Raw genomic sequence first — 286270 nt, forward strand, 5'->3', positions numbered from 1 at the left:
TACTGCTATTTTGCTGAAAATGTCCAACAAAAGCTTAAAAACATTTAAAAGGGATTTATAGACATTTGGGGAATATGCCAGACAGCTGGACAGCCAGACAGACAGCACACACACCACACACACACGCAGTGGCTGCTTTTAGATGCTGGCCAAGTACTGTACAAGCCAGCCACAAAAGTCATTAAGCCACACAGAAAGTGAGTGAGTGTGAGAGAGAGAGAGAGAGAGAGTGCGAGTGAGAGATGTGGCCGAAAACAATAACAATTTTCGAGCTCAAATCTAATTCATGATTTCATTACCAAGGGGCGCGCCCATTTTGGCAACTTCTTAGAGTAGCGCAGAGGAAATCATTTCCTGTTTAGCACTCAATGCTGGCCACCCACGCCCCACCGGTTCCGCCCACTTCTCTCTCTCTAGGCAGTAAGCCCGTAATTGTCTTTGGGCCTTTTTTTACGGCCCAGTGATAACAACTGAAAGTGTCACTATCGACAAAATGAAAAGCCATTAAAGAAAATTACCCGAGTTGACATTGAGTTTTCCAGGCATTAAATGGCACGGCTGAAAGCGCCTATGAAGTCCTCAATGTCCTGCTAATCACATGCCCTGTGTGTCGTTCTCAAATTGAATTGCTTTCTGAGGCTCACCCCGACCACTAAAGCCAACAACAACAATTGTTGCCTGAGATTTTCCAGTCATTTGTTGTCGTGTCGAGTCGTGCCGCTCGGAAATGAATCAGGTATGGCTGCTCTTCAAGATGCTGGAGATATTGGCTGGCTGCGTCTGCACATACGTGCACACTGTTGCCGCGCTGAACCTCGAGGAGCCGATGAATCACAATTTGTTCTTGTGTGGCACCTTTGCCAGCTTTACGCTGCTCGCAGCGATCCGTTGCATACGGATCGGGATGGGACTGCGCACGCTGCTGCGCTCCCTGCTCTTTCAAAGCATCTTCGCCACCGTCATGCACTTCCTGTGCTCTTTGGTAGCCATGAACTACGCAGAGAACGACTTTCACTTGCAGTTCATGAGTGACGTGGGCGAGGCGCAGCATCTCTACTTCAGATATTGCCGCTTGCAGAGCATCATTTCCCTCATCACTGGCGGCATCTATCTGATTGAGTGCATCCTGGTGCTGGATATTATTGTGAAGATACCGCAGGCGGATCATATGCCCTTGAATGTTGTCACCGAACCACCGCAGAAGGAGGAAACCTGGCAGCACATGACCAATGACGAGCTCGATACCTGGGCCAGAATATCGGCCGACATTTTCTTCCTGGGCAAAGACTTCGACTTTTGGCTGCGCGTCAACTGCAAGTGGTTTCGTCGAATAGCTGGCAGCCAGGAACTAATTCTGTTCCCTGAGGGGTGTACGGAATCCGATTCTGTCGATATGCAGCAGACCTACACACACGAAATACTTGGCTGATAACAAATCTGGGCAAATCTGAGGGGCAGCTGTTGGTGACGACGATGATGGTCGAACTGATGCATCACATTAGAATATCTGAAGTCACGGCTCTATACAACACGAGTCTTCAAACAAGTTGCCACGACTCAGCACGACTCAACATGACTGTACACGAACTAACACAACTATACACGACTTAACAAAGCTAAACATAACTACAAGTAATTCTAGTCCAAGCTGACTCAACGCGAACTCAGCCAGTTGTCACACGACTCAGCACGAACTAAAGACGAGCCTTGAAGTGATTTCTCACGCCTCAATACATTGCAATGCTTCTGCATACGAACCATACGAGCCACATGATCCACACGATCCACACGATCCGCTCAAATACGTTTTCTCCCTCTGTCGCTTAAAATTTGAAGTTCGTGTTTATGGTTGAGCATCGCTTCGGTTCATCGGTTCATCGGCTCTTCGGCTCATCGCTAGCTCATAAATACATTGTCTGCAATTTTTATTTGAATTTATGCCTTAAATTTCAGCTCGAATTCTCATATATTGCAATGAGTTAGGCACACACGCACACACACACACCTATGTATACGGCATTTATATTTATGGTATGTCTGGCAGTCGCTCGTGCCGCCCAGAAATTGCTGTCACATATCCATTTCATGCATTTGACTGCCCAAATTGTCAACTTGACATGAAATTAGAAAAGCGCAAAGCATTTAAACATGCTCCAATATGCAAATGAAAATGCTCAAAGAAATATTTGTATACCAGATACACACACACACATATATATATATATATATATATATATATATATATATATATATATATATATATATATATATATATATATATATATATATATATATATATATATATATATATATATATATATATATATATATATATATATATATATATATATATATATATATATATATATATATTTATGCCAGATATATATAAATTTTTGCATGAATTTTATATTGTGTATGTCTGCGTTTTAAGGCCACAAACTGCTGTGATGACTGCATAAAATATTAAAAAATCTAATTTCCAAGTTTTCTTGCTTTTCCCAAGCTGACACGCCCCTTGAAAAAAAGAAAAAACAAAAACGAAATGCCAAGCAGCTCGTCAGCCCGTCCGCCTGCCCGCCCGCCCGTCCGCTCGCTTTGCTTGTAATTTGTATAAGCTTTTTAAGACCGCCAAATGCAAAAATCGCTGGCTGAATGTCGCTTCTGTCGCTTCTGTCCCATCTGTGCCTCTGTCCCATCTGTGCCTCCGTCCCGTCTGTACCTCTGTACCTCTGTCTGTCCCTCTGTTTGCCTGTCGGACTGTCTCAAATCTCTTGCAGAGCGCTGACAGTCGCTCTGGCAAAATGAAATAAAAATATGCATGTTAAATAAAATGTCAACGAGAACGCCATTTAAGGGCGTGGCTGATGGGTGGGGAGCGTGTTGTAAAGTGAGCAAGATTCATGTCAACTGAGCCAAATACGGCAACAAAAGGCATTTAAAATGGTTCCTCCACTGCAAAGAATAAAAAAACATAATGCGCATAATAATCAAGAAAAGCCATTGCAAAGAACTTCACAGTTCCCAAGGCTACCTCGGGGCTAGTGTACTTACCTAACTAGTTAAAGGCCATTCAAATTGTAAGGGCATTGCAAAAAGACTCTTGCCAGTTGCCTATGGAGCAAGTGAAGGTCTGCCGCTGAACTGGAGAGTGAAACTTCAACTTTATATTTTTACATAAGTTGCTGCTCTCATCATATTAGCATCACGAACAAGTGTCCTAAAACGAACCACTAACAATGCTGTATACTTGAACGTGAAGTTAAGGGCGGTCTTTGATCAATCTTGGAAATGGATAACAAAATAGATTCCTCTGCCTATTTGCAAGCGCCAATTGGGGCTGCGGTGAAGCGGCGTAAACGGCTGTGTAGTGGGAATTCTGAATTTATATATAATAATTTTGCATCTCATTGATTCACCTAGAATATTATATATACTTCCTTTGTAGGTTTGGTTAGTCGGCTAAGAGAATTGGAATCCCAACGTCAAGACGATTGAAACCCATATGAAAAACACTTGTGGCCTATGCTCAAATTTCACACCGTGGGAAACCATGGCAATAGCTGTAAGCTATTAAATAAGAATTTTAAATAAAAGGCGTCGCACGTCGGAGCGACTAACAGTTCAGCATAAAGTGTAGTAGTTGCTCATGCATTGCAGCACAGATCGTTGCAGCTCTGTCATCTGATAGCAGCTCACATCTCTGCTCTCAATCATCTGCTGCTTCGAAGCCCCCACCAGTGGTAAGATGCTCAGAGCAGTGCAGCATAGTTTGCTGCTGCTCACGCATCTGAGTTCTTATTGACTTATTTCTATATGCTTTGCAGCTCTGATATCAATATTAATATTTAAAATAAATACGCTACGTTTTGCTGCTCTCGCATCTAAGCAGCTTGCAGCTGAAGCCAGGATTTCTGGCCACTAAGCTAACAACTTAAGCTTTGGGCTAATCTATTTTGCATTGCACTCTTTTGGCAGATACTAGGAATATTTAAGTGTCTTTTAGCCATAAGCATGCGTAAGCTCATTAGCCACGTTTTAGTTGAGGTGCATTTGGCTGCTGGCACAAGGTGCAACTTAAAGCAATCCATCGATTATCAGTTTCCGACTGAAGGCAATGCCAGATATGCCGCAGCAGCCAAAGACTTAAGTGCCTGTCCCCTTGCCCACTCTCCTTCTCTTCCTCTCTCTGTCGCTGTCGCTCTCGCTCTCTCTCACTCTTCTCTGTATGTCTCATTCGGCGTCATCCATCTTTTGTGTGCCAAATGGCACTCGGCAAAAGTTGCTGCAACCACTTCCGGCCATGCAATGGACTATTGGCCAACCCTTCACCAACTCAATTGCATCTTTTGTCTGCTCTTCCTCATTCGCTGCAAGTGTGTGTGTGCGTGTGTGTGTGTTGCTTTAATTGAATTGCTGTAAAAACGCGGCACAAATTATTGACTTCAAGTGGCAGCCAGCCAGCATATTTTCTTCTTCCTGCTTTCATTTCTTCTTTCATTTTGTTTTCTTTGCGTCTTTTCTTTCTCTTTCTTTCCTTTTTTTGTTGGCAGCCACAAAATTTTTCCATAATTTGAGTGGCCTGTAGCTTCAAGGAGTTTGGCGAGCCAAAAAGCTCCCCAAAGTTTTCCATCAAAAACGTTTAGAATGTTTTTTCCTGTTGCCTGTTGGCGCACACACACATGTACACATATCTTTTTTATATAGTCCCCCACATGCGGCTGTCCCCTGTGTGTCTGTTCTGCCATTGCCCGCCACGCATTTTGCTATTGTTCAACTTTGCTCCCCGCTCCACGCGGCCCACTCCGCTCGGCTCCTCTGCTCGACGCTCTACTCTCGCCTCGTCAACTCTCATGCTCATGCCCATGCCCTAACCTACTTTTGACTTGCTCAATGTTGGCTTCTTTTCAGTGTTTCACCGTTTTGTTGTTGCTGGCGCACTCTGGCTCTGCTTCTTCTTCTGCTGCTGCTACAGCTTTATATTCTCCTATTTTAGCCGTTGCTGTTGTTGTTGCTGCCTTTTTTTGACATAAATTTGAAACTTTTCAGTTTTATTGTTGCGGACTCGTTGGCAGTAATGGATTTCAAATAGAGTTACTCATGGGTAAAATGTTTCATACTTTGGGGTATTAGCAAATCTGCAACTTGACGACGACGACGGCGAGGAGGACGAGGACGACGACGCGACTTTTCATATTAATATGTGACTCCACTATGCGACGCAACTGTACTTTTGTTGTTGTTTAGCTGCGTTTCGATTCCGTTTCGTTTCAGTTTGGCTTTGGTTTTGTTTTCTTTCGTTTCGTTTCGCTTTGCATTTGGCCGTTGCATACTTTTGTGCGCACTAAAAGCCTTAAGTTATTTGTAGCTGCTTGCTGGTCTGCTAATGCACATTTTATTGAAATAAATTCCGTGCCCACTTGAAGATGTTGCTCGCATAGGGTCGTGGCTTTGGCTGCGGTTTCTTTGGCTGCTGCTGTTTTGTGGCTGCTTTTAGCTGATTTTATGGTCTTCAGAGGCGTCCACTGCGGTGCTGGCGTTGATTTGCTGCGGTCTATACAGCCCAGGGGCCAGTTTATGGCCTCAACTTGGCATTCTCCAACAGCTTAAAGACGATACAGCACTAAAGTCAGCTAACAGCGAACAGTGAACTGCGAACTGCGAACTGCCAACAGCGAAGAACAGCTAACAGCAGCCCAATTCCAAACACACTTAAAAATGCAAATGATATTTACGTTTTCAGCTTCTTCTACTGCTGCTTAAGTGCAAAGTTAAACGACGCCCCAAAGTATGCAATGCTCGGCGTGCTTGGCCTGCATTTTTAATTACGCACTGCAAATCGGTGCAGATAACAGCTGCTTGTTCCTAAGCTTTGGCTTTATCTTTATCTACTTCTTCTTCCTGTGTTTTGTTTTCTTTTTTTAGCTTCTGCTTCTTGAGCACACTCTCAAAAACCGATTCCCATAAAAAAATGCATTTCCCTATAGACGAAAGAGCTGCCGACAAGGAGAGACTCAAGTCTCGAATCGTTATACATACAAATGAGTGAGATTATTCAAATGCTTTGGCAAAACTCTTAACATTGGCGATTTGCTGGCGAAAGTGTTTAATGAAGCAGATTATTAGAATCAGAAACAAGTTTCAATTTGCATAACTGGAATCAGTTTTAAGATAAATATTAATGAATCCGATTATCTGCATTTACAATTCAGCCAAAAAGAACGAATGAGCCTGCAAACGGCTTCTAATTGCATTAAAATTCTGGTGGCAAAATCATATTTTAGAGCAGATACTTGGATAACGCTTGTCGCTCGTATATGGGCCACACTTCCGACAGCCAAAACGCGACGTTGGCGCATTTTAATGGCTTTTGTCTTGCCTGGCAGGCAGCCTGCCAGCCAGCACACCTGCCAGGCAGTGGGCGTGGCTTGGTTGAGTTGTGGCATGTGGTGCACGATGCTTTGGGTGGTTTGTTGCATTTCAGTGTCATGCCGGCATTTAATTTCACTCACTGCGAAAATGTTTTATGTCTTGGGCAAACACTTGCCTCGCCGCGTTCGTTTCAAGTGAATTTTATGCGCTGCACGACATTTTTGCAGCTGCTGCTGCTTTGCATTCCTTTTTCTCTAGTTTTCTTTTTGTTGCCAACTTTGGCGAAAGTGAAAGCGCACGAAAAAGACCAAAGAAAGAAGAAGAAATGCAACACGAAATACAACAACAAAACAGCACACAGGTGCAAATTTTATGTGCGCATTTCACACCTGCAGCATCACGTGGCACACACACACACATCACTGGAGTGTAGCGTGTAAAAATTTGCTACTTTAAATGTTGGCCGAGGGACGGGGCAGGCACCAAAGTGCTACAAAATCACAACACAAAAGAATTCAATCAGCAGTGCTTAGCAGGTAGCCCGGCACACACACACACACACATACACACACAGCAGCTATTGCAGTTGCGGTTAACAGGCCAAGCGTAATATAAACTTGAGCTCAAAAGCGAGCAGCATGAAAGGTGGCAAGGGGGCAAGGGAGCTACAACTGGTGCAGAAGTGTGCTTTATGTGTTAACGTGTATGTGTCCATGTGAGTGTGCGTGGGTGTGTGTTGTGATGTGTGCGCTTGGTCCATGCGTGGCATTTATTTTTGCATTTTAACTTGGCAACGAATTCCCCTGTTGATGGCGACGTCGTCGCCGGCAAAAGCGCACAACCGGAAAGGCGCACACTTCCACACCTACAGCCACACACCCACACACATACAGACACATGCATGCACTCACACAGGTGAGTGTGCTGCTTAAGCTGTTCGCAAAGGGGCAGCTTTTAAACTTGCAAACAAGGTGGCAACGTGGAAAAGCCGCCAACGCCAACAGTTTGGATTTGTGTTTGCTCGCTGCTCATTGGTTTTTCCACTTTTCCATTTTGGCCATTTCGGGGCTTTCTTCTTCTTCCTCTGCTTTTTTATTGCAATTCAACAAAATGGGTATAAATAAGAAAGCTACTTATAAAGCAACCTGAAGTGACTTTTAAACAAATACCCAACACTGGCAATGCCTTTTCGAACTGCACTCGAAATGCAATAAAAAAATAAAAATAATAACAAAAAGTCGAGAGTGGGTGCCACGAGTGTGAAACATGCTCCGATAACCTTCAAATTGTGTGTGGATTCAAGAGTTTAACAACAATGAGGTAGACTCAGGTGAGTATTAAGCAACTTATCAATACCTAGCAGAAAGTATTCATTTGCTAATAACCCTCAGTTAGTGGCGAGCCGGAATTGCTAACTAATCTATAATTATATAAACTGTCTTAGGCTTTAAGTGCTTACCAACACTGGCAGCCACTTAAAGTGCAACACGTGCAAAAAGAAATCGTTAAGCGATTGTAAAACTGGTAAATTTAACTCTGACCGATTGCGGATAATTAAATTTATTGACGTTTAACACTGAACCCGAGCCCGAATGAGCTCGCATTATAAATTGTATTCAGCTGTCAATTTGAATTAAGGCTTTGATTATTTACAGCCTTAAACGCATGTGCAAACACACATTAAATAATTTCCATATACATAAAACAATATTTAATTAGGCTGCCGCTGCTGCTGCTGCTGATGCTTGCTCGTATGCTTTTATCTGTAAACCACTTGGCCGTGGTATTTACTTTGCCTTAATGAAGCGCGTTTCATTTCTGTAACTGATAAACAAATATGAGAGCGTTAACAGCTGCGCAACTTTTCCAACCAATTATGCCAATTTTCTGTGACAATCTCCTGGGCCAAGATTGAAGCAATTCCAATGAAATTCACATGGAAGCAAACTGTTTTTGTTGCCGCGCAGCCTTGAGGTCATTTGCTGCTAAGCTCAAAATTATATTGTTCTCGTTGTTGTGTTAAGAAAATTTTCCATTTTTTATGCTTTACGCTGGCAGCTACCTACTAATTTACTGATACAAACGAAATGTATGTAATTTCCCTGGAGCCAAATTGACATAAGCAAAACGTAAAAACCGCCAACAGACATAAATGACAATCAACTCGATGCGGCAACGCTTCAAGTGCTGACAGAGAGTGAGAGGCAGAGGGGGAGCGTTTGAAGGGGGGAAGAGAGTTGAGTTTCACCAGTTTGGAGTAAAGGGCAAGCTGGCTGCCAGGGCTGGCAAGATGGCTTCAATCATTACTCATCATCCATCAACGTTGCAAATTTCCTCTCTCTTTTTTGGCACGCAAATGTATGCAAGCAAAAAAATGTGAAACAAAACAAAAAAAAAATGAAAAAAGTGAAAAGAAATAAAAATAAATGAAAATGAAAATGGCAGCCGCTGGCAATTTTACAGCCTTTCTGGCCAAATTGTTGGGGCCAGCCAGAGGGTCGCAGAGCCACAGGGGGCCAGAGGGCCAAAAGGGCCAAACGGCGGTTGGGCGCGGCCAGGCGACTAATTCGTGCGATGCGTTGCAAACGAAGTATAAATTATCATCATGGAAAACAAGTGCAAAATGTCATTTATCATATTTTTCGCTACAGCGACAGCGGCAGCAATCACAGCAGACAGCCGCACATACACACTCACACAGTCACATTTATTTACACATATGTGAGCATTTGTAACCTGTGCCACATTTTTGCCTAATTCGCAAATACATTTTCAAAAGCGAGGCAGTCGAAAAAAAAACCATTTCTTAGCAATTACGCGATTTGTTTTCTTCTTTTCTTTTTTTTGTGTTTTTTGTAGCATAGTTTTTTGGGGCTGTGGCCTAAATATGTTGGCCCTGCATGTAAGATAGTTATCTGGCACACATTAAGCTAATGAAAGCATAAATTTACAATGAAAATCACAAAATACTGAGTGGAAAAAAAAAACATATTTCCTTGGCAGCGACAAGTTGTAGAAAGGCAACAAAATAAAATAAAATTAGAATTTTATTTTATTTCTATTCGAATTTCATATCAAATCTAATGCAACTGAGCATATTGGCTTTGCTTTAAATAAATAATAAATTCAAAATGAAATTTATTGAATTTCCTTTTGTAAATATGAACAATACACTCTGTTTCCCCAGTTGAGAGGTACATTAGTTCGATATCAATCTTCAGCTGCAGTGTATTTGGCAGCTGGGCAACTTTCACATTTCTCTGCTTCCTTTATTTTCTGTCATTATTCAGAGTTTTTTGTTTGGCCTATGCGATGACAAATTTACAAATGTTTTTGGCCGTTTTCTAGGTCACACTTAATTTTTATTTTATTTTCAGCAAATATTTCTTGCTATTGGTTGGCCTTTTTTAGCTGCTGCCCCGTGGCACAAAAGGCACTGTGTGTGGGTCTTGGCTCGCTGCCTGTCAACTTCATTAACATTTTTATGATGCGCCTTGGCGACCGCACTGCGAGATCTGGGCTAGGAAATCCTTCGTTCTGCTTAGGTCTAGGCAGCTATTCAGCTTTTCCATGCCAAATGTTATTCGTGTTGTTGTTGTTGTTGCTGTTGCTGTTGCTGTTGTTGTCGCTGTTGCTATTTGTTGTTGTCACACGCAGCCTTGACGCTGCTTCTATTTTTTATTTTTTGTTCTTTTTGTTTTTATTTTGTTGCTCACGCTATTATAAAGATTTTTTATCTAACTGCTTTTTGTTTTTTATTTGTAGCAAGGTCCAGGCTCCAGCTATGCGGGGGAGTTGACCAGCTGGGGCATGTGGAAGGCAGGTTAGGGGGCATAACAATGTCAACGCCGTGCTATGTCCTTTGCTTTGTGCCTTGGCACCTGAGCCATGACCAAAACAAAGCCATTACAGTTATTTGTGCGCTATGCTGCGCTCTCTTGTAATTTACACAATAAATATATACAAAAGGCGACCCTCAGACCTCAAGTGGAACGCGCATTGAATGGCAAAAACAGAGCAAAGAATAGCCCGGGTGCGCTATGTGTGGCGTGGGTTGCAATATTAAGCTGCCCGCTGTTGGCTGCTGGCTGCCTGCTGCCTGCTGCCACGTAAATCTGCAGCTAAATCTTGTGTCATCCAGCCGGCTGGAAAGCGTCAGTGATCCATGACTCTCCAGGCAGCTCCTACACATGACACTATTATTTGCGCAGCCTATGCAGGCGGGCAGGCCGCAAGACCAGCGAACGCCAGTCCCTCCGCCTGGCAAAAGGACTCGTCGAGCCTGTCAAGTTGACTTCACTTTGAGCGCGTGTGTTTTTCTTTGCGTTGTCATTTTGGTTTATTTTCTTATGGCTCGCTTTTAGTTCGTGCGCTTCCTTTCAGTATTTGATATTCTTCTTTATTTTTTTTTGCCTTTTTAGCCTTTTATTGTTTGCCTCCTTTTTTGTGTCCTCTTGCTAAGCGTTTTGGCTGCAATCACGACTTTTCCGCAGATTTCGAGTGCAATTTTTATACCCTCACAACAGGGAGAAAGGTTAAAGAGGTGTTTTGACTACAGGTTTGTATTTGTCACAGGCAACAGATAGCGTGTATGTTAGAGGTTATATTAGATTCTTTATACACACTAAAGGTTGAGTCGAGATCTATATAGTCTCTCTGTCTTTGTCTCTCTAGATCTATTTATCTGTATATCTGCCTCTCAAGATCTCTATGTCTATAGATCTGTCTATCTAGATTTATATATATATATTCAGTTTTGTAACTATTGCAATTAAATAACAAAAAAATTAGTTAAGATTTAATGAAATTATCCATGTTTGGAGTCAAAGCCTTGGGAACTTTACACATCAAAATTGTTGAGATTTCAGGCATAAAATATTACGTCTATTGCCTCCAGCTTAAATCTTTTGATAGTAAATAGCTGGGTATTTGTCAGTCGGTCACTCTCGTCATACTTCTTACTATTGCTGCTCACTTTTTGCTCAGCTGTTTGCTCAAAGACAGCGTCAAATGCGGACAGCGTGAGGCAGGGGGCGTGGCAAGGGGATACGCTTATAAGAATGGCAATGACTTTGGTAATGTTGATGCTGCTGCAGATTGTTCGCAAGTGTCAATTGTTTTTGGAGGAGGCAGCCAAGTTCTACGCTGGGGATTGCAACTTTGTGCCGAGCTCAAGAGTCCTTAAAATGAAAAATAATGCAGCTTTTACTTGTTTTGAGGATTGCCTCGCATCGTGGCATTGTGACACATGGCGCGTATGTGGCGCGTAGGATTTAGAAGCCCCAAAAGCCCAATTCAACTTGTTAGCCAAAACCAATTAGGCAACATTTGGCTTCTAACCAGCTAATTAGCTTTTCATGTACTAGCATCATGGGTTATTTTTCCACTTCGTTTTTTGGCCTTTGCCTTCTCAACTGCTACAAATTTCACTCAATATTTCACTTTGTGCAGCAATCAATGCGACCTCTAAAAAACCAAACAGCCGCAGTCAGCGCTGCATATGTGAGGGAGCTGCTAAGCTACAGTCCGTCTGCTCCTGTCCGTCCTTGGCTTTGCATGCCGTACATGCCACTGAACAGTTCAAAATAAAAAAATAGAAAAATGAATGCAAAAAAAAAAACAAAAAAATAGAAAATTTCCAATAGTTTTTTGCTGGCTGCTGCTGGCACTGCCGCTGGGCAAAGCATTTTTTAGCGCCAAACCCCAAACATCAAAAAGCGAATACGCCAACACACACACACACTATGTATATATGCATGTAAAGGAAACCACGTTCACATCCTGGCCATCACATGCTGGCCAGCATATTGGCCAACCCGACAGGCCCCAAGCAGCAAGCACTAGGCACCAGGCACCAGGCAGCAGGCAGCTGGCAGCAAGCAGCAGGCATTTGGGTGAAGGTTGCCTCGTGAATGCCAGCGATAAATTTGTGCATACCGCGCATAGATTTCCACGCATCGGGAGATAAGCAGCGACGTAGACGTAGACGCAGACATCGGGTGACCGCATCCAGCTCCACCACAAATATGAACGCTCTGTGGGCGTGCCCTTTGTGTAGTTGTGGTCGCGTTCGCAGCTAACTACGCAAGCTCAGTTAAATAGAGGAGAAGCAGAACGGATTAAGGCCAGGAGCCTGCACTCTGATTAACTTTATGAGCTACGTGCGGCATTTTAATAGTAAGCGGGGCCGAGTTTGTGCTTATCACGCATACGGCCGATTGCACTAGGCCACCTTCCTCTCGCTCTCGCGCCAACAGAGTGCAGCCTCGTCTCAAGTGTAACATTTTGTGGGGGCTGTGTGCAGTTAAAATTTATGCAGCTGCCAGGATGCAAGAGTCCTGGACGCTAGCTGGCATTTTATTTTATTTTATTTGCATTAATCACGTCGCTGGCGACGCTATTGAAAAATATATTTGCCTGCTGGGAAATTTCGCGAGCTCTCTCATCGCCACGCGGCAGCACACACACACACACGCACACTCTCTGTGTGCATGTGTGCCTGTGTGTGTTTGTGCAAGGACACGCCGCGCAGCAGGACGCTCAGGAGCAACCGTCTTGGCAAGTGCATACGTTTCGCTTTGGCTGTTAATGTGAAAACGATGGCTCAGGTTTTTGGCTGCCAGCTACGAAAAGAAGCTGGCGAAAGAAAGAAAAAATGAAATAAAAATAATATCGCAAAGAAATGCACTGAAAAATTGCATAAAGCGCACAGCAATATAATAAAATACGACCAGCCACATGCATATATATATATATATCTATATATATAAGTGAGTGCATGAACAAGTGTATATATATATATGGATGTCAGCATATATATCTTTAGATGTACTTTTGCATTGTACAAGCTCTTCTCAGTGCCAGCTGCAAATATTGTAGCAACATTTTTATTGAGGTTTTGTCTGTTTGCTCAACAAAAGCAAAGGACGTCCAGCGGGGGAGCTATTACTCTTCATCTCCTCTTTTTCGTTTTTTTCCTTTTTGGTTTCTACGACTTCGTCGCCTTGCATAATTTCAATGTAAAATTGCAGCAATGAAACTTGCACTGGAATGCATTGAGGCGCAGACATACAAAAGCCAACGCGGCGTATGCGCAATTATTTAAAAATGACGTCGGCTCTGTTGATAATGTAAGCTAGATCGACGAAGAAAATACGCTGCAAATAGCAGCAACAGATAATTAAGAGTGCAAAGATAATATATATGTTATTGCAAGTATTTGTATTATATATTTAAACAGAAGATTTGGTCGAAGGAAGAGCTTCCACCTGAGTCAACCATGCAATAATTGTTAGTTTTGGGTCATAAACAAACCTGAGATTCAGCACTCAGATCATTAGAGAAAGCTCTAGGGCGAGAGAGAGCTCAACACCATCAGCTACTTCTAAAGCTGCCCATTCAATTATTCACTTATCTCACACTCGATTCCAACTGGCGAGTGCTTTTTTTGGTCTCTCATTGTTGTCAATAAATCGCGCTTAAAGCTTTAATGCGCTTTCGAAGCTCCTCGCTTAAATATTTAGCCTTCACAAACTGTTGCAGTCAGCTGATAAGCTTGGCTTGATGATAGCCATTGCAATTGGGGCCATAAAGAGAATTGTTTGCCATGTGCAAATCTTTTGTGTTGGCATTAAATCTTTGCGTATGCGCTCGGTCTCCCGCTTTCTCTTTCTGTATGTCGCTCTCCTCTCTCTTTGACTCTTTTCCATTTACAGCAGTTGCACAGGCAAACGTTGGCTTTTAATTCGTTTCATATTGCAGCGTTTTGTTTAAATGAAGCGCTTTGTTCAACTACTGATGCTGTTGTTGTTGTTGTTGTTGTTGTTGTTTTTGTTATTGTTATTGTTGATACCCGCGCTGGCTGTTGCATTTATGAAAATTCAATTGGTTTCGTTGTCGTCAACAAAACAAAACAATGTGAAACAAAACAAAACAATGCAGCGCACAAGAACAAAAATGATACGAAAACGAAACAAAATTCGGCCTCGCGTTCGCAATTGCGTTCGCGTTCTCACTCGCGTTCGAGTTCTGTGCGTCTGCATATTTGGTTAAAATCGCTGCGTTTCACTGTTTGCCATTTCAATTATGTGCAACGCGGCGTATGAACAATGTTGTAATGAAATGGGCACACAGGCAGTTCCCGAAAGCAACAGCAATAACAAGAAGCAGAGCGGCACACGCATAAATATTGCGAGAAATGGTCATTGGAATTGGCATTGCCATTGCTGTTGCCACTGCTGATGCTGTTGCTGCTGCTGCTGCTGCTGTTGCAGTTGGCGAAGTTGTTGGAGTTGGCTCAGTTTTTCTGTTTCACGAATTGGATTTTGTTTCGGTTATTTAAAGGGGCAGTTTTCCGTTTAGCAACGAGGACGCGAACAGCGAATGGGGGCGTGGACGGGGCAGGCCAGCTGGCTGCAGCTGTTTCTGCATAGTGTTAAAACTTCATGCATATTTATGGAGTCATTCATATTAAAAACGTTGAACATAAAACGCATTTAAACGCTCGCAACAGGCCAAAAGCTGTTAAAACGCACAAACGTAATCGCTCGTATGCCAATTGCAGCTATGCAATTTAATATTTCGCATGGCCAGGCCAAGCCAGGCCAGGCCGTGGCCTATCAATCACTAAAGCATTGTCTGATCCACAAAAACAAATTAATCAAAATTTATCTTCATTTATCAATTGGGCTCTGCCATAATGCTGCTAACTTTTCGTTGCGGCATTCAAATCCAATTCGACAGTTGCTCACATGTCGGATTCTAACTGGCAACTAATTCATTTTATTTCACCCTCGTATCGCCCGTTGGTCCCATTGGTCAGCTGCATAATAGGGCTTATTTTGTAAAAGTTGCCTTTGGCAATTTACAAAGTTTACTACAACTTGGGCGTAGTTCCATCCCCCAGTCTCAGTCCCAGTCGGTAGCCGGTGCCAACTTTTCAATCCGCATTCACCATTAGCAGCTACTTTTCAATGCGGTTAGCTAGCAAACAAAGCGTTGCACATTTGCGCAGATAAAGTTCTCACTCAATACCAGAGCGGCGAGGGGTGTCCGTCGGAACCTGCAAATTGTTAAAAATATGTAAAAGTATTTTACTTTGCTATTCCTTTGCCTTTACTATGCCATGCCCTCTCAGCACAATTGTGTACTCTTCCTTGAGCCACGATGTGTGGGAAGATCTATGAGTGCACTCTAAAATTGAATCTTCATCTTGAGATATTGCAAAGCCTACCTCAGTAATTGAAAGTCTTTCTTTGATAATTGAGAGAGTTATTAAGTAACCCACTATATCTATCATACATGAACTTACATATAGTTGATCAGTCTGTCACTCTCGTATCAAACTCTATGACATATGTAAAAATTGCTGTTAGAGTATATAAAGTTTAGCTTGGCGAGGCAAAACGTTTCTTGCTTATTTTTTATACTATTTTATTTCCGAAAAAGTTCAGGCGAAATGCACAACAAAAGTTGACCATAGAAAACTGCACACATAGTAAAAGTTAATTGCGTATGTGCCTCAGTGTGTGTGTGTGCGTGTGTGAAAACTAAACTTTTTATTTAGGTAAGTTTCTGGGTAGAAAACATTAAACACGACCCCAAAGCGACGCCGTCTGACTCGTAATAATTAAACACACATTTTATGCTGCTAATGAAACATTAGATGTTTACATTTAATTTGCTATTTACTTAGCACCCCTTCAGTAAGCTCTGCTCAGTCCCTCTCTCTCTCTCTCTGTCTTGCTGTGTGTATTTAAAATTAAAGAGAATCTGAGTGCTGTGCTCAGAATGTTCATAAATCCATCATTAAAGTGCACTTTAATGGGCGAGCTTTTAAGTCATTTACCAAATGGCAATTGTTCTTCTGTTTCTTGGCAATCAACTTTACTGCATAGCCCCGAGCGAAATTTTGGTTTTGATTTGTTGATTTTTCACAAAGACTTATATAACATATACGGCACATATATAGACATTGTTTGTTATATTTGATGTAGGCCAAGTAAAAGCGGCTTATGTATGCAAAAGCCTGCAGATTACATAAAATGTTGCACTTGCCGCCACCTCGCCCGCTGCATTGTCTAAACTTATTTGTAATTTATTGGCTAGATAAAATAGAAATAAAGAAATTGCCAAAAATGCAAGGCAATAAAGTCAACTCAGGGCAAGGCAATGTAAATTTGACTATGCGAATATTAGAAAATCATTGGAAAATTGGAAAATTGAAATTTCTTATATGGGAAAAAGAGAAAAGTTCAAACGAACTCTATTGACACACGCACAATGGGGAGCTGTGACATTTATCATTTGCATCCATTGAAATGCGTATACAGAGACGCTGCTGCTGCTTGTAATTTATGAAGCCATTGCCTTGAAAAACATACTATGCATATATATATATACATGATATATGTTATATATAGATACAGCAAGCATATAAGCCAGGTAATGGCAGTTCGTAGCAAGTTTTCGGTAACATTTATGGCGAATTGTATGCAACGATGCATGAATTTCATTCTGTATGGGGTGCCCGAATGTGGAGCACTTCCTCTACTCTCGCCCTCACCAAAAAAAAAAAAAAAACGAAGAAAAAAGTATTAAAAATGGCTCTTCAAAGTGCTGCCTACATGTGGGCAAATGTTTGCGGTTGCAGTGGGTGAGTGGGATTTTGGCATGGTTGGGATTGCCAGCCTTTGGGTTTGGGGTCGGGCTCGCTGACTGTGGATTACATTTATGTGGTTGCAATTGGCAAATACACAGATATGCTCACGCTCCCGCACACACACACACACACACATATACGCATACAAATGGAAAGTATTCACAAATTGTTACACATTGCCAGCTGCTGCGCTTGGAGGCATTCAATTTGTGCCCCTTTGGTAAAATATTGCATAAATATTATATTTTTTTTCTGTTAGCAGTGGATTTATTATTTAGGTTTTTTTCGTTTAATTAATATGGCAATTTGACAAGTTGGCAAATAGAAAATGCCGAAAAGTAGAAAAAACGAGCTCGCCAAACTAATTGAAACTGTCAAAATCATGGACGACTAATTAATGAAATTTAGCAAAGGCAAAAGTAAAAGCATAACATTAAAATCAATACAAATTAATTATTATCATAACAAATATGCGAAAGAAAACCATTGAAAACAATTATTGCGCATACGCCCCATGTGCTCGAAAAGCATTCCCAGCAGAATATCCCAATGCTTAATTACTTTTAGTTGCATGTTTTGTCATATTTCATAGCACAAAAACGATTAAAAAAGTTCATCTATTTATATGCGAATAAATATATATGTGTGTGACTGTGTGTGTAATATATTTGTGCATTGTTTTGACTGCAAAGTTGGGCAAACAAATCCGGGCGTTACGTATAAATCTCTTGCAATAGCATTTTCTCCATATATATGCATATTTGTCTATGACTTTTTATACCTGTTCAGCATTTTTAAGCTGCAGCTCATAAATTTCGAGCGCTTTTCGAATAATGAAATTATAGTTTTGTTTATTTTTGCCTTTGTTGGTGGGTTGCTTTGCTTGTTTTGATGCCTGCCTTTTGATAACTGTATGGGAAAAGTTCTTGCTAAAATTGTTAGTCTCGACTTATCAAAAACTTTCACGTTCGTCATTTGCAAATATTATGAGATTTCGTGCGACCCAAACTCTAGAATTTGTTAGAGTGTTGAGCATGCATATGGGTAGCATCATCATATTTTTTATTGCAAATGCGTGGCCCACACGCTGACACGCTCCAAGCTCTCGCCACCCCCGCCAGCCACGCCCAGCAGTGAATCGCGTGCCCTCCCGTTGCGCCACTTGATCTGTGTGTCATTTTGCACAAGTTACACAAAAAAGAACAAAAAAAAGTAGAATGAAATGAAAAAAATAAAAGAGAATCCGCTGTGATTTTTGGCCATTACCAGGCAGCCACGCTTATCTGTGGCAACAAAGCATGGAATACATAGAATTCTCATGGAATACACATGGTACATATGAAGCTATATCTATGCACATATCGCACGACAGAGATCTGCGACACACATTCATTTCTCAAACGCATTCCTCATGCTCTCACTCGTACTAGCTGCCGGCGCCCGCCTAGCTCCCAGTCCGGGTTCCGCGTTGTCATTTTTTGTTCTTTCTTTTTTTGGTTTTTTTCTTGATGCTGCGAAAGTTTCAACCACATACGCCATATTACGCAAAATGCAAAGCATGCTGGATTGACAAAATAAATAAATATGAAAATTTACGGCAAAAGTTTTTTGTATTTTGGCAGTTCACTTAAAACTGTTTTGAGTGGGGAGTTGTCCTGGGCAACAACGGCTCTGAACTTTCGCCTGCCTCTGCTTCTGTTTCGCAATTTATTGAAAAATCGATTTTTAAGCATTAAATGCGCCACGGCAAAAAGTCAGCCTGCTTACAGTCCCACAAATCCTGCGGCTTTTCAGCAAATCAACACGGCTTGAAGCACCCGTTGCCTAAATCAGCCTCCAACCCAATCTTCAGCGGCAGCAGCTCGCAACTCAGCGCGTGACTCTGTCGAACTTTGCTGCCCTAAAGAAGCAACGAAAAATACGTATAAAAAAAGCCAGACTAAACCCCAAGAAAAATGTAAAAATTTATGCAAAGCGTTGCGAGTTACTTTAAGTAAAGCCAAAGCTGCTGCTGCTTCTGCTGCTGCTAGTTTTTCTCAACGCTCTAGAATGGCCCAAAAATTGAGACTCGTAAGCTGAGGTTGCTACTTGTTAAGGGTTAAAGGTGAAACTTTGAGTTTGTCTTGGGTTACCAAAGTGCCAGAGCGTGATGTATATGTATTGTAGAACGAGCCAGTGCGAATGAGATAAGTTTTTTCTGCTATGCTGCCGCACTGCCCTCCTCCTGCCACTCCACATCACTTTTCCTACTTACAAAATGGCTTGGGTTGGCTGGCGATTTGTCGTCTATTCGCAAAAACTGTCAGCGAATTTGGGGATTAGTTCGAAGGATGTTCTTTGCTCCACTAAGTAACTCAAAACTGTTGAAAGCACGATTAGTGCAGCTAGAAACTTTGAAACGGAATGATGGATACGCTAGCAGCATGAAATAACTCCATTCAGCTCTCATTTCAATTGAAGCTCGTTGCTGTTTCACATTGCATCGCTGTCATTATGAACCCATTTAAAAACAATGTCAATTATTTGGCATTTTCGGATTATGCCCACTTAGCGACAACGTGGTATTTAACTAAAATGTTGCAAATGTTTCACATTATCGACTAATTCATAATTTAGTTTAATTATTTTACCATATTATTAAATCTACCCAAAGAATGCCATTTGACAGCAGCAGAAAAAAAAACTAAAATAATAAAATTTTACAATTTAAATATCAAAATAAAATCTGGCCAATCCTTGCAAGCGCTGATTTGCCACAATTATATAACAAATTTATATATATATATATAATATATATATATATATATATCTGTATGTAATTGTAAGGCAGTTGTAACAATAATTTGCTGTGCATTAATCTGAATGAAATTCAATTGGAATTCCAATTGAATTGATAGCCAGCATCTAATTAAATGTACTCAACCGCACATTCGGCTGGCTGGCCATTATTTTTTGTTATTTGTATTAATTTGGATCAATTACAAAATTGAAACTAGGCTCAGAGTAAAATGTAATAAATACAATGAATAAATTTAGCCGAATCTCGTTGTACCTGTGCTGAGCTGCGTGAGCTTTGTTGACGTGTTTGTGTTAACTTGGCGCGCATGCATAATTTAGTGCTATGCTCTGCCATGCCACGCCCCCACCTTTTGGCCCAGTTGCTGTCGCCTGACGCCTGACGCCTGCCGCCCGCGCAGCGCTAAACGCAAAGTTTACATTGAAAGCCGCTTAGGTTGTGCAGTCGAGGTGGTTGCTTTGTTAAAACTTTAAGTCAGCTAAGCGGCTTACCATATACACTCACACACACACGCACATACAAATAGACACACACACGCACACACACATGCCCGCAGACAGGTGCGCAGGTTGTATAACTCATACGCCGCATGAGCCAAAGCCAAGTGAATCCTTCCGACCGCATGTAAATGACGCTCAACACGCTCTCACTGCTTAAAATGTACGCTTTATTATTTTGAATAATTTCTGACTTAAGCGCTAATTACAGCTACTTTCATTTATTTATTATGCAATCCCAATGTAAACATTTATCAAAAATACAAATAATTATGCTGTACAGTTTTAGAACGCCGCCGCCTGCCGAATGCCAACTGCTCCGTCGACAACTTTGCCATTGATCGCCAGCGTCGTTTAGTTAATGCGTTTCAAATGCTATATACAAGTTTACTTGGAGACCAATTGCATTTACATGCTGTACTGATAGCGGACATTGGATGCCAACTGGAAGAGCAAGTGTAATATATGTGAATTTAGAGCTCTTGGGTATTTATTGGAAATGAAGTGGAAGCTCACCTCAACGCCCACTAGACGCTCGTCGTAGTCGCTGCCCGCCTGCATGGCGAGCTTGGCTTGGGACTGCATGATGGCATCCGAGAGAGAGTCCCGCTGATATGTAGAGGAGCCCAACATGCCGCCAGTGGAGCCATTGGCGGGCACCTTTCGACGCGACGTCTTGCTGCGGCAAATAAACTCGAGTATGGCCACCACGACGGCGAGCAGCAGACCGCCAATTAATACGTAATAGATGCCAGCCACATTGCTCAGTGAGAGCTCGTTGGGTGTGGAGGTCTCCTGGCTGTCCAAATTGGGATTACATTCGGTTTTGTCAAACCACCATTTGTTGCGCAACTTGAGCAGTTCGCCGTTCTCCTTGAGCGACAACACAGCCAAATTGAGACGATTCCTGGTGCATATCGAACGAGTGGTGGAGCAGAGGGTCGAAAATGTAGCTAATCCCACAAACTGAAGTGTTTAATCAATCACTTACCGCAGTGGCGAACCAATGGGCGTGGCTATGCCAAAGCCCTTGGTGTCTATGTTGCGACCCACTTTCATGGTGTCACAGGGAGCTCGCGCGTTAACATATTCATTCTTTGGCGACTCCACGAGCAGGGCGTACTTGCCCTTGGAGGTGCGCACACGTCGGATGCCCTCGTCGTAGGTGCGCACGGACAGGTGCGGATTGCCATTCATGTACTCCCACATTTTGCTGTGCAGGCCAATCTTCGAGCGCTATATTAAAAGTGCCTTTCAGAAAAACGAGACTGCATTGGCAAAGCAAAAACTCACATGAAAGAAGTCCCAGGTGGAGCCATGCAGCAGGGTGCCGTACTGTACATCGGTTTGCATGGCCAGATCCTCGGGCGATTTGATGGGCGCCACCATGCGTTCCACAGTGAGGAATGCAGCCAAATTGGCTGTGTAGGACGAGATCAATATGATGGTAAAGAACCACCAAACGGCGGCAGCAATGCGTCCAGCTATCGAGGGTGGTGTCAGGTCGCAGCCCTGCTGCATAAAGGCAGCCAGCGAATACCAAAAGGAGTTGAGCAGACTAAACTCATTCAGTGGCACCGCTGCCGGCTGATGTTGCTCGGGTGGTTCGGTCAATTGGACACCACCAATGATGCCCGGTGGCTGTTGCTGTGAATTCGTTTCATTTGTCGAACGACGCACTATGCGCCACTCGTGGGGCGGCAACCGCGTGACAAAGTAAAGTACAAGGCTTACGCCCACGTAACTCAAGATGACACTTATCTGAAAGCCAGAGAGGGAGAGAGGGAGAGGGGGAAGGAAGAGTGGAGACAAGTAAGTGGTAGAGAAACCTTAAGCTCTGCAAGACCTACCCATATCTCCTGCGAGAGAGGATTCAGAAAGCTGAAGACACCTGGAGTTTGTTTCACTGGCTTCTTGATCATTATGGAGATGCCCAGGGACATGAAGGGCTTGGTAAAGTCTATGACGCGCTCCCGTTCCGCCGTAATCGTCATCGCTGCAATCGCAATGTCCGCCTCCTTTAAGGCCAACGACAATAAAGCAGTTACAAAGTGTTGACAACTATTGTCAGCCGTGTGTCTGTGTCTGTTTCTCACCTTGCGCACCAGCTCACCCACCATGCCGTCCCAGCCGCCCGGTGCAAACTGATTCTCGGCACCGTAGCTGCCATCCTGCACCAGTCGCAGCTCAACTGACAATGTGAAAGAAAAGCAGCGAGAATAACAATTTCTGTTGAACAGATTCAGAAGTGGAAATCGGAACTCACATTTAATGCCCAGCCTGGTGGCAATCAGCTCAGCCATATCCTTGCAATATCCCTCAAAGCGTTCGTTGCCAACCAGCTGTTGGCCATAGCTAGCCTTATGCATTAGATATGGCTCCTCCAGCACACTGGTCACAATGTACGTGTGATTGCGTGTATAATCCCCATTGCTGGCGGCCGTTGTGCGCGAGCTGCTGCCGTGAGTGCGATGCCCATGGAACGGCAGGAAGCCCACATCGTCCCGCCACTCAGCCACCTGTTGCAGCGTGCTGTTCACAGACATCTCCACCACCTGCAACGTGTAGTTGACTCGCCGGCCGTCATCATCAAAGCGCACAGCACCAGTTAATCCATCGATTTCCACCTACACAACAAGTATAAACAAAGAGATTAGCTAGGGGAATTGGGAGTCGCTTTAAAAACCAGCGTTGCATAGCAGGCAAAGCTTGTGCCTCAAGTTGTTGTTTTTGTTGTTGTTATTCTTCTTCTTCTTGTTGCTGTTCATTTTTACAGACAAATATTTGCAATCAGAAACTTTTATAATTTCTATCTATCAGAAACACTCGCTCAAAGCACAACTTTCATAAATATACTTATACAATTATAAGAGTTCGCCGACTTTAGTCTTTGCTTTCTCCTTTGGTATACACTCTAATCAAGCAAGTGCGTTCTTGGGTATGTTCAAGTCAAACAAGAGCATATATTAAAGTTTTCTCATCTAACTATAGAGTTTCTTCTTTTAATTTCCTATTTTCTTCATATTGTTCTTTTTATATTTGCTTGAATATCTAAGTTATCTTTAACACAATCTTTTCACAGGGTATCTTTGAGTCGCGCATTACTCTCTCAGCAAGTTGCACCCCAACAATTTCGGCTTGAAATTAAAGATTTTAAATAGCTTTCAGCGAAATACTTCAGCTCTTGCGTCGAAAAAATGTTCATCAAAATAGCTGCGCCCGCATGGGCGATATGAAATGCAAAATGTTGACTTTTACCTTGCGCAGCACCCGTGAGATTTTCTCTCCTTGCTCCCAGGGTGTGACCCAGCCCTTGGATGTGCTGCAGTCGAGCAGGGCGCTCGATTCGTTCAGCGAGTTGGTGCCGCCCGGGCCGCCCGTATGACTGCGACGCTGTAGATGATTGGCACGAAACTGATCCGGCTTCTTGCGCAGAATGCGATTGAAGGCCTCGACAAGCACAAAGACCGCATCGTACATGAGCGCTGCCTGTGCCTGTGCAAATGAATTGTAAACAAAGAGATGCCTTCAATCTACAAGCGACTACGACTTGGGTCTGTGTAAGAATTTACCGAAATAGCTGGCTGACTGCCGCCGCCGCCTGCTGTGCCGGCACCACTCGCTGGCTCTAAGCGCTTCCGGCTGTCATGGAAATCACGCAAGGCGCGCCGATTAGTGTCCACAATGCGAAAGCCGGTGATGTTGATGGCTCCAAACTCCACAACGTCGCTGGGCCAGTGGTTATCCATGACCTACGCGCACACACACGACAAAGAAATAACAAAGAGTAAGCAAGAGAGAGAGAGAGGGAGATAGCGAGGGAGAATGTGTAAAACGACGTAGAGCCAGAAAGGATAACAAAGCCTAGCGGATGCTGGTAATAATTGCTTATTAAAGGCGCCCAGCGGGGGCCACGTAAAGGCAGCTTGCCAAAGCTGGTAAGTTGCCACGGAATTTGTTTTCTGGTATTTTGCACTCACCAGGCCGCTGAGCAGGTAATGATAGGTGCGCCTGCCAAGCTTTACGTCCCGCACATGCTGTATGATGATCTCTTTGGCCATTTCCGCCGGGCAGTCGAGCACGATGCGCTTTTTGCTGAAGCGCCCCAAATCCTCCATCGTGTGCAAAAATTCAATGGCCATCGTTACGTTGGCGATGCGTTTGACCATTTGCACACGAAATGTTTCATTTCCGGGCTTCAGTTCTTGATAGATTTGCTGCAGGCGCAGTAAGCCTACGGATGGCCGAGTGGCAAGAGGATGCCGGCGAAAAAAGAAAAAACAAAAAACAAACAAACAAGCAAACATCAGCGCACGGTAACGTATGAGTAATATTGAGTGCCATATAAGCCATATATATATGTGTGTGTGTGTGTTTGTGTTGGCAATCAAAAGTAAAGCGCCACATAAACGCGATTAAAGAGATGAAATGCCCGAAAAAAGGGACATCAGAAACGTTATTAAGGACGCACGAGAAATATGCAAACGAAATATTTTCCTGATAAACGAATATATTAAGATATATATTTATTCAGTTACCAACTTTAATACAAATATTTAAAAATAAAAATATTATAAAGTAAAGCATAAGTGTAAGTTCAATAAATATTTTATGACACACACTTGATCAAAAATGTATTTTACTATCAATTCTATTTCGTATTTTGAGTCTAGTATTTGTTGCTCCTAGTTTGGCAAATAAGCATAAAATTTGATTCAGCACTTGGTTAACTGCTGCATATGAATATAATTTCAAAGCGTTTGAATATGATTTTGTGATTTTGGCAAAGTTTTATGGGGAAAAGTCAATAAACTATAAAATGTTTATTTATCTCTTACAGCTATTTGCTGTGTGGCCCCCTTATTGCCACGCATATTTACTTTTTTCGGGTGGATATACAGGCGGGAGCTCTACCGTCTGCTTATGAATACTTTATATACACACTCAGTCACTCAGTCACACTCAATCACTACCTCAATCTCTCATTGCCAGGCCGCAAAAAACATTTTCACACGCCATTTGTTGCACGGCGTTGTTGTCACAGATGTTTCTGTTGTTGCTGCTGCTGCTGCTGCTACTGCTGTGCTGTGCTGTGCTGTTGTTATTGCCTTTGATTTCTGGCTGCATGATTTGTTGGCATTGGCCACAAAACAAAAATAACAACAACAAACGAGAGAACAACACTCACTCAAACCGAAGAGGAAACGGAAGTGCACAGACAATTGAAGTACTTTTTTGTGGCACGTTGGTAACATTTCAATAAATAGCGAAAGCTCCCCTTGCCGTCGAGCCACAAGTAAAAAAGAGAAGAAAATAATAATAAAATTGGGTGCGTGCTGTTTGTTCAGCCATTTAGTTGCTGTTGTTGTTGCCAGCTGTGTGTGTGTCTGTGTGTGCGATGATGTTTTATTGAATGCTTCCTATGTAGTCGCGTATTGCTTTTTCTGCAACTTTTGTATTCATGAATGCGCCAAAAAATATGCTACCAATTTGTCGCCGTGTGCGATGTTCGTTTGCCGAACAACGGTAACAGCAAAAAATGGCAAAAAATAAGAAAAAATCGGGTCTAGAGCAAAGAACAAAGCAATAACAACAAACTGCTGACAGCGGCATTAAAATATAAAGTCTCGCTGCGGTGCCTTTCGTTAACAATGTAAACGATGCCTGGCAACGTGTATTGAGCTGAAGTCGGCCAAAATACCAAAACCCAACAATAACAACAATAGCAGCAGGCAGTAGTAAAGGCAGTGCCCTAGCTACTGCTGCTACTGCTGCTGCTGCTGCTGCGGCATTTCCTTTTCCTGCGCCGTATGCCAGCGGCAACAATGTCGGCCTACTTTTCGGCAAACGGCGCAAATATTAAAAAAACACCCAAAAAAGAAAAAAGATATTCAAGCAGGCAGCAGGCAGCAGGGAGCAGGCAGTAAGCAGCTAGCAGCAGGCAGCAAGCAGCAAAAAGGGCCAAGCGCTGCCAGCAGTTGCATAAAGTCATAAATTTTATTTCACACAGAGTCATTAACACATGACACACACACACATTCGCACAGATACACAATGGCAGGCAACGCCATAACGACAGCCTGTGAACTCATTACAAAAGGCGCAAAAAGGCGTCGGCATAAAAATGTTCAAATAACACACGCAAAAATCACTGCGGCGTATACGTAATATCATATGAAATTTTTACACAACTCGAAGTCGTTCGTTCGGCTCTCAGCCATTGTGTGCCAGTAAGTATACACATGTGTATTACGTGTGAATGTGTGTGTGTGTGTGTGTGTGTATGGGCGGGAGTGAGTGTATGCGATGTCTTTCGTTCTCGCCTTGATGTCTTCATCTTTGGCCGTAATTGCTGTCGTCGACGCGCCGCACGTAGACTGCAGGAAATTGCTTTGAAATAAATTTCAATACAACAACAAAAACAACAAAAGAAGAAGCCTAAGACAACAACAAATACATTATGTGGCGTTGTCTGTAGCCAAGACTCAACCATATGTGTACAGCTCGTCGGTCTGCCCATCTTCATCCACTTGTTCCTTTGCTCAAGCAGGCGAAGCACTTCTAAGCGCTCAAGAGTACTCAAGCCTCTGCCTGCCTGGCTGTCTGTCTATCTGTCTGCCTGTCTGTCTGGCTAGCTAGCTAGCTAGCTAGCTGGCGTCCTCTTACTTTTACTTTTAGCAGCAGGCGCTGCCTCTTTGTGCCGCTCATTTAATTACATATTAGCAAAAAAGAAAGAAGAAAGGCGACGCAGCTACCGAAGGGGCAGCTGTAGTCGGCTCTGTTAAGTGGCACAAGCACAAGATATTATAGACATGTGTTTGATGTTTGATTTCTATTTACATTTGCGCGGGTTAAGGCGCAGACAAAAAAAAAGTGTGAGGGAGCCAGCACCCGGAGTGGGCTTGGGCTGAGGCTGGGACTTGGGCTTAGCAGTAACTGATGCAATTTGCTTCAGCTAGGAATTATTTGAAGTAAGCGCTTTCAAATTCCCTATACACAATTTGCTGCCTTGTTTGTCTGTGTCGGCATAGAGCTTAGACGGAAATTCGTTGAATGCTTAATATTAAGTAAATTGTATAAGCAGACCTCTTTTAAGCCAGCATACTTAATGTACGTAGTTTGGTTGAAAATTCATTGAAAATATCCTTGCAACGGCTGCTATTTACATAAATGAATAAATAAATTGCATAAATACAGCCAAATCCTCTCTTACTTTTCATGCTGGCAGAGTGTTTATTACGATACATTTTTACTTGATATTATATTATGTTTACCTAAAAATTTACTGCAATAACTAAGAGTTTTAATTTGAATCAACAATGTTTGAGAGTTCAAGCTTTTAGTTTCCAAAGCCAGGAATAAATTCCATAATAAATTTAATTGAAGAGCTGCCAACTTTTGCCGCCAGAAACTTGGCTAAATATGCGAATTAATCTTAATTAATTGGCATTGTTTTGTTGCAGGCCTTCAGCTCTGCTCGTGCCACACGCACTTGTGTGCGTACAACTAAAATGTCAAACACTCAGACAATAACAGAAAAAGAAGAAGAAGAAAAAACAAACGCAATAACAAAAACAATAACCGCAACGAGCTGAAGCCGCTCGCCCCCATTGGCGCCCCATTTGTTTAGCGCTAACGAAAGCGAAAATGAAATGAAATCAAAATACATGCAGTAAACAATGGGATAATGTAGCGTGCGTTGGCTGTGCGCCTGCCACGCCCACTCTAGCTCTCCGACTATCTCATACTCACCATCATGCGAATCGTATAGATAAATAATGCTTTGCCAGCCGTAGTATTGTATGGTATCAATAATTGCCTGATGATAATCCGGACGCATGCTGATTGCGAAATCCAACAGGCCTGATGACGGGGTGAGCACCTAAAAGTATGCAAAACAAAGCGATCCATGAGTGGAACAACACGGCTCACAGTTGGGTAAGCTCAAAGGGGGCAGAAAGGGGCGACTGTGCATCGCCCCTCCCCCTAGAGTCTAACAATGTAATGTGTACGCTACATGAAGCAATAATAAAATGAAACGCGTTTCCGCTTTGACGCTACCAGCGACAGGCAGGACGAAGGGGTGAGGGTGAGGGTACGAGTGAGGGCGAAGGACATGTAAGTCCTGCCTTTTGCCTGGCAGCCAAGTAAGTTAGTACGAGTACGAGTACATACACGATATGTATATGCTACAACAAGAGATATGTACACAGAGACCCGTTTCCGTTTAGCTGTATACACACACTCACACACACATACGGCTGCCTGAAGGCGCACGCAAATGCGCAGTCTACTGTATGTGTGTGTGTGTGTGTTGAGGCACACAGAGAGACAGAGAGAGAGCGAGTTGCTGGTGCTGCTTGCCGACGCCATATCTTGATTTATAGTGATTGAAATAAAAGAGGCCAAGAGCGCATCATAAATTTTTTTGCGCTCACTGTGAAGCTGTGGAGCTACGGTGGCTGTATGGAGCGCGCATTGGGGGCGCTCGTTTGGCATTGTCTTCCGGCTGCGGCACTTTGGGCTCTTTGGCTTTTTGTATTGTGAAGTGCCAGGCACAGTGACAACAACAGTGACAACAACAGCGCCAGCAACCAGTCGCCTCTGTTGTTGGTAGTAAATTTTCTTCAAATTACAATTATTATGATTTGTGCTTTGCTTTTGATTTAGTGCAGCGTCTGCCAGCCACAACAACAGCTGTGGGCATGTGTGTGTATCTGTGTTCTTATAGCCACTTTGTGTTATGGCTTCATTTTTATAAACTCTAGCTCTATGTGTGTGTGTGTGTAGGTCCCCCATTGGCTGCCCCAAAGTGCCTGAACTACTGCAGCTTGATGCTTAAATTAGAAATGGGGCAAGAACTCAATCCTGACCATGCCCCTGACCGTGCCCATGCCGCAGTGCCACCCCATTCAATACACACCATAAAGTGCAGCTTAAGCTGTTTAGTGAGCTGTGTGAAAAGTTATGGACAGCAGCTAAGAAAAAAAGAGTCGTCAAGCAGCAAATGCACTCCAAGCTTTATGGAACCTTTCACAATTGGTCTATTGAAGTGTTTCATGTTTTGGGGCTTGTCAGCCATAATTGCTATGCTACCATAAACCAGCAACCTATTGACCCAAATTAAATGGTTTGAAATTTCACAGTCTGTTGCCACAAAAACGCACACACAGTGAGAGAGAAAAGTGTGTTGACGGAAATGTTGTTCAATCTGTTGTCGGTCGAAATGAAACTCGATTTATTTGCATTTGACATTTAGCTACAATGCTAGAGCGTTGCCAGAATAATCGAGTTGTGGGGCTGCCACTTTGATTGCTCTCGATTCGTATTTTTGTTAATTTTTCCACAGTTTTGCATTTCAGCTTATGTTTTGTTTCACTTATGTGAATATGCAAACGTCAATTTGTTTGTGGCCGAAATTTATATCAATTTTCCATTCAGTATTTATCAATTTTATGCCAGTTCAGTTTACTCATACTGGCTCATAAAGCCGAACTAGTTCAACGACTTTCGCACAAAACAATGATTTCAATTTCATATTCTGTTGACAGTTGCGCAAATATTTCTTAATTGACTTTCGTTCTGCACACATGACGAGATCTTATGAAAATCTCTTGAATAGTTATTTACGGAAATTTCTCTGGGGGCTGAAGAGCTTCATCTCTTATTTCTATGAACTGTCTGTCTCTTTTGCTCTTGGCCAAAATTCAATTGTTGGCATATTTAATATATATATATAGATATAGATTTATAGATATAGATATAGATATATATATATATATATATATATATATTGTTCTTTCATTTAAGTTCGTAGCTAGTTTGGTAGCTGAATTTATTAATTAAACTTTTCTTAAACATTCCTTGTTCTGTTATTAATTGAAATATTTGTTAATAGACTTTTAGGGCGAATAAATAACTCTTCACATTCCTGAACACTAGTGTTAATATAAGTTTTTTTTATATTTTTCATTATTTCTCTAGAGGTTCACAAAACTGATGAAGAGCTTTAATTATAATTTCTCCCGCACAACAACATTCCACACACACACACACACGCGCACACAGAGGCATTCCACATATTCTCTTTGTTTCATTACAAGCGTTTGCCCTTTTTCCAAGCCCTCAGGCAACTTCATTACTCATCAGCACACACACACACACAGTCATGTTTAGAAATGTATGTGTGTTACTTAGTTTATTGACTCTCTGCTTTGTGCAGGGGCTCATATCACGCGTCGGTTTCTCTTTCTGGGTGGCTGGCGACAAACCACATCAAATGTAAATAACTGCACACAAAATCAATTACGTATGACATTCCTATTTTTTTATTGGGTGGCGTTTGGAACTTACCTTTTCCGGAAACCAGGGCGTCACGAATGGCATTTGGAACGTATTCGAATAGGAGTGCAATGTGTCAAACGAGTCCGGCGATACGGCGCCCAGCATTGAGTAGACTCCGCGCGAGAATTGATTGCAAACTGCAGGTTAAAGCAATAAATTTTTGTGTGTTCTGCTTCTTCTCTTCTCTTCTCCTCTTTTTTTTGGGAAAAGTGAGAAAATAAGAAAAGCAGCGAGTGGAAAACGCGACGGTTCAAAAGGTTGAGGTGGGAGTTGTGCTTGTATTGGGGTAGGTCGCAAAGTGTTGCTGTGTGGCAGCAGTGTCTAGGTCGTGATGTAAATGAATGTGCGCAATTAAACGGCTGTAAGGGCAAGGTGTGGCAAGTGTGGCAGGTGTAGGAAAGGTGGAGGTTGCAATTTTCAATAAAAATGCGCATAATTAATGCAGACGAGCGCTGTGGGATGGGGATTTGTCGGAGCAAAGCATTGAGTGGGAGTGCTCGCATTTTATTGTATTTGTTTTGCTTTTTTGTGTGCGTGTGTAACTGGTAGGATATGGGAGTGGCTGCGTATGGGCGTGGCAACACCTACTCAAGCGCGATAATTTGAATGCATCCGCCGTATTGATGACATCAACATACGCCTGCAGCTCAAAGCGACGCGCACTGACATTCAGATTGTGATTGAGCATTGCATATTTAAAGGCTGATTGCACATCGTCCGTGCCCTGCTCAAAGATGGCGCCTGTGGGAGAGACAGAGAGCGAGACAGAAAGAGTAGAGAGTGACATAGTTAGAGAATATAGAATATTTTTGCTTCGTTAAATATTTAGGCGGCTTTTGACACAGTCCTCTTAATATTAAACGAAAGCGCACTGAATAAATATTTACACAAATGATAGTACAACACACACACACATACATACATAAACACACACAATGACAGGCAGGCACTCTAATGCCAAACGAAGTGTTGATGCTGCAATTTTGCACACTGCGCTTTTGCCTTGTTGGCAGCAAGCAGCTAGAGCCTCAGCCACAGAAATTGCAACCGGAGCTGGTGTTGCTGCTGCTGGAGTCCTGCAACAGGAGCAGGTGAACAGCTTCGTGTGCCAAAGCCAAAGCCAGTCAGCATGACTGTCACATTAGCACAGCGAGCAGCATAGCCAAACACACTCACACACGCACACACACATGCACAAACACCTACACACTAGCAGTCAAAATGACTGCAGGCACCGTGACTGAGGTGCCACAGCGTAATAAAAAATAAAGCAGCGCAGCGCAGCGCGAAAATAAAATGCACAAAACATACATTTGAAAAAAATGCAGAAAATAACGTTAAATTGTATTGCTGCTCGGGTTCCTGCCAGCTATAACGCCACAGTTCCAATTATTTTTATGCATGCCCTATATGTACATACATATACATATGTATATGTAAATTATGTAAATTGCGAAATTGATTGCAATTCATCTATAAAAGTGATGAATAGTTAAAGCCAGGCCCAAAAAATGTAAGTCAAATTAAAATAAAGAGCGCATTGGTCAATTGAATTAATGCGGGAACAAAACTGTAATAAAAATATCATCAATAAAAATTATTTATGCCAACTTTACTTAAGTTTAATTATAATAGAAGCGTAAGAAATATAACAACTTAAATAAAATCTAATATCAATAATATATATAAATATATAAGAACAGTGCTCAAAAATATTTGCATTATTTTAAGGATATTATTTTACTTTATTATACTTATTTTTATTATTAAATACATTTTTTAAGACCAAAAAATATATGTATTAATTAAAAATTGAGATATTATTTATATATATTTTTAATGAGATTATTTTAATATTTTTATTTATTGTATTTCATATTTATTATTGAATGCAAACCCTAAAAGGTGTTTCCTTTAAAAGTAATTAATTAAGTTATATATAATATTAATGAGAATATTTAATAAAAAATTTGTATTATATTAACTTTTGTTACCTCATATTTTTTTCAAAAGTCAATAAGTATTAAATTTACTTTTATTTATTATTTTAAGGATATTATTTTTATATATTAAATTAATTTATTTACATTGATATTTATTTATATAATACGAGCCCAAAAATTGATTTAACTTTTAAAAGTAATTAATTTATACATATATATATTATTTAAACATTTAATTTCATTAGTAATGAAAGGCATACCACATATATATAAAAGTATATATAAAATATTTTTTTGAATCGAGGAATTAATTTTAGCATGTTCTGCTTGAAACTACAAATTATTAAAGTTATTGTTTAATGGGATTTAATTTGATACTGAACAAAAGTTTATTCATTCTGAGAATAATAAAATAACTTTTAAAAATATATTAAACATATGAATAAAATATATGGCCAAGATCTGTTCGTTTTTCTCTTCTAAACCAATCAACTAAGCTTAGCGTAGAAGTTGACTAAGTTAAGCATGATATTCCTGCTCTATTGCTCGCATATTTTCAACGGGGAGGTAAAAAAAGTCTAATTGGATACTGAAACGAATTGTGGGAACACATTCCATATAGTCGTAGAGGCGCATGCATGCAGACAGGCAGCCGGCAAGCAGGCAGGCATGCATGCTAGCAAGCGTGCAGCATGCCTGGCTGAAGTCACAGAAATACAATCACACCCATAACCATTGCCATTACACATTGTAGCAAAATTCTAGCGACAACTGCAGCGAGTCCTTTTTGGTCCTGCTGCATGCTGTGTGATGTAAGCTGTGTGCTGTGTGCTGCCTGTTGGCTCTGCCTCGGGCGTTGCTTTTGATACTCACCTAATGGTATTTTCTCGGTTAACGATGCAGATTGTTGTTGCAACTGTTGTTGCTGCTGCTGCTGCTGAGCTGCGCTAAATTCCAGCCAACAAATGCTGCCAGCGCACATTAAATGTAAATATGCCAAGAATTTTAGCCTCGAATGCATTTTGTATTGCTATTTGCTTTTGCTACAAATTCGGTGAGAATTTTCCACTTGTAAGTTCTTCGTGTTGTTTGTTGTTTTTTTTTTTTATCGAATGCGCGTTTTTTGTGTAACTTTCGGGTATGTTTTTACCTTAATTTGTTGCAACAACCAGAGGCAGCTGTTGTCCCTTATTGAGCGCGTGGCAGCTTGCAAAGACTTCGTTGCCTGCTCAACTGCGCGTTTGGTATTTTGCCAAGAGTTTGATTGTTTTTTATCGTTAAAGCGTGGCTTCGTATTGCGTTGATTACCTTAGTTTATAATGTTGATTAGCTAATATATAAGTGTATATATTTATATAGGTATTATGTGTATTTTTATTGATGTGTAATTTATGTATTGATTAACTTTTAACTAACTGCTTAGCTTAAGAATGTTGAGTTAATTTTAATTGAATTGAATTAAGTCTAGCTACAGGAGCTTCGATGAGTCCTTTGAGCGAGCTGCTTGCGGCGCACTTTAAAACTTGAGCACGCTTGACTTTAACTAAAAGCACGCGCTGCCCTCAACCCTCGAGCGAGTCATTCGTTGCCCTCACGCACGCATGGACCCACACACACACTCGCGCACACCCTCACAGGGAACACACACAGAAGCTGCTTCGGCTGAAGTCTGCTCTGCAGTCACTTCTTTTGTCCGCGCACATGAACCAATCGTCAACGCGTTGTAATCAGCACTAAAAACGCCTAAGCTGCCCAGTAACACGAGACCCAGCATCAAGCGAGGACCACAAAGCAACAAAGTTGCTTTGTCGCCCTTTTACAACGCTCACTCTCTGACTCGCCCGCTCGTGCACCCGAACGCTGGATGCTGGCTGCTGCTGCTCTCTTTGTACTAAAAACGGAGTTACGTATTCGCGCGCTCTCTGTATGCCGTTCTCTCTCTTCCTTTCTCGCTCTCTTGTCTGCAAAGCGATTCGGCATCTCCAATTACTGACCTACTACGTTTAGGACTGCACAAGTTACGAAATGTTGTTGTTGCCGTTGTTGCCGCTGATGATGTTGTTGGTAAAATGTTTGTTTACGTTGTGCCTTGCATTTTTGGCTGCATAATTGATAGGGACAACAGCCACAAGAAAAGGCAACAACTGCAGGCGGCTGGCTCTGCTGCTCGATGGCGCTCAAATCGTTTTTATCCAAAAGACCAGCCTAACGGGCGCAGCTTTGACAGCAAATGTTTTTGTTCCCTATTCGATTTCGCTCCAATTCTCAGTGTTCAGTTTTCAGTTTTCAGTTTTGATTTGCTTTTTTGGCAATTACTAGCGCTGCCGTGACAATCCGTTTAACAAATCTCATTAGGCTGTCAATTACGTGCGATTGCCGTTAGCTTGCAGTGTAATGAAATCTCATTAATCGACTTTAATATCGTAGGCAAAACTTAAGTGCGAACGTGGCGCCACGCCCATCGGCGCCTCTGCATATTGTCGGCGATTGGTGGCATACGGCGTACGGCGTACGCGGCGCGGCGCGGCGTACGATTTCATCATAATCTGTAATTAGTTTATAATGCGCACAGGAAGCGCTCGCAAAAAGCAGGAAGAGAGCAAAGTGCCAGCCAGGGCTAGCGAGGACAATGCAATGCTTAACCTACAGCAAACGGCTCTAATGAGAAGCAGTGAGTGAGTGGGCGTGGCATCTTGGCAACAACAAACGACCAAAGTCAAGCCAATAAACATAAAAGTTGATGGCAAAATTTTTTAATTAAGAAAATCAATGAATATTTTTTCATGATTTCATTTCAACACGACGATGGGCATTGGCTTCAGCTCCATGCGCTGCCCTTCTTTATGGTCGGTCAGCTCTTTCTGCTTTATTTTAATGCTCGTTAATAGGTTTTAACAACTTTCATATGCAGTTTGTAGCGCATAGAGAGCCAGGGAGAGAGGGAGACGGAGGGAGGGCAGGCAGAGACTCTTGGTTCCTTTGATGATTATTGTCTTTTATGATCTGAGCTCTTTAACAACGAACCATTCTTTTTAGTGCGAGCTGATCAACTTTTTACTTTTTATATTCGGTTTTTACAATTTTAGCTGCTTATAAAGTTATTTCAATATGAACACTTAAATATCTATGCACAAAATCAGAGCAGCTCTTTAAGTTGCTGGCGTTAACAACGAGCAAATAAACAAGCAAACTAACTATCAACAACAAGGCAAATAAATAAATAAATAAATGAGCAAACAAATACATTTCATATCATAATTAAATTTGTCTACCCAATTCATTGTTGCCCAGCCAGCTGGGACTATGCGAATTACAACAATAAAGAAGAAAAATAAAAAAGCAAAAATCAAAAGTTATTTTTTTGGATGTTTTTTTATGCTTTTATTTAATGCAAACTCCAATGAAATTTTAATTGCTCTTTTTCATAAATATGTAAATTGAAAAGTGCGTTTTTTTGGCGTAGGACAGGGAGGTGGTGGGGCAGTTGGGGCTTTTGCTAATTATTTACAATTAAAATTTATGCGGCTGCCTAAATCAACAAACTAAATCGTTTAATTAAAAAGCCGCGAGCACACAGATGAAACAACAAAATCAACAATAGTAACAGCAGCAGCAGCAACAGCAACAACAGCAACAACAGCAGCAGCAGCAGCAGCAGCAACAGTAACAACAGCTGACAGGAACAACAACCTGATATAGCTTGAAGCCGCAACAAAATCAGAGCCGCAAGTACAAAGATAAATAAGTGGCATTGTCGGTTTCATTTCCGGTTGTTGCATTTGCATTCAAATAGCTGCGCGTGTGTGTGTGTGTGCTTGTAAGCGGTATATAAGCACATTTCCAAGTGCTTTTTAGACTAAAGCGGCGCGCAGCTAAAAGCACAAAAATAAAGCAATAAAAAGCAGCACGCCACAAGAAATGTGAAAGCAGATGAAGCTGCCACAACGAGGGTCGCTCCTGTTGGGGCGGTACTTCGTACAGTTACCAGCAGCTGTCGTTTCCGTCCAACTCAGAGCAGCACGGCTTTCGCCGCGTCCTTGCCTGCCCCCGACACAGCGAGCGAACATTTTGTATTGCCTGTGACTTAGCCTCGACTGTCTTTCAGTTTCTCACTTCATCAGTTACGCCAAAAAGGAGACTCTGCAATAAATTTCGCTGATTGCTTCCGCCCTCGACTAGGAGCCTAACCTCGACTCCGATTCGGCCGACTGCCTCATTTTTTATGCCGCTTGATAAAGTAATATCCGTTTTAAGTATACTTTGTTTTTTTTTCTTCGTCTCTCTCGTTTTCCCCTTTGCCAAGCCGCTGCCTATTTGATACCCTGTAGTGCGTACGTTTATTAACAAGTGCAGCGCGCTAACAGCACATTAAGTTTCAGAGTTTTTTGCTTAATGCGGTTCGTGTGGCCCATGAATGCAAAGTGAGCGCCTAAATTATAGGGTATTAAATTCATGTGGGGTGCTGCAAGTAATGTGCAAAACTTTATGCTATAATTTGGTCACAACGAGCGCCAGTCGCTTTTTGTTGTTGGTCTAACGCAGATTTGTGGCCTTGCGACAAGACCAGGCGGCGCATGGGGCGTATGCGTCATATCAAAGCACGCATACGCAGTGTAGGTCAATGCTGATGGGCAGCTTCCCACCCCTGCCTTGCCCCTTACCATACACACAGTAAAAAAATGCAGTTCTAGCTGCCTCCCTTTGCATGACCCTAACACAAACTCAAATTGAGTGCGTGTGTGTGTGCCTGTGGATAAGGGTATGTGTGTGTGTGTAATTGAAACTTCCGCTTTGGTCAGTTAGCGCAATTTAGCAAGCTGCAAAAAAGTTAGACACGGCTGAAGTAACAGGCAAAGTACAAAGTCCATTGCAGTTACTTGGCTTTCATTTCAATTTAAACTTTAAAAAGCCAACACACACACACGTGTGTGAGAGTGTGAGTGTGCGTATGTGTGAAGCCACATGTAGAAATGAAAATTATTTAAAATGATTTATTTCACAACAATTTTCATTAGGCGACCAACTGCATTGCAGGTTTGTCGTCCACTCCCTCCCTCCCTGCCCCACCTCCCATGCTCTGCACTAATTCACTTTTGCTGATTTTTGTACAAAATATGCGAGTGCTGCCTTGAGTTGAGTTGCCTTGGTCAACGAGCCGCAGCAGAGCGAAGGGGCGTGGCGCACTTTGTGTGTGTGTGTGTGTGTGTGTGTGGCACTGGCGGGCTTCCATACATGTTTCATTTGAAATAATTATATATGCGGTCAGCTAGCCGCCTGCCTGCAGGCAGTGCACCATCAGCCTGACCTGCCAGCTCCTACTGAGCTGCCACCTGCCCCTCCACGGCGCCCTCTGAGGCCCCTCATCCCTGCTCAATTTGCTTTTCGCTTAGCCAATGGCACACAAAAAATAAATAAAAAAATACAAATTAAATAAAAATGTTGCAACAGGAAAAAAACATGAAATGGCTACAAAATGTGCTGTTGCTACATGTTCCCTGTTCCGTGGCGACTGCTGCATAACTTTTGCGGAAATTTGACTCTAGGGCGCAGCGGACACGCCTCCATAGCCCAGTCCGCAGCCAGGGCCTGTGCGCAAAAATTAGTAGAAAAGAAGAAGCAGACGACGAAGCATGGGGAGAGAAAAAAATGTTTGGCAAAAGCAACTAGAAAAAGGTTAACAAGCGTCAGCAGAGTAGCGCAGCACAGGGAAAAGTCCAACAACAAAAAGAAGTTATAATTTTTGGCAGGCAGCAGAAATAACAACAACAGCAACAACAACAACAACAAAAGGCAACATTAATGAAAAGCAAGCGTGAAATAAAATCATAAATTTTGCAGCGCTTGCACGACAACCAGTGGAAAATGGCAGTTTGCAACTGTGTGTGTGTGTGTGTGTGGGTGTGAGTATGTGAGTATGTGAGTATGTATTTTTGTTTTTCATTTGTATGCGTGTGAGTTAAAAAGCTTGGACAGACTTGTGCTTGGACAAGTGCATTTGCGGTGTGCCCCCAAATGTATGCCACATTAATGCTGAGAGTGGAAAGATCTCTATATATGTGTGTGTGTGCTTGTGTGTGTATGTGTGTTTGCGTATTTCTGACTGTGTGCAGCTCGACATTAACTGGCAGCACAGTCCAGCATCTGGACTATACTTGGCCGGCAGCGGTCAGCTTAGTGTATAACTAAGTGTGCCTCTGTGTTGGTGTGCATATCTTTCCCTCTGTGTAGGTGTTGGATGGAGGTGCAGAGGAAATAAAAGTACTCCCAAACATCTGCTCTGCGCAATGCACAGAACAAGTGAAGAGCCTTGTAGCTGCTGCTTAGGTTGTTTGGCATTAAGAGCATCAAAATTGGCCAAGCTTCTTTGTATTAAGGCAAGGCCAGGCCAGGCCAAGCCAAGCCAGGCGAGACTCGGAAACGAAATATATCCTCAAAAATTAAATGTTATGTATTAAAATCAAATTATTTTACTATTTTAATCATGAAAGTGATTCAAATTTAAAAACTATCTGCAATAAGTGTCCAAAATTTTACTTTAAATAAGTGTTAAATTTTAGAAAAAAAAAAATTAATTGTATATAAATTTATATGAGAAATATAAGTAAACAAATTCATTTCTATTCTATAAAAAATTTAAAATAAGTGCATATATAAATATATTACAAATACCTTTATTCCTGGCAGTGCAAAAGAAAAGCAAATATCTGAAGCCTCACAAACTGTCGATAAAAGCTTTGCCAAAAGCTTTTTCCCCTCTATAAATGGTTTGAGGCTTCGCTAGCTCTAACATTGAAGTAAGCTTTTTCTCAGCATCCACTGTTAAGTTTACCAGCAAAAGAAAGAAAACATTGAAATATTTTTTAGAAAACGCTGTACATACTTTATTGAACTACTTTTGTAGTATGCCAGGGCGCTAAAATATGCCAAACATATGCGTGACAGAAGCGTAAATAATTCCTTTTAATTAACAAATCTTAAGATAAAACGCAGGGCTGCAAAGTGGTTTAAAACCAGAGCAGTTCGAGCCTGGAACTCCAATTAACATTAACTAAATTTGGCTAGATTTACAAAGGTTTTGTGCCTTGCAAGGGATAACCATTATCTGTATGGAAAGCCAGGAAACCGCATCTTGCTTTGCAGCCCTTTTGTTCTGTGCAATTTACATATTTAACTAATAAAATGCATAATTCTGTTAACATTTTGCGTGGCTGTGTGTTTGTGTATGTATGTTAATATTGACATAAGTGTTCGACTATGATTAATGCTAATCTGATTGTTATTGTTATCTATGCGATTCGTAACAGGATCTAAAGCAACAGCAACAAAGTTCGTAATTCCATTTATACAAATGTGCACAACAGTTAAAATAACATTCACTCACATACATATATATGTTCATGCCCACTCACACATTTAATAAACAATGTTAGCGATGAACGGTTCTGAAACTGGAAATTTGCACTATTTTTGCGATTTATCAATTGATGATTGATTAACTATATATATATATTTATATATATATATATATATATATATATAAGTATATAATTTGTGTTTTTTTTCTATTTATATATCAGTGATAAATGCTTATCAGTATTATGTTTTTATTATATACCTATAGTTAAGTAATTTGTTTGTATTTTTTTTTTGAGTCCAGCTACAAAACGTTGCATAAAGTTTGTATAAAAGTTGTTTTTGTTTTCCTGTTTAGTTAGTTTTTTGTTTTGTGTGTTTTTTGAATAGTAAATACATTTGCTATATATATATAACACAATATAATATATATATATACTGTATATATTACATATTCTATATGGTATATAGTATGTTAGAAACAGCAGCTATAAAATCACCCGCTAGCCGTGGCCAACATTTTGGTAACTGTGTAAACGTATTGCCCATAAGACTAACAATCATATTTAATAACTATATCTATATATGATGTATATATATGTAACTCATAAGCGCTAATGTTCGTTAATGAAAAAAGTCTATTGAGGATCATCTGCGCCGCCGGATCAATCGAAAATGCAGACGAACACGCGCAGGCAGTTGATGCCCACCTTCTCCCAGCATCCCTCCTCGGTGGATCGACCCTCATGGGCACGTCGCATCTTTTTTGGATAGTTCTTTGGGCAGCTGCGGTCGCTCAGATGGACTGGCATGCGGGCGTATTCAGCGCGTGGTGTGCGAAACTTTTCCAGCAGCTCCGACTGCTGATCTGTGAGGTTCTTCAGTTTTTGGCCTGCAACCAGCAAGAGAATGAGAGGGAGAGAGAGATGCTGATTAAACTTATAAATTTCAATTAATAGCATTTGCTATACTCACCCTCGAGTGCATCGCGGATGAGGGAAGTCTCCAGAGGCGGCAGCAGCTCGATGCGGTCGCAACAACTGCGAAACTCAGCCGGAGTCATGCGCAGATAGCGAGGCGCCAGGCAGAGCGGGCCGAGCACCATGCGGCGATTGTCAAGTGTGGCATCGAGCTTCCGGCGCTGGCATTCCGCCAGACTCCAATTGGCCAGGCACTCGAACAGCGTCACCTCGGAGCGCAGCTGCAGCGTATTGCGCTTGGCCAGCGTCTCCAGCTCCTCGAAACGCAGCTCAAGAATGGCCGGCATGGAGAGGAGCAGCTCGGCGTGCATATCGATCAACTGTAGCGTGTTGTGCAGCAACGCCACGCCATAATCTTCGGTGGTGAACGGATTTGGATTGGGTATGAGATTGACTTGTGCCCCGTCCCCATCGGCGCCATTCACGTTGGCCTGGGCCTGTGCGGCGGCCGCCTGCTTGGCCGCCGCCTTCGCCTTCGACGCCTGCTTGTGAGTGGTGATCACCGTCTGGTGCTGGTTGGTCAGCGCAATGCCCTGGTAGAACCACAGCGACTTGTATATATCCAAGGCAGTTGCACTCGAAATGCTGAGATCAAGTTCACGAATGCAGTAAATTATCTGAGTTGGCCATAAAAGATGTACGCAATATATATAGTAATAGCTTGGCCTCTCACACATTTGTATCTACTCACCAGATCGGGCACGTTGAAACGATCCGCCAGCTCGAGTATTTTTAGCAGATGCTTGTGATCGCTATAGGGTATGCAATGCTTTTCCATATATCGTACAATCAGTTCGAAGTCGGTCTTATCAACGTTTGAGATCTGAAAATGATTATCGCCTTTGCGCCCGCTATTCGGGCCGGCGTGTATTAATTTGGCCAACTCAACGCTACGCTCGAGCACCGACTTCCGCTCGCAGCGTATCATATATCGATCCTCGCCATTGACCACAATAAAATCGATGTAGGGATTCACGATGATGGGCACACCTGTGTAAATATTTGTCTGACCAATCGCGTACTGCGGACCCATCAAATGAGCCGGCGGTGCACTTGGCGCTGGTGCAGTCTGTATGGCGTCTGCGTTATGGCCATCGGGGCCAAGGCCAAAAGGCAACACCATGCTACAGCTTAAATTTACGTCGCCCTCGTTGTTACTATTGTTGTTATTGTTGTTATTGTTGCTGCAGCTGCTGCTGCTACTGGTGGTGGTGTTATTATTGCTGCTGGTGCTGTTGTTGCTTATATGGGAGAGTTGTTCGTTTTCTGGCTGCACCGACTGCACTATCTGCTCTGGCTGTTTCGGCTGCTTCACCTGCTCTGTGTGTCCTAGCTGCGCAACTGCTTCGTACGGCTCGGTGTCCCGCACTTGCAGCGCCTTGTGCACCAAAGCACCCACTAATGGAAAGTTGGTGGTGCGCTCCTTTTTGGTCAACTGTTGCTCCAAGTAGCTGGGTGAGGTATGCTGGCGATTCTTATTGCCAGGCCGCCTCTTGGCCAACTGAAAGGAAGATTCCAGAAGTTTATTTGTCTATACGTTAGCAGTGAGATAAAAATGTGAGTTCGATTAATATGAAACGAATTGAAACGTTTAGATATTAACAATGTATTTCAATTCAATTTCAATTTTAAGTGACTGTCGATCGATCACTTAAAATAGATTTTTAAACTAGTAAAAATAACTTTTATAAAAAGAACCGCGATTATCATCCACAAAATTAACTTTAAGTAAAAAATATATACTAGAAAAGTCGCGCAAATACAAGTTTGAAGCAGCTGCCAGTTAAACACCATCGACTTTAGCAATTTGCAATATTTTAACTCAAATTAACTCCCTCATTCCAGAAGAGTAAATATAAATGTTGTTAATAAATATACAAATATTTATCTAAGCCGTACTAGAGTAATGAGGAATGCCTAGAACTCATATTATTTCTCCTTATCTATGCAAAGTAGCTTTGCTTGACATTTCGTAAGCTTGCCACGCTTATCTACGACCAATATTTTTAAGTCCAATTGGTTAGGAATCAGAAAAAAAGTTATTTCGTGACGGGTAAGTCAAACTTCTTCTATTATAGCAACAAATTTTGCCTAAGGGGAAATACCACATATTTTTATTTCGCCATTAGCCCCAGTTAACGATAAGTGCCTCTTACTTTACCACTTTTACTTTACCACTCTTGCTTTATCTCTCAATTACTGCACTTGAGCATACAAATCGTTTAATGTCCATTTATAATTACTAATAGCTGAATTTTCCAAGCGATTGTAAATCAAATAATTAACACTCGAGCTAAAACAAAAATGCCAAAATCAAACTTTGCGTAAAGGTCAATCGATTGCATACCGCACAGTCAATCGTTTGATTGCCGCCAACCTGGCTGTAATACATCATTCCCGCCCATAAATCATGGGGCCCACAATCGCGGCCATATCAAAACGCTACAAGTCAGATACAGTACCGTGTGACAGCCTAAAAATTGTATAAGGCACCCGAAAAACTATCAAACAGTAGGGCCACATTGTCTGATACCCTTCAAGTTTCAAACGTCAACAGAGCTCAAGCGCATCCAGTCGATTGAGTAATTCATATCACAATATATATATGGATTTATTAGCAGGCACTATCAACAACTTTTATGTGCCCTTAAGGTGAAGTACATGTAAAGTACATATGGACGTTGCTGAAAGTTGGCTTAAAAAACTGTTACCCACAGAAAAAAGAACATAAAACCCGTCACGAATGCACTTATCAGAATTACATTAAACTTTATCTTAAATTTATGCTTAGCATTTGTAAACTTTTTGAGCTAATAGAAATGTCTAGAGCACCCGATTTGCACATATAGAGTATAAGTTGATTGAGATTAACATTCTTCAACAAAGAAAACATCACACAATTTCTTACTAGAGTTCTGGTCAGCAGTTCTATGTAGAAGTAAAGTCACTTCCCCTCTTCCTTACGCATGTCTCGGAACTGTAGATTCAATAAAAAGGCCGCCCTACAACGCTGCCTATTCCCACCTTAGCGTCGTGTGTACCACCAGTCGACAATTTTTATCACAGTTTGATTCGCCCATTGCTGTTGTTGTTATTATTGCTTTAAGTACAATGCAAACAAAATTAATTACGGCACGCCATGATTGTCAAGAAGTTCGCAAAATGAAAATAAAGTTCAAATATTAAATAAAATATAAAAAAAACACAGTATGTTTGAACAGTTGTAAGGAAGACAACGTAAGCTAAAGCTGATGCCGGCTGTCGACATCGACAACGAGTTGAACATGAAAAACAGAACGCGTTACCCATCGCCTCTGCTGCTGCCCCTTGGACTGTTCTGACTTAGACGAGTACTCATTTCCCCCGAAGACTGTAATGCTCATGTGTTTTAAATATTTGCTCTACAGCAAATATATATACGAAGGCGACAATAAAGAAATTATCGTATGCAAATAAATTTATGATGTTGAACGTTTTACACGACGTATCGTTATCTGCACAGCAGCTGCCTGGCCTCCAGCCGACCACAGACTATATACATATTTTTTTATGTGAATCACAATGGATGAATTAGCACCATGATCGTAATCATGATCTGAAGCCGTTGCTTTTGTTTATTGAAACTCTCCCCTGGAAGTATGATGTGGGTGGCTTATGACGCCCGGTTGCTGGGCGGGAAGTCTATCCAAAGCTATCCAAAGCTATCCAAATTGCGCACAATGTCTGTCTATATAAGACTGAAAGTCTTTATCTTTTTCTAGCCATGCATTTCTTACATTCGATAGTTAAAGTTTTTTAACGGTTCTTATCACCGAAGGCTCTTCCCAACAAATCAATCAAATGCGATTTATTTTCGCTTTGCGTTGACTTCTCTCTGTGTGTGCGTGTGTGTGTTTGTATGTAGCAGTAGCATTTTATTATTTAATTTATTATATTGTAATTTTTAGTTCTGTAATTAATTAAGTCTATTAATTCCGCACTGTTTCGAAGGGTGCGAACCAACCGCCGCGAGCTTAGAATTTCGACTGCCTTGTTCTGTGTCATACGCAGGCGATGAAAGCGTCGGCACCGACGTCGGCGTAGGCGTCATCGACTAGCAGAGGGCAGCTTGAGTTTACGTTAGCGAATACGAATTCGAATGCATACAAAAAATCTTCCAAGTCTGTGAAAATTGTTGTTAAATCTTGTGCTCTTTTATTGTACCTCATGAAATATATTACATAGGTATTATGAATAACTGAGCTTAACATGCCTAAGCTCTTATGCAAAATAGTTGTGAAGTCGCTTTTCATATTTTGTTTTTTATCGAAGATATATTTATAAACATATACAATAATCCATATCTACAATATTTTGTGTAGCTCATTATTATCTTACAAATAAGCATTTACTTTAATCATTTTCTGAGAATATTTGCGCTCAGTTCAGTTCATCTATATCATTTCCCTAACCTGCATTACAAAGCAAGTTTCTGAAGATGTCAGATGAAGTGAATGCAGCGGATGTGAACAGAAGTATTTCGCTTCAACAGCCGACGGACAACTCAATTATCAATTTCATTTATTCGGCAAACAGCAAACAGCAAACGGCAAGCGGTAGATAAATAGATAATTTTGTGCCAAATAAAAACGAAATACAGCCACAATCAATGTTTGATTTTGAAATTATCGAAGCGATTGCAGAGCAGAGATCTGGGCGTGAGCGTGGGTGATGGGTGGGGCAGTGGCTTCAGTTTTGGGTTTTGTGGGTGCTGTTGCCCCTGCCTCACCCCAAGCTAAGCGTGATATTTTACAGCTGTAATTGTCGTCGACGCGTTTTGTTTGCGCATGAATTACGAGCAAAAATATTTTATAGATAACAAACGAAGAGTTTAGCTATAGCAATGATAAACTAAAAGCAGCAACTTTATGAGTAGCCAAGGACGTGGCAAATCTGAGGCGCTACAAAGCTGCAGCTGCCTAAGTAGAAATGCATACAAACGAGGGTGGCTTGATAAATTGGCGACCTAATTGAGTTTGTATATGTAAATATATATATATATATATATATATATATATATACATATATATATATATATATATATATATATATATAAATATATATATATATATATTTATATATGTATCTGTCTATCTGGTGGTGTAACTGTATTTTAATCTATATCCTTATCTATATCTATATCTGCTTATGTATCTATGTATCTATCGTATGATTTAATATTTTGATATATATATATAAATATATATATATTATTTTATATTGATGAAATGACTCACGGCATGCACACTGTGAATAGCCCCCTATAGCTAAATGCCGCTTTAGTTATAGACATGTTTACATAATGCTTGGGCTGAAAGGTGGGGGTCTCAGTTGAAACTGTTAATAAGTTGGCGTCGTCGCTGCCTCGAATAGCAGCGGAAGCGGCTGCAGATGCTGCTGCGACGTTACAGTTATCAGTTAAATGTTGCGAACGCTTTGCCTTGACACTGTGCACGTTCGACAACGCTTCGGCTGAGTGGCAGGCTTTGTGGGCAAAGCAACTACCCGACTCGTCGCGACGCTGCGACCTCCTCCATGTAAAATTCGAGCAGATGCTGAGCATTAAAACCCGTTTACGATTGCCATTATCATGAACACGTAGTAACAGATCAAATATTTGTATTCATAGGGAAAATTAATTAGCAGAGCGCAAAATGCAAAAGGCAGCAACCAGAAGCAAAGTAGGAAAGCCTTTTAATTAGTTTAATTAAACATAATTATGTACAAGGCGGCGAAACGTAAACAAATTCTCAACTATTTCCAAGTGCCGGCCCGCAACAAAAAAAAAAAAAAAACAAAACAAACAAACAAATACAAACAAAACAAAATATTGAGAAAAAACGTATGGGAAATGCGTAGCAAATTTCGAAAATCTACCTAATGATCAATGGGAGTGTTTATGTACCTGTATATAGCATAGAGCACCAAGAATTTGGCATCCAATTCATTCCCCAAAAATAACACACTTGGTCGGCCAAGAAAAAGTTCAGCGAGTTTGTGGCCGAGTGCGATAACCCATAGCTCTATAAATAAAACGATGCATTCAAATTTTGCCAAAATAAAATGTGAACTAAATAAAAGGAAAGTGAAAATGATATCCAGAACTAATGAATATTTCACACGCAGATCTTTAAACTGTTACAATACGCTAATTCCCAGTAATCGGAATAAAGATATATAATTATAGAAAAGCATTTATAATTGGCTAAAGCAAAGCGAGAACTATGACGCAAGCTTGTTCTTAAAACTAGTCTTTGTATTAAAGCTGCCCTAATGACCATTAAGATAGTTCATAAATAAATCCAATTGCGTGGAGAACACGATTGAACTTTGTTCGCCATCAAGTGCATAACGAAATGCTATGAAGCCCGCCAAATGTTATAAACACTGCACAGTCCCAAGTTACGACTACATTCACTGAGTCATAGCAGATCACAGAGCGGAGGAGTGAGCTTGGCACTGGCCTACGGCAGCCATGGCAGGATTTCAGCGTGCAAAAATGACATCATATAGTGCCACTGCACATATCAAATTGTAGTTTCACTTATACCATACTACCTAGTGCTAATAACGAGAAAAACAATATTTTGCTGTACTTTATAGCCGAAGAGCAATGAGTAATCGAGCACGAGCAAAACAAATGACGAGTTCAAACTGCCGGCAAAAATTTGGTGTTTTTTCTTTTGGCTGTATGCCAAGTGGTATAGCAGACAAAATGCTGAAATTAAAAATTCAACCATAGACCTGGCCGTAGATCAAAACAAAGGCAGAACACAAACGATGCAATGTGTCAGAGCAATCAGTCAATAGTCCAAACACTTCGGGAGGCCTACAATTGAGTCATTAGGAAATTAGCCCAATTGTAGCAAAAGTATCATAACGAAAAATCAATAAAAACTATATGTATACGAATAATCTTTATGATGCAAACTGACGCTAATAAAGAGTCAATAAAATCTTTTGCCAAAAAACTTTCACCTGAAAGGAATAACAACCGAGCAAAGACTAACAAAACATGTCAAATTTGAACTGAAAAGAAAACTCACCCTCAGCAAAGCCCGCCCTACGCAACATGTTCCATGTTCAGCTTGGGAGGTGGGCAGGTGGCGGGGCTGAATGTGGAGCACGCTCGCCCTCTCTCTTTCTCTCTCACTCACACAACAGCAGCGTCAAACAATAAGGGAAATAAAGCAAACGAACAAATTTTCATTTGAAGCGGCACGAAAGTCAGCGGCAGCTGTGAACAAATTGCAGAGTATGAACCTGGTGTAGATTGTGTGTGTGTGTGTGTGTGTGCGTGTGATGCGGGTGCTGGCTTGGCTAGGCCAATAGCCAATATCAAGTGCGCAACGATGGCCGTTAGGATTTGCGGGGATTGAGGTCGTCAACAACTGACAGTCGCTGTTGTTGATAATGATGTCGATGTGAGTGCGGGCAACTGGTGCCAAGGGCGCGATGCAGCCAAATGGACGCGATGAACAATGGGCAGAAAAGTAACAATTGACAACGCGGCGTATGCGCGATGCGCCAGGCGCCAGGCGAGACGAAAGGCAGCCTCAGCTGATGTTGTTGCTGTTCTTGTCGCTGCCTGAAACACTGACACACTGAACGAGTTTTTACACACACACACATTACGTATATACACACACATGAAATAAACTCTCGTTTGCTTCCTTTTCGCTTGCGCGTGTAGGTGTATTTGTGTCCATGCCTGTGTCTGTGTATCTTATGGATACACAATTTATGCTTGCCAATTGCTCGCTTATGTTTATATTAAACGCTTTTATTATGATTGCGGATGCCAATTGAAACTTACCCCAGTTTATGGCTGCAAATCGTATAATATATTAATACAATGCCGTTGATTCCTTTTCAAGTCGTTTAAACTTATAGAGTTAAACCGCTAAGCGAATCGATTTGCAATATGCCCGATTAATGTTTAAACAAAACACAAGCCGCATTTGTTTATAGCACAGACGATCTTCATTTAGACATTATATATATATATATATATGTGTGAGAGCATGAATATTGAAAATATATATTTATATATTCTCTTCGCGTATTTATCGAGCAGGTTTTTTTTTGCGCGCGCCGTGCCAGAGCAATTTGAAAGGCAGCTACGACAACGTCGCTGCTCGAGAGCCGAAAAGCGTATATACAACAAAATATTTGGTGTGCCTTTATGAGGATTACACACACTCATACACACTCACACACACAGACACACACTCATGCACACAGACTCTCAGACATTTCAAGAGTTGAGCAATCCGCGGCCAAAAACAATCAAAAGAAAAACATACCAAATTTCCCAAATTGGCGTTGCCACTGTTTTCCTCCATGCCAAAGACTACAAATGTTTTCTGCTCCCAACGATAGACGAATTAATTAATTTGTTAACTGAATGTTCGTATAAATCTATTTATCTATATATAAATATTAAGTTTTGGTGTGAAAGCTGTTTGTATTTGTTAAAAAAAAATAGTTTCTTTGACATATTTTACATGAGCATCTGGCAGCACTATGCTGGGGGAAAACTCTCGCAGCTTTTCCAACACGGACATGCGCACTATGCGCCCGTTTGCTCTGCCTGCCTACTGCCCACAGGTCGTATGAGTAATCGTCTGCCGTTCAGTGCAAGGCGCAACATATTTGAGCGTGTGATAAGACACAGCTATGACGACGACAACGAGCCTACGCACAACTATTCCACACTTTCGCTTTTCCGCCAACCAGACTGACAGAGGGAGCGAGAGAGTGACTATGGGAAATGGAGAGAGACAGATGGAGTGTGTAAGAGAGTGAGACGGAGCGGGTGTGTGGGCGACGAGGCAATCTTTTCGGAGATAGGTCTTGTGGGCCCTAGACAACTGAGCGCTGCGTTGAGTGAGGTAGGAAATTTATAGCTGTTATCAGCGACACACACAAACATACAGAGAGCGAAGCAGCCCGCGGGAACGGCACAAAAACAAACTAAAGAAAACTGGGTCAAATCCCAGCACACGAGCCATCCAACCTGCTGGCTCCACACAGAATATAATTTCGTAATGAATTTTCCCAAAAATTACAAAGCTGTGAAACTTTATAGAATAAGAAATAAGCAAGATGAAGTGTTAAGAAAACAAACTATCTAAAGGATGGGGATATATTATAAATAAATAATTGTTTATCCAACATGGAATTTAGTGGCTGTTGAAGCGCACATCTACTAAATAAGTATCGATTCTAAGAGAGTGAGGTTTGAAAAGTATTAAAGTATAATTCAATTACAGAATACATCTTATATATTTAACATATGTATATCAATCTTTTCATCCATCATGCAGAGGAAATACAATGCATGTTTGATAACAATTAGTTTTCTTTATTTGAGGATTTCATTAGAAAACGTGTCACTGTTTCTGGTTACCGGAACCAACTATAGATTCTTAATTTGATTTACAAACAACGTGGATTTATTGGCTTGCATCGAAAAAAGTAAAAATTTAAATTTTTTGTCTTTGGGTTTTTGTTAGTTTTATACATTTTTTTTTGTTGTGGAAAATTTAGTCCTACGTTGATACTGTTTTCTCGCGATTGAAAATGTACAAATGCTAAAAGTATTTTTTTCTTTTTTTTTTGCTTTTTCCTTTTTTTTGTTTGCATTACATCAGATGGAAATTACAGCAAATTTGCGTTTAGCACATTGCTCACATTCTGATGCGCTGCGACATGTACCAAAGGTTTTTGCGAAAATTGGACGCGAATTTATAAATTCTTGGATCGTATGATTGTTTGATTGGGTATTGGGCGTTGGGTTTGTATGCTACATTGTTTTGACTTCCCTACACTATTCTATTCGTCTATGTGTTTTGTATTTTTGCATGGTTGCATGTACATAGCGTACACGATGTGTGTGTATGTGTCCCTGGGTAGCTACTGCTCGTCTGTCTATGAGTCTGCAGTTGCAACGGTGGTAATGAGAGCGCTCTTTGCGATGCCGTTGCGGCGTTTGATGGCAATTTTGGCCACGCCTTTTTGACACTCAGAAGAGCCGCCCATGAGCACCATGAGTAACCCATTGTGGGCCATTGCGTTCCAGACTCGTTCAATAAAACTATCCAATTTGGTAGCAGTTCGCTCAGCACTCTCTAGCACAAAATCCTGCTCGGGCACAAGAAGATTGGCAATGGTCAGGGCGTTCTCAAGCGCGATTTCGTTCACTTTGCGCACGGCCTCCTTGGTAGTGGACACCTCGTGCACATAAACCGATTTGCAGCTGTCTTTTGAAGCAGCTTGCTCCGCCTTTCTAATGACCTCCTTAAGACGAGGCTGCAGAACACCAACAGTCACAATAGCCGTGCGTTTATCCCGTTTTGCGGCATGGGCAAAGAGATTGTTGCGCAAGCCATCGCCACTAGTGGCACGAATGACGTCATAGATGCGCTTGCGCTGTGTGAGAATCTCGTCGCCAAACTCAATGCTGTTGGCCAGTTTCATCTTGACCAGCTTGAGTGTGGCGCGTGAGTCTTCAATGGAGTCATGGCCATCCTCGTTCTCCTGTATACTCTCCTGCAGGAACCGTTTGGCCAGGTGCTTCAACTTACTCTTGCGTTTGCGCACACCGCTTATGTTAAAGCATACACTGGTATCTATCACATACGGATGCATCATTCGCATTGCATTCAAATCAGAATTAAGCGATTGGCCAACCAAAATTGCATCCGGTGGCAGCAGCTCGGATACCTCTTGCTGCACGTCTGCCAGAGTCTTCGTTACAGACTCCATAATGTCAGCCGTTATGCCCGAGTATTGTGTTAGGTAGTCAGTGATTTTGTTGACGGGACGCACCAACGTCTCGTAAACAGTCTGATATTTTTCATCCACTATGGAAATACGCGTCAATTCGTTTTCACCGCTTATTGTACGGCACATCTCGCAGTCTACACCGTACATGGGACTGCGGTCAGTAACTGGAGCATACGACTTCTTTGTGAAAATAAACGACTTGAATCGGGCATGTAGCTCGCCTTGCAACGGTATCGGGTAGCCTTCGTCAACCAATTGCAATGCTGAGAGCAAAAGTTTTGTGCGCGGAAACTTGTCGTCTGGATGTAAAATAGTTGCTTCTGCTTGTGTGGATGGCGACTGTTTCTCAATGGGGAAAATTGCCTTTACGAAAAGTGTCGGATCCTTGTTCAGCTCTACAGCTGATTCAAGGGAGCCATGCTCGTTAATCAACTTCTGGGCCTGAACATTGGTAAGTGGAATCTTAAAAGAAAATAAAAGTTAAATTCAGCTGTTTATATAAGAGATGTAATCAACTGACCTGCGCAATCGTATCAATGATCCTGCCCTCCTCATGAGGTGGCAGCACCACTTCAAGCTTTGTATCGAATATCCTATTGGTGGCCTCGAAACGGCTCTCATTCGACATATAGTGATAGAGTGAGAGGCCATCTAATATGAGCACCACACTGTGCGATAGGCTTTGGAACTTATCGGCACAGCACCAGCGATCGGGTGCGCATGGACTCTTCTTACCTATGAGCGCTGACATCAACAAATGCTGTATATCCGTCAGAAAGATCGGCGTGCGCTCCTGTTGAGGAATTTCTAGAAGTGCACGTCTGCCCATGTCACGAAGATGCACGCCCGGCACACTCTCCAGTTCGCGCTTGCGACGACGCAGATCCGTGGACAAAGATCTGTATTGCTCCTGGGTGAGTGTGGCCGACAAGCTATCTAGCGAATTATCGCCGCCTGCTGAATTGTTGCGGATGCGTTTGTTCTCAGGCTCCCCGGAGTCCTTGTCAGCATTCCCGGCGGCAGCACCAGAGTTGATTGAATCCCCGCTGCTATCCGTTATCAGGGTTAGACGATTTCGAGTCTTTCGCTTGCTGCACACTGTGACAAAGCCGTCATCCATTTCGTCTTCGTTTTCGGTATCGCGATGTTTCTGCTCCGTTTCATGTATGCGATCCCTGTCGTTCATCTGTATTAGATTTGCCAGTGCTGCCAGTTTTTTCTTCTTCTTCTCATTGCGCTCCTGCTGCTTGGACGATTGTTGCTCTTTCATCTTCATTCGTCTGTTGGATAAGCTGCACGGTGCAAGATATATGAAAACACATGTGAGTTTTATAGTTGTTCTGATTCGTTGCTGGAACAAGTTCGAATGAACCAGCTAAAAACTCAGTGTTGCAGTGTTAACATTTTGCCTAGTTGCTGTTAAAAGTATGTAATTTGTTATGTGTTATAGTCTGAATCTATATATTAAATAGAGAGTATTATTAAGTAACATAAATACTTGTATATTTTATAATAACTATTAAGTCATCAGATCTTGCATTATATTTATATTGAGTTAAGCACGAATTAGCAGCTGTTTACAGTATTAACAGAGACAATAACAGAAAAATACCACAGTTGCTCCTCTGTTAACAGTATTGCTCCACGATAAGCGCTTACCTAAGCGTCCATCTCTACCTACAACAGTTGCTCACCGTAACCACTTTAACCGTTATAGTCCCGCGTGTTTTCAATAAGTCTTGCGAGTGAATTAAGAGAGAACGTAGAAACAACATATTTGACTGTATATTGCAAATAAATCGTGTCAAATATGTTCACGGCAGTTAAGCCCCTTTCGAAATATTTGCAACTGAAGTCGGTTCGCATTTATGATGTTATTTTCACATTCCATGCAAAAGTTACTTGTACCATTTTGGTCGCTTTCACAATTTTGCTTTCTGCAAAACAATATTTCGGTGATCCATTAATTTGCATATCAAATATGAATGAGAAGGACTTTGTACACTCCCATTGCTGGACACTGGGAATGTATATAATGAACTACGACGATGACGAATTGGCGGAGAAACGAGAGAAGATAATTGAAAAAGATTACAAAGACTACTTTCTCAGGAGTGAATATGTGCCAGAAATAGATAGCAATCTATTACATAACACGGCTTCTTTGATGGCTTCTAACGGACAAGAGCGCATCTTTCTACGTTATTATCAATGGGTGGTGCCTGTCCTGCTGCTGCAAGCGATTTTCTTCTACCTGCCTGCATTTCTATGGAAGGTTTGGGAGGGCGGACGCATGAAGACTCTCTGCTCCAATCTGGATAATGTGCTGGAGCCGAAAAATGAAACTAGAACGCATCTGCGCAAGCTGGCCAAATACTTCACTAACGACTATAAGGACACACATCTCCGCTACTTTATATCCTATATATTCTGTGAAATTTGCAACTTTGTGATTAGCGTAAAATCAAATAGTTCCTTCACTTAAAGCTTAGATTAATTAGTGTTTCTTTGTAGATTGTCAACATGCTCTTGCTGAATGTGTTTTTAGACGACTTCTGGTCGCGCTATGTGAAGGCTGTGGCTGCAGTGCCTGCGTATAACTGGGATGAATGGAACCGCATCACGACACACATATTCCCTAAAATAGCCAAATGCGAGATATTAAAATTCGGATCTAGCGGCACCCTGGAATCAATTGATAATCTCTGTTTACTGCCGCTCAACAATTTGAATGAGAAAATCTTTGTTTTCATGTGGATCTGGTTTATAGTCATGGCCTTTTTGGCAGGCCTAAAGATCATCTATCGCCTGCTCGTCATTTTTCATCGGGGTCTGCGTTTTCAGTTACTGCGCGCGCAAAGTCGCTTCATGCCACAATCGACACTGAAACGAGCCGTGCGTAATTTCAGCTGCGCCGACTGGTTTATGCTAATGCGCGTCAGTAGCAACATAAGTCGTGAGCTATTTGGCCAGCTGATGGAACTGCTCTATGAAGAACAACAATATTCTGGCAAGCCAATCCCGGCAGAAGACAGCAAGTTAGCCTGAACCACTTTAAATGTCCTATTAATTTACAATTTACTAAGTACTGCCACCGATGCGGCCTATATAGTTACGAAGAATGACTATAATTTAATAACTTTTTGATATTGATTTACAAATGCTCGATATGAACGAATTATCGAAATCGTATTCTTTTTTTTAAGTTAATTGAATAAGATAAGAAACCTGAACGAATAATCGATGTTCCTTCGTTAGTTTCTGCAGCTAATGAATATTATAAAACTGTTTATTTTAAAGCTATACTTAAGATATATCTTTCGAAATAACTCACCATTCGTTCTGGCTTGGCTGAGAAATTAGAATTGTACCGCACATCTTGCTCACCCGTTGTGCAAGGTGAACTAATCGCAGTAGTTGATAAAGCAGACACTTTACTGAATTTTGCATCAATTTTTTGTGAGTGATTTCTGCGTTATAAATCTAAATAATGATGAAAAGGGATTACTTCATTAATGATTATGTGTTAAACTTTGCTTACATTAAATCTGATAATAAAATTTTGATTTGGACTATTTCCTCGGAAGTTTTCATGGAGGTTTTTTTATTAACGGGTATATTTATTTGCGTGTCTGTTTTTCTAGGTCTTTAACTAAAAAAATATTTTTGTTGTACGTTTTTAGTGTACAAAATTTGTAAAATGACGACTCAAACCCTAAAATTCAAGGCTTGCTCGACCCCAACAAGGGGCATTGCCATCTAAAATAAAAAAAAAAAAAATTGATACTGCAATTGATGCGTTGTTGGTCACTGGTGGGTGGTTCGTTGCTCTGTTGCCCTCGCCATTCCCTTCAACTTGCACTCTGGACGCATTTTTGTGCACCGCTCGCAATTTCAATGGCCATTTTCATTAACCAAAAAATTGTAAGTTCAAAGCATTTTGTACACAGCACAGCAAAATGCGCCACCATCAAAGTGGGTCGCACACAAGCTGATCCACTTTCCGAAAGCTTCAAAAGCGTGGCCAGCTCCGTCGATGTCTTCAGTTGCCGCTTGGAGCGCGCGGAAGTCGCTCGCATTCGAAATCGTCGTTATATCGTGTGTTACCTACCTCTACAACTTATAGTCAGTCGGTCAGCCCAATTTGGATTATTCGTTTCCGATTTTTGTTTAAGTGAATTTCTGTAATTGGATCCTTCTTTCCTTTTCTTTTTGTTTTTTTGTTTTTGTTTGTCTGCTGTGTAAAACAATCTAGTGTAACAAAGTGCAATATAATTAAATAAAAAAAAGATTTCACATAGAAATTGTGCAAAGTGCATTGAAATATGCATATAATAAATTGATATAATATATTTTGTATTTATATCTTACCAAAATGAATCAAAGTTTGGATGGTATGTGCTCAGTTGCGTAACTTTCTCTAAAAATTACACTAAATCATCCTAAACTTAATTATTATATAGATATGTGTATTGATTTGAATATGCTTCTCTAAATTGCCATACAGAAACTTTAAATACTTGGCAGCTATTTAAGCTTATGTTTTCATTTTGTTCAGTTTTGACAATTTAGTGCATCAGCATTTCTACAAGTTGCGAAACCTCTCCGCAGAGAACTCGCTGACCAAAATATAAAAAACGAAAAGAAATTAAAAATATTTTCGATAAAAAAAGTGTTGAGGTGTTGTTGTTTAAGTTAATAAGTTGTTAAACATAATTTAATGCACAGCAAACCTAAAATGAGTTCAACTTAACGCCTACAATATTTGCGTATATATCTGGAAGGGGTCGACTGGAATATACCCTGCCTGTGGAGCAAAGACTGTGTCAAGAGGCATACAAAGTGCAGAGACTACCTAAGAAACAGAGAGAGAGAAAGACAGAGAGAGACAGAGAGAAAAAATAAGTGACAGAATAAGAGAAAGAGAGAGAAAGAATGAAAGAGAATGAGCTGTTAGGAATTCTTGAGCAGAGATAGATGGAATCCATATAGATTATAATTAAAATTTAAAATTTCTGAATAAATTCGAAAATTGAAATCTTTTACGCTTTCCCAGAACTAGAGGCGAAGCGTTCGCCAAGACTTTCTCGAAAACGCTGCCAATCTCGCCTGCCCTACACACGTATTCTGATCATATCCGTGCTGGTAATAGCCGCATTGCTCATCTCACTAATCTATTATGGCATTGTGCTGGAGCGCATGGGTAAATAGAGCAGCAATAGCTTCATCAAAGTATATAGATATATAATATAACTCCTCAAATACAGATCAGCTGCGTCAAATAATGTCGCTCAATCAGAAACATGCCCGCAATGTGCATCCCATTGATGAAAAGGTCTTCATAGGCCCGCAACTGGAACCTTTTCGTATACCATTAAAGAAAGCTGATTCCGAGCCAATTGCCACCAAGAGCGAGGAGCAGTCGCTGCGCTTAAAACATTTGCGTTTGAAGTTTCGCATGAAGCGCTTGAAGCTTCGATCCCGACGCAGTCTAGAGTCTTTCGATTTACTAGATCCTCTCCAGCTGGAGGCCAACATGCAGCAACTCTATACAAGAATGCGTAACAAACGAGCCAAAGCCAAGCTAAGTCAGCTTGAAACCGAGTATGTGAGGTGTAGGAAGCAGACGCCAGAGGATTGCATGTCAGCTTTCATGCGCATGTACCAGATGGCCAAGGAAGTAACCGAAAAAGTCGACAAGATGAAGGAAATCATAAGAGATCACCTGGGCTCACACAGCCTCGAGTCGCATGAGTTTGAACCATATGCACCAGCCCAGACGACGACGAACACAACAGTCCATCAACCACAAGAGGTGACCACTCCACTCACAAATAGCAGCGTAACTGGCGATGGAGACAACGAGGAGACGACGCTGAAGCCCAATAGAGTTAAGATAAAACCAGCACAGATCAGTTGGATTATCGACGGACCCGGCCACGACGAGCAGGAGGCATATGTAGAGAATACGCCGAGAGCTATGCTGGAGCAGAACAATGCAACAACAACCACTTTTCCAACAACAACAATGGAGAGCACATTGCCTACAACCACAATGGATATGGAAACAACAACAAGCAGCAGTAGCACTAGCTTCGCTGCCTCTTCGCCAACTTCGACAACATCATTAGACAAAAGCACATCAAGTAGCAGCAGCTCCTTTACCAGCACCACCAGCCATCCCTTGTCAGTTCTTACCACTGAGGGGCCAGATTCGGACAACATAACAGATCATATAACTTGGATTTTGGATCGTTTTGATAAGCCCAAAGAGATTGTGCATACCTCAGAGCGAGCAATTGATAAAACCACCATAGAAACCACTATGACAACCACAATACCAAACATCGAAATGGACTCAGTTCCAATTCACTCCGATAACCATATGAAACAGCTCAGCGTCCAAACTACCAGAATGCCAACAACCGATGCTCCACCACCACTGGCAACCACAACCAATGGGCTGAATGAGACGACAACGCAGAAGAACCAGAATATAGAGGGCCAGTCACAGACGAGCACAACTACCACTACACTTAGTCCTACCATAAGGCCCACTACCCCACTCAACACAACCACAATAACCACTACTACGCTCAGCCCAACCACTACGACCGAAGCTATAGATGGTGCCAACTTCACGGCCTTTCCGACCAAGCCCAAGCCAATAAAAATCAGTTGGATAATCGACGGCTATGAGGAGAGTAGTACAACGCTGGCGCCAACCACCGAAACCACCACTCGACTAACCACGCCAAGCACGACTGAAAGTATAATGGGATTGGATTCGTTAGTTAATTCTACAAGCATAGAAAACATGATAAATGACACTGAAACAACCACTGAAAGCACCAGTCGAATAACCGCCGTAGGCACCACTGAAGCTGCAGGTGAAGTGCGTCCATTAGATAATACCACTCGAATAGAAAATATGCTGAACGAAACAACCCAAACAGCTGCCACTGAGGATATATTTGAGAGCACCACTCAAAGAACCGCTGTAAACACCACAGAGGCACCAGCTGAGCTACATCCATTAGATAATCCATCTAGCATAGAAAATATGCTAATTATCACAACCCACGCCCCAGCTACCACTGACGCTACAACTAACAAATACACTGAGGGCACCACTCAAATAACCACTCTAAACACCACAGAAGGAGCACCTCAGATACAGCCATTAGATAATCCCACTAGCGTTGAAAACATGCTGATTGCAACCACCGAAACTGTGGTCCCTGAAACCATCAGTGAAAGCACCACTGAGAGCAATACTGAACGCACCACCGATGGTGCACGTATGGTGCATCCCTTAGATAATCCCAGCAGCATTGAAAATATGCTTGAGAGCTTCGAGCGCCATGAGGAGGAGAAGCCGCTGATCAAAGTGCTGCCAAGCAATGAGACTTCAAAGTTCGAAGAGTCGGAGACTTTGAATATCTATGATCGCAAGCATTGGCTGAAGCAGTTCGAGAAGGACGCGGGGCCGAAGCAGGATGAACTCATCGAGACATTTGGCACGAAGCTGGATGCTGAGAGTCTGAAGCAGCTAGGACCCAAAATCAATCCTGTCAGTGGCAAGGTGACAAATGGTAAGGAAATCTGGCCAACCTTGATTTCTCTATGTAAAGCAATTCTATGTATATAAAAACTACCTTCCTACAGCTGCCGACGCACAGCTCATGTCCATATGCGAACACTTGTCCCGTAAGCTGCAGCAGAAGGCAGCTGCCGAGGCAAAAGCAGCGGAGAACAATGAGCCCTACACTGCCTCGCCCAGCGTGCAGTTTACGAGTCGAGCGCCTGGCGGCTTTCCCGTCTCTGGCGAAACAATGAAAGCCTCAGCACAGTTCATGTTCAATCCGAACTTTGGCATGCCCAGTGTGCCTGTCTGCTTCTATATGACGCCGGCCAATTTCCGCATGCCCATGTGGTCGCCCACGCCCTCGTTTATGGGCATGCAGAGCGCTCAGTTTGGTGGCGCAGCGAATGCAGGTGGCATCTTCTTTGTGCCGCAACAGTTTGGGCCGTCGGGCAACTTCTTTGCTGGCACCGCCGGCACAGCGGGCGGAGCACAGAGTCAGCTGCCCAATATCTTCTCGAAGAACGCGTCTCCACAGAAGCAGTCCAGCGGGCAGCAGCAGGTCTACTGCACCTACATGCAGAACCAGCAGGGACAGACGGCACAGGCGAGCAACTTGACGCCCAACAGCCAGGCGGGCTTCTCCAATGCCAACTTTAAGATGCGGCATGCCAACCAGACGGGTGTGGCACAGCGCAGCCAAATCATCTATGCCTCCTATCTGGGCGTGCCGCAGCAGTCGCAGGAGCGTTTCAAGTGCCCCGAGGCTGAGCAGGTGGCCTGCTTTGGCCAGAAGCAATGCATCGCCGCCTCGAGCTGGTGTGACAACGTCGTCGACTGTTCGGACGGCAGCGATGAGTCGGCCTGCACCTGTGCTGATCGCTTGGATGAGGATCGCATATGCGATGGCTATGCGGACTGTCCCATGGGCGAGGATGAGCTGGGCTGCTTTGGCTGCGAGCCACTGGCGCATTCCTGCTACGAGAATGCTGAGGAATATGCGCGACACAATCGCTCCACTTTGTCCATGTGCTACAATCGCCACGAGCGTTGCGACGGCTTCTTCAACTGCCTCAACAAACGTGATGAGCAGCAGTGCAGCCTGGTGGTTAGAGATGTGGCGAATCCTATGGTAAGATGATAATGGAGTCTCCATATGCCTTCTACATTCCCCATTTGCCCTTAGTCCCATGCAGCCACCGCATCGGAAGGCTTCTTGTATCGTAATCATCGCGGCGATTGGTATCCTGTTTGTAATAATGGCGACCGATGGGCAGCCGAAGCCTGCGAAACGTCGGCTCTCAAAGAAGGCCCAAGTCTTAGCTTCAAGCAGCTGAAGCTGCCGGGTCCATTCATTGAGCCTGCGCTGCATGCGGGCATTCATTTTGCCCAGGGCTGCCATGGACGCAACGACCAGGACACGCTGCTCGATCACGTTGCCTATGTCAAGTGCCCGGCCAGGCAGTGTGGCCTGCCCAGCAAGCCAACTGATGGCGTGCCGTCCAAACGCTCTAAGCGAGCACCCATTCAGAATAACATGGAATCGGACAAGGGTCGAATTGTTGGCGGCAGCTATGCAACTCCCCTGGAGTGGCCCTTCGTAGTGGCCATCTACCGGAATGGCAAATTCCATTGTGGCGGCACCATCTATACGGAGCATTGGGTAAGGTCTGTCAGTTGGCAAAGAGTCTCTACTAAGCAACTACTTCTCAGATCATCAGCGCTGCTCACTGTGTTATCAACTTTGCCAAGTATTACTATGAGGTGCGCGCTGGGCTCTTGCGCCGCACCAGCTACTCACCTGCTACGCAAATTCAAGGGATTTCGCATGTTGTGGTGCATCAGGGCTACGAGCGGCGTAGCATGCGGAATGATCTCTCGCTGCTGCGCGTTGCGGCACCGCTGCAATTCAATCGCTGGGTGAAGCCCATCTGCTTGCCAGATAAGGGACGCACGACCTTTGGTGAGGACTGGATCTGGGGTCCAGAGGAGCATACGCTCTGCACAGTCGTTGGCTGGGGCGCTATACGAGAGAAGGGGCCAAGCAGTGAGTGCTGAGTTGTTGACTTAGAACTAGAAATTTCACTAAATTTCTCAATGTCTGCTGCAGGTGATGCCATACGACAGGTAACTGTGCCCATACGCAAGGGCTGCACGGATCCCGAGGATCGGGTGTCGGAGGATGTGTGTGCCGGTGAGCCGGGTGGTGGTCGCGATGCCTGTCAAGGTGACTCGGGTGGTCCGCTCTTCTGCCGCAGCGTCAGCCAGCCGGAGCAATGGTACCTGGCAGGTGTTGTTAGCCACGGCAATGGCTGTGCCCGACCCAAAGAGTTTGGCGTCTATACGCGCGTCGCCCTCTATTTGGATTGGCTGGAGCTGGCTGTGACACCGAGCCTACTGCCAGCACGTCAGCCACTCCAGCGCTGTCCTGGCTTCACGTGCGTCTGGGGCGGCAAACGTTGCATTTCCCAGCGAAACCGCTGCGACCGCAATGTGGACTGTCTGGGCGGCGAGGATGAGGTGGGCTGCTCCTACAACTTCATACCAGACATGGTGGGCGGCACAAGGCAGAATGTCAGCAGCACCACTGAGAGCGACTATTATCCACAAAAACAAAAGGACCCACTTGACCAGGAAGTGCAGCACACTGAGGACAAACTACGTCAGGATGTGCCCATAGACGACAATGACGTGTTTGCTGATTTAACTGCTGAAAACGAAGGGAGTGTAGCAGAAACTTTTACTGAGGAACAGCCGGCAACAGAGGCCGATGCAGAAATTGACACGGGCACAACAACAGCTCGGACAGCAACAGTGCCACCTGTGGTAGCAACAACCACTTGGCCAACACCCACAGAGGATTTGATGAAGTTGGCCGACTTGATAAGCCAACTTGAGGAGTCAACAACGTCGACCCCCACAACTACAACAACAACTGCACAAATTGCAGCAAACGAAACAGTGGCAACAGCTGCAACAACAGCAGCAACAACAATTGAAGTTGCAAACACAACTTTGGGGTCTTTGATAGACATTGACAGCGCCACTAGCCAAGCTGTGCAACAGACTACAACAACAACAACAACAACAACAACAACAACAACAACAACAGCTGTAACGACAACTGTGCCAGCAGCAGCAACCACACAAGCAACCACAACAAATAGCAGCCAAGTTACTGCGGAGAAGCCGTTGCCCAATAAGTTTATTTGCCAGAAGTAAGCTATAGAGCCAATTTGTTGCCATCAATGGATTAATTGAATTGATCTTTCAGACTGCCACAAATTATAGATCAGCTGCATCGCTGTGACCGCAAGGTGGACTGCGAGGATGGCACCGATGAGCTGGACTGCAGCTGTCGCGACTATCTCAAGGGCAGCCTCAGCTCGCTCATCTGCGATGGCAAGGCAGACTGCGAGGATTTGACGGATGAGCAGAACTGTGGTAAGTTCTGGGCAAGCTGTTAGAGGTAAGGCAGTTAACAACGCTTTCTTCTTCAACTACAGGTGGCTGTCGGGCACATGAATATCACTGCGCGCTGTCAAAGACCTGCCTGCCGCTGGCCAAGCGCTGCGACAAAGTCATCGACTGCAAGTTCAATGAGGATGAAAAGGATTGTTGTGCGTAAGCAAGTCTAGGTCCAGGCGCTTATCTGACTAATAATCTTCATTCGCAGTTGCTCTAACCAATGGCCACGATGTGCACTTTGATGCTCATCAACAGCCCAAGTTCAGCACCGTTGGCATCTTCTCGAAGAACGCGCATGGACTGTGGCGCGTGGTGTGCGCGCACGAGACGGACTTCCATGAACACCAGGCCAAGACAGCGGACATGGTGTGTGCTCTGCTGGGCTTCAGGGGCGCGCAATACTACAACAGCACCGAGTTCATTAGCCAACAGCGAATGCATCCCATCACGCCAGAGCTAGCCAATTCGCCAGCTGGCCCTGGTCTGCGGGCGCTAATGCGCGACAATGCGCAGCTGTCCAGCATGGAGATGGGCTTGCCTAGGCCTTCTCAGCACCCGCTGCCCGGGCAGCAGAGAGCCCGCGTGCTGCCCAACAAGTGTCTGGGCATCTATGTGGAATGTAATGCTCGCTCCAATGCGACGTTGCCACTGAAGACCTTCAGTGCCGGGCAGGCTATAACTCCGCCGCCATCTGAGCAGCTGCCTGAGCTGTTGCCTTCCATTCAAACAAACGTTCGGCCATACGTGCACTTTAAGCCGCTGTTGCCGCTGCAGGTGGTCAACAAAAAGGATGAAATCTTGGATCATCTGGAAACATTGATCAAGAGCAAGAGTAATAAGACGATGCTGGTGCAGGAGCAGCTGCACGAGGCCATCGAAGAGCTGCATTGGCCCTGGCTAGCAGATATCTATGTGGACGGTGAGCTGTGGTGCTTGGGCGTGTTGCTGGACAAACACTGGCTGCTGGTGCATGAGACTTGCCTCACCGGCTTAAGGTTTGTTGCTTAAATAATTCACCTTTGTCCTCGGACCACTGAGACACTCTCCCTTTCTGCACAGCTTTGATACGCACTACATTAGCGCCTTGCTGGGCGGAGGCAAGACCAAGCGCTCCTTGCATCGCAGCAACCATGAGCAAATACATCGTGTGGACTGCTTTGAAGCAGTGCCTCGATCCAATGTGTTGCTTTATCATCTGGAGCAGCCGGCGCGATTTACGCACTATGTGCTGCCCACCTTCTTGCCAGAGATGTGAGTTTCTGCCCCATTTTGAGTCAGAGACAATACGAAATTTGAATTTCTTTCACAGTTCCGCTGCAGAAGATGCCACTCCACATCAATGCATCAGCGTGCTGCATGATGATCTCACAGGGCGCATCAAAACGGTGGCCACTGCATCGATCAACAATGACAGCAGCTGCAGCTCCTGTTACCAGCTGCAAGAGCGTAAGCCGTCTGGCAACCTAATGCGTAAGCTGAATCTAAGTGCTGACGACATGGCCTCCATATCGGACGAAGTGGAGCTGGTGAGCGGTGCGGCAAGTGCCAAGTCGATGCCCGCACTCACCACATTCACCAGCTGCACGCAGTTCGGCCAGAGGAATCACACTGACCAGCAGGCTCAGCCCACAGATCAGGGCGTGCTGGTGTGCAGGGATACACATACAGGCTGGTATCCTGCGGCGATCTTTAGCTATAACAACACCAACTGCCGCAGCTTCAAATCGCCTTTTGCCATCAGAAAACTTAATGAGGCCTACAAAATGCTGCAGCACGTCATAGGTACAATCTAACTAGCATAACTTTAAATATTTAACTGATATATATATAAATATTTGCCATAGATCATCCACATTGCAGCAACGCGCAGCCAATGCCCACTTGCGCCACACATCGCTGTCCCTTGGGCAGCTGTCTGCCACAGTCGGCGCTCTGCGATGGCCGCAATGACTGCCACGATGGCAGCGACGAGGAGGAGGCCAAGTGCCGCCAGCTCAAGCAGCGCTGTGGACCTGGCGAAATGAAGTGCCGCTCGAGTGCCAAGTGCGTGCCAAAGAGCAAGTTTTGTGACCATGTGCGCGACTGTGAGGACATGACTGATGAGCCCACCATATGCAGCTGCTTTACCTATTTACAGTGAGCTATAGACACATATAAATACACATAAAGTCGAGGCAAAGACTCATGAACATCTCTCCCTTCAGAGCCACGGATCCCTCTAAAATATGCGATGGCAAGCGCAACTGCTGGGACAAGAGCGATGAGAGCTCGGTGCTATGCAACTGCACTGCGGATCACTTTCAATGCACTTCGTAGGTCAACTCGGGAGGAAGAGATTTGTTTCATATCTAATGCACTTCTCCTACAGCTCCGACGATTGCATTCCACGTGACTTTGTGTGCGACAAGCAGCCCGATTGTCCCGATGGCGAGGATGAGCGCTACTGCTTTGGCCTCGAGCATCCGCTGCTGGACCAGCATAAGGATTACTGGGCGCAAACTGGACAAAGCTACCAGAAGCAGGGCATGCAGTATGGTCAAGTAATTGAGCAATCCTACGGCATTTGGCACACCAAATGCTTTCCCAAGAGCACGCCGCCGGGCATAAACGAAGTGCGCGATATATGCAGGAGGCTGGGCTACAATCCCGATCGACTGCCCAGCTATCGCCTCCTGGACGATGCTAGCAATGAGCCCAAGCACACCTTCGAGGTGGCTGACAGGCGCGGGCGCATTTTCTCCAACGAGACGGTGGTGGGCAAGTATCGTGACTCCACAAAGGCAGTGATCATCAGCAAATTCTCGCCGCTGCAGCTCAACGAACAGCTGACGCTTTTCCTCAAGCCCAGTCGAGCCATTGCGGAGCTGGTCAGATGGAATGCAACGGACTCGAATAGCTGCTACAGACTGGAAATACGTTGTGTCTGAATATTGAGTATTGAATACATACCAATCATCCAATCTCGTTGCACTTTGTACGTTTTAGTAGCAAATAAAAACGAGATCTTAGCCAAATATTTAAATGTCGTTTTTTATGCTTTTGTTTTAATTTCAATTTTTTATTTATTTATTAATCAGTTTTCTATTTGTTGCATATTTTTGCGTTATGTATTCCGCTTGTTTTTTATTTTATTTTTTTTTTTTAGTATTTTAAATATTTTTGAAGCTGGGTTCCTGGAGTTTATCGTATTATGTTTAACAAACAAATTTATTATGTTTATATAAATGTAAAAAATCGCACGTTTTTGGTTTTAGGTTTTTGGTTTTTGTTTTTCTTGTTTAGTCAAAATTTAAACAATTAAATACTTAAAGCACTTATCATAATTTTTTGGTTTTGTGTTTAGTTTGTTAATTATAAATTCGTTAAAAAGATTTTAGATTGGTTTTATGCTTGTTTTTTTTTCGAAAGAAAGGTACTTGAGAATCATGAATATAAGTATCTTAAGAGCAACTCACGCCATTTGGGGATTAGTCCAGTTTCTGGTGCTGCCTTTATAAGTAAATTTAACAATAGTTTGGGCTTTAATATATATATATATTTATATATACATATACGATTTGTAACGAGCATCTCTTAGGGCTTAAATAAACTTCTAAAAAAGGCTGGGTATAATTTGTTTATACAACTTGTTAAAGATATTAGTTTTTTTTATAAGTCTTTGGCGCTGATTACAACAATATAAACTTGGGAATACTCTTATAGGTTTAGCTAAATAGATGAACATAAATTAGCTTTTAGGGAATTTGTATGCAAATACTTTAAAAGTTATTTAGGAAAGTTCGATTTTTGAGTAAGTTTTAGTTTTCTTTTGCAAAAAAAACAATATTTTTTTTAGTTTATAATTTCAAATTGAATCACAAATGTTTTCAAAATATTTGTATTATGTATGAATAATACTTAGGCTAATGTTAGTGTGTGTTAGTTTTTTGTTTTGATTAGCTGTGTATCTAAAATGTGCCTATGTTTTTCTTTAAGTGTATTTAGCGCATCGAAAAGCTAGACTGGAGTGTGGCCCTTAAGCTTTCGAGTGTGAGTGTCAGGGAATTGGTTTATATATATATATGTATATAGTACAGTAGTTTAGTAGAGAGAGGCATAAAGTTTTCAACACAACCTTTTTCGCGATTCTAAGTTCAGAGTTTTAGAGGAAAGCGTATAACGGTAAAAACGAATGGCAATTATCAAAGCCTAGTTGCTTATACTAAAACTAAGTTGAAGCTGTCTGTGCAGCCATTTTCATATTTACGTTCCTAAATATCGTTTACGTTGTCATGAAACACAGCAGTTTATATATTTACATATACAATGTTTTCTTTTTTTTTATATAATTTATAAGTACCTACCCATATTAGTTGCTGTCACTAAGTTAATGGCATCATTATCATATATCATATTATTTTAAGAATTTCGTAAACTTTACTAACTACAAAATGTTATGTGTTAAATGTGGTTGTTGCTAAAACTCTTAATGAAATAGTTGGTGCGTTTTTATTTACAATTTGTTTAAATATATGTATATGTATCTAGTAGTTGTTAAGTAGTTTAGTTTAGTTTAGTTTAGTTAGTATTTGCTAAGTAGGTATATTAAAGCTTAGGAAGTTAGTAGATTTCACTGCAAGTTTTCACGTTTGTCCACACACTGAGGAGCGCCTTTTGTTCAAATCAAAATATATTTATCATAGGTGGTTAAGTATATGTCGTTCATTCAGTTATGTCTAGAGTTTCATTTATTTTATAGTTATATATTTTCCTAATTGTGGCATATCGCAATAGCTCAATTTCTTTAGTTAAACATAGAGAAGTCAATTTTTATAATACATTTACGCCACAGCCGTAAAATATGCCAAGGATTTTATTGAAACTGGCTGTAGCCCAAGAGCTGGCAATGATTTGCCTTTGGCGTAGTCTACAACGATGTAGTCTGGCCAAGGTCGATCGAAATGGCTAGAGAACAAGCAATTTCTATGCATAAATCATAGCAGAGAGTTCTATCCATCGCAACGTGTGCAAAATAAAAAGAAATACAAAAAAATAAAAATATTCAATAAATAATTCATTTATATTTCACTAAAAACGCACACAAATTAGTTGAAGCTTAAAAACAACGTATCTTTTTACTAAATAAATAACTAAACAAAAATTAAGCAAACACCTTAAGCAGGTGACGTCATTTGTGAAATGATTTTGTGCGCATTTGTTGGCCCGTTCAAGCTTGGGCTTAGGCTACAAATTAAACATAACTAACTAAACATTCAGTTAACAGAAAAGGATACAAGAGCAGAACATATCAAAATATAGTAATATATATATGTATATATATATAAATTTGTGTATAAGCGTTGACTATAATTTCGATCACTAAACAAAAACTTTGACTAAATGACTGAGTTGAATGATTTAAAGCGAGCGCATGTTTTTTAAATGTTAATTTGAGTTTCATTTTGCATAGGTGGCTGCGTCAGCTTTCCGCTCTCTCCCAGGCTATCACTTTCAATCTTTACATGTGTTCTCGCAACTCGTTTGTTGCGGACGTCTGTGGGTAGCACGAGGGTGGTGGCACCTTGAGGTTCTTAAGTACTCTTCTCTTTACTCTTTTCCAATCCATTGCTCTCTTCGATGGGCGGGGCGTCCAGCTGGGTGCGCACCAAATGGGCTGGCAGCTTCATATTGATGGGATCGTTGATGCGACTCAGATTGTACTCCAATTCCGCGCTCTTGCGCTTCAGCCGATTATAATGCTCGACATCAAACTGCGCTTTCTTGGCATTCCTGTACATATTTAAGGAGTACTCGCGGTTGTACACATTCTCCATGATATATTCCTATCGGGGAAACCAATCATTGCCATTAATTAATTATTTTTGGATTATACTTTCAGGCAACTTACGCGCTTCGTTACACAATAGTAGGCGTACATGGCCATTGTCGTGCCATAGGTAACGAAATAAGTCACTGGCTCCATAATATCCCAAGAGTATTCCCACCAAGTCAATCGCGCGAGGATGCCAAATTGCACGGACATCAGTCCGAGACCCACCCAGGTCATCATGTTGGTGCGACGCTCAGCCTTTTTGACCAGTTCCATTTTTTTCTGCCAAATGATAATCAGGTAAGTCTATATAGACAGTTAAAGCGCTAAGGCGGCTAACCTCTTCGAGTGGCTCCAGTTCGTAACGCAGACTCTCCAGTTCCTTGGCCAGTTCATTGCTCTTTTCCAGCTGATACTCGCCCACATTGAAGGCTTCATAAAGCTATTAGACAGTTAATTTAACTAACATTCTTTAGCCACATTGCGTATTCCAAATACCTGTGCTATAATCTTGCGCACATCGTCCATTTTGTCAATCTTCTCCATCGTGATCTTTTCACGTTCCGGCGGCTTAACATCCAGATTACGATTATTGATTTGTATGCTGCAAGCAGAGTTGTAGTTAGAATTGGAAGTTACTTAATGCTGATTCGATAGCTACCTAAATTCATCGTCCAGCAAACGCTCGATGGTGCAGGAGGAAGCAATGCGTACGCCATGCTTATTGATAATTGCAGCACGATCTATGCCCCGATCCTCCTCCCTCAGCATTGCCAGCAGATGCCCCACCGTATGCGAGATGGGCTTCAAGGCGAACTGGCATAGCTCATTGCGGCTGGGCAGGCGAACTGTCAACTGTGGCATGCCGTTCACGTACTCCAGTGAAACATCATCTAAGGGCAGTTCGTGTGAGAGTAAAACAGAGAGAGAGAGAGGGAGAGAGAGATGCATATATTTTTAAAATGATCTTTATGCATATAAATAAAGTAATCTCTTCAGCTACAGCATCGTTTGCATATCAAGTTTTGTTTAGGTGTTCAGGGAGAGACTGATAGCCAGAGAGCGACATAAAAAATATTTTTAAGAATTTTCTAAACCACATTTCTGCTTTATGTAAACAAATTTAAACAACTTCTCATGTAAAAGAGAGAGAGAAACTGAAATGAAGAGAATATGTCAGAGAACATTCATTATAAGCCTAAAGACTTTTTTCAGCTATGTTATATTTGCTTTATTATATTTCCTTTAAGTCTTAAATATATTTTTGGCTTAAACACATTTCTCATACTATATAAAAGAAAGAATATTAATCTTCGTCAACGAAAACTGCAGCAAGATGACTTTTAGCTTAGTTTATAGCTGTCGAGTCATGAAGTGTGGCAATTATTCCAACCTAACCCAAGTAGCACTTATAAGAAGTTATAGTTACAGTAACTGTGCCAGATTGCGTTGCAGTTTTTTGTTTTATATATATATATATATTTATATATATATAGAGCTGCTTGTTTTTTGCTTTTACATTAATTGCTCGCTGAGCTACTCAAGGTTGTTGAATGCAGTTAGTCGTACGAATTGATCGCTGAGGCATGAAACACATGACGCCTGCCCCCAAGCGCTGTGGCAAAGATTGCCAATGAGCTACAAATGAGCAGATGAGACACAAATGACAGCGCCAAGAATTCAATTAGCTTCATACACAGCTCCATGTCGGAGAGTTTTCACTTTGTCGCATGTGTGGGCGCTGCAATAACTCTGAAGTGGCACAAAGCGCAGCCACATGTAGGCTTTATATATGTATATTTTGATACCCATATATATAATTTGTGGCACATGCAACACGCCAAGTGGCCAGCGAAGCAAGCAGCAACTGCAGCAGCAGCAACAGCAGCCCAATCGCTTCTAATAAGAGATTTGCCTCAGTTTAAGCGCATTTACTGGGTCTCAGTTGGAGTTGGTGTCTGTTAGCTGTTGTTGGCGCCACTGAAATGTGGGTAACTCGTCTTGTTGCTGTTGCTGTGGCTTTTGCTGTTGCTGTTGCTGTTGTTATTGGTTGGCTAAGTCCATTGCTCATTGCTAGCTGTTGTTGTGATTATTATTTTCATGCACTTTGATTTTTTGGGATTTTAAACACATTTTATATGTGTGTTTTATGTTTTCTTTTTTCTTTATCTCCACCGCCTCCTCCTCCTCCTACTTCTACTTCTTTTCTTTTATTTTATCTACCTGCTGCTGTTGTTTTTTTCTGCTTTTGCGGCTTCTGCTTGATTATTGATAGTTTGAGAGTTTTGTGTTAATTTTCAGTTAACTTTCAGATTTTCGCGCTTGCAGACGTGTGTCTCGGTTTGTTGCTCGCCGACTCCAATCGCATAGAGTCGAGTCTTACGCACACACACACGCAGTCTGTAATTGTGCTTCAGTGTTTTAGTGTACGTGGCAAGAAGCTATAAAAAATAAAGTAAACCTCAATGCTATAAACCATATGTGATATAAGAATATAATACCCAAATAGCCAGCTAACTAACTAAACCATTAGATGGCTATATGGCCAAAACAAAGGTTCTATGAACTTGTTTGCGTTCAGCTGTCGTGTCAAAGTGCTGCCACAATTACCATGAAAGCTGCCTGTCTGCCAGCCACGATACACACACACACACACACACACCCACACACATGCACGCGCCTACAACGCAAAAAGTTAAATTTTGCGTACTCCGACAAGCGGCGATAACCGAGCCACAGGAAACATGAGGCAAACACAAACACACACTGATATCAGCAACTAAGTTGTGCGTCCTGTCACTGATTTTGTTGTTTGCTGTTGCCCAAGCAAACACTAGCTATAGAGGTATTCAGCACGCCCTCGAATAACCGCAAAGAGAAACATTGATTAAATTCTTGTTACCCTGCGGCAGTGGCGGCGTGTCATGTCTTTGCCACAACTTTTGGTGCTTTTGCTCTCATCAAAACTTAATAGGCAGTTTCCGCAGGGCAAGCACACGGTTAACAAGTGTCGCACACACAGGCACACACACACACACTTGCACGAGAATTGAGGTCAAAGTGTAGCAGGCGGAAATGCAATGCGGCAATCAGCATAGAAATTTGCAACAGTCAGCTTTTGTCTGCGTGCATGTGTTCCTATGTGTGTTTCTCTCTCTGTGCGTGTGTGTGTGTGCTTTGCAATTAACTCTCTTTAAGTTGACTGCGTGCTATGCAAATATGGTGCATATTGCAGAGTATTTGCTAGTTGCAGTTGACTCTAATTTAAATGAACTTTGCACAGCTAATTGGATACGCAAAGGTCACTTGTTAGCTATTTTTATAGACATTTTTTATAGCTGCTGCGCTACATCCTTAAATTATTTATTTTCATTAAACTATTTTTTAATATAAAAAGTTGAGCAAAGGCAAAAAGTTTTACGTTTTCCCTTTTTGTAAGAATTTTTTAAGAAACACTTTAAAAATTGATAAATTTATTAAATTCCTTTGCTCGTAGCTGAAGCCTCCATATACTAACTGTTGTCAGTCGCGAAATTGTCAACTGTTGGCGGGCAATCAAAATAGCTTGGCAACTGCGTTGCATACTTAAGGGCAACGGGGCGTATGAGTGTTGCATGATTCCACGAGCTGGGTCCTAAGCCCCCTTTACATTGCAAGGATGCTAAGTTGCTGTTGCTGCTACATTATTATAAATACCTTACTCTACAATTTGGCTGTGATTTCATGTTAATGCAGCAACGTTCAACAGCCCAGCAGGTTGTGCGTGTGTGCGTGTTGTGCGGCGAATTGGCATTTGAATGAAATTTTAGCAACTCAGTTGAACCCTTAAAAACTGCATGCATAAGATATTTAAAAGTACGTTATCAATTAAGCAAGTAAACGAAAGCACAAAGTGAAAAGCGTGCAGCAAATACACGGCTAAAGCTATTAGCGGGTAAGTTCTGTTAGTGGAAGGGGAGGCGTGGGGGCATGTGGTATTTGGCAACACGAGAATTGCTTTGTGCTGCGATTACGCGAGTCGACGACAAAGGCTGCGACTGCGACTGCGGCTGCGGGTCCTTTGTGCGGCACAGGATTGAGGACTGCGACACCCATTCGTACCTGACCGACAACTACCTACCATTGTGTGGCGCCACAGTCGAAATGCTGCGCCCAGGCGTAGGAGCAGAAGGAGAAGGCGAGCAAGAAGGCGTGTTGGTGGCAGTGTAATTTACGAGCGACTGTGGCTGCGAGGGCTGCTCCCTGGAGCCAAACGGCGACAAATTGGAGGTTGTTGCTAATGTTGTTGTTGTTGTTGCTGCATCTTCCGGCGTTGATGTTGTTGTCGTTGTTGTACTCACTAAGCGTTCAATTAGGGCTTGCTTTTTGCCCGTAGCACGCTCGCCGCGCGCTCGCAGCAGCGCCTTCAAATCCTTCAAACTGAGCCGACCAAAATCTTCGACTGGCAACGCAAAACAAAAAACGTAAACACAATGAAAAACATAAAATGAGAAGAAAAATAGGCGTGCCACAAAATAAGTAAGAAGAAATTAAAATAAACCAAGGAAAAATGTTAGGCAAGCTAAAGAAAAGCAGACAAAAGAAAATTTGCAAAATATATATGTATGTATAGAATGTGTGACAGGCGTTAGACGAAGAGTGCAAGAGCAGCAGCTGGTGGCATGCCTCGTCGACACCTTTTCCAGTGCATAATGAATCAACAAGCAAATAGGGCCCATAAGAAAAAGGGCAGCGCATAAAAAAGGCAGCAGCAGCAGCAGGACAGAAAAGCCAGGAAAAAAGCGCAGTTAAAATTGATGGCACGTGCAGTTAACGCCACGCAAAATGCACATAAAAAACATCAACAAACTCAGCGTAAGTGTGTTAAAAAAATAAAATAAAGGCCAAGCCAGCTAACAACATCAAAAAAAAAAATCAACTGTGAATGGCCCCGAAATGTTGATGAAGACACGCGCCTCGGACGCAGGACGTAGGACCAAAGGCCTGTGACATCTTCTTCTTCTCCTTTTTTATTGTGATCAAAAGCAGGAAATGACACGCACAACGCGACACATTAATGCAGAGAGTGATGATGGCATGTGGGTGTGACAGTCTGACTGCTGGCCAGAGGGGCGTGATGCAGACGTTGTTGCACGCCACATTATGAGCCGCAATGCATGACAAAGTGCCAAGTGGCCCGATTGTGTATGGGGCACGTAAATTATAAGAGTCAAATGCGAGCAAATTTAGTAAATTAAACATTTTATTATTCAATTGTTTGTTAATGATTCATTTGACCATAAATAATGCCAGAGCATTAGAGAAATTGCATTTTCTGTTTGGCTTACCCGCCCAGCCCCAGCAGCCGCTGCTCTCGCTCTTTTTGTAATAAAGCTTTGACGGGGTTTTTGGCTGGGTTTTGGATATCTATTTGCGTTGCCCTTTGCCATTCTGACCACTTTGGCCTGCTTAAGACCATTTATTTATACGACTGCCCAGCGTTATCCCATTTCAAGGCTTAAAAGCCTCTCGGAATGCTTTTAATTTAAAAGCAGCAACATAACTGCAACAACAACTCACGAGCTAATGGGAAACACACAAAACTTTATAGAGTAAAATATGCAGCAGAGCCGGAAATCAAAACAAGCAAAAACGACTTCAAAAAAATACCTTTAAGCTAATCAAATATTTATGAAAATTGCAAAACGCTATAAAACAACACAGTTTCACTCTCACTCTCACTCTCTCTTTCTCTCTCTCTCTATATATATATATACCCCCTTTTTGCTTATTTATGAGATGCGCGGCAATAAATTTGTTGCCAGATTTTTGAACACCGTGGTCATTGAATAAATCGCGCTTTATGACGCTTTCAAGCTCAAATCACTTTGCGGCCGTATAAATCAAGTCGAAATTCTGGAATTTATTAGCAAATTTAAAAGTGTAATTCAAAAACAATTCAAAGACTTTACTTAATTAATAAAAAATACCACAAAACAGCGCAAACAGGGCAAAAGGCTGCCGGCTGCACTTTGCTAGTTGTTGGAAAACTCAACAAGAGCGACTCTTTTTCTCCTTTATTTCTCTGTGTGTGTGTGTGTGTGTATTTGTATGTATTGTAGAACCGCAGCAACCGCAGCGGCCATTGTGTGATCCGTTGTGCTTAGGCTTTTAATATTTTAGTTGCGTTGGCTTTTCATGCTCGCCCTGGTATGCGACTGGCGTGTTCTAAGGGGCTTTACCTTGGGCTGCTGCTGCTTTGGCTTTGCGTGTGCTTGCGCAAACAGTCAAAGCAACTACGCGGTTTGCACAATATACTTAACAGCCGCTGCATGCGAGGCTAACAAATCTAAACAAAGCCAAGAACTTCACTGCGCACAAAAGTAGGCAATGCTTTTTCTTCACATTTCTTTTTTTTGGCACAGCTCGTGTGCAATATAAAGTTGTGTGCAGTGGGTCAACTTTTAGTTGCATGTATGCTCTGTACACAATTTAGACTTCAGATTTGTAAATAGACGAGTGCAATTGGGCAAGACTCCAATTGCACACTCATTAGGCACTGAGGCCATTGGGAATCAGAGGAGAATTTATGTGGCAGGCAGAAGGAAAGGTTTACAAGCACATGCTAGGCTAGGCATAAAAAATATATAAAAGAAATTACAAAACAACGACTCAAAATTAAACGACTCAAATTTAATTTTACCAAATTTTTTTATGCACTTCAAAAGTTAGTTTTGTGGAATTTGTGAAAGTTTTGAAGTATGAGAACCTTGAATATATTTTAGAATATAATACTAAAAGCCCAAAGATAGTCTAAGCTTCTATATCTTTAACAATCTACATTACTTTTTGTTAAACATTGCTCTTAACAGTAAAAGTCGCCTAAGCTTTTAACAAGTTTTTCTAGTTTTTCGTTGGAATTTCCTTTGGTTCGTAGTTCATTTGGTTCCTTAAATTGGTGCAGCAGCAGCCCATAATCGATATCTGTTGAGTGCGAACTCTTAAATTGGCCTTCAGCCGTGCACACAGCGGAAATTGCACAATATGTAGTCCCATTTGGCGCTCGTTTTATGTTGTCCCAGTTGAAAAACAAGGCAACGAGGTGTAAACTCGACAAAACTTGAACAGCACCTGTACAGCTGTCGTGGACACGCTTGAGCTGACGATTGCCTCAAGTGTTGTCCCACGTCTTCGTGTTGAAGTGCCCTCACTCGAGCGCTCATTACACGAGCCACGGCTCATGGTGTGTGTTTCTAAGTTGCCTCAAGTTAAATTAATTGCGTACAGTTTGACGAGAATGTTTTCTAGCATATTATTTGCCACTTGCAGGCGCTGCTGTACGGCGTTCATCAAGAGGCTGAGGTGGAGTCTCTAGCTGCGGCGTGGAGGGCACGCGGCTTTAACTGCTTCGACGCTGAATCCGGCACATTTTGCGCGTCAAAATAGGCTCCGGACAGAGTCACAGCCTCTGCTATGGCGGCACGATGGGCAACGGTTATTTTCGAACGTCACAAACATCAACATCATCTCGCCAGCGGGATAAGCGGTAAGTCCAAACATTTTGCCACTCTTGCAGTGGGTCAACTCTTAAGTTACAGTCAAAGGGCAGGCAGGCGCTAATAAACCATGTACATATGTCTCTCTCTCTCTCTCTCTCTCTCTGGCCATGTTGTGAGTGTGAGCCAAGTGCCTGTTTGCCACTTCAGGGAACTTTATGCCATCCGACAGTTGTGGGCCATAAAAGCCAATGACGTATGCCGGAAGTCATGTAAAAGCCAGCAGCGTATAATAAGCTCCAACTGGGCATCAATATTTATGGTAGGGTTGCCATTTGAACCACCAATTTATGAGCCCTTGCTCTTCTCTCAAAGGGGTAACACAAGATGAGAAAGCCATGTAGAAGCTGATTTCATATCATGGGGTCAGCCGATGGGTACTTCAATTACGTGAGAAGCGCAGAGGTGGGCACGGGCAGTCAGTTGAGTGAGGAAATGCCTGAGATAAGTAATTTTAAGTCTTTGACTTACGAAGTCTAATACTTATTCGACGTTTCTCCCTGACTGAGTCTAAAAATAATCGAAATATTTGCCATCTAAAAATAATTTGATTAAGTTTTACAGCGCAAACTTTTCGGCTTTTCTTTTGTTTCCAGTTTAAATCTTTTTAGCCAATAAAAAAGAGAAAAGAGAACTAAAAACGAGCTTGTACGTGTGTAACGAGGCCAAGACAAAGGAAAAATCAGAATGTCGAACAAAGTTTAAGGTCCAATGTTTCAAAGGGTGGTCCTGGCCATGTCCATATTATGTTCAGCTTTTGGTCAGCGAAAAGGGCCCGAAATGGAAACTTTATGCTGTTCTTTTGGGACCATGTTCGGCCTTAATAATTAAATTGCCTTTAGCATGCCACAAGCATGAAATTAAAACAAAGGCAAAGCAAACGCTTTGAGATGGCCAATTTTTCCCTATTTTCCCAGCTACAATTAGCGGCTGTCAATTATCTTCGGCGCACTTCAGCTCCTAAAATCAATACTGATTTGCGGCCCAAAGATGCCATAGAAGAGTCTGTGGACTTCTAGCCATTTTTCCAATTAGCGAAATTGCAGCGAGCCATCTCATCAATATGGAACACAATCGCAAGGAGAGCAGCAATTAAAAAAAAAAATAAACGGCTAACGGCGCCCACATGTAAGTGTAAGCTCGGCTGACACAGATGGCCAGGGCGTGGCCGTAACCAGAACTAGAAACTGATGGGTAGACGGTATTAGATGGAAACGATTTACCAACTGCCATTCACTGCCACAGCTCAAATACCAACCAATATGCCAGCTGCCAACGTCGCGTCAGGGGAATTAAAGAGTTGTGTCAGATGGATGACAGAGCAGCGGCAGCTGAGTGAGCTCAGAGCAGTGCAGAGTCCGCTGAGTCAAGCTAAACTTGGCTTTAAATGCGAACATCAACTGTCAGTCTATAGAATTAACATGAGAACCTTCGAAATATTCGCATATTTTTCTAAAATTTAATTCGTGAAAATTGCTTCCTTCCACACTGAGCTCTAACTAGCATAAAATTCCTTCAAACCCTTGCCGAATTCCCTCACAAAGCCTAAAATGCTGAACAAACTTTGTTGGCAGCAACATTCGCATTGTTCCATAATCAATCACAGCTTTAGATCTAAATTAAATTGTGTTGCATACTTTTAGGCTGGCGATGAAATTCTCTTTTAAATATACATTTCAGCTAAAGAGCTAATTGTAATTTGACTCGGCAATTAGTTAATTGAATTTAATATTTATTATTATTATTATTTGAGGGTTGTTTATTGCTTCTAATTATGAATATTACAAGCGCTGACTGCCATGAAATACACATTTCAAAACATTTATTAAAACGTTGCAATGTAATAAAGTTGTTTGCAATGTGCGTCCGAGCAGCTCGAGGTTTCTGGCCAAAACATTCAAATTGTTTTTGTTTTTCTTTTCTATTTTCCGTTGCGGACAGCGCGTGCAAATTGAATTGTGCTTGGGCAGAGTTTGGCAGTTTTATGCGCTGCATTTCATACGCACAGGCGTTGCCTCATTTGCATATACAGGGAAAGGAGAGAAGGGGAGGAGATGGTGGTGCTGCTGGCGCCGATGGTTGTATGGTGGCCATTGCATGTATTGAGTAATAAATTTGTTTTATTGACAGGCTGTTAACGACACCAGGAATGAGAGAATGTAGTGTGCGAGCGTGTGTATGTGGTGCAGATAGAGATGTTAGACACAAGAAATTTTTCTACTACTTTCGACTTTCGATATAAGCAAATCGATTTATGCATATCTCGCACATACAAACATCTTCAATCTACAACTACAGATGGGCACAGGCTTAGCTGAATGTTTGTGTGTCAGTTGTGAGGCATTGACAGGGATCTTCGGCATTTTGTCACGTTCCACAAGTTTCATTGAAATTGACATAAAAATTTCCCGAAATGCCATTAAATGTACGCGTGCAAGTGAGACAAGTATTTGTGTGTGTGAGGGAGAAAGATAGTAACAGAGAATGTGTATGTGTGTGTGCAAGATATAGAATGTGCATACTTATCGTCTACGTATCGACCTTTCCCAGCTTTATTTAACGGTTGTGTTAACTTACCTGCAAAGAGTAAGAGAAAAGTGTTGTTTAAAATCGCTTGATGGCATTTATTGGCTTAAGGACTAAATAAATGTGATCGAATGTGCGAGCAAATTTGCATGAAATACTCCAGTAAATGTTTGAAACTTCGACTTTCGATGTTCATTAAAAAGTTTGCATTTGACCGGAAACTGAAGCAACAGCAACACGAACCACAGCAATCGGTTGCTGGGAAACTTTGTAAATTTAATTATGGAGCTTCAGAAATAGTAAATGTTGACAGACCCCGAGTGAGATGCGAGGTAGCACGGAATCGGTGAAGCTGTGAAGAGGCTCGGAAAAGTTTACCAATTAGTTGAGCATAAAAACTTTTGCCACTGCATATAGAGTTAGATATGCATGTTTGCCTGCCATGGAAATATAAAATAATTGCATTCGCTTGTATTTTATGGTGATGCGCACATTATTGCAGCAATCATACATATATATTTCACAGTTAATTGCACAAAAGGAGCAATCAGACAGAGACGACAACAAGGAAACGCTTTAACGAAGAAAGGAAAAGAACAAAATGAAAGAAAAGAGGAAAACAATTTCCACAACGCCTGCAGCTAGACAACACAAATTGGCAGCAGAGCCTACGTGCATGCCACAAAAGGCAGTGCAACCGCTCCAACTTGCTGCCTTCAAGCACTGACTGTAATTAGCTTATATTGTGCGATATTGTGCCCGACATTGAATTGCCTGCCAGACTGCTGTTCGTCCGTCCGTCTATCCGCTGTCAGTCCGTCCGTCTGTCCCGTATCGTTAGCTGCATTTGCCAGACATTTCCCATGCAATGTCTGATTATTTTGATTATCGGTTGCGATTGCCTTTGAATACTCTATGCAAATTGACAGCAAAACAAGAAAAGTGCATTAAATCAATTTCTTGCCAAACTTTGTGCACTTCATGTAATTTAAAGGCCATAATCCAGCTGAGCTCGCATGATTGCTCGCTCTTGCATGATTATTTTATATTTGCATTCAGTTTTTTGACTCCGGCATAACCTTCTTCTTGCCCCATTGGACTTGTCTGTCTTGTTTACATTCATAAGTTGCTGCCGGGCAGCAGACAGTTGCGAATAAAATATAAGTACAATATCTGTGAGCAGGAAACATGTTTGCCGCAGGAACAACTTCACTTAGCCCAGCTGACAGTTGTTGCAAATATATCAATGTGAAATAAGTTTATGTATAGTTCAACTTCAAGGGCAATTCTACAGGGGATTAGGGAGCATTGCAGACACTTTATAAACATTTATAAACAAATTGTTCGCACATTTTTGACTTTTTTATGTAAGTAAGTGTCAGCCTTTAGCTCCTTTTCTATTAAGTTAGCAACAAAAATAAATTTCAGAACTGGCTTTAAGGCATTTCATTTTAGCCACATGCATTCAGAAATTCTCCCTCATGTTCAACATGGAAAATAATCCAAACAAATACGGCGAAGACCCGGTAAACAAGTTGCTTTTCCCTTTGATTCACTCCACTGGGGAGCAAAAAGAGAGAAAAACAAAAAGCTCAGTAAAAAGTTTTGTTTCTTCAGCATATGCAGAGGGCAAAGGCTGCGGCTGGGTTAACACGGCGAGAGGCAGGCTTATTGTTGATGATGTTATTCTAGCTAAAAGTAAAATGGAGGCTGTGCAGCCCATTGCTATGTAGTTGTGTGCTCAAGTCTCCGTAATATTGGATTTTTTCACTCCGGCTTTTGTTGTTGCAACTTTAAAGACGAGCCGTCAGGGCTGAGTAGCCTGTCGTAACTGAAAAATTCAAGAGTTGCCCAAGGAGCTGCCACGCAGACTTAAGCCGCCATTACACACAGGCAATGGCCACGCCTTGACGCCCTCATGCTCTCGCAGCTAAACAATCCGACTTGGGAATAATATCAAATGCAGTCGAGGCAAGAGACTTGGCATGCGGCATGCGGCATGCGGCATGCGGCATCTCAGCGTTCAACGAGCGTGAAAAGAAGCGAGTGTAAGAGGAAGACTAACAGATTGCTGCAGTGGAAGATGCAAATTGCTGCAACATTCGTGTCGTTAGAGCTTTTCAACTAGTTTCCGCCACTTGAAGATAGCTTTTTTTTAAATAAAAATTCCTGAACTGCAAATGGAATGGACACATAAACAACTCTTGCCTTATATGAAAACAAATCACAGAACTGACCCTCAGAGCGAGGCGCTCAGCGCTCACGAAAGTATGCAGCAACTATACTCGCATTACTGTTGCAAGGAGTCTTGCAGTTGGCGCTGGACGGTCTCAACCGGACTGTGTCGAGATGCTGACACACGAACGCACATTAAACGCCACCAGGGACAAATTTCACTTGATAGCCTGAGATACAAATATATACAAAACGCTCCTCAGGTTTACAGTTAAAATGCTGAAATGTACGTCTGGAGCGGGGTGTTGAGTGTGCAAACTCATTCGAAATTTTGCCTGCCAGGTACAGATTTTAGTTTGTCCAAATTCCCATTAGATCGATAACAATATCCTGAACTGGCTGCGAGACATATTCAATGCGCTGTCAAAATCATAAAATGCCATAAAATATTTATAGTTGACTCCTATACTATATATCCATAAATATATATATTAATTTGTAGAAAATATCGTCCATACTTTTTGCCCAACTTCCTGCTCGGACACGTCCTTGAGCTCGCCTCTTTGTCTCTTGCTCTTGTCGCAGTCTTTCGGTCGCTGCACTTGGCACATCCTGCAGGCTATCAAACAGCACTTGACAACCTCTTTATGTGCGCGGCAGCCGCACGAAAACAAATGCTCAGGCCCGGCCAGCAAACACAACGAAAAAGTGTTAGCTCTGGTCGTCGCAGTTGACTTAATTTATGACACGAAAATCGCTTTTTGCCACATGGAATGGCAAGCATGTTTTTATAAATAAAAAATCGTGTATGCGCGTACATTCCATCGGTTACGGCCACTGAGCAGAGAGAATGAGAGCGAGCTGTAAACAAAAGGCAGCAGAGGCGCTCTGAGGCAGCAGCAGAAGCCCCTCGCAGAAGCACCCGCAGGAAGGCCCCAATGTGTAATCCGAAACGAGACCCGTGTCCAAAGGCTTGCATGCCATTTGCATGCGTCGTCACACGTCAAAACATTTCAAACTCATTTCGCTGACCAAAACGCTGCTCGTGCCCCATCCGGGGGCAATTGCCGGAGGGGAGTTTGTCTTTTGGGGCGCTATTTTGTTTGGCTGACTCCGCAGCTGCTTTTAGTAATTTAGTTTTACGTCATTTCAATGAATTCGCGCTTCACTGCGCGCAGAAACTCTTTGCAGCGACACATACGAGTGACACACACGCCCAAGTGTTGCAAGCTGTTCTTTTATACGTGTATTTTTATGAGCAACTCGCTCACTTCCGGCACTGTGAGCCGTGAGTGAGCGTTAGCTTGTGTGTGTGCTTCATATGACTGCAGCTGCACTTGTGTTAGTGACGCATTTCCGCTGCCATTGTTGCTGTGCATCAGGCCAGGCATAAAGCACTCATGCTAACACTCACACTCATTCACACACTCACTTATAACAGTTAACTAGGTGACGCTGTGGCTGATGACGAAATAGCCAGCAAGAGCAACAGAAACACACCAGCCAGCGGCACGTCAAGAGTTCAATTAACGTGTTTACTTGTCGCTGTTGTTGTTGCTGTTGTTTGTTGTGCTCACAGTTCAGCTGAGTTCACTGCTTGCCACCCAGTCGCCCGACCCATTGGCATTGCCAACTTCACTTGAGTTTACTTAAAATTTATTTCATTTTTAGTTATTTGCCGACATTACGACATTACAACAGTGGCTCAAGAGCTAATAGACTGATGTGGTTAGATCTGGAATGTTACGAAAGAGTCTTTATTTTAATTTAATAATATTTAATTTAATAATATAATGAATCAGTATTACACAACGTCTGTCATCCAGCAGATCTACTGCACTTAGCACTAATGAAGTGTACAAGTGCTTGAGTCTCGCTTTGCAGCTCATCTCCCAGCTGACTTCAGCACGCTCAAAAAGTCATTTCAAACCGAAATTTGCAATTGTAGATCGAAAAAGCTGCCTCATTGCTGCCAAAATCCCACTTGACCGATTGTACACACTCTCTTGCCATTCATTCAACAGGCCTTTGACCAACCTTTCACTGGGGTCACTCACACAAGTGGAGGGGGCTCAAATCGTGTTTTGAGTGCTCGAAAATGGCAACTCTCAGGCAGCAGATGCGAATTGCTGGCAATTCGCAATGCAAAGCGTTAAAAGCAGTTTAATGGCCAAAAGTTAGCAGCTGAGTTTGGTTTAATTGAGCTATATAAATTACTTTTACCTTTCAATTGTGCCCAGCAGCGAAACTCAATTAATGCTAACAAATGCGTTAAACAAACTTGAGAAAATAAAAATAATAACAAAAGTTTTCAAATGTCACGCTAAAGTTCAAAAATTGCATTAAAAGTGCGCGATGCCAAAATTAAATAAATCAACGTAAGACTTGAGAAATTTTTTATAGGCCCACAAAATTACTTATTGTTGTTGTTGTTGCTGTGGCAACTGTGGCATGTAATTTTATTAACCTTAAACAGAAGCGACAAAAGCGGGCGGGCGGTCGGGCTCAAACGGGAAACGTGAAAAATGTTTGGCAGTGAAAAAAAACAAAGCGGCAGCAGCAACAGCAGCAGTGGCAGTGGCGCGACGTCAGCGTCAACGCTGCGCATTCGCAGCGTTACAACTGGCCGCAGAGCCAGCGCGCAGCAGTCGCAGCTTCAGTCTTTCGCGAGGCGCAAACGCGCACACAACACAACACAAACAAAAACGAGCCGCGGTGAGAGCCGCAGCGAAAAGCGCGGCGAAAAAGCAAGTGCATAAAGCGTGCGAGCGAGAGAGCTAGAGACGAAGAACGGAATACAAAGCGTGCGTTGTTTGTGCTATAGTTCGGACTTGGCGTGTTTTTTGTTATTGCGTTTTTATTGTGCATGACAATAAAAGCATTTGTAGCCTTAACCACAAAAATCAACAAAGTGTGCAAAAGGCGGCGTCGGCAGTAGAAAGCAGCAGCATCTACCCTGGGCGAAAATTGTGCAAATAGCGAGGCTTAAGTGTGTTTATTTGCACTGGGCCACGGCGCCGGCGTCAATGTGGGCCAACCGCAAGATACACAACACAAGACAGCAAACACACGCACACTCACACACGCATAATTTGTCAATATTTGCGCTTATGGCAAACGGAGCCGCAGCCGCAGCATCATTAAGAATCTACACCAACGCCGCATCGGCGCTGTCAATGAGTAAATTAATGTGACCATTACCATTTGCATTGGGCCAGCTTCAAGGATTGCTGCATAGATAAAGGTGATTGCACCATCTTGACGGCCATTAATTATGCCTGGAATAATGGGAAAATGATTGATGCTCGCATAATTTGTTGCAGGGCAAAGGCAGCTAAAGTCGGCAAGAGCCAACTGAATCTTGGCGAATAGAAGTAGCTAATATCGAAAAGATACACTAAAGTTTTGTGCCATGACTGTAGAAAGCAATAAAAATTCTAGCACTTGTCTGCTCGTAAATAGTAAACTTTTATTACGCGAACATTTTTGGCAAAACGCTTCACTGCCTTGGCTGACATTTACTATGAGCTGCCGGCGAACAAGCATTTATTGTGGTCAAGTGCGCTGCAGGTCTCACTGTTGCAAACTAATTATTCTTCATAGTCGACAGCCGTTGCAATTTCCATATGATGTATGGCTGGAATTGATATTGTTTGGAATCGTGTTCATGTCAGGGTTCCAAAGCGAATTGTGGCTAGGCAAAGCCAAGGCAAAGTAAATTGATTTAGCATTTATTAGAGACAGTGTTGCTGTCCGGGTCTAAATTGAGAACTCTCCAAAGCAGCTCCCCAGCTCTGTCTCTCTCTATAAATTTCGCCGCACTCGCATTTCGTTGCCTGCGGCGCCATTAGCATCAGTCGACGTTCAGTTATTGTTGTTGCTGTTGTTGGCTTGTCGATGGAATCATCGTGGAAATTGGCAAATATTCGAAAATGTCATTGCAAATGTCGCGTGTTGTTGCCGTCGCTCTGGCTGACGTCGCTGCCTGCGGCCCTGTCATCAGGTTTTTGGCAGCTTTTGCTTTTTAGGCAATTCATTTCGACCGGGGCCCCTCGACTGCGGCTCTTCAGCTCATCGGCTCTTGAATGTCTATGCTCTGATTGTTTAAGTGTGTTTGCCTGGCTTCATATTTATTATATCTCGTCTCGTCTCTCTTTAATATTTTTCCTATTTATTCTAGTTGGGCAACTATAAAATATGCTGTGTGAAAAGCGCCATTGCAACATTTTTTATTTTAACTGTTATTTTTTCTAGCTATTATTTTTTTGCGAGTTTATGCTTCGCTTATTGTTGCAGCTCTTCATGTAAATTGTTAGCCGTGGCTTATTGTGTTTGCTGTATTTAGTTATTTTTCTATTTTTTGCCATTTTTTTTTATTCGCCCAATAGTTTTCTGTGTTAATTAATTTGAAGCTGTCATGCGAGTTGGCCATTTCCATTTTGGCACGAATATTTCTTTATATTTTTGTATTGTTTTTATGTTTTCATGTTTTTTGTTTTTAGTGCTTTTTGCATATATAATTAAATTAGCAGCTCTGCTCTTTAATGATGTGCTGTAAATTAATTCGCGTGCTTTTATTAATGCCAGCATTGCCTGGCATTAAACTGTTTAAAATTTCTTGCGTTAAATTAATTTATTGATTTTCATGTTTGATTTTTTTATTTAATTAATTTTAAAACTCAATTTCAGTGCATAAATTATGGCATTTTTAGGAGCCGGTGATGACATTTTAAACAGATATACATATTTTTTCTTTGAAAACATTTAGTGGCATGCAACATTTCAGTGAGCTTATTGAAATCATTTTAAATAAAAAGAGGGCAAAAGTTTTTTATGTTTCGGCATTTTATGCATCTCACGTATTGAGTAAGCTAAATTGCAAATAAAACGCCAATAAAAAGAAAAACACGTGACTTGAGACCGAATTAAATTTGCGATTACTTCAAATGCTGACAGTCATAAAATGCAAACACTGAAAAACAACTGTAATTAACGTAGTTCTTTGCACATCATAAGTGTAAGTAAATACGGCTTATACATGTTTAAAGAATACGTATACGCGTTGTTGTTTTTTTTTTATTCGAAAGCAATTACAGCTGAAAGCACATCGCAAACAGCACAAAGAACACTACTCTATAGGCAAGAAATATTATATTAAGTTGCAAAAATGCAATTAAAGCAACGGAAGATAAGAGTGCTTGACTAGCAGATACCCAGTGTCGCGTAGCGTGTGTTACGGATATAAAGAAAAAGGCAAGGCAACTATCCTCGTTTAAACTGTTTCTCTATCAAATATTTTCCGTTTGTCATTTTCTCTCTCTCGCTTAATTTCTATTTATCTCTCTATTTCTCTTTTCTTCAATCAATTTTGAATCTCTCTCTCTATCTTAATCTCTCTCTCTCTATCAACCTCTTTCTTTCTCTATCTCAATCTCTCTCTATCAACCTCTCACACTTTCTCTTTCTTTATCTGTCTCACTTTCTCTCTAAGTCTCCCTCTGTGTCTCTCCCTCGTTCTTCTTCTCAATCTCTCGATCTACCTCTCTCTTTCTCTATCTCCCTTTCTCACTCTCATTTTCTTTTTAATTTTCTTCTCTCATTCTCAGTTTTCCCCACACTTTCCCTCTATCTCTTCTCATTCTTGGTCTGTCTCTTCCTCATCTTGTATGCTACAGCTACCCTGTTCACCCACTCTACAGGGTATGAAACTTCAAAGTAAAAATAGCAATAAAGAAATTAACAGAATTTTCTTTAAGGTAAAGTTCCACAAGATCACAAGATATATACACTTAAAGATAGCCGCTCGACAAAACACGCAAATAGCAGAAGGAAAATGTTTTGCGAAATTTTTGCAGACAATGCCAAAGTCTTAAAGAGGGCGGGGCACTGTGTGTGTGTGGTTTTGCCAACGCTAATGACAGTCACCTAATTAACTTTTAATTGAATTACAAAATAAAAGCGCAACACGAAATTCTTACAAGAGCAAAGACAATATGTACTTAAGCCCATGCCACAAGCTCTGACCCCTGACCTTCTCACCCCACATGAGCTGGATATGTTAAGCCGAGGTAATTGAGGTTTGTTGTTAAAGCTAAGTAAATCCAAGTGTGGTATGACAAGAGAAGAATCTCTTGATATAGCGATTCATGCATAAAATGCAAAGAAGCTAAGTTTTGGGCTTACTTTCTCGTTTAAGCTTGGCAACACATGTGCACACAAGCGGACATATGGTCGATTTCCATATAGGTCATCGTTGTGCCGCACTCAATGCAGCTGCAGCTTGGCCTATTTGTGGTGCCGCTTCATAAACTTTGGCCAGGCGTCGACGTCTGCCATTCGTAAAATGTGAGAGTCGGCAGAAGCAGCCAGTGCTGTGGCAGCAGCTGCCGCCCAGACACTCAAACAGCACTAGACGCCAGCATGGCGCCCCACAATCCTGACGTTGGCATTCGCAAGGTTCGCATTTCGCATAGTTAAGCATTAGATGGCAACATTTGCAATTGTAATGGGCGCCGCCAAAGTTGGCAGCATTCCAAATGCCTTCCTTTAACCCCGCCCCGCCCGCTCTGTTTATCACATCCTGCTGGGCTCGCTCGCTTATTTTGCCAGCAGAGGCGGCACTAAGGTCAGAGCAGACAGCTAAACTACTGTGGGCTGCAGCAATTAACATACTCGTAGACTCGTCCAAACGAAGAGCTTGCTGTTTTTCGAAAGTATTTATTTTAAATATTCAGGTAAAAGTAAACCAAATAAAGGGGATTAAATGGATGTAAGCACCTGAGCCAGGTGCTTGAATACACATTTAATTTGTTTCTATTGCAAATAGTTTCGCTCTCTGCAGCAAATGATTCAGAAAAACGTATGATTTGCATAGCTCTAAGAAAAACTAAAGAACAATCAATTTAAAGAGGAATTATAGTAGATCTAAGTTCTGTTTTTATAGGTGTATCAGGATTAAATAGCTTAAGACATAGCATAAGACATATGCACAGATGTAAGCTTAACTCAGCAGCAGCGTTGGAAAGGTCCCAGAAGAACGAGTTCTTAAGACCTATTCATAGAGAGTAACCTACTAAAAAGCTAGCTTATATAACTCTTTCAATGAGAGGCTCACTGCTGATAACAACTGTGAAAGAAAAATTTAATACTGAAGAGAAATTTCTGTAGACGTAGTCACTATAGATCAAAACTATATATTTCTACGTTATGTTAATTGAAAATCAGCTTCAACTTTGATAGGTGCCTTAAGCCAATACGTTTAAAGCCATCTTTTTGTTAGCCATTGGGAGCTTGTAACATTTCATTTTGTAGTTCATGGTTAAGCAAATGCGCAATCAAGCCATCCAATCAATCATGCAATTCGCAGCAGACTTCGAACATTTACAAAATGCCAAATAGCTTCAGCTTTTACCTTGTAGCGACGCTCTCGCCGCCGCTCTACTCCCCTCTTTCCCTGCCACACAGCGCAATTGTCGCAATGGGTGCCCCAAAAGCTGTGGCATATCCCACGCTTCATTTAACAAGCGACTGCATATCAAGCAACAGCCAAGCAGCCAAGGTGGCGCAACCTTTTAAGTCGATATAAAGCTGCAGGAAAAAGCGGAAAGGAAAATCTAGGCAAAAGCTGAGACCTGGCAAAAGCAACAGCAAGCAAAAGGCAATAAGCAATTGGTTGGCTTAAATGCTTCGATGAGCAAAGTGTTTCTCGACTTTTGCTGCCACAGAGTGTGCACCCAGCGTTTCAGCTTCTGTTTCTGCTGATTCGTAAAACACTTTGACTCTAATATATGTGCTCAACTTATGCGAATGTGTGTGTGTGTGTGTGTGTGGAAGTGTACAAATGATTCCAATTTACGTTTATCGGCCTAGACATTTAGGCTTAATTCACTTAGTGGTCAGCAGGCAATACCTGTTAAACAGAAAGCTTAGCTATGCTGTTTGATGGCCAAACGTGTCATAGAGTTCTGCTAAGCTTTAACTAATCAAAGAGAGCCAAGTTTGCTAATAGAAATCTGGGCTAAACTTGAGATACCATAAAAGACAAGTTAAACCTAATTAAGAAAAGTTTAAATATCTAATTTGTTAACAACTTTCTATTCACATTTTGTCTTCTCTTAATAGCGGCAAGGACAGCTACAGCTATCAGCATAATTACGTGGATCGCGTGCGCCTGGAGGATACGAACGGCAATCATTATCAGCAGCAGCAGCAGCAGCAGCACCATCAGCACTACGCACACCACCATCAGAAGACCACACACGATCCACGCTGTCCGCAGCTGCGCGCCGCTGGCTGGCGTCACACGCACAAATCTGTCTCGCATCTCGATTTGGCCACCAGCTGCCATGGCGCAGCTGGCGCTGGCATAGATCACAGGCAGAGGCAGCTGTTGCACCATCAGTCGCACCACCCGCACCATCCACAGCCGCCGCTGACGCCGCACGCGCAGCCCCATTGGACACAGTGCCGCGTGGGCATTGCCACCGCCGTTGGCCAGGGTCAGCTGAGGAACGCTCGCTCTTTGGACTACACGCAGCTGGAGCGTGAGGAGAACGCCTTGGACATAGCCGAGTTCTATTGGCGATTCGATGCGGAAGCGCCGCTTGAGCAGGTCGACAACTACGCGGGTGAGTTGGCTGGCCACCACCAGCCGGCCTTCAGTTGAATGCACTCGAGCATAACACGAAATTGAATTGCTTTTTAGTTAATGATAACTACGAGTCAGCAGCTCCTTCCCCCGCTGCAACACCAGTAGCCGCAGCCTCCGCGCCAGCGGGCACAACAGCAGCAGTAGCCACGACAACAACAGCAACCACAACATCGGGGGCAGCAACAGCAGGGGCAGGTGCAACAGCGACAGTTACTGCCACATTCCTTGACTTTGGCAGCGAGTCGTGCAGCTTGCGAAGATCGCGCAGCTTAGCCGTGATACGTGAGGAGACATTTAGCGATCTGCAAATTGGCTCCGCAAATAGCAGTCGCCGGCGATCGCAGCTCATACCGCGTGCGCGGCTAGTTAATCGCGGTTTTTTCCGCGAATCGCCAAGGTGAGTCATAACAATCAAAAAAAAAAATCATTAAATGTACACTAAACTACAAACTAGGCATTAGACATGTGTCTAGACATCTAGACATGCATATGGAGAAGTAGAAGAGATAGTAGAACTGAAAGCAGTGGCAGGCATTGGGAAACAATTTATCAAATGAATTATATATTTATTTTAATATGAACTATTATACATATATTACGAATTTGAGTAGGCATAAATCATTATGACCCGACCGAACTTCAGTCTCTGCTGCTCAAGTCTCCAAATACATTTCTCGAATTGTTTTATTTAATATTTTTCCCAGTTAACTGGCCCGTGTGAACTGTCAGCTTAATTAGTTATGCCAAAATCTATAATAGAAGCAGCTCATAATTACAACTTGATGATGATGTTTAATTATTGTGCTGTCTAGTGTATGACTGGCAGTAAAACACGCATACGCCACGTATAACGTAAAGCGCAAAACGTAGTCAAAACAGTTGGCGCTGAGCATCTTTTCAGTTGTTACGCGACGTTTGGGGCCTGCTCAACAGGTTAGCGCAATTGTTTTTATTCACCTGTCTTCTGATTGGCAATTGTAAATGTTTCCATAGCTGTTTGCCACTGTTTATGTTGTGAATGTAGTTTGACATGGCGTGCGACCATTTTGTGTGCGTGCTTTTCAATACCGCAAACCGAATCGATTGCATAACCGATTTGGTTAATTGAGCTAAAAATTGTGTTTGAAACTAGTTGAAGCCGCTTCGAGCAACTGCACTGTGGCATGTTTGACAGTTATACAAGCGCATCCTTGTCTGATTTATGTCAGAGTCAGATGCTCTTAGCCAGGATACCATTAAAGCCAATGACAAGCAGCTGTCTCCGTGCAATTGCAGTTGCAGTTGCTGTCACAGTTTTGCCAGCGGCTTTCATTTAATTTGCCGCAAATCGTCGCGTCAAGTGGCTTGGCTAAACAAGCGACTAAGTGCAACGTGAGCTGTAAACTGAGCGGGGCAGCTGAGGCGGGGCGTGGCTTAACTTAGATCGAAGGTTGAGCACGTAAAGTACAAAGAAAATTACGCTAAGTGTGCGATAATAAAAGCTTAGTTGGGTTCACGACATGCATCAACTGAGCTGAGTGTGAGCTTAGCTTCAGCAGTGATAAATATCTGGAAAAACATTTAGTCTTGCTTGCACACAAATCTGTCTAGTTGTCAGTCGTATGGCAAAAGCCAGTAATTTATTCTAGTTGAGTTTAGGCAAATTCCAGATTATCCTGCGGTCGTTGCTTTCACCATTTGCCTTCTGTTATTTGATAAACTGACTATTAAATCGAATTGATTGTGTGCCAATGTCAAAGCAATTGTTTGGCTGGCAACTAGAGCTCAATGCCCAAACAAGGCCAGATTGTGAGACAATCGCTGAGCTCGGCTATAATTTAGTTTTGATAACCACCAACAATCAACAAATGCAAAACAATAGCATCATTATAATCTCAATTCCCATTTTGACTCGACGCCCCCAACAGACTGCACAGCAAACAGCAGCAGCAAAGCGCAGCGAGCGAGCAGACTGAGGCAGAGGCAGAGGACACCCAGAGCAATACAAGCGGTGCAACTACTTGCGATTCGCATCAGCAGCAGCACCAAACGCTGCTACAGCAACAGCAGCATCAACAGCAACAGCAACAGCAACACCAACAGCAGCAGCAACAACATAAGCATCATCATTGTCCACAGAGACAGCGACATCAGAACGACGCTCGTGACTTTGACGTCTATTACGATAATCTTAAACGCTTGGACGCCTTGGCATTGGGCCTGAGCGAGCAACTGCATCCGTGGCACAACGACAAAAGCGATTTGGAGAGCTTGAACTCGGATTACTTTAAGAACTCACTGCACCAGAACCACTCCGAGCAGCAGCAACAGCAGCCGTCCTCGTTAGAATTTGAGGCACTTGAGCAAGCGGTTACCCTGCTCAGTGAGCGGCCACGCATCTATCAATCCCGTAGACAGCAACAGCAGCAGAGGGCACATCATCACTGCCATCAGCAGCAGCGACACATTGATCTGAGCGGCGAGTCGTGTCCCGAACTTAGTCAGAGCAGCGTATTCCCAGAGACAACCACCAGCAATTCGGACGATCAAACTGATAGCCCTTCGCTCTCCGAGCAGGAATACGATCTGACGCACATTGAGCAAATCTTTCAGCAAAGTGATGCTGGCGAAGTGGAAGAGAGCTACGAGCTGATCAGCCTAACAACTACGACACGCACACGCTTCGAGAGCAGCGAAGAGGAACACGGCGAGGAGGAGGACTTGACTGAAGCTGAGCAGAGCCTAACCACGCCCAATGACACAGCAGCCAGCGACAGCGATGGCACATTGAAGCGTGCACATAGCGATCAGTTAGACAAGCTAATTGCCTATGACTCGGTATACTTGTCGTCCGAGGACAGCTCCGAGTGCACTCTAATAGGCGAGAGCTGTGAGAGCTTCGAGAAGCGCACACTCACCAGCTGCCTGGAGAGCGGAGAGCTAGAAACACGTAGCCTGCTGCATATATCAATAGAGGATAGTGTATACGAGCCCCAACCCAAGCAGCATAAAAAGGAAGAGGAGCGAGAGAGGGCGCGCGAGCCAGAGCAAGAGCAAGAGCAGGAGCAGCCACTGCTGACCACTGCCAAGGTAGAGGCACAGATATATACACAGGTGCTCAAGGTTGAGCAGGCGCCCAGCAGCGCCATCAATGTGGGCGTCACGTCCAGTGCAGCCAGCAAGCCGAGAATTCTGAGTGTGGTCGAGAAGCGGAAACTGAAACAGGAAGAACTAAAGCAACCGACTCCGCCCGAACTAAAGCGCCAGGCAACTGACACCTTTGTGGTGACAACGACGCACAAATCGAATCTAACTGAGAACCAGTATCACAGTCTTCCGGATGTTAATATTGGTGTTAGTCTAAAAGTTTGCGAAAATATTGACAAGGAGCTCCGGACATCCTACAATCTACAACGTCAGCAGCAGCGCAAGGAATCCAAGCGACAGAAAGGCGGCGAGAGCGGGGAGGTGACACGAGCAGAGACCTACGATTCCATAAGACGCTTTGGTCGAGCTCATCAGAAGGCCAGGCAAAAGGAATACGAGGAACGTGAAAGGCAGCGCGAGAGGGCAGAGACCACTCACGCAGCGAAAAAGGAAACTAACCAAGAGGCAGAGACCGAGCAAAGTGAGGAGCATAAAGGAGAAGCTGTGCAACAGGAATTACCCGCACCCCTTGAGGTGGAAGTAGATGTTGAGCGGAGCATTGAAGCGGAAGAGGAGCCACTGCCACCACCACCACCGCCCATAGCCGACGACGAGCTAAACGAACACTATTTAAATAACGAGACCGAAGGCGATAACAATAACGATAACGATAACCAATCAGTGTCCCTAGCCCAGCTGGAGCAGCCCAAGGAGGCGCCCGTCATTGAGGTGGCGAATTTCAGCAAGTTAATTGAGCGACGCGCCCAAGAGATCAGACAGCGAGCCAAGGAACAGCCCGAGGAGACATCCCAGCCACCATCCTTTCGCATTATTGTCACCGACGCACACAACAACATAATTCAAACGGAAGCGATTCAGGAGGAGCAGAGCAAGTCAAGCACAGCGCCCACATCTGCTGGAGCTACAAATTCAGTGCACTCCAATTCACAGCGCTCGTTGCGACGCTCCAGCAGCTCAGCGGGTGGCAAACCGCCAGAGCGCCGAGTGCTCAGCGTCGGAGCTGCCATTTATAAGGCTAGACCCATTAAGGTGCTGTCAACGGCCAGCGGCGATTCGTTCGCAAAAATGTCGCGACCGCAAATTCTGCATGTTGTGGACAGCAGCAGCCGCTGTGGCAATGGCGCCGGCAACCTGCGGCGACGCAGCAGCGCCCGCAGCATAGCCAGCAATGTCAGCAATGAAGGCGGCGAGGCAGCCACGGAATTCCTGCAAAAAGTTGGTGCAGTCAAATGTTATTGGAAGCGGCTAGCGGGCAATGAGCCAGCCAATGAAGAGTCCAATGCGAAGCAGAGTTCGCGACTCAATTTCCAGCTGGGCACAAAAGTGACGCCGCAGAGCGAGAAGCCTTCAGGCGGCAACAATGCCGACTACTGCAGCATCATGCCGCCCTCGATTGAGATTGTGGAGCTGGGCGACGGTGCACAGAAGGCAACGATTGTGAGTGCTGCACAGCAGGAGCGACAGGAGGATGATGATGAGGATGCGGCACAGTTTGATCATATACGCTACAAGGTGCTCAAGTCGCAACAGCTGATTCGCAGCAACATTCTGACCACACGCAACAAGAAGGAGGCGCAGTTCGATGGACTCATTCAATACCTGCAGGACTACAGCTTTCAGGAGCTGTTGAGCAACAATAATGTGGTTATCGTGGAGCCGGTGCGTACTAAAATCGAACGACCCCTAACTGTGGGTGTCACAGCAGCGCCACCAAAGCCTCCCAGGCAGACAAGCGCACAGCCAGGTACGACGGCGCCCAAGAAGGTGGTACAGCGTCAGGTGGGCGGCGCAGGTGCGAAGAGACACTTTTTCTACCAGCCCGTGAGAGTCAACCGGGAACTCTATGAGGACGAACTGCCCGATCCGGATACGGTGCGCAATGTGCGTCGCTTCTTTGAGCGCAACGTGCTGCCAACACCTGGTCAAGGTATACTCGCGCATTCGCGGCAAAAGTTTGGTGGTTCCGCCTGTCACCTGAGTCCGAAGAGCCGGCGGGCGCATGGCTATCGCTATTTGACCATCGACACAAGCTTTGGTGCAGCATCAGGAGGCACTGCCTTGACCGAGGAGCAGCCCAAGGGCATGGAACTGCTGGAGGAGCACAAAGTCAAGCACTGGGACAATGCCAGCCTATCGAGCGGCATATCCAGCGGAGACCTGTCATCGCCCTGCGGCGAATGCCACAATCAGACCGAAACGTTGGCTAAAGAGTCGCCCGTGATGGCATGCAAGGGCGTGCACGTGCTGGACGTGGTGCGGCGACACAATAGCAATGCGGCGAATGCCAAGGCCAGAGCAAAGCTGGCCAGCCGGCGCACCTGGTGTGTGGGCGGGGCGGCAGGTGATTCGCGCTACCGACAAATTTATGAGCACAATTTGGGACAGACGCAGCTGGAGGCGGACACGCAAGATGAGCACGACGGACAGGAGAATGATAATCATGACGAAGACGTCGACGACGACAATGAGGACGACGACGTGGAGACGGACATGTGCGAGTCATATTATGTGAGCAATGTAAGTAGCAGCAAATGTCCCAATGTCCAGTAACGGCCTGCGTGCGCCTTTATGGACCATTACGCTTTGATGACAGCGCATTAAGCTGACGGCCAAGCCCAATTCCAACTCACTTTCCCTTTCTCTCTCTCTCTCACTCTCTCTCTCTATGTTTGTACAAAAGGACGTGTTGGCTAAAATACGAGAATGCGGCTCCACAGTTACCTACTATGGCGGGCAAGTGCTGGAGAGACAAGCGCCCACAACTCCAGCAACAGCAGCAAAGGCAATGCATATAAATCCACGTTTGATTAATGGAAATTCGAGCACTGCTACACGCTTGCGAGTGCGCCAAATCGAGTCGTGCAATGTCTGTCCGCCCCTTGAGAGCTGTACGCACAACCGGGAACAGCAACAGGATTCGTATCAGGGTAAGCGCACGATTCACTAGTAATCACATCTTCGCCTCGCATTTCATCATTCTCTCTCTCCCTCTCTTGCTCTTCTTCGGTTGCAGGCATTAAATTCAAGCTGGTCAAGTCGAACAGCTGCAGCAGCCGGCTGGAGCTGGCGGGCACTGATGAAGGTGACTCCTTGCTGGCAGATAGCGAAGTGGTGCGCAAGATGGTTCATCACTTTGAGTGCAGCCGACAGCCAGCAGCTAGCGATGGCCATCTGACCATTAACAGTCAAAGCACCGCCGCCAAGAGAGCACAGCTTCACCAGGCGGCAGCTCGTCGACAAGTGACAGTAAATAATCACATCAATGTGCTGCGAGAGGCATCGCAGGCGGAGCTGAGTGAGTCCCAAGATGTGCATGATAAGCAGATTGGAGGCGCAACGACTTATCAGAGCCAGGCCATGAACATACGGCTTGACTTAAGTGCGGGGCGTGGCAACAGCAGCTCTGATAAGCCAGGCAATAACAGCAAAGTATGTCGCAATAAAAATGTGGATTTGGCCTATACGCTGGCCAAACAGCCGGAAGCTAGGCCAGGGCACGTTGTCAGTCCGAGCGCGCCCACTGCCAATCAGCACACATTAATGAAATTGACCAAAAAGCCGGAAATCACAGCTCGTGAACAAATCATAGTGCCTGTGGAAATACACCAGACGCAACAACAACCAACGACACTCAATCAGGAGCGTCGACTGAGCAATGCGAGCAGCAGTGCATCCATTGTGGACAAAACTGTGGTGCGACACTATGTGGCCAATGACAAGAGTATCTACGAGCGACGCAAATACGACGAAATCGAGTTTGAGGAATTCGAAGTCTACGATCCAGCCAAAGAGCTGGAACGCCAGCAACAGGAGCAGCAGGCCGAGCAGGCCGAGCAGTCGCATCAGGCAGAGCTCTCCAGAGACTCCATAGACAAGAGGCACACGGATGGCGAGCTCTACGACAGCCTCGACGATAAAATGTAGAAGAATGCTCAATTGGAAAACAAGCAACGACTTTTTGGGCTTTGGGTAAACGCTAAGGTTTCTCTTATAAGCTAAACATATATGAAATATAAATTATATAGCCTAGCATTACATAAGCACACAGCTTTACAGGTAAAGCCAAAAACAACAAGCAAGAAGAAAGAAAGAGAAAAACCAAACATCCAAAAAATATATTATACAAACTATATATATATTATAATCCAAATGAGTTGAACTTTCATTTGTCGATTTAAAGGCTGTCAATTTATTTACGTGCTGAAATATTTATAAATTATTGGGGTTGTGGTATGGATTTTGTAATTATGGCTGGCATTGCGGTTGCATTTGGTGGGGCTGCAGTCGAGATAATTACAGCCATTAATTGAGTATGAGTTCAACTAATCTGTAACTAAATGACAATTTATGACAAATTATCCTTGAATGCCGGTTTCAATTGAGCTATTTAATTGGCAGCTCAATAAGTTGAACGAACTGAATACTTCAATAATATATTAGATATTTATATAAACAAAATCCAGTGAGAGATAAAAGTTTGATTAGCTGCAGTATTATTTTATTATTTTTATAATTTTTTGTAGGATTTGAAAAGTTGCCCAGTTTATAGTACTATATTTGAATGTATTCGGAGTAGTTCAAAGTGCTATTTTCCGTAGGTATTCTGGGTTATTTACGATACGGATTCTGGTCAGTAATATTCACATCTCAGATCTGATAGTGATATTGCTTTGCTTCTGTGCTTTGCAATTTTCAGCGCTGTTTGGGCTTTACACGTTTCTTATTTCTTCCGTAACTTTTCAGAACTTGTTCCTTTTTAAACTGTCCTGTTTGGATATTGGTCAGTCAGCGAATTAGCTAATTTGTAACTACAGTTACTTACTGTATTCTAGTACATTCATGTACTTTTTCTTTCTTTCCTTTCTGGGAGCTTGTTTCTGTTTGCTATTGTCCATGCGTGGAAAATTATTCTTTTGCTTATTTACATTCAGGCGCTCTCTCAGTGCATTGAAATTTTTCCGGTCCTGGTTAAGCTGTCGTCTGATGTGTGCTAAATTTCTCAAATTGTTCAAATTTTTTGTTGTCATGAATGAGTTCACTTTATTCGCTAAGTCACGTGGCTGATTGTCTCTTGCGGAATTTGCTGTGTTAAATCCTGTAAATGAAGCTGAATGAATCAGCTCGAATAACACGACCCCACAACTACGCTAACAAGGGCCTAGTCGAGCCAGGCACTCAACTCCAATCAATTTTCATATTAAAGTCAAATATTTACAACAACATTTACATTGGGTAAACATTGAAAGGATTCTCTTACCGATGGCCAGGGATTGTTTTTTGTGCTTTTCGTGCTTTTTCCGCCTGTCCTCATCGTCGTCAGTTGAAGTCGTTCCCGTGGCAAAATTTCTGTGCTGCTGTTGATCAATGCCGGGCCAAGCGCGCTGCGAACACAGAAGCACGAAGCCATGGAAAGAAAAATGTTGTTAAATTAACATTAATGAATACATTACGGCTTATTGGTTGTGGCTTAAATTGGTCATAGATCTTGCTACTGCCAAAAGGCATTACTGCACACATACATATATAGATTAAAAGCAGAGACAAGTGTGAATCACCTGCCCAAGCTGCTCGTCTAGCTGCCTGTCGCGTATGTTGCGTGCATGTCTCAACCATTCCTAATTAAGTTAAAATGCTCCCCAGCGAAATCACGTGCCTTCCATAACCAAACAGCAGGGAGTGGGGGAGAGTAAAAGCCACGAAATAAAGGAGCATCATGCGTTGGAGCAGCAGGTAAATCTAGCAAGAGTAAATTGCTGATGGGGGTTGATGGGTGAATGGATAATAACAAGGCTTGCTTCGTGCTGGGCACATTTTGTGCTTCCCCACTCCAACTCCGTCTCTCTCTATCTGTCTCTCTCACTCTGCTATTGATTGCGAGCAACGTTGCGTATGAGCAATCTAACGCACACAGCACGCAACTGAAAAGTTATTTTTTTTTATTTTATGTTATTCCAACTCAACTGGGAAAAATGCAAAGGAAAATCGACACCGAAACTGTTTACCTTGTCATTTACCACATACACAGAAATATGAAGGCAAGACAGAAGCAGAGTCAACTTCAGTTGTATGATATGTCGTCAGGAATTTGAAGTGGCAATGATTGAAATGATAGCCATCAAAAGTAAAGACATCAAAATAATGACTTTTATCAGACTTCTCTAAAAAAAAATACCTCTTAAATTGGAATTTTCATTTTACTTTTCTGCTTGAAGTAAACTTCTCATCTACACTCAATGTGCGCTTGACTTTCTAGCTTTCTATGTGTACCGATTGGATTGGATTTTGCCCTTGACTTCAATCAAGCGCTTCAATAATTCAGCAACTTGTATTGCGCTAGAAGCTGAGTAATTGAAATTTAAATAGTGAATAAATGAGGGAAAAGTCGAGTGCGTGTTGCATATATATAGAGCGTATTAGAGCTGCAGCAGCTGAGCATAAATCAAACTTCCATTTATATTCCTCTAGTTTTTTCTATGCTCTGGCATTTATGATTTGTGATTTGTGATTTGTGTTGGCTCTGTCGCTCCGACTGCGCATTATTGATGAAGAGCTCGCACTTCGGGACCAGCTGGATGATGGGGCCGTAACAATTTGACAGCACGTTCCAAACAACAACTGTGGGGCACATTCAATAAATGATAGATTGAGCGCCGAGTCAGAATTCCAAATTGCAAATAAAATGCAAAACTTGGCAAATTGAGTTGGCAAGTGTGGCCAAAACTGTCAGCCAACATTAGAAGTTAACAAATGAAACGTTTTTTGAGGCGCATAAATTTAACAAGCTCCGACAGCCACCCAAGCCCAAGCCCACGCATCAAGCCACCAAACAACCCAAAAGTATGCTACACGCTGCCATTGTTTGTCTTGTTATTGTTGTTTCTTTTTGGGCAGTGCTGAAGGCAAAAGTTTTTATGATCATCCAAGTAAATTGAAATCACAGGCGCTCGAACAGCGGAAACGCTGCCGTCTGCTGAGCTTATGGCTTTAAACGAAAACGAAAATGAAAATGAAAATGAAAATGAGAATGAAAATGTTATTTCATAAAGTACACCTGCCGGATCCTGCCGGAGAGGTTGATGCCACCAGCCGCAGCTTAAACTTAATTTGTGCTTAGGGGACAACTTTAAAGAGCAGCCAAGTCAAGGCACAACTTTGGCCGTGGGCGTTGCCCATGCTGCGACGTCGCGACATATTGCAGGAATCGTTTCATATTGTGCAGAACAATGCGCCGCATCCACCACTGAGATGAACTAATTCGGGTCTAAGCAACCGAAAACAAACAAACAACAGCCAACACACAACAAACAAAACATACGCGCAACACACAATCAAACAAGGGCGGCGCAAGCTGGCATTAACGACTCAACTGAGCCGAGCTGACAAAAGAGCCTTCAGCCAGGCCAGAGAGACAGCAGCGGGGATGAGCAGGCATAAAAGCAGCTGAGTATACAAAGACAGCCTACCTAGGCTGCTACAAAAACAAACAGCACAAGTGCAGTCAGCAAACACGCAGCAGAGCAGATGTTCCTCAAAACTCTTTCGCGAGACACACTCTCAGTGGATTCCAGGTGACGTACGTATAAAGACAACTGTCCGTTGCATACTTTTAGGCGCCCCTTAAAAGACAGCTTGAACGTAGAGTCTTGCTCAACTAACATCACTAAGCCTGGAACAAACTTAACAGACGTGCATGTATTATCCCAATTTAAACCGTTTGCAGCTATTTAGACAAATATTATCTTAGCTAATTTATGAATTCTGACAGCTTCAAGAGAACTGCTTTAATAAACATAAACTCGACGAGCTAGAAAGCCATCAGCTTAAGTTTATATTTGGCTTAAAAAAATTAAAAGACCATCAAAAGCGTAGAATCAAAAGTTAGCCAAGTTGGCCAAGCTAAAAGCGACTCTCATTCATGGAACACAGCAACAAAACGGCATGGAATTCAAAGCAGCGCGCTGCTTGGGCAGGCGACGGAACGAAACTGCAGAATATTAACCCTTTCTAAGCCCTTCCTACCGATTTTGCCTTGTAAAATGTTGGCTGTGTGCCAATTGCCAGGCAACGCTTAACAAAGTCGCGTGTCAAGTGTCGCATGCGGCCGAGCCCGGCCCGGCCCGGCCCTAAAGCTGTCCAGGTATACCCTTTCAAGCAGCTGTTAGGGCTGTTAACGCTTTTGATTGCCATTGAAAGCGTAATTAAAGTCAACAAATGGAAAACATAATTCAACACTTTCACAACATAATTGAAGCTTGCCAAGAATATTTACGACCCATCAAAATAGACACAGCACAATACAAAAATTGTAGCAATAAAACACACCACAAAAAAACTGTATTACACTTGACCTTCCTTGACTTATGGGTAACACCCGGCCACACCCGCAAATTGGCAACTCATAAACAAGATAAACAGTTAACAAAAAACAACAAAACATCAAATAAATAAATGAATGTATAATCTAAAAAAATATATAAATAATAGCTGCCTCGATCGAATTCTATAAATATTTAAACCAAAAAAGCTCGAAGCTAAAAAAATAATAAATTAGACGCCTGCGTCTATATAATAGTTTTATATAAACTCGACATGTCTATAGCTAGTTGGCCGTTTTTTTCGCAATGAGTAAATAGAAATACATTTTCAACGTGTAAATATTTGGGTAGTTGAAATGCGAGAAAGAGACCAGAGCAGGTAAATGAATTGAGTAAACAACGAGAAGCAATGGAAAAGCCAGCCGCAGCAGCAGCTGAACACAAGCGACGGAGACTATCAAAAATATCAACGAGACTGTCAGAAAAATGTTTTGCGCTCTGGCATAACAGAAAAGCAGATAAAAGCAATGAAATACGAAAGCCAGACAAACTAAAATTAGTAACAGATACAGTCAAACATCCATGTGGATGTATTAGAAAATGAAATGAATTTCTGCGAACAAATCAAAAAGCAGAAAGATATGAAAAAGAAATGTGCAAAGCGTTTATGCTATTTGTCGCCCCAGTCACAATTTAATGAGAAAAAGCCAGCTGGCGTTTTGGACGTTTGTGTTGCGACTTATAAACATGGCCAACACATGAGTTGCCTTTAAGGCGAACAAAGCTACTTAGTACACACAGCTTGCCCTCCTTTCGCTCGGCTCTTGTCTGCTAGATTCTGTATGCTATTTAGGCTGGGAATATGTTTTATGGCCCGTTTTGGAATGCCGAATGCACCTTATGGGAATTGGGCAACGCATTTAGCTAAACACATTTGAATTATTGTCTTTGGCAGAGTGGTAGGCTAACTTGGCTAACGGAACTCATGCGCACGTTGCGTATACGTCACGAGGGCATTATGAGTCCAGGCAATTATCGCCACAGTTTACATAGCTCTAATAGTTAAATACAAGTAATTTGCGGATGCGGGTTAGAATTAAAGAGAAAAACGCTGAGGCTTTGAGTGAGTGCGGTCGGCAAATGAAGCTAGTTAAATAAATGAATTCAGCTTATTGAAAATGCAAGTTAATTAAACTGTTATTTAACGACCCAACGTGTAGGCACACAAAATTGACGCTAAAAAGCTGCTAAAACACTAAAATTTGCCTGCGGCCAACGTCGAAAGCACTAATATTTACATACTGCTGGCCCAGTGCCAACATCCAACAAAAAGTGGCATCTGAAACAGCGAACTGGATAAGCTTCACGTTTATAGAGAGTAGCTAACGTGAACGTAGAGCTGGCGTCAACAAATTGAGGCATTAAAACCCTCAAGCAATTTAAAGGACGTAAACGGATGCCCGTTAGCTGAGCCAAGCATAAACTCCGGATACGCTAAGTGCGTGCCAAGCTACGGGCTGTAATAACAGAAATGGCAAAAGTATTCCTGGCGATTTCAGCATCAATTAAACCAGCATCACAGAACGATCTGAGTAATTGCATTAATCATTTAAAACAATTGCGCAATAACACAACTTACTTCATTAAACTTCTGATTAAAAGTTGCATACTTTACAACTAACAATAATAGAAAACTGAATGCTCGAAGTGAATAATTTCTCGCATTAATAAATGCAAAAAGACCGCACACTCAAAGCCTGACTGTATAAATATATTTTTATTTAACATGACATACAAGAAAAAAGAGACGAAGAAGAAGCAGAAGAAGCATACAAAGTACAAAGAAAATAAAACTGAAGCCAGCTGCCAGCTGCCAGCTGCCAACGCCTTGAAAATCTGCACGAAAAATATGCTTAGCTTAATGCCACACGAAAAATGTGGGTCTTACATCAAGACGTATCCTTTGACTTTTGAGCATGTATGAGTCCAATTTTGCATGCGCCTTTGGGAAACTGCGAGTCAAGGCGTCAACTCTAAAGGCACGAACCATTTTAATTTACTTACAATTAGATAGGAGGATAGCATTAAGCAAATTCTGAACCTTGAATATAGCGCGACTGCGCTGGCAATGCAGAAAGGACACGCCTTGCTTCGGAGAGCGACCAACGGCGCGTGATTATAAAAAATAAAAAAAATAGCAAGGCGTGTCAACCGAAAATGCTAGCACAACTGAAACGTGGCTGCGTTAAGTGGCCCACAAGCTGTGCCAGCTCCTACGAACAGGACATGCAAACGACATAATTCTGGCAGTTTATAGTAATAAGCAAGGCGGCAACAGCACAAAGCACAGCTGCAACACACCTCAAATGCTCTAACCAGTTGCAGTTGACAATTGGAAAAATATAATTTAAATTTTTAGAACCTTTTTAACTAATATGATTGTCAGCTGTTTTAGGCAAGACTCTGTAAGTCAATATAAATTGAAATATTTATTTATTTATATCACACACTTCTATCAAATCAAATTCTAAATATATTCTGATAATAGTTCTTCTATTACAGCGACCCAATCATCTTTCATTTTTAAAAAATAAACAAGTCTTTTAATTTCTTAGCCATATTCTAATTACACCAAGTTCATACAGCCAATACTTACAAATCCAACCAGTTAACAGCCAATTAAGGCTGTTGACCTAGTCGACTTCCTTTCTTCGTATACGCAACCACAACTCACAACAAAAATATAATCCAAAGCAATTTATGTAGCTCATTTTGTGCTAAGTTGCTTTAGGTGTGAGACATTTGCATATAATGGGAAAATTTGCACTCGTGGCACACAGGGAAGCTGAGCAGCTGACAAGGCTGGCCATGGGGACTCGGACTGGGAGTTGGCAGCTGAGATGAAGCAGCTTCTAAGGTAGCTGGGCGGCTGCGGCCGGGCACTCAACACATAGCATAGACAAGACAGTGGGCGTAGCCTTAGACACGCCCTGAATTATTAACAGGCTTTTTATGCAGTTAACTTGGAGGTTTTCTCTGTGGCTTTGTTGTTGCAGAACCTTTTAAATGGTTGGAAATTTATGCAAAGATTTTTGGGTAAGAACCTCTGTCTCGCTCTCTGCCTCTCTTTCTCTCTGATTTTGGGTCCCTCGCGTAGCGCTTACAATCTAAATATTTGCTATATAAATTAGAGAGCCAGCTTCAAGTGCCACTCAGCATGGCATTTCCTGTTGTTGTTGTTGTTTGCTGTTTGTTGTTTGGCCAACGCATTATCAACAAGCAGAACCAATAAATTAAGTTTAAGTCTGTGCCCAAGATCAGCAAATATCCTTGAATACTCAAGCGTCAGCGCCCTTTAATGTGTTTCAGTATAACTTATGCATAGCATTAAAATGTTTTATGTTCGCTGGTCAATGAAAGCCGCGAATTCAATTGCGATGAATTCATGAGCGAAAATATTTGCATTAGCTAAGCACAACATTCAAATGCTGATAGCAGTTATCAAACACAGCTGATAAGGGGGAGCTAAAAGCTAGCGACAAGTAACTGACAAACCTTTTACAGTTAAGCATGCACTGCACTCAATTGCTGCATATGCATCAGATACTCGTAACATTGCAGTTAGTTCAACATGTGTTTTTATGGCTGCATGTGGCAAGAATAACAAGAAGCAGAAAGGGGCGAGTCAAAACAAACCAAGTGGCTAAAGCAATTTACCGATTGGGGTGAGAATCAAGCAATAAAATCGACATATCATGCCGGTGTTTAAACACCCACGCAGCACTTGTGGTGCTCATTGTGGTTGGGATGTAGAGTGGGCTTTGTTGGTGGTTTGTTAGTGCACTAAAAGTCAAGAGTAGAACAATAACACGCAAGGCTAAACTAAGCTAAACCAATTGGCCGAAAGGTAAATTGAAATGGCAATGGCAATGGCAAACACACACTCACACACACACAGATACTTATACAAACAATGACACAGCTATATGTATCCTGTCAGATATTGAGCCACAGTCGACGACAACAAACGTAACTTTGCTGATGGAGCGCGACAAGTTCTAATGAACATTTAAGAACTAAGTGGATTAGAAGCGACTCTCGTAGGCAGAGTGTGTTTGAGCTAATTAGGAGCGTATGCCAAAGACTGCAGCGATAACAAAATCCTGCCTTCTAGATACACAAACTATTCCACACATATGCAAATAACTTGCAGCTGCTTTGCCCTTGGTTGGCGCTGCTTGTATTTTTAGCTAGCTGAAAGATTTTGGCGTTCTGATAAATGTGGGAAAACGTGCACAAGCTTTCGAGTTAACTGTTTGAGGCTGGTTGGCTGGTTGGCTGGCTGAATGCCCAGGAGAGTTCACGAGATGGGGCAGCAAGGATAAGTCGTATAAAATGCAGATTTGCTGCGGTGGCTGTTTCTGAATGGGTTAAGCCAAATGGCTTTTCGGGGGCTGCCAGGTGGAAGAAGGAAATTTTCACACAACCCTTTGCTCCACTTGAAGTTTGTGCATTAAAACAGAAAACTTGCTGATCCAAACAATGGCCAACATCTCGCTGCGCTGCAGATTATGAAGCGTTGCGCTCAAACGAATTTGTTAATTGTCCAACTCGCAACAATCGACTGCAATGTTTGAGTAACTAGCAAACTTTAAGTGCTCCGTAAATATCTGTGCCTCATTTGTGCAGACAAACAGAAAACGAACTTTGAACCAGATTTCAGCTCAAAGATAAGCAGTTTTTAAACAGAGCAGCCGAAACTAAACTATTCGAAGCGACAATCGTTACTAAGAAATGGAGAGAGTTTCGCTAAATTGTTATCTAGAAATATACCCTATACCCTGTTCACTTAAAAGGTTATATTGGACTTGGGAAAATGTTTAAATAAAACTATTTCCAAGCTCTATTTGCCTACGTTCAGTATGTAAACAGTGTATTGTGCAGTTCCCCACAGCCGACAGCAATTATTTGACTTGCTTTGATTTTGTTGCCGAATAAAAAGAAGTATAAATATCATAAACTGATAATGAAACTTATCAAACTACTTGAAAGGGCAGCCAGCGATACTTGACGCGTTAAGAGACGTGGGATTATAGTTAATATAAGAGACACTTGACAAATTAGAGATATCTATATATATGAATACATATACATATAAATAAAGCAAATATACCATGTGCTGAAGCTTTCATGCTCAACAACTCAAGTATTGCACGCAACCTTAACACAACAATGCAGCTTTAAACATATATTAACTGATAATTAAATAAAATACCGACTATACTCTATAGTATATAAGAGTATAAGCTGATTGTGGGGCTTGCTTTAATAGATCTAAATAGCTTTCGAGTGCCATTGGTTAAGCGCACACACACAACGTAAGTGCAAATGAAAATTAATCAATAAGGTCGGGTCCTTTGTTGCCTTGTTTTTGTTATTGTGCGAGCTGGCTTTTGTATGTTTATGCAACAGGATAGCAGGCAGGATACTCTGCCACGCTGCGGCTGCAGAAATCGGTGCATAACCGTGCCTTAATCAAATATCAATTGCAATTGTTTTTGTTTGCCTGCATATGGGCAATTTATTTACAGCATTGCCACGCCCCAATACCCTGGGTCGGCAACAAGGAAAAACAAATGGAGAAAGCACAACCAATGCAGGGCATACAGCAAAAAATCCATGCAGGGCTAACGGAATTACCCGGTCCGGGTCTGGTTGGGTCCACTCTAACGCAGATTTTGTGTTGTGCGGCAGACCGAATGGCGCCAATAAAAGTTTTGCAAACATAAACATGGAGAACATTGGATGGAGAGGGGAGGGGAAGGAAAGTGCCAGCAAAAATAACGAACAAGAAAACAAGCTTTAGTTACAATTTGAAACAAAGCCCCAAGTGTAAGCGAATTGGGAGATGAAAAGTAGAGCAAGAACGTGCCGAACTAAAAATTATGACAGGAAACACAAACGGCATGAGGACGAGACCAAAATATCTGGCGACACTTTGTGCACCCTGTGTCTCTTCTATGATGTATGTGTAATTGTTCAATCAATGTTGTTGTTGCTGTTGAACTCGTTTTGTTGACTTTAATCAGCTTGCAAATTAAGTGCCAAAAACAACAGCAGCCAGCATCCAGCAACAACATGTGTCAGAGCACAAGGAAAACACAATATATTGTAAATAATATGCCGCTATATCTCTCGCGACTATCAAATAATGTTGACATGGTGACTGCTCCACCCAGCCGCTCTGCTGATATAACTTTTTTTACAGCGCTGTGTGACACTTTTTGTCAACATTTTTGTATTGTTTGGGCGAATTCGCATTGACATAGGCAAGACAAATAGAAGTTCTGCTCTCTTGTGTTTTCTCTCACTTTCCCTCTCTCTTTGTCTCTCTGGCACGACCAAACAAATAACGATGAATTTTATCATTTCGTATGCAAATCGCGTTTGCCATAAAAGACCATGTTATGGACGGTGTGCGTAAATAATATTATTTGAGGCTCGCTTTTCCTGTGCCTTTCGTTGCGTGGGCTGTTAAATGTATCACCTGAGGCCGCCTGCAGATAAAGTTGTCACTTCTCCGAAAAAGCCGGTGCAAAGCACTGAAAATGCTGATAGGGAGTGACCCCTAAAATGATGATTCACAAAAAGTTCAAATGAGTAACGTGAGAAAGAGCGAGAGAGTGATTAAGAAACAATATAAGTGCATTCACACAGTTTGAGCTTCACTGAGCGGAGCGCTTACAATTCGCAAAACAGATCGCTCTCAATGACGTATAAATGCAAAAACAAGAACCGCGTAAATTTTACATATTGTTAGCTCACACACACATGCTTAACATTACCTGATTGCGCCATGTGACTCAATGTGAGCGAACTTCAATTGAAGTTGCAGACAAAAACAACATAGATAGAGAGAGAGAGAGAGAGAAAGAGCGAGGCTGAGCGTAGTAATGGGAGAGCATGGGAGTTGGCGATTCGGCTTACAAGTGTGCGAAAGCAAAGAATAAAAACAAAAGAAAGCATGTGAAAAAGACAGGGAATGAAAAGCAGAGAATATAAGATTATACAATGTATACACATTTATGTACGAATGTATTTATATATGTAGTATATGCACGTTATATATAAGTGTATTGTTATTTTGTTAGCATGTTTCTACTTTCGCATAAATTTAAATAATTTAAATGTGCACACGAACGTTCTCAAACTCACGCATGTTGTATAATGTAAATATGTGTATATATGCAGGAACGTATACATACATACATATACATATACATACATACATATATATACATGTATGTTATATGTTATACTTTTTGTCGCTGCCGGCAGCAAAGTCAAAGAACAAGTGTGTATATTTTTATAATTTCGAATAGTCGCCGGCAGACTACAGCTGCTCCCCCGGAGCGCCACGAGGCACACACACGTGTGGGAGTCTGCGTGCGTGTATGTATTTATAGGACGTTTCACTTACCAGCGTTGCGAAAGTCGCACTCACCGGCTTTAAGCGCCAGCCGCACCGCTCGAGTGGACGCAGACTGGAACGGCACATCAGGAGCTGACCGATGTTGCCCAGTAATACGATGCCGTGCCTGGACATGCTGTGGCGCCTGGAGCTGGAGCTGCAGCTGGAACTGGCGTTAGTGCCAAACTTGCAACTTTCCACGCGAGATCGCAGCAACAACAATAAAAAAAAAATCCCCTTCTATGATTCACGAGTATAGAAAACGAGGCGCTACAATGACAAGGGAGGCAGAACCAATGAGTAAGAATCTTGCTACTGTCTCCAGTCTTGTTATTGATGTCGTAGTAAAAGTTATTATTATTATTATTGTTGTTGCTGCTGTCTTTTCACTTGGCTGTTAAAAGAGATGGCACTGCCTTCATTCGAAATTGGTCCAACTGAAACGGATTTTGCAATTTTCAATTGCAAAATCTTAGAATTGGCAGGACCAAGGCTGTATTTACTAATATTTCTATTCTAACAGAAAAAACTAACAATTTCCAAATTTTCCAAAAAGCTTATACTGAAAAAAAAATAATTTGTATGTTGTGCCTTTTTAAATCCGACTGACATAAAAATTTGTTTTTATGCTAGATGTAAAACTAAATGCAACAGTGCCATACAACAACAGTAACAGTAACAGCAACAGCAACGACAACAAAGGCGGCGCGCAAAAAGTTGGAAAGACGAGAATCAGACGAAGAGTAAAGGGTAAGAATTTACCGGTTTTAACTTTTTTGTTTTTTCTATTTTCACTAAGAAACTAGACGCGGCACATGTTTCGCACAAAATAGAGAAAGACGATCGAAGATGCTTTGGTTTTTGATATTAACTGCGTTATATATATATATATATGTATATATATTTTTTTTGTTATAAATATTTAATTAAGCTCGAGTGGCGGCTTTGCCGATTATTTTGCTTCGCACTTTGCACTCGACTGGCGTTGACTTTGGCAGCGACGTCACTCGACGGCACTCGTGATGGTAGCGGCGGCTTTTTAGCTATTGTAGCACGGTGTCTAATATTTAATTGAAATTCTAAATTTATAAAGCTTAGGCTATAACGAAAACAGCCGCAGTTCGCCGACGAAGTAGCCGAACCACGCGCATGTAAGTTTGATAACAGACTGCTGTTAAAATTCCAATCAGGCTGCTTCACCCCCTTTGGCGCAATCGCATGCGGCGAGTTCGAAAGTTCGACAACAGCTGAGCTGTCTATTGTTAATCGGCGCCGGCTGGTATGCACACACACGGGTTTCGATAAGAACTAATCGAACATTTTATAATTACACCATTGTAATATATTTATTGTATAATGTTTTATAAAATACACAAGAGTGTAGCTATATTTTCACTTGTGTAATATTTCTAAAATGTGCATTGCTTTTATTAACAGAAAGTTGGACATAACAGTGCGCTAGGTGGCCGTCTGTTAAGTAACAGTTTCGTTAAGTGAGTATTTTCGTTAAGTTTAACAGTCGTTAAATGTAAACTAGACATACTGATACGGTAACGCCAAAATTAGCAGATGCACAGTACTTGTTCGTTCACTGGCTGCACAGGGTGATTATTAAAAAGCTCGACGTACTAACGGTTTTATTTAAATAATCAGAGTTCGAAATTCATTTAAATTTTCGCTTTTATTATTGTCGCATTACGAATCTAAACTTTTAACTAATTATATATATATATATATATATATATATATATATATATATATATATATATATATATATATATATATATATATATATATATATATATATATATATATATATATATATATATATATATATATCCAACTATACAATATATATACTATATATAGAGCTTTGCTTAGTGCTTTAAAGGTTTCATTTAAGCATTTTCCTTGTCGTTCGCTGCGTCCGCCTAAAAACATTTATAATACACACTTAAAACAAATAGCAGCCTTATTTAAATATACTATATATATATATCTATATATGTAACATATGTATAGCACTCGCAACTGTAAATATGGGCTTCACAGTTTTGGCATGGATTTAAATGTTAATCAAATAGTATACAAATTGTTGGAAACAAATATTTCTATAGTTCAGTTATTATTTCTGCAATTGTTGTGTGCTTGGAGTCTTTGATAAGTGAGTTGACAACAAAAGTGTTCTGAGGTATTAACGAAATGAATCAAGTCGCAGTTAATTGGGCGCATAATTACCGTTACAAAACGCTCACGTAATTGGCTCTGATTTTTATGGGCTTTACACACATTTTTCCTTTCTCTCTCATATTTTAATAATTAATGTTTTTGTCATTTTTTCTTCTTCTTGCTAGCATAACGTTTTTGAACAACTAACAAAGCGCATGAAATGCATTTATGCATTTATTCATGATGCTTTCTGCTATAGATTACAATACACTGGCAGCAGAGACATTCACACTCACACACATACATGCACAAATTCCATTATACTATTTACACAATTACGCACACCTATATACGAACATACACACACACATACGCGCTAGTTAACTGTTTTTGTATTCAACTGCCAACTGCAGCGACATCATTAAATTGCAACAACAACAAACAAGATTTATGCATATTCAAAGCAGCTAATTATGTTTTTTTTTTCTTTTTGCTTTTTGTTGTTTCTGTTCGCTGTCGCTAGCTCTGCCTCTGCCTCTGCCGATACCGCTGTCGCTGCCTCTGTCTCTGTCTCTGTCGCTGCCGCTGCTTCTCTCACTGCTAGCACGCATAGTTCTGGGCGCCGCCGCTGCCGCCGTCAGCTGTAGCCAATGCAACTGTTTCCTGAGTTTCGCACGCATTTTGCGATATTTGTTGCCGCTAATTCCAATTCCTAGACCAATTCCAAGTTCGACTGCGCCAATGGCCACGCCTCCAAACAGCTGCTATCACGTGCCCGTCGACAAATCATCCTTGAGCCATTGCGGTATGGGACGTGATCCAAGCTTCTTCAGCAGCTTTACCAGCGCCGTATTGTGGTTCAGATAGTAGCTAAAAAAGGAAAGAGGAAGAGTGTTAAAAAGAGCGTAAGCAAGGCGAAAATTCGAACTCGAAATCGGATTTGAAACTTAACGGCTGAAGCTGGAACTGATTGGTTCCATCTTGTCAAATTCTAATAAATTGAAAGTAAAGACCCAACCCGTGTCAGTTGTAGGAGGCAAGTCGAAATTTCTGTGCTATTAGAAATGAGTTTCTCATCATACATTATTGCCACATCATCTGTCTGTCTAAAGAACTCTCTAAGCTGCTTCTGTTGCATCAAGTGTTTCAGGTTTCCTTTTCATATTTGATGCTCCCTATGCCGTTCATTGTGATGTCTAATAAAAGTGGCTCGTTTAGCAGCTGGAATCACTGAATATAAAAAGGGCTCACACCAAACTGACAGCTGGCATCCGGAATTGCAGTAGTACAGCAAAGTGCACTTTCCACGGCCGCAAAAATGCCGCACACAAAAACCTGCCGCCCCATGGCCGACTCCCAAAGCTCTTGCCTCTTGCTACCGCCCACAACTATTCTATATACACACACACACACAAAAGCACACTCACACTCATATACAGTCATGTGTGGGTGTGTTCATTAATCCTTCACTCAAAGCAGCGTTGCCAGCGCCAGTGCTAACGTCGTCGCTGTCGACGTCGTCATCTGTCTGTCGCCCCAAAACCAACCCAAATCACTCATACGACCCGTTTTTTATTCCGTTTGCATTCGTTTTGTGTTTTTTCCTTGTTTCATTTTTGTTTTTTTTTTTTTTCTGTATTTTTGGTTTTACTTACCGCTGCAACAGCTTGGCACTGCGCTCATCCATTTGGGGATATTGGCGCCCCTTGGACTTGCCGAGGCATTTATTGCGCTTCTCGCTGACAGCCTGGCAGTAGAATCCCTTTTTCACATCGTAGCGCAGGTGATTGGAATAGTCGAGGAGCGGTTGGATTTTCAAAAAGCGCTGCAGCTCGTTCATCACATCGATGGGATTGAGCCGCAACTGCTCGCCATCGATGATGTGCAGCTGCTGGGCAGGATAGTAGGCCAGCCAGTGCTCCAAATGCTGTGCGTATTTGCCCGGATTTAAGCAGCGATTGCGCAAATCCTTGAGTGCACGCGGCGCCGAATCGCTTGCAGTTATGACCTGGCAAGAGCAAATGTCAAAAAGTTAAAGACACGATTCATATATATGTACCTCAAGTTCATGTGCTGTGACCAATTTAATGGTCTGCTTCAGACATTCGGAGACTTCGGGTCGAACACATGTCAAAAATGTAGAGCAAGGCAAGCAAATGTGAGGCGGGTGAAGGGGGCGAAAAACATGTGTTAAGCTGGCCAATGCTGCAGGTGCAACTAAATATGCTGCAATTGGCATTGCATGCAGCTGTTGGCCAAAGAGGAATCTGCATGCAAATCGAAAAATGATGCCGACAAGTTGTTCTATCTAAGGCGACAGACTCTGAGTTAGGGAGCGGACAGAGGAGCGGAAGCGATTTTGTGGAGCGCCAAATGAATTTTCATTTTGAAGAGCTGCTCTCCAAACAGCTATGGCGGCGGTGGCAGTGGCAATGGCAGTGGCAATAAATGCCACATCAAACCAGTTGCAAATGCAGCTTGTGGTTGCGTTTCATGTTCTGCTTGACTTAGCTTATGCTGAATTGATGGATAGTTCATTAGATTTCTATGCATTTGCAGCTGGCAGCTGACAGCTGTTGACTAATGAACCAAAAACAATCTTGCCAAAAACAGAGCTGACCAAAGAGCTGTGTGTGTATGCATCAGAGTCGAGCAGAGGAGTCTCTGCTGCACGAGTATATTTGATGTTTATGCACTGGAAATTATATGGTAGTTACGCTTTAGGCTTAATTGCTCACAAATGCCTGCCTCAACTTTATTTGAATACTTTCGTTATGGATCCAAATGGAACTCGTTAATAATGTTTGCTAAAATTGTCTGGCAAAAGGACATAAGGCAAAAATATAGAGGATATTTGTTGTTCGAACCATAGTTGCTTCATATTAGTTAGTTACTTAAGCTAGATAGAACTATGTTTGCTTCAGATTTTGTTTTGAATTGTAGCAAATGCCCAGCGAGGTTGAGATATCTTAAAGCTTATGCAAATTTTATATACAATAACTTCATAAGGCTTTGATATGGCTGACAGTGACTTTGAGACACTTTTCTATCAAAGCTGAAACTTCTAAAGATCTGATAGACCCATATATATATATATATATATATAATTGAAGCAATGATAGCTCAAAAATTTAAAGAGAATGAGGGCATATAGTTCTCAGCTTTAAGTTGCCATCACTAAGATCTACATATTCATGGAATTCAGGGACATTCAAAGCCTCTCCCAAATGTTCACCCTCTGCTCACTCACCTGATAGAAACTATAGTTGTTCGCTATGACATCGCCGTGAGCGCGCTGATGCTGATACCAGGAGTAAGCGCGTTTCGCTGGCGATATTAGAATCGTCACGATCTTCGCATGGGGCAGCAGTGCGTGCGCCCGCTTAGGCACCGCCTCGCCGTCAAAGTAGGTGGCACTTTTCTCGAACATGTAGCGCGGTGTGCCCACTGCAGTGGGCATGGGGGAGCTGGTGTTGGGCAACGTTTCCGAGGGAAAGAAGTCCATATACCAGTCGAGGCCTCTGTAGTAGTTGTTGCCATTGAAGAACTGCACCTCCTCGAAGGTGTCCGGGCTGGGTATGTTGCTGGCCACGCTGCCGTGCATCGAGAGGAATGTGTAGAGGGCGGTGGTGCCCGTCTTCTGCGGCCCAATCACCAGGAATTTGGGTAGTGAGTCACAGTTCTTGGTCTTGGACCAGATCTTCTTGTGGCGCGCATCGTCGCAGGGATTGCCCCACACAGGATCCACCTCTTCGGGATGCAGATGGAAGTACATCTCAGCCAGTTGTATGGGCGGTGCAGAGGCCAGCTTCAGATTGGTCCAGCATTGCAGGAACTTGATGACCGATTGGAATGTGTAGAGGGCCAGGCGATCGGAGCCATAGTTGGACATGTGCGTCATGAATATGTTGATGGGATTGTAGACGATAGTCTGGAACAGCTCGCCACCCTGTATGGACTCGTCCAGCTTATCCCGCCCACCTGGATACCTATCTATGTACATGGTGTGGGTGAACAGGCCACACGTCTGCCTGGGCAGCACCATTATATTCCGATGGATAAAGCCACGACGCAGCCGGGCGGGTCGCAGATGTGGATACTCCTCTGTGGAGGTGACCTTTACATTCCACACCTGCTTCCAGGCCATGTAGAGCAGCTCGTGCGCCGGATAGACACCTGAATGATGCGGCGATATCGAGTAGCCAGAATTCGTGGGTATATTATGCTCCTTGGCGAATGCATAGTTCAGCTGCATCTCGGCCATGAGCAGGGTGAGATTGTCGTAGAGGTGCGGCTGCTGGTGCTTCCACATGTGCGAGAACCAATTGAACTCCTGCACATTCTGCAGCAGAAAGTCGTCGCCCAGATTCTCCTCCCTGGTGCCGTGATGGTAGTACTTGCCGGAGAAGCCCAAATTGAAACGGAACCCGGGCACCATGCCTGCAATGATCTTTTGCGTGGCAATCAGAGCGCGCACATCGTCCGGTCGCAGGCGTGTGCTCTTCTCGCCCACAAAGATGTCATCGATATCCACCAGGATCATGCGCTCCAAGCTGAGACTCAGCTGACCATGACTCAGGTAGCTAAGTGCGTCCAGAAAGACCAGCCGATGCAGCCAGAAGCGCAGACTGCTGCCAAAGAGCACGCGCTGTATACCATCCAACTGGCCGCGATCCTGCAGCACCGTGGTGAGTGGCAGTTGAACCTGACCCACACTGTCCGCCGGATACTCCTGGGTGTTGCGCTGCGCCCACTCCACCGGCTCGTAGGTGCTGTGATTGTGCTGAAACACGGCCCAATCGTCGCCCGGCAGGGCACCCCAAGCCGTTTCGCCGGCACGCGTTAGACGCAGCACCGAGGAGCCCGGATTCAGGCTGGCGTCTCGCAGACGCAGATTCGTGTGCACGAAGAGCGGAAAGTCGCGCAGCTGGGCACCGACTAGCGTCTCCTCGCTGGGACTGACGAAGCCCACAATGCCCACAGAGTACTCGCGGCAATACTTGTCCAGCAGCTCTCGATTCCACTTGTCCATATTGAGATATTTGTCCAGATTCTCGAAGACAATGACGCCATAGCGGCCTTTGTCCAGATTCGTCAGCACCGGCAGGCTCTTGCCAGCCACCTCGATTTTATATCTGCAAAAGAGAATGAAGGCAAGGAAAGAATAAGATGACGCAAAAGACAGTTAAATATGTGAGATGCTCGTTGCACGTACTACATTCCAGACTAACATGGCAATCGGAGGAAGAAATGGAAACTGAAACTGCTGGATTTCTCAGTACAATCCTGTCAGAAGCTGTCAAAAGCAGGGACGTAAAAAGAGGGTGCCAAACTTCATGTCAAGCTTGACACGCACACATAGAGACACAATGGGGCTAGAAAGAGTGAGCGAGATAGGGCTAAAGCTGGCTTGGCCTCACACAGCGTTGCATTTGACACCAGCTGTCAGAAGCTATTTGCTGCGACACTCAAATCATAAACTATTAAAAACATAGAGAAAAGTATTAAAATGAAAATGAAATGGAAATTGATTCTGGCTGGGCATGTTGTAAATTTTAATAAATATTTTAAACTTAATATTTGATTAAACACTTTAGTCATATTTGCATAGCTTGCTGCGATTCCCTTATTAATATTCATAAATATTTCACTCGCACACAAAACATGCGCATACCCTGTTGTCAGACATGGTGTGGGTATACTAACTGTGTGAGAAGAATATTTTGAAGTGAAGCATGATATGCTCTGCTCTATGTCTGCTTGTCCCTTTAGCTCTAGATTTAAGCCTTGCATATAGCTCAATCTACAAGCCCTCCACTTATCGACTTACTATACAAATAAGCCAGGCTAACTTCACGTCTATCACTATCGTTTACACCTCGTTTTAATTCATTTGCATATTTGCATTGAATGGAAAAAACCTCAACAATAATTGCATTGCACATTTTTGGGCAAATAGTTCGCAAAAACATATAAATAAAATGAATTTTCAATATTATTATTTATCCACCTGCAGTTGAACGTGTTTGTCTGTCTGTGTGTCTGTCTGTCTGTCTGCCTGCCTGCCAGTTTCTGTCTGTCACTTGCCATCCGGCTAAAACCACCAGCCAAGTCTGGTTCATGTGCTGATCCGCAAACACCCCAAACCGAAAGCCACAATTTAAAACCAATCCCAAAACTCAATTGAAGCCCCTAATGCGAGCCCCAGGCAGCGCCCCAAGCTCGAATTGTGCGTAAATATTCAAATATTTTCAGTGAAATGGAAATTCCAATTGATTGAATAGCTGTGTGCGTACGTACGCTGGCCAGGAATAGCTGGTTACCTGAGCGTATAGCTGCACCGGCTATAAAGCACATTTGCACATATGCCACGAGCTTCATTTCGGCCATTTAGTTGGGGCTTTACAGCTAAACAATAATAACACCAGCCGAAACCGCCAAAACTGTACAGCTTACAAAACTTGGCTACTTTGTGGAAAATGCGAGCGAAGCCACGTAAAATCCCAGTGAAACGTAAAAACATCAAATGTCGGTTGCCAGCAGGCGGAGGCACCCACATGGTAAACTCTTATTTTTTTTGTTGGTAAAAACCCTTTCGAATAAAAAAGTATTCGGTTTTTTCGTTGCCCAACGAGCAGTCGGCGAAGCATATTAAAATATTTGCAGGTGGCACGGGCTGCATAAAAAGTCATAAGGCAAAACATTTTATGCTCATCTATATGTATATGCCACTGAGGGCGCTGTGGGCGTGGCACATTATTGATAGTTTTTTCATGCAATGGGCTTGACAACACAAAAAAATGGGGAAGAAAGGGCATTACTTCTGGGCCACACACACACACACAGACACCCCAAATAGCCTGCACAGGGGCTTGCGGGTTATGGCTGAATGAAAAATGCGAGCTGCGCTGACATACTGCATGCATTGCATATTTTATGTCGCGTCAACACGAGACCATATGTGTCACATGGTAGAAGGGTAAACCTCGAACCACGCCCCACCCTTATGCCCTAACATACACACACAACCCGCCGGACACCATTCCAAATGGGCGTTTGTCCAACGGGATATTGAAAAATCGCACGCTGAGCAGTCGCCGGGGCCAAAGAAAAATAATGAAATGTTAACTGAACCGAGTCAAGGTTCAGATAAACCCAATGGGAAATACACTAGCGCCAACTCGATTTATATTCCAATCAAAATTGTGCCGCTATTTTTCATTTAAGCTATGTACAAAAGATATATAAACTTTATTATCGGTTGGAGCTTCAGTGTGAGTTTGTTTTTATTGTTTGTATTGAATATTTAAAGCTGAAGATTAAATGTTTACAAAATAATGGCAATATAGATAAATATTGAAAATTAAAGATAAATGTCAAACTAGAGCTGCAGTTATATTAAAAGTTAAAAGTGTGTGATGAAAGCCCACTTAAATTAATGCAGTAAATGCTGCATCGACTGTGAAAGGCTTGAAGATTAATTACTTCTAAAGAAAGAACTTGTTTCAAATTTGTACTTTAAATGTTAACATGCAGCAGCTGTCTAGACAGGGACTTGCAAGATTAATGGTTAGCAAATCAAGAGATTTGATATACAAATGCTGCCAGCTACATGACAATGCCAACGTGGCCAAGTAAAGGTGAGCGTATTTAAAACATTTTCATTGCATACTTTTAAGGTGTTGGCACTTTAAACGGCTTCTCGTTTGGCTCGCACGACTCGCATTAATTAAAACGTTTTATCAGCGCAAAATGTTTGTTTAATTAACTATGTAATGGCACATGCCATTCTATCGCCCACTTACTTTCACTTTCTCTCTCTCTCTATTATCTCTCGTTTTTTTGCTGCATGTTTTGTTGCCTTTGCACTTATACCCGCTTGTGTTAATATTTGAAATTTAATTGCCAGACGAGATAAACGGAGCAGAGTGCTCGAAGCTTGAGGCTGGGTAGCGAGGCGTTTCATTTACAGGCCCGCAGCGGATTTGTTTTAAAAACCCATTAACGGGTATTACTTGCAAGTAAATAAATGTTTTTTTTTAAGCCCATGTGTGTGTGTGTGTATGTGTGGAGCTTACGCTCATTTGTTTGCATTTGTACGAGGCGTTAAATTATCCTCAGGATGCACGTAAAACTGCAAATGCCATCATGAGCTGCTTGTTTGTTGTGCTGCTTGTCGCAGTTGCTGTTGCTGCTGTTGTTGCTGCAGTTATTTCCCGTTGTAGGTGCTTGAATGTCGCTTGCCCTGCTGCTGCGTCTACTCGCTCGTTCGCTCGCTTATGCAGCGCATTAAATGAGCTTAGTTTTACTTGACTTTCCACTGCCACTTTGGCTTACACTTTCTAGTCAGCTGAGTGTCCCGCACACAACCACAACTAAACCAACCAAGCAACCAGCCAGCCAACTACTCTCCCACTCTGCCATTCTCCCTCTCTCACTCTCCATCTACAGCTCTTTTCAGCTTGTAATTTCATTAGAGCGCTTTAGGGCCAGGCTTCAGCTTGTTTGGCATCTTCTTTGGCTTGCCGTCGTGTTGATATTTGCGTCAGGAAATTAAGCTGCAGGGCTTGAGATAGAGAACGTTTCGCGCTAATCGAAAAATCCGCAATATTTAGTTTAGCTGACACAATGTCGTCGAGCTTAGCCTTTCGCTGATATCCTTGATCTTTGTGGCATAAACAGGTGCACGCTTAACCAACAAATGTGCCAACAAAAAAAAACTTTGTTGTTGGCCAAAAAGTTCGGCATGATTAGCTGCGAGAAATGTCGCAATTAGGTGGCAAATTTTTGCCATAGCAATGGGAATATTTAAGGCAACTTTTCTAATTGGCAGCAGACTGTGGCAGCCAGGCAACACGTGTTGCAAATAATTGCGGCACCAGCTTAACCTCGATAAGTGTTCGCTGTATGTGTGTGTGTAAGCCACAGTGTAGGCCTACAAAGAGCTTTGTGAAGGAAATCAATATATTTGATATATAGCAAAGCTTTTATAGCTCAGCTACTACAGAGTGCAAGCAGTATTAGTTTTCTACAGTGCTCCTAAGATATTTTAAATATATACTTGTGTCTAAACAAAATGTCAATTATTCATATAGTTAAGCCCAGTAGAGGCCAATCGGAAAAAATATATATTGCACAGTTTTGAGATTGGGTAGACTGTAGACCTTTGAATTGGGTCGAGGCAAGTCGATCAACGAATATTATGCAATTGGTTACGCCCACTATAACGCTGCTTGTTTATTGTTCATTGCATATGCAAACAGCGGACTAACAAAGGTTACTCGAAAAGCAATATATTTCATATTTTATATAACATTGTTCATTGATTCAGTCAGTCAATAAACAATGGCTTTATCTATAAAATATTAAACTAGTATATATATATATATATATATATATATATATATATATATTTATCATGTATAATATACTAACTGTCAGAGGAGCTATCAGTACTAAGCCGTGGATTAGAGTATAGAATTCAATAAACATTTAGACATGCAGCTAAACTAATCAGTTATAAGTTAACTGCATTAATTATACTATTATTTATTATGAAAATAATATATTATCAATAAATATTGATTAATGAATAAAAAATATAAATTACAATAAATAAAAAATATTAAAAAAAAAAAATAAAAAAAATAAAAGAAACATAAAATAAATAAGAAATAAAAAACGAAGGAATAAAAATTAAATTATTAAATAAATTAATTAATAAATTAAATTAATAAATTATAGTTTCAGAAAAAATAAAATAAATACACTAAATAATAAATAATAAAAATAATGATTTAATAATGTTGCCTCCATAAATTAAAGCTAGTCTCAGCACAGCCCAGTCTCATTTGATTATTAATAAATTCGATTATTACACTTAATGAACTCAGTCTCTTCTCATTTGCAACTATTTCCATTTGGCGTGTTTAATCTATTGTAAGCTTGCTTTTCCATATTTCTAATTAGTACATTTCACCTGTGCATTAAAATACGCGTCAATTGTAATTAGTTGTAGTAATTAGGTAATGTTTACGAAGTGTAGAAGTGGCAGGAGTAGAGACTAAATGAGTATATTAACATATTTATGCTGCCTGCTGCTGCTGGCATATAAATAATTGAGAGTAACGCTTCAAGCATCAATGGCGTATTAGCCGGGTTGGAGGGCATTTGCACCTTTTAACCCAATTTGCAGCCCTGGCTCGTAGCACGAATTAAGCCATTTTCGGCCATTAACATGGCAAAGAAGTTGCCACTTATTATTAAGCCAGCTATAACGCTACGTGCTTGGAGTCACTGCTAGCAGAAGTTGCTTAGCCAACTTTAGTGCCAATCTATATATCATAAATAAAAGCTATCCCCACGGCAAGCTACAGTTACTCTTGGCCAGGACACTAAACAATGTGAAAATTATACAACAAATGGCCATTATATGGGCAATGCTTGGCTGGGGCGACGCCTCGACGCCTTCGCACGACAAAGCAAAAGCGTGGAGGCAAGAGAGCTCAGCTCAACTCGGTTCAGCCAGTCGTGGGCAATAAATGAGTTTAAACTAGAAAATTTATTATACGCGGCGAAACTACTTAAGTGAACGGCAAAAAAAAAGAAAAGAATGGAAACAGTCCCAGCCCAGGCAACTAGTCAGGCAGTCGTGGGGTTGGGCCAGGACACGCAAAGGCAACGTCCTGACATTGTGGCATCCCGAGGTTCGCGACTTCGCGACTTTGCGTCTCCCTCAGCGCCACATGCTTAGGCCAATATAATCACATAGCGCGGCAGCAAGGGCTAACAGGCACAGTTTCGATGTGCCACAATACAAGCTGGGGGTAAGCCTGGTGGGCGGGAGGCGTCCTGCTGCTTGAGTAATTCAATAAAATAACCAATTTGTTGAAAAATAACAACAAGCGGCGGCAGCGTCGACGACGATGGCAACAACGCACAAAAGTCAGCCAAGCCAACTTGTCACAGGCAAAGGCAGAGGCGAAGGCAACAACGATGAGGCTGCAATCTGAGAATAGCTGCGACAGCAGCCACGTACCGAGCACTAGAGCAAAATATTTTTTATTTATACGTAGCACACACAACAGCACACACAACAGCACACACAGACACACACTGCTGTGCACATGGACTATATTGTATAGCCATATTTACTAGAGGATCGACCTGCTACATTGTCGCTGGCTGGCACAGTGGGGCAGCATGCATGGAGGATGTAGCAATTGGGTTTATGGAAATTTAGCTTGTTTATGTATGCATGAGCCGAGAGCAAGGCCAACAATTTGTGTGCACTTGGTTGGCCAATTTGCGCCACTGTGCCATAAAATGTCGCAGGTTAACTCCATTGACTTGTGAAAAATTGAAAATAAAAATTTTCCGCGACATTATTAAAGTAAACATTGGCGCAAAAGGGTGTGATTATGACGAGCCAAGGAGCTGTGGCAGCTGCCAGCCAGATTGGGGTAGTAGTTGGGCGGTTAGCTTGGCTTGAGCTTGTTGTTGCCGCCATGGCAAGCTTCCAATTGTGGTGGCTGTTTATGGCGTTTGCCATGTGTCTGTAAATTGACGTCAGCGAAGCGGCTGCTCTTGTTGTTCTTGGTTCGTTGGCTGCCGCCGCTGCTGCTGCTGCTGCTGCTGCTGCGCCATTTGGCATTTCGCGTTTTGTAAAGTTCGGGGCTCCCAGTGGCGCAATCAGCGCCAAACCAAGCCAACCATAGGGCTGAGTGGGTGGGTGTGTGCAGGTCCTTTGGCAGCGCCACAAAGCACGCTATTTTATACAGACCCACTCGCAGAGGCACACATATGAGCGGGTGGATGAGTGGGCGGCTGACATGGCAGCCCTATGATAACAAGGCTGCTGATGACTTCCGTGTGCTGACTTGGTTCAGCTCCTCTGCTGCTGCTGTCGGCTGACTTGGCTCCAGCTGTTACGCCGGCTCAGTGACTGATTTTATTAGCAGCGTGCACAAAGCCAAATCAAAAATTGAAAATAAGGTTAAGTAGCTATTACCCGGAATAATGCTGAGCCAGCGTGTAGCGTGCCACCGTGGGCGTGGCAAATGGCAATTTAATAAACGCACAACGATGCCGCCGTTTTTCTATGCTTCTGTTTTTTAGCTTGTGTAATTACCTTGGAAATTCCATTAGAATTTCACGGCGCATTAGTGGCCAGAAGCAACCAGCCAGGCAGCCAGGCAGCCAGGCAGCCATGCAGCCAGCTTGGCGTGTTAATTCTGTTGGGCCACTTAAAGGCCGATGCGTAAACCCAATTGGATGGGCCGGCCTTACGGGCGTTAAAACTTTGCAAAAGTTTTGCATACTTTTTGGGACTGGCAGCCATTTTGCTGCGGGGCAATGCCATTTGTCTGCGCTGCTCAAGCACAAAATTGGGGAGCAGCGATGAGGGAAGCAAACGAGGGGAGTGGGGCGGGACGGGGCACCAGGCAGGCAGGCAGCCAGGCAAAACTTGGCAATCAATCAATTGGGCCAACGTCAGGTTTTTGGCTACAGCTAATTGGAACAGTTGGCAAAGGGTGCGATGGAGAGAGAGAGAGCACAAAGCGCCAGGCAGCCAAGTGTGACATAGGTGAGTATGTGTGGCATGGGCCAAAACTTGCAACAATTAACCGGACAGGAGGCAGCCGGCGTTTAATGTGTGATAGTTGCAACATAGCTAGTAGCTGTATGTGTGTGTGTGTGTGTGTCTGATAAAGTCAGTGTCCATGCGACAGCATGCGTCGCACACGCTAGAAAGACAGCGAGTGAATTTTTCATGGCTAATTGAGTGGCAACTTGGGCGCAATTTGCTGGCGCGCACATAAATAATTGATAATTAAGTAGATGCATTGCAGCGCAGCACCTGCAACACACACACACACACGCTGGCTGTTGCAAGCGCGCATAAAATATGGCAATGCAGTTGCCTGGACACGATTGCTCGCGATTCCCTCACACCGTGTGTGTGGCAAGAAATTTATACTGCCGCATTGTTGCTTTGCTCTGTCATGCATATGATGCTGCTGCTGGCACTTCAGACTAACACACTAACACACACACACACAGATGGATAGACACACGCTCACATATAGTACTCATCAACTGTAATGAGATGGTAATGCTAATGAAATTTGTTGCTTGCTTTGGCAAAGTTTTCCTGGCAAGCCCAGGCGAATGCTGGGCTGCTGCCTGAAGTCAAGAGCTCTAATGAAGTCATTGATAAGCATACAACAAGCCACACACACACACACACACACACACAGATACACCCATTCAGTTCCGCACACTCAAAGCGAAGCGAACACATATAAGCGCAAACTGATTAGCTTTTGAGGCAGTCAAAATCGTTGTTGCATATTCGGCTGCAGCGCGTAGACAATAGCTGACAGACAGCTGTAAGCGAGGGGGGCGGGGCGGGCGGGGCATTGTGAGTGACTGAATGAGCTTTGGCCTGACTCTTGCTATTTGTACTTGAAATCTCATTAGAGTTGAAGCACTTTGGCTGACAGCAACAGCGGCATCCTTGAAGCTAGTTTGGCATAACGACGAAAATTTAATTATATAACACAAAGCAAGCCAAGGCAGAGTAGAGCGAGAGAGAGAAGCAAGTAGAGAGTGAGTGGGGAGGTGGGCAGAGAATGTACAGAGAACATATCAACAAAAGCCAGCAGCAAATTGAAATATTTTTAGCCTTTTGACTTGTGACTCCTCTTCTGACTTCTGCCCCAACTCCTGCCTGTGAGAGGTCAGAGTTGCAGCTTTTAGCTTTTCTAGTGCCTTATAACCGCAATTTGCACACGTGCCCTTAATTTCTCATGTTCAAGTGGAAAGTGTGAAAATAAATGGAGGTAAAAAAGTAAGAAAGAAAATAAAATTAAAATGAAATAAAATGTTATTGAAAAGTTGCTATGGCCACGTCATGGCAGCCCACTCCAAACACGCTTTTCATCCAGCTATCCAGCTGGTTTTATAATTGCGGTTTCGCAGAAGGTTGCAACCTGCGGTCATTGCGGCCAGCAGGATACCCAAAGCATGCCTTGGCTAAAGAATTGCTTTTTGTGCCTGTCAGGCAAAAAAGGGCCAGAGAAGAAGCGGCAGTGGTGCCGGTGGTCCTGCCTTAATTGGAATAATAGTAAAAAGCGAAGCTTACATGCTCTGAACAATGGGATTATACAATAGTTAAAGCTTTGTCCTACTCCAGCTGCTGCCAAAAGCAGACTACAGAATGCAAAATATTTAAGTAATAGCAAAATGTAATGAGCTGCTAGAGCTAAGCTCAACTGATCTTGAGCAGAGAGAAGTGCAAGTGCTTCGCTTGGGTTAGAGTATGGCACATCAGTTAAGACTAACTGCTGACTAAGCAGTGCGACATGGAACAGGTGCAGAGCTGGGATATAAAGCAAAAAAAAAAAAAAATAAAAAAAGAGAAAAAAGTAGAGAGACAGACATGACGCTCGTGGCTTCCGCTTGACTGAGAAGCTGCAGGCGTAGCCCACTCGACCACAAAAGCATAAGTTGCCAATTAAACTCGAACGCTTTGCTTGCTCCTCCAGTTGCCAGCAGGGGCAGGACAGGGCCAGTGACAGTCGAGAGGCTGAGGCATTAATTTCATAACCTGCCTTTTTATGGCCAGCTGCCCAAATTGGGTCAACATTGACAATAGCCAAAGAACGCAAGACGTGGCAGTAGCAGTAGAGCTGCAGGCAGCTGAGATAGATGGCAGCTTGAGCCAAGCCCAGCCCGCTGGCATCCTGCTCCACTTGCACACTCGCCACTTGGCACTATGCCTGCGCAATTCACAATTCATTTCTGGTGTCGGTTACGCTGGCACTTCCGTTTGCAGTTACTTTGGGCGTAATAATTGCGTCGTTGCCTTTTGCAATTATGCAAATTTGCTAGAGCTAATTGTCTGTGGCTCCTCTTTGCCGGCACTTACTTGATCCGATTGTACACCAACAGCTCGGCAATGTCGCGGCCCAGGCCCGAGTACGTTGTCTCCACGAACACCAGCACCTTGGGATCGATGCGTAAGCGTGCCTCGGACCGATGATCAGGCGCTGGCGAGGCATCCCGTATGTGCTTGCCCGCCGAGTTAATCATGCGGCAGTTGATAATGGGCGCCGGATGTGTATCGCGCTGGATGAGTCTGTAGAAGAGAGAAGAGAGATCAGTCAATTAAAGCTGATAATTATACTAAAGCTATGAAAATACCTGTGTTCTTGCATTTGTCTGATGCACACAGAATATTCTTCAAAGAAAATTCATAAAAAAAGACACAGGCAGCCGCAAAAGGACAAGTAATTGGTTGCACAAATGGTATGTGCCAGCCAAATTGAAAGCCGCAACAACGCTACGTATGCGCAATATGCAAACTACGACAAAGAGACAATAGCAGCTGCTGCCAATACAACAAGGCAAAGATGTTGTGTGCGGTATACATATCTTCTTCTCTGTTGTTGCTTTGTGTGGTATGCATATCGTCATTTGCATTGTTTTCGCCGAGCTCCCAATGGAGCTCATTAACTATCCGAGCTGTTTTCAAAGGAAAGCAAACAGCTTGGTCTGTGTGCTCGGCTTTAATCATTCGTTTCAACTTTAGCAATTCGGTTAGTTGTGTGACAGCAAAACTTTGTAGGTATTCGATAATTTTCTAACTAACTCGGACTCGCACTCCAACTCTGGCTGCACCTTTGAACTGCTACAACTTTTCTTCCTCTTTCTCTGTCTTCCTCTCTCATTTGTTGCCCATTTGACAACAGCAAAGCATTTTGTTATATGGGGTCTTATGCAATTTTCACATATCCGGCAGTCAAGGCTGCAACAATTTCGCAAGCGGCAGACACTGAAGCAACGGACGCCGCTTAGTCAAAGCGGCAACATGTGTTAGGAGTCTTTGAGCCCATTTTCGTGCAAAATCCTCAAAAATTAACAAAAAAAAACCTATTAGGCCAGGCCCAAATGGCATGCAAAGGCTTTTGGCCAAGCATCCTTTTACGCCAGAAGACCCGGTCCTGCCTCCTCTAGTTGAAGCAATGAAAAATGTAAATACTTTTAGCATGTGTAAGGACAAAACGAACCGGCCAACAAGCAGCATGGCCCCAATGCAGGACCTCAACTAGCAACCTAGACAAAACTTTGGCGCTGGCAAAACAAAATATTTAGATAGCAAATACACACACCCACACACACACACCAACTTACATATGCATATATATATATTTGTATAGACAGCGCCGCCCCCAAAAGCGTACGAGAGTTTTCTTTCCAAATACCCTGTAATCTTACCTAGCGCAATTGAGCTGCAACATTAGATATTCCGAAACTATAAATCAAGCATAACATTTGGCAACTGCCCCGGGGAGAACTTGACTCTATAAAATGTCAGATATAATAAACTTTACCAATTGTCTGCTTACATTGAGCATGTAAAGTGTCTTTTGTGCTGCCCTGAACTTTGTGCTCTAAATCATTCGGGTCAAAATCAAATTTTAGATAAATAGGCAGCATTACAGATGCTTAGCTGTAGCTTTAACTGCATTTTACTAAATTTTATCTTCAAATCACTTATGCCATAAGCTTTAATGTGCTTATAAAGCTTATTTAACTTTTGATATATTTTATTTTATATTTGAACTCGCATTGCACTCAGCTGAAAGCATAAAACATGCTTGACTGCCTGTAATGTATCTTTAAAGCTCTTTATAAGTGAAAGCTTAACTGAATACTTTTCATTTATACTTGACTTCTGCTTTTTTTGCATATACCCTTAAAGCTCTTTAGCTACAGATATGGTATTTCATTTATTCGATTCAATTTAACTATAGCAGAGCATTCCATATGCAACCAGAAAGTCGAAGAGAAAAAATAAACTGAAGCTTTTGCTTTTTAAGCGCCTTTTGGCTGTGGGCTCTTTGGTGCTGTGCTGCACGACGGCGATGACGACGATGATGATGTTGAAGAAATTCTTGTTGCAGTGCCTTGTTTGCATTTCGTGCAACATTTGCGTGGCATGCCAGCAGGCGAGTCGAGCCAGGCAGACAGGCAGCCGAAGCAGCCAAAACAGAGCCAGCTCAACCTGGCCTGTTTTCAGACGCTGTTCGCTGATTTATTTGTGCACAGCACAAAATTTCCGTTTCCGTTTCTATGTTTTGGCCGTGTGCAGGGAGAAGAGTTCGGTTGCTGAATGTGGAGCAAGTTTCGTCTTTTGTGTTGCATAAATTAGGCAACAAAAAGTCAGTTTATGCATTTGCGACGTGTTATTTATGCGGGCGTGCAACAAACTTGACAGCGCCGGCAGCAACACGCAAATGTTGCACTGTCACAGAATTAACACGCGGCAGCAATCATCGTGGCCAAAGCTTATTAGTCAATTCGAAGACACCATGCGAGCAGCTTTTATTGAATTCCGTGAGCACATAAACCTACACACACACACACACACATTGACACACACACTTCCCACAAGGAACCACAATTCAGAAACATTTTTTATGTGGGCAGCTTTAAGGCCACAGCCATAGCCACGCCTTGGGCATAATAGAAAACCGCCCACCATCGCATCCCTTCGAGAAAGGGCGGCACGCTCAAACAATAAATCGTATGTAAAAATTTGTAATAAATTTGCAAAGTAGCAAATGCAGCAGCCGCAAAGTGCGACGCGGCCAACAGAGCGCATACGTAATGCAGCTGGGATAACGTGGCATAATAAAAAGGGCGAAACTAGCGCAAGGATATGGATGTGTGCGCCATAGCTATCACAACGTACGCCGCCCCGCCCCCGCTTCCGTCCCCAATCTGAACTAAGAAAAAAAATTACTAAAATATACAAAGAGCAAAAGGCAGCGTGGTAAATGCAAAAATGTGGCAAAAGGAATGCAAAAGACAAAGCGGACAAATGTATAAATTGAGAAGCGTAAAGGAAGGCGACGTTTCAATCGGTTCGCTTAAAGCTGGATAACAAATGATCTTAAATATATAAATTGAGGGAGCCTCTAGCCATTGCGAACGCCATCAATAGCTGCTCTGAAATATACTTACTAATTTTTTATATACATATTTATTTAGATGGTTGAGAGAAGGAAACTGGTATTATGTACAGTGTACATTTACCATCTAAATGTGGAATAAGATGAATGTCAATAATACGGCCAGACACTCGAATTGCGCTCATGAATCGCATAAATTTCACTTCAATATGGTGAAGTTTTTGGTAGCAAGTCGCGCGCTTCATCTCTCTCTATCTATCGCTCGTTCTCTCTCTGCTCAGTAGAGGAAGCACTGCAGCCACTTAAACACAATGGAAATCGGAAAGAAAAGGCGGCACAGTTCGACCAATTGAAAAAGCACCCAAACGAGCCAATGCTTAAATACAACAACAGCAAAACGAGAGCTTTTGCGGTGCAGACACTGCCAATTTTATTGGCATTCGCCAGTGAGCGCAGCAGCGAAAAAATTAAAAAAAAAAACGTGAAAAAAAGTTAATTAAATAAATCAAGCAAGCCAAGTTCAATTCGATTGCAACGGAAATGAGTGGGAAAATGCCAGCAGCGGCCGTTGGCAAGTTTTCGTTGGCAGCGCACAGTTGGCCAAATGAACTGTAAGCGTTCTGTTCTGGACAAAATGGCGGCCGATGCATCAGGATATGCAAAACGGCTAGCGAAAGGACACGGAAAGCGCCATGGCGACCTGGCGTCTGTTTGTTTGTTTGTTTGCAATTGCATTTAAGGCAAATAAACGTAATTATTTATTGCATTTCGCCGACAGTTGACACGCGGCTGAACCACTGAACCAGCACTTGGGCTCTGGTTTAATGAAAGTCATCCGCAAGCGATGGCTAATGGGTGCAGTTGTTGCTGTTGCTGTTGCTGTTGATATTGACTGCACCTGGCATATGTAATTACTTTTTCAATACACAAAAACACACACACACACACACACACACCTAGGCACCCGCAAAGTCGAACGCTTTGCGGCAATTGTCATTTATAATCGCATTTTCAATTTAAATGTTTAGTCAATTAATGCACGCAATGTGATTTCTATGACGTATACGTCATGTTGTACACAAACGCACTGCTGCTGGCCTGTTGTGTCAAATATTTGCACAATTCACCGAACAGGCAGTGTAATTTATGTGTTTATTATCAAGAGGCAGACGCGCATTTAGTGTTGCAGTTAGTTAATGTTTAAAGCTGTGACACGCCCCCTCGATGCTTCATTTACACGCTGGCAGGCTCGAACATCAAATTGTATTTATCGCACTTAACACGCAAAGCAAATAATGCATTCAACTTTATATATAACCAAGCCATCTGATTAAATGCCTAGCTCACAGGCAGGCGACAAAACAAACGAAAAGCTATTCATATAGATATATGACTACAAGTTATAAGTGATTCACGATATGGAATTGGCCATTAGTTAGAAAATCTTTCAATAAGAGAGCCAAGAATAGTTTTTACTGTAAACAAAGCGTCATAAATAATAATTTCAAAGGAATTTATTGTTCAATTTCAATAAATTTTCCTCAATTTCTGTAGTTTAAATTAAAATTATGTGAAATGAAAATTCTTGATATATGTTATAGCATTGGCATTTCATTTAGCTAAAAACTGAAATTTGTATCAATTTTTTTTGCTATGCTGACATCTTATCTATTGCAAGTGGAATAAATCGTAACGTTTTTGACATTTTTGTCGTGTGTCTTGCATGTTTAGCATTACAAATCAATTATTGCAGCATGTCAGGCGACTGTGTGTGTGTGTGTGTGAGTTGGTGTTATGACTGCATGCAAATCACGTAGGTTTGCATTTTGGCAAAATGCATTTTGCACCTACAGCGACAGCTGCAACAAAAACAATGTACTTGCTGCATATGCAAATACGTAGGTGTGTGTGTGTGTGCTCGTGTGTTTTTGTGTGCGTGTGCAAATAATGACAGACAGCATAAACAAACACGCACATCAGTAACTGGCGGCTGCCTGTCGCCGGGGCGAACCACACAGCGGGACAGGTGGGTGGCAAACGGGAACATTGGCAGCGGCTGGCACGTCGCATGTTTCCGCTTTTTGCACGTAAAGGACGCATGGACATGGACATGGACACGAACAGGACACACAGGATATACGCACAAGGCACACGCACACAGCACACAGACTCAAAAGCATTTGAATTTATTAAAATTTACCAGATTTGACGCACAAGTAGCACAAGCCAAGCCAAGCCAAGCCTTCAGCCTTAAGCCTCTCAGTCTAATTGCCTCAGTCTTTGTGCAGCTGTTGCTCAGCTCTCTCTCTCTCTACCTCTCTCCCTCTCTCTCACACACACACTTGAATGAGTAATGAACTTTGCCACAGTTAAGCTTGTAAATTAAATTTAAAGTGCACCGGCCAAGTAAATATTTAATAATCAACTTTTGGCTTTGGGCGAAATAAATAAGTTTTTGAATCAAGCAACAAAGAGTTAGCATGCAAAAATTTTTTAGTAAAAACCAAGTCAAGGACTTGGACGCACCTGCAGTAGCTACCACTGATACTACTGCGACTGCTGCTGCAACTGCTGCTGTTGCTGCTGGCTCAGTTGCTGATGAAAGTAATCAAAACTTTGTCCGTTGTTTGTTGTGCAACTGCAGGCGTGTTGCACTTTGCTGTTAGTCAAGAGCTGCGGGGCTGCTTTTTCCCCCATAAAATGTTTGTTAACCATAATTGCGCGCTAAAGTAGCTAACGGGCAAGTGAAGCCACTGCCACTGCCACTGCCACTGCCACTGCCCCGCCTACGCGCAGCTGCGCGAGAAATTTCAGCAAATTAAAATACAAAATAAGTGCCAAGCCACAAATAAAAGCGAAAAACAGTGCGAAAAAATAAACAAAGCGCAGCCTTTTTCACAGTCTTTTCAGTTTTAATTTATGTGAAATACGAGTATTTTCATCCAATATCCCGAAATAAGTACGTGACGGCAAGCTGCTCGAACTTTAAGCAAGTTCTGCGAGTACTGAGTTAACCAAAGGTGTAAACTTGTGTCACATGTCGAGTGTGTGGAGGTTGGGGCAGAGGGTCAAACTTTGAAAACAAGTCACATAAAAATCGTTGATGATTTTGCTAAGAAACAAAAGGAAAAAACAACTAGTTAAAAGTTTTAACAGTGCTGAATAAAACACGCAAGGGGAGCTAAACCTTAAGAACTTTTATCTAGTACGAGCGCAAAAACACACGTGAAGCACTTTTAAAGCTCCACTCGACAAATAACTAACGGGTGTGAGAAGCGCAGAGAAGGCTGCAGCTTACAATGGCTTATGCAGCAAGATTGCTCGTGATTGAGCCAGCTACAGGCCGAGACAATATGAATAAATCTAAACAATTTCTGCTGCTCGAAATGGGATGTCTGAGCAAACACCGAAAGGAACTGATAGAAACGAAAAAATAAATATGAAAAGGTCTTCTTTATCTTTCTAATAACATACACTGCGAGACTTCAGGATTCGTTGAATACTTACCAATACCAATCGAAAAATTGTTTTCTATTTGACTTTGTTTTATTATTCTTAGAATAAAACAAAATTGGGTTCTGTAATATTTCAGCAATTCTTTTTTATTAATTTTCGAAAAAATGTTTGCTGTAAATTGCTCATCAGGAAATGCACCCAAACCACAAAATTGTCCTTCTTTAAGAAAAAAATTACTAAAGTCATAAATGCAGTTTTATGTTTGCAGAAAAAAATCATAGAGCGCGAAGCTTATTTTGTTTCTAGATTATCTAAACCAAAAATCACTATAAAAGCTGGCAGACATGGAAAAACTATTATTTATTTTCTTGGAACTTATGAGTTCTGCTGAGAAAACTTCATTGGCAACAACAGTGAGGCGTGCAGTGTATACGAAAACAGGTATATATCTGTTTAAGATTGTTCAGCTTAACGAAAACAGCCACAGACAACGGAGTTTCTTAAGTAACCTTAGAAGCAAGGGTAATTGCTACTGCTGTCATCTTAATTGACATATATTTATCTCTTATCCACTGTTTCCTTGCCTTTTATGCTGGCAAGCCAAATAGGAATAAGACAAATGAAATATCTTAAAGCAGTCTGTAGATGCAGCTTAAAGCACCTTTTGTTTCAGTATTTCATACGCAATTTCATGAATAATTCTTGCACTTGTTTTTCCGTTTGCCTTATTGTGCAACTGCCACACACAATGTGGCAATGAATGGCGTGGACTGGAAATAAACAGCAACACAATGAACTTGAAATACTCCAGACACACATACACACACACACACACAGAGAGTACACCTGTTAATCAACTGTGCAGCGTATTGAAAAGAATTCCCGCAACTCGCATTTCATTTCCACAAAATGTAACAAATAAAACGCAATCAAATGCAAACATGAAAGTTCATTCAGAGCCAGAGCCACATTCACATTCCCATTCGCTGCGCAGTAAAAATGTTTTTCATTTGGAAGATAGTTGGATCATAACTGGAGTTTCTTAAACCAGTCAGATAGTTGGCTACTCACCCATCGAACATGTCGGTGCCCACGTAGCGCGTGTAGTAGAAAATGCTAACCATGGTGATGCCAAACAGGGCCAGGATGCAGCGTCGCACGTTGATGCGGTTGCAACGACGCGCAATTAAATTACAACAATGGCAAAGGGAGCTCGAAATGGCGGAGCTGGCACCGCCACCAGCACCACCACCACTGCAGCCACCGCCACCATTCACACTGCCAATGCTCGTTGATGAGGTAGAGTTGAAGTCATAGTTGAAGCCATTCGTTTTGGCCTTGTACGTGACAATGCCGCTGGGCAGAAAGCCGTTGGCCGTATGCTCTGGCGGCAGCAGCATGCTTCGATCTGTGATGTGTTCGCTGGTGGTTGGGTGGTGGTAGTAGAGGTCAGATGGCGTGGCATGGCCATTGCCGAAATGCTTATTAAGATGGCCGCAATCGACGAATGCATCCGCGTCCGCATCCGTATCCGCATCCGCATCCACATCCGTTTGGGTGCCGGTCACGCTCGTCGTGCCCGACTGCATTTGCGGCTGTTTAATGAGTTTTTCATATTTCAGCGATTTGCCAGGCAGGCGATTTGCAATGTTGTTTGTCGCGTTTGCTGTTGTTGTTGATGATGCTTTTGTTTTTGTTGTTGTTGTTGCTGTTCGTGCTGTTGCTGCTGCTGCTGCTTCTGATATTGTCATATTGTTGTTGGACTTCCGCTCGGTGGTGTTGACTACAAATTGTCTCCTCTCTCTCTCTCTTCCTCTCTCTATCTTTCTCTGCCTCTAGCTTTATATATATCTAAGATATATATGTAAAGATTGCTCTTTAATTGGCAGCGATGCTTTTGGGATATGTGTAATTCGTAAGCTGGATAATACGTTCTATAACTATATATCTATATAAACTCGATTTGTTAACACTCGCGTTTTCTTTTCTAGTTTTTCTCTATGGCACTTGGCTAATTTCATTTACTGTTAAGTATCTGGCTCTTCGAATTAGTTTAATGTTCTGGAAATTTTCTTTGCTTTTTTCTTGAATTTTCACTTTTCAATTCGCCATTTGATATGTTTCCAAATTTTTAAATATTCATTTTGTTTGGCCATTGTGGCTGCTCAGCTTCCTCTTGTGGTTGATGTTCTTGTTCTCGTTGTTGTTGTTGTTGTTGTTGTTGCTGGCAGCGTTGACTGCCATTATCAGTCATATGTGAGACCCACTTTCAGTTGTTGCACTATCAGGCATTGACTGGGTCGTCTTATCTGTAATAGTTAAATGGAAAACACATTAAATAAATAATTATTTCTTATAAATAGTAAACAAATAACGATAGTTTTTTATTTCTTGAGGGCATTGTAACTATTTCAAGTTGTTGGTTGTGGGATTTACTTAATGAAAGTTAAGGCAAACTCTAGAGATCACAAAGAAGAGGGGCAGAGAGTGGGACAATAAGTGAGAGAGAGAGAGGGAATAGAAGTAGAGATTGAGAGAATTGAAAAAGAAAATAGTGATATAGAAAGTGAAAGTAATCGAGGGGAGAGAATGAGCAATACAGCAGAGAACATTTGCAGAAATATATATTACAAGTAAACTACTATATATATACATATATATACATAACTATAGCTCTAACTCTCACAAAAATCCTACCTTAGCTTAGCAAGAGCATTCAGTATTCAGCTATTGAGAACTTCACATACACAACTTCCCAGTTTGATTCTCTAACCAAACTAATTGATGACACGCACCGTTAACATGTTGTATCTACAAGTCTTAGCCAGCCCAAACGGCAATAAACGGCAGTCTATGCTATCTATTTAGTTGTTGACAGTTGTCAATTCATTTTGTTGGCATCTCGAATGTAAAGTAAACAAACTGCTGATAAACCTGCAAATAAAGCGAAGCCGCAACAGTCTATATAGATACACATTCCACAATTTGGGGCCGTGTTTACATCTGTGTGTGTGTGTAGGCTTAGCCATTAACTGCATATGCGGCTTACTTTAATTGCAAATGGCTGTGGCTGCCAACCAAATAATGACAACATACTTTCCGGCGTTTTATGGCCCCAACCAAATGAGTCAATAATGAGGTTTTAGAAGAGCAACAATATTTGCCAAGCGCTTGTTGTCTCTGCAAGCAGATGGCCCCACTAGGGAAATTGTGGCGCTTAGCAAAAAAAAAAACTGTTGGCTGACGAAGTATTTCGTTCTTTTGAGAATTGTTGAAGCTTTGACTAAATTTTAGCCAAAGTCGTAATTTATTTGCTATCACAAATATCTGCTAAGGTTGCATTAAGTACTTAGAAACAAAAGGGAGTCTTCGCAGTACATTGTAGATCACTTTTGCCATCCATTTCACTTATGTGGGTGAAAGTTGTGCAAGCAGCTGGCATCAGAAACCACTTCAAGAATAGCCTTGCAATAATTCACAAAGAGAATTTTTCTTCTTGGCAACTTAGCCACAACAGAATACAATGTAAGCAGCTTCAGTTAGAAAGAAAACAGGCAAAATGGTAACTGAAAGCTGTTAGACAGGCCAACAACAACTGCAAAGTCTGGGCGCATTCTTGGCCTTGTTTTTGCCTCTGTTACAAATTTATCATTAAAATGTCAGAACTTAAATTGATTCAAAAACTTTAGCCTGGTCGCAATAAGACAGAGAGAGAGAGAGAGCGAGACAGACGGCACCGCAACGTGCTTCAGCTGTGGGGCATAACAATGCCTCGCCTTCTTGCCACATCAACTGCTGCCGCAGCCGCTGCCGCTGCTGCTGTTTGCAATGTCGCTTAGGCAGAAGTTGTTGTCGTTTCTTTTTTTATGTGCGCTTCTGCTGTTTGTTTGCTGCATACTTTAAGGCGCGCAAAAACTTTGCTTTCTTCGTTAGGCAAACTTGTTTAATTTCCTTCACAATTGGCCACGTGACCCCCAGCCACGGCGTGCTTTAACTAAACTTTCGCATCAGTCGTTGTTCGTTTGTTTGTTGTTGCTGATGTGCTTGTCGTACATCGCTGTCTATTTGTGTGTCTTATCTACATATATATTTATGTATACATTTATGTTTCTTTATATACATTTATTTATACATGCGTCTGCCGCAAGGTTGCCAGCAAAATAATGTATGTGGCATGCACTTTTCAATTTACATCAAATATTTACGGACTGCCAGGCATCGCTCTCTCTGTCTCTGTCCCTCTCCTCTGCCTCACTCTTTGCTCATCTATTTTCTGGCTAATAACACATGTCTCTTAAGTTTCATGTCGAGTTATTTCTGTTTGCCAGCTTTCAATTTGCTCGCACAGACAAAAAAAAAGTGGAAACTGAATTCATTTCTGGCATTTTGTGTTCATATGTGCGGCATCGTGTTTCTAGGTGCCCCACGGGGGCTGCAGCAAAAGGGCTGCGCAGGGCCATTAAACAATTTGCTGAGCATGTTGAAAACTTAATGCCTCAAACTTCGCGCCTGGGTCCAAGACTCTCATCACAGCTTCACGGCTTCCAAAAATTTAATTTTTTTCTCCTATTGTTGTTCTTGGCCTGCTTTTGTTCCTGCTCGCTACCCACTATTACCGCCCACCGCCCCCGGGCCCGTTTCTTTTAATGGTTTTGAAAACTATTAATTTTACGATACATTTTGTTTACATTGTTGAGCTCTGCTGGGGCATCGTTTACGGCAGACTTCACGAGCACCTACTCGACAACGGAACACCCTCAACATTATTCTAAATTGCATTGGGGCGTGTGGCCGATGCTGTAACAACAACAACAACAAGCAACAAAGCAGCAGCTGGAACTGAAGCGCTAAAATTAAGTTGAAAACATTAACTACAAGATGCTGCAGCAGCAAATACACTATCTAAATGGAAAGATAGAGCAACATAAATAATCATAAATCATTAAATGTTTGTTTGTTTTTTCTATAAATTAGTTAAGCTGTTCTATGAAAAGGCAGAGTATTTCCTAACGAAAAGCTGTCGAAATAAGTTTAACTAAGACAATTTTTGATTTATTTTGTTTTTTTATATTAATGTTGGGCCATAAAGATTTCCAAACTTTATCTATAGACTGGTCTCATATCACCATCCTAATGACCTACATAAAAAGTAAATGTTTATATAACGAAACCTTTAGAGAAATCGATTATGCTCCATGTGGAAAGAAGTGTAAAAACAACAATTGCTGCAATAACAACATCGAAGTGTGCCCCAGAGAGATGCCTAGTAACCTACACGCCCCCTCGTTGGCCCATGCTGTGGCCACCCTCAGTTTTGTTTTCTCTTTCTTTTTCTTTTTCTATTTTTATTTTTTTGTAACTTTGCTGCCCATTTATCAGTCAACAATTGGTGTTGTTGTTGTTGAATGCTTTGTTTTGTGCTGTTTGTTTGTCTGGCCCTTTTGCGTTTTTTGTTAGCTTTTCGCGCGTTCGCGGCTTCAAGTGCCCAACCCAACACGCACATGCACACAAGCGCATGTATATAACAGTCAGCTGACAGCGCAGACATATTGATAATCGTTTCCAATTTGTGTTGATTTTGTTGCTCGCGGCAACAAAACAAAAAAAATGGAGTACAAAAAAAACAAAACCAAAACAGAAAAAAGAGAAAACAATCAATTGTCTGTAGTAAATTGAATGCATTTGAGTGAGTTTCTCGCTGCCGCCCGCCACCACCCACGCATGACTTGCACAAAACATCTAACTTAACCCACTGAGAAGGGGCCTAGCTACACCCGACTCGCGCCTCGCGACTACTGACTCATTGGCCAGACATTTGTCTGGACTGCTGTCTGCCCATTTGAATGATGAATGCGTCTTGAGCATTTGTGCAGTTCGAGTTCGAGAGGGGATTTCTATGGAATTCGAATGTCTCCCTTGCCGTTGTGCGTAGGCGTTGCAGCAGCTCCCATGTCGGTCGGGTCTATCAACAATTTGTGTGCATTTAATGAGTTTTCACACTTTAACGCCAGCAACTGCTAATGCTTATTGCATGTGTTTGTGTCTAACAATTTTTATGTTGTCATAAATCAATGGGACTGACATCGATTGTCTCGATTTATAGAGTTACAGCGTGGGCTGCGACCAGGTGATTCGATTTCGTTTTAGATTTACTGAGAAATATATATGTGAAGTTGATAATTTGTTGAGAATTCTTGATAAGTTGTACTACATGAGTTAGCTACATAAGATTTAATATGTTTTGGAATGTTTTTTCACTAGAAATCTAGTCAAAAAGATGTTGCTTGGTAAGCATTCTATATATATATTTTCATATAAGCCGAAACAATTACTTAAATATTAATCAACAAAGCAAACTTAAGCTCTGCAATAACTCTTAACTAAATGGGCAAACCCATTTCACTCTAAGTCTCTTAAATATTTGATAGCCTTATTAACATACACTTGATGTACTCGACAACATAAACTACCCCATATAAAAGTTATTTAAAACTCAGATTTGAAACAATTACAAGAACATTAGAAAATTTATCTGCCAATTACGCATTGCATATCGTTGTAAAACATTTTTGGCGTGACAGTTGCCTGGGCTGGGCTGGGCTGGAATGTCGCTCTGAAGTGTCGCAGCAAGTGTCTTTCAAGTGCTATTATTGTTGCTGGAACTGCTTAAACTTCTCTATAGATGCGCTGAGAGACATATCTCACTTAGGAGATGTCACACAGCGGTATTTATTCCTGTTGTTGCTGTCAATTAGAAGAGCTGCTTGCAATGGGGTTGGCAGACGCGTCTATGCCTCTGATGTGCTCTGCTTTATATCACACTCAATTTTTGGCAAAATAGAAATAGAAAAAGAAATAAATTCCCAAGTGGATTTAGGCATAATTCCACTAAATTTTCCATTAAAATGCCAATATATAGGCGCTTGCTTTTGTTTGGATTGGTTAATTAAAATATTCGAATTGTGTATTCAACAAAAACTTTTATGCATTACAGACAGCCGGTCAGACAGAGGGACAGGCGACCCCCCTTCAATCGAAATCACTCAGCACATTCCACATTTCGCTCTCGAAGCTCGAAGCGTGCTTAAAACACAAATCGTGTACGGTTTGCCAATGCTCTACGGCCAAAGCTGTTCAAGGAGACACTTGCAATGTGTTCATTTGTAGATTTTTAGTGTTGATTTCTGAGAGGGAGCGAGGCTGGCATGGCCAGCACGGACAGGTGGCCTGGGCTGGCCCGCCAGAGTGACCCAGTTTCTAAAAATACTTCGACGAGCGCTAAGCGGAGCAAAAGCAAAGTGTTTGAATGTATTTTACATCAATTTGATCTTATTTCATTTTGCCCTCAAGTGACGAACGAATTGAAAGGGGCGTAGCCGGTGGTGGGGGCGGCAGCAATGCCACTTGAGTTGTAGTCTGCAATTTGCAGTCGCTTGGCTAATACGGACCACGTAAGTGTTGTCCTAACAAAGGAAAAACATTTGCCAACTGCACAGTTCTCAGCTCCATAACTAATTCAATTAAGGCCTCTTTCTCTCTCTCTCTCTCCCCCTCTTTCTCAGTCCCTTTCTGTCTATCTCACTGACGTCACAGGTCGAGAGTAAAGTGCTCCGAGATGTTGTCCCAAAGTCACGACATGGCATTGAATTTATTTCTAAGCCGATGAACGCTTATCTCGTTCCAGTTCACTGCGCAGCAAGTATTCAATGTGTATAATTATATAGGAAATATACAAGTATATTTATATATAAATATATATATAGATTTGAATGACGAGCCAACTGGCAGACAACTCGTCAAGTCTCCAGCGGCGCACAAATTGGGGCAACGTTTCATTTTAATGGACGCCCACATCGCTCAAGTTTGCCTCCAACTGCAGCTCCAGCTACAGCTACAGCTGCTGCTCCAGCTCCAGCTACAGCCATGGTCTGTGTCAATGTCGCAGCTGCAGCTTTGTTTCTGGTTCTGCTGCTGGCTTAGCGTTTCGACCGCATTGGAGATTGCTTGGCGCATTGTGGCCTGCAACTGCGGCCTGCCACTCCCCGGCAACTGGGCAAGTGCAGTCAACGATTTGGCTAAGACTTTGGCGTGGGCTTCGGCTTTGGCTTTGGCTTTGCGTTTTGGCCCACGCATAGTGATCACTGTGTCTGTTGTTGTTTGTCTGGTGAGTGACAGTAAAGCCTCAAATTGCAGACAAGCGTGCAGCCAAGGGTAATTTCCAAGGGAGAGCAAAACCTGCAGAGGCTGGCAGTCGTGATTCTGCTGCCACTGCTGCTGCTGCTGCTGCTGCTGTTGCTAACGATGCGTTGGTGTGCGCATTCTGTGTTGGTTCTTTGTGTAATTGACTAGGCGTGTAACTGGTTTTGAATTGTTGCTGTTCTGGCTGCTGCCCCAGTGGAGCTCAGCAGTTGCTGCTGCATGCATGTGGCTGCGGGATTATGGGCGAGCAATGCAAATGCAAATGCAACAAATGTTCACATCAAATATAAAACTTGCTTTCATATCTGACCCACAAAGCGTTTACATTGCAGTTTGCCGAGGAAGGGGCAAAAACTAAGCTGCCAGAAAAAGCAAACCAATGGAAAGTACTTTGTCGAATGAAGTTTTCACTTAGTTTACAGTTAAAGGATGAACTTATGCTTCGCCATAAACAAATGTATATTTATATATATATATATTCTTGTGAGTATTCACGAAATAGACAATTCATGCTTTCGTCTTGCCAGCAAACATGAGCTCAAGCGTTTATTAATTTTGAGTTATATATGAACATATTTAGGACATTTAACAATAGAGAGAATTTCATTTGCAATGTGGCCCAAATATGTCACGTTTATCTTTAGCCAAGCGACAGGCATTCGCTCTTAGCAGGCAAACACAATTCAAACGCTTTGCTTGCGTCTTAAATCAATTATGCAGACACAAAATGAAATTGCTATTCTCTAATGAAATCACATGTGTAAACTGTGCAGCATTAGCTCATGACAGAGCCAAATAACAAACGCAATATTTACGATTTTTAACATATCTGGCCAAAATCTCAAAGCATTCCATCAAGCTCTCTCTCTCTCTTGGACAGCTTGTATTCACGTTGATGCTTAAACATCACATAAATTGTAACCAAAAGCTACAGATTTTCATACATTGGCCCACAGCATTGTTCGCATCATTTAGCCCAGGCGGAAGACCACCCACGCATACACACACATACAGCTAATACCCAAAGGGGGGCGCTAGGGATTCCCAGTGCTCGGCTGCTCGTGCAATTCCCAGCGTTCGTTTATACACAAATGCATTTGCCTGTATATCATCAATTTATTATGTTGTTTGTGTGCGTGTCTGTGTATGTGTGTGTGGCAAAATTAGTTAATGAACCCAAGCTCAATGGCATAATAAAAGCCCCTACAGCCCGGCACGTTGCACAGTCAACTTAGTACAGCAAGCTGTGATTGAACAGACACGCGTGTGTGTGTATAAATTAATTCCCCAGGTTAACTGCACAGTAACATTTTATAATTAAGCCAGCTGCATAATTATAATAGGTGCACCTCTCTCTCTCTCTCTCTCTCTGGCGCTCTCTCCCTCCAGCTCTGTATGTGTATTTATATTCATATATCACTCACACACACGCACACACGCACACATACATATGCATTAAGCCAAGAGCTGAGATACACGCAATTGGTGACATTTCAGCACGCAACGTTAAACCAACAATGCCGGACAGCAGCAACAACCTTATTATCATAATGAACATCACCATCAACGCCAGCAACGACGCGACGCTTTAATGTGAAATGTGTGGAATGGCTGATGGATGTTGGGTGTTAAAGCCACCCGCCAGATCAAGGGGAGTCCGGTGCCCTGGACTGGTTAAGTGGTCTGTCTTGCTGTCCACGGTGTAATCGGCGCATGGCCATGTTCTGGCCAAGAGCTGAACTACCCGACTCCACTCCCACACCCATTCGCCCTCGCACTTATTAATACACAAAGGCAGCGCCTGTGCGCCCGTGTTTGGGCCACCCGCAAAGTGTTCGTCATGCGCTGGCAGCGATAGTCATCGTCCTGTTCGGTTCTGTTTCAGCTCTTATTTCGGCGCATTTCATGCTTTTTCTGTCTCTCAGTGTCCGTCGCCCTTTGGCCTTTTACTCATGTAAAAGCAATAAATAATGGCCCAGTTTATGTCGAGCCTGTCCATGAGACGTCTCCATTAAATACACTAGCCAAAGGCATGCCAGCGTCGCTGCGTCGTCGTCGACTCGCAGCTATCATAAAAATATTTTATCCATTAGCCATTGTCTCATTTTAGTTGGCTTGTGGCCTTGTTTAATGGCCATTAATAATCATTAAATTTATGTTAACTGTGCCACGGTTCAAAGCTCTCTCTCCTCCTCTGCGCCACCAACTCCACCAACGCCACGTATACTTAATGCATTAGCATATAGGCTTAAAAATGAGCGCATTAATAGCATGTTTTTGATATGATGAATTTATATCAATTAAATCTACTTACTGCAAATTACGATTAAAATATTTGCATATAATTACTTTTTCATAAATTTCAATGCAACTTCAACTGGCAGCGGCAATCCGGGCTCATAGATTTAAATTGTAAAACAAATCCTTAAATTCGTTTAAAAATAGAAATTGGAAAATTCAATTTTTGTTCTTTTTGTTACGAATTCTTGCCCTCATTTCGAGTCTTTCAAATCAATTGCATGCAAACAGCAAATCAAGTAAACAAATACATCAAATAAATATTATTCATGAGCATGCCGACATCATCATTCACGAGCTGCCACAGCTACGGCTCCTCCACTGCGCTGCATGCTTCATATTTTGTAATTTTTCATTTTACAGCAACAACAACAGCAGCAATTGGGGCATAGCTGCAGCAGTTCAATGACATAATTTGTCGCAACCCATCAATAGAGTGGACAGAGCTAACAATAGGATACCAGAGCAGCAGCAGCACTAGCTACTGCTTCAATGGCATTCACGTTTGTCCAGCCATCAACGTCAGCAGCATCATTATTATGCTGCTACTGCCGCTGCTGCTGCTGCTGCTGATGATGATGATGATCAGCCAGAACGTCATTGTTTTCGCTTGAACTTTATTGTTTTGATTTATGCGCGTGCATAACGAGCGGGAACTGCGCGGCACTGGCCCGCTGCACTGCAGGCTAAGCTAAAACTTTGCGGGTTTCAACTGTCGGTCTAACCATGCCCCCAGCCGCACACGCTGCCCGCTTCCCCTCTTTGCGATTTGCCTGCACTGGACACGCCGCGTTGTTTATTCCGCCAACGCCAAACAATAGCGAACCAGTCGCGTTGTTGACACTGCGGCAGCCACAGCGGGGCATGCGGCGGGTGTAAAGTGCAAATGAAAATGATGTTGTAGCATCTACTACTACTACTGCTGCCGCTGCTGCTGCTGCTGCTGCTGTTGCTGCTGCTACTGCTGGCAGTGGCAGCGCATCAGCTGCCAGCGTCCGATTATGTTAATGTGCCCAGCGCTCTGGCATTATGATGTTGTTCTCTAGACGAGCACTCTGCATATATTTGACGTAGCCGAGCGAACTAAATTTTGAGGTCTTGACTGCGCGCGTCTCATGTTGTTGATGAAAGCAAAAATGCTAAACAATTTTGTGGTCCCGATTGTTGCCACTGGTAACGTAGCCCATCCAGCCAAGCTAGCCAGTCAGCCATTCAGTCAGTTGAAATGTCAATTGTGCATGTTTCGAGCGACAGTCAAATCAAAAGTTGTTGTTGTTGCAGTTGCTGTTGCTGCTGTGGTAACTTGAGCACTCAGCTGCATGCCACAAGCTTTAGCTTAGGTAGTCAGGTAGCCAAACTTGCAAAAGTTATCAGAGAAAGGAGTCACACAAATTGTGTTTACAAATTTTATTCACAAAAAGTTTTGTGGCTCAGTTGCTCAACTAACCTCAGGCATTTTATGAATTTGGCCCACAAGTTGGTTTATCATGATTTAGAACATTTCATATTTCAACATAATGGCCAGAACTATAGCTTAGTTAAAATACAAATTGAGAGTACGGCGTGGGCCCGCCCACTTGGTTGCAATTAGTCATGGGAACTAAGGCAACTAAACCAGCAATTTCAATATGCAAAACAAGTGAAGCAAAACTTTGCCCGGTCACTGTGAATTTTGACTAGAATTGCAACGAAAATATCAACAATAATTATTTAATTTATCTAATGCCACAAATCGTGCCTTAATTAAACGACCATATAAAACAACTAGCAACAACGGCAACAGCAACAGCAACAACAACAATAACAACTGCAAATGAAAGCACATAAAATTTATGAGAGCAGCTGCATTAGCTGGCGCATATTTCATAATTACACCCTGACCCGGGCACGCCGTGCAATGCCTGGCAGTCGCGGCCCCCTTTTTCCCACCCGCAACAAACAATTTTCAACTGCAATTTTTAGCCGGGCGCAAAATATTGAAGCGCATTTTTTGTCGCCAACGTCAAAAGCGTGAAAAATTGTTGCAAACTTTGACAAACTTAAAATATATGTAGAGAGATATATATAGAGATATATGTATGTGTGTGTGTATGTGAGATAGTTGTGCGGGGCGTTGCTCGAGTTTGCTAATAATTTTATGACACAAATAAATCGCCAGAGCCGGGACAAGTTGCGCTCAAATTGAATAAAAACCGTGACTTGCTCTGCTGTCGTCAGATAAGCGAAGGCAGACAGAGGGTAAGCAGCGAAAGAGACAGGTAGAGAGAGAAAGAAGAAGAGCGATGATACGGGTGCCACAGTGAAGTATGTTCAACAGTATTAAATATACAAAATTCCAAAAAGTCAGTCACATCAAATTAGCAACGGCATTAAATATTAACTTCCATCAGCAACACGCATTAAGTAATTCCAACAATTTCTCGTTAAAGCGACAAATTAAAAATGACAGCCTTTTTATATGAGAGTTGGTAAAATATTTTATGGCCGTCAACGTTGCGTATGCGTAATGTTGGATAACATTGTGCTTTTCTTTTTTCTTTCGTTTTTTACATGTTTAAAGCTTAACGAGCAGCTAGACAGGTGGATGCCCTTTAAGCTAGTTAGGTAGGAGCTTCAACTTGCCACAGCTACGATGTCCGACTGTCACTTAGTCTTAGCATATTAGATATTTTAGGCATTAGTATAAATATTTTGTATTTAAGTTTAATTTTATATGAATTATTTTTCTGCTGTGCAATTTATATTATGCCAGAGTGTCTGCTAGTCAGCTAATCCCATCTAAGACACTTCTTGCATTGCATTTTATTATATTTTTATGGACTGCTGAGCTGATAAAGCACTTGTGCAGGTTAACAATATTCTTGCAGCTGACACGACTTTATGTGAGTGCATAAAAGACTAGACGACGGCGACGAGCTCTAAAACACTTTATTTATACTCATAGTATTGTTTAAAGTTTCGAAACGCCACTGCACAGGCAAAGTTGCAGCTTAGAGCTTAGAGATTTGTTAATGGAAGATGCCAGACGGCAAGCGAGACTCCATTGCAGGCAGCTCGATGACGCCCACAAAAACCAAAATTGCAATTTTTTGTTTGCTGCTGCGTTATTTACGAAACGAACTGAAACTTTTGGCTAAAGTTAATCGATGCCAGTTGGCTAACCAAGTTGCGGCAAATTGACCGGAAAATGTTTACCAATTGCTAACGGAACTCAGCTCGGCAAAGCTGAGATTTGGCCAACGACTATCGATGGCCAGCAACTCCATATAGCAAATTAAACAGCTCCCAACTTCAACTGAACAGAATTGATAAAAAAAAGCAGGAGAAAAAAAGAAATTGTGTTTTATAGCAAAAGTTTTATTCGCCGACCCCGTTGACATATATTGATAAATTTTTTTTATTTTTATTTTTTTTTTTTACAAGTGCTAAAAGTTTGCCAGGCACTGGGAAAGTTTTGTGCATTAAGGATTGCCACGGCGCTGGGACTGATAGCGAGCGAAGGACGGCACGAAGTAATGGAATTTATGAAATTGTATTTTGGCAGCCAGTGGCAACAATGGAAATCGTTTGAGTTGTTTGCCCCAATTTGGGTCAATGAAAGTTGCGCTTTGCTTCAAAATCAATTGGATTTTCATAAAGTTTTTCGCACGAACAGTAGCTGGCCCAACTCACTGCCCGCCCCAAGCATTTCGTACTGTCAATTTAACTTTGTCGCTTGACACAACCCAAACAGAAATATATTTGCAGGAGGCGGAGACTGCCCCTAAAACCAAAATGACAGGCATTGAACTACCAATAAAATTCGCTATAAATAAATTGCAAAATGAGTCAAGGCAGTTGACATTTGTGGCTGTGTTTAGGCTTTGGGGATTGGCTGGCTGTCAAACTGGCTGCAAAAGTTCCATAAGTGCAACAACAGCAACAGCAACTGGCAGCTGCTACAAAAGATGGCGCACAACAAAAGGCCTGCATCGGCTAGGAGTGGGCTGCGTTCTGCTGTGGCTCGGACTTGTCTGCACCGCTAACATGGTTAGGCAGGCAGCACGCCAACCAGCATGCACCACCCAGCCACCCAGCCACCCAGCCACCCTGTCGACCAACACAGCATATTGTTGTGTTCGACATGGCCAAAAAGAATAAAAAAATAGCGCAGGAAGAATACGTAACCACAGCAGAAGGCCACCAACTATTTTAGATGCCAAAAGCAAAGGCAACAACAGCAGCAGCAGCAGCGTTTGCAACGTTTGCATGTTGCATGCCGCCAGTGAAAACAATGCCAAAGGCCATGTGTAAATATGCTTTGCAATTTTTATGCTTTTTTTATATACATACATATATATGTGTATATGTATACATCCATTCAAGGTGCCAGCCAGCATGCGCACAGTGTGAAAATATTTGAAAATAAAAAACAAATAAATAAGACAGATATGACAGACTTCAAATATGTTTTGTGGCCTGGCTTGGCTGAGAAAAGATGAAAAAACTGAAAGCTTTGTGACAGCATTTATGATAAATGTTACAATCGTTGAATCCCGATCGATTTTATCGATTCAAGTTATTTCTCATTGTGTTAACATAACTCATCAAAATAATATATATTTCTTGAAATAAATTGTTAAAAGAATAATGTTAGATATTAATAATTAAACCATAATCGATAAATCGATAACATATGCTAATTTATTGTCAAGTTAAATTAAGCTGATTAGATAGATATTTAAATATTTACTCATATTTTTGTAATTTTCCATATCAGTCAAATATTGTTCAAGTTAATTTTAGAAAATATATATTTACCTTTATATTTAGATAACCAAAAGTTAGTCAACTAACTAAACATAATTTTCTAATTAAACTATTATTAAACGATACTACGCACACCTAGTTTCAAGGTATATACATTTAAAAAAAAAGTTTCTATATTGTCATATTCATTTCAATAAATCTGCATAATTTTGGGCAAAATTTGCACACAGCACGCCCATTGTACTTTACTATTTTTAGTATTTTTTAATGGCAGCACCACAAAACAACAACTAATCGCTGGGCCCAACAACTGAGAGGCGAAACTTTTGTTATTGTTGTTTGCTCAACATTTTGCCATGTTAGACAGTTAACGGAAAAAACTAAATAAAAGCCGATTTTTGTTTTTGTTGTCACAGGCAAACGCCGCTGGGCCGCAGCGATGAAAAAAGTAAGAAACAATATGTAAAAGAAATCAACTTGGAACTTGCAACTTGCAACGCCGTGGCAGGCAACAAAAGCCGCGTACTCCGCTAAATGTCACTGACCGAGAAATGCACGGCAAGAGAGTTGCAAAAATCTAAAGCAGCGAAGCATGAAGTAAAAAAAAAACAACAGCGGGCGGTTTTATTGCCAGTGGCAGGATGCGAGCAGCAACAACACCAGCAACAATAGCCAGCACAGGACAACAATGAGACGACACATAGCCCAACAACAACAGCAACTATAACAAGGAGCCGTTGTCATTGCTGGCCGAAAGGAGTCCTTGCGACGGCAAGCGCCACTAACACGCCAAGTTCAGCCAGCACTCGGTCCAGAGCGAGTCCACGTGCCCTCCATATCCTGGCTCATACATAACCAATGTCCATGGCACTTCATTTTGTTGTTGTCGCCACTCGACGGCCCAGTCAACGAGGCAACTTGATTGTTGGCCAGGATTTGCTTTGTTTTTGTTTCTCCTTTTAGTCGTGGCCTTTTCCCTTTGCTTTTGTTTTTTTCTCTCTCGTTTTCCTATTGCATTTTGTGATGATTTGGCAAATTGAATTTCAACTCAATTTGCCGGCTAACAACAATGGCTAATTAGTTAGACTTCAACGCTAAAAAGTATGCTACGAAAAATTGGGAGAAATTCCTCAATGCCCAAAGCATTCTTGTGATTTAACAATTGCCAATTGGCAAATTGAAGCAGCAAAGCATGCAACTTCTAGTGGAGCAGAAATAGCTGAAAAGTGTTCTCTGAGCTGTGCATAAAATGAATAACAATTATGCAAACGCATGTGCCACGATGCCCCGAAGCAGCCTACAAAGAGAACAACAAGCTTCAGCATCTCGACATGGCACACTTGGCATATGTCAGGGCTCAAGGCATCATTGACTCGATCGTCAAGCAGCCGATGAAAGCATTTTTGAGCTACAAGTATCTCTGTGTCTGTATTTAATTTAATAAACTCTCTAAAAAGCTAACAGACTGAGATAGCTTTTTGCTGCGCAGTTCTTAAGTTTACTTCAAATATCTTTCCCATATTGAATTAGGAAAATTAAGAAGAAAATCGTATACTTGAAATTTATATTGGCTCCGAAATGTTTAGAACTTCAAGAACAAAAACATTCCAAATATATTGCCAAACGATGGCAATCAAACAAAAAACCTTAATTAGCTTCAGAACAGTGGAAAACTTCTAAACTTTTATGCTGCCTCAGTCAACTTTTTTTTCTATTCAAGACGTTCTTGTTCAGAGAATTTTCCTTTCCCCAAAAAAAGAAGAGAAATAAAAGCGGCGGCAGTTTTCTTCTCATATTGGTTGCTGTTTTCAGTTCATGTACACAAGTATCTGTGGCTTCTGAGTGCGTATGTGTGTGTGTCTGATGGGAATGTATCTGTATCTGTTTACAGCTGTAGATTCGCCTTTCATGCTTCAATAAATAAAATGAATTGAAAAAGCTGAAACAGGGAGCAGCAGAGTGAGAAGGACGGAGAAAGAAAGAGAAAGAGACAGTGGCAGAGATAGAGAGAGAGAGAGAACGAGGGAGGCGGGGCAAGAGTGAGACTAAAAAGCAGTGCTGCAGCAGCTCAGCAGCAAGGATAACAGATTAGTTGAGCTGGACAACGGACTAGTCCTGTCTTTCAATGCGAATCAAAACATTTTGTTAAAAGGAAACTCACACACAGCCACACAGACAGCTAGCTAGAGAGCCAAAGCTGACAGTGAAGGCCTATTCACACAGATGCGCGCGTTTATCTGCGGAAACGGAGATACGTCGTACGTGCTGAGGACGTGGCCAGGACATGCCCACGACGCGAGCTCTAAACTTTATCTACCCTTATGTGAGTGAGAAACTGTATGTGTGTGCGTGTGTGTGTGTACGCATTTGACAGCCAACTTGTGTGTAATAAAATGTAATAAAATAAAACTCACATATTAGAAATGTTTTGCTAGTTTTTTCTGCTGTTTTCTTCTCTATGGCACACAAAGAGCATATAGAACATTTTGTAGTTGTTGTAGTTGTCAGCCTATAAATGAGAAGATGCCGGCTGTGCGTGCGGCTAGTTTCGGCTTAGCATTAGCAAATATAACGCATACGCACTGTGTGCGAACATCTTAGCCTAATGACAATCACAATCAAGAATAGCTCGGATTTCTTTTTGTTCTCTTCTATTTTTGGCGCCTAGCCACGCAAACGAGTCTTTTATGACACATTTATAGGCCATTTAATGGCGGCCAAATGACAGCCAGCTGTCAATGAAGTCATTTAAATGTGGCTGTGTTTGTGCGTGTCTCTCTGTTTGGCTTTAGACTTTAACATAATCATAGCGACATCAACATAAACATAAACAAAACATATATAAATATGTTTTATGATATATGCTCAATATCTATTGACTCTTCGGATTTGATTGCTTTTTAGTCAATATTTCAAAGTCATAAATAAACGTTAACTGCAATTAGTGCAGAGCCCAAGCCACATATCAAATGAAAATTCCGTTTAATTTAGTCTCCTACTTTTTTGGGTCACAATAAATTGAACAGCAATTAATTATTTATATGCATATTGTTGTCGTCGTCATTGAACTACTTCATTCCCTTTGTCGTTTTATTTCATTTTCACAATTTTTAATGGCACTTTAAACGCCATCGAAATATCAAACAAATAATTGACAGCTGCTGCTGCTGCCTCACCTAGTCATTAATTACATAAGTTTTTCATTGGTAAATTGAATTAGCTTTTGACAAAGTGCTGCATATTGATTTTCTAATTGGCCCCGTCACGACGGCAAAAGAGCCATTAAAACAATTTTAATGTGCAAAATTAATGCTATTTAATGCAATTTTTAGCAGTTGACAAAGTCGAACAGCAGCAGCAGCAGGAGGCGCTGGAGTTGGGGCAAACAACAAAATGGCGTCCAACACAAACTTGGCTGACCATTAAGTTAATGAGGGTCATTGCGGCAACGTGTTGTTCCTTCGCACCTTACCACCAGATGCGAATGAAGCGCACACTTCGCTCTCTAGTGCCCGCCTGTTGGGGATAATGACGTTAATACTATCGTCTCCCTGCTGAGAGTGGGCGGCCAGCGGTTGGGGCGGCAGCGAGTGCTCTTTGTAATGCGCCGCACTTCCGGCGACAGTGAAGCCACAGCAGCAGCAACGGAAACGGAAGCCAAACAAATATGGCCGACGCACGCTTGGCCAGACAAAAACGACAATAAAACTTTTTAATGCATTTTTAGGCGGCACGTGGGACGCGCCAATGCACAGTGGTTCGAAGCGCTATCAAAATATGTTGCTCACTTTTTTGTTGTTTTTTTTTTGCTTTCTATGGCAAATGTTTGAGAGTTATAAGCGCACTTCAGGTGAATAGGGTTGGGCACACAGCTTAACATGCTTCAATGGCATTTTGGTTTTTTTTATCGCATGTTTCTAGTAAATAGTATTAGTATTGATTATAGACTTTCAAGAAGAAAATATAACTTAACCAGTTTTCAGCTTACTCATGCTGCTATAAATCGATTTCATCTCTTTGCAGTTTCAATGTTTTCTCTCAGACTTTTTCACATCTGAGTTTGGCTTGTCATAAAATATTTCATGCGTTTCATTAGTTTCCATCAATCAACATATTTGGACTTTTGTTTTAACCACTGTGCGTTGTATTTGGTTTTATGTTTCAGTTGATTCATTATTGCGTCAACCTTTGCACTCCCTCGAACAAAATATTTTATTTCCTTCATTGAGTGCTAAAAAAATTTGTACCACATTCTCTTCTTTTTTGCTTTTGTATTATTTACGCCAATTTATTTTTGGACGTCTGTTTTTAATGTCATCTCGATTCGGGCAGGTTGAGCTGGCAGTTGTGTAACTTTAGCTGTGATAAGAACGATGTGGATAATGATAATGATGATGATGATGATGACGAGCAAAACAAAGCAAAGCCAAGCAGAATGACAGCTGAAATGTCAGTTGAGAGCGACAAGGACGTGGACCACAGGACAGTAAACAGTACATAATGGCAATTTAAATGGCATTTTTAGTTGCCTTTTGTGGCGGAGCGTGCCCCAGTGGCCATGCCCCATGCCACAGTCTATAGCACGGAGTGACATGCGATATTTGATCAATAACTTGAACGGGGGTAGAAGATATTGACTTTGCTAGGGGTTGGCAACATAATAAAGTGGATATGTAGCAGTTCTCAGCTAGACATGAGTGTGTATGTATGTATGAGTGTAGCTATGTGTGTGTGTGTGTGTGTGTGTGCATCCTGTTTTGCTCGTCTGCTTGGTTGGACTGCTACTGCTGCTTTAGACGTAGCTTGTTTGTGCCGCCTTTGCTTTGGCAGCAAGCCGCATTCATTATGAAAGGCAAACAGGATGGTGGGCAGCAGGACGCAAGTAGCAGACGCCAGGGCCATCAATCTGTTAGACTCATGTTGGCCTGGCTTGACTCGCCTGACTTTGCCTCGCACTCGACTAACCGTTTTCGCACGTACCACACGCTAGATCAAAGGCAACATCAGCCGTGCAGCCGACGCCGCCTTCAGCCACTCGAGAGTTTGCCTGGGCAAAACAAAAGCTCTTGGCGCTGTCTCAAGCGTTATTTATTGTTAACGAAATAGCCGACGCCCTACGGGCCGCACGGGTCCTTGGCATAAGTCAAAGGCGGCGTTGCCAGACTTGCCAAAAAAAAAAACACCGACAACAAAAAATCCATAGCCAGCCATAATCATTTTAGGACCTAAGGGAACGCAAGCCAGGGGTTGGGTTACGTCTGGCAATTAATCAAACGCTAAACACCACAACACATTTTGTGGTTTTACAAGCATGTTAAATGCTCTTGTTGTTGCTGCTGCTTTTGATAGCAAATTAATGCCGTTAGACGCCTGTAATCTCATCCGGGCCTGGCCTGGCCTAGCCTGTCCTGCTCGGCCCTCACTTGTCTCGTTATTGTTTCAATTGTTTTGGCAGCCTGCCCGTTGACAACAAAACTAAATTAACACGCACACAGCCAATCGCCCATCTCTCTACTTTTCTCTCTCTTGCTCTCTATCCCGCTCTATCTCTGAATTTGGCACATTCGCTCCCTAGACGGGCAACAGGATGCTGGCCTACGTGCGTCTGTGTGAGCCAATTGAAAGCAGTCAAAGAGCAGCAGCCGGATTACAATCTATCAGCTGCAGCCTGCTCGGCGCACAAATTTTAGCCCGTGCAGTGAGTGGACATGGACATGGACATGGCCTCGTCCTGTTCCAGGCGCTTGTCCCTATCCTATGCGCCCTTTGCCTTCGCTTGGCTCAACATCTCGCCTGTCGCATTGCAGGCTCCAGTTCAAACGGTTTGTGTGTTAAATCGCTTTTTATTGTTGTGTACATTTTCGGTGTGTGAGCTGCGCTGCGATGTGTGTGTGTGAGTGTGTGTGTGTTTTCCAATGATTGGCATCGGTTTTGTGCTGTTCTCATTTGCATAACAATGCATGAGTGTGCGTGTGCATGGTTGTGTTCAGTGGGCAACTCTATTACACTTAAATTGCGTTTTAAAAAGGGAACGAATTCAATTGGGGTTTTCGGGAGTGAGGCTTTCATGTTACTGATAATGGCGGCAGCTGTAGGCGTGGCAAGCACTCACAGCCCTTAGGGGAATTGCGTAATTGAGGCGCACACATGGTGAACGATTGCGATCTCCTTGACACCTCAAATATGATTGCAATTAACAACGAGAATAAGTAAAAAAGGTGCGACAGCCAAATCTGATAGAACAGAGCGACATAAAATGCCATAAATAACTGTGAATAATGTTGGCAAATAAATCAGAGGCGTAGAGACTGCTAATAAAAAGATGAGATATGGCGCGGAAATCATAAAAACACAGATGGCATTTATAGATATTTCATTTGTTTTTGAATTCGTGCTAAAATATTGAAAATATGTAAAATTTCATGTATTGAAAGGCAATTGAGTAAGAGCTCAAAGAAGTCAGTTTTTTGACATCTGCCAAGCTGATATACAATTAAAAACATCTATCTCAATGCGCTCTATATGCAGTCATCCATCATTGCAGTCTGTTGGCTTCATTTCCTAACGATATCCGGAATGTTTGAAGCGTCCAGCAGATAATACGATATCTTTTTTTGCGTATATCCCGTCGCTGGCACCGGCAGCTTTCCAGTCCATTGATGGCCAACCAGGCCGGCGCAGCGTTTTACAAATTGACTTTATGGCGCACATACAGCCGCGGACAGGAGCACTCTCCTCCTCCTCCCCAACAAATGGGCGACAGCTTAACGCAAAGTTTGCAACAACTAAAATGGCGACACATAAATGAACAGTAAAATGCTTTGGCTAACGGTTGGGCAGGGGGCAGGGGGCAGGGGGCAGTGGGGAGGGAAGTTGGGAGTCCGGCTGACTGCACGTCACGCACACTTTATCCTTCATGGCTGCAAACGAAACGTTCGTTCGTTCAGTTGGATTGCGTTAAAGGCAAAAATCCGGATGCGGACACAAACGACAACTAAATGCGTGAAATGTCAGCGGACTGTGACACGCCCATTGCCCACTGTGCCCCCACCTCTCGTCGCACACTTGGCACACTTTTTGCGTATTGGGTGCATTGGCTTTTGCAGTGGGCCAGGTGCAATTCGAGCGAGCCACAACAACAAGCAGCCTGAACATTTGCAATTTGCAATTTGATTTTGCTACACCACCGCCACCCGCCGCCCTTTACTCAATTCCAATGCGTTTTCCAGCACTGAAAAATGTTGTAATTAAAAGCAAAAACAAAAGTTTTGTCAGCGTTTTTCTGGTCATTTTGTTAATTGATTTTTGCCTACAGTTTGCCAAGCGCTGCAGTGCCGCCAAAACTGTGCACTAATTTATAGCCAAGCCGCATACAGAGAACATAAATAAATAAATGCATAAATAAAATTGCACAGCGAACAGCAGCGGCAACACTAGCACCACCAGCACCACCAGCAGCACCACACAAAAATTCATAAACATAATAACCAAGGGTAGAGAGAGTGTGAGAGCTGCTGCTCGCTCTTAATGCTGATGTAGGGTATTTGGGGCGCTTAAGCGCCGGAACAAAGCAATCAGCTGCCCCCATGCGTGGCGTCTCCGCACACAGCATAAAACATAAATAATAAAAAAAAATAAAAAACACAAAAATTGTAAAATAAAGAAAAAAGTATAAAGAATATGTGTATGTACATATTTATGCAAAAAGCACGATAGCAACGCAGCAGCAGCAGCAGCTGAGGCAAAACTTTAGCCACGCCTCACGCACACACATAAACAATGCGACGGCTTAGCTGTGAACATTTATTTTATTTTTATGCCATTTCGTTTTGTTGCTTAAGCGCAGTGTACAAATTTTGTACACAGCAGCAGCAACACAAAGGCATGCACATGCCTTAAGAGCAACAACAGGGGGGTCTTAGCAAGGCGACCAAAGGAAAACTAGATGAAAAGACACAAGGGCCACAAAGGGGCGCAGGGAGCGCAGGGGGGCGGTGACACAGAGGGGAGGCTGGCCGCAAAGCAGCGCGTAAAAATCCGAGTGAAAAATGTGTGCGAAAAACGGCCAAACGGCCAAACTGGCGCATCCTGTGGCCAGCTGCGGTATGTGTAGAATCAACAGCAACAATAACAACGGAAATGAAAATAACAACAACATGCAGAAGACGAAGCACAGGAACAACAATTGCAGCAGCAAAGGCAGCTGGCAAAATCGTCAAAAAAAACGCTGCTAAAAGACTCGCCAGCATTTTAAATGTAACACAAACTGCACAGACGCGGGGCGGCAGGGTGGGCACCGTGAATCGGGCAGCTCGTATTCCAAGTGTGGCAGTAATTGAGAATGAAGATTACGAGCTAAACATAAAAGCTCATAATAGTAGCAAAGCAAAACGAACGGCAAAACACGCAGAAATGTTGAAAAAAAACATCGTAAACTGCGGCAATTTACTGTACAGCACGAACCAGTTCGCAATTGAACCAACGTCAGTTCTGTGAACCGATTACAATTTTGTAATACATAAAAAAACAAGACAAACAATAGAAAAAGAATTTACAGTGAAATGAGAACTAGTTCGCAACTAAACCAGCTTACAGCGTATAACATAAACGTGGGAATCGTGAACTGATTCAAAATCCTTTCAAGTAATTTTGAGTTATTTCAATTGGTGGTGAGATCGATTTGAGAATGTAATTAGTAGCTCCTCTTTTTGCAGCTACTGAACTAGTTCACTATTGAACACATAAAAATCCTATTGCTACTTCATTTAGCTAAATCTACTTCTATGTATATGCTGGCAGCATATCCAAAAAAAACTGAGTCATCTTCTTAATTTTTTCCATCCTCTTTCAAATCTCTGTTAACACTTGTTTAGCTGCAAAATAATTAGTTTGGAACGCAATTTTGCACTTTCGCCTGGCTTTCAGTCGGTCGCCTCTTTTTTGACAGCTTCCTGTCAGACGGTATCAGAAATGAGCGCAACCCATGACAGCTGGGACAACGGCAGCACGGCCACAACAAAGCAATTATTAGCACAGTCATTAGCAGCATACCCCATCGAGCACCAGCAGCGTGCACAACCACAGCCACTGCCCCAGCCACAGCACTGCACACAAAATGTGTGGCTCTGCTAATTAGCTGGTCGAAGAGCATAAAGCTTTTCGCGATTCGAATCGATGAAGGTACCCAAAATAAACCTATTTACAATACATACACAATACATAGTATATATATATATATATATACATATATATACTAAGTATATGAAGCTGCTGTGCTCTTAAGTCCTGCTAAAGCTTGTTGCGAAATGAAAAAACTTTGTATAAGAATATAGAGCGAGCTTGGTCTGTGTTGCATCAGTATTAAGCTCGAGGGGGCGTACGTAAATCCAGTTAATCGCTTTGCTTTAGCGCGTTTTGAATTAGACTGCAGAGGCACTCAGTGAACCCCACAACAACCCACAACGTCGCACCGTTTCCCGTTTCCCAGCCTGTGGCAGGTTCATGTCCTGGCGCTGCTTTTCATGCGGCTTATTTGGCATTTTGCCTTCTGTCTCGCCAGCAGATCATAATAAACAGAGCACAGCGCATAGGGCACAAACTCAAACTCGAACTCAAACAACGCTCAGCTCTTAGCTCTCAGCTCTCAGCTACTTCAGGCAGCGTATCAAAAAGAAGAAGACAGCGAACCAGTTTCTATGCCCCCGCTAACCACTTCCTCTCTAGCTGGATTGTCTGGGCGGGCAAATAGTGACTAAGCCGAATGCATTTTCTACTATGATGTGGCATAAAGGCCGCAGCAGCAGCAGGCAATTTCAGCTACTGTGCAACATAAGCCGCAGTAAAGAAGATTTCTTAGAGCGCAAGCCGGGCCAAGCAGCAGACAAAGGGAACAAAAGACAGACATATTAAAGATCATTATATGAAGTCCAAAGATCGCAATCAATTACCAGTTGATAATTTACTTTTGAATTGTACTCGGGCAGCTGGAAATAACTTTAACTGCAGCTCTTCAAATTCATTTCTAAGCAGCGCATGCCTTCGCATTTAATAGAATTTCTAATTAAAAATTATTATTTTACGATTATTTAATTACAAAAAAAAGAAAACAAAATTCAACAATAATTAAAATCCCAGTCAAGAATAATAAAAATATAGCAACTGAATGATCGTGACTGTCAAAAGTTGATAACGCTCAAAGATTAATATTCAGAACCTGTTTGGAAGGCGCAACATCTACCTCAAGCACTTCACAGCAAATAAATAATAATAATTAGCTTAAAGCAATAAACTTAACGCTCAAAACTGTGCGAGCTTAAGAATTTAGTAAACAAATGCAAAAGTTTTGCACTTTGAACTAAAAGTGCGAAACTTAAGAACTTTTCGACTGCTATATTCAAGACTTTTGATATTTATATAGATATATATACTCAGAAATTATACAGAATATAATATAATATAGATTTCAAAGAAAAACTAGACTGTGCTGTCTGTTTTACGTCTATGATATAATATAATAAATGAGAGCTGAAAAAGAAATCTAATTAAATTTGAAAATAAAATTTAATGTATAGAATTATTATATATATTTATATACTATACACACGTTTTCTAATGTTTTGCATATAAAAAGTCATTTAAGAAAGAACTTAAGAAATCTCACAATTTAGTCAATGATTTATAGATTTTAATAGAAATTTGTATATATTTAAAAATATTTGAAAAAAAAAATTTCAAATATAGCTATAAGCTTATGCGATCTTTGGGAACCACTCGTATAATCGTTCCAGCTAATCTGACTACCATTCAATTACATTCATATTTGTGTAGTTTAAGCTTATCTAAAAAAAAAACTGCAAAACAGAGCTTAATCAAATCGATGTAGAAAGAAAAAACTTTGCAAAAAATTTTATGATTAATTTGCTGCTGATTTGCGGTGTTCTAATCAGCGTATATAATTAGAAATGTTATCATATCGCAGACAGATACGCACCCGAAGGCAATTTTGGCACAAGTGCAGAAGCTCTAGCTCTTGCTGCAGCAGCAGCTGTAGCAGCTGTGGCGCCTCAACCTGAATGGGGTTTGGATATCAAGTGGGCGCTGTCAGGACAATATGTTGCCAGCTGTACAATGGGCCACTTAAGCGACAACAATAAAAAATCATTAGAATGCCAATGGCAGCCTGTGGCACAGGATGCACAGGACGCACAGGAAGTATGTATGCTAACCCTAAGCACAAGCTTGCAGCATGTTAAGCACACAAACACATCGAGAGGCGGAGAGCGGGGCACACGCCCACGTAGTCAAGCGGCTCGCCTGGGCACTTCATAAATCTACAAGGCGTATGAAATACGAGTATCCTGTGCTGAGTGCAATAGCCAATCATGTTGCATGCTCCAAGGACCAAGCGGCATGTAGAAGTTGCAAAACAAAAACTTTCTGACATTGTAACGAGCACTCTTTTCGTTCGAGCAGGAGCTGGAACAGCAGCAGTAGCAGCGGCACACAGGATATACACACAGGACACAAACACACAATGCACGATTGCCTTTGATTTATTAACAAGCCGTCGTTTATCATGTGGCCAACAATGGGTTAAGGCCTGAATTATAAGCACCAACAATTGCAAAATTTGTTCGACTGTAATCGTTGAATCAAAAACACATCTGCCCCCCTCCCTCCCCTACTACCACTCTCCTAGCCTAAACAAATCATCTAAAGATAAACAAAACATTAAGTTATGAGAGTCTCCGCGTGTGTGTGAAATTTATAGAATGGGGACGCAGCCAAGTTTATTGAAATTAAGATATTTTCCACAGACAAAAAAAAACAAAGATACAGAAAAGTTTTTCGATACTAAAAACTAACGGCATATGCTCATAATTCATGGCGGAAAATTTGTATATTTGTTTTTCATTCACTTTTACGGTCCCTTCTCCACAATATTTATGTGAATGCTGACCACGTTTTGGGAAAATATTGAAATCGGCATCATGAATCTAGAATCTACTATCTAGAATCTGAACCGGTCGACGGCGCATTCAGGCGTTAAATTTCCACGTGGGCGTTCAACACACGAACGCCAAGAGAAACCCAAAAACAAGTTGAAGGAGTTGCCGTTGCCGTTGACGTTGCCGTTGCCGTTGCCGTTGCCTTAGCCGTTTCCAAAGTTAACGTCGCAGTCGCCGCGTGGGTGCTCGAACACCAAAAGATAAAATGTTGACCAATAAATTTAGTGGCCATGAAAGACAGATGAAAAGCAAAGCCATAGCTAAAGGAGCACAAAGCGAAAGCACAATGATCAACACAGAAAGCCAAGCAACTAAAGCCAAACAAATGCAACGAATTCTAAATGCACTTCATAAAGGAAATCATCTAACAATGATCACAAGACTTTCAGCAATCAATTAATATAGCATTGTATATTTTATTGTATTTATAAATAGCAGTTATTGAAACTCAACTTTGGAAATTATTTCAAGGCAAATTTCTACTCTTGAAATGCTCAGTCTTTTAGCTAATTAAAAAATATAATTATCGATATTTTTGAACTATTGTGTGGACAAAGTAATGTTTGTAAAATATTCAATTTCTAAGAAACATTTATGGAAATGCAGTTCAATGTGGACGTTCATTAGTCCAAGCATTTGCTAATGCATTCAATATTTTGGGATAATTTACCAATTGTAATTCTGAATAAGTGACAAAAGATGAGCTATTCGACCTCCATATCAGTTTATGGTTTTTTATATATGGGAAGGCAGCCAAAGCTGTCGAATATGAACATTACTAAAGAACTAGTTTAATATTTTATGACAGTTTACAAATTGTAGTTCAAATTTAAGCTTTAAATAGAAGTAGAAATTAAAAAAAAAAATTAATTTCAAATAATCATTAATGGAAATATCTAGACAGACATTCAAACATTCAATTTCCCACTCATTCCACAATGTCCGACTTCAAATCAAGTACCGTTACAAATCAATTGAACAATTTATCATATGCAACATTTAAGTAGGGTACAAAAATGTGGAAAAACTAGCGCATACGACATATTAAAAAGGAAGATAAAAAGGGGTTACAGGGGAGTGGGGTACATGCGTCTCTGTGTGTGTGTGTGTAAAAATGCTCCAGAAATGTCATTAACGTGCTTTGCTTTTGATGTAGCCTTTGTTGCTGCTGCTGTTGTTGTTGTTATTGTGGTTGCTTATCTTGACAAACGTAAAACGACACTGCAAGAGCGAGCGTCTGCATTTTAGTGTGTGTAAGTGTGTGTGTGTGTTTGTACGTTTGGAAAATTACCTGCAAAGGCGCCGCTCTTGGCTCTTACTAATTGATAAGTTTCTATTTATGTGGAAGTCTCTTCCGCTCGCTAGTTAACTGTAATTAACTATGTAAATTTGACACTCGGGCGGCGCAACAAAGGCGAAATGTTACACACACGCACGCATGGCATACTTTTCACAGTTATTTTTGTATTTGCGTGCTAAAGAGTATGAACATAATTGGAGTTGTGCTTACCTGTCGCATCTATGTTTCAATCAATGCACGCACACACTCGCACATGCTGTTGCTGCTGCTGCTGCGCTGCTGCTGCTCTGCTCGCCTACGCATGCAGCAGAAACAAACACAAACGTGTTGCGCTCAGCTGGCCTTGCAGCGAATGAGCTGCACAAAACACACGGCGCAAAAAAGTTATCGTTCTGTTGTTGTTGCTGTTGCTGCTACTATGTATATTTGGCACGTGAAACGGCATCGGCATCGGTATGCGGCTGTTTTCTTGTTGTTGTTGCTGTTGCTGTTGTTGGCATTTTTCAAATTTTCGTTTACAATTGTGCCTTTTTATTTGCATTTGTTTACGTCACTGCACCCATACACATTCACAATAAACGACTGACGCGCGTACATTGGAGAGAGTAGTGCAAAAACACAAACAAACAGCAGCAACAAAGCAGACAACCGAATTACAAACAAACGCACACAAACAGCGAAATAAACAAATTTATTTATATTCGCATTAGGAATTATATTTGTAAGACCGATTAGTTCTATAGGTTCTGCAATTTATTTTACCAGCCTCTTTGTTTTCTTTTCGTATATTTTTATTTTTGTTTTTTTTTTTGTTTTTGGCTAAGCGCGACTCATGCAAAAATCGAAGTTTCCACGGCCGCTCGCAACGCGCGTTGTTGCTTCATGTTCCGGTTGGCCATTTACGCAATGATCACTTTCGTATTGACCGCGGGCGTCAATTATTATTGTTGCTTCACGCACATTTCTATTGTAAGTTATGCATTTAATTAATTTTAATGTTCAATCACGGGATTCCCGTGCGCGGTTGCGGATGCGACTAGCCACGATAAAGGTTAAAATGAAACTGATGAAATAGAGAGATGAAAGCAAAAAAAGACCTGCGACGCTGAACTAGTTCACAGCTGACTGCGAACTATCACTGCCAGAGTTGCAAAATGAACAACTATCGATACTTAACTACCGGCGATACATCTATCAACTTAACCTACAGTAGTCGGTTCATCGTAAGTATCGATAAAATGGTGGGCGTACAGACGTTCATTGATAAAAATTAAGATTAGAATTATAGATTGCTACAATAATATTGACAAATTTAAGGTAAAAAGCGAGAACGACCGTGTGCAGCATGGCTCAGTTGAAGGCTCCATCGCTGCAATCGCTGCTAGAATCAGATCGCGGCTCCACGGACAGTTTGCAACTTGATTTTGAGTTCGAAGGCGTAAGTAGAAAATAAAAACAATGTCAGTGTCAATTTGATTATGAACTTTGACATTTAGCTGGACGATGTCGAGTTTGCCATACCACCCACCGACTTGCCCACTCTCGAAACGGTGCTCAGCGAATTCGAGGCAGACTCCGACGTGGCATCAGAGCTTGGAATGCCGGTGCCGAGAGCAACGCCAACGCCCTCGATTGGCGAGGATTGCGGCGTACGCGGTGATGGACGAGGCGGCAGTAGTTCTGGCTCCATAATGCGATATACCCTGCTCCATGGAATCTCCGCCCAACTAACTTCCGCTGCTGAGCGTGTCAATGCTGGGGCAGCCAGCGCCTGTGCCGTCGCAGCTTACATAGCTGTAGGTACCTCGCACGGTCACTTACTCAACTTCGATGTGACCCAAACGCTACGCTGGGCTCACCAGGACAAGCATGGCCAAGGAGCCGTTTCTAGTCTAGCTTTCAATGCCGATTCCACACGCCTACTAGCGGGATTTGCACGTGGCTTGGTCGCCATGCTGGACACCCAAACGGGCGATGTGCTACGCGAACTGTTCGATGTGATAACGCCCAACAGCGGAGTGCTGCATGTCAAGTGGACATCACGCTCCTCACTGGCGCTCTGCGCGGATGCTGGCGGCTCTGTGTGGTCTTTGAGCTTTACACGTAAATTAGGCATCAGGGGCTGCAGCTCACGCTGTTTGTTCTCTGGCGCGCGTGGCGAGGTTTGCGCCGTAGAGCCGCTTATCATGGACGCTCATGGACGGCATGAACTGGACCAGTACTGCATAGTGGCCTTGGCTACGCTCTCTAAATACTTTATAGTCACAGTGCGTCCACGTCTGCGTGTTATCAAGTTCCATGCGCTGCAGGGACCAGCTGATTGCTTACCTCTGCTGGCGTGGCATCTGGTGCTTATACAAGCGGCTGACACAACTCGCTCTGTGGATCCTGTCATAGTCGTTGGTCGTGGCAATCAACTCTTCTTTCATCAGCTCTTTGTAGCCAATGGACGCATAACTTTGCTCTATCTACGGCATGTCCAGCTGCATAGCAGCCTCCTCTCCGCCCACTGGCTGGGTCCAAAGTGTGTTGCATCATTGGACACCTCGGAGATATTGCATTTGGTGGATGTGCGCTCCAGTCGGGAGCTGGAGTGCATGGACATGGCGAATGCTGGTCTGGTTTACGGCTCGGCACAATTTAAAGGTTTGGCCACTGGCGGCAACGTTTCACCCGCCTTTGCCTTGGCCGGCACTAACGCATGCTATAACTCTGTGGTGTCTCGGGGCACGCAGCTCTATGTGCTCGGTGCGCGTTCGCTCCATATCATTGGTGTACGCACCTGGTCAGAGCGCATTAGTTATTTGGTAAATATGAAATCTGGTCTAAATATAAAATTGACTTATTCTACTCAATTTTTAGGTGAAAAACCATCGCTGGCAGGAGGCGTGTCAGCTGGCCTTGGATGGGTATGTCGCCTCTGTGGAACGACCACGCAAACGCGCCCAGGCCAAGGAGCGCATAATAATGCTGTTCAAGGAGTACATAGCCAATTCAGCACGTGCGCCCGATTATTGCCTTGGCGCTATTGTCAATTGCCTGATAACCATTGGTGAACTGGATCTGTTGTGGACGCAACTGTGGGAACGGCTGCACAACAACACGGAGCTCTTCTTGCAGCACATCTCTGAGCACATTGAACAGGAGACCATACACAGTGTTAATCCAGTCATATCGCAGGCTCTTGTGGACTACTGGCTGCAACATTCGCCTGCCAAATTGGAGCAGTTGATTTTAAAGTTAGACTGGATGTGCTTGGACTTGAATCAGGTGTTGAAAGCAGTCAGGAAGCATCAGCTCTACCGTGCGCAACTCTATCTTAATGCTTGCGCTTTGAATGATTACACAACGGCGTTGACGGAGTTGTTACCCCCATTGCGGCCGGATCAAACGGATCTAGGCAACTGTCTATTAGTTTATATATCCAGCTGCTTGGCCGGACGGCGTTTTCCAAGCGGCGATATACCAGAGGACCAGGTGCAGCAGGTCAAGAATGATGTATTGCGCTGCCTCACCTCCCAGCACTCGAGTGCCAGCCCCGTTGATGAACTGCCCTATCCATATCTGCGCGCTCTACTAAAATTCGATACGCGCGAAACTTTAAATGTCATCTCGTTGGCTTTCCAGGAGCGCGAGTTCAGCAACGAGCTGGGCTACTCTCATCGCAAACGTATCATATATCTGCTACTCGAAATTATGACGCCCGAAAATGCGACGGTGAGTGCCAAAAGAGCATTTTATCATCATGATATTTTGTCTTAATTTGAACTCCTTTTGCAGTGGGCGGAAATTGGTTGCTTGCTGAACTTTATAGCACAGCAGATATCGACACAGTGCCTGCCTCGTGATAAGCAACTACTGGAACGTGTGCTCAGCTACCTGGCACAAGAGAACATTGCCAATGAGAGTGCGCGACAGCATTCAGAGCGAGAGAGCGCTTGGCACGAGCTGCTCTCCAGCAATTGCCTTGCAGACATCAGCAGCGATGAGGAACAGTTGGAACTGGCACAACGAGCACACTGCTACTATGTTGTAGAGTATTTGTTGGAGAAGTTGCAGCGGTACGACAACATGCTCGATTGTCTCATACACAATTCGGCGCGACATGAAACGATGTTTGCCTATATGGAACGTCATGTGGGCAACAGCGAGCGCTTGATCTATGCGCAGCTGCGGGACCATCTGGGAGAACTGCTGGAGATTAATGCTACGGAAACGACGCGTCTTATTGCATTGCATTATCCAGGCAAGATTAGTGAACTGGTGGAGCTGCTTAGTAAAAAGAAGCCACTGCTGTTTCGTCTGCTGCAGTGCCTCAATGACAGACACTGCGAATTGCTGCCAACGCAAATGGAGCTGCTACTCGAACTGTACTGTAATTTGGAAGAAGCTGATGTCGTGATTGAATTTTTACGCACCAGCGCGGGCTATCGCCTAAATAAAGCCATAGACATTGTGGAACGGCATCAGCTGAAACGAGCCGTCATCTACCTGTACGAGCAGCAGGAGTGCTATGCGAAAGCCTTTGATCTATCCATGGAACTGTTGCACGCTGCCGACGTGGACGCTGCTGAAAAGGAAGCTAAGCAAATTGCAGAGCTACTGGCGCGCTCGGCCCAGACATTACCTGAGAAGCAGTTGGAGCACTGTTGGTTTACCTTGTTGCAGTATATACTGCCACAGCAGGAGCTGCAGTCGATCACCAAGTCCATGCTGCACGAGGCTTCGCAGCACATTGATCTTCACAATCTGGTGCAGCTAATCATGAACACACATAATGTATCCAGCAGCTTTGGTGACATAAAGGACCTGTTGATGAGTATGCTGATTAGTTCACGCCAGGAGACGGAAGCGCTACGCCAGGCCGCCGATATACTCTGCCAGAATCTTCACACAGAGTTCGCCGAGCAGCGGCATATGGCTCGTCGCGGTCTCTGGGTGACCAGCATGCGATGTCTCATTTGCCGCCAGCGCTTATACGACCAGACCCAGGTCCTTGTAATGGGTCCATGTGGACATGCGCTCCACGAACGTTGTTGGAATGAAGCAACACCGCTTCAGCAATGTCCACGCTGTGAAGAACCGCTGCCGTTCGAACAGGATTCCGTGCATCAGTTGTCAATTGTACGCTTGCCATGTCCCAGTCAGCATTTACTAAAAAGCTCTAATACTATGGAACTGGGCTCGCTACAGCTAAAGGCGCCGCCACGACGTTTCTGCTAGGCATAGCGTACCAATGCGTGTATGTAAATTCCTAATATATTTATGTATATTCCATATTTATATATTGCCATTGAATGTAATTATCGTACCTCTAATTAGTTCTGTTTGTGTAAGTGTAAATGCAGCGTCAAGTATTATGGATAAATGTCCCGAAAGTTTCTGTTCCAGATGTTCTGTGTATAAACTAGCATCGATAATGCTTAAATGCTCAATGTGTTGTCAACAATTCAGTCTATAAATATATCTTATTCACTTAAATAAACAATTGTTAAATACTAATCAACTTAATAAAAGATGTCACATGTTCGTATTTATGCACATTCGAAAAAATATATACATATATATTTATATATATCGTATTAATGTTATATGTTCATTTGTTTATTATAATATATGTAATGTACAAGCTTAAGCTATTTGTAGACTCAAGTGTGAATACCCCAATTATTAGCTAAATCACAAAATAAACTGAAGGAATCCAAATAAAGAATGGCCTCAGCTCGTCTGTAATTCATTGGCGCTATCCGAGGGAAAGGTGTTATTATAATGCTGTATAAACTCGGTGCATTGCTCGGCTGGAAATATTGTAGTAATAATTAGAATGAATTACTTAAAAAAATATCAAGTCTTACCTTTGGGAAACGCGAGAGTTTCATACATGCGCAAATTGCGCATCTGGAAGAATCTATAGACACTATGGAAGATCAGATCATCTTGAGCTTTGTGTGCTGCCTCGAGGAACTTGCGCGCCGGCACCTTGTCGAGGCCCAGCGAATTTTTGGCCAGACGCAGCGCATCGATGACCTTGCCCTGACCAAGCATCACCTCAATTATAATCTGCAATATCGATTTGCTAATCAAGTATTCACATAATTTATATATAACTAAGTACCTCATGTGCCTGTATCTTGCCCAGCATATCGATGGCCATTTGTGATATAGCCGAGTTGCCATCGGAGTGAGCCAACAGAAAGCACGCCACCGACTTGGACTCCAGCAGCATTGAGTAGCTGACCAAGCGACGCAGGGTATCAAAACTATGATTACGTATCAACTCGCTGATTATCATCTTGCTCAGCTCTTCCTGGGCGGATATGTTGTATTTGTTAAGGGATTGCAGGTACAGCATTAGCACAGTTTCCGTAAACGGTCGCTCAGCTATCGGCTGAAAGATTTGCACCATATCCGATTGCTCGATGAGCACTATGGGCGGTGCAGCACTTTTAGTGATTGTGCTCTTCACATTCGAAGGCAGTGCTGTTTGATTCTGTAGCTCCAAGTGGACCCAGGAGCTGAGAAAATTAATTGAAAGTAAGTTGACGACTTGTCGCACAGTTTTTAACTTACGCATAAATCTTGTTGATCTTGTCAAAGATGGTTTCCAGCACAGGTAACAGCGTGCCCTTATACTGATCGCCCATTAGTTGTTGCACTACTTTCAACAGCATCTGTTTTCCGCAGCTACGCTGAAGCAGAAATTCAGTCAGACGTATGCGATCCGAAATTAGATTACACAGTGGTTCAATGGACAGATTTAGATACCACATGCATCCTAACTTGGCATCAATAACGATATTAGGCTGGAAGAGAACCCAGTTGGTAGAGTCTGCAATCGTAAAAGGAGTTAATAAGGTATATTATAATTATGATTAAACCACATACAAAGCTCGCACTGCAAAATTTGGCCATCAGGCGAGAGTGAAGGTAACTTGAGTCCGAATGGCTTGATTGAGCGACCCGTCGTAATGGGCGCATGGTAGGTCACATTATCGATCACCTCACCACTAAGTGCGATGTCAAATAGTAGAGATGTCGCTGTCGCCTGGTGATGAACCACTATCAGATTGTCCACTGTATTAATGGCAAAGCGTCCAACAAGGCTGAGCCGCAGCACATGGCATTTACGAGGCGCCAGACCAGGGCCATTCAGCAGATGTACTTCGACCTCCATCATGCCTGTCGAGCTGTTGGACTGCAGTATAAGGACGGCCAGTACGCCATACACTCTACCAAGCGTCACTTTGCTTTCCTGAACCTCGCGACCCGGATTTCCCACTAAAAGAAAGATTAGATTAAATGGATTGGATTTTAACCTACTATTTTGGGCTACTCACAGTCCACTTTGGGCAGCTTTGTTATGACCTTCTGTTTAACGAGCACAGGCACCAGGGTGTTGCCCTCAGTGGTACATAGCAAAGCCACATTGGCATCGCAGCACCAGGCAAACCACTTGATGCTGATGCTTAGCGCCTTGACGGAACGAACTTGTCGCTTCTCTGGTACAACTTGAAAGATTTCCACGCCTGTGTTCGAAATGAGCGCCAGCTCGCGATTGTGTACCCAAACGAAGCCATAAATCAGCGTTTTTACCTGATGTGTTATAATATCTTGGAGCAGAGGTTGCTCGCCCTGAAAGCAAACGAACTCCACGGCATTTTCCTTGCGTTGCACAGCCAGAACTTGATTGTCTGGTGAGAACTTAATGGAGCGTATCGCACCGCCACGATCGCTCATGCAAAACGATATCACAGTATCCTCCACAGGACCTTTTACGACCACACCCGTGGCACCACCCGAACGTACGGCAAATATCTGAAACGAAAAAAGGCTGCAGTCCACCCACTTATTACACATACTTGTTTTTCTCTAACCTGTTTGTTTGAGTCATCGAAGAACACATTTGTTAGCTGACTGACGGCGTCAAAGCGTATAAAATTGTTAGAAAGCTCAATGTAGTGTATTCCATTAGGTTTTTCCATTGTTTTTAAATATTTTACTATGCAGTTCAAGAATTTCAACTAGTTGTCCACCCACATATTAAAAACCAGTGTTTCAAAATATCAAAGTTTCATTAACAAGTAACAATGTGCGTTGTCCAACACTGCTTCAATCAGCTGATAGAGGTATAAACAAAAATAAATATCGCAAACACTGTTCAGCAAAAGTGCTTTAAATTAATTTAAATTTAGTAACAGTGTAAATGTCCAATTCCTCCAAGTGCCGTGTGTGCATTTGCTCACTCGATGCATCTACTGTTTGCTATGATATGCGTAAGTTGCCTAAATTGGCGCACAAGTTTATCACATGCACTGATTTATCCGTGTCCGATGAGACGCGGTTGCCCAGCGAGCTATGCCGGGCATGCCATGACCAACTGGAACGTTTGTATGCATTTCGGGCTAAGTGCATAGCAGCCGATACAAAATGGCGTATGGAAATATTAGCATTTTCTGTAGATGATGAACAGCATGTCCAGACTGCTGAGGGAACTAATCTTGATCAGAAACCTAGTGAGTCCAGAGTTGAACCAGAGAAAAACCAGGTTCTTGAACTCCTGCAAACAGGTGAAACAGAAACTAAAATGGAGGAAAGAAAAATTGAACCAGTTCAACAGCAAATAGAAATCAGATCAGAACAAATTCCCGGACAGGTAAGTAATTTGATTTAAAACATTTCCTTTGAAGGCTAATTTCAGTCTGTGTTTTATTTAGAGCTCCTCGGCTAAACAGCCTAAATCGATATACAAATGCGACATCTGCGCTACACAGTTCTTAGAGGAGCATCGCCTGCAAGCCCACAAACGTCAACATGGACTTATGCCCTACCCCTGCCCAGAACCGGGCTGCGATCGTGGTTACAGTCACAAGAATACACTGAGCGTTCACATGCGTAAGTGCCACAAGTTGGGCAAGGAGCACAAGTCGCACGTTTGCGAGTACTGTGGCAAGACTTTCGACACACTGTGGCGGCTTAAGAATCATCGTTTCACCCACAAGGACAAATCGGAGTTACCTTATGTATGCGAAGAGGCGGACTGTAGCCAACGTTTTTCCAGTAAGCAGTTACTCAAGGTGCATATGATGCGCCATGCCGGCATTAAGAACTATAGCTGCACCTACTGTGGCGTACAGAAGACAACGCGGACTGAGCTGAAGATTCACCTGAACTATCATACGCTCGAGCGCACCTATTGCTGTCGCATATGCTCGAAGGTGTGCAACAGCTCCAGCAATCTCAACCTCCACATGCGCAGCGTACACGAGCGAGATCGTGCTCGCTGCTTCGCCTGCAGTTACTGCGATCGCACGTTCACGCAGCCCTTTCTATGCAAGCAACACGAACTGATCCACACAGGCGAGAAACCACACGAGTGCCCGGAATGCGGGAGACATTTCAGACAAAAGGGAGCTCTACGCACTCACCGAAAAATACATGAGCGAGAGAGCATCGAATCGAACGAGAACCCTGAAACCTGCCGGAATGAAGCAAGTACTGGGGAATAAGTATTAAAGATGTGCCAGAAAATGTGGAACATAAATATAAGTAAACTAAACTATCGTAAGGTGCATTTAAATCATAATTTATTAAACAATACAAATAAAAATAAAACAAAACATGTCACGACTTATAGTGAGAGCAACTATTACAGTCAGCGTCTCGCTCATCTCTGTTGCTTTCGCATATATATACATGTAAACAATAACAAATACCGCTTATTCCACTTGCACACTGAGTCATATAAGTCACATAAGAGTAAGTCACTGTTATGTATTTTGTCACTGTTTGCAATCACTGTTAGTAGTAGAATCAACGAATCGCGCATCTCTATAGTCTGCACAGCTGTTTTGCGCACACATAAACAATAACAAAATTAGTTTGCTTGTAAGAATTGCACACTGTGTTATCTGCTCGTTGTAAAAGTTTAAATTTAGCATATGACGTCAGCCAATAGTTTATCCAAATGCCGTGTTTGCATTTGTGTACTTGAAGCAGCTGTTATCAGCTATGATATGCGGCACTTGCCCGAACTGGCGCACAAATTTGTGGCCTGCACGGATTTATCTCTCTCCCAAGCAGAAGCTGAGAAACAATTACCAACAGAGCTATGCCAAGTGTGCTTTGACAAATTGGAGGAGTTGTATGCATTTCGGAACAAGTGCATAGCAGCCGACGCACAATTACGTTTAGAAATATCTGCATCAGCCCCATCTGGAGAGCTGCAGAAGCTTGGCACAGTATATCAACTGAACAGTGATGTGACTGAAATAGAATTGCCCCAAATAGAAGCTGCAGTCGAGGGTGCAATAGTGGCCGTAGATATTAATGAGACACAGGTATAACCAAAATTAAATTTACAAAAGGTTCAATAAACATTTGATTTTTTAGAATTTGTTATCGATGCCAGCTTCATGCAACGTTTGTGGCATGAGTTTCGTGATGCAGCATCGCTTGATAGCCCACCAACGCCAACACAAAGGCCTGTCGCCTTATCCGTGCACAGAAGAGGGATGTGATCAAGCTTCTAATCGTTTCCACAGCTTGTCGGAACACCTGAAGGAACACTTGGTCTCCAGTCAGTTTAGCTGTGAGCAAGAAGGTTGCGATAAGGTTTATCGGCATAAGCCCACTTTAATCATGCACATGCGCAGGTGCCACAAGCTGGGCCCAGAGCTGAAGTCACATGTATGCGAGTTCTGTGGAAAGGTGTTCAGTTCCACCTCGGTGCTCAACGATCATCGCTACACGCACAAAGATCAATCCGAATTACCGCATGCCTGCCAAGAGCCGAACTGTTCGCGCCGATTCTCCAGCAAAGAGAAACTCAAGGTGCATCTGATGCGCCATGCGGGCATCAAGAACTTCAGTTGCCCCTATTGCGGCATGAGGAAGACTACCAGAAATGAGCTGAAGATACACATGAACTATCACACACTGGAGCGCACATGGCCCTGTCGCTTTTGCTCAAAGGTCTGCAACAGCTCTGGTAATTTGAAGATGCATGTGCGTGCCGTGCATGAGCGTGCGAAAGACTATGCCTGTAGCTACTGCGAGCGCAGATTTGCCAAGGCGGACACACGCAAATATCACGAGATGACCCACACCGGAGAGAAACCCTTTGAATGCGAGGAATGTGGCAAACGCTTCACACAGCCCGCAGCTTTACGCACCCATCGCAAGATCCACGATCGGCAGCGCTCGAACTCCAGCACGACCACGTATACGCTCTTGATGACGGCGCCAATTGACGTTAGTGTAGAGCGGGCGGACGAATGCAGTTAATAATAGATGTTATATATAGTAGAATCATATACATATATATATATTTCGAATCATTTGAAGAAATCAAGTAAAAATTTTAGATTTTATGTTGACAGTCAAATCAGTTGTTTGCTGATAATATTATAATCAAATTTAGCTAATCTCTATAAAGGGTATCAGTAAATGTAGCTCTTGCTAAATAATTTAGTCGTGCTGTCTATCTGTCTATAGACATTTTAATCAACTCCAAATTTCAAAGTTCCTAAATACAGTAATCCCAAATTAATTGAAGCAGGCAAAGAAAATATAAAATTATATATATATAAAATATAAATTATTATTAACTTATTTATCTATCTATCTATAATATTTATATTACTATCTAATAAATATTGATATTTAGTAGTGTTTAAATTCTTAATTCTTATAGACATGAATATTGGCACTCGGTTACAATTGCCTATTCTATAAAGATACTCAATAAAATATGGAATACCCCTTGCCTTCAATCAATTTGCTAATTAAAATGGCCTTCGCCACATAGCGAATAACCACTTTAGTATAGATTATATGGCTGCGTCATTCTATAGTATATAGTGCGTCAACGACTGTGCTATAAATGAAGATGGACTTTGTTCAGTTTGGGCCTATCAATGGGTAATGCAAATTCCAAAGTGTATATATTATTTACTTAAAACTTTATTTAGAAATTCATTAAACAAAATATGAGGACAAATAAAATTTGCTAATGATTGGATTAGACACATGGATTAGCTTTACTCTATCTACTTTTGTTCGCTCGAAATTCAATTGAGGTCGATGACGCCTGTTGAATGCACGCCATCCTGTTCGCTGATTGTTTTCGCTATTGTGGACACCAATTTGTTTTCGCTTTGGAGCTGGGGTGAGCTCGCTTTCTTCAGATGCTGAAGGACTCGTTCGGTAGCCTGGTTGGCCAGAGCTTTGGTTAGGTTAAGTTCATGTTCCGCTGTGGGCAGATTAAGTTTGGCAGCTCGTGTGGATCGGGAGAGAGTTGCTATCATGGCATAGATGTCGATGGCGGAATTGGCCAAGTGATTCAGTATGATCTGTTCGTTGATGATGTTCTTGTTGTACTTCATTAGAGCCTCCTCGGTGGTGCGTCCAAAGAGATCGATGCAAGCGGCGGTCTTCTTCGCCGACTCCTGCAGCTCGGGCACAACAAATGCGCTCAGATCGACGCCGCCCAAGCCAATCGTTGATGTTGCACGCCTCGAAGCTTCCTTGAAGATAAAGCCCAGATTCGCGGAGGGATTCTTGAATGCGCGTTGAAGTTCCTTCAAATGGTTGCCAGCGTATTGGACACCGGAGAGCGCGACGAACAGGCGAAGCACCTCATTGGTGCCCTCGAATATGCGGAAGATGCGCAGATCTCGCATGATGCGCTCCAATCCTGTCTCCTTCATGAATCCCATGCCACCCAGAATTTGGATGGCTTCGTCGGAAACGTTCCAAGCGCTTTCAGAGGCATATATCTTCGATATGGCCGTCTCCAAGTGGTAATCCTGGCTGCCCGAGTCCATGTTTTGAGATATCATAAACGCCATCGATTCCGTCGCATATTGCAATATATTCATGTTGACCAACTTCTCCTGAATGGTGCCAAACTCTTTGATCTTTTGGCCAAACTGCGTGCGGTTGTTGGCATGTGCCGTCGCAATCTCGATGCACTTCTTCATAGTTCCGGACAAAGTGGCACCCATGCCAAAGCGTCCACTGTTCAGAATGTTAACAGCCACCTTGAAGCCTTCGCCTTCCTTGCCAAGCACATTTTCAATGGGAATCTTAACATCCTCGAAGTATACCTCAGCTGTGTTGGAAGCTTTGATGCCCATCTTCTTTTCGGGTGCCCCGTTTGTAACACCGCCGAAAGAACGCTCGACAATGAACGCTGTCACCTTATCCTTTTTTTCACCAGTCTTTTTATCGATTTGCTCAGTTTGGGCAAACACAGTCATCACATCGGCCAATCCACCATTGGAAATCCAAATCTTGGAGCCATTTAGAATGTAGTATTTATTGTCTGCTGACTTCACAGCCCGGCTGCGAATGGAGTTGGCATCCGAGCCAGAGCTTGGCTCGGTTAGAGCAAAGGCGGCATAAACCTGCTCTGAGGCCACCTTGGGCAAATATTTTGCCTTCTGCTCTGGTGTGCCGTACAGCAGTATGCCCTTGAATCCAATACTCTGATGGGCGCCCAGGGTAATACCAAGACCCAGATCATTTGCTCCCACTATCTGACAGAGTCGTGCATACTGGGTGTTGTTCATGCCAAGACCTCCATACTCGCTGGGCACCTGGATGGCCATGCCACCGAGCTCCCACAGAGCGTTCAGGGTTTTATCATCGATGACGGAATTGTCGTCATTACGAGCAGCATTGTTGACATCGGAAAAAAATCGTTGGAACGGATCCAACATGCTGTCCGTGGTCTCCTTTTGTTCCAATGTCAAGACATCGGGGTAGGGGAAAACTTGTTTCGAGACCAAATTGCCACGAAATATGTTGGCCATGAAAGATTCATTTTGTCGTTTTGGCTCTTTGCTGACCTCATTTTCGGGCTTTCTTTTTGGAACTGCAGCTGAGTAGAAACGAGTTTTGGAAATATCTAAAATTAATTTGCGCGTTCCGTAATTATTTAGTTTCAACATTTTTGCTAAACTCGACTGAACTTTGTACCTAAACGTAAACAATGAATGCGGGGTGACCTGCTACAGCCAACAAGTATTTTAAACTACTACTCTAGTCACTGTTAATGGTATGCCGTTTATCGATAGTCGATAAGTGGTGAACAGCTGCTTTTCGCGTTACCAAACACATTGCCAACACACTGAACCGCAAAAGAATTATTGTTAATTTTTTAAATGTAATTTATTAATTAACGTACTCGATGACTACTTACACTAAATGCCGTGTTTGTATTTGTGCTCTTGATGCAACTGTCGGCAGCTACGATATGCATAAATTGCCCCTGCTGGCGCACAAGTTCGTTACCTGCACCGATCTGTCTGTGGAAGTGGATGAGCGAGTGCCAAGCGAGCTGTGCCAAGCGTGCTTTAATCAGCTGGAACTCCTCTATGCATTCCGTGCCAAGTGCATAGCAGCTGACACGAAATGGCGAATGCAAATTTTGGCATTCTGTGATGATGAAGAGCCCATATATGACTTGGAGGCGGCACCCACACAAGTTGAAGTTCAGGAACTGCACCTGGAGCTGACGAATGAGAAGCAAAACAGAAAACAACTCAGAAGTCAGACAAAATGCGTGCAGCAGCTAACGAATGCTGCAGAAACGAATGCGGAGCATTGTCATACGGATGAACAGCTTGGGCAGCTCGAGGACAAAGTGGATGACGATACAGTAAGAAATCAAGAAAATCCCAAAAGAATATTTCTTAGACGAATTGACTCTTTTTTAGAGTACCTCTCCACAGCTAACTAAAGATGTCTTCAAATGCAACATCTGCGCCGCACAATTCCTAAATGAGAAGCGGCTGCAGTCGCATAGTCGGCGACATGGACAGATGCCTTATCCCTGCACCGAACCAGGCTGTGGTCGTGGCTATAGCCACAAGCATACGTTATCCGTTCACATGCGAAAGTGCCATAAGCTTGGGAAGGAGCACAAGTCTCATGTGTGCGAGTTCTGTGGCAAGGTCTTTGATACCATGGCGCTGCTCAAAAATCATCGCTTCACCCACAAGGACAAGTTGCAGCAGCCTTTCGCTTGCGAAGAGCCGAGCTGTGAGCGGCGTTTCGCCACCAAGCAGCTGCTAAAGATACACATGATGCGCCATGCAGGAATCAAGAACTACACCTGCTCTTTCTGTGGCGTACAGAAGACGACGCGCACAGAACTCAAGATCCATCTGAATTATCACACGCTGGAGCGCACGTACTGCTGCCGGCTCTGCTCGAAGGTGTGCTACAGCTCCAGCAATCTAAATAAGCATATGCGCACCATACACGAACGTGCGCGCAATTATGCCTGCCGCTATTGTGAGCGAGCATTCATACAGCCGGAGACGCGCAATCAGCATGAGCTTATACATACGGGCGAGAAGCCGCATGGATGCGAAGAATGTGGCAGACACTTTAGACAAAAGGCAGCTCTGCGAGCTCACCTTAAAATACATACGCGACAGCCCAAGAAGTCAGATGCACCAATAGAAACAGAAACATTTGTAGAGATTGAAGACGCTGGCGTTGTGCTGCAAAGTGAAGACTTGGGGTACGATTGAAGACGGGTAAACAAATGATCAGATTTCTCCTGGGTCATAGTCGTTTAATGGGAGAGAGTGAAACTGAAGAGACAAAAGGCAGCGAGCCAGAGCACTAAGAAATATCTTACCTTACAAAGACAGGGACAGCGAGAGAGAGAGTTTAGTAGAGACTTGTGAAATAAAACACTGCTGCGTATTTTGGGATTCAGAATGTAAATAGCAATAGTTTTTAATTATATTTATATATTTTTTCAACTAAAACAAAAATGTACAAAAATTAAATTACTACTAAAATCTAAAATACATATGTCTACTAAGTTTTATATGCTTGGAAAATTGTCTGTATGTAAAATGCAGTTATTTATATTGAGTTAATGCTGTAGTATGTAAATGATATGATGTGCTACGTGGAGTTGTTGTAAAGAGATAGCTGAGAGCCCAGTTAAACGGATATATATATATATATATTATATATTGTATATATATGTGTGTGTGTATCTATGTTCCATGCAGTATAAATATTTCTGTGTGTGTTTCGTAAATAGTCGTAAATACTTTATTTTCTTACTTTTCTTGCATTAAAATCGTTGTAAATATGTTTTTTCCTTTGCTTCGTTAATAGATATTGTATATATAGTATATTTCCTGTAAGCATAAATTCATTTTGCTGTAAATATGTGTGTGTGCGTGTGTATGAGTGTGAGTGTGTATATATGATAATATGATTTTGGGTACATTGTTGGGTTGTTTCGCTTAGACTTAGACTGAAATGCGTTTCTCTCGCCTATTCTAAACCCTTATTCAAAAAATGCTCATAATTCGTTTTCCTGTTTTCCTATTTTCCTGTTTCCGTTTTCGGTTTCTTTTCTGCCATTTCTTTTTTACATTTTTGGAAAATGCTAAAGTACGTAGAACATAAGAATATAGCATATTTAGGCTAAATATCACCCACGATTTAATCGCTGTTTAACACTATATATATGTGTGTGTATATATATAGATATATTAAAACTAGATTTATAATACATGCTTGTATGTAAATCTGTCGCACTATATTACAATTCAGACATAAACAAAAGACACGAATAGAGACTACGCTAACTCTAAGCTAGCATATGCTATAAATATATATCCATAGACCTAATTGTATACTATATTTATATAGATTGTGTTTAACGTAATTCATTAACATGTTAAGCTCGCATTTCTTGTTCTTTCTACTTTTTTAAAGTCACATATCTCGTATATAAATTACAAATTAATTGCTCCTGCGGCTGTAGCCGGCTGCTCAGACATAGTCTGAGGGCACGGTGCTGGTGCTCGTCTCATTGATGGCTGCCAGACGTGGCATGCGACGCTGCGTCATGGCAGCATCGTTCGGCGCCAGACCAGTGGTGGTGGCCACGCCTCCAACGCCATTGCCACCGCCAGCGCCGCCGCCGTGATGCTCCCAATTGGGCAATGGTTGGGACATGACATTTAGGCCAACAATCTCGTAGGCGCCCTGATTGCTGCCACTGGCGCCGCCCGGCATGGCGGTTACGGACAGATCCGAGTAGTAGGCACTGCTCGGCGCTGAGGAAACGACCATGGGAATGTCTTGCTCGTGTGCCTGGAAATTGTATTTCTGTGGACGAGTGGAATAAGAGGAGTTAAAGCTGAACTTCATCTTCTTTAGCTGATTTCACTTACCTCGCCACACTGACTGTACGCCGTATTCTGATAAGACGGATTTGCCGAACGCACTGACTCGCGATCGAGCTCCGCATAGAGTGCTTCGCTGACGCCCACCGGACTGTACGCATCGTCCATGTGGGTATAATGATTCTCGGCGGGTGATGTCGATGGCGGACCAATCTGATCCGGTCCCGCCGACGAGCGTCGACTGCCGCCCAGCCAAGTCCAGACGCCCGAGTTGCTTGTCGGCCGGCGTATGCTGTCCGCCGAATGCTTAATAGAGATTGGCGAACGATTCTGGCCGCCGCCGTTGCGATTGTTACGACACCACCACGGCTGTGGCCGACCACCTGTAAGAGTAGAAGCGGGCAAGCATATGTGAGTAAGTTGCTTTGGTATTTTGAACACTTGGTGTTGGCTTAAAGCTAAATTGGAATCGGATTGGGATTCGGATTCGGATTCGCGGCAGCAATCTATGACATTTGGTTCTATAATCGGGCGATAAATCAAACATTCACCTCACATTGAACGCGACAGAGCAGCAAGCAGCCAACAGCAAGCAGCAAACAGCAAACAACAAAACAGAGAAACAAACAGCAAAACAAACAAAGCGTAAATTAAACGGCTGTCAACTGGCAGCGCGGTGGCACAGTTGCAGGCGAGTGTGTGGCAATGAGTAACGGGCGACTGGGCCGAAATGCCAAAAAGCCAAAAACAAACTCAGTTTTGTGCAGACTGTGAGATCCTTTTTTAATCAGCTTGTGGGATCACAGTCCTTGGCATATATCATAAGTTGAGAGGCGACAGAGCTCAATGACCTGTGGCACATATAGGAAGTCTATGAAATGTGTATTCATTAGAGTTGTTTTTCATTTATGGTCTGCTTATCCGCTAACAGCATCTTTATAGATTCCTTTAACCTTGTTATAGTAATTTCATTTCATAACCGCCGCCAGACCTGTTCCCAACATCCGCTGTGCCCACTGACCACAGCTCATCCAGCTCATCCACTTTGCTTAGCTGTTAATGAGTGCGCCTCGGGCCTTGCCTTTCACTCTCATTACGCTCAGAGCTTGGACAACCTGGGAGCTTGGGTGCTTGGGTGCTTGGCCGCTTGGAGCGATCCAACTAATTAGCGGAATGCATACGCAACCACTTGCCACAACCGTTGGCAATTTTCCAAGTTATGCACATGCATAATGCAGTCATTTCGGTTGCTGCCACTGCCGCCGCTGCTGCTGCTGCTGCTAAAGCTGCCTGCTTTTAATGCTTATGATTTACGTACTGAAAGACTGCGTTTGTCTAGCTATATAGCTAGATATATATACTATATATATACATATATAGCTACTCTGTGTCTCTGTTTGCTCTGGCGATTATTAACCTAAGCTTATCGTTCGTAGGTGCTCATATACATGCATTTTGTGCATGTCACAAACGCCAAAGAGTTTGCAACTCGACTCTCAGTCCCAGCTGCTGCAACTGCCACTGCCACTGCAGCTCGGACTTGGACTTCGATTCGGATGCGGACTTTGTTGGCTTTAATAGCTGTTTCTTATATTTTTTTCTCTCTTTCTACTGTGTTAACGATGTTGCCTGTTTGCTACTGCAGCAATTGCATTGAACTTACGTTTATTGCTGACACAGTGCACAGCTGCACAGTGGTGCCAGGCTTTGATTATGATGTATTCTGCTTTGCTTTGCTCATGAAATGTTTACAAATTCCGAACTTTTAATAATAAATAAATTAAGATTTATTATTCTAAATTCTTGGAACATATTTCGCGATAAGAAATAAATATTATAAGAAGCTCGGATAGCACGCGAATTCTCTAGTAAAAAAGGTGCATTCATGTGACTTCAAATGCTAAGAAATTATCCCGATATTATGTGACTAATATGGTTAATGATTTAAGAATAGTATGTCCAAAACATAAGCCCCATTCGCATGCATTATTTCAGCAATTTGGAAGGTGGGACATTATCTTTATAGATTTTCTTAAATTGTGCATAATCTATTGTGTTTCTCCCTTTGCTTTATAAGTCATTGTGCACTCCTATTCTAAGCTGGCATGTGACATATTGTCCTATCCTCCAAGCTGTTAACTCTTCAGTATCAAAGGTTTGAGTTCCTTGAGTAGACTGCTCCAAGTAAACTGTGACAACTTGGAGCAGTCTACTTCTACTAGTAAAGTAGTTCTAATACGGCATATTAAACAACTTTGTTTGCTAAGAATTTATTCCAAATTATCAAACTTTATTATATTATATCAAGTTGCAGGGCCTGTTAGCTGAATACTGCGAGAACTGTCTGAGATAATCGGCTCAAATACCAATTCTAAGCCTTAACTAAGAAAAACTTCAAGTTTCTTGAATTTCAAGCCGCATTCCCACATAAATTGTCATAACAATTTGTTCGCTCAACAAATCCCACTCAATTCTAATCCAACCACTGTGCATTGGTAGCTGCCTGGTTGCAGCAACAGCTACCGCTGCTTTGGGTCTTATCTCTTGCTGCTTATCTGCGTGCAGCGCCAGCGGCAGCAACGGCAAAATTTTGTTAACAAAATATTTCGCAGCAGCTAAAAAGACTCTGTGTTCGACTAAAGCAGCAACAACAATAAATAATAATAATAATAAACAAACAGAAAAAAAGTATTAACGAGCATTTTGGAATTTAATGTGTGTTTTGCGTCGCGTTTGGTTCGGCGAAACAAGTCGCGCATATGACATGTGTAATGAAGTCTTAATAGTCGCACAGATAATGCCAATGACTGTCAGCACATTTGCTGGGGCTTGAGTCGGGCACAAAATGTCGCATAGCTCGGTTCTTATCTGCGTATGCATAATTAAAATAATGTTACTCATACGACGCGTTGGCTGCCAGGCGGCAGTCATGATAATTGCACAGAGTTTGCAGCCAAACTGCAATTGTTTTCGGGGTGTTGCAACAAGCGAGAGGCATTTGTATGGCAAATGGCATTTGGCCACAGCCACAAGCTGTGGCACAATTAACTTTTAAAGGTGTCTCTCGCTATTTACCATGCACTTTAATTATTTACTTTATGCGCAAAAACATAATCAACTGCAAGCGGAATGGCTGTAATGGGCTCAGAGCATTTTTTGGGCAATTGAAAAAGTTTTCACTGCGGCATTTTAAAAACTGTTTTTGGGCAATCGGCAATTGGCAATTGGCAACTGGCAACTGGCGCCTGTCGACGGCGACGTTGACGTTGACTTCGACATAATCACGCGCTTTAAAAGCTGCTGACAGTTTAACGATTTGTGGGGATTGTTTGTTTTACGGTTGCTGTTGTTGCCGTTGTTATTGTTGTTGTTTGCTGTTTTCGCAACATGCAACCGTGCGTAGCAGCAGCAAAAAAATAAACACACACACAAAAGAAAAACTTTGGCCAAAAAAAAGCAAACGAAAAAAACAAGTGGAGATTTTCATGGGACAGCTAATTGGCTGCTGTGACATTAAATGCCGTCAACAATTTGTCCTGCATGTCGATGTCAGCACAGGGACAGTCGGACAGTGAAATTGGCGCCAATTGAAAAGAGAGAGTTGGCCCAAAGGGCGCACATGGTAGGGAGTGAAAGGGCAGGCGTGTAGGAGTACGTTAGCTCGTTTGTCAATAATTCGCCTACTGTATAAAGAGAAACAAAAAGAGAGAAAAAAAAAACAGAGTGGCGCGCGGCGAGCAACTAAATCAAAAAACAAAAAAAACTTTTGTTGCACGATTTGTGAACGTGTTTAAGCCAGCCAGCCAGGCAGGCAGGCAGGCAGTCAGTCAGCAGCAGGAGAGGCCAATGCCAATAGCATATAGAGTCTCGAAGAAAATTGTTAGCCTTTGCCTTAATTTGTCGACAAATTTTCTTAAGATGCAAAATGCAGCCAGCGGCTCTTAGGGGGCACGTACACATCAGTTTCCATTTCAGCAGCATCTTAGATTTGTGGCACGAACGTGAACTTCATGCATTGTCGTCAAACCAAAAATTTGTAACAAGACCTCAGACCCGAGACCCGAGAGCCAAGAGCCAAGAGAAAACAAATTAAATTGTTGCCACTTGTGTGTCACAAAAACGAATTTCCGCGAATCGCATGCAAAGCTAGAATTATGCAATTAAAAATGGAAATGCAAAGGGAAGCAGAAAAAGAAAAGGTACAGATTATGCCAAGAAGAAGACAAACGACAACAGCAAAGAATAATCTCTGCCTGACTTGGTTAATTAATCAAACGAGGCAGCTTAGAGCCAAATGACTAATTGATCAGGTTTCCAATGCAAAGATTTCTCTCAGAATTGCATGAAAATTTATAAATCATCAAAGTGGCAACTACAATTGCCAATTTAGCATATTTATCTTAAACACTTTAACAGCAAATAGTAATTATCTATATATAAATATATGACAACCCCCCTCTTAAGTCTAGAAACTTGATTTGCACTTACCATTGGCATTCGCTGATTTAATTCTGCAAAGATAAGAAGCGAACAGAATGTTGCAATTAATAAACATAAATTGGCGTTTAAGAATAACAGAAAATATGGCTAAACATAAATTAGCGCAAAGCAAAATGTCAAATTGTTCAATGCCAAGCGCCGGCGAACAAAAAATGGCAAATGCCAAATCGAAAGACTTAGGACACAAACTTCGCGCTACGCAAATAGAAGTTTTTTTTTGCGTGTGACACGCAGATAAACTACCGCAAAATATATGTAAGAGCCGATAAGAATTCAACACAATTGCAACAGCAGCCGCAGCAACAACAACCACCATTTGTTGCAACACAAACGTTGCCGATTAGATTAGCGCTGGAAATCTGCGGATAAGCGTAGAGCTGAGAAGAGGCTGAACCGGATTATCTTGGTCGATTTGTGGGCTGTTCTCTTGAATGGGGATGTCGTTTTCTTGTTCTCGTTGTCTGCTGTTCCACAAATTCTGCTTTCAATTTGAGTTTAAGCCATTTTTTTTCTACTTCTTCTAACTGTTTCGCTCATTGCCATTAACTTTGGCCCCGCCGCATTTGCACTTGCCCCGTTTTCTGGGTCAAGCTTCAAGCACGAACCTAATGGATATAGATTGTGCGTATCAATTAACCGTCCAATGTCCGTCCGTTTGCATGCGCCGTCCGTTTGATTGAGTGCAGCGCGGCATGCGGCTAAATGTTGCCCCTCGCTTTGCCTTGATCGATTATAATGTTAACTGGAGCTGAGCCGAGTCTAGTTCGATTTTTTGATTCGCATTTGCCTGCTTTTGATTTTCAGGCAGTGTGCGAGTCTGTCAGTGTGTGTGTGTGTGTTTTTTCTCTTTTTGCAATTCAATTAAAGTGAACAAGCTCACCGTTCAAGCCAGTCATCGTCGTCTTGGGGGCCGTGCCTTTGCCTCTGCGCTAATTTTCCAACTGTTTTTCTTTTATTTTTCTGCAATTTTTTTCGTGTGTTTTTCCTTTATGTTCAATTTACTGCGCTTGTTTCAGCAGTTCATTTTTTTTATTTGTTTTTTCCTTTTTTATTCAGCTTTTTTCGCTATCGAGCTTGAAGCATGCTAATTGAACACGCCTTTTTATGTAGCTCGGCTCGGCGCTGTTGCAGCTGCTTTAAACGTTTTCAACTTGAAATTTTTTGGCTTTTCTATCAAAATAGCAAATGCGAGCACGAAGCGACAATTTAGTGCAATTTAACAATGTTATTGTCAAAACTGAAACTGGGCTAGGTGGTACAGGCCTTGGCTCTGAATGTGTGGGCAGATAATCGATGAAGCTTAATGTTAAGTAATTAAAGCTAATGTGAAATGAAAACAAATACCAGAAGAGATTGTATTTAAGCTAAAAAAGATTTGAAAGCTCGTCAGCTGTTGTTGAATATGAATATACTGTATAATTATAATAAATTATTTAATCTTGAAGGTTCAAGCTTAAAGTAGAATATATATTTCATTAGCACTTTAAAATGATTTTCGATGTATTTGTTACTACGTCATAAATCGATTTATTTCTCATATATATACATAGATATATGAAGGCATAGTCGTATTCAGAAAGTATTCAGAATGAGCAGCCCAACTGCTGCAGCCCTGTCTGTTCATCTGCACGTCTGTCCGTATGTAAAAAAGCAAGAAGGAATCTCTAACAGCTAGAAACTTAATAGCTCACTTAGAATATTCTTACAGCACGCCCAGCTCAAATTTATAAAATAAAAACTATAAAACTGTCTTAAATTGATAGAGTTTCGCTTGGATGAGCATGGCATGGGCTATCTTCTATTCCTGCCCCTCCAAGGATGCAAGCAAAGCTTTTAGTTAAGACTACACTACCATCCATGCAACTCTTCTGCCATTCCAAGCCAAATACTCAAATACTACTGTAAAAAAAAAGAAAACAAAAAAACTAGGTTACTTAGACAACTCATCTACATGATTTACTCTGTTGAAACCAACTCACTGGACCGTCTACTTGTTTTTGTGTGTTAAAAGAATTGTATATATGTTGTTAGTTGCTATCAACTGGCGCAACATCATTTATTTAACGCTCGTCACTTGGCTGAGCTGTAAGTAATTCGAGCTACAGAGTCAACATTTCAAATCAATGGGACTTTGAGTTTTTCCGACAAGTGGCTCGGCAAAAAGACATTTTAAAGTTAACCGTGTTGCCATTACAGTGTCTAGACATTGAGCAAACATTGTCAGCCCGAATGGCAGGTGCCATTAAAACTCAACTTCTAAGGTGTCCACTAACAAATCATGAGTCGAAAAAAAACAACAAACACACAAACTGCCAGCTGCTGGTGCTGCAGCAACTGCGACAACTGCGGTGCAACATGTGCCGAGCAAATTTATAGCGCCATTAGCCGATCGAGAATTGCATCAATATGCAAATAAGTGTAACCGATATTACATGTAATTGCCGCTAATTTGGCAGCCAACACGTCCGAGCACGACGCCCGAACCCAACTAACATGAAACAGTTGCAAAAACAACTCTGCCTAACTGACTGACTAAAGCTGACGGCAAGGTGAACAGCGTGACAATCCGATTGCTGCCTAAGTGTGTGCTGTGCTGTGCTGCCAGAGGTGGTCAGAGGTGTGGGGCAAGGGGCGAGGAGCGAGCCTAGAGTCCAGCTTAAATAATGACAAATCTAAGCTAGACAAGCAGCGTGTGAATGCGTAGCCAAACATGCATCGAGTAACAGTTATGAGAACACACTCCACATCCAAAGCCAACCCAATTGAACACCCAGCTCATTTGAACTGTCTGTGATATATTAGTTGTTGACTGTGATTCTATGTCTAGCTTCGTTTTTCTGTGGGGTATATTAGCACCCATGAGCCTTGTTTGTATTGCAACTAGCTGGAATAGCCATGCTTTACTTCATGAGGCATAAGTTTTCTAAGCCTTTTTCAAATATAATTTTATATATTTTTTTTATAACTGTTTTACTTTTGACTTTATCCTATATAAACCTAAGTATTCATGTCATTTACTTTTCAGCTATCTACGAAAGTAAACATATATAGGAAACTCCTAGCTAAATTGCCCTGCTCTTATTTACTGTTTGTTCCCATAGGGTATTCCGGCAGTCGTCATTGCTCACGTCAATTGTTTCTCACTTGTCTTGGCATTGTGTTTGTTTGTTCATTTGTTTGTTGTGCTTTGGCAAATTATTTGCGAAATTAATTTTATGCAAACATGCCGCCAAAATACAACAACATGACAATTTAATTGGACGCGACATGTGGCCAGCGTTCGATTGAAAGGCAACGACGGCGACTGCGATGCCAGCAGTGACGGCAACGGCAACGGCAACGGCGACGGCGACGGTGACAGCGGCGCCTGCGCAAACTAAAATTTTGGGTAATTTTAAGCTCGCGTGTTGCCCACGCCCCCGCACACTTGCCACCGCTGCCCACAGCGCCCCTTGACACAACTTATTTGCCTATGGAATCAGCAAATGAATGTCCATTTAAATGTATCTTGTTGCGATTATGGAGTGTACACTGTATGAGTCTGTGTGAGTGACCCACTCTATGACTACAAAAGCATGGCCTGTGGCAAGTATGTTGCCTCGCATAATTGTTGTTGCTGTGTGTGTTTATTTTAAAGAGCAATTAAGTAATAAAGCAATTTCATGTTCTTTTGTTTTGTGCCACGATTATTTTTGCCGCTATTCTGTCCGCTAGGGGGCGCTTCAGAGGTTTCTTTCGGTGGGCGTTTAATTGAATTGCCGTTCGCTGTTGTGTGGGCAAATACATTGTAAATCTAGCCTCAATATATATGTATATATATATAGATAGATAGATGTACATTCATACATTACATATTCGCACTGCTTGTACATATATTCAATTTGTCTTGGCTGTGTAAATGTCGCTGCATGACGGATCGCTGGGGTCGTCTTGAGGTCTGAGTTGAACGTCCGTGCTGGGGCTGGGAGACTGGGCAATGAGACACTCATATCGAACACGTTTTCTATATGGGCATATGGCAAGATATATGTTTATGATGACTAATTGCGGTATTTTTCTAGCTAAATGCCAAAATGTGTCTATTTATTAGCATTTTTATTTATTGCCTGCTGTTTGTCTTAACCAATTAATTTGAATTGTAAATTTATGCGCTTGCTTGCTGGTTTGCCGGCTTTTATTGCTGAAATTTGGCTAACAGAGTTATCAGAGGCCATACATACCTTCTACATCTTAGAAATATGACCATTACAATAGCACCTATAAGACCCGATATGATTGAGACTACAATTAGGGTGAATACCCATCCAAGTTCGCCAGCGGTATCTGCAAAGGAACCATAAAAAATTCAATTAAAACACAAATGAAATGACTTTTTATTAAAAGACACAAAAACCAGATGATCCGGCCGCAGCGGAACTGCGAAACCAGGTGTAATGCTTTTATGATTATGCAATTTTTATAGCGCAATTGCGATAAAGATGATAAATTCATAAGACAAAAAAAAAACAACTTATGAATATGTATATAAAGTTGCACAGCAACAAAATGGAAGAGATACTAGATATGTATCCGAAAGGTGTTTCGTCGACTAGCTGTAAAAACAACAGCAGCAACAAAAATAGGAAGAAGATAAAAGTAGAGCGCATAATGAAAATTCGTGAGTGAAGTCAATTAGGCGCCATCAAAAGAAGTTGGCGATGAGCAGACGATTAAAATTGCTCTCAAAAACTGAAATTAAACGAGCAAACTGCGCGCCTCTCTCTCTTTCGCTCTCTGTTGATAAGCCCCACCATCATCATAGCTCGCCATCTCACTCTCACTCATTTAACGATGCAAAATTAATTACAAAGTTTATTATCTTAACAACTTGAGGCTGCCAGCCGACATTGGCCCCGCTGGTGATTTAGAATATTTATGGCCTCAGTTAAATGAGGCAGGCAATGAATACTGAATTGTTGCCAGAGTGGGGCAGGAGGATACGCCCATGTGGACAATAAGGGTCAGAAGTCAGTAGATGTAGCGAAACACATGCGACTGCGTTTTGACCCTTTTCGCCTAGACCTTATCGAGCTGCGGGCATCTGCAATGGAATGGGCAAAGGCCCGAAAGAGGAGGAAGCGAAGAGCTGCAAGGTGGAGTAACTATGCCAAAAAGGTTAATTTCAGCAAACAGAAATCAACACGCATATAAATATTACAGACAGCCCTCGCAACTGCCACGTTCCATATCCTTTTGATAAAAGCCGGCGAAAATTGTAATAGCCGTGCAGATAAACTTAAGTGGCCGAAAAACATTGTTGAAGGAGGTCAAAGGCTGAATACTCTATAAACTGAGCTGAGATGAGTTCTAAAGTGTAGAGTCTATAGAAGATAGCTTACAAGCTGACTATATAGACCTGACTTTTGATGACGATCATGTTGGAAGATTTATTCTATATTTCCCACACTTAAAGGTGTCTCCCATAGACACATATCTCTTCGTTATACAACAAACTTTATAACAAGTCGCCAGTCAGCGTTGGCATATAAAACTTAATAGAGCATGTAATTAGCTCGTAGATTAGGTTTTGAATGAGTTTTCTTTTTGAAATGGACCCTGGCATCGCATAACTTTGGCCTATTTCGGTTGAAAAATGTGGGTTTGTTTTTTCTTCTTCGTTTTTGTTCGTCAAGCGATCAGGTGGGTCACTTTGGCAGCTATCTCGTTATCCCAGTTGTCAGCTGTTTAAATATTTATGCTGACGGTGCTATAATGAAAGCAAATGCCATTATATTTTGCCCCAGCTTCCGTTATGGCCCGCTAGCCCCCCTGCTGACCCTCGACCGGCGCGACCTTCCATTGTCTTGAGCGCAATAATTCAATTGGCCAAAAACGCAGCCACGAGGCGAACGCTCTGCAAAGCGTAATTAATAACAAACAAAGAGAACGAATGAAAAGTAATTTAGTGCACACTCTTTCTCTCCCTCTTCCTCTCTCCGTGAATTGAGGATGTGGGCGTGGCAGTGCAGCGGAAATGGTCTAATAAGCGGCGCCTTAAAAAAGTGTTGGAAAAAATGCGCGTTAATTGAGGCAAGTTGTTAAGAAAAAGGCTAACAAAAAAGAAAAGAACGAGTAAGCCAATAAAAAAGCAGCTAACGAAACTAGTTAGTAGTTAGCTAGGGCTAATAATATTCGACAATCAGGAAAAGCTTTTGCCATATGTAAAGTCGCAGCGGCGGCTGCTTCTGTAGTTAACTTCCGATTTTATACTGACAAGATATCAAAGTGAATTGCCTGGCTAGAAGAGAGTTGGGAATTAAACTCGAGCCCGCTGAGTTTGTTGTCGGATGCTGTCAGACAAGCATGTTGGCAACAGGATCGTAAAGTTCCACTTGCGACTGACACAAGTTATGGCCCAGTTGCTTTTGGCTTGGTTTTAACAGACTCCCGTTTTGGGGAGGGGAGCCCTTTACTTTACTTATTTATGCCATTCGCCAAAGGGGCTCCAAACAGCCAAGCAACATGCAACAGGTGTGCGTTGCTTCACGCAATGCCAGCAGACAGATGGACAGAGAGGGAGAGTGGGAGAGTGAGAGGGGAAGAGCCGTTGAGTCGACCTGGTCAGCTATTTATTAGCAGTGGTCGAGTCGCTGATCTATTTGGGTTCAGTATGGTGCAGTCTAATTGGCAACTCATTAAAATAATTTCGTGCTGGCCAACGCGGACAATGGACAGCTTGGCTCGTCACATTTTGGCATAGAACATGGCAAAAACTTTTGGTTTTCTTGGAACTTTTAGGACTTGACACGAAAACAACAACAAGAACAGCAGCCGAGAGGCAAAACTGTTGCAGCTGTGCAAATGCAATGCACAAGTTTCCATGGAAATGTAAACTGGGCTTGCATGCCACAGTTGCAGCAGCGGCAGCAGCAACAACAACAACAACAACTGATGCAGCAGCAGCAGCATCAACAGCAGCAGGAGGCATTCGAGATACATCCATCAGATACAAATGGCTGCCCGCAGATGCAACGGCCGCCAACTTGCCTCGCTCGCCTGTCAGCAATTGTAATAATCGATCTGCGCCAACATGATTGATGATGCGACACAGCCAGCAGCCAATCGTCCGCTCACCCTCCCCCAACCCCCATCGCTTCGATGCAGATTTATGGCCAGCCAGTTTTGAGCTTGAGCTGAGCACGCCACACGCCTCCTACATTTGCAAGCTCATGTCTATCTTGAAATGTACAAAAGTCGACACACAATTTCGATTTGGCGACGTTTATGGCGCATTATCGCATAATGCATTTTCCATATGCTAATTTCAACATCAACTGGATTGGCCCTGCCCTCCTGCCTCCGCTCGACGGCCCAAATGTTGTAAATCATACGAAAATTGGCCCACACGCTGCAACTGCAACTGCAACTGTTTGCTGTTGTTGTTGCCGTTGGCGTTGCAGCTGAGCATTTGCCAAACTGTCGCAAAGTTGCATTTTTAATTGCCCCACAAAAATGCCGAAAATGAACTGCAACAACAAGTTGCCACAACGCGCTGCAACAAACATGCTGTTCAGTTAGCTTTTATCTAACAAACGTATCGAAGGCGCAAATGGGCGTGGCCGCATTCGTGCAGCCAGCCAGAAAGCGAAAAAACCGAGCCAAATACGACTCAATTAACAGTCCACACAATTAAATTAAATCGCTCGCATTTGTTTTCAAATTGAGCAATTAAAAAATGATTTAGCGCATTTTTAGCAGCCATTTTTGGGGACTATATTGGGGCACATTTTCGTTTTTGTGGGCGTTCGATTTGGCGACACAGCTCGAAATTTGATTAAATGCAATTAATTAAAAGGAGTTTTTGGCTTGAAAGTTATTTTACCAACGAGCTGACTTGAATTATTTATTGATATAAAAAACAATTTAATTAAAACTGTGACTGATACGCGACAGGGCTGGCGGAATGATGAAATTAACTTAATTATATTGTATTTAAATTAGATTTAAAAAACATTTGCCTTATTGAGAGTGTTTAAAGTCGAATAAAGCTTTTTCCATTAAATATTATTGCAGATTTGTTTAAAAATCATGTGAATATAATAAATAAATATATTCGACTTTCATTGAAGCACGCATAAACAGGCCTTTAGGTCAAGGCAGCTCAAATATATGAAACATAACTAAAGAAGAACTGTCAGCTGCCTTTCTGTGCGATTCTCAGAATTTAAGAGCAAAAAGAAAGCAACAAATTATTTGCAGTTAAAAGGAAGTAGCATATGTAGGCCAAAAAGTCAAAGGCAGGCAACATAAAGTTGCGAATGCCCCCCACACACGACACATGCGCATATTCCATTACACACACAACATATGGCTGCTCTCGCTCAACAGAAGGCATAAACAGAATTAAATGACAAATTAAATAATGTCAGCAACGCGGCGGTTGGCAAAAGGTTAAAGCCATAAAAATAAGGGCCAACTTTGCGGCTCAGAGTACCCAAAAAGTCAATATAATAAATTACACGGCGACAGTGGCGATAATCAAATGAACAACAGCAACAACAATAACAGAAGAGACAACAACAAAAAGTGCAACATGCGTTGGCCAATTCTTTAGCGGCATTTTTTGGCATTTAAATACACGCTCGAAAAGTGAAAGAAGGTATATGGGCTAACAGCAATGTACGACTTAAGACGGCAAACCTGAGACTTTGGAAATATACTTAACATCTTAGGCCTTTTAGAGGTAGGCTGGGTCATTTTTCTTAGGGAACTTAGAGTTAGACTGAACGAGACTGCGATATAGCTAAAGCTCTTGTATGTCAGAGACTGGGTTATAGCTAAAGCTCTTATAAGCCAAAGACCTGACTCTACCTATAGCTGTCGTAAGCCAGAGACTGGGCTTTATCTAAAGTTCTTGTAGACCAACAAATCAATAAATTTAGTGATCGGCCCAAAATTAACTCATCTTAAACGAGTATTACTTCATCAATTACACCCGTTTGCAAGGCTTCTTCCCGTTTTTTGTTGTCATTGCCAAAAGTCGTTAAAAAAACGCACAAAAATTTTTGCAGCCGCTGCAAATTGTCAGCGAATTAAAAAAAAACGAGAAGGAAATAAAAATTAAATTGAATGCGCAAGCGCGCAGACAAGCGACAGTGAAACAGTGACAGGGAGAGGAACAGTGACTCCGAACAGGAACCTGGGGAACAGGACCCCCAGCGGCGGCGCCACCAGATACAAGATACAGATACGAACGCGATTGAGAATGTGAATGCGAATGCGAATGCGAATGCGAATTGTCGCTGCGGATGTTGCGTATGCCGAAAATTTCAACAGAAGTTTTGCTCGGCCAAATATTTCACGTGAAATTTTGGTGTTTTTGGTGGCCTTTCGGGTCGGCCGTCAAGCTGTGGGTCCCCACTTAATTACATTGGAGACTGGCTAATTTTTGGGCCTTGTTTTGTAATTTGTTGCGCTGACAAGTGAGTAATTTGTGCAGCGGTCGTTCGCATTTGAAGCCAAATCCTTTGGCCAAGCACTGTTTTTCAATTTTAGGCCAGCCAATAACAACAATTACACGCAATTACGTGAATTGAGTCGTCCAAAGGCTGCAGCAGGCGCAGGCGCTGGGGCGGGGCAGAGTGGGACGTGGGGGTCAGACAGCCAAAGAGTTAACATGTAAATGCATTTGAATTGAGTGAATCCCTCCCTGTCTGCCTCTGCCTCTGCCTCTGCTTCTGCCTCTCTCTCGCAGCTCAGTGAATTGCTTTGGGCCATTGTCTGTGCCTTTGTGCACCTTTTTGGTCTAATTAAGCGCCACAATTAAGTGCAAATGCGTTCCGTGCGCGTGTGTGTGTGCGTGTGTGTGCGTACGTGTGTTTAGTAATGTGAGCCGTAATTACGCATTGCAGACGACGTCGAGGCGAGCTACCACAGTTTCGTTTTTATGGCCTCACTTTAGGCCTTACATAAATTGTTCTAGCCGAGAGCCGACGAAATGTTGCAACTGTTAATTTGTGGTCAATACCGCACTCGGCTCTTCCACCCTTGGGCTACTTGTTTCAGTGTTTGTTTATAGTTTTTTTGTTTTGGTAAATTACTTTTTCGGCAGGTGAGCAAGAAATAACAAAGCCAACCACCACCTTTGGCTACTGGGCACATCATTAGCTTTGTATATTCCGAAACTCAAAACTACTAATGACTTAATTTTACCACATAAAAAACTGTGCGGGGGAAGCTATTTTATAAAAAAGAAAAAACAAAACAAAAACAGGTGCAATGATGTGTACATATTGCTGTGATAATCTTCACTTCTAATCTGATCTTATGTCTTTAGAAAAGTAAGAGTAGAGTGCGATGCCGATGCTAACTGAAAGAGTTTCGCAACATTGAAGTCTGCTTCCAACTAGCTGCAAGACACGCCCTACGATACAACTCTGAAAGTTGTCATGCTGAAATTTGGTGACTCAGTCAACTCACAACGAGCGCTCATCAATTGAACGTTGCGAACATGCGACACGCCTCAAATATTTTCTCTGGAGCTGCGTCAAGTCCTTAGTTCGAGGCCAATATTCGATATCCTATGCCTGGATTATTGAAATATTAAAAGTCTTTTAACAAAGCTGTGCTGGATATTTAAAGAATGCGCTTTCATACAAAATGTCATGGATAAAGCTTTAAAATAAAGCCAGAGACCAGGTAATATCTCAAAACGTTTATGTTTGCTCTTATTTGGTCACCCTGTATTTTCTAAATGAGTTTTAAGGACACGTCTGCATTTGATTTGAACTTGTCAAAATTTCGACTTCCCTTCGCTCTCCCTCTCACTCTCTGTCTGTCTTTCTCTCTTTTCAATTTCAATTCAAGAAGTTTTTCGTTCTTCAATGAAATTGTTTAAATTAATTTTGCATCTTTTAAGTTGGCACCCTTGAATTTTGGCAGCTTGAGCTTTCGGCTGCTAACTGAATGTGTCTGCCAAGTTTTTCTTTTCGACTTGATTACTGGCATTTGAAAAGAAAATTTGTTGGCCTTTTGGCTTGTGCACGCCTGGATTGGCGAAATGCCAAAGAGCCAAATGTCTTGGCAAGTAAAAGCAAAAATCTGTTTACTGTCAGAACCAAAAATTATATATAAATTCAATTATGCTAAAGTATGGGCCGAAATTGAATTTGACTTGACTTTTTTTTTGTTTTCTTTTGTTTTGTTTCAGAGAAAGCTACAATTTGCTTTGGGCCGTTTGGATTTCGGGTAATGTCAACATAAATTATAATTTATAGCATTGCTAGTGGAAATTAGGAAATTACAGAAGGCATGAAACATTTCCCACATAAACATTGATTAATTGCCAAAAACAATTAGTGCATTAACACGCTTACGCAAAGTCAGTAAAAAATGATAGAGGAGCTCGTATATATACGTATAACATAACTGGAGAGGGGCGCGCGAGGTTCCAGTTTGTAGTCGGGGCATTTCACTTAAGCCGCGTGCATAAATTAAGACTCACAGTTGCCACATAAATTAGGCATTACCAGGCTGATAGGGATCGGCCACGAAAAGAGAACCAAAGCAAATTAAAATCGAGTGTGTAAAACAGTAAGAAATGAAACGAATGTTGCCGCCGTCATATGTCAAAGCGCGAGAAGCGCATAGAACGGCACCAACCCAAAACAGCAGACGAAGAAAGAGATCAAATCTCCATATAAGTTATTAATATGAAAGAGACCAACGAGACTTAAGCCTCATTCCATATGCAAGCGTCTTCAGCATTGAAGCATAATAGTTGGCCTACAGATTTGCATACCAGTCTTTGATATTGTCCATATAAATAATCCAAAAAATTCCAGAGTGTGCTAGCTAGAATGTCTCAATTATGAGCGCCAGCTGCTGCCATTTCCATTCCCATTCCCATACCCAGACTACTGGCCACATCTTGTTGCTCTCCTCAGTCTAACCAAATGCATTTGCATAACAATGCCAACAAATTATCTGCTAAACATTTGTGTAATTATTTAGAATGCCAAGTTATGCGGCTCATGCATATAGATATATATGTATATATATATTTAAGAAATATTTTTTCGGCTCACTTCATTTGTTTCTCTTTCAGCTCATCTAATGTTGAAAAATGTCTTAATTGAATTTGATGTCTCTTTTGCTGGAATAAAACCTTTTAGGCATTTCTTATTCTTTTCTCCCGACTCGAATTCAAATTTAAATGTCATTGCCACGAAGTGACAACAGTTTTATGTGGCACACCGTGGTGCACCCTTAGCCCTAGCCTAACCTTAGCGCTCTGATGCTTATCTGTGAATCGGGCGGTATACCAAATGCTTTGCTCATTAGGTTTATCACACAAACATTTCACCTTTTGTCCTTTTTTTCTGTGCCCATTGAAACTGAGAGTTGGCAGTAGGAGTAGGAATAGGAATTGGAGTTGGAGTCAGCGTCGGCGTCATTCGAGTTATGGTCAGGTAGTTTTTGCTTCTCTACAGGTAAATAAAGTCAGTTCCTGTTGCCGCATGATAAATGTATTTATTGTATTCTATATAAAATACTCAGGTGTTTGCCTGTTCACTAGGAAATTAAGAAATTCAATAGAAAGCCGAGACTTTAAGCAAGATAAATTGATTTGCTTGCCTCTTAACTAATTAGAATGGTATTATTTGTAGCATTAAGCAGCATTTATCAAAAACTTGATTCACTATGGCAGCGAAGGAAACCGAACAAAAAAAATGAACTGAAATTTATACTCTCGACTCGAGTGGAAAAGTCTCTGCGAGAGTTTTCAGGCAACCTATCAATGCCAGTAACTCATTTGCCAAGTGCCCAACCCTCAGCTCGAGAAAGCCATGCTCTTTGCCACGTTCAACTTGGCTAAGACAAACAAAAACTTTGGCAGTCAAATGACAAATGGAGCCGCATGGAAATTCAAGAAATGCTCCACTTGCCAGGAAATGAAAATCGAGCGAAATAGAGAAATACACGAGGGTGGGGCAACAGCAATGTGGGAGGCTGGTGGCGGTTGGGTAGAGAAGGCGCTGCACATTTTACAATATTTATTGCTTAGGCTAAAAACTTTTTGCCAAGTTGAATTTTAATTAGTTTAGTATATATATATGGCTTTTACATTTCCACGCGCTGCCGCTGCTGCGCAAAAACTTGGCGCAAATATAAATCTATTGTAATTTTCTACAAAAGCCACGGCCCTACCCACCACACACACTCACACACACACACACGCATTCAGGCGTAGTCAAATAGACGCCCTAATTTGTGTCGCAAAGTTTTCGGCAGCGCCAATTAGGCTGAAAGTTATGCACCCGCCAAAGATAATATTAATATTGGAGCAACAACAAAAACAAAATGCAAATTGCGCATTTTAATGAAGCGAAAAATCAAATTTAAATATGTCCAACAAAATTATACAACACTGTTAATTGGTGCAGAAAGTGCTTGACTCTACTTTATTTATGAGTTCCCAAAAAAAAAATATATAAAATTCTATTCATGTCGCTTAGCTGAAATATTTCTGGAATAGCCATATGAAAAATGCATAAAAAATTGAAACACACCCACCTAAAAAAAACATAAAATAAAATAGAATTTAATGGAAAACTCATGCATCAGTTAATAGTTGCCGCGGCTGATAATTTATATGGCGCATTAGAACAGAATTTGAGATTCGAATTGGTTTTTAGCAGAGAAAGTAGCCGTGAGGCAACTATTTTACTTATCTATGCTGCAAGCTCTTCGGCCATCAAAAATCGCCCTTCCGAGCTGTTGACGTAAGTGGGTAAATAATAAACCAAAAGTCAACCGAATGCAACATAATAAAAGACAATTAAATAAACAAGTTACGTCGTAAAAGGGCACACAATTTAACTGTTGATGCGTATCGCTATGCAAATGCAAAACGAGACCTTAAAACATCACAAGCCCTGGAGAGAAATGTAACTAGACAAACCACAGCCTTTATATCAGCAGGCACGATCGTCGAGGCAGGGCCAAAGTCAACAGTTATATCGGGGCTTTATCAGGGCGAATGCATCGCCTAATCAAAATTTAAACAGTAGAGGACAGCGAGCGGCGAGCGGAGAGAGACTCATAAAATGCGCACAAAGGTGCCTCTGACTGACTGCCAAGGGGGCTGACCAGGTGTATATCAACAGACCACTGAAAATCGAAACTAAGTCCAAGCAACGTTCTCGTAACACTCGTAAACATACTTCAAATTAGTAGAGCATTAGGTGTTATAGTAAACATGGCACCGGGAGCTCGATTCGAGTCTCTAGTTTCTAGTTTCTTGTGTCTCTTGCTTGTTGCAGTTGTTATGTCGTTGCCGTTGTTGTCAGTTCATAAAAACTTTTTATGATCTCTGGCCAATAGTCCTTCAGTGTGTGGGTTTTATGACTTTTCTGTCAGGCGGCCACTCGCCCATTGAACGAACAGCTGTCCCCAAAAGCCGCACCACGTTGACCACAACACACTATGCACACCTGTTAGCTCTGCAGCCTGTGCACCGTTGTGGCTAGCTGCTAATCGGTGTCACTCGACATGATGCCCCTGCTAACTGCTAGAGAATTGCATTGCACTTGACAGCTTTTATGGTAATTTTTAATTTATTTCGCTGACGATCTTTAACTCCAGTAAGTGGCGAAGCTCTTTAAAATTAGAAGATTCGAGCTAGGAATTACATATATTAACTGAAATTTATTGGAATTTGAGTAAAATTGAAATCTTATCTTGAAAGAAAGATTATTATGATAAGCATAAACAGTTTTGCTGCTTTTGGTTAATTTGAGGTAATAACTAATATTAAAAATAAACATTGTCATGAAAATCCTCTTATATATTTTATATATATATATTTTCACAACTGAATTAAACCAATATACAAATAATCTAAGAGAGAAGTTATATAGAAAATATTGTCACGCATCAAATATTGAACTGTTTTTACTTTATATAATTTTGAAGTCAAATATTAGAAAGACTATGGCAAGCAATATTTTTTTATTTTAAACAGAAAGTAAGATACAAAAACTACTTTGCCAAAATATATGCCTGTGAGGCACTCCGAATTGATGCAGAACTTCTTCTTATTATTTACCTGCTTTCACCTCCCATTTATCTAACCTTACACAGCTTCCTGCCCATCTGTCTGCTCGCTGCACTCCATAAGTCCACTATGCGAGTTAGAGAATTTCTTCAATTTTCTAAGTAAATAAATACTAAATAGAGAGGAGCGTCACGCCCGCAATTTTAATGCTGACTGACGCTCATAATTATCCGCGCATGGATTTTCAATTAGGCGAAATTTATGTGCATTTTTCGAATGCTCACGGCTCATTAGTAAATTAGATTTTTCAGCACTAAAAATAACGCCCACTTTGCCCACAGTCCACAGTGTCAGCCCCAGCCCCAGTCAAAAATGTGAATCGCGAGGCGCGTGCTGGCAGAGTTTCAAAGAATTTTGTCGCCTGGCTGCAAAATTTCGAAAGTTTTAGAATACTGAAAACGTTTTTGTGATAATGCGCTGCTAATGAGCTCGAGGGGAAAAGTGTAAGGAAAATTGATTTTTCATTTGTTTTTCTTCTTCTGGTTTTTGTTGCCTGCAATGCAAAATCAAAGTTGTCGAAGATGAAATACTCTTCAAGACTAAATAAATAAACTATAAATGCATATCAAATATCTGTTGAGCTAGAGCGGGAGTCCACAAATCTATTTCAGTCACACATCCTTATCAGATGTATATGCATATATAGCACATCTATTTATATAGCATAGTTTGCATACTCTCTCTCCCTCTCTGTGCTGTTAGGGTATAACAAAAAACAAATAAGCGTATGTTTATGTTTGGGCAGGAAAACTGCGTCTACGATTTCCTTTGATGTTGTTGTCGCCAAAGCAGGCGACAGAGACACAGAAAGAGAGCGAGAGAGCTAGCTAGCGGGAAAGACAATGTTTCGCTGGATTTGTTTTTGCGGTGGCGTGTTGCTGACATCTCCTACTTGAGGCCTCTTTGATCTTGCGTCTGTTTTCGTAGCGTAGGGTGCCCTTCGGGGAACGCACCCATTGCCTCAATAATTAGTAACAAAATGAGCATAAATTGTAATTAAAAAGTGAAACTATTTTAATCAGTATTTCAGCAATTCTATTAAATGGCAATGGGAATGGCAGTCCCGCCCACACTGCCCCTCATCTCGATTATCTGCTGTCTGAACTGAGTTTGGCGCCCGCATTTTGCAGCAGCAGCCTGTGCCTCTGTGTGTGGTCCAGTTGCTGCTGTTGGCTCCTCTTCCTGTGCTGCTCCCGCTTTTCCTATACTTGCCCGTGGCACGACTCGCCCTAATTGATTAAATGAGAAACAAAGCAGCGTGCAATATGCAGCAGTCGACGTTGACGATGCCACAATAAAAATGCAAAATGTAAACAAAGTTAAAAATATTATGCTGGCATACCAACACACACACACACACATGGATAGACATCGCATATCAACACCCCCATATAACACGAACAATATCGCCGCAATATTTTACTAAATGCGCTGCCTGTAATCATAATTTTTCGATCTTCGGAGCTCAACTTGTTTACTTTTTACCATAAAAACCGCTAAAAGCAAAAAAAAAAAAAAAAACTAAGAAAAACTGTGAAAAAAGTTGAACTGAAGAAGTTAAACAAACGAAGCAGAAATTATGAAAATTCCATGAAAATAGCAAATAAGTTTTCTCGCTGCTTGGCTGCTTGACTGCTTGGGTGTGGAGTTCCTCCTGCGTCGCACTCTGGTTCAGCTTGCATTCTCTCTCTGTGTGTATTATGTTTACTTTTTTATGGCCTCCGGCCGCAGTGCGTTGCAACAATTATACGACTGAGAGCACAGCACAACAAAACTCAAACAAAAACAGAACCAACGAAAAAAACAACACAATCTGCAAAGCAACAAAACATGAGAAGAATTCACTCATTTCCGCTTACAAATTTGAATAGTTCTTGGCCGAAACAGAGGCTGTTTTTAGAGACAGAAGAAGTCGAAAAAATTGTGGCATTTGCGGTTTTTTTTCGTTCATAATCTACAGATTAGACTCATATTATTGTTTTCTTCTTTATTTTGCTTTAGTATTGGCTGAACGGCAGGCGTTAACGAGCCAATGCCAGTGAGCAAACAGTTCATGGGGCGTATCCGACCAAACGATGCGGAAAAGTTGAAAATCATAATTGCTTCTTGAAAGCGAGCAGCAAGAAAATAACAAGGCATTCCGGTATTCAATATAATATTTATTTAATGTGCCATATAATATTTGTTTTGAGTACTTTTGCCATGGTATGTGCACTGAGTGGCCCCAGCATTTATGGCAATATATATTAAGAGACAGAGAGAGAGCGAGAGCGAGAGATGAAGCGCGATCAACTTTATGCTAAACAACTAGGCAATTAAGAATTGCCATTTTTTAATGCCTTGTCTATTCCCTAATGAGTTTTAAGTATGCGCATAAAAAGTAGTTTAATTTGAGCCGTGTTAACATTTGTGCCTCTGGCTTTCGCTCAGTGTACTCAGTGCTCGAAAGTATGCTATAAATTGATAATGGATATGCTTAAATATCGTTTATTGTTATTGTGTTGGCTTTACAGTTTCGATATATAATTCCATATAAAAGAGCGCCAGCAGCTGCTACTCTCAGCCATCGCTTAGCCAGCTTCAACAAGCATTGTAGCTGGTAATCGGGCTGAAGCACTTTGAATAGCTTTTGCTGTCCATAAATCTGTCAATAATTGTTACGTCTATAGCCTTACAATATTTATGGTGTTTTGTGGCACAATGGCATTATGCCATTTATGATATCAGCCCAGTGGGTGGGCTCGAAGTGTTTAAGTCTTTACAGCATACGCCCCATCATTCAGAGCCTTTGGAAACTTTGGACCCACTGTTGGGCTCTGCATTAAATAAACAACTTAAATTTATTTATGTGATTTTATGTATATTTCGCCACAACAATAAAAATATCAAAAGTGCCAAAGGCGGCGGGTCGAAGCAGCCTTTAACAGCTGCTGCTGCTGTCGGGTTTTGGTTTGCCTTTGTCATTGTTTGTTGCCACACAAAGTCCTTTTTGTGGGTTCCTTGGGCCAAGTTGTTACATTTTTATTGTGCTACAAATTGCTGTAAATATTTGCGGAATGTCGAATTGTTAACCCTTTTTTCTCTCTTGATTATACTTGTCGGACCCAGCCCCAATTCTCACAAAGCTGGTCATAAAAACGACTAAGGCGTTGCATAAATTATACTCAAATATTCCATCTAAACAATCAAGCCGTGAACTTAATTTGCCATAAACTGACGCTCAAGGTGAGCGATGGGCAGGTGAATATGAGGTGGAAAAGAGCATGCGTGGCGATTAATATCGTATATATAATATCGTTTATATTGAGCAGATTTTCATAGATATGCCAAATCAAAGCAGGAAACTAAGATATATCTTATATAAATTATAGTGCCAACTGCACAGAATATATTTAGATTTCATTATAGACTTGGATATGAAATAGAAAGAGGATGTTTATATACTAAATTAATATGAAAAAATATGGATCAATGGGAGAGTCTTTATAGCTTTGTTCTTATCTGCCAATCAGTCTGACTCTATATAAAAGAGGCTTTCAGTCGTTTAATCTATAGAAAGAAGAGGAAACTCTGATATCTGAAAAGTCCAGATAGTGTAGGAAGGCTGTATTATATATCTGTCATATGAGCCATATGCTTTAAGCTCAGCTTTCGTGTAAGCCTACGGCAACTTAAATATCTTATCATCGAAATCGTCGTGTCTTCCATTCATATATTTCCCCAGTTTGCCATTTTAGCCTTCTCTAATGGCACCCAATTGCCAACTGACTAACAAGCAGCGTGCAAAATTCGCTGCGGCTCGAAGTTTTGCGCTCATAATTTAGACATTTCGGGCGGTTTCGACCTTTTGATATTTTGCTAGAATTGCGGAAAGTTCTGGGAATTGTCTGCCTGGGCGCCCGAAAAAATGTGTCGCAAACAAAAAGATTGTTGCTGTTGTTGCTTGTGTTTTGTGTTGCCGTCGAAGCGACAGAATTTCGCATGCCATTTGATTAATTGCCATGCAAATTATGGTGTAAATATAATAACATTTTATTCAGCTGTCAATTTGAGCGGCAAACAAAACGAAACAGAAATCTAGACATGGGCCACGACATGCAAAAGCTCAATTTGCCAGGGCTCCAGCGGATGAAGCGAAGTGAATGGCATTCGCTGCAGCCGAGGCACGACTCGATGTTGGCGACTTGGGCTTGGTGTAGCGCAGCACAGCAACTGCTCTGGCCGAAACAACCAAAACACCTAGGCACAAAATTAAGACATTAGTCAAATGCTTTTTTTTCCACTGCTGTTGTGGCCTGTTGCCGTATGGAGAAGCTGTTGCCGCTTAATCCCTTCAAAAAAAAAAAAAACAAGCTTGGGCCGCTGCCGCCGCAGGTATTTCCAGGGAACTGACCAGTTATGCCCGCTCCACTAGTCCAGGCGAGTGTTGCAAATTAGTTGACACGTTGGCAGCGGTTGGGGCAAACGCCGGCAGCAGACGGCGCGACGGCGCGACAAACAGTCGGCATGAATAAAGCCATTTATACAAATATATATATATATATATATATATATATGTATATATATAAATATATATGTATAGCTCCATATGAGCGCATGATGAGAAATACTGAAATGTTTGCCCCAGTCTATAATTAGCCTAATAACCCGGGCAACGGGCAACGGGCAACTGGCAACGGGCAACGGTCTCTGCCTTGTTTTTGGCCGCCAGCTGCAATAGTAGGCTTCGCCTACTCCTGCCACAGCACCGACCCCGGCTCTTCCTGCATAATGACTTCAATTTGCGCTGAAAGCGATTCCTGGAAATCAAATACGGCAAACGGCTAAATGCCATGCCACATATACCCTCCATCCACTCATCCTCATCCTCATATTTGCTGGATATGCGAATGTGGCCAACGGTCATTTGGTATTCGCTTTGTGCATTTGCTATTTGGTATTTGGGCTATTCAAGGGGTAACTTCTAACAAGTTTTCAACAGTTGAGCTTTGATTGGGCCTTGTGGAATTAATATGCACATGAATTTAGCAGGAAAAAATTTAGTGTATGGCGAACAATGAAGAATTTGCCGTATTTGAAGTTTATAAAGTACATATAGGAAGTATACATGAAGTATATGAAGCATATGAAGCGTATAAAGCATGTAAATGATGCAAAACATTTTAAATATGCAAGCATTATTTGAGGAATATGAAGTTAATGAAAAGTGTGGAGTTTCAGAATTATTTTAACTATATGATCGTATAGAACGTTAATGAAGTAAAAGAAATTATGAAGTATATGAGATATATAAGGCATATAAAGTATATAAGGTATATAAAGTATTAAAGAATATAAAGTATACAAAGTATATTAAGTATATAAAGTATATAAACTATATAAAATATATAAAGTATATAAAGTATTTAACGTATATAAAGTATACAAAGCTTATAAAGTATATGAAGTATATAAAGTATACAAAGTATATAAAGTATATAAAGTATATAAAGTATATAAAGTATATAAAGTATATAAAGTATATAAAGTATATAAAGTATATAAAGTATATAAAGTATATAAAGTATATAAAGTATATAAAGTATATAAAGTATATAAAGTATATAAAGTATACAAAGCATATAAAGTATATAAAGTCCATAAAGCTTACGAAGTGCATGAAGTCTATATAATACATATACATTTATAATTTCATTTATTTATCATCCACTTAAGAGTCCAATCAGATAAGGGATTATACAGGTTTTCATTAAGACTATATACCAATACTAAGATATACCCCATTTCCATTTCATGCCACTTCCGTTTCCAGACTTCTCTTCAAAAATTACTCCGGCACTTATCTAATTGTGACAAGATCTATTTCAGTTTTAATTTAATACGCCTCGCAGATAGCCGCGTGTGTATTGCTTTATTTCTGTTCAAATAAATTAAAGAAAAATGCTTTATAAGCAGCCCAGTGGAAGCGTCTAGGCAGAGTCCTAATCTTAAGCATCAGCTGCAGCGGGCTCTGCTGCTGCACACGCCCACTGCCTCATATTTTTCATGATGTTTCGTCTAAGCCAAGTTACACTGAGGTCTGCAGCGCCCTTTTCGCCCCGCCTTCTTTCTACTTTTTGCGCGATTTTACAAGCGCAGAGACAAATGACTGAAGCGAGCGATGGCTGCGATAGGAGCAGCCGCGATCACCGAATCCAGGCAGGGAACGAGGCAGGGAACGCCTAAGCCAAAGGCTGTGCCACCAAGAGTTATGCGCAAAATTAAATTTGCAAACGCAAGTGAAGCGGCAGCAGCAGCGGCAGCAGCTCCAACCGGCCCAGACCCGGCCAAGAGCCGGAAAAAGTTGGGCTTTTGAAAAATACAGCGCCGAAAAGCAATCGCGCCACGCACGCCCAACATCAGTTTGATAAATTGATATCAGCGATCGATGTGCGGCGATGCGCGGCGTTGCTCGGCTAGCGCTGCACCGATAACTCGTATTGTCTTGTTGAGGATGGGCTGAGTTTTTAATTGAAAAAAGAGGCAAACAGAAGAAAGAAACACAACTACAATGCGGGGCTTAAGGGCCCATTACTCAAGGGGGAGGGCTTAGTGGGAGGGCAAGGAAGACATCGGTACTCACCTATCGAACCGTCTAGGGAGTAGGCATTACGCTGCCAGGCCCACGTGCATAGATCACAGGTGGTCAGGCCGTCAGCGGCGACGCTTTCATCCAGAAAGGGTGGACGCGGCGGCGGTGGCACAAAATGTCCGTTCCACAGCCCATTCTCGCTGGCATCGAAGGCCAGCGGCGAATCGAACGTGTCCACCTCAATGGCATTGGACCACCAGTCGTCGTCCAGCGGATTATAGCCAGCACTGGCGCCGCCCAGTTCGGTTGGATCGGGCGCAGCCAGTTGGCTGTCCATGTTGGGATCTGGTTGATTCGCGGGCGTTGGATGCGCCGCCAGCGAATCCAGTCGAGAGTTGGGAAACGCTGAACGCAGCGTCGTTGTTGCCTCATCCTGATAAATATCCGCGCCGCCAGCGGCCGGCTGCCGTGAAAACATTTTTCCTCTCACAGCTCAACCGAGCACGCGGCTCACTCAGCTGGGCGACAAGTGTCTCTGCGGAGCACTGTCAATGCATCAGCCACATGGATTGCGTGCTGGGTGTTCCGACAAACGAGACTGCAAAATATGAGCAAAAATGGAGAGAAAAAATTAAATAAATATAGTTGAGCACATTTATTAAAAAACTTGTCACAAATTATTAAAGCCAGCCAAAAATGTTGCCAAATAACGTCAAATTTAAATTTTTAAAGCCACAACTAACTACCACAACGGCAGCATGTTAGCACTTTTTTGAAAGTTGTTCCCCCAAAAAGTTGCAATTTATTTTTTAAAATATATGAATGCATATGCTACGGCTTGTATAACATAAAAGACATTGTTCAGGCCATGCAAGACTCTAGATGCATAGCAGGTTCAGTTAGCGAATTAATTTACAATATGATTTCGAAATAGTTTAGTTGTGATATATGTGATATATGATATGTGTGTCATATACGATATTTTGTGAATCATGAGATTTTAATTAAGGCTTTAACAAGTTTTATTAAAAAACTTATATCAGTATAGCTGGCTTGTGGTACTTACTTTGCTGCCTATTGCCCATCTAAAGAAACTCAATCTCAACAAGCAAGGGATCTCTAATGTGTGCCTGACTTGGAGATACCCGGAACCAATTTATATAAGCCAGGCAAAGTAGGCTTAGACTGCTTTGAAAGAAAGCAGTATCTTCCTATTTTTAACACATAAAATAACTTTATATATTTATGTTTCCTTTACTTTATTTTACATATATATCAACTATATATTTATCTATTTTCCTAGCACATCTCGTCTATTTATTCTAACGATTTTAATTTTCGTGTAGTTTATCTAACAAATTAAACTGAATAAATCTCTCTCTGTCTCTCTGTAGCTATCAGGTTCGGGCACATGCTTAGCTTGGAGCGCAAACTAATGATGCAGTTTCCACCTTTATAAATAAAGTGCACAATAAAGACCTCAAATTGCAGGCGACTAACATGAAAGGGGCGTGGTCTATGCAAACATAGCCACATTTGTGAGTCAGGTTCAGGTTTCTAGTTGCCAAAGCTGGTTAGTTGGGTCTGGGTCTGGGCCTGGCTGGTATCTGCTGGTGGTCCATTGCCGCCTTGTTACACGTTTCGGTGCTCCGAAGTTTCCGCCTGACACACATTAATCAATGCATGGAAGGCGTCCGCAGTCTGACACTAATGAAGTTTCTTAACAAGATTAGAAAAATGCGATAAGCTCGAAAGCCGCTAAATAAACGTTGTATTGTCAAAGCGCACAATCGAAACCGTTAACTAAGCAACTGAGGGGGGCAGAGGCAAAAAAAATGGCAAGTACTGTTGAAGAGTTCATTGGGTCAGCATTACGTGTTGGCTGCTTTAACGTTTCGTTTTCGCTGCAAGAAATATTTGATATAAAAGTGAAACTCCATTGAGCTGCTGGAGCTGGACAAATGTGCTAATCAACTACGGTCAGACACACAGATCATCTAACAGAAATTATATCTTTTCACTGTGATTTATATGCCGGCAATTACAGCCCGACTCGCTGATCGGCCATTACGCGGCGTAATAATGCAAAAATACCGAAAAATCAAAGAAGAAAAATATTAAAATGGATATCAAACAATGGCAGACCCAAAAAAAAAAAAAAAAACAGTAAAAAATAGTGAAAAACCAAAATCATTTATCATAATCATTGTGATTGATTCGTTGAGAAAAAAATAAATATCACAAGTGAACGAAAAAAATTGTTATACTCGTATCTTTGGGGTCGCATTCAAAGGCGCCCGCTCATCAGGCATATAAACGTTGCTTATTGTTGCTGTTGCTGCCGCTGCTGCTGTTGTTGTTGTTGCTGTTGCTGTTGTCTCACGTCTTTGGGCTCACGTTTTGCTCCATTGAATCACTCACTCAACTGCGTTACCTCTTGGCCAGCATGATCCAAAATTGTTTTGATTCGGTGACTGACCGGTTAGCAATTTGACCGCCTCGAATAGTTGGGGAGCTACAGAAAAAGGGCAATAGTGCGAATTCTTGTGCTTCACAGCCTCATTGCGGATAATTGCTAAAAATATCCATAGCGTAATATATAGTGTGTTTGTTTGTTTTTTTTTGTGAATTGCTTTCGAATATTATCAATCACGTATGCAGACATTTTGTGCCCTATTTAAAGCAGTTTTAATGGCCTAATTGTGTTTCTGTTAAATAAGAAACATGAAAACTCTGAGGCAACTGCAAGTAATTAATTTGAATGATTCGCTTGCTTTTTTGTCACCTGAAATGGGTAGGTCGTCGTTTGAAGTGAAGTGTTTTTTGAAGTAAGCTGAAGTTTGGATTCCAGAAGTTTTCTACTTTGGAGTCTAGCTTGAAGTGTAAATTTTAACAGAAAATATTCATCTATAATTCATCTTTAAACCAACATCAAAGATTTTCCCAAATGATACCTAATGATGTTAATAAATTATTTCACTAAAAGTCTTATACTATGAATATATATTTCGATATATTTATATAGTGTAAAGTTCTTCGCTCTTGACTTGATTAAGTTGTCACACAGTTCGGTTGCGACTCTGTCAGCTGCTCGCAGCTTCCCGTCTATATCATAAATCGTGGGCTATGGATCTGATTTGGCCATCTTCCATATTAATCACGCCGCATGAGTTGCTTTCAGCAGACAATGGCGCGATATGCCCGTCTGCCTCTGTTAACATATTTTCTCTGCTCGTTTTTTTTTTTGTCTTTTTGGCCATAGTAGTGATATTTTTTTGGCAACGAGAGATACGGCAAATCTGTTGACCAACTTTTCAGATATACGAGTCTTAAACACACTGGCGCTGTTGCGTTAGTCAAGTGGCTTAATTTATATTTATGAAACACAGCACGAACATTAACCGAGCCGCCTTTGGGCCAACATTTTTGTTGACCAGTCCAAGCCAGACTTGGCCCGCAGGCACATGCGTTTGTCGAACTGCCGAACTTGTCGAAGAGTTATGGCTTTGACCCACAACAGAACCAAACGACGAACAGACAGCCTGAGCGACACACACACACACACACACACACAAGCTCTATCGTACACATGTTGTGTGCAGTTTTTATGAAGTGGAACTCCGGCTCTGAACCTGCACCGTGGCTCGTAATAACAATTTAGGCTTGTTTGGCGTCTCGGGCGGCAATTTTTCACATTAATTACAAATTACAGATTTATTAGGTATGAGCGCTGGCCGGCTGAGACGTCCCTGGGCATGTACCGCCCCAAAAAGAACAGGCTAACTCCTTGCCAACCACCTTGCACCACAAGCTACAGCTGGTCTGTGGGCCAGCTACGCAAAACTTGGCTTAAATATTAATGAGTGGTGTAATTTGTTGCATTGTATGTAATAAATTAATTGTGTGTGTGCTTCGCGGCACTCTTGAGAGCCATGCTTCGAGTGTACCTGACGTTTCTAGACCGAGTGGCGCAAGCTACATTTGCATATGGGAGAGAGCGTGTTGCTAGCGAAAAACCACTTGCAACTCGCCGACCAAGACAGACTCACACTGGCCACAGCTGCACCTACTCCGCACTCTTCACGCTGCACAGAAGTGCATGAGTGGGCACTCGAAAAGTACTTGCCACTAGACTGATTATAGTCAATTCGTTGAATTGGACCACCAAGTGGTAGTCGCAACAGCAACAGCAACAGCAACAGCGGCAGCAACAGCGGCAACAACAGCAGCAGCGGCAATCGCAGTCCAAGACAGACACATCCGTAGCAAGCGGACTAAGCCACTGAGCAGGGCAGGCAGCCCAGTCATCGTCAACGTCAGCCTCATCATCGCCAACGACACCAACACAAAATCCACGCGCTTTGCTGCACAGTGGCATCAAACTATGCAGAAACTGTGGCAAAAGGACTATACTACAAAAGAGTTTTAGGGAATGCAGCGGTGTTCATAAAAATAGTAGTGCGACGGGGTACTCAATGTTGGACAAGACAATTTTATGACACACATAATATTTTGAAAGCAATGTGAAATAAATTTGAAATATTTCTCATTAATTTTGATACGTTTTTGCAATAAACTAAGGAACATAGGCACTTCAGTACTTGAGAAAGAAAAATTAGAAAAAAGTAGTTGTTCATAAAAATAGTAGTACTCTTAAATATATATTTATATTTATTATTATAATACCTTATTACAATTGCATTTCCATTTATTTTAACGCATTTAAATTCTTACTTTGCCCACTGTGATCTGCTAACAGCGCCAGCGCCAATAAAAACGTAAATGGCGCGTGATTCTGAGGCGTCTTCCACTATACTGGCCTCAACACACACGCATATTCACCTACACACACACACACACTCACAGGCTGGTACACACGCTCGCCCATTACAACAACCACTTCAAGATGGCCACAAGAGTAGCATCTTATTTTGCTGCCTTTTGGCTTCGATGGCGGGCCATTTTTACAGGCACTGGACTGCAGGCCGGGCGTGAGAGGGGCCAGCGGCAGCGGTGTGGCAGGGAATGAAGCCACATAATGAAAAGAGTGTGTGAAGAATTTTAAATTCAAAATTGCATGAAAAGTCGTGAGTCGCAAATAGCTTGTTGCTGTGGATGTGGCTGTGGCTGTGGCTGTTGCTTGCCATTGCTGTACGAACAGACAGATATCCTACTCATCACTTGAGAAAATGAAAAAACAATCATAAACAGCAACAACAACAACAATAACAATGCTGTGTATAGCAAGTAAAAACCACTCGAAAAAATGGGCAACAGACAAAAACGCTTGTGCCACGGCTTTGCTGTATGTTCGGAGCCATTTGAGTTGTTGCCAATTGTTGTTGCTTTCTTTGCACTACACCTGTTTAGGCTGGGCTAGGTGAGAGGGACCCGTGTGAGTGAGTGAGTGTGTGTGTGTGTGTGTGCCTGACTCTGCTCCCACCGAATTCACTTTTGCTCACTCGCCGAGAGTCGAGACTTAATAAAGTTATTATAATTTAAGCGTTTTGATTATGCGCCTGCCAGTGTTTAAAATACCAATGCAAGCGTAGCCTCCGCTCCCCTCCTCCTCCACACCCGCTGCCTAGTTTATGTTTACAAGTTTTCAGCGGGGGCGCTGCCTCCTTTGATTCGTGTGTGTGTGTGGGGGTAATCTTTGTGATTGGTTGCGATTTGCGTTTAATTTTGTTGCTGTAAGTGTTGCATGCACGACGCTTGCCGCTTGCATCCCGTTGGGCAAAATGTGCACAGCCATGTTGCATGCAACATTGCGCACAGGGATTGACTGTGCCTACTTTGCGGGGGTGCTGCTATGATATTGTTTAAGTCTTTATTAGAGAGAGAGAGAGAGAGGGGTTTGTGGCTAGCCAGGCTCGAGTAAACTGGATTCGCAGCATGGCTGTAGCTGGCTGGCACAAGGCTTCAGTTCAGTTAATTGGTCGTGGCATGCTCATCGGCTCAGCGACATGGCAACGCTTTGTCAGTGAGATCACGCAAAGATGTGAGCGCACACATGCTGCGAGCGTAGCCTCTGTCACTTTGAAATTAAACATTTTTCCACAGACACACACACACACAGTCTCTCTCTCTTATTCTTGCCATCAGAGCTTGGCCTCACTTTCAAAGAGTTGCCTTCAAGTTAACCTCATTATACAGCTGGCATACACTTTCTTTTGCACTCGAAAAGGTGACAATTACTTTCAATTTTGGAAGCTGCCGCTTGCATTTCTATATTTATATGCCTCATGCTTAGATCGGCAAGGCAGCGCGAGGCCGAAGCTTCAATTTCACTGTGGCGAATGCCGAAGCGTTTGCCACAGTCACAACTCGCTGAACTCTTGCCCTTTATGTCGAGCATTTGTGCCACAGGCAGTTGCAACTTGGATTGCAGACCTGCTGCCTGGCTATATTTGAAATTTGAAATGCTGCAGAGCAGGCGAGTGCAACATGATCGGAGCTGCTGGCTGCCGGCTGTTGTTCGCCGATGATCGCCAGCTTCGATTTGTATCGCCTTCGTGGCACCGCCAGTCGCTTTCCATTGCTATCGAGTTGGTTTTTGGCGTCGCTTTCGTTGGTCCGTGCCGCATAGATTTGTAACTAGCAGCGGCTTCATTTTACATTGCGCTTTTCATATTTCATAATGGCCTGGCATGGCACGGCCGCAAAAGGAGAGCCGCTGAGCAGCATCGTGGCAATGCGACCTACAGCACAGCAATGTGGCCCGAGCCCGGGCCCGGGGCCGGGGGCCCATTAAAAACGAAAGTCGTAAAAAGTTACCCAGCGCTTTGTCATATGCAAAATCAACAAATTTCCAACTCTGTCTGCTTAATTTGATTTTATTTACTTTAGAGCCATTCGAAACAATGGCCGAGCATTTGAAACGCGCCACATAAAAATCCAAAGCCAAAGCCAAAGCCAAATCCAAAGCCCAATCGCAACCTCAGCTCAAGTTCCTAGTTCTCTTTTATGGCAGACCCCCAGTATCATAAAACTCATATGAAAAACCGCTGAAATCTTTATGGGCCTTTGTCATTGATTCATTCATGCATTCAGTCAGTCGCTTTGGGCCTCCGATCAATATCACACATTTGTTAGGTTCGCCTGCAAATCAAGTTTCGCTTGGACTTAGCTTTTACGATCTGTAATATATATGCCAAAAAGTTTTTAAATTGCCAAAAAAAAAAATTAAAAGGAATTTATGTATAAATACGAATAAACAGCGCAGATTTTTATTGATTATTCTATTTGGCATTTAATCATCGACTTTACGACCAGCTTTGATTAGTAATCAAAATATTTTAATGTTGGCTTAAAACAAAAATAAAGTATGGATTGAAAATGTTGAGGAAAACAAGCTGACACTGCGAACTTTAACAGGTGAAAGATGAAATAACTCTAAAACGGAATATGTATAATAAGGAATGATATAGTAGGGAGATGGAAGTGAGTCATATAAGTGCTTAATTGCAGTCTTTCATGCTAACTCTCTAAGCATGTCTTTAAATCTGTAGACTGATATTAATGAAAACTTGATCGTCTGTGTGGACTGTAGAGATATATTCTCTAAGACAAGATATATTTGAAGAACAAAAAGTTTTCCATACAAAAACTCATCGTAAAACCTCTCTTTCTCTATTTCTCTAATTTAATATCAATAAAAGTTTAATCAGCTCTAAAGCTCATGGAGACTTTCTATAAGCCACTTTACTTTAAGAAACAACTACAACATTCAAGCATATCATACTCCCTTCCAAGCCCAATTAGTAGGTATATTAGGTAAGGTGTTGGCATATTATTAATTTAATAGCCCACGCTTGTTAGAATTCGCTTTAGCTATCTTCCAACTCGTTTCGAACTAACGCACATCTATAGAAATATAGAAATCGATGGGTTGTTTTGTCAATTGATACACTTTTGATACGCTTTATAGTTATTGGCTACTCGGTGGGTTTTTATGGCCTTTTAAGAACCAACTGCCTATACACATGCAAAAATGTAAAACTTAACAAACTTAACACACATTCCATTCCACTCCATTCCATTCCATCCCAATTCCAAAAGTTTGGAGCTGTGGGGCGAAGACAAAATCGTGCTCAGACATCTAATCACAAATAGAAAACAATATCTATGCTAATCTAGCTACAAGATCAATGACAATAAAACGGGGGTAAAGAAACAACTAAAAACACAAGAACCTGTAGGTTGCACCACCCCGCCAGCAACAACAAGCTTACAACTAACAGCAACAACAACAACAGCAACAGCAGCAAAGGCAACAACAAGTAGACAATAATGAGCCGTAATGAGCAATGATCGCCACACAATTAGCCAAATTTCGTTTTGTTTTTCTTGTTTGTTGGCCAATTTTTTGCAGACAAATTAAAACAAAAAAGAAACACACGAAATTAAACAAACATTGTAGATTTATATGGCGCGCACTTGGCTCAGAGCGGGGCTTCGGGCCGTTGCGGGACTATTGGGGGCTGTCGCTTTAAGCCAAGCTTTAAAAGCCAAACTGCGGAAAATTACAAGAAAATCGTGCAACTCTTGTTTGCTCAAAAAGGCATGAAAAGCCGCAATGCACCAGGCAACTTCCAACAGGCAACACAGGCAACTTGCAATGGCCCCGCCCCGCCTCATCTCGCTCGCTCGCTTCAATCCTGCCACAGCTGAAGACTTTCCAACGCTGATTTTAACAAATTTAAACGTTACATGCGAGCAGATTTCAACGCGATCATCGATTGCTCGTGCACCCGCACACATACACACACACACACACACAAACAGAGCAACAGTTGCTGCGACTGCATTGCTTGCAGCATGACGCAACTGCAGCTCCTTGCCCTCAGGTGTTGCGCGAACGGTTTTCATCTGGCAGCTTTTCACTTTCCGCCTTGGCCAATTGGCCAAGCGTCCAAACAGTCAATAGTCAACATGCAACATGCAACATTCAGCATTCAACATTCAATGCCGCTTGTCGAACACCGCTACACCAAAGCGTCGAACAAAGTTAGTCATTTAGTGACTTTGCCTGAGATTTTCAGCGATTGCCAAAAAAAAAAAAAATCGAAATAAAAATAGAAATAGAAATAAAATAACTGCAACTGTCATTTTCGATTGGCGACCTGCTGGGCTTGCCCCAGCGTTGCACAAACATTTCTGCTGCCTGTCTGCCTTGTCGAGAGCCAAAATGTCAATTTGCGTTGTTTACTTTGAAAACTTTAATTTTTGTCTGCTGATTTTTATTTTGCTCGCTGTTGTTTGGGGGTCTCTCTTGAGTTGCATTCGTCGCGCCTTCAATTGCCGCAATTTACCACGTCTCCTCACCTCCCCGCGCCACCCGCACCCGCTCCCGCACCAGCACCCGCTGGCCCCGTTGGCATTAGCCGCGCTATTGAGTGTTAATTAAGCGTTTATTCAACATTCGGTGTCAAAGTTGTCTTTAAAGAGCCCCAAATTAATGCCATTTGCAACTGCCGCAGCTGCCATTGTTATCAAAAAAAAAAGAAAAAAGGCAGTTACCGATTTCCATTTCCGATTACGTTTTCATTTTTGATTTCGATATCGAATTTCGGCAACAGACGTCAAAGATCAAGCCCAGACTTCATCGATCATCGTTCACAATTCGCTCGCTTTGATATGGATATGAATATATGACTGATTGACCACTCACATATATCAAATATGCATATATATACATATACATATGTTGCATATTATATATGAATATCTAGCTACACACATTCAATTTCTATGCACACTTTTAATTGCCTTTTAATGAGCCGTTCAGCTTTATGCGGCTTGGCTAATGACAGAGAAATTTTCAATATAACAAAAATTTACATATTTGCTCAAAATATGACAGATTCGCGTATAATTTGCATATTATTTATTATTTATGTTTATGTTTTTAGCGAAAATAATTGACAGGCAATCACAATATCCTGTCAATTTATTGATATCCGGCTCATTATACAGCGCCGAGATTTAGCATTAGACTTAAATATATATATAAAACTTAATATATATATTATAAAATAATATAATATATATGTTATAAATATATATACAATTATTAAAATTAAAAATATAAATATATTTAAATAATATTAATAATTGGATTCTTTCCGGCTTTACCTGAGCTGAAGCCTTCATTCATAAGCCATTTGCATAAAAAACCTGAAAGCTCAACTCAGCTCTGATTAGCCTTTAAAATACTATTTTTTATATGCTATAGCTAATGCTTAACTAATTTACATTTCATTCTCAAACTAAACTCCATTGCCTAGTCAACATTCAACCCTATGCATATGGCTAGGCAACGCGTGTCTTAACTTAACTGAAAATCTAGACAAATTTTCTACACTTTTCTTTCAATTTTCATGACGACAAATTTGTGCCGACTTTTGGTCTAGCTAGGAAATGTGTAGGAAATGCAACGGTAAATGCATATTATCAGCAAGCCTGACTGCGTGTTGAAACTAAGCCAAGCTAACGGACGCGACACACTGATAAGCATCAACAGCAGCGGGCACAATAGCACACAGAAGTAGTCACTGCACCACGACATACCGCCCACCGCCCCCGCCCACCGTCTCTCTGTGCAACACACACAATGTGCCAGTTAAGCACTCAACTGTGTGAGTGTGTGTGCGTGCGGCAAGCTGCAAGCTGCAACACTTTCAAACAACTTTATCACGACTAAATCTCAACGGTGACTGACTGACTGACTGACTGACTGTCTATCTGTCTGTCTGGCATGGACTTGATTGAAATGCGACGAGCGCGTCGACATGCCGAGTGGGTGGCAGCTGCAACGTGCAACGTGCAACTTGCAACGTGCAGCGTGCAGCGCGCATGGTGTATGGTGCGTATGTATTAATTAGTGTCAAGTGTTGTCGCTTTGAGTTACGCGCCTGGGGGATTGCCATTGCCGGCGTCATCATCCTGGCTGCAGCGATAACACAAAGCGATTGCAACTGCAGCGGCAGCAACTTGTTTGTCCAAGCTGCAGCTACTGCTGCTGTTGCTGCTGCCTACAGCTAGAAACTGCCTGCTTCGGCTCTGCGTAATCGATGATGACACGTTTTGCCTTTGCCCATGCGCAATGCAACAGCCGCCGCCGCCGCTTGGTTGTTGCAGCAGTTGCTGGCGTTGCAAATTGCCGGGCAACTGCACACCAAATGACAGGCAAAAGCTGACAGAGGCTCTCTGTTAAATTTATAAACACACTCGCCCGGCTAACCTACCACTATTTTTGCGCATCCAATTACATTTATATGCTCGTAAACTAAAAATTCTGCACAGCTTGCGGTCCGACTGCTGTAATTATCAGACAAAGAGAAACGGAGGGAGCTGGCTGGCAGGTGGGAGGAGGCGGTGGGCTTAGGCTACTCCTCCAGCCTTATGAATATGCACACGTGTGTCAGCTGTGGAAATCACACTTTAAATAGATTTTCTACGTTTATTGATTTACAGCCAAACGATTTCCTGTGCAGTCTTCAAAGATGAGTCATAAAAATATATCGAATTAGCGTTAGGAGATAAAAAATTTGCTTTCTGCAGGATTTCAGAACTAGTCCCGAACTAGTCAAGAACTAGTCAAGACAAAGCCCCAAGCCCACTCATATATCACCTTCAAGCGAAAAGCAACTTCAACTTCCAAGCATTTAGTGTCTAATCATCAATCAATCAATCAGGCAGTCAGAAGCAAAATCTTTTGTCGTATGAAATGTAAGCAAAGTTGAGCAGAAACAAACTTGGCTTTGAAAACCTTCAGAGCCTATATCACCCAACTTATCTAAACAAATATACAAAGAATAAATAAATCAGAAAAAAAAAAAACAAATAACAATTTGAATAAAATGTCTATTAATTATGATTGTGACCAAAGTGGAGAAACTTTTGCCGCCTGACCGGGAGACGAGAGTTAATTATTGAATGCTGTGCGCTGAAACATTAATTATCAGCATTTTGTCACGTGTTAAGATTTATGATTTACAAGCTAGTTGATAGTTGTTCTTACTTAATCACAATGGAATGTGTTTTTATTCACAATAACAAGTTCACATTGTGATTTATTTTACAATATTTTTATGGGTTTCTTCTCTTTTAATTTTAATATTGAATAGCTCTTTGGAATAGATTGTGATTTATGTAGGGGCATATGCTCGGGCTCTGCAGCCAGTTTAGCTGTTGATTATCAACTTTTGCCTAACAGTTAGTGAGTTTCCTCAGCGAAACCTCCTACACTTTCCAATGAACATAATTTGCTGGAGCACACATATGAGATCTGCGGACGACGCGCCTTGGCAAGCCTAATGGAAATTGCATTGCATTGATTGGTTTTCCACAGAAACATTATATTATATTGCAGCGGTGTGAACATTGTTTGGGGCCTGCAGCAACTGTGGCGCTGTTACTTATGTGGCACCTCCCAATAACAATATACGTCATAAGGAGCGGTGGGAGGGGGGCAAGCGCAGCTCGTATGAACGGCCAAAGATATTGCAGTTTTATGGCTTTTGGTTTGCTTCTTCTAGTTCACGAGCTGTGGTCGGTGGTCGGTGGTTGGTGCCAAGGCTGGCTCTAAGAGATATATACATATAGATAGTGGCAATTAAAATGCCGCTACTAATACGATATCTTAAGCATGAAATTAAAACATGTTTTTCATTTTCAATCTGTCATTAGTGCTGAGATTTCTCTATGGCCATTGACGGTTAATAATCAATTACGTGTTGTCATTGACCTTCAATCAGAGCCAAGAGATCTGGCGGCTGCCACGCCCAGGCCTAATAGCCATGGCAATTACCTTATTATAAAGCCGCTTAGCTTTTATTTTTCAACTATTTATGAAATTTTAATTTGATATTTCAACATAGTTGTCAATCAGAGCCCGCCTGCTTTTCCCTCCTTCTCTCACTCTGCCTCTAATAAGACATCGAGCTGCCGTTTTGGCCGGCCTTTTGTATGCCTTTAACTACTTTATTTCGGGGCTCGGCCCTTTTTCGCTGATGCTGGTGCCGTATTTAATTTTTTATCGTTACCTCGTTTTCTTCTTCTACAAGTTGGCGGCTGCCGTTTGACATGTTGTTGCTGATGATGTTGATGGCTTTCCAAACATACACACACATCATTTGGACAGCCACAGCCAGCAGCCAGCAGCCCAGCCCACGCACTTGTCATAAAAGATTCATTTATGATTTTACCTCAGTTTTTATTGCTATTATAACTGTCTTGTTATTTGTTGTTGTTATTTTTGGTCAGACTGTAAGCGGCTCTCAGCTTGAGTCTTTACATATTTCATTTACTTTTACATACCTCATAAATACATGAACGAACTCTGAAATGACAAAAAGGAAAATTATTTTTAAATACATTTAACAACATGAATCATTTATGATATCAAATCAATTTGATTGCAATTGTAAACTCATTCAACTCATTCAACATTTTATACATTTTGTTTAATCCAAACGCAACTGTACCCAAAATTTGGAGTCTTTACACAGCAATCGAGCACTTGGCAAAGTGTTGCCTACTTCGGGGCGTTCAAGCAGCAACTTCAACACATTCTAATGAACATATACTTCCCTATATATACATATATATACAAATTTTTTGAAGTGCATGTCGCGACGATGACGCGACGCTTCTGCCAGCCAGCCAGCCACGCCTCCTGCTGGCCTGTGTCGAGGGAATGTCTTGCATTGCAATTGGATTCAAAGTTGAAGCTCTGGACCGTCTGTGGCTGTCTGTCTAGCCAGCAAAAGATTGCGTTAAATGCAGCCATTGTTGTTGTTGGTTTTGTTGTTGTTTTTGCTAGTCTCCGAGGCGCAAGACAATTGAGTCTGAGAGCGTAATTTGCAACTGCCTGAGACACGTAACGTCCGCTGACGTCGGCAATGACGAGCCCGCTCAGGATGCAGGCCCAAATCCGACTGGCTGGCAGGCTGAAGTGCAAGCAGGAGCCAAGTGCAGCAGCAGCGCCTAATGACCGGAGCAGGAGTCGGCTGCAGGGCAGGACGCAAGAGATTTGTCGTCGGGACAGCAGCCAGTCATGTAGACTACGCCTACTACCCCAAGCTCTAAACTTCGTCAGCTCCTTCTGGCTGCCAGCAGCTGCGACATGTTTGCTGTTGTTGTTGTTGCTGTTTTTCTTTTTTTGCCTAGATGCATTTTGCATCCAAAGCGCTGCTGCTGCTGCTGCAGGCAAATGCACCAAAAAAAAAAGTAAACAAAAAACAAAAATAAAACATGCAACGACAACAACATGACGAAAAGTGTGTGCACAGTAGCCAGAGCTGAAGCTGGAGACGAAGCTGAAGCTGGAGCTGGAGCTGGAGTCGGCGCAGACATCGTCCTGTGGCATATCCAACAGGCGTTAATAATAATTTTTTTTCTTGTGCAAAAATGCAACGAGTTTTTTCTACTTTTTTGTGTGTTTGCTAAGAGGGGGCTGCAGCTCGAATACCCTATAAAAAGCTGACAGATAGGCTATGAGCAACTAGTTAAAGTTTTATATAAAAGTTTGCAGCTTTTACTGGGCATAAAAGTTAGGTAGGGAAACACTTTTTATACCCTTCTACCCTTTGATAAATAATAGCTGTATTTTGTTTATTAAATATTAGCAGAGGGCATGCTTAAGTCGGATACTTTGAGGCCTAAATGCTGCTGCAATTCATATTTTTTTTTTAAGTTTTTCCATTTGGGCTTTGGTTTTCAGCATTTATTTCGAAACTTTTTCATTTTGTGCAGTCAGACGACGTCGCCATAGAGAGTGCATTGACTGAAGTCTGCAGAACCAACAAAAAACAACGCAAAAAACAAAAAAAAGAGTCGAAAACAACAACACCAACAAGAAGAAGAACAGGAGCCGTAGCCTGAGCTGGAGCTGGAGCCTAGGCAACTGCATCCTTTGTTGATATGTAGCGACATGCATTTGGCCCACAAGGAGAGGAGTCGGTGCAGTCTGGGTGCAGACGATTGTTGGGGTGAGTGGAGCCAGAGTTCAGTAGCTGCCAGCTTTTGTATGTCTTATGGGGAAACACTTTAGACGGCATGGCAAAGTTTGCCATAATTAACGCTTAGCTTTCGGCCTGGCGCAGTTAAGTGTTATTAGTTTGTGTGTTCCTTATTTCGGCAGGAAGCGCATGCGAAGTCGTTGCACTTGGCTAAATTGTGCAGAGGCCACCCACACACAAACACACCCACACACACGCACTTCATTCCGCACTGAGCCGTGCGAAACGTAGCCTGCAACTCAAACAGTTGTTCTGACAGTCTGACTGGCACTGCCACAGCCGTTGCCCCTGCTGCCGCCACTGCCTGGCAGCAGGCGTCGTGCCACCTGCCCGAAATGAAATTCGTTTAAGCGACGTAAATCATTAAAATGGCAGCCGAAAGCCGCCAACGAAATGGCCAAAAGAAAACATTTGCGAAATTTCAGCACCAGTGAAGCCTGAAACAAAGGAATATTCCGCACAAAAAAATAAGGGAAATGCGGGCGTCCAAAATAAAATACAATTTAATAGCAGCACTTCCTTTACGCTGACGCTCATGAGCTGCCGCAAACTTGCTAGGGATTATTTCTTTTATTTGGGCTTCTCTCTCGCTTTGGTGTTGTCCTCGAACGGCAGTAGTTATTAGTGCGCATTTGCACGCGAATTTGTTTTAGTTTTTTGTGAGTTTTTGTTTTGTTCGAAGGTTGTTTTTGCTTTCGCTCTGCTGGCAACCAAAATCCAATTAGCTGCTCAAAAGTTTCGCTGGAAATTAATTAATGTTGACACAAGTTTCGACCATGAATTGAATCTAATTGAAAGATGCAAACGGCGGCAAGGAAAGGGAAGCAGAAGCACAAGCAGAACGCTAAAACATAAAGAGAATCATCAAGTTGGTCCATAAGACTTAGCAACAGCTGCTTTATGTATTTTAAATAAGCAGTGCTCTTCTTTGCGATTCTCAAGAGCTGTCTTTACACTACACTAAGCAAATTAACTTTGATGCAGTCTCTTGCCTTGACCTTGCCTTGTCCTCTCTTTGGCCACCTTCTCACTCCCACATATTTTCTTTACCTGAAAGAGAGGCGCACTTAAATTTTTCTCAAGTTTTTTTCGAGTACTCTTCAATTAAACAAAATTCAGTGGCTTAATAAACCTTTGCCCCACCTTTCACATATTGGCCACAGCCACCTGCCAGCTGCCGCCTGGCACATTTCACCCTAGCCACACATACCTAACCGATCCACACTCTCGGCAGTCAATAACTCAGCATAAGCCGCAACATTGCCAACATTTGCAACATTTCAGACGTCAGGGCAAACAGAAACGGAGCATTCGCAGAGCCCGGCGCAGAGATGGAGCCGCAGTTGGGGCTAAGGCGGCATTTCAATTGGACTTGCTTTCCCATTGCCCATTGCCCATTCCCCATTCCCCATTCGAATGGCCGCACAGGGGCCAAAGACGGGGCCAGGCCACCAAAATGGTAGTCGATGTTGCAGCTTTTTCAAGCGTTAAAACATAAAAATGTCATTAACACTCAACAGATTTCTGGTGCGCAGCGCCAATGGCCAACACCAACACCAACACCAGCAACAACAAACGGCTTAAATGGCCAATAACAAATTGTTGCAAATGCTCGCTGCAACAACAACAACAACAACAACAAACGTTGGCAACCAGCCACAAAGAACGCAGCCGCAATGGGAATAGTTTTAGATACATTTCTGTTGTTGTTGTGCTCGTTACTGTTGTTGCTGTTGTTGTTTTCCATTTCGCTGTTGTTTCAACGTAGACGAAAATTTATTTGACGCTCAACTCGACTTGCAGACAAGAAAATGACACAGAAACCGAGTTAAGTTCGCAACGCGTTTAGTTGAATTGCGAGCTCAAACTGCGGGCCTCAATGCCGGCCTCCAGGCCATAGCGCTGCAGACCCCCAAACAGTACCGCAGCACTCTGCGCCCCCGCGCTAGATCGTTTATTGTCGCGCGGGGTATCATTTACGCCATAATTTTTCACAGTTGAATATTCTGCTTAATGGTTTTTAATGAGCGGTTCGGCAGTACAAAAAATGACCAAAAAAAAAGGTGTTGAGAAATATGCCTGATTTATAGAAACTGCAGCCTGTATTTAACGCCCAGAGCCGCTGTCGATCCGCTACCCAAGCCCCGCCGATCGCAACCTACATAGCCAGGCCCACAGCGAGCCGTTGTTAATAGTTTTGCCCGCTTGCAACTGGGACAGCTTAATGGCTCTTGAGGCTGGCCGAGAAAGTGAATCGAAGTATTTTATTCTAAAATGCGCCGATCATTTGCACTCTATGCCAATTTCTAGTCGGCAGAGCAAATTATAATGTTTACCAACTAAATTTCATATAAAAAATCATAGTTAAGATATTTGATTTTATAACTAAACTAGTTCAGTTTAGCTTGTAGATATCTAAAGTTGATTTTCTAAATGTGTCATAAAGCTCGCTTTATAGAGAGAGTTGAACACATTTTAGATTGATTGTATTGATGGAGATCTGCTAGAGATCGAGATCTTGTCCTTGCTTAAAACTCTGTCAGCAAAAGCTTTAACTATACGAAATTGTTGCAATATTGCATAGGTATATATAATATATAATTTTTAATTTTTATTCATATTATATATGTTGTACTGATTAGTTCTATTATATCAAATGATTGTTTCAATAGAAATAAAATAATCTAATGTGTCATTGTCTATTATAATAAACTGGTTATAGAGTATATAAATTTCTCATTTTTGCATACATTTAATGAAAGCTGAGTTATTATTAAGAATACTTGTATCTTTAACTAGTTAAAACAAAATTATTAAGCTTTTCGCAATTTTTCCACTATATCATATGACTACAACTGTTTGTATATGTACAATTTATTGATGCATCTACAAATAACATTAAAGTACCTAATCTACATGCTTTGCTTTCTGTTTATATATTATAAATACTCTACATCATTCAACATATGACTTTTATCTTTATCTTAAATCACGCCTAATCATCCTCTCCCCTTCACTTATATATGATATGTAAACTGACAATTTATGGCATTGCTTAATATATGTAAGTTTCATCTTTCTAATACTGGCACACAGTTAGTGTCTGACTGCTTAGCAGTTGGGGCACGCCCACATGCTCACACCTCTGCCTAGACACCTACAACATTGTGATTATTTGCAACACGCTGTGCGTTTATCAGATAGCAATCTTTAATTAATATAATTAATATTAAGTGCGGCTACGTTTGCAGCTCTCCTCATTAACTTTGGCTACGTGTAGAATGGTAATAATAATAATAATAATAATGATAGTAATGGAATGGCCACTTCCTAGCCTAATGCATTTTGATTCAATTAACCGTTTAGGTATCAAATTAATTTTAATTACGCCAGCCGGAGAGCTGTGGCCTGCTGTTGCTCAGATGCGGCTAAGATATGCCTCTAAACGGTCTCCCAGCGGAAACAACAAGTGCAACAACAACAGCAACAGCAACGGCAGCAACAACAACGGTTGTTAAGCTACATCAGCAATTTGAAGAAGAACAAGAAGAACGGAAAACGTGGCGCAAGTGAAGCATTTCGTGGCAGCCACTCGGATTTGGCAATTGAGCGGACCTGCACTTTTATGCAACACGGAGTCGTCTCGAGTCGAGTCGAGTCGTCTCGCTGTGTTTTACTCAATATTAATGAAGTCATTAAGACGACATCTTCCTTCGAGATCGCGCGTAATGCGAGCGAATTATTAACAACGCACGAAAACAAGCTGCGGAGTAGCTGCGCTCCACTTGCCTCCCGGCAACCGAAACACAACACAAAACAGCAAAAATTAATATATGAGCAAGGCACACAGCTCACCGAAAGGAAAACAACAAAAAAGTTGAGAGAGAAACAAAACAAAAAAAGTCTTAATAAAAAGCAATAATAAGAAACACAGGGCAAAGCGGCTTTCATAAATTTGCATGTCGCTGCCGTCTCAGGGGGGCGGCTGAAAGGCAGCCGCCGGATCTGGGGGCGTGACAACAAGTCAATTCGGCTCAAATGTGGCACAAGCAGGGGTTTCGTTTGCTTTTTTCTCGCTCATTTTTGGCAGCCTAACAAAGTATGTGCCGAACAGCGAATGCTCTAAGCAAAAGTATCTGACAGATACACAAAGTATCTGCAGCTAGTGGGAGGCTCAGACATGAATTGCTTTACATATTTTACCTAACACTTCTATATGTAATTGCATAGTTTTTAACTATCTCTAAAATCATTTAAATTCTTCCAGCGTTTGCCAAGAAAAATATTGTTAATTGCAGCAGCGGCACTCGGTCGCTTGTTTAACTTCCTCGAGCTAAGTCAACATTACTTTGCTGTTAGGGTATTCAGAAAGTGGGAAGTTGGCACATCCAAAGCAAACAGCATGGCTGAATATTTTACTCTCCCTCAGTGTTGGCAATAAAATTGCAGCAACAGCGCAAAATTTTGAACGCATTAGAAGATTGATGCTGGCAGCTGTTTGCATAGCACTTCGTCCCACCAGCTCCACTCCTGCTCGACCAGCCGTGATAGTCCGTGGTCCGTAGTCCGCACTCTGTTACCATACCAAAGTGATTGCAATTTTGCCCGTGTTTACTTTGTGCAGATTTTCTTTTTATTGGCACAAAGCAAAAGTTTCTTAGCGACAAATAAAAAGCAAGCACGGAAAAAAGTGTTTTCCTTGAGTTCATTTTTATGTTTTTCTCTCTTTACTTGTTGTTTCTGTTTTTTTTTTTTTTTGGAAACTTTGAGGAAACTGGGTTAATAAGATCGCCAACGTGGTGCTAGGCGGCGTATGGTCCTCGTGGCCAGTCCATTTCGAGCATTAATAAATAGCTGCTTTTAGCTGAAACTAAAAGCGTCTCATTTATTATGCATCAAAGATAAACCTAACTGAGATTAATGTCTCACTTCAAAATGGTCGACGGCAACGTTTGTTGACTCTTTGGGAGCCGCTGCCGCTGCCGCTGCTGGCGCCAGCCACGAAAACTGTGCTTCTAAGTAGCGCAGGCTGAGTCACGCAAAGATCATCTTCCAATCAGACCAATTATGTCGGCAGCTCATAAAAAACGCATTCGATAATTATATTATGCAGAAAGCTGAGATAAACTTAACTGAGGCTGGCGAGCGGCTGCAGGGGGCTGTGAGGCAGGATTACAGCAATTATGGGCATGTATATACATGCTTGCAGCTTAAGTAAGTGCTTGCCACAAGTTGCTAGTTTAATTTGTTGCAGTTGCAAATTGAGCACTTCTTTGTTGGCCCTGTGCAACAGCAGCAACAGCAGCAGCAGCAGCAGCTGGTGACTTTGCAACACGCAACACGCCAAGCGAAAGTTGTTGAAATTCAGTTAACCTTGCTCGACTCCACTTGTTGCCGTTGTTGTTGCTGTTGTTGTTTTTTGTTGCTAATTTGAATTAATTTTGTTGTCAACACGTAGTCATATGTGTATGTGAACTGTTTGCAAGCCAGCTGAGCAGCACTTGTGCCAAGCAGGCTTAAAAGGAAATTGGCTAAGAAGCTGGCTATTAAAAGTTTACAGCAGCTGTAAACGAGGTACGAGGCATGCACTGGAATAACGTTTTAAACTCATTTGAGCCTTGAGAATATTAATAAGAAAGCCAATTGGCAAGCCAATTACTAGTTATAGTTGTTAATGAAACCTGTACTCTTAGACTTTAAGTTCTGTAAAAGCTAGCTCGATTAGATATTGGAGGAGCTATTAAAGATTTAATTTCGATATTTTATATTCATTTAGAAAGCTAAGAATTCATTGATATTTATCTTTGATACGTGAAGTATCTCAACACTCATTTTCCTTTAATCGAATTAGAGTTCTTGATCGAACGGAAGCAAGAAGCATAGCAAATGTTATATGAAAGTGTTGTCTGATTAGCGTTTAGTTAGAATCCAATAAGAAGAAAGTGGAATATACTATACGTTATCTCATCTATATATATCTAAGTTAATTCCCGAATTTTAAAGTCATAACGACACTCTAAACCAGGATAGCTCTTTCCCTTCTATGCTCTTGCTCCAGCAACTCTGACTATTTCAAGTGCATCTTCTTTAATAGCAAATCCTATAAGACAAATTAATTATATGCCCACACTAAACTAAGTTCACTCTATCTAATAAAACTTCCCTTCAAGTACCCAGGCAGCTTCTATTTGATATCCAGCAATTGTCTGCTATATATAACATCTTTCTGGTATTAAACGCATAAAATATAATGCTTAATAGCAATAAACACATCAGCATGGCAACATTGAGCATGCAACATGCAACTCGCAGCTTGCAGCTTGCAACTTGCAACTTGTCACATGCGTGTGACGACATCAAGGCGAAAAATTAAAATAGCGACATTTTATTGAGTTGTCAGCTGCATGAAGCACATGCAAATGTGATTTATACACATGTATGCTATATAGATGTGCAGCCATGCCGCCACGCCCACATCCACCTCCGCCCTCTACACATGGCCATTAAGCTGCTAGGCCGCTGTGCACAACCCATTTGAAGTACACACCCCAAAAAGCAGACTCGACTGCGAGGAGTGTACCCGAGAGACGCATCCAGTCCATTCCATGTGCTGCATAGGGCTGCAGCTGAAGGATGAGGTGCTGACTTCCAACGCCCCACAGTGCCTCCGCCCCCACTCTGCCCGCACAAAACGCTTCTCTGGCAGAAGTCAAAGGCAATTTATATCGGGCTTTGGCTCTATATGCATGTGTTTTAATTCGTGCCGTTGTTCGAGAAATTTGCAAATATTTATGTTAAACACTTTGTAGGCGTGCGTTTGTGTGCCTTCGCCTGTGGGCGTGGCTGGCCAACACGCTGGCAATATGTGTATAGATTATTTCTACGCCCACCCAAAGGAGGCTGGCAAACAGATTTAGCTTAATACATTTTTCGCTCAGTGTACGCCGAAAGCCCTTTCTAAGTGTATCGCAGCGTGTTTTGCATAATTTGGCAGAAATTAAAAACGAGGGTAATATTCACACATAATACACACACATATATATTTATATAGGTGTATTCATATGGGACTATACTCTGAGGTATGTACAATGCATTCTACAGCCGCGTCGCAAACAAAAGAAGGGCGTTGAAATTGACACCTCGAGTGTAAAAAACAAATAAAAGCAGCAAAAATAAAAATTTAAACCCTTTTTTTAGTCCGACAGGCGACGAGCCAAGGAGTATATTAAAACTGGGTCTGTTTTGCGCTGCCTGCTGTGAAATATCAGCTCACGCTAGAGATGGCAGCGTGAGCTCCGCCAATTGACTAGAAAATTTTATAATGGAGTATCAAAGGCAGGAGAACTTTAGAGCAAAGATGTAGCTTAAATAGGTGCAGTTGTGGACTGTGTGGACAGGACAGAGGACTTTAAAAGGATTTCAGTGACATCGAAAAGCTAAAAAGCTTGTTAGCATAACTTAATATCTTCCTCTTCTAGTAACTAACTCTCCTCTCCAGACAAACTTTATTTACAGCTAGTTTTTTGATATCTCTCATCTCTAAGTCAGACTGCCTGCTTGTGGCAGGGCCTGACGAACGAGGCGCGTCTGTTGCCGACACACTTTGGCAATTCATTTAATTATTATATTATAACGACACACACACACACACATACACACGCACAGCTGCATAATAATAAAGAGGAAAGCGTATATAAAACGCTGCCAGGAAACTTGTGTAATTCATATCGCATAAAGCAGCAAGACGCAGGGAGACGCACAACAGCCACAGGCAACTGAAAAGACACGGCACACACACACACACACACGCACACAGTTACTCTCGCTGCCTGGCATTTACATGGCCCATGCGGCTGCCTCGCAATTGGCTTTGACAATCGAATCCAAATTCGAATCTGAGTCCGCCTCATCGTCCGTTCGCTGTCCTCTGCTGGAGCGTATCAATTGCACTCAAAGCTTATATACATATATATATATATGTGTATATATAAAAAAGATATTTTTTTTTTGGGTGCCAAAACCGCAAAATTACATTGAGAGTGGAGAGGCGAGAGTCGGGGCTGCTGCTGCTGCTGGCTGTGCCCCAATACCAATCTCTACTTATCGCCGCTTGGCCATGTTCATTTTTAACCTCAGGCTTCGCCAAATCGAAAGCTGATCGTATAAAATTACAACTGACAGCGGACGCTGAGAACCGCAAAAGGTGACACTCGATGGGTGCCGCCTCTCTCAACTGAAAACTCTGGTTGTTTGCATTGTTGTTGTCGCTGTGCATATAGATTACATATATCGATAGTTACAAGCGAATATCGACTTGTTGCTGCTGGTGCGGAAAGTAAAAGTGGCTAGAGTAATTTATGAGCTAAGCTCAGGTCCTTTCTATGTGATTCTCACAGATGTTATGTGTGGAATAGGGATAAGCTTGAGGAGTATTCATATATATATATAGATATATGAGATATATGTGTTTCAGGCACACATGATTGCCTTTCTACGCAATTCTCATGCACCAAGTTGCTAATTGAATATCTGAAATATCTCCTGTATATAGGAGTGTATTAGGTAAGCTTATAGCTTGTCGCAGACTTTCTCTGGCAATCGGTAAAACATAGTCCGCTAATTAGCTTTAGTTGCTGCCTACCTGCCTAAACATGGCTTAGCTGTAGCTGGCCAACAGCTGCTAACTGATGTTAGTCAACGCCTGGGAATTGGCCAACTGGCCAATGAGCGCTCTATGCGTGGGAGTGTGAATCTGATTTTCAATTTCATTTTTCTGTTCACGCGTGCTGACGACATCGCCAAAGGGCTAGCAAGACTTCCGCTATTCGACACGGCCAAAAGGCAAAAGACGCCCCGCCAGCTCGGAGCAGCGATTCGCAACGCTCTAATAGCAACATTTATTTGTCATTAAAAGTTGTGCGTAATAAAAATAGTTTTCGTTACCATAAATATGGCCGTTTGAATAGACCCGGCTCCAATAAACACAAACTGTGACACAATCAAGCTAAGCAGCCAGCGACCCATTTGATGATAACAGTGGGAGACTAAGAGGCTAAAAAGAGCTAGAAAAAGTTGAGAAGAAAAAAATGAAACGAGCCTAAGCCCCCAACGAGATTGGCCGCAAACCGGTTGAAGCTTGGTTTTAGCCATAGCTGGGCGTGTTTAGCATTCGAGAGCTGCGGCACGACCAGCTCGAGTCGGCCTTAATAAGCATAAATAGAAAATTTAATTAACAAATCAAATGCAATTTGATAAATGACTCGCTCAGCATTTAAGCGCGAATGCGACTGCAAAAAAGGGAATGGAAATGCCAATCCTAGCAATGGCAGCATTAGTCGACAGCCAACAGGCATTGGCTTTGGCTTATTTACTAAATAAGAGTCACTTTGACTAATGAATCAATTTGCCAGGCCGCCAAGTAAATGATGAAGATGTGTGTGCGGACGGAGCCCCGAGTCGAGTCGAGTCGAGTCGAGTCGAGTTGGACGCGGCTGAGTTGAGTTGATTAGGGCGGCCCCCATTAATGACAAGCGCACAGGATATGGATACACAGTCGACACAGTCCAGACAAGTTCACATGATGACGTCGACCCCAAATACCCTAACCCAACCCTCCTGCAGCAGCGGTGGCGGCGGCGATGACGTCTCTGTTTATCTGTTTGCTGTTTGTTTGTCTGACTTTTAGATTCTGCGAGTCGCTCACTCACTCTCACTCTAGCTCTCTTTGTCTCTCTTTTATTTTAGCTTTTTTTATTCTCTGTTTCGGGACGCTCGTCAATTAATTGCAGCAAAAACAACAAACTGAAATGAAATCAACGGCAACAGCCACAGCCACAGCAGCAGCGGCGGCAGCGGCAACTGCTATACAAAAGCAGCTTGAGCTAAAGTTGAAATACCGTTTAATGCCCATTGGACACGCCCACTTTTCCCACACTTCTCACACACACACACACACAGAGAGGCGCAATGCGGCGTCGTCGCAAGCTGAGGCTGAGTTGCAGCCAGCGCTTAAAAATGCGTCAAGAGTCAACTTTGACTACAACACACACACACACAGCAAATATTTGTGCATATGTATGTGTGTGTGAGTGTGTGTGTGTAATTGCAGTTTTAGCTTTTTATACCCTATGCAAAAAAAGGGATTAAAGAGTTGCATTCAGTTTTGTTTATGACTTCTGTGACTGTAGAAGATGCTTAATGAAGACTAGAATTGGTGCATGGATAACGTTTAAGATACGGTACTTATATATACAGTACTAATATATAATATGCTATAGTAGTATATAATATAATAGGTAATAGGAGTAGATGAATCATACATAAATGGCAAGTAGCATGGCTATAGTTAAATACATAAGGCATATATTTATATCAGAATCTTTAGCGAAAATTTTATTAAAATGAATGGACTTTGTTTAAAAATCTAATAAAGTCGTGTTAATAATATAGCATAGAGTTAAATTAATGTGTGTGTAGATAAGAACTAATGCCAATATTGATATTAATATTAATTATATATATAATAATAATAACTTAAGCTGATTAGTGGAATGTCAACTCAGCTTGCAAGGCAAAAGATTTGACTGGTTTCGAGCATATCAAATGGAACAGAAGTAAACATACATGAAATATATTATATAATATTTAAATATATATCTCATATATTACAGAATATTTCCGTATGCTTCTATATAGTTGCTCTATCTTTGCCTTGCTACTACTGCTCTCTTATCACAACTCCATGACTTCACTTTCCTCTAACCGCTCTGCCTCTCTCCCCCTTCAACACTCTGCTCATATTATCACTCTTGCTGCAGGCAGGGTATTTAAACGTGCACTAAGCTCGCCTCTAACTTTCTTAGTTGTTAGCTTTTGTATTTTGTTTGCGCTGTGTCTGCATCTGGAGTTGATTGCAGCAGCTGCCGCCCACGCTGCGCAACCAAAGCCAACTTGCCTCACCTGCTCTCTCTGCCTCTCCCTTACACACGCTCTCTTTCTCTGCCCCAATCAGTTTTTATTTGACTTTTGTCAGTTCCACTGACAAACTTGCATCTTGTGCACTGATTAATAAATTACAACTTTTTTATTGTTTTATTTTGATTGCATCAATTTTAGCAGCAAAAAATTTCGCTGATTCAGTGAAAAGCGCAAAAACGAAAAGAAAATTTCGCCTGTTTTTTGCTTGGCCGCATTTCAATTTCGTTATGGCAATGACATTTTTGTAACATTGATTTTTAATTGTTTTATGAAAACTGATTTCGACTGCTTAGTCATGAGATTTTGTTCTTCTTCTTCCTCTCTGCCTTAGCTCTGAAAACTTGGCTAAGTTTTCGCTTTGGGAGCACGTGCTGCTGATTGCTCCTATTCTAGTTATTTCTGGGAAGCATCTAATAAACAAGTTTGCGGCATGAGGCATGCGGCTGCTATGCTGCCACATGGGGCAGCAACTCCGGCAGACGCGTGCGGCATTTTTCAGCTGCCTGGCTAATCGCTTGCGTAATCTTAAACGCGTCGTGGCAATTGAAATGGATTGCGCTTGCGATCGGCTAAGCTGAACCACTACCTGGTGAAGTTGCCACAGATGCAGCTGCAACTGCCGCTGTCGCTGCTGCTGCTAAGTGGTCGTCGCGAGCCTGTTTTTTGGGGGCAGCTGTCGATGGGCATGAGCTGATGCTGACCCACAATCGATGCTCAAATTTCATTGCATTTTTGCGCGTTGGCTGAATAATTTTTTCAATTAAATTTCATGCCATGCCAATGTGTCTGGCTGGGAAGCTGCAGCGCCAAGAATAGCCGAACAGCTAATTGCGGCAAGTAGGCTGCAGCAGCGGCGGCAGCAGCAGCAAGCGAAAATAAAGACACAGCGCGGATTAAGGAACGAGCGACGGGGCCAGCCAGAAGCCTGTGCCGTGGGTCATCATAAAAACATTATGGCTAGGCCCGCAAAAACAAACAAGAGCTGCAACTGGTGGAATTTTTCAAAGGAATTGCAGCCACTCACTGAGAGGGGGCCAGAGTTGGGGAGAGGAGAGTGACACAGGCAGTGGCAGGGCGCAGCTGCAGATGCCACAAAGCAAACGTCGCCTGGTTGTGTGCGTGTGTTTGTCACTGCGGTTTGACAGGCAACATGCGAGAATTTGATGAGCATGGCAATGGGGCTCTGTTCCAGCTACCTCCCTATCTCTCTCTCTCTCTCCCTCTGCGCCCGCTCTCTGTCTCTCTGCCTCGCTTGCATTGCTTGACGAATGCGCGCAGCTCGTGTGCAGTCTTTTGGGTGGGTGTGTATGGGGCTTTGGGGGCCACAGCCAACTATGTTGTGCACTCACACACACACACACATGTGTAATTATTTATATGTATTTGCAGGTATGGAAAGGTCATGTTGTCTGCCTATTGTTGGCGTCACGCCGTCGGCGTTTGTCGCTGGCGTGCGAACACGTTTCGCTCACAGATTGGAGCGCACAGGTGTCTTTGGGGCTTGGAGCGCTAGGCTCCAGGGGCTGCGATCAATGGGCAATGGGCAGTGGCCAAGCCACGAACCGCGCTGCGATTGGCCTTTTTATTCATTTCTGTTGTTGTCGCTGTCGCCTGTCATTCTTTTCACTTGCTTTTTGTTTTTCAGACCTAAAACTTATTTCATTTATTGGCATGCTTAGTTTATTATTATTATTTATTGTCGATATTGTTTGCAGTAAAGCACGAATGTGACAGCTTCTAAGATAATTGTAAAGGCTAAGAGTTGGCTAACAAAAGCTAATTGATATAAAAGTGTTAGCTTACTAATGAGCAAAATGTGATAAAAAGTTAAATAAAATCATATACTCGTTAAATGTGGAACACTTGCTCAAAGGGATTGTCTCCGATTTATTTTGAAAATGAGTTAACTTTAGGTACGTAATACTCTAACCCCACTATTCCGAAATTTACTCCGAATTTTAATTTACTCCGAATATGAGTTGACTTCAGCAAAAGAAGTTCTCTAAGTGACGTACTACTCGAAACACGCCACTCCGAAATTTATTCCGAATTTTGGTTGACTCCGAAAATGAATTAACTTTAGGAATCAAAGTAATCTAAATGACATATTACCCCAATACCCAACTCCGAATATTAAAGCACTTACAGTAACAATTACTTTAAACTAAACATTCCGAATGCTTAATTACTTTAAATTACTTAAGACTGTACTCCATTATACTCAGAATATGAGAAGGCTTACTCAGAATCTGAAATTAGTCTAAATCTCTTCAAGAACTTTCGGAACGCGAGACACTTTGACAATTGAGACATTTCCAATGCTAAAGTCTTAGGCAAATTCTTGTCCATTCTAGCTTTCTCTCATACTAAACCAGTCCAAATATAATCCCAGCTTTCTCTTAGTTCTTATCGTCTGGCTAAAACCTTCAACTGCCTCACGGGGCTGCCTATCGAAGATGATTTAGTTTGGATGGCACTATTCAGTGATGCACCTTGATGTGTCAGCACTCGAGAGGACTGTTTGCATTCGATAGCCAAACAACTCGATGGCTGAAACTATGAGGCAAGACACTCGAGTCGGCAGCAACAAATTGTGCGAGATGTGTAACAGATGCGACGTGACTTTGATGTAGATGCTAACAAATGTGGAACAGCTGTCAAAAATGCCAGCCAACAACAGATTCAAAGCTGAGCCAGACGAATTGGTAGCTTGTAATGCAATTTTAATAGCAAGCTAAACGACAGCGCTTCATGCCAAATTTCTGGCCCTGACCTTGTTTAATACTGCTTTTGACGTATTCATAGTTTTCTTGCGTGCGTATTTCGCATCCATAATTAAAATGTTTGCTGCAAGTCGCAGTTTTAATGGCCAGATATAAAGTTTTTTGTTTTTCAAGCCGAGTTCTGATATGCTGACCACCCGGCGGGGGCAACTGCTGACCAGCTGGTCCGGTGGCTGGCACCGTGGGCAGCATTTAAGCTTTTGTTAATTATCGCGATAATGCAACATGTGGCACATCTGAGTGACGTCTCACTCCAGCTGGCTCTTTGTTGGGTCTCTTTCTGCAACGGCTTGTCAGCTGGCCTTTGATGTGCCGTCAGCCTTAACTTTGACCTTAACTCGTTGATAAGTATGACAAAACACGATGCCTTGTGATGGATTATGGCTCATTAAGCTCGTCAATGCTATGAAACTAATGATATGATGAGACTGCTGCTGCAGCAGCAGACTATAAAACTCTACTATTTCATTAATAATAATATTTAGTGATAATAAAAAATAAACAATGAGGAAAAGCTTTAATTATGAGTAAAAGCTAATAACACAAACAAAAGTATTAAAATTTAATAACTCAATTAAACAGAAAATGCTGATTGAATTCTGTAAAGTGTACTTAAAATATTTATAAAAAATAAAGAAATAAATCTAAGTAAATTGAATATGAAATTAAAATTTAAATAATTGGAATACACTCATCAATATAAATATTTTAGTTTAATATTAATTATTAATTATTCTGTCGAAAATTAAGAAATGAGTTCTAAATGCTATGAAATCAAGCAATTATTTGCACATATAGCTTGACTTAAAGCTGTTTGCTATAAGAGCTTAAGCGCTGCTTCTAACTGCTTGCTATGAAACATTTCAGCAAACTCTAATAAAGCTAAAAACAGCTAAAATTAGTAAAATACGAAATAAACAAAAGACGTACACAAGCTGCTTGCTATATAAGGTCTTATATTTGATGTGACGTAAGCGACAACAACCTTTGACCTAACCATCTACTTGCCAGCGCTGATGCTGCCGCTGCTGCTGCTGCCTGTCTAATTGAATTGCATTGCGGCAACAACAACATCAAAAACAACAGCAACAACAACATACGCAAGAAGCAACAAGAAAGAAATATGAAATCTTCTAATTGGCAGCGCCGCTCGCCGTCAATGTTGGCACGTTGTTTGGCATGCAGACGCAGCGGCAGCGGCCGAGGCAGCAGCTCAGCTGCGATCAGCAACGGCAGCGGCAGCGGCAGCGGCAGCAGCAGCGGCCTCAACATGCATTTCCTTTTTGGGCTCTCAAGCAAGCGACGCATAGAAATTTTCTTTATAAATCAGTTAATGTTGTTATTGTTGTTGTTGTCTGTTGTATGTTGTATGTTGTTGCTCTGGCTGTTGTTGGTTGTTGTTCGAGCAACAAGCAAAAGTACAAAGCAAGTTGTTAAAATTCCTGTTTAAAGTTTTGTACGCACATGCAACAGCAACGCAGCTCCCCCTGCAGCAACCGCCTGCAACAACTTCAAAGGAAGCTGCTGCTGCTGCCTGCCTGCTGCATGTTTGCATTAAAGACGCATTTTGTTTGCCCAGATCCAAGCGACGCAGACGCAGACGAAGACGTGGACGCCATCCGCAGCGTGTTAGAATACACAACATGCCGTCTACAAACAGTTGGGGCCACTCATAATCAGGTTTTAGCCAGAGCTCAGCTTCCAGCTTCTAGCTTGAGAGTCAGCGCCAGAGCCAGCGCTTGAGCCTGGACGTTGGGCTGAAAAAGGGAGTAAGTTGCTCTGGCTTTGGCGTTGGCGTTCGCCTATTGACTTGGCTGCACATGACTGCACAAAAGAACAGCAGCAGCAGCAGCAGCAGCAGCAGCCGCAGCAACAGTCGCAGCCGCAGTCGCAGCCGCAGCCGCAGCAGTTGCTGCTCAGGTGGGCCAAGGCTAGGGCGGTTGCTCGACGCTAACTAAACAATTATGGCAACGGCCTCGCATTGCCCAAGCAGCAAGAGCAACAACAACAACACAGTTGATAATGATGAGCACGTTGCCAACGGCCTCAGCTGCATGCCCCATGCCACATCCTTCGCTCGTCCATCTAACTAGCGCTCCTATCTATGCATCTATAGTTATTTGTATTATTATTTTGCGTTGTTTTTGCTGCGTGTCTTTTGTGGCTGTTGTTGTTGTTGGTGCCGGCAGAGTCTTCGTCTGTGGCTCAGTTTCAGTGCAACTTTTGATGCATTCGCATGTGTGTTGTCCTCCGTCCTACCACCTTCCGTGCCCCCTTGATCACTGCTATTGTTGCCTTTCGGTTTTATTTATAGTTAAAGCTGCTTTAATGCTCGCCGGATCTGTATGCCTGGCCCCCTCCTAACGAGTCCCTCGCACTCTCCACCTGGCCCCTGTCTTCGTTAGGCTGTGCTGCTCGGGTCGCCTGATGATGCTTGCAAGCTTAAAATCATCATAAATGCATGGCTACACAAACACGGCTGCAGACAGCCAGCCAGACGTTCCAAGCGAGGGACGTACGAGTAGTTATAGAAAGCCCAATCAACTTATATATTCATTTGTAGCTTAAGCTACAGTTGCCCACTTACAAACCCATTTTTAGTGCCGACTGAAAGTTCCAAGAGAGCGATATACAAAAAGTTCTAGCATAAAATGTTTCATTTCAGCTAAAGCTGCGAAGTTTTATGGCTACCCCTTTCAGCACTTCCAATTGATTCCAGATTGTAACTTTTCCTCAAGCTTCTAGCATCTCTATTTTGCCATTCACTCGGAACACCAATGCACGTGTGCAAGCCCATATAACGCACCACTCTTATATTATATTAAATTGGAATATAAGACTCATGCATAACTGCAGTACATTTGTTTGCCACTCAACTAATTTTTGAGCACTTGCCAACTGTTGGAGCTACCCATGCGCGGTGCAATACATGCAAGTTAATGTTCTGGGTGAGTGGGGCTGCATTTTAGTTTTTATTTTCGTCATTTTCAAGTGATTTTTTTTCCTGCATTCATTTTTTTCCCTGCTGCTGCACATTTCTTTGCATTGCGGTTTTCACGTGTTGCCGTTTCTGCAAGCTTTCCACTCGATGTTTGTTTGTTTTTGTTGTGACTGCCATGAATAAGCAGCATAAAACGAAAGCAAAAACAAAAGCCAAGCAAAAACAAAACGCACAACCGCCGCCGCCACCAACTGACCCGACGGCGAACGCTGCCCACGCCGACGTCAGCGTCGCAGCTAGCGTTTGGCGTGCTAATAACTCAGCATTTGTTTTAATATTTGTTGTTGTTTTTGTTTTTAGTTTTTTTGTTTCTGCTGTTGATTTGTTGCTTTGCTGAATGACTTTTTTATGTTGCGCTTGTTTGACTGCGTACTTGTGTGTGTGTGTGAGTGTTTGTTTGCCAATTTTTGTTGTGTTTTTTTTTGTGTTCTCTTTGTTTTTAGCAAGTTTGTTATTTATTCTATACACAGTTTTTGCCCTTGCTGCCGGTTTTAGTTTTTGGTAAATTATTTTCTGGTAGCCGCATAAATACACACACAATTTATCAACCAGGCTTAGGAGAGTGCGCGGCTTTCAGAAGATATCTCAACTTCGTCTTCTTTCTCCCTCTCTGCCACTCGCTCCCTCTCCCTCTCTAGCGCTTGGCTCATATTACGCCTGGCTTTGCTGCTTGGTCGCAGCTCGTTTATCAGACTTGAGAACATATTGAACATCATCACTTAATAATATTGACACTTTGTTGGCTCGTTTTAGATGACGATTTAGATTCAGATATATGTATATATATGTATCTTTCATTGTCGGCCCGATTTACATTTACCCGCAGCGCCCAGCGCCCAGCGCCTACGATTACGATCCCGAAACGAGCCACGCACACAATCAGCAAATTAAGTGATTATGTTAACCGGTTGTTGTTGTCTTTGTTGCTTTATATGAAAGGCTGCCAGCCAGTCAGCCAGCCAGCCGGGCCCAAAAGCAGAAATTTACATGAAAATTAACTTGTTATGTGCCAAGCAACAAAAACAACAAAAACAACAGCAACAACAGCAGCAGCAACAATAACAACCAGAGCAACAGGCAGCGACAATTTGAACAACGCAAACTGTAACCGAAGAAACCCAAGCCAAAGCCGACTCCAACTTGGGCTCCAGTTGGTTTCCAGTTGGACTCCAATTGGCTAGCTGCTAAGTTGTCTTCAGTTCATTCTTTCATTTCTTAAAGCCGGCAATAATTTGGTATAATTTCAAAATTAGAGCTCATCAACAATCCCTCTCTCTCTCTCATCCCCCTCATTCTCTTTCGTGTAAGCCCTTGGCCATGCTCGGCTGCCTGTTGCTCGAGCCATAACTAAACATCATATCATACCATATATATATCTATATATATATGTAAAGTTTATACCCAACACTCATATGTCGCAGCGTTGCCCGTTTTAGATTAGATAAAAAGCGAGCAATTTGCATAGTTTCTGATTGGACTGTGGGAAACACAAACGTCGCTCTCCCAGCCGCAGCACAAAGCAGCGGCAAATTGTGTTTTAGTTTAGCCACAAACTAAAACGTGCTCGAATCAAACCAAACTAACTACCAAAACTTTTCTTCTGCCAAAATGTAAAAACTTTTGCTACATTTTTATTCTGCTTTGCTGTGATTATGAACATTTTGTCACGCAGCAGCTAACATTTAGACGATGATTTCTATGAGATTACAAACTCTATATATATATCTAAGTATATATACCATGCTATAGGTCATAGCAGTAACTGCTGAGTAACATCCTCAAAGTTGTAATTCAACATGATAAGATATACTATAGACTATGGGATATAAACAGTCCAATGAATCGTTGAATTATAGTACAAGATATATTAATATATATATCATATATGATGATCTCTATGATCTCTATGATACAATATTTTGAAATAAAACTCAAAAATGTCAAGCTTCAACTGGATTCTGGAAGATATCAATAGAAGATATCAATGCTTTATATGCTCCTCTCTCTTTTGCCCTCACTTCTCTCCATCTCTCTCTCTCTCTCTCTCTCTGTCACTCTCTCTCCCTTCCCCGCTCTGCCTCTTCACAAACTTCAACGTGCCTTCGACGTTTCAACTTGTTGAATTTGAAAAACTTTACATGAAGCCACAAAGAGCCACAAAAAGAGACAAGCCCAAGGTCAGTTGCAGCAGCAACTAACTAGATAAGAGAAATTCTTTAAGAACCCAACTGGAATGGGCAAAGAACGGAATGTCTAGCAATCGCCCTTTGTGAGCTGTGCACGAACTTTGAGCCGTGTCTATGTTTTTTTCTTCTTTCATTTGAGCTGCTTGCGACTTCCGTCTTACAAATTTGTAGATTTTCAAAATGTTATTTGCAACACGTACGCGCAGAGGCCAATCAAAGATGGGTCTCTGTTGCTGCCTCGGCTGGCAAGAGGGGCGCAGAGGGGCAACTGCGGCGGCTGCGGCTGCGGCTGCGGCTGCTGTTTGACTCGTTTAATTCAAATTAGCTCGCTTTATAAACGAAGCCGTTGATGTCTCTGTCGATGAGCTGACACACAAGCATAGGCTTGATATATGCACACACATAGCCACATATATATATCTATATCTATATCTATATCTGTATATATAAGCATATAGAATTGCCTTGTGAATCGGCTTTTGGCTATGCCGCTTTGGTGTCTCCAGCGCTGGCTAATTTATGGCCACAGCGCCATTATAATTCTCACTCTGTGCTCTCGCTGTCTCGCTCTGGTCGGCGCTGTGGCCCTCTCTTTCTGGCCGTCTAATGCTTATTCAAATCGCCGTTTCGTTGGCAAAAAAATCTTGAACTCGGCTGGAACAGTTTGTCTGCCACGTCTAGACGCAAGGAAGCCTTCGCAAGCGGCTGCACTTGAACTTGAGACACCCCTACTTTTAATCTGTTTCTCTTTCCATTAGGGGTACTCCCCCGCCGCCCCCCGTTGGGCACATGTGAACGTTTGAACAAAACATTCATGAATGAAATGAGCTGAAGTTGAGTTTGTGGGGGGCGGCTTGGGAGGCGCATTGATAAGCAGCCGAGTATCGTTGTCGCCTTGTTAGGCACTCCAGCTGGAGACAGAGAGACAATCACACACACACACACACACACACACACACACTCGAGCAGCCAGACACCTTTTGTTTAGCTCTAGATCTTGATGTCTGGCTCATTGGGGTTGCTTAGTGGTTGCAGCCACACAGCGACTGTTGCTGCCACAGCCACAGCACAGCAGCCACAGCAGCTGCTGCTCGCTCCGTCTGCAACTATTGTCAAGCTTTTAATTAAAGACCTCTATTGGCATTTGTTAACTATTTGCTGCTGAGCTGGCTCATTTAAATGCATATAAATATATATATATGTCTATTAGGAGCTAAGCGCATGGCTCGCAGTTAATTGAAACTTTTGGCTTGTAGCATGTGGCGTATACTTAATAAAGCTTGCAGTTGGCTTCAACTCGATTCTGGAGTGGTTCAAGCTTCTGTGGTTAAGCTTCGTGCAGCACTCGGCTTAGGAGCTAATTGGCACGTGTCCCTGGCCACGTTACACTATCTGCGGCCCACTGCTTCTCGGGTCAGTTCTTAGTTCTTTGTTCTTAGTGTAACAAGGCCAAAAAGCTAATCTAATTGTGATATGTGGCCAAGTTCATGATGCTTTAAACGTGTAACAGCAGCTCGCAGCTGTGCCAAGACTTTTGCTAAATAATATTCTGCTAATTAAATTAACTTCAATTAGACTAGAGACAGAGAGAGACAGAGAGAGTGGGAGAGGGAGTAGTGACACGTTCTAATTGGAATAAAGTCAACTGTAAATGAACTAAAATATTATGGCTGGCAGCAATGGGAACTGTTGCATGATTCCACTTGGATTTTGTTTCGAGTAATTCCAATTCGAATTCGCTTTTTAAAACTTTTATGAGCTGCGAGCAAAAAAAACTTTTCACTTAATATTAATGTAATTCAATTGGAATACTGCGAGTATTAATAATTATATACTTTTACTTTAAACTTAAGCAAATCTTTAAAAATTTCACTTACAACATAAAAAAATTCTTGATGTAGTTCATAAAATTAAAATCAAATTAATTTATATATTATTTATAAAAGTTAAAAAAAGAAGAGTAATAAATTATAAAATTAATTATTTTTACATATAATTATAAATGAAAGGAAAACATTTTTTAATGTAAAACTTATATCACTTAAATTAATTAAATTAAATTATAAATATTTAAATTTATAAATTATTAAATAACAGATATATATAACAGATCTATATAAATTATAAATATTTAATTTTATAAACTGTTAAATAACAGATATATTCTAATTTTGTTATTGATTTTTATTATAAAAAAATTATAAATGAATTGGTAAATTATATTATGTTATTAGCAAATAATTGCATGCATTTTTATTTTTTAAATTTATTTTTAAAATTAAAAATTAAGTTTTAATACTTATTTAGTTTATTATGAAAAGAAGTAAGCAAAAATTAATGTAAATTGATTTGTTCCTGTTAAACAAATTTTACATAGTAGCGAGATTTGGTATTTAATTATAGGCTCTTATGTTTGAAGTGTATAAAATTTGTAATATATAATTTGTAATAATTATAGATAAATATAATTATTTGAGAACACAATATACTTGCGCTGACCATCAAGCTATTATTATTAAACAAGTCTGGCGACTAAAGCCTTTGCCCAAGACAACGAAACAAAGTTCAGACACTCGTCAGGTCTGTGAAGCCGGATCTTCATTGTTAACTTGTCCCAAAGAGAAGTCAACTGCCAAGATAGGTATAACTATATACATATATTTACTATTCCAATTGTTGATTATAAGACAATAGTAAAGAATAAATTAATTAAATTAAATAGTTTTTATTGGCAAGCAGAAAAAGTTAATTTTATAAAAATTCTGTTTTTATGTCAGACTTAAAGTCTGCCAAGAGCGAAAACAGCCGTCATATATATCATATCATGACTATGATTAAGCTCTGTCATATCTAACATCTTATATCATATCAACTATCGTTTGACTAACATTTCAATATATATTTAACTGCTCTGTTTACACTCTCAACAAATCGCCAAAGAAGTGAAGCTTAGAAAAGGTTATTTTGGAGCAAATTTACAGCTGACGGTGCAAAAGTTCGGCTCAGCTGAAATGTCATAGAAAGTCAAAGTTTTGCTTTGCCAAAAAAAGTTACTAAAAACAAAGCAAAGAGAGGCCACGCCCTTGCCAAGTGGGCTAAATGGGCCGTCATTCCATAATAGTTGTTGTTGCTCCAGTTGAAGTACATGAATTTATAATGTTTATATTTAAGCCAACATTAAGTAGCTTGTAACGCACACACACACACACACGCACACTGCCAATGTCAATAAGTTTCGTGTGCTTGTGTTGTTGCTTGTAATATGCCAGTTGAATTGTCAATTTATACAAAATGCAAACAAACATAAACTCAAATGGCAGAGAGACGAGAAAAGTTGTCAACTGTCAAATTTAATCATGGATATTATAAAACCAGGCTAGCAGCAAGCCAGATGCATGGCTAGCATAAGCGAAAAGCAGTCAAAACAAGAGCAAAGGCAAAAGCAAAACAATGCCAATTGCATCTAATTAGACTGGTGTATAAGACATCTAAAGCAACTCTTATATTTACCTCCTTCTGGCAAATGGCGTGCAGACGCTTCCGTTTCCGCTTGGCACAATATCCAATTAGAATTTGCAGCTGCGCAGGCGTCGCGTCCAATTTGAAGCACAACAAATTTCGAACTTTCGTTAAGATTTATATAAATCTTATATTATTATAATTTTTGCACTTTGTTATCAATTTGCACTGTTGAACAATGAATGCAACAAATTGTGTTGCACCAACCGAAACTTTGGCACTTTATCAAATTCTAAATCTATTTTAACTGTAAATGCAATTTGTTACTGAGGCTTAGGCAGCGGGAGCGAGAGGCACTTCTGGGCACAACACAACAGAAGATTATTAATAATTTTTACTTCTTTGATTTATTATTTTTTCTTATAAATTCTCGATCAATTTTTGTTTATTATTTTGGAATTTGCGAATTTCTCGTCATGTGCGAAAGACGAAAGAACAAAACGAGCGGCCGCGCCGAATTTTGTCGCACGAGCGCCTAAAATCAACTGACTCGAAACGCAGCGCGTCGTTTCACTCAAGCGCTCGGTTGGCGTTTGCTGCACTCAGTTGAGCGCTTGTCACTCACGGTTTGACTGCAACCCAGTTGCAATCGAACCAAACGCGGCCAGCCAACCAGTCTGGTTGGTTTTTGAATGTTCGTTTCGATTCGCGTCGTTCCGGCGCGCGCGCTCACAAACCTGTTCGCTCGCTGCGTTGAGTGCTGAGTGTAAACAGGTTTCGTTATGTTGCGAGCGCATTGCGCTTAATTACTCAATTATGCTGCCAACACTCAAAGAGCGACCCCAGCGTGCGTGCGAGCGAGATGCACTTAGAGTGTGTGAGTGAGTGCAATTTAGCGGTTATAGTTTAGAGATTTATTGTTTTATCTAGCTGAATTCACAGCTCGATGCAGCTGGAGCTATTTTCAGTTCATTACAATGTTGGAGCTGATTTTATTACATGCGCAGACAACGTTGTTACCTGGCCAAAGGATTCTCAACTCAGATAGAACAATATAAAGGCGTCAATTTGATGATCGTGTGAAATTCGGACTTTAATGAGCCACGTACCTGGCTGATCATTATACTTATACCTAAGGGTCAACGTGCGGGAAGTCTAAATTCAAAGACGCTTCCTCTTTCTATATGCACAACAACAACTAAATCCTTGAGCACTCATAAATATTTATGCGAACATTCGCAGCGCATGTTCTACGACTGTCCCAACACCCATTCCCATTTCCATTCCCATTTCTATTTCCATTTCCATTTCCATACCATTTTCATTTACCATTTTCATGCCCATTCCACGAACAACTCTTTCTCGCTCATTTTGCATCTCTCGTCAAATTCTTTAACTTGGCAATTTGTTACGGTACTTTTGCTATTTCACAGCTCCGACTCCCAGCTCCAGCTCCAGCTCGAGCTCCAGCTCCAACGCCAATGCCAACTCCGACTCTGCATTTATGCAAGCCAACGTTGTCGACAAACTTAAAGAAGATGCCGCATGGCCCGGCGAGCGAGCTGGTGTGTGTGTGTGTATGTGTGTGTGTGGATATTTGTGTGACAAGTGTCTTTCATTAGCATAAGTAAATCTTCTCGAATCCTCAAATTTATTTGTCAACACTTGACAATTTCATTGTTGACGCTGCAGGCGCAGCTGTAAACGAGACTCGAAACTCCGAGCGGCGAGCTGCGAGCTGCGAGCTGCGCGCTCCGAGTCTTGGATAACAAATCATGATTTCTGTCTTGCATGTCATTTTGGCATGGCCCAACTTCCACTCTGCACTCAGCCCCAGCCGCTCCAAGACAATGGCATTGGCCATTGGTCAAAAGGGAGTCCGAGCCGTTCAACTCCAACTACGGCTTAAATCAGAGACAAATATTTGCCCACAAGCAGACAACATTAGCTTTGCTTTAAGCCCTTTTCGGTTTTTGCCACTCGAAAGCAATGTGTAAAATTCAGGATAAGATCTTGACTCATAAGCTCTAATAAGTGTTCAAAAGGTTAGTTACAAATATTGGAATATCGAATTTAGCTCACGCTTGAAAGAAGTTTCAAGTGTAAAATTTGAAATCATTTCAGAATATGTCTTCAGAGTCTAGCTAGAATAGAGTATGGGTAGCATGAATATGGAGAGCCATTTGGTCAATTCTCTTCATTCATATACTCCTTTGTAAGCAGCAAAGTTTTTGCATACCTTGACTTCACTGTACTATCAACATTTTCATTAGAACTAACTTAATACATTATATATATTAACTATATATCCGAAATTATTATTATTGAATTTTTTTATTTATTAATTTTTTTTTTACATTTAATGTTTTATTATTTTTAATTTATGTTATTTAATTGTGCATTTTTTAATTATTTATTTGTTTTTTTTTTTATATGTATTTTTTACCCACTTTTTTATATTTTTTTATATAAATATAAATAAATAAACTTATATCTATTTTTATATATTTTTTTATTTTTTTATATTATTTTTTTATATAAATATATTATTTAAAATATTTTTCCCCTTGTTTTGCTCTCTTTAATGCTTCCAGATGAAACTCTTTTTTATTGGAACTTTCTAAAGAAGTTTTTTATTTCGCAATTTTTTCCTTATTGGCTATATAAATATATATAACTGTATATATATATATAATTACAGCTGCCTTTCACTCGCCGTTTTTATTGTATTATGACGCTTAATAATGCGGCATTAGGCATTGAATTGGCTTGAACGTTGGCCATGGCTAATTGCTGCTGTGCTGATGGCTCCTCCGCTTGCCCCAACTCCCCAACTGCCTCTCTACTACCCAAATTGGCATCTGCTCTGGCTGTTTTGGCCAAGGAGGCGTTAAATTCGACAGCTTGGGCCTTTCTTATCGCGCTTATCTGCGCAGTGTCAACGACGTCGTCAGCGTCAGCGTCAGCGTCGGCGTCGCCTTAGCCTTTTGTTGTTGACCATAACCGTGACTCTAGCCACGGCATTATGGCCAACACACCATTACCAACAAAAGCCATTGCCATTCATTAATAGCTCTGCGGCTTTTGTCTGCTGTCCACGGCATCATCTTTGAGCAACGTTTTCGGCATGCCTCATGCGGCATGCGGCAAGTGTTCATAATACTCATAATCTCAAATTACTGCAAATTTTCGCAGCTCACCTTTATTATTATGTATTTTCCCTTCCTTTCTATGCTTTGGCTGCAAGTCTTGCATTATTTTGATTGTTGAGCATTTTATTATCATGTCAATAAGCCGGTCTTTTATGCCACCTAATGTATCTGTTATGCTGCACACACACATACACACACTCACATGCACATAGAGTCGTATCTTAACGCATTTCCGCCATGTACAACTTGTTGCAGCATCCCCCTTTTAAGCCTTGCACCTGCCCCTCGCTATCCGCGGCGATTACCGTGTGGACAGGTGCGCGCTGAAGGCCATTGAAAAGCGTTTGATAGCGGCCAAGACAGTGGATGTATTTTATGATTTGTTTCTGCCAAACACAAGCTCGCATGTGAGGAAATGTAAACGCCGCTGGAGAAATACTTAACTCTATCTGAAAGTTAAGCATCTATATATAAATATTTATTTATATATTTAAAAGCGTTTGCACCGACTCAGCACTGACTGATCGATGCACTGAGGCAACTAGTTGCATGCATGCCAGGCAGCATGTGTGCATATATGTGCAGCTATGCATGTATGCATGTATGTGTGAATGCATGTATGTATGCATGTATGTATGCATGTATGTATGAACACATTTATGTATGAATGCATTTATGTATATTCATGCATGTAAGCGTGCGTACAGGTATGCATGTATGTACATATGGATGTACGTATGCACGTATGTATATGTATGCATGTATGTAGGTACGTACATGTATGTACGTATGTATGTATATGCTTCCATATATATATGTAGATAGGTAAGCATACACACTTCCATATACTTATGTACACGCACCTACAATAAACATACATTCTCTAATGCCCAAAGTGGAGCTGCCTTCTATGCGATTCTCATAATCAAATCATAGCTACGCATATATATATAAATGCTAACCCAGCTTCCGTTACGCTGTGCTACCTATTCAACTGCTTGACAACGCCCTTCTTTACGATTCTCATAATCATTTATCATAGTCCAGCTGAGCAACTAATCAATTTCATAGTTAACTCAATGTGTCAGTCCATATCGCACCTTGGCCATTAGCCGATCCTAAATGCTGTTCAAGCACTCGAGGCACCTGTTCCAAGGCATTTGCTTTGACAAACCCCAAGCCAAATTGGGATTGCGACAATTGCTTTGTGTACATACATCATACAGAACTTTAATTGTGCCTGGCACTCAATCTTTCAATCACGCCCGTCCGCCGTGCTGCAGTTGCAACAACAAGTTGCCCGACTACAAGCCGCGTTGCATGCAGCCACGCGGATTACATGCGGCTGAGTGAGCGCGGTGAAGGACGACGACGCATGCAAGTCAAGGCGAGGCAAGGCAAGGCAATATAATCTATATAATCATAAGAGTGGACCATGTTGTAACATAGCCAGCACAAGCTGAAGTAGAAGAAGAGCCACTGCCCCTGCCTCTTGACTCGCCCCGCCGCACGCATTTGCGACATGTTGTCAACTCGAATTGCGTTCGACTGATTGAAGGCAGGCCCAACCCAGTCGTCGAGGCCGGCACAGCGACAAGTTGATGGCCACATAGCCATAGCCAAAGCCCTGGACATGGACAGTGGTGCTTCAAAGATACAAAGTAGGCAAGAGTCCAAGTGGTCCATGACTTAAAAGTGAGCCACAGACAGGTTTCTCGTCTTGGCTTTAGCATTTCGGGTAGGCGTTGCAGATTGATCAACAGAGCTGGCCGGAGACGTCGCGACATTTGTCTAAGTCGCTGCCTTGTTTACGTTTGCGCTTTGCAGCGTCATGGATGAGCTGTGCAGCTGGGCTGAGCAGGCAACCCAGGCAGCCCAGGCAGCCCAGGCAGATGCGGCTGCCACATCCACATCTATAAGTTTGCCTCGTACAAACATTTCAAGTAATTTCGCCATCAATCTTTCACTTTTGCACTCGTTTCGGACAGGGCCCATGACCTTGTCCTCATGTCCTCTGCCCACTCACTCAACCTGAACCTGTGCGCTTCTGCATGCGTACAGTTTATTTTGATCTTGGTGTCTCCACGATTTGCATAACTTGTCATCTTCAGCCGACGAACAGGAGGAGTCGATCAGGAGGGGGAGTAGCCCCAGCACAAGGCAGAGTTCATTGTCAGTATCAATAAATATCAACGCGCTGAGCGACAACTTCTTTTCATTGCCCCATGCACAAGGTAGTTGTTGCATCCTCAACCACAGCGTCAGCGTCAGCGTCATCCACATCCACATCCACATCCTCTCATGTTGATGCCGAGTGGCACTGATGAGGCCATCGTATGTCAGCAGCAGTTTTTCGTGTGGCGGTTAACATTTTGCTATTTTATGAGCACTGATATAAATGATCTTTTAATTAATATCACTTTAGATAGAGCAGCAGGAGTGGAGGCCAGCCGTAACGAACGCGAACCAGAACGCGAATGCGAACGCGAATTGATGGAGCATTCTTATTATGCAAAGTGATGTTTACGATTATGCATTGGGATCGGAGTCAAATGCAACGTCAACAAGCGCTTGGCCAATTGTCTCAGTCGTCTGGCTCTTAAATAGCTTTAATGACATCCCAGCCCATGGATTAGGGCTTAAAACTGGCTCTCAGCTAGGCTCGCTCGTCTCTAGCTGGTCTCCACTCTGTGCCTCATGTGACCAGTCAATGATAATCGGATCAGATTACCATTCTGATAATGTTAAAAGCTTTTTGCAATTTGCCATACAAATTGTTGTTGCTCTCGCTGCGAGTTATTTTGCACTTAGCCAAGGACGTACGCATATCGGACAGATCCTGCCTCCATATGGAAATAGAACATTAATTCCACCCAAAATGCGCCAATCAAATGCTTTTATTTTGGGACACGACTGAGCACTTGAGCTGAAAGAAGTTGGCAGTTGGTCAAAGTTAACAGATAAGAGCTATGGCACGATATAAGGAAACTGGAAACGTCTGTGATTTATGCTCGAAAGGAGATAAGCGAAACACTTTCATAGAAGGGAATGCTAGGAATATGTGTTAAAAGATTAATGACGCGCTTTAAAGTAGAATATACAGAATAGTAGAAGTCATAAGATAAAGGATCTTAACAATTTGAAGATTTTATATATAAAGATTATAGATTATCTATAGATTAAAGACATTCATATGTATACCAGTTTTAGTAGTTGAGATGTAACTTGAAAGTGAAATGAAGACCTAGGCTATATAGATAGCATATATGCTAAAGATTAGTATTAGTATTAGTGTCAGCATTAGCATTTGTATAATCATGAGTAGTACTATTATTATAGAGCATTAGCATTTATTGTACTTTTAGTAGTAGCTTCAGCATCAGCATCAGCATTAGGATCGGCATCAGTATTAGTATTGATAAGTATTAGCCTTCTCATTAGAATACGCTTTATCATGAGTAATCAATAATTATATTACATAGCATCATTTATCATTAGCACGATTTTTATGTATAATCTATATAGTCTATAGTTTATGACATATATTTGTAACTCAAAACTAACTGTAAACAACCTTATGCGTTCCCACTTTTTCGCGCTTTTAAAGCTCATCTATCTAGTTCGCTTACAGTCCTGGCCACTCGGCTATGGCCAAGTATCTGTTGTATGTACAGCTCGTGTGATAAGATCGCATTGGTAATGTTAATGGTATGGAAAGCGGCGGCGCTACTTGCTGTCGGTGCCTTGCACATTTCGGAAAATGAAGTCATTAAATGCTATTACAAAGCGTAATTGTTCACAAATTATGCCTCTCGCATTCCACGGCATAGACAGGAACCCGACACTTCCTCCAGATAGTCGTCGCATACACCCTACAGACACAGAGAAGTGTATGACTCCGACTCCGACTATGACTATGACTATGTATATACACACGCCCCAGCAATGTGCATTTACACCACTTAGCTATCTTAATTATAGGCCCAGAGTGCCACATCAACTGCACACGCTTTCTTTCAGTGTAGGCTAGGGTGAGGTGAGCCAAGCCAAGCTCTTTGTGCACCTGTCATACAGAAATGAGTGTGCGAATGAGTGACACTTGCCCCAGTTGCCACTAAAAAGGCAGAAGAATTAACATATTTATTATAACAACTGAACACCACGGAAAATGCTTCCAATTTGGCGAACAATGCGCAGCGCATATGAAATTCCAGTTAATATACAATTTATTACGCATCATCGTTGGCATTTAGGCAGAGCTGCACGGCTCCGGCGGAGCCCTCTTCATGTTGAACTCTCAACTGTGACGCGAGCGCCTCGTAAATTGAATTATTTGCCCGATATACCCTGTAGATTCTTATTTTTGCCAACTCATCGCACAGAAGGCAAAAGTCATGTGAACTTCCTGACCAAACCCCCGGCGCACATACACTCAACGAACCAGCGAGCTGGCTGGCTGGATGGCTGGCGGAAATTGTGTCATGATTATAGACTAAAGCGCCTATTTAGTTACGCCTTATTATTTCCTTTGGCTTGTCTGCTCCTACATGCACCAAATTGAATTGAACTCAGCCTAATTGAAGTTGTGTGTGGAAATGACTTGGAATATTTCTGGCCTGAGCCCTTCAACTCGCGTTCTCGCTCTCAACTATCACTGCGTTTGGGGCTCATTAAAGTTCATTCGGTTTCGATTCGTTTGTTCTCTGAGCGCATTAGTGGCCGGAGATCTTATTCTTTATGAAATGGAGGCATTTACTAGACCCTACGAGCAATTTGAGGCTCTTAATTAGGCAGCATATTGGACTCGACTTTGATTGGCTCTCGTGCACATGCTCAAGTCGCTTTGGGTAACATTAAATAATGTTAGCTAATAGTAACTCTGATAGTTTCTATAGAGAATCAAATAGATCTTCATCAACAGACATATGTTTCTATTCCATCCATAGTTCAGCTCAGACATAATTTCCATACTCCATGTTGCATATTAATCATTGCATATGAGGCAATAAGCATTTATATGGCAGTTGACTGCGGCTGCTGTGGGCATCAATTAAATACTTTTGGCTACCGGTTAGAATCTTTCAAAACGGCACATTGTCTTAGCCAAATTAAAGTTTACTCAGCTGGCGAAGTTGTTGACCGTTGCAGGAGCTGGTCTTAGGTAGCCAGGTAGCCAGGTAGCCGACACCTGAGTTGAATTTTAGTTTTGCGCATGCGGAAGCGTTTTTCGCGTCATTTTTCATGCTGAAATTTAATAAAGAAAATTAATTTGTGGACATTTGACTCGAGGCGAGACAAAAACCGCGCTCACCATTCAGATTCAGTCTCCCATAGCCAGGTACCCACTCTTCCTCTCCATCTTAGTTTGCGACTGCGTCTGCGTCTGAGACTCCTCCTGCGACTACTCAAACTGCACGCAGACTTTGATCGATGGCACTCACGATGCTGCAGGCGAGTGAAGCTCCAAACGACGACAATTTCAACGGCTGTTGCAGCAGTCGGGAATGCAACATGGTCGCTACATGTGTCGCTAGGCCGTGGCCTATCATTCAGAGGAGGGAAGAGAGCCCAAGCGAGCGCAACACAAGGCGACGCAAGAGCAATGCAGTTACAGGACGCAGGGCTGAGCTGCAGCTCGTCCTGTGTGCCGCATGAGTTGCAAGTTAGCGCAATTAATTTATTTCAACACGAATTTAACTCTCATCGTGTGCTGTCTGAGTGCTCGCTCCTCACTTCATTTCATTTCCCAGTGCGTTTTACATCATTTTTATTAAGGCAACAGCATCGAGACTTCACAAACTCCTTCATGCCCTCCTCCTCCCTCAGCCGTGATGCGTGTGCGCATTTGTCAGTCGGTTCAGCATTGTAAAAATTGTAAAAATTTTGTCGTTACCTTATCTAAATATGGCCATTGCATATAAAGACTTGGCATACGTTGTTGTTGCCGTTGTCGTCGCATTGGTTTGTCCAGCTGCTCTCGCCGCAGGATTCACCGATGCGATTTGCCAGCGTCTCTGGCTCCTCCACATCTGATGCTGCGTCACTCATTTTTGCACAGTCCATTAGTTCGCGGATGCAGTCAGCTCTGAAGGTTGTATGTACTTGTTGTTGTTCCTCTGGTTGTCGGTCCTCTACCGGTTTGACAGTCGCTCAGCGAGCAGGTCGCGAAAAGCCAAGCTGCAGCTCCATTAGCTGCCCCTGGTGCAAGGTAAACGCTTGTTTTCATTGCGGTTCCCGCGTTTATTTTAAGCTCTACTGGGCGCGTCCTAGTGCATGCAACCAACTAGAGCCAGCTCCCTTCATTTGTATGTAATTTTCGGTTATGCGAAGTAATTTGAGATCGCGCCACACGCGCCGCTTTTAATGACTTCATTAAATGCTCTGGCCGGCAAGAAAAAAATCAAACTAGTTTAACAACAGCTAGTACAACAGTCAAGTAAACATCATCAACATCAGACGTTGCTAGTCCAGTCCAGTCTAGTCCAGTCCGGTCGTGGTCCTAGTCCAGCGTAGTCCGAAGCACTACTACTTCCGATGATGACTTTAAAATGATTCCTTTAGGGCATCTTCTGTTACTTTGCACTCGAGCCGAGTTGAGGGCAACCGAAATGAGAAATGTCTTTGCTAGACCACCTTGAATAGAAATGAATTCCTTTTGGCATGAGTAAAAGTATTCGTAAGCCAACATTTGTATTAGTGTTAGTGAACTTTGGAAGTTATTTGCAGCTGCTTATGTTTAGCTATGCCTGTGTTTTGCCTGTATATGTAAAAGCTCTTAAATCAGTGCATGCAACACAAACGTACAACATTCCAGCATTATTTTTGGCATTTTAGTTGGCTAGAAATCTCTTTCATTGTAGCTTCTGTCATGAACCTGCTTAATGGCTTAAGATGTGTGGGGAATGGACGTTCGTCACTTTGTAAAATGTAAATTTTTGCAGTGTCTGCGATGAGTTTGACTAAATTCCAAATGGCGCTCTCTATGCAAAGGGAACTGGACACAAAAAAGAACTTCAGATATAGTATGAAATAAACTGCGTATGTAGCATGAATAGCTGGCAACAGGAGTTGAGTTGAAGTTGATGCTGGGGCTGAGGCTGAGGCTGAAGCTGCCGTTGTCCATTTACCGGCACAGTCGTTACTCATTCTCAGGGCCACGGACGAGGACGTGGATGGATAATTATGACGTTGCAACAATTCCAGCATGCAACATGCAGCAGCAGAGAGCTTAGGAGACGGGCGACTGTGACTGTGACTGCGACTGTGCCCAAGTGACAGTGCAACATGATTGCTCTCGGGCTCGCCACATGCCACATTTATCATTCGTCGAAACGTTGAAAAATTAGTCATTCCTTTATTTTACACCCAAATGCCGAGAGCTGCCTCCCGGCCGCCCAAAAACCAGTCCGTAGACCAGAGCAAATCCTTCTTGCATTACTTGCCACAACTTGCCACATACTTGGTGACCAGAGCGAGCCCGACTCCACAGTCGACAGTTGCCAACGTTGTTGTTGTCCATCGTCTCCCTGCAACAACATGCAAATGACTCTTTTAATTTTTATGAATTTCTCTGATTACGAAAATTGCTTCTGGGCTTTTGGCCGCACCAGAGAGGCACCTTGAAGGTGGGTTGCTGCTGCTGTGGTTGTTAGGCAGGCGCGCATGATGCATTGCGCATCTTCATTAGTCGACGCTGCTCCAATGTCACACACACACATAGCCACATGCATGGGTGTGCTCGAGTCTAGGCCATCATTTTTAGGCCCAGTTTAGACAGTTGGTTGTGGAAATCGCTGCCGGCCTTTTACCTGCTTTGGCTTGCTTTGGCCGCTGCTGTGCGATCAGTGTCCATGTTTGCGTTCGCTGTCGCATGTTTTACTGGAGCACATATACACTCACACACATGTTCTGGCGGATCAGCTTGGCTCATTGGCGCTCAGATCGTGGGCTCGAATGGAAATTACAAACGAATAAATCATTGAGTACGCTCCTTGGCCTGCAGTCAGCCCACATCCACTTGGCGCTGGGTTTGCGCCCGCTGCCAGCTCACAAAGGTACTGTAATTAGTTGGAATTGTAATTCATGGCGCGATTAGATAAAGATCGGCTGCCAATTAGTAACGCACCAGGCCGTGAATAATATTGGATGACAAAAGTGCATCAAATTGGCCCGATGGCTATTTTCGTTTGTAATCTGAGCAGCCCGTGGAATGTTCAATAATGAATAATCACGAAGCGTTAACTTCTGTGTGAATGGCTAGTTGTAGAAGAAGAAGAAGAATTTGCAGTATTGAATCGAAAAGGACGAAACAAATTATGGCATCATTTTGACAATTAAGTTTTAGTTAGCTTGGTGAATGGCACAAAGTTGAAGAGGAAGCACTTTATTTCTACCAATGCGACTGTTACACTACGAAATCATTTCGTCCGTTTCTCAGCCAATCTCAGCCAATTAGATTCTATCGACTGCAATCGGCTTGTCCACATTTTCAGCTGGTTGCCAATTGGGCCGCAACTTGATTTCAATAAAAATCCATTTAATTCGACATTTGTGGCCCGAAAACAAAAGCAACAAGAAAAAACAGTTGTCGATTAGCTGGAGCGTTTTTGGCAGCCGGCTGGCGGCGTTTGAACTGTGCGCCTCGTGCGGGTGCTGGCCCCAAAGTCCAATTGGGATTGTGGCAGAGGGTGGAGCGGCTGCAGCAACTGCGTCGCGGTTTCATATAAATCTCTCGTTGTAATTGCCGCGATAAGCGCAGTGGCCGTAAAAGCGGCGGCCTCTTAAAACCGGTGGCCAAAGCATCGAACTGTTGCTACCAATATATATGTATATATGTATATATATTGGGCCAAACTACATAAATATCGCGTGAAATGCATTTGCGGCCGATAAATTTGGCAATGGCTGCTGCAACGGCGATAATCAACGCAATTGCAATCGATTTTGGCGTAATTTAGGTACGGCTTAAGTGGCTTTTGGCCAGGCTAACAAGCGGCACTGGACACCTTGATTGAAAATATCGCTGCCGATCTGCATGTGTACGAGTGAGAGTGTATGTGTGTGTGTGGGCCAACACCTAAACAACAACAGAAACAATAGCAACAATTTATATCAAACTGCGTTGATCGTACGAAATTGTTGTTAGGCAAACTACCGTTAAACTCACTTTCACAGCGGGCGGCCCGTGGCGTGTAGAGTGTGGAGTGAATCCCGCTAAAAATTACTCATACGCAACGCATTGACCCCAAACCGACAGCGCAGAGGTCGCGGCTGCAGTCACCTTCAGTTGCAGTTGGCCGTTGGCCGGCACTCGAACCTGCCGTTCGTTCAATCGTTCGTTCATTCCCCGTTTCATGCCGCCCCGTTCCGTGCCGCTGATTAATTACACCGCCCGCTGTGCGAATTCCTCAATAAAAATCATAATTTCGTGTTTGCGGCCGATGGCCAAAATGATGATTGTTGCCGCATTTATGTAAGCCACGGCTTATTAGCTGCACGAGCTGCCATCTACACAACAGCTCACTTGGTCCCCCTCCTCCTCCCTCTCCCCTACTGCCTCTTGTCCCGTGCCCCAGCTACCCCGCTGCCCCGCAGCGCATGCAAAGTGTAACGAATTTTTGATTGAAACTTTAAAATACTCGTTAGGAGGGTTTCCTCGTCGTTGCGCGTGAGTTTATCTTTTGATTAGATTCGTTAGAGTTTGTATTGGCCTTTTGTAACATAAAATTGGGCAGCTACATTGGACTCTGTGCGTGTGTGTGAGTATGAGTGTGTGTGTGTGTTTGTGGCACTCTTTTTGCCTGAATGGAGTCATTATTCACAATTTAGTAACACTTGATTTGCGTTTGGCATTTACTATATACCAAACATACACTACAAAGTGTATATACTTTTGCTACTTTTTATATTAAAAGTATGTTATGAAGGGGCATATTGGTTGTGTGCAGGTGTATGTAACAGTCAGAAGTAAGGTCGTAATGAGCTTTACAAGTTTAAATTTGCAGATCTTTGCCATGAATTTGACATTTTTGACATATTTCAGGAAACATTTCGAGCCCACAATCGATCCAATGTTAAGAATGTTTAGAGAAACATCTGTATTTTAGGGTATCTGCTAGTCGTTCAAATTCACAATAATCGTCTTATTTGTATTTTAGCTATCTGCTGATGCCGAGCATACATGAAAAAAGATACATATTTCAGTTATAAAAAAGATTTTTTTAATGCAAAACATTTTAGTTATTTTTTATTTATTTTTTATGCATAGCTCGACTTTTGAATTGACCCACTTAGCAGAGAGTTTTATTCAGACAGCTTGTTAATTATAAGATATATTTTAAGCGTTGCTTTACCAATTAAAAATATTTATTTACCAAAAATCAACATGCCCCAAAAATGTCGTGAAAGTTTACCACCAGATATATATATATATATATATATATTTATATATAAAATTATTGTTGTCATCAAAATGAAAATGAATAAAAGCCTCTCGCTGTTGCTGTCGCTGTTGTTGCACGTGGCACTTCTAATTAAGACACCGCAACAGATTTCCATATGTGTCAGTTCGCCCAAAATATCATATATATATGTATAATCCCATCTGTAGAATGGATAAGTTATTGCGTTTGTGTGCAAGCCCAGCATGATGTATTCAGAAATCATTAAGAGTTCGCATCTTGGGCCCAGCTCAGGAGCTGAGCGACTCGACTGGTGAAAGGTGCAACCAGGTTGAGCAGTGCGATCCACATATCTGACAAAGTGAACCGAAAAATTGCTTTGACGTTGCGTCAAAATTTCACACTTTTGCTCGAGATAAAAGCCAAGCAGAGTCGATGACGAACTGCGGCAGCAGCAGCCACAGCAACAGCAGCAGCAGCAGCAGTAAATGCGCCGCATTCTCCAAATATTTGACATATGCATTCAGACTTTACATCATTAAAAAGAGTGTTAAGTGCAGCATGCAGCCGAGACAGGGCAGCAGCTGAGTCGAGCCTGAGTCTGAGCCTGAGTCTGATTCCCAGTCTCAGTCGAGTCGAGTCGAAATTAGCATACAAGCCGCGCTTTTGCCATAATTTGCATATAAAATTAGCGCAACACTTTGGCCGCCTCCTTGCGCCTGCTCGCTGCTGGTGACACTTGGCAAGGCAACTCCACTGGCTGCTCATTTAGCGCCTTGCATACGCTGATTGGTTGTACACACAGAGTTGGAGTTGGAGTTGGAGTCGAAGTTGCAGCTGGAAGCTGTGCGCTATGATAATTAAGCTGAGGAGAAAGGGAGCTCAAGTACTGCTGCACTTGTTGCAGCAATTTGCATTGCCGCAGGCCTTAATGACTCACACATTCTATCAGCCCGGCCATATATACATAAACATATACTTACATACATATACATATATATGTGCATATAAAGTATATGTGTATATGGACAGTTGCGGCGCCTTCACGGCAATTAGCAGCCGGCAAAAGTTTCGTTGCCTGATTAGTCACGCCTCACTGTACAGCAACATTCCCTGAAAAATAGACATCCATAAATAACATCGAAATACCGAAAACGAAGAAGGCAACAAAAGATAGAGCTGCGTACTTAGAGCTATCCGCATTCCCTTTTCCAGCAGAATTTCTGAATAATCTCTTGATTTTGCTTCTCATAACTTTCATGCGTGAAAATGTTAAAGGTTAATAACAATGCTCTTTAATTTGAGAATGTGGCAATTATACATTTTAAATATGTATAAAATATCTACAAATTAAACATTGTTTTAAGCATTTCTGTTAAGATGAAATATGAAACAACTCAGCTCTTAGGCTGTAATAAGTCTTGTAAAATATATAACAGCAACAGCTACCTATGAAAGCAATATGATATAGCATATAATAAGTATATAATAAATAAAGAAAGATCTTAGTAGATTTTAATGACTGAGCTACTAGAGACATAGATCTAAGGCAAGAGTGGACATAGTTCTTTTAATGCCGATCAAGCATATCTATCTTATCTTCCTTGGCCTACACATGCTATAACCAATTTATAATAAGCTCGACAAGCGCATAAAAGGCAAAAGGAATTTCGAATTAATTGAGTGAGAGAAGCGCATAGAAACGATAACCAATTAAAATGGTAAAAAGTTATTATATAAATGGAAATTGATTGGGGAATAAACAATAAACGTGCATAAATTCTTGATGCTGCGATAGATGCTTGAATTTAAATTGAAAATTGTAAATTTACACAATTATTGATTTCGCTTTTACGGTACTTATCCGCTTCATAATTATCTTGTTGGATTGGGAACGCAGGAAGCCTTCTGGATGGATCACTAAATCAATGCAAGTCATAAACTGCAATATGCTTTTTAATTTATAGAATATATATATATATATATGTATATATATAAATTCGTATTGAGAGTAATAAAAGCTGTAAATAAATAAATTGGAAATTTAAAAATAAATATTTATTTACATATAATTGCATGTCAGGCATGGAAATTAATGCGATTGCAGTTTATGACAAGCGATTAAAATTTAAAATGACAACATGAGCGAGTGGAACGGACGAGCGGCGCAGGTGAGGGCAGGTGGAGGCGGCTGCTGGCTCGAGCTCTGACTTGGTAGCTAGCCAATAACTCGTTGCACTTACAATGGGGTTTAGAGAGGCTTTAATTATGCAGAAGTGTTTTAAATTGGCCGCTGGCTGCATTCGACTTTAGTCGCATTGGCAGTGGCAGTGGCTCAATTAAGTAGCACAGATGCCATAAGCCGATAGCTTGTTTTACTCAAGACTGACATTCAGATAGGGTTATCTATAGCCACAGCTACTGCACACGAAGAAAATAGAAGTTGACACTCGAAGTGGCCCGAAAAATGGAAGCGTTAAAGAGAAGTTCGAATAGTGCGGCTCGTTCGAATGGTTCATTAGTCAAACGTTAGGTGACAATCAGATAGGGCCTTGGGCCGTGGTGGCACCTGCGCCTAGCTGAGAATTGGGGACAGTCTACAGCCTGCAGCATTCCCATGTCAACAAGAGACAAACCAGCTGCTTATCAGCGCTGATAGATTGTGGGACCCATGGAGAAAGTCGCGGCCACGCGAAGGGCACCGCAGCTCCGCAGCCCCGCCGGCTTGGATCTGGAAGGAAGATCGCCCGCGGCGCGATAAACACCCAAACAAACGCATGAATTACAACAAAAAGGCAAAGTGTCAATAAAATTGCGTAGATTATTGCAGGCGAGCTCATAAAATTGTTTACAATCCTCCCAGACCAGCCTGCCCGGGCGACTGTCCATTCAACTGCCAATTTCCTGGTGCGTGTCGTAGACCAACTTCAACTTCAACTCCCAAGTCCGGAGTCCCGAGTCTAAGATACATGTGCCTGCCGGCATTGTCCACAGTTGCCTTTTTTTATATGTTGTATATGAATTTATTAAATAAATGCATTACGCTATAAAAATGCTGAGAAAGAAAGCAATACTAAGTCCAAGCCGGCGTGTGCATACGCTAGCAGATCTTAGAAAATAACTATAAACTAAATATTAAATATCAATTTATTTTCCTTACGAGTTTTTCTTAAGAAATATTGTTATATATTTCCATATATAATTATTAACTAGAACTGACTTGATATTCTTTTAATTAAGAATTTGTTACTTACTACAAATTTCTTTTAAAAAATCCCTGTTTTTTTAAGAGAAGCTAAAGGTCTCTTTTTTTTTTATTTTCTTTATAAATATCTCTGTAGCTAATTTTCTCGCGACATCAGCTTTTATTAAAGACTTTTCTGTTCATTTTGAGAATTTCTCTTCGCCTTCCACTGCTCATATGGCTGTATGGAATTTCCATATATTTGATTGAATTTACTTTTCAATTTCCTACTTTACTTCTTCAAGTACTATTTTTTCCAAATTTCTTCCTTTTTCGTCAATTCTCTGTTTTGCGAATTTCACTTTAAATTTCCTTATTCAACTGTTTTCGGGAATTCCGTTTCGAATTTCCCACTTTGTACACTATTACAACAAATGCTTTCAGTTCATATTGCAGCAGCTAATCATTTTTCTTAAAGAGTATTTCCAGTTGTCTACATCTATTTAGTTTTTGCTCTCAGTTTCAGTTGTGCCCAAGTGTCTAGCAACGGGGTGTCCCGCAACTGTCCAGTTGGCAGTTGCAGCTCCAGTTGGGCATCTCGTGTTGCGCCCTCAGCGCCCATTGCGACAACTGCAATATTATTGTTAATATCATCGTAAATTCGAAATTCTTATGCTTATTGAATTTTCATGTTTGCCAGCGACCGGGCAGGCGACACGTACCTCATCCAGTGCTGTTTGCTCTCTGTTGCATTGTTGTTGTTTGCCTAGTTGCTGTTGCTGTTGCTGTTTGTGTGTCATAATACATGCAAACGATTTTAGTTATGATAAGAGACGAGTGTCAATAAATGCTGCTGGTCCAGAGCCAAGCAAAGCCGAGCCAAGGCCGATGCCAAATTAACTGAAATTGCAATTTTATCAAATTTCCACAATTTCCGTTTTAGTTTGTTGTTATTATAATTGCTTTGCTTGTTTGTCTATTGCCATATAATAGCAATTAAATGTTTACTCAGCAGCCACATAAATTGCCTTTTTATTGTTTGCAATGTGCAAATTTTATAATATTCCCATAGCAGCTGCCATTTATCAGATTGAAATTGCTTTCTTGGCCATAGAAAGCCAAGATATCAATTCAATTCCTTTGTCGTTTATGACTTGTGGAGCGGCTTCTCTTTCATTATTCTGAGGAAGATGCAATATCAAATCATTAAAATTTCCATCCATGAGTTACACAAATATTTGCATTTGATATACAGCGCATACCTGCAGAGCTTTATCTTTGGCAATCAGAGTATCGCCTTACAATGAACAACCGCATTTTGAGCATGCGAGAAAAAAGTGACAACATCCCCAAGGCCTGGGACGCTGCAAATAACTCAATCCTTAACAGAACTGACAGAAACCTTATAAATACAAGAATATGTTGGCAGCGTTTGCAGTTCGCAGATTGTTGTTGGCTGCTAGCTGTTTGTTGTTTGCTGTTTGCTCTCTGCGATCATCCGATCACCCGATGCCGATCCCGATCCCGATCCCGATCCCGATCCCGATCCCGATCCCAAATAAACGTGTGGTTAACATCACATACATGGGAATGCAGCTCTGTGGGCATGGCCATAATCATATGAACGCTCAGAGAACAAGTTTCACTTAGTTAGAAGCCACTGCCTATCGTCACTGCTTGTTTGTCCACATATACATACGCGTATTGGGAGCTATTGGAAAATAACAGATTTAATTTGTCTAACAAACTGCTACCCACAAACACAATCACACACACGACGCCTCGCCATGTCAGCGGACAGACAGCCGTCATATTGAGATCTCATCAAAAGACCGCACAACAAGTTGCGCTCCATGCCCAAAGCCCCAGTGATAAAACGAATCAAAAAAAAACCTAAGAGAACCCATTGAAATATTTTGACAGCGGCGTGGCAGGCGTTGAAGTTCAAGAGAAATGTCTCAAGTGCATTCGAAGTATTTCGTAGTCTGACCGCCAGCTGACAGCTGCGATCTCTGTATCTCAAAACGGGCAAATCAAAAAAGGTGAAGGGGCTCAGAGCACACAGGCGTACAAGACTGAGCATAGCCATATTTTGATCACAGTGGCTTATCACATTGATAATGACAATCGATGATTCCAATGAAGGCTGGGCCCAGCTGGAACTCGGCTCGATTTGTTACACATGGCTTTTGATATGTTTTTTTTTTTTTATTATTTTCTTAACATATATTTCCAAAGGTCTGTTACAGTTTTCTTAGTGGGCCCTGAGGCCGAAATGTAAAATTCATTTGGCTGAAACCACTTTAAAAACGTATCTTAAAACGTGACGCGCTTTCATATTTTGTGAAGTGTTTGTTTTAGATTTTGTCGGTCGCCCGAAGTACAAATTGAAGATACGCACACAATGGGGTATACACACACACACATACACATACATATATACAAAGTCTAGCAATATTTGTAGCGAATGAGAAAATTCAGTGCGAGTCTTAATGAAATTAACATAAGTTTGTTGTTGCACTCAGCTGAGCTTCAAGAGGTCCACATACTTACAGCCAAGTCTACAGTCCAATTGGGCTAACGTACTATATGCTGCGCGTATAGACGCTAATACAGGAATCAGATGCGGAGCTGGGCACTTTCAATTTGTTATTATAACAAATTAATTTTGACGGCCTAGCTGATTGCAAAAAACTGTCCAATTGGCATTAAAGCCTACGCCAAACAGCATGCTCCAATCGGAATGGCCGTCTGGCAGACTCAGCTTCTATTGTCAGGTCGGCTTCGTCTGCGTCTGCGTCTGTGTCCGCGTCTGCGTCTGCGTCCGCGTATGTCTCCCGTTGCCCAGTTGACAGCTCTCCAAATGCGAAAACAGATCAAAGCAAATTATGTGCAACGCCTCTTGGCTGCTTCTCCGCCTGGCTGCTTAGCACTGGGCAGCTCTTAGAGCTCTCAACCATTGGCAATAAACCAAAGCGCTTGGCATCCAGATACAAATACCACATCGTATTCGTATTCGCAGTTAAACAAACTCAAAGCGTACGATGGCCAATGGATTTTCATTTGCGAGCCGGCAAGTATTTCATAAATCAACAAACTGCGACGTGAACACGTGGTTCTGAACGGTTCGCCGCGGCGAGGAGGGCCGAGCATAAGATGCGACTCTGTGGAACTGTATGATGGCTCGATTAAATGGATTTCAATGTGCAGAACTTGTCTCTAGAGTCTCTCGTATTTCCATTTCATCAACAGCCATCAGCAGCAGCAGCCGCAGCCGCAGCCGCAGCCGTAGCCGTAGCAGCAGCAGCAGCAGGAGCTCAGCTCCGAGCAGAGGAGGGCGTCAGAGGCTGAGAGAGAACTCATAACAAATTTGCGCGCTTTTATGCCCACAAATTGCCATGTCTTCAGCCAAGTGACAGCGCAATTATCGAAGGCCTAGCCAGCCGCGCGGAACTTGCGATTCTGATGGCTAATGGAACGGCTGGAGCATGCCACAAGCGCAAACTGCAGTTGACAGTTTGTTAAAGGGCGCTGAATTGATGAATTGTCTATTAGCAGAGAAGAAGCCCATTTAGCATTTTGTCAGCCCATTAAAAGTTCCTGTCATACGTTCAGATATGTATGCCAAATTTAATATTCAAATACTTTAGATAAATGATGAATGCAAAGAAGGGAATTAGTTCTGTGCCGCATGGGTGCCTTCCAGGAATAGATAACGCAGCTCCTTGGCGTCGGCGGGCGCACGGCACAAAGGACACTCAATCGAGCGATTCAGATGCACGCGAATGCACATGTCCCCAAAAACGTGTCCACATGCCAGAGCGACCACGCGATGGCTACCAGACGAGGCCCACGTCTCGAGGCAAATCGAGCAAGTTATGTAATTGGGATCGACTTGAGTGGCGTCCTTTTGTTCAATTTGCGTCTTCAGTTCATCGATTTGCTGCAAATAGGTCTCCTCCTGACGTTTTAGATCCGTCTGAAGCTTAGCCTCCATCTGATCCCGCTGCAGCAGCTTCTGTTCAAATTCCTCAACGAGCACTGTCTGTGCTTTGGTCAAGCTAGCGATTTGCTCTTTTTCGCAGTGGCGATCGGGTTGGAGGAGGGGCTTCTGCACCTCGTCCAGCTGCTGGCACAGTTCCTTCGTTTGCTTCAGCACCTCTTCCAACTTGTTGTTTATAAGATCCAGTTGATTCAACGCAAATTGTGACTTGTCAATTGCCAGCATTTTCGTCAGGACCTCCATGCCCGCCTGTAGGCCTTTTATGCAACTATTGTATGCCTCCTCCAATTTCAACGAGGACGACTTTAGCAAGTCGGCCTCGTACGTGGCATTGGATAGCTTGCATTTGAGCTCATTGCGTTCCTTAATCAGAGCTTCAAGTTCCCTTTGAGCTTTGCCCTCGGTGTCCAGGCCACGTTGCTGTTTGGCTGGAGGACCACCCGAAGCTGCTAAACGTTTTGGTCTCATAGTTCAACTGTTGTCTACGTACTTGAAAGAAATTAAGTTTATATATTATTTGATAAAAAAAAAGCTGACACTCTCCACGTGGTCCAGTCGACGTAAAAAAAGAAGTTTCTCTCAATGTTACCAAACATTGACATCCGTCCAATGTGTACCCAAGATGTGCCAATCGGATTAGACAGCTGGGTATGGTCACACTTTTTCCATACATGCTCTAGCATTCATTTTAATGTCATTCTAACCTGAGACTGGAGCAGGCAGCAGAGATTGTGAACAAATATCTGAAAAATCGGAAAATCTTTTTGAAAAATGCCGACTTACACGAGATCGGAGCTGTTAGCCATAAGGGAAAGCATGTCCAATAAACCGAACTCGTCGCAATTGAATCAGCAAGGCCAAGAGATGCCGGAGCATCTGGCAGGTGAAGAACTGTCTGGGGTGGAGGAAGTATTAAATCCCATTCAGGCTTTGTGGAAGAAAACCAATGAAATACAGCAGCACGTCGAGGACATCTACTCAAAAATTGATCAGAGCCAGTTGCAGGGTGGAGGAAAAGAGGAGCGCGCCTTGAAGGTATTTAGGCATGCCAGGAATACCCTAGCGAACTTCTATCATCAGCTGCAAGAGCAGATATCCTCGATTACAATGATGGGAATGCCCGCTCAGCACTCCCAGAAGCAAATGTTGAACGATGACTCGTGCCTGGAGGTTATAGCTAATCTCAAAAAACAGGCTAAGGATCATTGCCAGCAAGTAAAGCAGCTAAAGAAGCTGTTGAAGGTGCAGATGAAGGTGATGGACAAGCGTTTCGTGGAAATAGATCGGGCTATCGAACAGCTTAAGATCGACTATGAGAATATCGAGTCTTCTACACTGAATGAGGATCTTTAGAGTGGGTCCAGTTCAAAGCCCGCTTATAACGCCCTACATCTGATCTGCTTTAATAAATAAAGTATATAAAACAAGATAAGGCTTCTTTCTTGCTTAGTTTTCTCTATATTCTAGAGCTATCGATAGTATGTTTATTTTCATATCTAGCCGAGTTTTGTCAACTAAACAGAACCGCATCACTGCTCAGATGCTGCGTCAGCTTTTCGACGCCTTAGAGTCTAGCAACATTTGCAGACCCTTGGCAACATTTTATATACAGATATGCATGTATATATACAGCCATATGTATATATACAGAACATTCTTCAAACGAAGGGCAATCGAAGCACAAGTTTCTGTAGCGCCGCTCAATCCTTGGATTGGATTTAAAACATAGGTATGTATATATGGATGTATATGAAAGATTATCATAAATGTATTGAAATTCTGTCACGCTTAAAAGTTGTTAGTGCTGCCACTGCGTTGCGCAACAACCAATTATTCGCTGGCGTTGCCACACAGTTTGCAGGCAGTGAGTACTCAAGTATTTCTATATTCCTCAAAAAAGCTGACACAATATCACATCACTAGTTGAGATAATTCCAAAGAGATCGTGCGAAGCGCTCACTCTTCAAAATTCTAGAAAAGTTTATGATATATCAAGAAATCTGTTTAAATTCATTTTAATCAATTAGTTAAAGTAATGTAAATATCTCGGAAATCAAACTATAAAATATAATTTATCAGTTCTACGAAAGATCACATAAAAAGGGTATTCCCAAATAATTCCTATGCATTCTATATATTTCAATTACAGTTTCAAATTAACATCGAACATTTTGAAACATGCATAATCTGAAGAAGGAAACAGATGTAAAGATTCCTTTACAGCCACAGGAGACATCAGTAGAAGAGAAGGATGAAGTGAAGACAGATTCTGAAGCGCAGGAGTCAGATTGCTGCAAGGCATTACGGGAGAAGACGAATACATTAAGTGTTCAAATGAGCGAGCTGTCCATCAAAATTGATGATCTTCAGTTACATAATAAACCCGAACATATTGAAGCAGCACTGTATAACTTTTCTCGCGAGCTGGACAATCAGCTGGCCTCTCTGAAAGCGATTCAAAATTTGCAATCTGAAGAGTTTCAGCAGAAAATATTGGAAAAGGATGAGATGCGTCTTCAGTTGCTAGACAATTTGAAAAAGCAGGAGCAGTCCCATTTGCAGGAAATGGAGCAACTGAAAGTCCAGCTGGAAGCCAAGGACAAACAATGCTTGGAGCTGGAGCAGCAAATCGAGAATTATAAGAACAACAATGATATCAACAGCGCTTGCCCCATTTGCTTTGAGCCGTGGAATTCGTCCACAAATCATCGTCTGGCCTCCCTCCGGTGTGGCCATCTCTTTGGCGATAGCTGCCTTCGGAATTGTCTGCAGCGGCTTGCCGAGTGTCCACAGTGCAGATGTACAGCCAGTTCGCATGATATACGTTATCTCTATGGACGTCCATTGTAAGATGTGGTCTATAAGCCTAAAGATTTATTGAGAAGTTTCTGCGTGTCATATTGAAGTGATTTTGAAATGAAAAACGTTTTTGCATAACAAAAAATAAATATTTAACATGTTTTTATTTTAGATACTTTCGTTTACTTCTTATTTAGTTGGAAAAGCTGCTAGAATGTGCTTTGAGAATTTATATCGATATACATATATATATTTTAATTTCATCTGTGTAATATAGATTCATATGCCAAGCATTTACCACTTTACTACAGTTTGGCGGTAAAATATCTAACATTCTTCACATTATGTTGATGTTTGTCTTGTAGGGAATTATCATGCCAGAGTCTACAATTATGCGCTGCCTGGCAGGAATGCAATACATGCAATGCCAAAGCGAATAGAAGCCGCCACAGCACTTGGCGAACAATGGACACCGGCAAGGCCGGATGCTGTAGCTGTTGCAGTAGCCAGGCCAGTGCCATTTGTAGAAACTGCATTGAATCTGGACATCGAATGCCGAAAATACAATTATGCTTGCTCGATCAGAAACACGATCTGCAATGCAAAGAGTTAAGAACACTGCCAAGGAAAGCAAATCAATGGATGCGTTAAACTGTAATCGACATTCCAGCAATGCATAGCTCATTCTAATGCAAACACTGGCTAAGGCACCTTTGGCTAAGCCGACTGCGACTGCCAATTGATGGTTATTGCCAATTTGTATGCGACGGCAACGGCAGTAACGGAGCCAGCATATCATTTTCAACTGTAGGATGTGGCAACAGGCAAAGCAGCGGTGGCAGCAGCAGCAGCAGCAGCAGAAACAACAGCGACAACAACAACCGATGCTGGCGATAATGGCGATAATAATTGTCTTTATCTTTTTAGCTCAACGGCCGGTCGGCCGGCCAGCCAGCAGGCCTCAGCTCCAGCGAATGGACGTCGCCTCGTCTAACAATGAATTCCATACAATTGGCCGTTAGCCACACTTTCCCAGACCCGCACAATGGGCTGCGGTTGAGATATTTTATCAGAGGGAGACAAAAACGTCCAAACATTTTCAGTGTCCAGTTTGCATTCAGTTTTGTGTAAAGCTGTGGCAATAAAACTTATAAGAAATATGTGTTGAAAACAAAAATTTAGTTATTTGCATATCAAGCAAATTGGGGGCGCCCAAAAGCCAAAATAAAGAAAACCAAAATGAAAATGAAAATAAAAATAAAAATAAAAGCAGATAGATAAATAAATAAATACAAGCACTCAGTCCAAATGGAGTCATAAAACTTGATAAATGCTACACATTTGCTCAACTTTTTCTAAATGATAATGTTGATGGCGACGCCAGGCAGAGGTCTCGGAATGTAAACGGTACCAACTTGAATAAACAATAATAAAAAGTTAAATTTGTTGTCGACGACACGAACTGAGCTGAGCTGAGCTGCGTTGAGTTGAGTTGAGTGAGAGCATGCAAATGCAAATGAGAATGTTTTCAAGATTCTTTGGGTCCTTGGAAGTCGTTAGAAATTTCTTTAACGGAAGCTTTCAGCTCAGCAAACTTTCCATTCATTTAGCTTACCATCTTATGAGAAGGCATATGAGTTCTGATTAAAAAATGTGTCAAATCATAAATGAAACTAATTTTAAATATTTCACAGTTCATAGTTCGACTCGATCAGCTTGGATAAATAATAAATTCTATAAATTCCTAATTTAAATAGAATTTTAAAGGCCAAATAGGTGAAAGGTAAAGTTTGGCTTAACATACAATAGTTTTCTTTTGACAAGTTGCAAATTCTGAATTCAGCTGATCTTCCAGTGCAATTAGTCCATTGATTTGTCTTCTTTTGTATTGGCTTACAGCATTCCAATTCTTTACATAACCTTTTCGAAGTTTCTGACAAATTTGTGTCTCTGCACATTCCATACGATACACATGGAAGGTAGAGTAATAGGCAAAGGCAGCTTGGTCAAGACATCAAGGTAGTCGGGCTCACCCGTTTGTAGAACTTCTACTTGTTCCACCTCGTTTGCTGCATGACACTAAAACAGTTATGACGCCTGTGTCACACTCAAACTACTTTACAATATTTGTGCGCTGCCTCAGCGACGTCACTCTTAGATACACACGCACACACACATAGAGAGAGAGACTGGCATTTAATGTCTTTTTTAATTGAAAACTTAAATTTGAAGCGACATGGAAAGGCTTTTATCAGCGCCGTAGTCAATGTTACGGGCGCTGGGCTGCCTCCGTTCGGACGACTCCTCCCCCTTCAAGCTATCCACTTGCCTTGCAGTTGGCTCCCTCTAGGTTCTAAGTGGAGTTGTAGTAGTTGCAGCTACTACTGCCGCGGCTACTGTCTGCTTGTCAGTGCTGAGCTCCAAATGATGTTGATGATAAATAAAGTAACGAGTTGGCATTAAAATGATGACAGCCACTTCACAGTAGGTGGGAAGGCGGCTGCTACTCTGATGCAGGCAGGCCAAGCCAAGTGCTCCGACAATGACAACCAATGTTGGCGTTTATTAATAATTAGGTTGAAGCTCTTCACTATTCGGCTATGCGCGCCAATTGACATGACGACGATGATGATGATGATGATGATGATGATGGTGACGATGATGTTGCTCATGCCGAGGCTCGGCTCATTATAATTAGAAAACTTTCCAAGTAGCTGAGCTAGTAAAATCGTTACATTAAATTACAGCGAACCTCTTTGTTTCTGACAACTGCAATCAACTGCTGCCGCTGATTTGACGTCTCCTCTCTTGCTCTTCTCCTGCTTTAACGGGGCATCCATAAAATGTTGCCACAAAATTCATATTCATCAACTTAAACGGCGGGCCAAGTGCCTCGTATCGCATACATACATATATGAGCTAGCTAGCTATGTGTGTGTGTGTGTGTGTGTGTGTGTGCGTGTATAAGCACGCACAGTTCGGTCAAGTAATTACCCATCGTTTTTTGGCACAATCTTGACCACCTCGTTAAATGTTGGCGCGGTGCTCTCAAAGATCCAACCCCCATTTCGGGCAAATTGCATGTTGCCCCTGGTTAGCTGTTGTTGTTGCTGTTTGAATGAGAACGAGTTCATTTGGACCACAATTCGATCGTTGCCCATTTCAATAAAACTTCCACTCATATTACGCTGATGCTGCTTTTTCACATTGGCTTCTCTGCTGGTCATAATCATTACGGGAAAGTCGGTTGCGCCTTCAGCTGCTCTTTCGAAGATGGCATAAAAAACGAGAGCTTGTTATTGAAACGATCATTCAGCAAACTGGGTTTATTGTTATGTTTCACGGTAAGTTGGCAATTTCATCGGCGTGAAACAACAGGTAGCCTCTAGCCCAGGCTGCAGAATTATGCCCATTCGATAGCATTTCTGAATAGCCATATGCTAAACTGGCGAGCCAGCCTGTAAATACTGAACAGATTTATAGCTGTCTACTTAAAATGCTAGATGCTAGTCTCCGCTCATGTGACAGTCGAGAGCTTCAAGGCTATAAATATAAAAAAATCATCATATAACTCTTTTCTCTCTTGCATGGCGTTTGCGAAGCAGCTGTCCAATTTCTTAAATATCCGACACACACACACACAGAAACATACATACACGTACAGCGAGATAGCAGAGGGATCTGGGCACTGTCAGACGTAGGGCCGCCTGCCGCTGTCAATGTCAGCACATCAAAAGTTGTCAAATATCAGTTATCAGCAGGCAAAGTAACATGCTCCAAACCTACGGAGCAGAGTCGAAAGGCACACAAGGCAAGAAGGAGCACGGCGAGTGCCAGATAGTCCCATATTGATGTCCAGTTGCATGTCGAGGCACAGCCAGACGAGGAGTCGACCAATCCAACTGACTGACTGACAGTTGACAGTTCAGCCAGGGACTGTGCGTTGCCCCTCGTAGCAGCCAGGCTGTCTGCCACAGTCATTCATATTGTCTTGTTGTTGCTGTTCCTGTTCCTGTTGCCATTGTTCCCATCGAGAGATAAAAGCAACCTTTGACAATTAAGGCAAACACAGTGTGAAAACCTAACGCAGAAGGTTGCCACTGAACTGGAATCAAATGTTGCTAATGTTCAAAGAAAAAATCTTTCAAGTCTTATCAGCAAACTCCAATGGACTTTGGAGTCTGATATGCTAGATGCAAATTTAAGCTGTCTGTCTCCATGTCCAACAGCTACCGTGGGCTAGTCCAAAATTAGATTTTCCTGTACAGCAACACAAAATTTATTGTGGTGCAGCCAATGCATTCATTAGACGCTTCCTATGTTTGGGTGGCTAGCACATTCCTGGCCATGGACATGGCCACAATTCACTCAACACACAGACAGAGAGAGAACGAGAGATAGAGAGAGCGAGAGAGTGAGCAAGAGTAGGATGGCAGGTATTCATTTCAACGCTGCTCGAGCTCGTAAAACTGTCAAAATGCACCGGCTACCGGACGGCTGTTGCTTCTATGTCCATATATACATGCAGCTAGCTGTCTGACTGTCTGGGGCTAGCTGGCGGCTCGAAATGCGAAATGCGAAATGCTATCTGCGCCACACATGCAACAATTAGCAAAACAAACGCGATATCATAAAATAATATTAATTTGTAAAACAATCGCTAGCGTAAACAACAACGACAACATATAGCCGGGCCTAGGCCAGCATAGCCTTGCCTGGCTATCGGGCCAATCCTCTTCGGGCACCCCACAATTAAAGGCTGCGCCGCTGACGTCGCTGCGGACGCCGTCGCGCATGCGTAATAAGCACTTTTCCGTCTGACAACACAATAAAATGTCATGATATGCCCCACGCTCTGTGGGATTCCGTCCGCCCCGGCAAACGTTGAGCCTGCAATGAATGCCAAGCTGCATCCCCACTCTCCTGCTCTGACTCTGTCCGTGCTCCGGCCGTCGTATTTGTTTTTAACTTGTCCAAAACTATGGCCACTGTCAGCCAGGCAGCATCGACTCCACGTAGTTTCGGGCCTTTTGCGCATTCTTACAGCATATAAACGTCTCGGATTGCAATTAAAATCAATAAATCGGTAACTAGCCTGCCAGCTGGTTTATAACCGCTGCGCCGCGTAGCGCTCAAGATTTACGCAAAGATCGCATAGATGCGGCTGTCGACTGGTTTAGAGCCTCGTCCACAGCCATTCAGCGGAGATCGCTTTTAAACTAAACGGTAACAGCTTAACATTTTATTGTAGTTTAACGAGCGCTACAAACTATTTTGTTATTATATAGTGCGGCATCAGATTGTGAGTCTGGTTTCTCCTAATTGAAGAGACTATTTGATTTAAGTATTTATTTTGTTAGAACAAAGATAGAGACAAAGTGCTTGGCAAATTGTCGAGCTAGACTTGGTCAGCTTTATCTATGCCTCTTCTCAAAAAGTTAACGAAAATCATGCAGCCCTTATACTATGAACTGATTACTATAGACAGTAAGATCATCAAGATTGTTTTAAATTTATTAGAATTTTGCTTAGAAGCTTTCACGTTATTCAAGCGGAGCATTCAAATGGTTAACTATAAGTTAGCGGCTCACATTACATCGGTGACCTGCTGTTATTTGAGCTGATCGTGATGCTGACAAGAGCTGAAGATTGATCGCCTGCTGATGCCCACCTTCAAGTTTTGATATTTGGCCTGATTATGGACGCTGACAGGTGACCGAGGCAGCAACGACTCTCAACCGTCGACCATCGACGGCTGATGCATGTGTGTCAATGGCTGGACACGATCATAAGACCACCGGCGACAGCAGTGACTCCTTAAAAAGTGTGTGTGCGCCTTTTAATCGCTTCCAATGACGTCTCGAATGATGCCTCACTTATGTGTGAACCTACCGGGCTGCTGTCAAGAGCTGCCGCTGCCTGTTTGTAACGATCGATAGAGATGATCTCGTCCACACGGCCCAGCCGCTGCCAATAGAATTGTTCGTGCGCTCGGGAATTGTACCAGGTCCAGACTGCCAGCCCCACAACATTTTGTTGATCATGATTTTTGAGTTGACAAGATGTCACCGCCAGCGATCGTTCGTTCGTAGAGACACGTTGCTAGAATGTTGGCCTGCATGTTGCGTCCTTGTTGAGCAACATTTTTTCTGCTGCTTAACTTTTTTTCTTTCCGTTTTGTTGGCATCACTTTCTATGCTGTGGCTGCGGCTGTGGTTGCGGCTGATCGCTGGCTTAGATCGATCGCAGTTTTTGCTCTGGCAATTTGGAGCGCAGTGCACATCGATTGCAATGCAGCTGATAAGCGCACTGGGATGCTGCGCCACAGCTCAGAGCTTAATCATGGCTGGCTACAGCTGCAGGTGCCGCTCCGAGCGATCGACATGTCTGCAATGTTTACAACACTATAAAAAAGAGAGGGACAGAGAGATACAGGGAGGGAGAGAGACGTTGGGGTCGACTGTTGGTTGCATTGGAATTTTAATCAGCTTGGGGCCGTTTTAATTCAATTACATGCCACGCTTGATATGCTGCTGGGTGTTGGCCATAGGTTAAGCAGCTGCTTGACCCAATGCGGGTCGATCGTTGCGTGGGCCAGTGCTCAGCTGACAACTGGCAACTGGAACGCGCTGCGCTCTTCAATCAGAGCGTAACAGTTGGGCCCATGCTCGCATTGAATACATTGATTGATTCCGATAAAAGTCGCCCGCCGCACTCTGGTGACAGCCTTTGTAAATGGCTTCCGGCAACACTTTTGATTGCAATTAAAAAACGTAAGGCTAGCACAAAAAGGGCACAGAAGGCGCAACGCCGACCAACTGACTCTCTATCTTTGCCATGTATCTGCAGCTACAGGCAGTTGCCTGATGCCTGTTGCCTGTTGCCTGTTGCCTGATGCCTTTGGCTCTATCTCTGGCCATTGGGCGCACAATTGCGCGATTAATCATTGCTCGCTCAGTGAGTTGTCAGCTGTGACTGGGCCGCTGCCGCCTTGAAGATCGCATCGCATCGCATCGGTTCGGTTCGTTCGTCACAAGCGATTGGACACTCAACGACTAGCCAGACAGTTGGGCAGTTGGGCAGTTGGGTAGCTGGCTCTGGGAAAAAGAAAACATTCGAAGTGCATTTCAAATGCTATTCGCTCAACACTTTTTATTTCTATTCGCTTAGCTGTTAGCTGTTGCCTGCATATGCCGCCTTTAGCCATTCATGCGTTAAGCATCGCCTGGTGTAACTTTTGTCCACTTTTCGCAGCGCCGTCAATTTGCAGCAGCAGCAGCAGCAGCAGACGCCGTTGCTGCTTCTGAGCAGCCAGACCTTCCCTTCATTTTGGGGTCTGCTTTGTTTGCACTTCTTGGCGTAAAGTTTTGTGTGCTTTGCTCCATTTGAGCTGCGAGCTGCTCTCTGCTCTCTGCTCGCTGCTCGCTGTGAGTCGAACTTCCGTGAATGCCCTGTCCATCGGGAGACCGGCAGCTCAGTCGAGCGAGAAGCATTGCGAGCTGGGCATGTGGACTGACTGCGTGTTGCTGGGCAATTCCATAAAGTGTTTTATTTAATGGAAAATCTTTCAATTGTGGAAAATGGTGTTAATTAGCCGCCATTAAGATCATAAATTAGTCGCTACAAACGATTATGACGCGATTGTTGTTGTTTCTGCTGCTGACGTTGCCTTTCTGCCGGCATTTCTACAAAGTGCTTTCCTATACCCCCAGCCATCCAGACCCGTACAAACATATATGACTCTATATGGCTAAGTGCCTGGCACTACATGTTTGTTTTACGGTACATTTGCTGTTATGACTTTACTTATATAGGTAATGTGCAGATGTTTGATTTACGAAAGTGATTTTTATGGGGAGAGAGAGAGAGAGGGAAATGAAAGTTGCTCAAAGAGAAAGGCTGCCATTGAAGTTGGGCTAGCAGCTATCATCTTTAGGGGTTCTAAAAATGCATTGAGTGCTGCATGAATCATCAAATTATGGAAATATTCAAGCTCGTGAGTAGATCTAAGCCACATTTTCTCATGTAAAAGCTTATAGATCTGTGATCTTATCGTGCTTTTCAATCAACACTTTAAATCTTTTCAGAGTTAATTAATTTGCCCAAAACTTACTACAAAACTAAAAGTTCCTCACAGAGAGTTCACTGCACTGTCGAACAAGCAAACACGCATCGCACCACATTCCTTGGCTAAATCTGCACCACAGTCACACACACACACACACACACACTTGCAGCAGCAGCTTCATTACCAAGCTCAGCCTACACCCACTTGGCTGGACGAGCGCTACATAAACCTAATCAGTGATCACACTTAAAGGCACTACATAGCTGTCCCGGCCAGTGTGCCCTAATTGAAGCCAGTTGTGGGCCGCGGGCGGCAGGATTCCTCGCATTTGTAGAGCTCAATCGCTCATTATCAGTTGTTTGTTGCCGCCGCGATTGGTAATCAACGTAGGCGAGCAGATTTGTCAAGCGGCAACAGCATTATATGTAGGTTAATTCCGCGCACAACTCAAGATATCGTACAGACACACAGAGAGAGGGAGAGGGAGAGAGGGCACACGTATGGTCGCTAGCTCTGTAGCTGCTTTGATTAGCATTACAAATGATTCGAGTAATGTGCACTTAAGCGGTCGCAGTGCATCCGCAACCCTCTCAAGCTCGCAGACTGGCCGTCTGCTAGACGCGACTCGCCTTGGCCGTGCTTTATCCTAGACAGAGTGACGTGTGTTCTGGATATGGGCAGCGCAAGGCACTGCATCCCGATGACTTGCAATTCATTTTCGGTGTGTGGGCACTGGCCAAAAGATGCGGCCTCTGGCGCCTCAAGCATATCCATGCTGCATGCTACATGCTGCACGCTGCACGCTGCACGCTGTATGCAAAATAAGCAACGCTCACATTCACACTTGCCGCCTCCAACGCGACGATGCTCTGATGCATCCTCAACCCAGGCCAGGCCAGGGCAGGCTCTGGCTCTGGCTCTGGCTCTGGCCATTGGCCATTGGCCATAAAATATCGGCATTTTATTAGCGCGTGCATCCCATTTGCCGCTTTTCATTGCGATTTTAAAAGTGTTCCCGTGTTTTGATAGCCGCACTATCAGTGACCCATGGAAATAAATGTGGCCTATAGAGATTATGCCTTCCTGCGGACAGGCCGCAGACATCTCAGCGCGTCAACGAGTGGTTGCTGCTGCTTGTGCTGTTGGTGGTGGTGGTGGTTGCAGTGGTCCAGCACACATGCCTAATGAAATATGGCGCAATAATGCCGCATAACGGCTATTTAGGGCCACTCATCGCCGTTCCCGGCTTAATCATTGGACTGCAACTCCAGCTCGTTCCACGGACTGCTCCAATCATACATGCGGCTCTAATGCGTCGCTGGTTCGCGCTTCTGCTGTCGTCGCTGCCTGCAGTGCTCATGGCCCAAAGACCACAAATTAACTCCACATCAAACATAATCATTTGTGAAAGCTAAAATCGGAGCAAAACAACACCTACGGTGTGTCCAGTCTGGCAAATTACTTAAACACACGGCAACCTGCCCAAAAAATACAAAAGCCCCGAGAGCAACAGCAGCAAATGATGAACTGCAATATATCCTGTAATCGGAGATGATATAAAAGAGCAGGAATATAATGTATAAGAGTTAACTGGAATTAAATGACTCTCTTATACCCTATAGTTGGAAGTTACGGGGTATATTGCGTGTGCAATAAATTGAAGTCAACGTGAGATTGAGCAACGTAGCTCAGCTGGAAAGTATATCTACCTAACTCCTATTCAAATACTAGAATTTCCTGCACGGGCTTTTCCTTCACTTCTACCTCCTCTCCTTCACCTTCTGTTGCCTGCAAACTCTCCAGTATTATATACCCCACGCGGGCTTATGAATCGCGCATTAAAATAATAAACTCACACTGTCTGACCTTGTTGCGGCGTCGAGTTAGGAGTTCCAGTTGAGAACTGCGAGCTGCGAACTGCAGTCTGGCCTCCTCCTCCTTCTCCTCCTTCTTCTTCGCCTCGTATCCAATTGGCCAGTTGACAACAAAATTTTTGGTGGACCGCCCGCCACAAGCGATAATTCTTCCAGTGCTATGACAACTAAATTGCCATGGCCGTATTTGCCAAGCAGCCCATAAAGAGTACCAGACACCAGGGTCCGGCCCTATGGAAAGTTCGAGCCTATTGCCGAAAAAGAAATCCAGTTAATTCGCATGATGATGAATTCCAGCGAAAAAGGGCTAAGTAAATGGCAGGGAGAAGCGGGTGTAGTTTCATACGGTTAGTCCGATTGGAGCTCTGGTTCTGATTCTGGCTCTGGCCTGACTCTAATTGTTGGGCTACGAGACCCAATCGGAGTACGGAGTCCGATTCTGAGCTGGGTCCCACCAGTTGAGTTCTCACTTTTGTATAAAACTTTGCTTCGTTTATTTGAAAATTTCTTCATTTTTAGGAATTTGGTAATTGCCGGCTCTGGCTGTGAGTCTCGCCTCGGCTCTGGCTCTGGCTCTGGCTCTGGCTCTGACAGTGACTGTGAGTTTGGCTGGCTTGCGGGTTGTTTGCTGATCTTTCACTGATTTTTCGGCTTTTTGGCATTGCTGTTGCTGCTGGCCAGGCTCTTATGTTTGTTGTTGTTGTTGTTGTTGTTGTTGTTGTTGTTATTGTTATCATTGCGCGCCCGTTGCCAGTGATTGCCACTTAAACCGTTAAGCAAACGCCGTGCGAGGGGCTCAGCCGAACTTGGAGCTGCAGCTTGGCGACTTTGTTTCGCAAATGACTCTTGGGCTTGGTTTTTAAATGAACTTCTTTTATATTTTGCTTTTTATTCCTTTTGCTTCTCGGTTCTGTTGATTTTCTTTCTGTGGGGATGGGCATGCAGCTGCATTCCAATGCACTTAACGCATTCTCTACTCAGATAAGTTTCAATTACAAATTGGGTTCGTTCTTTTTGGAGTTTTAATTGACAATGCTGGCAGCTTGATATGGATCTTCCCGACGATATCTGCTGCTGAGAATCAAATCGAGTCGGCGCATCTGACTTGGTTTATTTGGGTAGGCACTTCTCTTCGGAGCATATCATATTATTTATGATATTCTCCTGCTTGCTCCATGCTGATGCCTTTTTGGAGTCCATCTACGAGCGAGTTGCAAATGAACTGTGGCTGCTTTATGTGAATGGTTCTTTGGTATTTCGATGTATTTTTTGTTTAAAACTTAACTATCGAGTCTCCGCTGTTCCCAAGGGCACAGGGGCTCTTTCTGTTCCGCCGACATTAGCATTAACCTTCATACAGGGCGCGCGCGCGCGCTCGCTCGTTAGCAGCCATGGGCAATGGCCAATTTAACTATAGAGCTGCTCTCCATGAGCACGAAAACTAAAGGCGAAATAAAATACACGCATTTTACATGCTCGTAAACGTGTGTTACATATGCACACACAAGCCGGGAGGAGGAGCTTGGCGGAAGGGTGCTGTGGAGATATGTGTCTCTGGTATGGGGTATACGGACGCAGGAGCCTGAAAATATATAACCTCAACTACTTTATGCATAAATTTAGCAAGATTGCGAAGCTACCCCATGGCGAGCTAATGTTGTAAATTATAAATATGACACCTACTCCTAGCCAGAGCGAAAGCCAGAGCTAGAGCTGGCCTGAAAACCCGTGGGCAGGCAGGCTGGCAGGCAGGCAGGCAGGAAGGCCAACAGGCTGGGTGAGTAGTGCCCTGGCCACGGACTTGGGCACAGCTGCCTGAAATTTATACGCGCCGACAAGCCCATGCTAACATACTCAAGTGACAGGAAATATCCTGACCAGCCAGCGACTTGCCAGTCGTCCTCTTGCTCCTCGCTGCTCCGTCTGGCTGTGGCTGAGGCTGTGGCTGCGCCGGCGGCGACTTAATTGGTTGCCGAAGCAGCGGGAAATCGCCGCCGGAACGCGCTTAATTAACCAAAATGCATTTCCAGTTTAGATCTGCGCTACGAACTTGGCCAATTGCCAAACCAACAAACAACAAAACACTTCGCACTGACCTAGCCGAGAATTCGGCGAGTTGCAGCTCCAACTTCCAGATATGCATTTGAGTTCGAGTGCAGTGTGGCAATTCGAACCGCATTTCCTAGCCACAAAAATCAACTAATTACAGCAGGCAACACAATTTCAATTCTAAATTAGCTTACCTCTATCTACATGGGCAGGCGATTCATCAGTTTTCCAACTTTATCATACGCAAATGGGGCTTGGTCTGCTGCTATGCGGGCACTGCTTTTAGTTAACTGACAATCTTGGACATATGTAGATGCGTTCCCTTATTTTGCTGTCTAGTGTCTAGGCCAAAGAAACAAACCAATTGGAAAGCTGCGTCTGCCTGCCTGCTGGCTACGCATGCGCCAGAGCCTGCACCAGAGCCTGCGCCTGCGCCTGCGCCTGCGCCTTGGGCTCAATCTTGGTCGCATGCATTGTTTTGTTTGTTAGCGGAAGAATGTAACGGTGCTTTATGGTAAGTTGCTAGCCCCAAGCTGGCCGACTGATCGCCAAACACTCGCCCCCAACTCTTCCTCTCCCTCTCTCTCTCTCTCTGGAGCGAGATGCGTGCAGTTGCAGCTTAGCTTTGCCTGCGTTACGTTTTTTTTTCGGTAGCCTCACAGCCACGCAGAACAAAGGCCAATTTTCAGCAGATTTAATCACGCGCGAGAGCGCAGAGACGGCAACAATGGGTTAAGAGTGTTGGTAAGTGGCAAAAACGCATTAGAAAAAAAAGAGCTGCCGACTATTGGACCAATGGACCATCTGACCAACTATGACTATCGCGACCAACGACTGCCGACTGCCGACTGCCGACTGCATTCTCTTTGGCATTTCATTTTTCCGCTTTGGCTTTTCCAATGAAAAATAATAATAATTGACAGGCAGGCGCTGCCAATGTGGGAATTTGGATTATTAACGAATTGTTGCTGCCTGTTTTAAGAGGGACAACAACAGCAACAGCAACAGCAACAGCAGCAGCGACAACCACGCAGCATTTGCAAGCAGCCGACGCATAAAATTTATGCCCTAGCCAAGGGCTGCAACAATGGGCCAAGGCAGGCGGAGGCGGAGGCGGGGCAGCAGGTTGAGATGCTGCAAATGCTTCGATCACGTACGCGACGCAATTAAATGACAATTCTTTAGCTACTTGGCGGCCAGTGGCCAATTGGCATGCGGCACCAAGGCAGCCAGCCAGCCAGCTAGCCAGGTTAACTAAGGCATAAGAATGATGCTAACTATTTAGCGCATCCAGCAGATACAGTAGCTAGCAACTGGTAACTGGCAACTGGTAGCTGTTGCCTCCGCCACGCTCCCGCGCAACAGATCTTTGCGTTAAGCAGCTGCCACGACAATTAAATCTTTGCAGTTGTTTAGCTTGCTTGGAGCCGAGATTCCGCGATCCTCGATTCCTCGATTCCTCCAGTGGCGGCTGGCTCTGATTAAGGGCTTTGTCTAGAGGCCAAACGGCTGGCTCTTGGCATTTCTATAGCTCTTCGATTGTTGCCGGTCGGAACAAAGAAATTGTCAAAGTGCAGAGCAGCGACAACAGCTTTTGGCGCATTTGAGGCTGGCTGCCAAGAGGTTGACTCCTCGGCGCATAAGACATAAGCTGCAGTTCATGTTTTGGGCCAAAAATTTGATAGGGCTTCCGCGTATATCGCCAGTGTCACGAGAGAGTAGAGGCCTGCAAATCACTTTCCGCTCGTCGCACAATTTCCATTTAGAGCCCAGCTCTGAGTACTTCTAATCAGTGGCTGCCCTGCAGCACACAAGACGGAAGTGAAAAGTGCCTGCAGCGAAATGCCAAATATGGAAATGTTTACAAATTGCAAAAGACGGCTGGGGATATGTTGTTCTTTTTTTCGCTTCGTTTTTGATGATACGCAGTGTGGTGCAGTGCTGCAGTGGCTTGGTGGCCGCTGGTCAGCACATTTGCCTAGTGGTCGTCAGCTCGCGGCCGGCGGCTGCTCCAAAAATGAACAAAATCAGCGTACGCAAAAGAAACCTGGACACACACATACAGAGGGAGAAAGATACTGACACCGATAGAAACGGGCAGGGACAGGGACGGAGACAGGGATAGGGACAGAGACCCAATGCCAAGTAGCGTCGCCTCTCATCATCATCCTCATCCTCGGGCTGAGCTTCAGCTTCATCGTCAGTGGCGGCGCATCCTTTGGCTTGCCTATTTTGTAAATTCGTTAGTGCTGCTGAAATATGTTGATTGAATTTTTCGGGAGCAACTGCATTTGATTATAACGACGACGTGGGGCCTTAGACCAGGCCAGCAGCGAGCAGCCAGCAGCCAGCAGCCAGCAGCTGGCCAGCTAGCCAGCTGACCGTTGCAGACGCACCAAAAATGGTCAACACACAAGGCTGGAGCAAAACAAAATGAAAGAAAAGCGAGTGATTGTTATCGTAGGCAAATGCGCGCACACTAGCCACAGCTATCAGGTCAAAGGTCAAAGCATTTGCATATGTCCGACCATAAGAGAGCCCCGAGAGACTGACTAAGCCCGTTTCCTGCCAAGATTTATGAATTTACAACGATTTACAAGCGATTTACACTTAATTAGTGGCACCCGGCGAAAGTTTTTATATTCGATTCCGTGTGGGTTGCCCCGCTTCCGGGGAGGCAGTGCGTCTTGTCGACGCGAATTAATTGCTTAAGAAACAGTAATTTATTGTTTTAAGCCGTCTTAAATGTCAGCAGCGCTGCGTGGGCGACCATTGCAGGAAATACCAAAATGCTCGCTCGATAAAGGTTTTCAGTTTTCAGTTTTCGGTTTTCGGTTTTCAATTTTTTATGGTTTTCGTTTTTCGAACTCTTATTACAATTAGAATTGTTGCTTTCAATTGGTCATTTGATGTGGGCCGTTGATTGCCGTCTGATAAGCGCACCGGCCAACCGGTCAGTCGGCCAACCAATCAAATTTCATAATCTGGCATTCCATATGCCATCTGAAGTCTTCTCATTTATATTGCGGCGTCCACCTCTTAACTCTCGCGCTTTTGTGTAGGTGCCTTGCGTTTATTTTTGTAAATCATCAGCTCGGGCTTATGTATACTTTTTATTTCTTTATTTATAATTTGGTCTGGAAGTGTGGGTGTGCTGTATGCGGTATGCGGTATGCGGGCAGCGGCTTAGCCGCAAAATGACTTCATTAACTTATATTTCATATTTCAGCCGTTTTAACATTTGTTGTCTCAGCCCCAAGCCGCTGCTCATTTCTGCGAACAAATTAAGCCGAAATGCACCACATGAAGCAGCAAACGGCAACAGCCACCGCACGGCATTAACATTTATTTCTTTTTCTTCTCTTGTTGTTTTTTTTTCTGTTTTTATAAAACTCCCGCCTCTCGCCCTCTACCCCTCGGCGGCCCTGGGGAACCGTTGGCACTGAGCCGCTAAAAGCGCTGTTAAAAACTTCATTATGGCTGTCATATGGTCAGCGATTTAAGTGTGACATATTTCGGCTGCACTTGGATGTAGGTCGCCTCCATGGGATGGCACAAAGTGCTGCGTTACTTCGTATTAAATATGAATGCGACTATGCATATGGGATTATATAACAAATGTAAATGTAAATTGTTAGCCCAGAGGGCCAATAGTTGGTGTAAAGAACCGAATTTAGGTCTGTCTATGCAGACCATACAATAGTAGCTTTGTTCTTTTTTGTTTAAAGATCTTTTTGTTGTTGTGAATTTATGAATCAAGCAAGAAAGAAAACAGATTGAAGCTGAGCGTAGCCTTTAGAGAGAGTACTTCGATTATGTTAAGCCTCTATCTGTCTCTCTTTATGTCTCAAAATGTGTGTTTGTCATGTGTCATCATTTTTGTTTTGTATCTCTCTCTCTCTCTCTCTCTCTCTCCTCTCTCTTTCTATTTATATCTGTCTCTTTCCCTCTCTCGCTGCTACCTCGCTGATCTCTCGCTGCTCTCTCGCTGCTCTCTCGCTGCTCTCTTGCTGCTCTCTCACTCTTCTCTTCCCATCTGTTTGCCTTTCCCTTTCTCTCTTTCTTTCTGTTCTCCCATTCCGTACTCTCTTCTCTTCTTTTTTCAATGCTTCTTCTTATCTCATCCTCTCGCTCTTTCTATATGCCTTTCTGTGCTCTCTCTCTCACCTTCACAACTTCTGTTCTTTATACAGCTAAAGTTCAAAATATTTAGAGCATCTTAACTCAGGATTCTTTTGTATTCTAGGCGCATTGTATACACGTTCAATTTGGGAACTCGTACAATCGTTCCAATCAAAATCTCAAATGAAATATAAACAAACTCGAGCAGCTTGCGAATTTGTCTATGCAATTTAACCCCGGATCGAGGCAGCAGCCGGAGCGAGAGTGCGATTAAGAGAGAGGGGTTAAGAGATAGAGAGAGTGAGTGAGAGAGAGATAGAGAGAGGGCAGTCATATGCCCGCAAAGGGGGGCGCAACTACTTGAAACGTAATCGAGCAGTGCAGCACTTGAATGACCAACTGGTCGACTGGCCGACGCGTCGTCTGGCTGCCTCTGGTCTGTTGGTCGTTGGGTCGACCCCTTCAATTATTTGCTGCTGTTGGCTCTCCGAAAAATGCCGAAAAGCAAAACAAATGCAAACATTGGTCGGTGGCAGAAGCACAGTTCACAGGGCTAGGCAGAGACCTGGCCTGGCTCTGGCCGTGGCTCTGGTTGTGGCTGTGGCTGTGCCTGTAGCTGTAGCTGTGGTTGTGCATTTGATATGGTGGGTAATGAAGGTCTCGCGTCTGCATTGTGTGTGCCGCATGGACGTTCGAAGGTCCCGGTCTCGGTACCGGTCCCAAAGGATTTCCTTGTTATGCGTGCGACGTTTGTTTAACCCTCTCTCGGCTGGCCGGCTGCAACAACGGCAAGCAGCGAGCAGGGAGCGGCAAGCGGCAGTGACTGCCCTTTGTCCAGGCTGCGGTTCAGATCCAGGTCGTTTGTTTTGTCCAGGCAACGTCCCTGTACCGGCTGCACTCGAATGGTTTCGTTTACATTTTACGTGCGAATGTTGCTGTTTTTTGAATTATGGCGACAGAAACACAGCCACAGCCACAGCCATAGCCACAGCCACAGCCATAGCCACAGCCACAGTCGCAGCTTCAGTCTCGGCCCTGCTCGCCTCGCCTGCCCCAGCCTGCGGTTTGGCCTTGCTCCTCCGCTGCTTCCTTCCTGGCATTCTGGCAGGCGACCACAGTCGAAAGTGTTGTGTTTCAACATGGTATGGACGACGTTCCCGTATTTTATTCAAAATGCTGCCACGTAATAGAATTTTTGATGCCAGCATGTCTGGGCCCCATAAAAATGCCATGATAACGGTCAACGCCCGATTCGATGCAGGCTACACGCACTCCTAGCACCTAAATCAAAGCATAGTCAGGCTAACACAGAGCCAGGCAGAGCTAGGCTCTAACTACGGCTGAAGCTGAATACAGACTTTTTTCGACTGCCATTTCGATTGCAATTGGCAACTGGGCAACTGGGAAAATGGGCGACCGGGCAACTGGGCAACTGGCTACTGGCTACTGGCTTTTGGGCTGGTCAAAATCTCATCATAAATTCATTAGTTGCAACTCGTCGCTGCACGCAAAATGCGAAGCAAATGCAGATACTGCCAGCCAGGTCCTTGGACCTTCGCTGCTGTCGTCGGAGGTGTGGCAGCAGCAACAGCAGCAGCAGCCGCCCCAATGATTTATGCGCCAAGTTGTTTAGAAAATATGCCAACTGGCGTCAGCGGCAAGGTAGGGTAGAGCGGCTGTGCCGTCTGCGCTAAGCCCAGAAGGGATTTTTGCAGACGTTACCGCCGTGGACTTGTCATGGCGGCTCCATGTTTGATTAAGGCGAACAACTTGCAGCCGCTAAACGCAAATCAACGACGGCGTTGATAATGGCCAACGGGCCAACAACCAACAGCTAAAAGCCACATCCCAATGTCCATTTCAAGTTCCCAGTTCCCAGTTCCCAGTTCCCAGTGCCCAGTTCCCAGTTCATGGTCCACGTCCACTCATGTCATGACTTGTGAAAATATACACCTAGCTCGTGTTTAGTGCTTTGTTGTTGTTTTTCTTTTATTTCAGTCGTTCATTCTCGCTTAGGGTCTCCGGTTGGACAACGTTGGCCACGACCACAGCGATCAAAAGCCGCGACAGGTGTTGCTTATTTCTAATCAGAGGCGTGTTTTTAACAGTCTCCCGCAGACAGGTAAATGGGTTGTTCTACTTAGATACTAACAGACTTTCGAATATGCAGACAAGCCGAGTGGAATTGAAGAAATTCTCATTACTTAAATTGCCTGAGCGAGCGTGCAGGCAATTTGAGCGAAGTTCGACTCGGCACAGTTCCGGGAAGAGGTCGTCAGAGAACATACACATCTGTGGAGGCAGGCAGCAAATGTCTCAATTAGCAGCTTGTAGAAATCTCTTGAAACCACTGTCACATTGATATTTATGATTAGATATACACATTGTATACTGGGAGTATCATATGTAAATCTGTTTATAAATATAAGAGCACTGCGCTTGCATTTCCATTTTCATTTCCATTTCCATTTCGAATCGTTATCGTTAATTTAGTTAGGTCTTTTGTTTTTATTTTCTGGTTATTTTCGTTTTTTGTTTTTTTGTTAGCCTTGTCTGTGGCCTGCATTCGCTTTCAGTTTTGTAAACGCTCTGGAGCTTATGACCATAAATTGCCCAGCAAACCGTGACCATAAATTGGAGCTAACAAAGAAATTATGAAATTCAAATGAAGTGCGTTTGCCAGCCACAACATCCTCCTTCAGTCTGGCTTAAGACTAAGGCGCACCTGCCCCATGCCCATGCCCATGCCCATGCCATTGCCATTGCCCATGCCCATGTGCATGGTAATGTCCCATGGCCGAAGGGCCAGACCCCAAGCGCGGCAAGGTCTTGCGCTCAGATTAATCCCCACCGACATGCCAATAGCCGCAGTTGAGGCCACTTTTATAGAGCAACAATTGGCCGGCTGTAGCAATGGCAGCCACAGCTACTCAAGTCCGACTTTACAAGAGTAAATTGTGCAACTTGTTCGCTTTTTGCATAAAAATTGTTCATTGAAAATGCATAAATGTGCAATCTGCACAAAGGAAATGCCAGCCTGGACGGCCTGGCCTGGCCTGGCCTGGACTGGCCGAGCTGCTCCTGCCTCCTGGTCCCATTGAAAGAATTATTATGGGCTGGAACATTGAACCCAGTTCGATATCGATGCAATTGCTGATTGCCGTTGGCCCTAGCTCGCCGGCTCCTGTTGCGGTTGTTGTTGTTGTTAGCTACGAATTGTCTTTAAATACATATCATTAAATGGCATTTATAATATATTCATGAGCGATCCGCTTCCCGGTATTGCTCGAAATCTAATGTAAAGACAACAGCAGCCATATCTTCAGCTATCTTAGCCAAACAGACAGCGCCGCTACCCCGATGCTTGCCCCATTCCGGCCAAGACTTTTAACCGTAAGCCCGGCCACAGACAGTTGCATGGCCCATTTTGTGCGCCCCGGTCAAGTCACAGCTTAACACAATGCAAGAGCAACGAGCACAGCAACCTAATCAAGCACCGGCTACTGAATGCTCTACAGAGCAGGAATGCTGTGCACGTTGCACTTAGATAGAGTATCTCTAGTCTCCTATGGCCGCTTCGACTCTCCCATTTTGGCCAGCTCAGCCTGGCTGTGGCCTGAGAATTGTGCGTATACGTATTGTCTATTGTCCACGGGGCCACGCAGCTCTTTTTCTATATTTGGCCAGTCGTGAAATCTACGCAATGTCTGCGCCTGAGAGTCCGTTCACCGTCCCGTTTGGGCTGTTGTTGTCGTCGGCATTCCATGTGCCGAGATTTGCCTTTGGTTAGGCTCTGGTGCCTCCATCAAATTCAATTCAATTACATATTTGCCGTTTGCCGTTTGCCGTTTGCCGTTTTGCCGTAGCTGGAAATTGGCTCCATTGTCTTTAGGCGCTGGGTGCGTGAAATTTATCGTTATGACCAGGCGGCAGCAGCGGCAGCAGCGGCAGCGGCAGCGGCATTATGACCTCGCCTTTGTGACATTTGATTTCGGGGTGACAAAAGTCGCTGCCACAAATTATGGCCAGGAATGCTGAAAAGTTGCCACACATTCACTTTACGAATGGGCTGAAAGTGTGCCTAGGTTGGGCCCCACACACAACGTATGAGCGATAGCCACGCCTCAGGCATTTCAACTGAGCGAAAAACATATTTAGATGATGGCTTGCTAGAGCTGAATATCGCATGAGCCATGGGAAAAGCCAGATATATTCTCTGCCACAAGTCTGGGATAGTTCGATAACCAATCGCCCTCACAGCTAATGCGGCTCCTATAAGCAGTGCTCCTAGCAGTGGATATATCTGCTGCAGCTGATTGCTGCTCTGCAGGTGTTACTTTTACCTAATCTGCAGTTCAACAGGCCATTGCCAGTGAATCTTTCGACTGTGTTCGCTTTGGGAAAAAATTCAAATTATCTGCTAAATGCGAGAGTAGCTGAAATCAGCACAGCAAATCAGCCAGAAAAAAGTCATTTCATTACAAGCAAAGAGCTCAGCTCGAGCTGAGCTCGGCGCGGAGGTGGACGGAGGCTGCGAGTGCAATTCAAAATTGAATTCGAAATCTGAAACACACATCTTGATGAGATCATTATCGCCGCAACAACGACAGGCCAATTACATTAATTAATTATTAAGGGAACGCAGCTGGAGCTGAGCGGGATCAGCAGAAGCAGGAGAGCAGGGAGGAGCAGGCGGCGAGGGAGCTTGAACGAGTGTCACGTACAAAGCGCCGCAACGAGCAGCGCTGTGCTTCCCAGGCGCAGGCACAGGCACAGGCGCAAGGAGCTGCAATCGTTGCCTCCGATATCAAGGAATGCAATCAGCGATCAGAGCGAAATCGAACAAGCTCAACAGCACAGCTACGGCTCAGATTCGGGCTCAGCTCGTTTTCGCTGGGGGCGTTTTTGGCAGCGCTGACTAAGCAAGTGAAGTGCAGCAGGCGGCCCCCAAAGATCGATCGCCAGTGCATCTCTGTGGCTGACCAAGCGCGCCAGCTTCCATTCCTTCTTATGATTTGCAAATTTTCAAATATGCATCTCCTGCTGCTGCTGCTAGCTGCTGCCTGGGTTAGGTGTGCAATGATTAATTGCTGCCGGTACACGCAATCCTCCAGCTTGCGTGCTTCGCAGCTCGGAAGGTCTGGGCTGCTGCTGCCGTTGAATAATGATCTCCAGAATGTCTTGTTTCAAAAAAGCTAATAAGATCATTTATAACACAGTTAGTTCAGCCTGTG

The 286270-nt window shown here is 42.5% G+C and overlaps 18 protein-coding genes and 2 long non-coding RNA genes across 36 annotated transcripts; 9 read left to right on the top strand and 11 right to left on the bottom strand.

Annotated features, from left to right (window-relative positions):
• Nucleotides 1-691: 691 nt before the first annotated feature.
• LOC111604774 lies at nucleotides 692-2206 on the top strand. Its single transcript, XM_023322979.2, has one exon. The coding sequence runs from the start codon at nucleotides 728-730 to the stop codon at nucleotides 1427-1429; it is 702 nt and encodes a 233-aa protein (XP_023178747.1). The 5' UTR covers nucleotides 692-727; the 3' UTR covers nucleotides 1430-2206.
• Nucleotides 2207-20582: 18376 nt separating this feature from the next.
• Nucleotides 20583-34331, bottom strand: LOC111604778 (glutamate receptor 1). Of its 6 annotated transcripts, XM_023322990.2 has the most exons (14): nucleotides 33487-34331; nucleotides 31259-31411; nucleotides 30680-30807; nucleotides 28079-28208; nucleotides 24307-24560; nucleotides 23899-24078; nucleotides 23585-23821; nucleotides 22593-22953; nucleotides 22423-22517; nucleotides 22177-22344; nucleotides 21620-22087; nucleotides 21318-21562; nucleotides 20843-21233; nucleotides 20584-20770 (listed from the first exon to the last, which is right to left on the bottom strand). In XM_023322990.2, the coding sequence occupies exons 1-14, from the start codon at nucleotides 33632-33634 to the stop codon at nucleotides 20735-20737; spliced, it is 2994 nt and encodes a 997-aa protein (XP_023178758.1). In that variant the 5' UTR covers nucleotides 33635-34331; the 3' UTR covers nucleotides 20584-20734. The 6 variants fall into 6 exon arrangements, with proteins under 6 accessions (XP_023178753.2, XP_023178758.1, XP_023178757.1 ...); XM_023322989.2 differs by having other exon boundaries at nucleotides 20584-21233; XM_023322987.2 differs by having other exon boundaries at nucleotides 20584-21233; nucleotides 22177-22517.
• Nucleotides 34332-40413: 6082 nt separating this feature from the next.
• LOC111604786 lies at nucleotides 40414-49432 on the bottom strand. The gene is made up of 4 exons (XM_023322999.2): nucleotides 49292-49432; nucleotides 41638-42447; nucleotides 40942-41563; nucleotides 40414-40858 (listed from the first exon to the last, which is right to left on the bottom strand). The coding sequence occupies exons 1-4, from the start codon at nucleotides 49328-49330 to the stop codon at nucleotides 40632-40634; spliced, it is 1698 nt and encodes a 565-aa protein (XP_023178767.1). The 5' UTR covers nucleotides 49331-49432; the 3' UTR covers nucleotides 40414-40631.
• A 1185-nt stretch (nucleotides 49433-50617) lies between these two features.
• LOC111604785 lies at nucleotides 50618-55455 on the bottom strand. Of its 3 annotated transcripts, none has more exons than XM_023322998.2 (4): nucleotides 55318-55455; nucleotides 55111-55246; nucleotides 52297-53068; nucleotides 50618-52238 (listed from the first exon to the last, which is right to left on the bottom strand). In XM_023322998.2, exons 2-4 carry the CDS (start codon nucleotides 55224-55226, stop codon nucleotides 50919-50921), a joined length of 2208 nt encoding a protein of 735 aa, XP_023178766.1. In that variant the 5' UTR covers nucleotides 55227-55246; nucleotides 55318-55455; the 3' UTR covers nucleotides 50618-50918. The 3 variants fall into 3 exon arrangements, with proteins under 3 accessions (XP_023178766.1, XP_023178765.1, XP_030081388.1); XM_023322997.2 differs by having other exon boundaries at nucleotides 55111-55259; XM_030225528.1 differs by lacking the exon at nucleotides 55318-55455 and having other exon boundaries at nucleotides 55111-55280.
• Nucleotides 53485-55104, top strand: LOC111604787 (innexin inx4). Its single transcript, XM_023323000.2, has 2 exons — nucleotides 53485-54234; nucleotides 54291-55104. Exons 1-2 carry the CDS (start codon nucleotides 53587-53589, stop codon nucleotides 54822-54824), a joined length of 1182 nt encoding a protein of 393 aa, XP_023178768.1. The 5' UTR covers nucleotides 53485-53586; the 3' UTR covers nucleotides 54825-55104.
• Nucleotides 55456-55995: 540 nt separating the features above from the next.
• Nucleotides 55996-65845, top strand: LOC111600301 (serine protease nudel). Its single transcript, XM_030225534.1, has 15 exons — nucleotides 55996-56170; nucleotides 56833-56979; nucleotides 57044-59371; nucleotides 59445-60493; nucleotides 60548-61024; nucleotides 61075-61408; nucleotides 61472-62579; nucleotides 62636-62805; nucleotides 62868-62981; nucleotides 63038-63824; nucleotides 63889-64080; nucleotides 64139-64611; nucleotides 64674-64965; nucleotides 65034-65141; nucleotides 65198-65845. Exons 1-15 carry the CDS (start codon nucleotides 56152-56154, stop codon nucleotides 65754-65756), a joined length of 8157 nt encoding a protein of 2718 aa, XP_030081394.1. The 5' UTR covers nucleotides 55996-56151; the 3' UTR covers nucleotides 65757-65845.
• A 2151-nt stretch (nucleotides 65846-67996) lies between these two features.
• Nucleotides 67997-109638, bottom strand: LOC111600528 (calcium uniporter protein, mitochondrial). Of its 4 annotated transcripts, XM_030225941.1 has the most exons (8): nucleotides 109220-109638; nucleotides 108467-108727; nucleotides 97929-98052; nucleotides 69300-69531; nucleotides 69137-69242; nucleotides 68979-69080; nucleotides 68717-68920; nucleotides 67997-68651 (listed from the first exon to the last, which is right to left on the bottom strand). In XM_030225941.1, the coding sequence occupies exons 2-8, from the start codon at nucleotides 108590-108592 to the stop codon at nucleotides 68400-68402; spliced, it is 1146 nt and encodes a 381-aa protein (XP_030081801.1). In that variant the 5' UTR covers nucleotides 108593-108727; nucleotides 109220-109638; the 3' UTR covers nucleotides 67997-68399. The 4 variants fall into 4 exon arrangements, with proteins under 4 accessions (XP_030081801.1, XP_030081802.1, XP_030081800.1 ...); XM_030225942.1 differs by lacking the exon at nucleotides 109220-109638 and having other exon boundaries at nucleotides 108491-109079; XM_030225940.1 differs by lacking the exon at nucleotides 109220-109638 and having other exon boundaries at nucleotides 108467-109078.
• Nucleotides 80692-96793, top strand: LOC111598395 (protein javelin). Its single transcript, XM_023313617.2, has 6 exons — nucleotides 80692-80747; nucleotides 88996-89501; nucleotides 89579-89921; nucleotides 91432-95188; nucleotides 95352-95598; nucleotides 95685-96793. Exons 1-6 carry the CDS (start codon nucleotides 80692-80694, stop codon nucleotides 96593-96595), a joined length of 5820 nt encoding a protein of 1939 aa, XP_023169385.2. The 3' UTR covers nucleotides 96596-96793.
• Nucleotides 109639-111186: 1548 nt separating the features above from the next.
• Nucleotides 111187-161720, bottom strand: LOC111592320 (bifunctional heparan sulfate N-deacetylase/N-sulfotransferase). 2 transcript variants are annotated; one of them, XM_023304439.2, is made up of 6 exons: nucleotides 160828-161720; nucleotides 133135-134372; nucleotides 125559-125768; nucleotides 113877-115761; nucleotides 112282-112634; nucleotides 111187-111496 (listed from the first exon to the last, which is right to left on the bottom strand). In XM_023304439.2, the coding sequence occupies exons 2-6, from the start codon at nucleotides 133812-133814 to the stop codon at nucleotides 111394-111396; spliced, it is 3231 nt and encodes a 1076-aa protein (XP_023160207.2). In that variant the 5' UTR covers nucleotides 133815-134372; nucleotides 160828-161720; the 3' UTR covers nucleotides 111187-111393. The 2 variants fall into 2 exon arrangements, with proteins under 2 accessions (XP_023160207.2, XP_023160208.1); XM_023304440.2 differs by lacking the exons at nucleotides 125559-125768; nucleotides 133135-134372; nucleotides 160828-161720 and adding an exon at nucleotides 115842-116154.
• A 49-nt stretch (nucleotides 161721-161769) lies between these two features.
• LOC111592319 (vacuolar protein sorting-associated protein 8 homolog) lies at nucleotides 161770-166105 on the top strand. Of its 3 annotated transcripts, none has more exons than XM_023304438.2 (5): nucleotides 161770-161840; nucleotides 161935-162055; nucleotides 162114-163424; nucleotides 163480-164334; nucleotides 164398-166105. In XM_023304438.2, exons 2-5 carry the CDS (start codon nucleotides 161963-161965, stop codon nucleotides 165838-165840), a joined length of 3702 nt encoding a protein of 1233 aa, XP_023160206.2. In that variant the 5' UTR covers nucleotides 161770-161840; nucleotides 161935-161962; the 3' UTR covers nucleotides 165841-166105. The 3 variants fall into 3 exon arrangements, with proteins under 3 accessions (XP_023160206.2, XP_023160205.2, XP_023160204.2); XM_023304437.2 differs by lacking the exon at nucleotides 161770-161840 and having other exon boundaries at nucleotides 161855-162055; nucleotides 164398-165859; nucleotides 165940-166105; XM_023304436.2 differs by lacking the exon at nucleotides 161770-161840 and having other exon boundaries at nucleotides 161855-162055.
• Nucleotides 166106-166335: 230 nt separating this feature from the next.
• LOC111592305 (regulator of MON1-CCZ1 complex) lies at nucleotides 166336-168680 on the bottom strand. Its single transcript, XM_023304412.2, has 7 exons — nucleotides 168492-168680; nucleotides 167955-168432; nucleotides 167503-167895; nucleotides 167188-167446; nucleotides 166733-167132; nucleotides 166473-166677; nucleotides 166336-166415 (listed from the first exon to the last, which is right to left on the bottom strand). The coding sequence occupies exons 1-7, from the start codon at nucleotides 168597-168599 to the stop codon at nucleotides 166336-166338; spliced, it is 1923 nt and encodes a 640-aa protein (XP_023160180.2). The 5' UTR covers nucleotides 168600-168680.
• Nucleotides 168679-170286, top strand: LOC111592307 (zinc finger protein 93-like). The gene is made up of 3 exons (XM_023304415.2): nucleotides 168679-168743; nucleotides 168810-169270; nucleotides 169332-170286. Exons 2-3 carry the CDS (start codon nucleotides 168821-168823, stop codon nucleotides 170121-170123), a joined length of 1242 nt encoding a protein of 413 aa, XP_023160183.1. The 5' UTR covers nucleotides 168679-168743; nucleotides 168810-168820; the 3' UTR covers nucleotides 170124-170286.
• Nucleotides 170287-170382: 96 nt separating this feature from the next.
• Nucleotides 170383-172174, top strand: LOC111592306 (zinc finger protein 714-like). Its single transcript, XM_023304413.2, has 2 exons — nucleotides 170383-170954; nucleotides 171007-172174. The coding sequence occupies exons 1-2, from the start codon at nucleotides 170556-170558 to the stop codon at nucleotides 171898-171900; spliced, it is 1293 nt and encodes a 430-aa protein (XP_023160181.2). The 5' UTR covers nucleotides 170383-170555; the 3' UTR covers nucleotides 171901-172174.
• A 458-nt stretch (nucleotides 172175-172632) lies between these two features.
• LOC111592309 (very long-chain specific acyl-CoA dehydrogenase, mitochondrial) lies at nucleotides 172633-174626 on the bottom strand. The gene has a single exon (XM_023304416.2). It carries the CDS (start codon nucleotides 174567-174569, stop codon nucleotides 172686-172688), a length of 1884 nt encoding a protein of 627 aa, XP_023160184.2. The 5' UTR covers nucleotides 174570-174626; the 3' UTR covers nucleotides 172633-172685.
• Nucleotides 174627-174659: 33 nt separating this feature from the next.
• LOC115483334 lies at nucleotides 174660-174893 on the bottom strand. Its single transcript, XR_003944314.1, has 2 exons — nucleotides 174821-174893; nucleotides 174660-174748 (listed from the first exon to the last, which is right to left on the bottom strand). It is a non-coding gene; the product is annotated as an uncharacterized LOC115483334 (long non-coding RNA).
• Nucleotides 174718-176423, top strand: LOC111592310 (gastrula zinc finger protein XlCGF46.1-like). Its single transcript, XM_023304417.2, has 2 exons — nucleotides 174718-175279; nucleotides 175338-176423. The coding sequence occupies exons 1-2, from the start codon at nucleotides 174809-174811 to the stop codon at nucleotides 176157-176159; spliced, it is 1293 nt and encodes a 430-aa protein (XP_023160185.1). The 5' UTR covers nucleotides 174718-174808; the 3' UTR covers nucleotides 176160-176423.
• Nucleotides 176424-177280: 857 nt separating this feature from the next.
• On the bottom strand, nucleotides 177281-241616 carry LOC111592318. 3 transcript variants are annotated; one of them, XM_023304433.2, is made up of 7 exons: nucleotides 241437-241616; nucleotides 217277-217298; nucleotides 204005-204551; nucleotides 186506-186608; nucleotides 182274-182296; nucleotides 177834-178168; nucleotides 177281-177768 (listed from the first exon to the last, which is right to left on the bottom strand). In XM_023304433.2, the coding sequence occupies exons 3-7, from the start codon at nucleotides 204429-204431 to the stop codon at nucleotides 177430-177432; spliced, it is 1227 nt and encodes a 408-aa protein (XP_023160201.1). In that variant the 5' UTR covers nucleotides 204432-204551; nucleotides 217277-217298; nucleotides 241437-241616; the 3' UTR covers nucleotides 177281-177429. The 3 variants fall into 3 exon arrangements, with proteins under 3 accessions (XP_023160201.1, XP_023160203.1, XP_023160202.1); XM_023304435.2 differs by lacking the exon at nucleotides 217277-217298; XM_023304434.2 differs by lacking the exons at nucleotides 217277-217298; nucleotides 241437-241616 and having other exon boundaries at nucleotides 204005-204614.
• A 16669-nt stretch (nucleotides 241617-258285) lies between these two features.
• Nucleotides 258286-259441, bottom strand: LOC111592317. The gene is made up of 3 exons (XR_002750933.2): nucleotides 259384-259441; nucleotides 258844-259302; nucleotides 258286-258751 (listed from the first exon to the last, which is right to left on the bottom strand). It is a non-coding gene; the product is annotated as an uncharacterized LOC111592317 (long non-coding RNA).
• Nucleotides 259442-261727: 2286 nt separating this feature from the next.
• LOC111592302 (E3 ubiquitin-protein ligase rnf8-A-like) lies at nucleotides 261728-262742 on the bottom strand. The gene has a single exon (XM_023304409.2). The coding sequence runs from the start codon at nucleotides 262590-262592 to the stop codon at nucleotides 261798-261800; it is 795 nt and encodes a 264-aa protein (XP_023160177.2). The 5' UTR covers nucleotides 262593-262742; the 3' UTR covers nucleotides 261728-261797.
• Nucleotides 262743-264075: 1333 nt separating this feature from the next.
• On the top strand, nucleotides 264076-265089 carry LOC111592313 (E3 ubiquitin-protein ligase RFWD3-like). 2 transcript variants are annotated; one of them, XM_023304422.2, is made up of 2 exons: nucleotides 264076-264161; nucleotides 264274-265089. In XM_023304422.2, exon 2 carries the CDS (start codon nucleotides 264303-264305, stop codon nucleotides 264972-264974), a length of 672 nt encoding a protein of 223 aa, XP_023160190.2. In that variant the 5' UTR covers nucleotides 264076-264161; nucleotides 264274-264302; the 3' UTR covers nucleotides 264975-265089. The 2 variants fall into 2 exon arrangements, with proteins under 2 accessions (XP_023160190.2, XP_023160192.2); XM_023304424.2 differs by having other exon boundaries at nucleotides 264076-264156.
• The last annotated feature ends 21181 nt before the right edge of the window (nucleotides 265090-286270 follow it).

The sequence above is a fragment of the Drosophila hydei genome, unplaced genomic scaffold, assembly GCF_003285905.1.
Source record: "Drosophila hydei strain 15085-1641.00,03,60 unplaced genomic scaffold, DhydRS2 tig00000001-arrow-pilon, whole genome shotgun sequence".
In the NCBI taxonomy this organism is placed as follows: domain Eukaryota; kingdom Metazoa; phylum Arthropoda; class Insecta; order Diptera; family Drosophilidae; genus Drosophila; species Drosophila hydei.

Bases quoted from the DNA above. Each gene is read 5' to 3' on its own strand.
- LOC111592305 (XM_023304412.2), bottom strand. From the start codon at position 168,599: ATGGAAAAACCTAATGGAATACACTACATTGAGCTTTCTAACAATTTT. The intron at 168,433-168,491 runs GTTAGAGAAAAA...TTTTCGTTTCAG, and splicing joins TCGATGACTCAAACAAACAG to ATATTTGCCGTACGTTCGGG. The intron at 167,447-167,502 runs GTATGTGGTTTA...TTACGATTGCAG, and splicing joins AATTTTGCAGTGCGAGCTTT to ACTCTACCAACTGGGTTCTC.
- LOC111592302 (XM_023304409.2), bottom strand. From the start codon at position 262,592: ATGAGACCAAAACGTTTAGCAGCTTCGGGTGGTCCTCCAGCCAAACAG.
- LOC111604786 (XM_023322999.2), bottom strand. From the start codon at position 49,330: ATGGAGGAAAACAGTGGCAACGCCAATTTGGGAAATTTG. The intron at 42,448-49,291 runs GTATGTTTTTCT...TCTTCCTTTCAG, and splicing joins ACGCCAATTTGGGAAATTTG to TTGGCCAAGAGGCGGCCTGG. The intron at 40,859-40,941 runs GTGAGTATAGCA...TGCTGGTTGCAG, and splicing joins CATCCGCGATGCACTCGAGG to GCCAAAAACTGAAGAACCTC.
- LOC111592319 (XM_023304438.2), top strand. From the start codon at position 161,963: ATGGCTCAGTTGAAGGCTCCATCGCTGCAATCGCTGCTAGAATCAGAT. The intron at 162,056-162,113 runs GTAAGTAGAAAA...TTTGACATTTAG, and splicing joins TTGATTTTGAGTTCGAAGGC to CTGGACGATGTCGAGTTTGC. The intron at 163,425-163,479 runs GTAAATATGAAA...CTCAATTTTTAG, and splicing joins CAGAGCGCATTAGTTATTTG to GTGAAAAACCATCGCTGGCA.
- LOC111592310 (XM_023304417.2), top strand. From the start codon at position 174,809: ATGACTACTTACACTAAATGCCGTGTTTGTATTTGTGCTCTTGATGCA. The intron at 175,280-175,337 runs GTAAGAAATCAA...ACTCTTTTTTAG, and splicing joins ACAAAGTGGATGACGATACA to AGTACCTCTCCACAGCTAAC.
- LOC111604774 (XM_023322979.2), top strand. From the start codon at position 728: ATGAATCAGGTATGGCTGCTCTTCAAGATGCTGGAGATATTGGCTGGC.
- LOC111604778 (XM_023322985.2), bottom strand. From the start codon at position 33,634: ATGCATTCGAGGCTAAAATTCTTGGCATATTTACATTTAATGTGCGCT. The intron at 31,412-33,486 runs GTGAGTATCAAA...TCTCTCCCACAG, and splicing joins AACCGAGAAAATACCATTAG to GCGCCATCTTTGAGCAGGGC. The intron at 21,234-21,317 runs GTAAGTGATTGA...GATATGCACCAG, and splicing joins CCCATTGGTTCGCCACTGCG to GAATCGTCTCAATTTGGCTG.
- LOC111592313 (XM_023304422.2), top strand. From the start codon at position 264,303: ATGCATAATCTGAAGAAGGAAACAGATGTAAAGATTCCTTTACAGCCA.
- LOC111604787 (XM_023323000.2), top strand. From the start codon at position 53,587: ATGTTCACGGCAGTTAAGCCCCTTTCGAAATATTTGCAACTGAAGTCG. The intron at 54,235-54,290 runs GTAAAATCAAAT...GTTTCTTTGTAG, and splicing joins TTTGCAACTTTGTGATTAGC to ATTGTCAACATGCTCTTGCT.
- LOC111592307 (XM_023304415.2), top strand. From the start codon at position 168,821: ATGTCCAATTCCTCCAAGTGCCGTGTGTGCATTTGCTCACTCGATGCA. The intron at 169,271-169,331 runs GTAAGTAATTTG...TGTTTTATTTAG, and splicing joins CAGAACAAATTCCCGGACAG to AGCTCCTCGGCTAAACAGCC.
- LOC111600301 (XM_030225534.1), top strand. The intron at 62,982-63,037 runs GTGCGTAAGCAA...CTTCATTCGCAG, and splicing joins TGAGGATGAAAAGGATTGTT to TTGCTCTAACCAATGGCCAC. The intron at 64,081-64,138 runs GTGAGTTTCTGC...TTTCTTTCACAG, and splicing joins CCCACCTTCTTGCCAGAGAT to TTCCGCTGCAGAAGATGCCA.
- LOC111592320 (XM_023304439.2), bottom strand. From the start codon at position 133,814: ATGACAATATCAGAAGCAGCAGCAGCAGCAACAGCACGAACAGCAACA. The intron at 125,769-133,134 runs GTGAGTAGCCAA...TCTCTTCTACAG, and splicing joins GGCACCGACATGTTCGATGG to ACTCATCCAGCGCGATACAC. The intron at 111,497-112,281 runs GTAAGTAAAACC...TTCCTTTTTTAG, and splicing joins AGTGCCAAGCTGTTGCAGCG to CTACTATCTGAACCACAATA.
- LOC111604785 (XM_023322998.2), bottom strand. From the start codon at position 55,226: ATGCAAAATTCAGTAAAGTGTCTGCTTTATCAACTACTGCGATTAGTT. The intron at 53,069-55,110 runs GTGAGTTATTTC...TGCACCGTGCAG, and splicing joins CAGCCAAGCCAGAACGAATG to CTTATCCAACAGACGAATGA. The intron at 52,239-52,296 runs GTCAGTTGATTA...TTTTCTTTTAAG, and splicing joins TCATTGATACGATTGCGCAG to ATTCCACTTACCAATGTTCA.
- LOC111592306 (XM_023304413.2), top strand. From the start codon at position 170,556: ATGACGTCAGCCAATAGTTTATCCAAATGCCGTGTTTGCATTTGTGTA. The intron at 170,955-171,006 runs GTATAACCAAAA...TTGATTTTTTAG, and splicing joins TAGATATTAATGAGACACAG to AATTTGTTATCGATGCCAGC.
- LOC111598395 (XM_023313617.2), top strand. From the start codon at position 80,692: ATGCGGCATGCGGCATGCGGCATCTCAGCGTTCAACGAGCGTGAAAAG. The intron at 95,189-95,351 runs GTAAGTAGCAGC...TTTGTACAAAAG, and splicing joins AGTCATATTATGTGAGCAAT to GACGTGTTGGCTAAAATACG. The intron at 95,599-95,684 runs GTAAGCGCACGA...CTTCGGTTGCAG, and splicing joins GCAACAGGATTCGTATCAGG to GCATTAAATTCAAGCTGGTC.
- LOC111592309 (XM_023304416.2), bottom strand. From the start codon at position 174,569: ATGTTGAAACTAAATAATTACGGAACGCGCAAATTAATTTTAGATATT.
- LOC111600528 (XM_030225941.1), bottom strand. From the start codon at position 108,592: ATGTCCAGGCACGGCATCGTATTACTGGGCAACATCGGTCAGCTCCTG. The intron at 69,532-97,928 runs GTAAGAGAATCC...AACTGCCCTTAG, and splicing joins AAAACAATCCCTGGCCATCG to ATGATGTTTCACTGGAGTAC. The intron at 69,243-69,299 runs GTAGCTATCGAA...CTCTGCTTGCAG, and splicing joins TTGCTGGACGATGAATTTAG to CATACAAATCAATAATCGTA.
- LOC111592318 (XM_023304435.2), bottom strand. From the start codon at position 204,431: ATGTTTTCACGGCAGCCGGCCGCTGGCGGCGCGGATATTTATCAGGAT. The intron at 186,609-204,004 runs GTGAGTACCGAT...GTTCCTTTGCAG, and splicing joins CTCCCTAGACGGTTCGATAG to ATACCGCTGGCGAACTTGGA. The intron at 178,169-182,273 runs GTAAGTGCAAAT...CTACTCTTACAG, and splicing joins TAAATCAGCGAATGCCAATG to GTGGTCGGCCACAGCCGTGG.